This window comes from Astyanax mexicanus, chromosome 5, assembly GCF_023375975.1.
Source record: "Astyanax mexicanus isolate ESR-SI-001 chromosome 5, AstMex3_surface, whole genome shotgun sequence".
Classification (NCBI taxonomy): Eukaryota; Metazoa; Chordata; class Actinopteri; order Characiformes; family Acestrorhamphidae; genus Astyanax; species Astyanax mexicanus.
This window is the reverse complement of record NC_064412.1, coordinates 10,313,184-10,551,762: the sequence shown is the minus strand read 5'-3', so window position 1 is coordinate 10,551,762 and position 238,579 is coordinate 10,313,184. Positions and strand designations below refer to the sequence as shown.

Sequence of the window (238,579 nt, the reverse complement as noted above, 5' to 3'; positions counted from 1 at the left end):
ATTCATAACCCTGACCTAAATGCTCTGTCCTCCTGCTTCAGGAATTTATGAACAATCCTGGTATATACCACAGGGAATGTCCACTTTGATCCGGCTGGTTTGGCTTTATAGATTTTGTGCAGCTTAATTGTTACCTTGGTCTCAGTCTATAGGTGAACAGAGAGTTGCAGAAAACAATAGTTAGTGAGAGGAGAAGAAAGCGAAGGTGAAGCATTGAAAGTTATAAAGTTGCACACCTGAGATTTAGGGAGGATAATTGGCACTAACACTATACCTTGTGGATCATTTGTGGAAGATATGAGCACTGGCTATGAACTGGCAGTTGCATTAACTGTAATTGGAGGAATTGATTAACCTGCAGTATACATTTATTTGTGTCAGAATTGCATATTTACTGCACATAATGTATAGTATCTATTTTTGTAGCATAGATTTCTATTCATAAGGTCAAAAGATCACCATACAATAACTTTTAATTGTGTCTTTTAAAGCACCTGTTGCTTTAAAATAACTTTAAATGCGTCACTGAATGGGGAGAATGGTATCTCTTTCATTGTAACACTGGGCTTAGCATGCTTCTAACTGCACTATGTAACTTGGGTAAAGTGGGCAGGATAATTCTTTTGAGAACTGTGTAACCTGAGCATTTGTGTACAATCCTGTAATATTAATCTACTTCCTTAGTCCACATGCTTATTTTACTTTTAGTGATGGTTCTGTGTCTTTAGCTTTTTAAAACATTCAGGGGTAAGAAATACAATTTAATACATTATTCTGCTTTAAATTAAGCTATTTCAGTGTTTTCAGGATAAACTAATTGTCATTTGTATTAAGCATACAGGAATTTCAAAAATACAATTATATTTTCATGCTGGAGAGACATGCGGAAAGAGATTGCATAGAGTGCATAGTGTTTTGTTGATTAAACAATCATAAAAGCATACAGCAATTCTTGCAGTATAATTTATACAATCTCTTCTGTGTTTGTTGTTTGTCTTTAGAATGAATATATATTTTAATTCTACTATTCTCCTGAGGGTAGATTTCGTTTTTAAATCTTGCAAATTGAATATGCCTACAGGTGTAGTTCATTTTTGTATGTAATTCAGTTCAAAAAGTGAAACTCGTATAATACATAGATTTATTACACACAGACTGATTTACTTCAAGCGTTCACTTCTTTTAATGTTGAGGAAAACCAACATTCAAAAGCCAGTATCTCAAAAAAAATGTGAATATGGTGAAAACGTTCAATATTGTAGACTTCTAGTGTCACACTCTAATCAGTGTAAAAAACACCTGCACAGGTTTTCTTAGCCGTTAAATTGTCTTCGTTGGTATTCTAATTTATTGAGATGTACCTGTACTTATATATGAATGCAACTTTTGTTGCATATGTAAATACAGCTTTTGGGTTTTTTCTTGGAAAGCTAATACTTGGAAAGTTGAAAATAATAACTGGCAGATATTTATTATGATATATGTAATAATGATATAATATGTAATAATAAAAAACATTCTCTTTCTTTCTGTATATTTAGTTAATATGCTTTTATTCAGCTCTTGCTGAAACCAATGCTATCGTTTCCATGTTACAAAAAAAAAATGAACATTTTCTGCTATGAATTAAATATTCACAATATGTGATTAAGAACATGTTGTGCAGCTTCATAGGGGACTGATTCCCTCTGGTAATTAGCGGTGGCTGATCAGCACCCAAACACTTCAGATCCGTGATGATTGCAGCAAGGCATAATTACACCATTGCATTCATTATACTAAACAATCTAAAAAAAGAAAAAAAAAAGAAGACTGACAGAGTTAGACCCAAAATTAGATTAGTGGAGTGTAATCACAATTGAGATGATGACAGTAACTCGGAATTGAACTGCAGGTATTTATTTGATGAATGTGTTATTACAATCAGAGGAATATTGTTGTATTTCTTTAGTTTCTCTGACTTACTGAAGGTTGTGGTTGAAGGACACACTCAAGCTCGTACTTCACAAGAGTTTTTCTTTCTTTATCTTCAGACCGCAAAGAATGATGCTGTGTTCTCCTTCAGAAGTGCAGTTACTCTAGTAAAGCTTTAGATGGAATTGTGCTCTGAGTGGCAGCATGAATAACACCCTGAATATACGATTCTCACTATTTTATGATTGTATCTCCAAAAAGGCATGAAAATTGTTTTACCTTTCTATGGAAATCAACGGAAAACATTTTAATTACTTTGGGGCAATCAAGACATTTTGACACAACTTAAATACAATATTTTTAATACCAAAAATTGAAAATGGAAAAAAATGAGATACAAGTTTTTTTTTTTTGTTTTTTTGTTTTTTGCCAGTTTTGTCATATGTTTACCTTGTATAGAGAAAATGCATCTTTACGAGGTATAGACGTTGACATATAATTTAGATTTGTTCAGCATATCCCTGTTTGCAGTGAATTTATGTCTTTCTACAGTAAATCCTCTTTGAAGGAATACATCACAATAGTGCTGTGTGGTTAATTACAAATTGTTTTGATTATTCAAATGACTTTTTTAAAATAATCAAGTTATCAAGATTATGCATCTTCATATTATGTTGAAGCTGCCAGAGGGAATCTCTCAAGTCTGAAACAGTAAATAGGTTTGTGCTTTTGTCAGAAACCTGTAAACAACTGCCACTTTTATGTGACAGTGGTTTTAATATTGCATTAATTTTCTTTTATTTAATTCAAATATAAGGAGCTTATGTTTGTGTATCTACAGCTTATTTAATATAAAGCTGACTATAAGGTTGAAATGGACTACTTACTATTCTTAAAACAAATAATTAAGTTCAATATTTGTTTTGATATTTGTTTTATATAGTGCTATTAAAAATTACTTGCCACCCTACAGACATTTTGGTCCAATCTTTTTCTTATTATTGAATCAAGAACACTTGAACTTAACTGACCTGGGTGTGGCCTACAGTCCTTTAGATGTTTTTCTGGGTTCTTTTTTCACCTTTTGGATGAGTTGTCCATGCCTTTTTGAGGTAAATTCTGTAGGCCGGTCACTCCTGGGAAGGTTCACTGCATCCCAAAGCCTTAGAAATAACTGTAACTTTGACTTTGTTTTGTCACTCCTTTTTTTATTTCTTCATATTAAGGCATGGTTGTGATAATAATGTGCATAATGTAAGTATGACGAAAAAAAAAAGAAATCTGAAAGTGGAGATTTTCAAGTACCTTTTTAGCACTGTGCATGTTTTATTGTGTATTTGTTGTGTTTTGACTTCCTTGAAAATAAAGGTAAAGAAACATTATGCTGCATATTTGATATCTAAAGGCAGACTGGATAAAAAAGTGAATACAATTATACTTTTCATTTATGTAATAAGAACTAGACAAATTGAAAAATCACTCAGAAAATCAAGATTATCTTTATTATTTATTTATTTATTTTTTAAACAATATTTCCCAGCCCTATAGCACATCTAATAAACTGCTCTGTAATGTATAAAGAAAGTTCTTTTTATCTTTGATAGAAAGCTTGCCTGTGGCTCCAAATAATAAACTACAGTGCCATTTTCTGCACTCCCTCCACTTTCTCCTTCTTCACTCTGCTTGGTGCACCCATTGTCCTTTCGGTGGGCTTTGTATTTAAAAATGGAAACTCATCCACCAAAATGAAAAAAGCAGAAAAGTGGAGTCATTTTGTTTTTGCAGCTCTAGTCCGACTACCACAGGTACATAAGTGCAAAGCAAGGAGGCACTAGGCTTTAGAAATAAAGAGACACTACTTACCGCACTCATTTCTGGGTTTTAAAAGGAGCAGAGGGCTCATCAATGATGCTCAAACAGAGCTGGAGGCTTCAAACACCCTGACTATCACCCTACCCATCTGCACTGATGGAAAACAGATAGACCCAGCACCATGTTCCAAATGCAGAATGTGAGTGAGTGAGTGAGAGCATGTGTGAGAGAGTGACACGGACAGAGTGATACTTGGGGATATGGGGGAGTGGGGGGGTCGAGAGCATTATAGTGATGGAGAGTAAAGAGAGTAGACAGTGATGCCAGTGGAGTATTAATTTACATACATTAGGAAGCAGGACAGAACAGAGGTTCAGATCACAGAGTCCTGTAAAGAAGCACAAAGGTTACTTCAACCAAAAGAACAAAATATATACAGTACTCCAAAATTAAAGTAAAGCAAAATAAATTTTTATTGCAAGTCATTTTAGAGCATTTCTATTAGTCCATTAATCATGATATTTTGACACAATATACAAAACAACAGATACCAAAGAAATATATTTTGGCATGACTGCTTGATTTCAAGTCCATTAAACTAATATAAAAGTAAAAGTTGTTAGATCCCACTGTTCTGATGAAAAGTTTACGTTTCTTTTACTGAGATTTCATAATCATTACATAGTGTTGGATTTTTACTAAACTTTGATTTAAACAAATGCAATATATCAACTTGCATACAGTATAGCATAATATATTCAATCTATTATATTGAAAACTTTTTGTGATATGTATTGTATTGCAAAGTTCTTCCCAATAAATAAAATACTGTTTTAACTCTGTTCTGCAATATTTTCACTGGGCCATTTCAAAATGTTGATTTTCCCATGCTAAACTATTTTTGTAGACTTGACTGGATTCGGGTGTAAAGGTTTATTTTCTTGCCTTACAGTCCTTCTCTAATTAAGCCTCAGTTTATATATAGATATCCTGAAACACTTTTATAGAATTTACTAGTACAGACTTTATAGATAATCAATAGCAAACAATGGGAAACCATCTTGCACCTAAGAAAAATAGCCTCAATTCTTGATACTGCCACCCCCATGCTCAATAGCTTAAACAGATACCATTTTTTATGTTGAAACGCCATGTTTTTTTGTTTTGTTTTGTTTGATTTGCCATCATGTTTTTCATTTAAACTTTTTAATTTTAATTATTTGTGCTTCATATGTTCACAGTGCATTCTTCCAATAGATTTCCAGCTTATTCAGATAGTCCACCTCCTTGCTGTGCTGCCACTCACATCACTCTTGTTTAGTGTTTTCCTGATGGTGGACTAATAAGCACCGAAGACCTGTGATGCCTGGAAGCTCTGTAGATCATTAGATTTGTGAGTTCCTGTAACATAATTCACTTGGAGTATTGTACAACTGCCCCATGGGAAAGCAGCAGTGGTACTAAACTGTCTGTATTTGTAGATCATCGGTATGTATAGGCAACATTGCCAAAAGTATTCGCTTGCGTGCATTGTGGTTTGTAATGTAAGGCATGGATGAAGCTGTTCTTGATCTAATCTGAAGCTACATGAAGTTTGGAAGTGTGTAGTGATGAACTCTGAAGCTACATGAAGTTTGGAGGTGTGTAGTGATGACCTCTGAAGCTACATGAAGTTTGGAGGTGTGTAATAGTGATGAACTCTGAAGCTACATGAAGTTTGGAGGTGTGTAGTGATGATGAACTCTGAAGCTACATGAAGTTTGGAGGTGTGTAGTGATGATGAACTCTGAAGCTACATAAAGTTTGGAGGTGTGTAGTGATGATGAACTCTGAAGCTACATGAAGTTTGGAAGTGTGTAGTGATGAACTCTGAAGCTACATGAAGTTTGGAGGTGTGTAGTGATGATGAACTCTGAAGCTACATGAAGTTTGGAGGTGTGTAGTGATGATGAACTCTGAAGCTACATAAAGTTTGGAGGTGTGTAGTGATGATGAACTCTGAAGCTACATGAAGCTTGGAGGTGTGTAGTGATGATGAACTCTGAAGCTACATAAAGTTTGGAGGTGTGTAGTGATGATGAACTCTGAAGCTACATAAAGTTTGGAGGTGTGTAGTGATGATGAACTCTGAAGCTACATGAAGTTTGGAGGTGTGTAGTGATGATGAACTCTGAAGCTACATAAAGTTTGGAGGTGTGTAGTGATGATGAACTCTGAAGCTACATGAAGTTTGGAGGTGTGTAGTGATGATGAACTCTGAAGCTACATAAAGTTTGGAGGTGTGTAGTGATGATGAACTCTGAAGCTACATGAAGTTTGGAGGTGTGCAGTGATGAACTCTGAAGCTACATGAAGTTTGGAGGTGTGTAGTGATGAACTCTGTAGCTACATGAAGTTTGGAGGAGTGTAGTGATGATGAACTCTGAAGCTACATGAAGTTTGGTGGTGTGTAATGATGAACTCTGAAGCTACATGAAGTTTGCAAGTGTGTAGTGATGATGAACTCTGAAGCTACATGAAGTTTGGAGGTGTGTAATGAACTCTGAAGCTACATGAAGTTTGGAGGTGTGTAGTGATGAACTCTGAAGCTACATGAAGTTTGGAGGTGTGTAGTGATGGACTCTGAAGCTACATGAAGTTTGGAGGTGTGTAGTGATTGGTGTAGTGACTCTGCAGAAAGTTGGTGAACTCTGTGCACTATGCTCCTCAGCATCCGCTGACCCCGCTCTGTTATTTTACACTGACAGAGCACAGAGTCGCTGTCGTTCCCAGTCTCTTTCACTGTTATAATATCACTGGCTGTGGAATAATTAGTAGTGAGGAAATTTCACAACTGGACTTGTTGCACAGTTGCATGCCTAGGTGCTTGGTTTTATACACCTGTGGCCAATGGAAGTGTTTGGAAACCTGGTGGAAAAAAAATACCTAATTGTACTGTAAACATATTGAGAAATGTCTGCTGTATGCTGTAAATATACTAACATATTTATGAACTTACTTAAAATACAGTATATTTTTGAAAAGTAAACTTTGATCATACTTTTTAAAAAGTACAATATAGTGTATTAACAAATAGACTACTATGAAGTGCACTTTTAGTTTAATGTAATTCAATATACTTCTAAAATACTTATTTCCAAATATACATTTTTAGCAAAGTGTGTTACAAACAACTGTTACAGTAAATCACAATGTATTATGTAACTTTTTAGAAAGTAAATTGCTACATTTGAAAAATTTTAAGTAAATTTGTAACACGCTAAAATTGTAGTACAGTATATAAATATATATATTTTATACTAGAAGTTGCTACTTACAAAATATAGGAATAAGAAGCATATTTGTACTCTAATATAAATATATTTAACATCAATTCTTAGTACATTTCTAATATACCTAGTGTATAATAGTAATACAGTTGTAATACTCATTAAATGAATTATAAATTTACTGTAAGCATATTTAAAATGTGGGGTTACATACATGAAGAAGTATGTTAAAATGTTAAACTTAAATTAAATTTTAAATAGATCCATATTAGTACAGTTTAATACAGTTAGCACAATTTACGTAAGACTTTTGTACTACTTTTATATTAAATTACAGTAAAATTAGTAAAAAAAAGCACTCTTTAAATATACTGATTGAATATACTGATTCTTGTGGCTACAAGCACACTTTAGTACATTATAGCACAATAATGCTTACTATACTATACTACTTTTTTTCACTAGGGAACAACTGAATTTAATTCATTTTGATGGGTGAGCGAATACTTTTGGCAATATAGTGTATGTGTGTGTGTTGTTTAATTTTTAACAAGATTATCAAGGACTGTATCCTGTGTTGTGTGTTATGTATCCTGCCCAAATCAGAACAGCCAGTCCTGTGCTGTTGCTTTGGTTAATTTCTTATGGGATCTGTCATTTCTGACGAAAAACAGTTTGATCAAACAACAATTCAGCTTAATTACCAAACAACCACAGCCTTGATTAAAAAGTATGATGCGTCATGGAAAATGTACCCTGTTTATCTCAGTTGTGAGAGACAGCTTGTTCTGAAAGGCTGTGAAGGGTAAGTTGGTATGCTCAGAGTGGATTAGCTGGAAACTAATGTAGCATGTGAGATGAATCTGCCTTCAAAAGCCAATCTTTACTCTTGATTTAAGATGAAATTGCTGAGGAGATGGCCATAGATAAAAGAGCATGATCAGGAATCTGTTAGGCTGCAGACTCCTGAAGGACAGTTTTTGTCTATTATGGTCCACTCTGATCTAAGAACACTACAGAGAAGTTCACTTCCTTTTTAATGAACAATAACCTCTTAGAAAAAATATTATTATTCTGGGGTTTAATGTTTAATCAGTGAAAGTGTTTGTGATGTGATAGCACAAATCAGTCCAATGCATACTACTGTGTGTTATGTGTGGAGTGCTGAGAAAGAGGCATCAGGCAGCATATTTATTTTAAAAAATCAATTAAAAGAAGCATTAATCTCTGGACACATTTAGTTGGTAAATACAGCTACATGATACACAATTAACTCACTGTATCATATAAAAAAGGAGGTTTTGAAATAAACTCAACCTGATTGTGGCATCTCAACCAATCAGCAAAGATATGTTGATGCTCTACACACATGTGGATTTGTTTTTTGTGGTATTTTGGAAGGTAAATATATTATCTTCAGCATATTATTAGGTTAGGTTATTAGGTTTTGAAGAATAGAGTTGGGTAAATTTTACAACATACAATTCAATTAAATATTATCTTGTTTTCGTGGTTAGTGTTAGGATTTCAAACATTCGATAAAGTTGTAATTTTAAATTTCTAGAACTGTGGTGGTAATTGTTTTTAACATTGGCCCAAACATACACAACCCCCCACCAAAATAAAATATTCCATTGCGTTTCCATTGGTGATGTTACAGGTTTAAAGTGTGAGGTTGTGGTACGCTTGCATGAATCAAAGGATTTTATTTAATGAAACACATGGTGACCTTTTATGTGGAGAGGTTTTGGAATAGGGGTTTCTTAAGAGGCTTCACAAACTTTCACTCTGAAAATTAAGCTCAGCATTAAAACCAGGAACAAACCGTGCAGACCACTGATTTTGATGCTGTGCTAAAATGTGCGTGTAATGAACATGGAAACGTATCACCATCATTATGATCAAGAATCAGTGACTTACATTAAATTGTGGAAAAATATAAGGATTAATGGACAAATTAAATAAACATGCCCTATGTGCATTCACGCATAAAAGTATTTTCTGAAAGCTGAAGAAAGTGTCCAAGAATGTTCTGTCCACTCTGTCATCACAACCTTCATACTGTTTTATTTTCAAGAGACTGAAGAAACAATAATATTAATTTCACTTAATATTTATTTTATACTTTTACTCAGTTGCTAAAACACTGAGCTGAACACTGTCTGAACCAAATGGTCAATGCCCTGAACCAATTTATTTATTTATTTTTATTTATTTTTATTTTGGCAGAACCTTAAGCACTTTTCACATAATTAGACACAATACATTTTGCACTGTGATGCACTTGGGTTGCATGGTAAGCACAGGTAGCAAAAGTGAAAGCACAGGTGTCTCAGCTTAAACACAGCAACTCAAAATTGATCACACTTGTGGCTAATGATGTAAAGAAACCAATGTAATATAATCCTGGTCCCTGATGTTTCACTATGGACAGAAACAATCAGAGAGGCAGAGTAAGAAGAAGGTGGAAGAAGAGGAAGAGGAAGAGGAAGTATAGACCATGTTCTTGTCCACGGTTTGACAATGAGGGAAGCTGGACTTTGAGTTCAGCCCAACCTAAGCATATTCACTGTGTCCACCATAATCCAAAATTTTCAGAGAGGAGAACAGGTACTTTTTTTTCATTACATTCATTTTTCAATATACTTGTAGGCCTAGTACGGCATGTATTTTTAGACCTGCATGCCCTTTTTGTAAAATTGCCAGATTGCTACATCAGAGAGGGAGGACACCATGTTTTCCCCACACCAAGAGATCCTCATTGTTGACATGGTCTTTCAGAAAAATGCAATCAAACTGTGTGAAATACAGCAGATCATTGAAGACCATGTGAATTTTGAATGCATCAGCAGTGTCAGCCTTTCCACCATTGATTGTGTCCTAAAATACAACAGAATGAGGATGAAACACCTATACAGAGTACAGCGTACATTTTGTACTACAAGTGTTAAACAGAAGTTTTGTTTTGAAAATGCATTTTTTGTGAACAGTAAAGATTATTTCTAAACACTTTATCGTCACTGTCCTACAAAAAACATTTAATTTTTAGTTTACTACATAATTTGAACAGACAAACTGTCCCTTACTCTATGCCAAAGTTTCTTGATGAACAGACCAATAGAAACTCTTCAAAATTACCTGAAATAAACTCTTTATAGATTGACTTCCATTGAAAGTTTACAAGGTTTTTTGTCTTTCATGTAAAGTTGATGTTTTGGAAATGTTTTGGAGGTGTTTTTCATCGGACAGAGACGTTATGATCTGACCCTTGTGTTTTCATTTTTTCTATGTTGTGTGTAATGACAAAATTTTCATTTTGCTTGACTTAGGGTCTATTTTGAGGCAGTAGTTTGGTTTTGCAGGAAGAGTCAGAAGGTTTGTGAATGTAGTTTGAAAATTGAGTTTTGTGTTTACAGTTTAGAGATAAGGAGGGATGTTTTTTTAAGAAATGTGTCTTAGCAATTGAGAAAAACGGTATTGTCCCCATACTTAGCTGAGATAAAGCTTAAGCTGACCACCCTGTCTTGGTAATTATAATATAATGAAAAACAGAAAAAAATATATTTTTTTTTTGTTATGAGACAAAAAGGCACAGTACTCTGATAATATCCCCAGTTTTTTGGTTGACAGCAACAATTTGCTGCCATTATGTGTTTTGTGTTGGCTTGAATCACTTCACTTTACCAGCCTTAAGCTATATATCTTATTTGCCTTACTGTTATACGGGTTCTATTTATACTGTCATTCCATCTCAATCACCATCAATATCGCAATATTGTCTTTCATCTTATTTATGTTTATTGTGTCTTGTTGTATTGTACATAGAGTGTCTCCCACTCTTTTAGATTATATATATTATTTCTTTTTACTTATATTTATATATCTATTTCTCCCCCACCACTACTGCAACTTGTTTTTGTCTCATGTATGTCTATTTGTGTCCCTGCTCTATTGTATACATAGTGTCTCCCATTCTTTCTTTTAATATATCTATTATCTGTACTTGCTGTAAAATTGGAAAGGAGAGTAACGTAATTTCAATTCTCTGTATGTCCTGTACATATGCAGTATAGACAATAAAACTACTACTACTTGACTACTTGAATCTGCTAAAGCTAGAAGCGTGTCCATGATCATACAGTCGTTATGGACATTGTTTGATGATTATATGTGTGGTAAACTGCTAACCTCCGGTTTCATGTTCCTGAAATACAGCAGTTTTGGGGCACTTCAGACTTTCTCTTGTTTAGCATGGCTGAGAGGAAAGGATGCCAAGCTGCAATCTGTTAAAGAGACCCTGAATCTTCCTGCTGTGAAAGAGATGGTGGGTGTGATGATTGGTGGCGCAGGGCCAATAAACAGCTGAATGTGATATCACTGTCAGATAACCTAGTGGGATCATCAGTGAGGAAGATGGCTCTTATAGAACAGCTGTAGAAACAGTGAGGTGCAATGCGAATCACTTGACACTACAAAAATATAATTTTTTGATGTGTGAACCTGATCAGCATCAAGAATTCCATATTCACTTTTGTATAGCCTGCCTTACCCAGACATTAAACCACCAGACTTATTTTAAACTGTGGTGAGAACAGATGGTGCTTGTTGTAACGCGAGACCAGACGGGAGGCGGACGTAAAAGCGGGTAAGACAGACTTTAATGAATAATAAGTAAACAAACAAACAGGGGAATAACAAATAAATATATATACATAAACAAACAGGGAAAAGAAACAAAGAGCTAAACTAAACAGATAAGTACAAAACAGGGCTAGGGATATATATACAAAGGATAAATACGTAAATATGTACAAAACAAGGAATATAAACAAACAAGAGATATAAACAAATAATACAAACTAAACAAAAAACTAGAAACGTGGAGAAGAGCAAATAGGATACGTGGCAAAACTAAGCTAAGACGTGACGAGACAGACAACGTAGGAAGGTGCAAAGACCGACGGATAAACAAGGACTAAAGTGAGCTATAAATAGTAACATGAAACACTGAACACCTGGGGAAAGGGCGGAGCTACAAATTAGACACACGTGACGGAAAATTACAGGAGAAACACAGGGGAATGGAGCGAGACCGTGACACTTGTATAATGACGGGGCATCAAATTGTCATTTAATGAATGTCCACACACAGATGAGGCAATTATCGGGGTGAAGTCCATTGTACTCAAAATTCTTTCACATGACCCTGCAATGTAATTGGCTGGGAGGCGTTCTATGGGTGCCGTTATCAGCCGGTAATGCACTATAACCGAAGCTCTCCATGTATTACTCCGCCACATAGTGCCGGGCGATATGGGAAAAATCATATATCACATAATGGAATTTTTTATATCACGATAACAATATATATCATGATATACCACATTTAAGTATGTTTTCATTTATTCTTCGAAAAATATGACAAAATAGTATCATTGCTTACTTTTTTCCAACTTCATTTCAAAGTGATAATAAACCCAACTTTCACAAATGAGAATTACTACCTTTAAGTGCAGCAATATATATGTATCAAATGAAAACAGATGAGGTAGATGCAGTAGCTATTTTTTTTTTAAAGAACAATGCGTCTCCATTGTTCAGCTCTCATGAGTTTAATAATAGAAAGCATGTCACAAACCGGTGTGTCCATCAAATAACGTAAAGCAGCGTCCTGTTGCAAAACCACATTATGAAGCTTTTTTGAGACTACTTTACTATCACTTATATAAACCGAGTTTATGCAAAGTGACCACGACAATACATTTCATCATAGCCTACTTTATATATTTAAATGAATAATTGATGAAATAACTGTAGAAACGATTGGGAAGGTAAGTAGCACGATAGAAACTTTTCTATCGTCCCACAATATCGTCATATTGCACAGCACTACCGCCACATACAGGTAACCTAGCATCGATGCAACGCTTACAAGCCAAACAGCGCAGCTACAAACAGAGCAGCAATGGAACAATTTTAACTGGCGGAGTGTTTATAACCAAAAATCTATCTATCTATTAACCATTGCATTTTATCTTGCTTATTTGGTCATAAATTAAATCAACTCACAGCACAGGCTGTTCTGTATTTCAAATACCAAATAAATAGAAGTAAAATAATGTCACTTTGACCATTCATCCTGTGACTCATTTAAAAGTTTTTCAGTTTTCTCAAAAAGGAATGCATGAACTACTTACATTTTTGGTTCATATTACCGTCCAATAGCCAGAGGGACAGAGAAAAAAAACATTTGAGGTTTTCTACATTTTCTAACAGTGTTTCCTAATGGAAATGGATTGAACCTGGAAAAAAATAAACTGAATGTCAAGCCAGATTTCTGTTAACAACTTTCTTTTCTACAGCTCTACACCTTCTCCCCTTTCAGTATATAAATCAGAAACACTCAGAGCTTTGCTGGCTCTTTGGGCAGGTCTGCAGAACCTATCAAAGAGCTTCTCTGTTGTGTGGATCATAATATTCATAGCTTTTATTACTAAGCAGCACAGTCCAGGGGTCTAAAAATGGTTTAAAACTACAAGAATAAGTGGGATTTTGTCTATATAATCAATATTTAACATTAAAATAAACACAAATAAACATAAATGTGTATTTATAAGTGTGGATGTTGTTTAGAAAAGTGATTGATATGTTAATAAGAAGAAGAGAACATACAGAAGAACACAACTCGTTGATTGTTGGTTGCTGATCTTATCTATAAACTTCAGACACTGATGTAGCACTCCTAACAGCTAGCTGATGACTGACTACTATCCAGCAACACTGAAGCTGGGTAAATACAGGTAACAAAGGAATTTGCCACTCAAGACCAGTATGTCTAGGTTCGTAAAGGAGGTGGGGGTGTGTGTCAGCATTAACGAGACAGAGAACAGTGTTAAAGTAAAGGGATTTACTTTACTTAGAAGACAAAATAAAACAAACAAAACAAGCTTTAGGTGTACATTGAATCAATGTCAAAAACAATAAATGTTCAATTTTATATATATATATTATTATTATTATTATTATTATTATTAGCCGTTATAAAATAAATCTGTTATTACTTTGCACTTTTTAGTTTAGGAATAGAATATTAATAGGGAAACTAGGAATATATAAGCTTATTTGGATTTTATTTCTGTATTATTACTTTTAGGATGTACTATTTATCTTTTAAGTTGAGTAGTTAATGGTAGTTTAGCTATTTATACTTTAAACTTTTACACTGACAGAGTTCAATATTATTTAATTTACTATTAGTTGCTAGTTTAGTTAATTTGTTTATTTAGATCCACTAATAAAATTTAGTTCAGAATATACACCTTTAGTTCTACTTTTTTCAATAACCCAACAACTTCAGTAAATCAGTAAACCCACAATAAATAAATACAAATGTGTTGAAACAATAAATAAAATAAAATAAAATAAAAATAAAATAAGCTCAGTCTCTCAATCACTTTTCTTTGTCCTACCACGTGACCAGGTAATTTGAAATGGACTCAAGAGTAGTCTTTTAGCTCAGTTCTCCTTTGGGTGGCTCGCCATCGCTTTCACAGAAGAGGGTCCGAAGTCATGCTGAGGGAATCTTCTCTCCCAGGTTTCCAGCGCCCTCAAAAAAAACCTGACCTGCTTAAGCAAGCAGGTACAGAAACTATTACTTCTAAATATCACTGACCATTACTCTGTAGTCACATTCAGTTCAACATATAACCCCAAATAATTTCCTTAATATAAAATAAAACCTCTTATTAACAGTATTAACATTTCCCTTTACAGATTTTACAGGAACGTAACAGGTAAGTATTTTACTTTTTTTTCTTGTATTCTAGCATATGTTTAAACAGTATTTACACAACTTTTTTTCTCTTTTCACAGGTTCTAATGCTACACAACATATTACAATGTACATATAAACTTCAATAAACCTTTCAAAAAAATCAACAAGGGCAGTTCTTTTCTTTACACACATTACACACAACTTATTGGAAATATACCTCTTGGATGAACGGGTATCCTTTTGGGTCCTTTACCCTCAATAGCTCTAGAACCAGCTTCAGCTATGAGTAAAAGAAATGTTTTATTTAATGTGTAATAATTAAATTCTCAAAATATTAATCTTCATTAAAAGCAATACTCAACAGCTATTTTCTTTATTTACTCCTTTATCTGTTTTTAGTAATATAATCTAGACATTTGAGTGAGAATTCAGCATTTCTGAGCTCAGCAGACTACAGCAGCAGACCATGCGGTCTGTTAGCAAAGTTAGCAGCTAGCTAAAGCAAACATAGTCTAACTCACCAGATAGTCGGTGTTCATAGGTCAGGTTTTTGCACAATTCACGAATTTCCAGCCCATTAGATGGACAGGTGATGCTTCTAGCTTTAAATAGTTCACTCTTTTATCAAAAGAGGCTTATTTTGGTCACTTTCCTAAGCTAACTGTGAGACACAGCTTTCTAGCTGACTTTGGGGCACAGCTTCTTCCTCCAGAGCACGCAGAGAGAGAGAGACTGATTGAGGGGAACCGCACTTCTAGCTGCAGTAGTTCTGTCCAATCAGAAGCAACTAAGGCGGGACAAGCCAAGCTTCCTAATATGATTGGCTGCAGTTTATTACACCAGACTCAGTTAACTTAACCCTTTAACTCCCAAAGACTCTAAACTATGCAGTCTGTAGCTCTCATGAAATGGGGGTTACATTCTCCCCTCCTAAATATATGCACGTCCCGTTGCATATCTCGTGGGCTGTGCTGTGACAGGCATTGCTAACTGCATCACTGTATCTGAGTCAATGTCATCGCCTGCAAGGCCATTCAAAGAATTTGCAATTGCAGAATTTAACCCTTGAAATAAAGAGGTTACCACTGTAACTAGGGGGTTCCCTAATTCTGGGTAATGAAACCTTCTAGCAGGTACTCTATCCCTACTTGACCTCCTAACATGAGTTTCAGTTCCAGCTTGGGGCTCAGTCATATCAGGTCTACCCTGGTCTGAGTTCTTCAGCATGACAGGTGAGCATCTGTCTTTTGCAGAGAAAAGTGAATTTTCTCGCACTTCTGCAGTTTCACAATCAGACTCTACTGTTTCAGGGATTACTGACATTTCTTCTTCTCTGGGATCTGAACTTTTTGTTGGACCTTCAGGAACAGGTGAGTGCTCAGCGTCTTTCAGCTCAGGTAAGTTTCCAGGTGGGTATACAACTCTTTCTTTTGCAGAATTCTTTTCAGGTACACTTTCAGGTAAGTATTTAGCTCTTCTTTCCACAGGATCTTTTAAAGGTAAGTATGACTCTACAGCTTTGACAGGGATCTCTACAGGTAAGTATTGCGACTCTAGGTCACTCTGCAACTTCGGTGAGCTACTTTTCTTCTGCGTGTCCCCTTTGCTGTTAGCATTGTACTCAACTGTAAACCTTATCGGCTCTGAGGGTTCAAGATGATGAGGGTAAAAAACTGGTATCTGGTCATCTTCTTCATCACCCAGATCACTTGTGTCATCATGTATCTTGTCACATGGGGTTTGTCTTGTTCTGGGTCTCCTAAGTTTCTCTGAGGCAGTAGCAGATTCGGCATCTCTGGCAGATTCTGCTGTAAGGAATCCACATGGAAGCAGCAAATCTCTGTGAAGAGTTCGAAGAGGACCTTCGTCATTCTCAGGTTTCACGGTGTAAACTGGGAGTTCACCGGCACATTTGACAACAATATACACCATAGGCTCCCACTTGTCAGAGAGTTTGTGCTTTCCTCTGATCCGAACGTTCCTCACCAGGACTCTATCACCTACATTGAGTGTAGACTCTGTGACCCGTTTGTCAAACTTCACTTTGTTTTTGTGAGCAATCTTTGCAGCAGCTTGAGTGGCTAGTCTATAGCTTTCCTCAAGATGTGCTTTTAGAACAGTCATGTACTGGGAATGAGATTGGTTTTGATTTTTCTCCAAAGGTAGTCCAAAGGCAATGTCGACAGGTAGTCGAGGACGTCTACCAAACATCAGCTCGTAGGGAGTGAACCCTGTGACTTCATTCTTGGTACAGTTGTAGGCATGGACCAAAGATTTCACAAAGTCACTCCAGTGAGACTTTTCTTTGTCTTTCAATGTACCAAGCATGTTTAGTAGAGTACGATTAAATCGCTCGACAGGGTTGCCTCTCGGGTGGTATGGACTAGTCCTGCACTTCCGAACTCCTACTAAGGCACAAAGCTCTTTTATGAGAGTTGACTCAAAATCAGGGCCTTGATCACTATGCAGGCGTTCGGGTAGGCCATAATGGACTACAAAGGTATCCCACAGGCATTTCGCTACTGTGCGGGCCTTCTGATTGGGTGTTGGCACCGCTATGGCATACTTTGTGAAGTGGTCTGTGATGACCAGGACATCTTTGGTGCTCTTACTGTCAGGCTCAATAGAGAGAAAGTCGATACAGACCAGTTCAAGTGGTCTGGTAGTCAGGATATTGACAAGAGGAGCGGCCTTATCAGGAAGAGCCTTTCTGCGGACACATCTGCCGCAGGTGTGGATCTTCTTTTCAACATCAATGGCCATTTTGGGCCAATAGAACCTGGATCTAACAAGATCTAAAGTCCGTTCAACACCCATGTGTCCCATTTCGTCATGTAAGCTCTGCAGAACTATGGGCCTTAACTCCACAGGTAGCACCAATTGATAGAGGTTTCGGTTCTCCTCTTGTCTACGCCTATACAGGACACCATCTATCATCTCCAACTTATTCCACTCCCGGAAAAGCAGGAAGATATCTGGCAGTTCTTGACGTAATGTTGGGGGTGGTTTCTCTCCTGTCTCTAACTGGTTTATTACTGGTGCCAGGGTTTGATCAGCTCTTTGTTTTTCAGCTATCTCAGCATTGGAAAACTTGAAAGGGACACCATGTCCAAGATGAAATGGTTCCTCCATCAATTCCTCAGGAATGGCACGTGCATGTAAAGCAAGCGACTCCACTAGAGCAATGCTAGACTGTTGGGTGGCCAGATGTCTTTCACAAATAGCTTTCACTACCTCATGATCAGACTTCTGATCGACAAGCTCTTCTTGATGGTACTGCATGAATTGTCTAATACGCTCGTGTTCTTTCTGAGAAATGGAATCATTAATCAGTTCTCCATGAGGTCTTCTCGACAAGCCATCTGCATCAAGGTTTTGCTTGCCTCTTCGGTATTGCAGGTCAAATGAGAAGGTTGAGAGTGCTGAAAGCCATCTGTAGCTAGTGGCATCTAACTTAGCTGAAGTCAGAATGTAAGTAAGTGGATTACTGTCAGTCACGACTGTGAAGGTGTTCCCATAGAGGTAATCACTGAACTTATCAACCACTGCCCATTTCAATGCAAGAAATTCCAACTTGTGTGCAGGATATCTGGCTTCGCTGCAGGTGAGACCTCTGCTCGCAAAAGCAATAACTCTCTTCTCTCCACCTTGGTCTTGATACAAGGCTGCACCTAGTCCGGTTGTACTTGCATCTGTGTGGAGGATGTAAGGCAGCTTAGGATTTGCAAAGCCAAGTACCGGTGCTGTGGTGAGTTTCTCGATAATAGTTTCAAAAGCTTGTTGACAACTTGCTGTCCAGCGACCTTGAAAAGGCTCTTTGGGGTTTAGATAGTTCTTATTGGTCTCTGGCTTCTTGGCTCCTTTTCGTTGTGGAGGGTACCCAGATGTCAGAGCATTTAGAGGCTTTGCAATCTTGGAGTAATCTTTAACAAATCTCCTGTAGTATCCTGAAAATCCCAGAAATGATCGGAGTTCCTTGAGATTTTTAGGGCTTGGCCAATTTTTCAGAGCAGCTATCTTATCAGGATCTGTCTTGACACCATTTTCAGAAACTATATGACCAAGGTAACGCACGGAAGTTTGAAAGAACTTGCATTTTTCAGGCGATAGCTTTAGCCCATACTCCTTGAGACAATTCAAGACTTTAAGTAATCTTTCCTCATGCTCCTCTAGAGATTTGGAAAAGATTATGAGATCATCTAAAAATACCAGTACTTCCTTCAAGTTCATCTCCCCCACACATCGCTCCATGAGACGCTGAAACGTACTGGGAGCGTTCGTGATCCCTTGTGGCAGGCGATTCCATTCCCAGAACCCTAGGGGGCAGACAAACGCTGTCTTGGGTTTATCATCTTCTTCCATCTCCACTTGGTAGTAGCCTGACTTTAAGTCAAGTACAGAAAACCATTTTGATCCTGTGAGGGTAGCAAAAGTTTCCTCCAAATTAGGGAGTGCATACGCATCTTTGATGGTCTGGAGATTGAGTTTTCTGTAATCAACACACAATCTTACGTCTCCGTTCTTCTTGCGTACGACTACAATTGGTGATGAGAATGGAGACTCTGATTCTCGGATGATTCCAGCGTCTGATAACTCTTTAAGATGCTTACGAACCGCTTCAAGATCTCGCGGATGGATGGGTCTGGCACGATGTTTAAAGGGACGCTCATCATGGAGTTTAATGTAGTGTTTTACAGCTTGTGTATGACCAAAGTCCAAGTCATGCAATGAAAATACTTCAGGCATACTGCCTAATTTCTTGGAGATTCTTTCTCGCCATTCTTCAGGTAAGGCCTCGCCAAAACTAAAAGAGAGTTCACTTCTTTGCCCTTCCATCTCACTAGCAGGAAACCCCTTTGAAGATGCAGGTTCAGAAAGGACACTTGTGATGGAGTGTAGCTCAGCTATTATGCTGTTGGTTGGAATTTTGATGTCATGACTGGTTTCATTTTTCAGCATTACTGGCAACTTATGTGGAGCACATAAAGGGTTTTTTAACATGCAGCTGGACACAAGGATGCCTCCAGGAAGAGAAGAAGTAGATGGTGGTTCAACTAATGCCCATGGTTCAGTAGTGACTCTGCTGCGAACAACTCCCTTGAGGCAGACAACTTGTCCAGCAGGTATGACTTCTGGTGTTTTGCTCTTCCATAGAACTACCCCAATTCGACCACTTGCAGCGTGTTTCTCTCGAAGGGAAAGTGCCTTTAACACTGCCTTATATCCATAAGGGCTTGGACAATGTTGAGGGTGCTTTAGATGATTGTACTGACTGTACCAAACATCAAGCGTGTTTGTCCCTATGAGCACCTGAGAATGCTCATTAAAGCGGAAATCGGGAACTACAAGTGCTAAGGTTGGAACTTCGATTTCTCCTCCAGAAAGCTCTCTAGGGAATGTGACACTGACTTCAACAAAACCCTCATATGGGACGGGCTGTCCATTGGCTCCTTCAACTTCGAGCAAGTTAGTCAGTGGTTGAATGGGCTGTTCGGATAAATACGATTCATAAAAGGACCGTGGTATCGTGGTGACTTGTGAGCCTGTGTCTAAAAGACAATTACAACTTCTGCCAGCTATGGTGACTTTGGCTGTACACTTGGTCCCTACAAGTCTTTCAGGAATGATTGCATGTTGATTTTTCTCTTTCCGAGTGGGACATTTGTTGTTCTTAGTCCCTGTCAGTCCCGCGACAAGGACTGTCTTAAGTTTAACGGAAGCTTGTTCTGTTCCTCCCACTGCTGTTGCTTTTCATGAAGTTCTTTTCTCTTTGTGTAGACCAAGGATGGATTGGGCTCATTCACACAGGACCTAGCAATGTGCCCATCTTCTCCACATGAGAAACAGTACCATGGCTTTGGCTTGGATGCAAGGTTGGTACTATTTACAGCTGATGAGGTCACTTTGGTGTGGCTTGTATTGGGCCCGGATGACTCACTAGGCTTAGGTGCTTTTTTAGCTTTGCTGGGCTTGGCTGGAAGTAACTTGGCTAATTGGGCTTGTAGCTGGGCAACTTGTGCTTTAAGCTGTTGAGTCTCTGCTGAAAGTTCAGAATGGTTGGGTAGCTGCCTGTCACCAGGTGGGCTGACGCATGTTACTTGTGCATGGGTAACGACCTTCTGTCGGGGTATGCCAAGGTGTTGCTTCATACGTCTGTTTTTTGCAGCTTGTCTATCTTCCTCGGTTCGCAACATAAGGAGTAACTTGGGAAAAGATGGGGGGTCTTCCCGTCTCGACTCTAATTGGAGCTCAGTAAGAATCGACTGATCCCAACATCCACGACAAAATTGCTTTAAGAGCTGACCTTCAGGCTTACTGGTTGTAATTCCTCCTCTTTTCATAGCTTTCATTAATGCAACTTGTAATCTGTGAAGATATGATGAAGGTTTCTCACCAGCATTCTGCAATGTGTTCAAGAACTTGGCAAAGAGCTCGTCACCATCTTCAACTGTTCCAAATGCTGAATCAAGCAATTCCAGGTAAGTGTTGGGTAAATCAGCAGAACCTAAGGGTTTGATCATGGATGCAGCTGGTGGAGAAAGGCTGTCAATAATCCTCCTGGAGCGGTCCAAGTCAGAAATGGAGGGATCTTGCAGTAACAATTCAACGTTTGTTCTCCAAGTGTCATAGTCAACTTCGTTTGAAGGACAAGGAAATCTTCCAGAAAATGTCTTAAGTCTGCTATGAGCATGTGACTGTGATGCAACTTCTCCAGTCTTTACTATGTGCTCTACTATAACCCTTTGAACTTCTGGTGGGCACACATTAGTAGGATCTGAACTAGTTTCACTAGCGTTGTTCAGTGGGAAGGAAGTGAATGTGGCTGTAACTGGACTCTTTTTAACAGATGAAGTGGGTTGAGGGGACATGATGGGAGTAAACTGGTGAGTGCTGTCAACATTACTGGCGGGTTCATCTTTACTAGTGCCCCATACTCCTTCTATGGTTTCGCTCTGAGCTGCTTGTACGATGGACTCATTGACTTTTGCTAATTCATCCTTCAGCACTGCAGTAAGACTCCTGCCACTTAATGTGGCAACACTCTGGAGTTCCTCAAGATATGACCTGGTTGCTTCGCCCCCTGCTTTGCCTGCATATACACTGGAAAGGGCTTTGACCAGATAATTTACCTCAGGATCAGAGGTACTTGCATAGTCAAGGGGCAGTAAAGGCTCTATCGACTTAATGGCAGTATCGAAGTTGTACTCTACAATTACTTGTTGGTAGTACTCAGACTCTGTTTTTCCAATGTGAATTAGCCTAGCAATTGAACCATGTCCTTTTAGATAGTCAAAAAGTTCCTCATCTATTTTAGTGTGAGTTAACCCACTAACAATGAGAGAGTTTGGAACATTTACATTCTCTTTTTGTATTATCTCCATTGTGGAATTAGTTTTGTCATTAATTTGTTTTTCTAAGTTCAAAATGTGCAAGATTGTCTGTTAAGCTGACAACAGCGCCACCTCCTGGCTGGCTCGCCAATTTATGTAGCACTCCTAACAGCTAGCTGATGACTGACTACTATCCAGCAACACTGAAGCTGGGTAAATACAGGTAACAAAGGAATTTGCCACTCAAGACCAGTATGTCTAGGTTCGTAAAGGAGGTGGGGGTGTGTGTCAGCATTAACGAGACAGAGAACAGTGTTAAAGTAAAGGGATTTACTTTACTTAGAAGACAAAATAAAACAAACAAAACAAGCTTTAGGTGTACATTGAATCAATGTCAAAAACAATAAATGTTCAATTTTATATATATATATTATTATTATTATTATTATTATTATTAGCCGTTATAAAATAAATCTGTTATTACTTTGCACTTTTTAGTTTAGGAATAGAATATTAATAGGGAAACTAGGAATATATAAGCTTATTTGGATTTTATTTCTGTATTATTACTTTTAGGATGTACTATTTATCTTTTAAGTTGAGTAGTTAATGGTAGTTTAGCTATTTATACTTTAAACTTTTACACTGACAGAGTTCAATATTATTTAATTTACTATTAGTTGCTAGTTTAGTTAATTTGTTTATTTAGATCCACTAATAAAATTTAGTTCAGAATATACACCTTTAGTTCTACTTTTTTCAATAACCCAACAACTTCAGTAAATCAGTAAACCCACAATAAATAAATACAAATGTGTTGAAACAATAAATAAAATAAAATAAAATAAAAATAAAATAAGCTCAGTCTCTCAATCACTTTTCTTTGTCCTACCACGTGACCAGGTAATTTGAAATGGACTCAAGAGTAGTCTTTTAGCTCAGTTCTCCTTTGGGTGGCTCGCCATCGCTTTCACAGAAGAGGGTCCGAAGTCATGCTGAGGGAATCTTCTCTCCCAGGTTTCCAGCGCCCTCAAAAAAAACCTGACCTGCTTAAGCAAGCAGGTACAGAAACTATTACTTCTAAATATCACTGACCATTACTCTGTAGTCACATTCAGTTCAACATATAACCCCAAATAATTTCCTTAATATAAAATAAAACCTCTTATTAACAGTATTAACATTTCCCTTTACAGATTTTACAGGAACGTAACAGGTAAGTATTTTACTTTTTTTTCTTGTATTCTAGCATATGTTTAAACAGTATTTACACAACTTTTTTTCTCTTTTCACAGGTTCTAATGCTACACAACATATTACAATGTACATATAAACTTCAATAAACCTTTCAAAAAAATCAACAAGGGCAGTTCTTTTCTTTACACACATTACACACAACTTATTGGAAATATACCTCTTGGATGAACGGGTATCCTTTTGGGTCCTTTACCCTCAATAGCTCTAGAACCAGCTTCAGCTATGAGTAAAAGAAATGTTTTATTTAATGTGTAATAATTAAATTCTCAAAATATTAATCTTCATTAAAAGCAATACTCAACAGCTATTTTCTTTATTTACTCCTTTATCTGTTTTTAGTAATATAATCTAGACATTTGAGTGAGAATTCAGCATTTCTGAGCTCAGCAGACTACAGCAGCAGACCATGCGGTCTGTTAGCAAAGTTAGCAGCTAGCTAAAGCAAACATAGTCTAACTCACCAGATAGTCGGTGTTCATAGGTCAGGTTTTTGCACAATTCACGAATTTCCAGCCCATTAGATGGACAGGTGATGCTTCTAGCTTTAAATAGTTCACTCTTTTATCAAAAGAGGCTTATTTTGGTCACTTTCCTAAGCTAACTGTGAGACACAGCTTTCTAGCTGACTTTGGGGCACAGCTTCTTCCTCCAGAGCACGCAGAGAGAGAGAGACTGATTGAGGGGAACCGCACTTCTAGCTGCAGTAGTTCTGTCCAATCAGAAGCAACTAAGGCGGGACAAGCCAAGCTTCCTAATATGATTGGCTGCAGTTTATTACACCAGACTCAGTTAACTTAACCCTTTAACTCCCAAAGACTCTAAACTATGCAGTCTGTAGCTCTCATGAAATGGGGGTTACACTGATCTAATAAAGTCTACAGAGGATGGGAACTGTGAATACTGGGATTCCCTGATGAGAGCTTTGGAAAGGAAAAAAACACTCAATCATCATTTGTGTTGTATATACAGGAATCTGACCTATACCTTTAACACATCTGTAACAGATATATATGTCCTGTACCTTGCCTAGGGGCGCTTCAGTCTTGTTCTGTCTGTTCAGAGGATCGAAACAGTAACTTTCCTCTGAGACGCCTCTTTAACCTTTAGGCCACAGCTGCCTATAAATGTGAACATACTGTCACACACAACAGATCACAATAGACCTTATTCACTAACCATTTTTTTGTAAGAAGAAACTTTGCTTCTTCATAGAAAACACTTTCTATGAATGTCGTCTCTATTAGACTGTATAACCACATTCATAACTGATTGTAACACATTCATAAGGTATTATAAACATAGCTATAAATATGTACACAAACGCATAACCTATTACAGCCATGTTTATTTTGCATTATGACCTGACTTGTGTTCATAATACATTATAAGCTGTGGTTATAATATGTATATTAAAATAGTATTCATCATTAATAATCCAGTCCCACAATGTCCAAGTAAAGTCTGTCACTTCACTTAAAGTGCACAAAGACCTGTTTTAATACATTATAAGTGACTATAACTCATATTATATTCAAGAAAAGTATTATTATGAGCAGTTAATAAAAATTAAAGGGGTATTACTAAGGGGGTGTTTTTAAGTTTGCAGCTTTTAATTTTTTTTAGCTTTTTTTAATGCATTCTGTAAGCTCGGACTAAGTTTCTTAGTATTGACGTATAACATGTTGTTAACATAGCTAATTATGCATTATGATCACATTTCATAATGCTTAATAAACATGGCTATGATGGTTTATACATTTTCATAAATATGTATAGCCATGTATATAATGCCTTATGAATGCATTATAATGTGTTATAAGTATGTTTATAGAGTCGTATAGAGAGTCGTGTTACCGAAACTACTACTTCTTAAAAATACAGACTTGTGTAGTCAATGAGAGTCTGATAATAGTTTATTTCATATAAAAAGGAACACTCAAAATAAAGTGTTATCACTAAGTTAATTTCTATATTCATTTCTATATTAAATTAACTGTCTGATTTTTGAATTACTTCTCTTTTTAAAGCCACATATTCTAATTCAAAGCAAAAACCTATAAAACATATAACATCACTTCAAACAATGGTTGTGTCTCTGTTACTACCCAACCCTGAATTCAAGGAACTGTTCACACACACAGCTGCACCATACACAAATTGAGCTCACTATAGAATCTAGATTTTGCATACAGATTATTCCTATTAGTGGTAATTCTTTTGCTGTTCATATATAGACCTGATGTATGTTATCTGGTGGATAATTATAACCAGCACATGTTTGGATGTGTCTAAAATAATTTTTTTGTTTTTTTGTTTATTGGTTGGAATGCTTTGCTACAGGTTTGCTAAAGGCTGTACACGATGTTACTGTCAGAAATGTTATTGCTTAGAACAGCAACATGAAAATGGCAATGAGTTTTTCTGAAACAGCTGATGTTCTGTTATATTCTTCTAAAGCACTCATTACATTCAGCTAATCTATATGTCAGAACAACTTCAGTCATCCATGGAGAAAATCTGCACATTGACATTTCAATACCACAGACTAATGTTTCCTTTAAACTTCTCAGAACAAACCCTGTAATCTGATTAGTTTGATAAAGCAAGCAAAGTAACTGCATGGATCTACTTCACCCTGATACTCATTTGTGGTGGATGCATGAACAGAATCCTTGAATAGCTCAATTAAATAAGTGGAGCCAAATATCATGCAGGCTGTGATAATAAAAAAACATCCAAAGGCCAGATCCTTTCTTCAGTTAGATAGGCAAGTGCCTTTTCTATGAAAATGTAGTGTTTCACTGATCCATGTAGAGGAAATGGAAAAGGTTTCCAGTTCTTTTCCACATAGGAAAATTTATATTAAATGCACAGTGTAAACGTGACCAATCATGGTTTCAACATCACACATTGTGTTCTGCCTCACAGCCTCCGCCTTCTGCTCTCCTGCAAAAGCTTATCAATACAATGCCACAGTGAATGTGTGCGTCAATCAAAGCTAAAGGCAGTCCAATGAAATTTTAGAGTGTGTAACTTGCATGCAGTGTATATTAGTTATTACTTACATTTTAGGCTTTTGTTGCTCCATCCCAACATTTTGAGTAAGCTTGCTGCCACAATGTTCTAAATGAGTTAATATTTCAACTTTCAACAATCTTCTATGTTCTTTTATTGGTTAAATATGGGTCTATGGAGTTTATAAACCATTGCATTCTGTTTTTGTTCACATTTATTTCCATTTTACGCACTGTCTCAACCTTTTTGGAATTGACATTTATATTCGCCAGTGTTCTATCTTTCTCACTTGGTCATAAATTAAATCAACTCACAGAACAGGATGTTCTGTATTCAAATACCAAATAAATAAAAGTAAAATAATGTCGCTCTGACCAGTCATCCTGTGACTCATTTAATAGTTTTTCAGTTTTCTCAAAAATGGAATGCATGAACTACTTACATTTTTGCTTCATATTTTTGCTTCAATAGACTGATGGGACAGAGAATTTTTTTTTTGAGGTTTTCTACATTTTTTAGCTGTTTTCATCATGGCCAATCATGGTTTCAATCTCTCAGGGAAGCTCCCAGCAAAGCTCCTATCGCACTTTACATTTGCCCTTCTTTTTTGTTTTTACAGTTATTACAGTGTTTAAATAAAGATCAAATTGTGGCGATTTAATGGAATTTAGTTCCACTGGTGGAATGTTGCTCATCCTCCTGTTGTTGGGTTGGAGGGTGGATAAGGGTCTTTACAGGTAAGCTCTCATTAATACAGCTCTAGAAAAAAGAGACCACCTAAAAATGATGAGTTTATTTAATTTTACCAAACTGAAAAACTCTGGAATATAATCAAGAAGAAGATAAATGATCACAATTACATTAAACCAAGCTGATATGCTTGAATTTTTGCACCAGAAGTTGCATTAAGTTATCCAAAAGCAGTGTGTAACAGAACAAGATGCATGACAACTGTGATTAAAAACCAGGGTTATTCCACTAAATATTGATTTCTGAACTCTTAAAACTAGAACTTGATTTCTTTGCATTATTTGAGGGCTGAAAGCTCTGCATCTTTTTTTTATTTTAGCCATTTCTCATGTTCTGCAAATAAATGCTCTAGATGACAATATTTCTCATTGGAATTTGGGAGAAATGTTGTCCGTAGTTTATAGAATAAAATAACAATGTTTATTTTACTCAAACATATACCTATAAATAGCAAAATTAGGGAAACTGATTTAGAAACTGAAGTGCTCTCTTATTTTTTTTCAGAGCTGTATAAGATAACTATTTCTTGTTCGGTGGACTTTCACACACTCTCCTGTTCTAAATAAAGCTAGCTAAACAGTGCTATGGCGCTACTGGAAACACATGATTAGAGCTACATGACAGTTTACAAGAGTAATATTGGTTTTCCATAATAGATTAACCCTTATCCTAGACTACATATATCTTTTAATGGAGAATATATATTTGAAGTGCTGTGTAATTCGGGACTTGTCTCACTTCCTGCCCAGGAATCCTACCCCTTGTGTTATTTTTTAACTAGCACTTTTAGGATTTGTTCAACCTGTGGAATAGTATTAACACTTATGCGTGTTACATAGAGTTAATATATGTTTCCATACAGTGTTGCATTAACCATAGAACATTAACTCTAATTCTAGAGTTTTTCAATACTGTAGCGAGAGAGACCATGTGGTATCTGAGACTCTTTGCCTCTTTTTAGTTTTACTGTGTAAGAAGAATTGTCTGAAATAATTGATAGTACATTACAGATGAAGCAGATCAAGAACAGGTTAAAAAAGTCAAGGATGCTCTTTTAACGTTGAAACTCATCAGATGAACAGTCACCATTCCGACATTTAGATGCATTTTAAATGCAAAAATGGGAATGCGATTGATTATTCATCCCACAGTAATTCATCCCAGCATCCCAGTTCTCCAGCTGGAGAACGAATCCAGCACTTCAGGATAATGGACTGGAGTGACATGTGCATTAGTAAATGACTACATAATGATCCACCGCATAGTGTAGAGCAGAATGAGGGCTGAAGCTGATGAGAGGTGCCATGTAATGACTCTGGAGTGCATTAATGTTCTATAGATCTCAACTCTGCAATTATCTATAAATACAAGCAGACGCTGCCCTAAACCTGTGAAGACTCCCAGTTATGGTGTGTGGCCTTACCTGCTGAAACAGGACTGGTGTGACGAGGTCAGGGCTTCTCAGGAAATTATGGAACTTTGCAGATGTACATTTAGAACTGCTGCACTGTGTCAACACTCTTTATCCCAAAGATAAATAAAAAAGATAATAGGCCCTAAAACTTTCAATCTGACCTTTTTCTCTATCTTTCTCTCTTTCTCTCTCTCATTTTTCTTCGATTTGCCAGTTATTTGACTCACTTATTAGGACACTCTCTATCACTAGTGATGCCCCAACACCAGGAAAGTGAAGACTAGCACAAGCCTGCTCCGATACATGTGAAGTCAGCCACCGCCTCTTCTTGAACTGCTGCTGATGCAGCATTGCTGAGGAGCATCACATCATTACTTGGAGGAAAGTGCAGCAACTCAGTTCTGATACATCAGCTCACAGATGCTGTGTGCTGAGTGACATCATCCCTTGGAGTGATGTGTGGAGGCCAATTGTGCTCTCTTGGGGCTCCAGCAGCTGATGGCAAGCTGCATGAATGGGATTCGAATCAGTGTTCTCCCGATCAAAGTGACAGCGCCTTAGTCTGCTGGACCCCTTCTGTCATATAAAATGACAGACATCCTTAAAAACAAGACAGTTTGAAACAAAAACAATTATTTCTACTTAAATATGCTCACAACTGAATTGTTACAGTTGCAAGAAAAAGTATGTGAACCCTTTGGGATTACCAGTTTAGATCCAAAGGTTCACATACTTTTTCCACTCTGCACTGTGAATGTTAACATGTTGTGTTCAATAAAACCATGCAAACATATTTTTCTGTGTGGTATTAGTTCAAGCAGACTGTGTTTGTCTATTGTTGTGACTTAGGTGAAGATCAGAACACATTTAATGACCAATTTATGCAGAAATCCAAGGAATCCCAAATGGTTCACATACTTTTTCTTGCAACCGTATAACATGAATTAGAATCAGAATCAGAATCAGAATGAGTTTTAATCTGAGACTATTCTAAACATAAAACAACACTTGTCCTGTTTGAAAGGACATAAGTGAGCAAAAAGCTTCTGCCTGAAGAATCTTGATGAGCGTGAATGTGTGCTGAGTTAGCCGGACATTTCAATGTGGCTCTTCAGGCCAGCGTTTAATAGTTCTATCTGTTGCTCCAGCAACAGCCGCAATGAATTTGCACAGAGAAGGAAACAATGTTGGCACATGAGCAGGCATTAGTATTTGTGGTGCTATAATGAATCCACAATGATGGACTGTCCTGCGGTCACTTCCAGCATTGTAATCTACTTAAGAGTCGTAAAGCTGTGTTCTTCAGCTCAGGGACATGAGCTCAGGTACTGTGACCTTTCGCTAATGCTGCCCATTCTGCCAGCTGCCTGAGAGGACTGTAGCATGGACGGGGCTATCATTCAGAATCTACAATAGCATCAATATAATGACATTTCGAAGGTGGGTCCTTTGTCTCACACCCAGAAAAGTGTGATGATCAAAATCATTTAGTGAAAAATTTGTGAGAACTTTAGTTTCCATTTTTATCCATTTGAAAATATGTTTTTGATTGTGAATAGAAGATATTTCTACCTTTATTTGGTACTGCCATGTTTTAATAATACTAGTCCTTTCAGATTTGAGCTGCACAACTTAAAAAATCTGACTTTAAAATCTCAACAATATGGTTGATTACCACCGACAATAATATTGATGCATTTTCTTCCACAGAAATCTCACTGACATCAATCACATTTGTTATATAATACAAGTCAATAGACAGAAATTGGTTGAAAAACTGTGTGTCTTCAGTCAATTGATTTTCTGTTTCTTTCTAATTGCAAGGAAATGTTGAGTTTACGTTGAATAGATTGATAGCTGCAGTTACAGTATTTTCTTTTCTAATACATTTAACCCTTGTGTGGTGTTCATATTTTCGTTACTCGTTTACTTTGTTACTTGTATTAAATTCAGCTAAATTAAGCAATTTTACATTTAAATGCTTTACACATGCTTGCTTCACCTAAATTGCAAGTAATATAAACAGCTTACATGGTTAATATTTGCACTTTACCTTTCTTATGTTACATTTCTTTCAAAAAGTGCTACTCTTTTTTTTATTAGTTTTTTAATAAAATGTAAAAGAAAATGAATTAAACTCAAGATATGAGTAGAAAATTTGTTTAGTTTCAAATTTACAAATGAAGCAATGTTTATTAGCCCTTGGCCAAACATACTGTACGTAATATAAATGTGTGTGTGTGTGTGTGTGTGTGTGTGTGTGTGTGTTGGGGGTGGGGGGGGGGGGGGTGTACAATGTGTGTTTATCGGAAATGTGTTTTGATATATGTTTTTCACAAAAAAACTCCCTCAGCAGTACAATTTTTATCATTAATATACTTCAGTAGTGCTTTTCTAATCATACATTTACTTCAGATAGGCTATTTAAGTTCAATCCATTGTTTGGTATAAATGATTCTGGATTTTTTACTTTTTCTTGGCTCTTTGCCATTTTAAGCCAAATATGTTCAACACATTGACTTTATTATTATAGAAAAACTGAGCACTTTACACACTTTGACAAACTTACTCATTTTTGCAAATATCAGCTAATCATGTGACAGAAGTGCAGTGCATTATATCAAGCATATAGCATACAGTATACAGTCCAGCTGCTCTAGGTATTGTATATATCAGCCATGTGGAATACAATGAAAACCTTATTCTGGGTAAATTTTGAGAAATATTTAAAACAATTCACCAATTATATTGTTAAAATATAGTAACCCCTAAAACACACAGTTTATGTTTTATATTTTACCATGCATCTCGCATCTCACAGTATATAATGCAATTTCAAATCAAATCAAATCAAATTTATTTGTATAGCGCTTTTTACAACTGTTGGCACAAAGCAGCTTTACAGAAACATGATTACAGGACAAAGAATCAGGCAAAACATTAAACATAGAATATACAGTACATAATGCAGAACCTCTGCAATTTATGTTGCAGAGTTTACTTTTATTGTTGTTTTTATTGGTTTAAGAACAGATTATGTTCCATACAAAAAATATAATCAGATAATATACCCGTAGGCTTTAAATCAACATAAATCAACAAACATACCAAACAAATACAACTTCAGCAGATCATCAGTATGACAGTGAAGAACTCACAGTTCACATTAGGTCAACTTGGCCGTGGTATTAAGAGAGATCATGTGAAAAAGCACCCCAAGGTGGTCACAAGCCCCCTCCAAAATCTGTCCATGAGAAAGTTGTACAACTTTCAACCCCTGCCAGTGTCCTCATACTCCCACAGATCCTGCAGAACTGATCCTTACTGGGAAATATAGCTGAAAAATGAGAAAAGACTAAATGTTTTTGACACCTTTGTAAAGAAATATATACAGCTATGAAAAAAGCTAAGAGACAACTTCAGTTTCTGAACCAGTTTCTTCTCGGTTTATGTTTGAGTAAAATGAAAACTGCTGTTTTATTCTATAAACCACGGACAGCATTTCTCTCAAATTCAAAATAAAAATATTGTAATTTAGAGCAATTTTTTTGCAGAAAATGAGAAACGGCTGAAATAACAAAACAATATACAGAGCTTTCAGAACTTAAATAATGCAAAGAAAGCAATTTCCTATTCATGAAGTTTTAAGAATTCAATAATTGGTGGAATAACCCTGGTTTTTCATGCAACTTGGCATGTTCTCCTCCACCAATCTTACACACTGCTTTTGGATAACTTTATGCCACTCCTGGTGCAAAAAGTCAAGCAGTTCAGCTTGGTTTGATGGCTTGTGATCATTCACTTGCTTCTTGATTATATTCCAGATGTTTTCAATTTGGTAAAATCAAAGAAACTCATCATTTTAAATGGTTTCTAATTTTGTATATACTGTATATATATATATATATATATAGACCTCAGGAATACTATTGCTTTCAATACACATATCGTAGGGACCGCTGCTTTAAGTTGCCATTTTGAAGAAAAGCAGAAGTGAGAATATAAACAGCTGCATTTATTAAAATCCATAAATAATTTATTAAGCAGGTTCCTGAACTCTGAATTTGTCATTCAAGGAATATTTAAATCTCTGACTCATGATATCATCTTCCAACAGGTCCAGTTCATTTTCAACACAGTAACTGAGTTCACATTAGAGCGTAAAATGTGAGTTCACATTAGAGTTTATAATAACTAGACACTCACACTCTTTTATGTAGTTGTATTGCAAATATTAAAGAAGCTCACACTTGCATTTTCCTGTTAATTGGAATCTATTGATGATATAATCTGAGATCTTCTCATACCAGCAATAAGAAAATATTTTTATGTTAATTTCCAGCTCAGTCACAAGCTACAAAGTGATCTTTAAAGTAACTGTCAAGCATTTAAAGAAAGTTTTTCAAAATGTTTGGGTCAAAAGAAGAAGTGCTTTGAATCATTGGGGGGACAATCAGTAAGCAAAACAAAGGAAAGTAATTTGATTACCAAGTTATTTTTTTATTAAGGCACTCTAAAAGTATGAAAGCTTGCAATTGGTGAATAAAATCAAATCTGAGAAGATTTTAGCTGTTTTTCAGCAGCTTTTGTCTTTGTATTGATAGAATATTTTTAATAAATGAGTGCAGTTATCCTCACTAGACATTGTATCAATGTAAATGTCTAAAAATTTCCCTCTCTTCAAAAATAGTCTCTGCATTTCCAATTTTGCCAAATTTTCCATTATGTGGAAGTCCATAACATGTATGTAACATAAATGTAGTCACTGCTATATGATGCTGCCTGAAAAATAAACCTCATAATGAATTTCACTGCTTGTCTAACTTGTTGTTTTGCAGTATGATGCAGTATGTACTCAATTCTGAGTAACACTAGGTTGTACCAGTAAAACTTAATGCCTCAGAACAGTAAGAGGAGATTGATGGATGTTTTTACAGCTCTGCACTAAGGCCTGAACAACAGCTGTTCCAACAGAGGTATGTTTTTTTTCCTATATGCTCATAGTCCATCAAGTCTGAACAACACTCTCATTTTCACACCACAGAAGCTAAACACATCCTGCCGCTGAAAATAACCAGCACTGTTCCGACACTCCAGCAGTTGGAAACAATTATCCAATACTGGAAAGTTGCCTTGCACTTAAGTCATTGTACTGTATAAATTGTATAAAAGTCATTAAGTGTGCTGAAAAATGTAGACAATATTGAAAGACAGGACAGCTATCAGGAAAGAAACAGATTTTTGTAGTTCATTAAAATTCTTAATTGGAACAGAGCTTTAAAAGAGGGCTTTTTACCTTCACACACTTACCAGATGCTTTATTTTCCTCCATTAAAAGGTTCTCTTTATGAAATCAAATTCTTTTGTTTTACCCATCCAAGCCAAAAAGCCATTTTTTCAAAACCAATTCATACTAGCTCCTCTACATACTCCTGGGTGGCACATCAGTCATTTAGTACTACGTAAATACTGCCTAAACAAAGAAGGCTATATAAGCAATCATTCTGTGGTTCTACTACAGTGAGCTTTGGCAACACTCCAGAACTATGTGAAAAGATTGCAAATACAGATACGCATAAATTAAAACATCTTCTAGATTTGTACAAAACTCTTTGCAAATAGCAGAACATTACTTTTTCAATCTTTATATAATTATATTACCAACAATGTGGTAAGTGACTGGCACAAATACTGTATATGTAAGGTACACTGTAAGCCCAGATAAGTTGAATTTACTTAAAAAATTAGAGGAAACCGGTTGCCTTAAAAAGTTAAGTAATTGGTAATAAAAACGTAAGTTAACATATCTTAGAACATCGAGTTATTACAACTAAAGGGGAAGTTGATTTAACTTTATTTTTGTTATACTGTAAGACCAGATAAGTTGAGTTTACTTAACCCTTGTGTGGTGTTCATATTTTTGTTACTCGTTTACTTTGTTACTTGTATTTAATTCAGCAAAATTAAGCAATTTTACATTAAAATGCTTTACACATGCTTGCTTCACCTAAATTGCAAGATATATAACCAGCTTACATGGTTAATATTTGCCCTTTACCTTTCTTATGTTACATTTCTTTTAAAAAGTGCTACTCTTTTTTTATTCTTTTTTTTTATATAAAATTGAATTTTAATTAAACTCAAGATATGAGTAGAAAATTTGTTTAGTTTCAAATTTACAAATGAAGCAATGTTTATTAGCCCTTGGCCAAACATATTGTATGTAATATAAATGTGTGTGTGTTTATCGAAAATGTGTTTTGATATATGTTTTTCACAAAAAATGAGCCAATGCCAATGAGTTTGAGTTAGAAAAAATATTTTTTTAGTATCATTTGATGAAAAATTAAAACGGGTCCCACAGACCTGAACACCACACAAGGGTAAACTCTTTTAAGGCAGACGGTTTGCTCAAATTTTTTAAGTAATGGGGAATAAAAACTTGAGTTAGCATCAATTAAAACATCAGGTTATTACAATTAAAGGGGAAGTTTAATTTCTAAGGTAGCCCAGGGGAAATCACTACACACTGATGGTGAGTGTTAGTCAGAAACTGTTGGACACACCCAGTATGCAAATAGATTGTGACAGAAGCCAATGAAAAAGAAGCTGTTAATGGCAACAGACTAAACTCAGTTATTATAAGTTGCTTTAACTAAAAGATTTCAGTTTGAATGTATCTGTGCCCACAAATGTTCAACTAACTCAAAATAGTTGAGTATTGTTTAGAAATATCCAATTTTAATGTAAAACAGACTTCAGACAATCATTTAAGTTCAAACATCGTATGGGTTTACAGTGTAGTATCAGACTTTTTACCAGGTATGGTTTCTATCAGGTTGCACTGGAAGGCATGGGACTACAGCAGCCTGTTTGTGGTTCAAAACTCCAATATACTGTACTATACAAAGATTCAGCATGATTATACTAGGGCTGCAATTCAGAACACATTCAACACCATTCCAAATGAATAGATGTGTTGGATAAGTTGATAGTAGTTGATACATTTGTGTTTGAAAGCGATAAATATCAGTGTCTTTTCCTAATCATTTGGAATGTGCTGCTGTCCTTCCAGGACTAACAGAAACCAAATACTAAATGCATCCATGTACTTAAGAAATGACTCCATTCCTGCGGTGATTTTTTTTTCCAGATTTCATTAAAATACCTGCCACGGTTTAGTTATAATGGATTAAAGCATTAAGCCATCGTCCATGTAACCCTAATCTTAATTTCATAAGCGCATAAAGCTTGTTTGGATTAAAGTCCACAGCAGTGTTCTTCAAGCGATTTCAGGTTCATGTTGGTTCACTGAGCGAGAGGCAGCTGCTTTTTAAGGCAGATTGAGGCGAGTTTATGAAGTATGAATGAATGCTCTTCATTACTTATGCAATGACAAACCTTTACTTTCATTATTTAAGTGGCTCATTCCATTCAAACATTTAGAACAGCTTTTGGAAAGATTGTTACTTGGTAATAACTTTTTTTACTGTGGTCAAAGTACAGGGGTGTCTCGACGGACAGTTCTGGTGGAAACAGGAGAGTTGAGGTGCACATTGAATTCTGCCGTGATTTGGGCAGCCATAGTTTTATGTTTTTTGGATACAATCCGGGTTAGCACCCGAACATCCCTTTCAGACAGCTTCCTCTTACAGCATCCACAGTTAATCCTGTTGGATGTGATTCGTCCTTCTTGGTGGTATGCTGACATTACCCTGGACACCGTGGCTCTTGATACATCACAAAGACTTGCTGTCTTGGTCACAGATGCGCCAGCAAGACGTGCACCAACAATTTGTCCTCTTTTGAACTCTAGTTATATCACCCATAATGTTGTGTGCATTGCAGTATTTTGAGTAAAACTGTGCTCTTACCCTGCTAATTGAACCTTCACACTCTGCTCTTACTGGTGCAATGTGCAATTAATGAAGATTGACCACCAGGCTGGTCCAACTTAGCCATGAATCCTCCCACACTAAAATGACAGATGTTTTAGTTTCATTGTCCAACCCCTGTATGCTATACTGTATACTATGTATTTTATTAAACAAATACGGCCCCTTTGAACTTTTCAACCTATTGCTGCATTTCAGGTTTTAAACATAAAGATATGAAATTGTAATTTTTTGTGAAGAATCAAAGTCAAGTGGGACACAATCGTGAAGTGGAATGAAATTTATTGGATATTTAAAACTTCTTTTAGAAATAAAAAACTGAAAAGTGGGGTGTGCAATATTATTTTACCCCCTTTACTTTCAGTGCAACAAACTCACTCCAGAAGTTCAGTGAGGATCTCTGAATGATCCAGTGTTCCCCTAAATGACTGATGGTGTTAAATAGAATCCACCTGTGTGTAATCAAGTCTCTGTGTAAATGCACCTGCTCTGTGATAGTCTCAGAGTTCTGTTTAAATCTATCCAGGCAGGTCCGAGATACTGTTGTGGAGAAGTTTAAAGCCGGATCTGGTTACAAAAAGATTTCCCAAGCTTTAAACATCTCAAGGAGCACTGTGCAAGCAATTATATTTAAATGGAAGGAGTATCAGACCACTGCAAATCTACCAAGACCCGACATCCAGCAAAAGGTGGCGCTACAAAGTATTAACTCACTTCACTTCATGATTGTGTCCCACTTGTTGTTGATTTTTCACAAAAATTTGAATTTCATATCTTTAGGTTTGAAGCCTGAAATCACTTTGTCTTTCATCCTTTGGTACTCAATATTTAACCTGGTCATAATCTACTTGTGGAAATAAAGCATCTCTATAAATGTATGCCGCTTAACTGAATATTGCATAAAGACATCCTGGGGAGGACCAGGCTGCATCATTGGGTACGACTGATTGTGTTCTGCCTTCCACTGTGTTCTTGGCTCCATACACCATAATAATAACACCACCACCTCACTGACATAATGCTTAATAAGTACATTCAGCTGTGACGTGTACAACGGATGTATAAAGGAAGTTAGTAATCTGTGTGCAGTGGATGAAATTGGTGCCTTCAGGGCAAAAAAAAAGGAACCACTGGTGTAATTCAAGGAAAGCGCAGTGTGGAAATCTAGTGCTGAAATCCATTATACCAGGTTAATATTTCTACCCAGGTGTTCCCGCAGGTCCATTATCACACATTTCTACCTAAGACGACTTTGAACACTCACCAGTTCCAAATGTTAAAAGCCCATTTACGCTCTTTCCCCATTAACGACGTTTGAGTCAGGCAGCTTTTGTAATGCCATTCACATATGACTCACTTGATTCTCTAAAGGCTTCGTCAGGAACTGGGTAATCATCTTTTTGTCCTCATCTGATTTTGCTTTTGACGCTGTGACAGGTTGCACGTGGAGACATCTTTGCAAAAAAACAAAAAAGAAGAGTAGAGATTGAAAAAAAAAATAATCCTGTCAGTTTCACATCTATCCTCCCTATCTACCTGACCTCTTTCTTCCCTACAAACATTCTCACTCTTTTAGATCTTTTACTGTTGGACTTCTAAAGGTACCATCTTCTAAACTTTGTAGCTTTGGCTACAGGCTTAGATCAGGCTTTCTGCAGACTCGATCCTCAACTTTGTCAAAGTCAAAGTTAAAGTGGTTTTTATTGTCATTTCAGCTATATACAGAGTACACAGTGAAACGAAACAACGTTCCTCCAGGGACCATGGTGCACATAAACACAGTGTAGACAGAACAATAGTGCAACAGTACAAAAGTGCAGACAGACAATACAACACAATACAGACAAAGAATAATAAATAACAAGACAGTGTGCAAATTATGCAGTGTGCAAAAAAGACCAGTGAGGTAGTAATTACCTCTATTACACAGTGTGCAATAGAGTCCAGTGAGGTAGTAGGGTTTTTAGTGCTTTCCATTTTCTGGGGTAAGTGGGGTAAGAGTGTGTGTGCATGTACAGAAAAACCATCAGTTCAGTCTCTGCAGTTGAGGAGTCTGATGGCTTAGGGGTAGAAGCTGTTGCAGAATCGGGTCGTGCTGGACCGGATGCTGCGGTACCTTCTTCCCGAAGGCAGGAGGGAGAACAGTTTGTGTGAGGGATGGGTGGGGTCATTCACAATGCTGGTTGCTTTGCGGATGCTGCGGGTGTTGTAAATGTCCGTGATGGAGGGGAGAGAGACGCCGATGATCCTCTCAGCTGTCCTCACAATACGCTGGAGGGTCTTGCGGTCAGAGACGGTGCAGGTCCCAAACCAGGCAGTGATGCAGCTGCTCAGGATGCTCTCAATGGTCCCTCTATAGAAGAGTGTGAGGATGGGTGGAGGGAGACAGGCCTTTCTCAGCTTCCGGAGGAAGTAGAGACGCTGCTGGGCTTTCTTGGCTGTAGAGCTGGTGTTCAGGGTCCAGGTGAGGTTATCTGCTAAGTGGACACCAAGGAACTTGGTGCTCTTAACAATCTCCACAGAGGACCCGTCGATGTTGAGTGGAGAGTGGGTGTGTTGTGCTCTCCTGAAGTCAACAACCATTTCCTTTGTCTTGTCCACATTCAGGTGAAGGTTGTTGACTGTACACCAGTCTGTCAGCCGCTGCACCTCCTCTCTGTATGCTGACTCGTCGCCTTTGGTGATGAGACCCAGCACGGTTGTATCATCGGCGAACTTGATAAAGCTGTTAGAACTGTGTTTTGCAGCACAGTCATGAGTCAGCAGGGTGAACAGCAGAGGACTCAGGACACTGCCCTGGGGGGCCCCAGTGTTCAGTGTGATGGTGCTGAAGGGGCTGCCCCCGAACCGGACTAACTGGGGTCTCCCCGTCAGAAAGTCCAGGATCCAGTTGCAGAGGGGGGTGTTGAGGCCGAGCGAGCTTAGCTTCCTGATGAGGTTCTGTGGGATGATGGTGTTGAATGCTGAACTGAAGTCTATAAACAGCATTCTGACATAAGTGTCCTTCTTCTCCAGGTGGGTGAGGGAGAGATGAAGGGTGGTGGTGATAGCATCGTCCGTGGAGCGATTGGGACGATACGCAAACTGCAGGGGGTCCAGTGAAGAGGGCAGTCGTGATGTTCCTCATGACTAGCCTCTCGAAGCACTTCATGATGATGGGTGTAAGTGCAACGGGACGGTAGTCATTGAGGCAGGACACTGTGGACTTCTTCGGCACGGGAACGATGGTGGTGGACTTGAGGCACGTTGGGACAGTGGCGCTGCACAGGGAGATGTTGAAGATGTCCGTGAGAACATCTGTCAGCTGGTCTGCGCACTCCCTGAGCACTCTGCCGGGGATGTTGTCTGGTCCTGCAGCTTTTCGAGTGTTCCTCACATCCACTGCAGTCAGGCACAACACCTGCTCGTCCGGCTTGGGCATGGTCTTTCTCGCCATCGTGTTTTTTTGTGCCTCAAACCGTGCATAAAAGTTGTTCAGGGCATCAGGGAGGGAGGCATCACGTTCACAGGACGGTGGCATTGTCCTGTAGTTGGTGATTGCCTGGATGCCCTGCCACATACGCCACGCGTCACCCGTGTCCTTGAAGTGGCTGTGGATTCTCTGGGCGTGTGCGCGCTTTGCCTCTCTGATGGCTCTTGACAGGTCGGCTCTCGCTTTCCTCAGGGCCACCTTGTCACCTACTCTGAAGGCGGAGTCGTGGGTCCTCAGCAGCGCATGTACCTCAGCAGTCATCCAAGGCTTCTGGTTTGGGCGTGTAGTGATGGTCTTGGAGACAGTGACATCATCAATACACTTGCTGATGTAGCCAGTGACTGATGCTGCATACTCCTTTGGAACTCCCATCCAACTGTGATCAAACAATCTTTCTCTTTCTATATTCAAATCTAATCTCCTCAATCTCTTCTCTCTTGCCTCACTTTGCCTAGCTAGATTATTTATTATTATTTATGTCTACATGTAATAGTACTATTGAGTTCATGTTGTTCTTAGTTGTTGATCTTTGACTGGTTGTGTAGTGTATGTTTCTGTATCTTTTATGTTTTATGACTGTAAGCATCTTTGCCACTATGAGCGGGAAGTCGCAGGTTCGAACCCCCGCTCATGCAGCTTTGCCATTAAGCTGCCGGCACTCAGAGGGAGCACAATTGGCCCTGCTCCCTCCGGTTGGGTAGATGGCGCTTTCTCCCCACATCACTCCTAGGGTGATGTCTGCTGCACAGAGTGTCTGTGAGCTGATGTACCGGAACCTGCGCTTTCCTCCAAGCTCGCTGGCTGCTCAGCAATGCTGCATCAGCAGCAGCTCGGAAAGAAGTATCGGAGGAAGCATGTGCTAGTCTTCACCCTCCTGGTGAGTTGGGGCATCACTAGTCATAGGGGGAGTCCTAATGAGTGAGTTGGGTAATTGGCCAAGTAAATTGGGGAGAAAATGGGAAAAATTTGAAATAAAATTATAAAATAAAAGAGAAATGAATGAAACCACGTAAGGCTTTCTTAACCTTTATCAACCACTACAAACAATACAATATATTCAATTTCACTATCTAAATACTCTTTTTCTTCTACTCGAGATTTCTGAGAGACTGAGAGCCGTGAGCAGTTTTTAGTGTTTTTCTTGATTGATAAGAATCAGTTCACATTTCATTTTATTAGAAATGAGTTTTTTAAAACTACAAGAAAGTAGTCAAATCAAACATTAGACTTTAAAAACACGGCATGTTTATGTAAAGCCTTTAGCTAAAAAAAACAAGAACAAAGATTCAGATCTGTGACCGTGAACCATAATTTAAAAAAATAATAAAAAACTTAAAAACAACCTGTTCAGGGATCTGATGAAATACAGAATCATTGATTCTTCCATATGAATAGCTCTAATTGGTCAAAACAGCTTGGCTTAGTGGTCTTTACAGCCCAGTGGAGCAGAGTGCTGGGAGAGGGGAGTTCTTGGCATTCCTTCAGTTTTGCATGGAATCAGCACTGACGTGTAAAATGGAGCAGAGTGCTGATCTCCTGCAGTTTCCTTTGCTACGGGTGAGATCGCTGTGACCCGGCACTTCATCCACACTTTGTTGGCTTTTTTTGCACTTTCAGATGCTTCAAGCTCAATTGAAAGGAAAGAAATAGGATTTCGAGCATAACTGTTTTTTAGGAAAGTGCATTTTTTGTTGGTATTATTAAAAGCATGGAAGTATTAAAATAATTCTAAATATGATTTAATGATTTTAATAATATCCTGCATTAATGATATACATAAAAAAACACTAAAACAAGCAAAGAAATGGTGTTAAAATATAGATTTAAAATTTTGGTAGAGATTTAAAATGTAGCATTTGTGTTAAGTTTAAGAGAAAAAGTTTGATAACCTTTTATTTTGAGTGGTCCTATTTAGATAAAATAAACTATCATCAGCTTGTCAGTAACATATAAACGACTAGAAACCGAATGATGTTTAAGGTTATATTTTAAGTTAAGGATATATTTAAGGCCAGGATAATTTTGTTTTTTGGTAAAGATTACGATTAGAGCTGTAGAGGTGATTACGTTTAGGTTTTGTGTTGAAGTTAAAGTTAGGATTAGAGTCAAGATTAGGATAAAGTTTTGAGTAAGGTTGGATTAAGTTTTGCTTACGGATTTGCTTAAGCAGCATATTCACGTGATAATATGAGACCTCAACATTAAATCTAGTTAAAGTTAAAGTTAAACACATCAACAGTGCATCCTTAACATCTTTATCTCAGTGTATTCAGATGATTTACTGATGCCACTACACTGATTGATTGGTTGTAAATGTGTTACTGATACTTTGGTAAGAATTTATAAAACATTTATAAAACAAAGGACCGCTCAAAATAAAAAAATCCAAATAAGTTATTTATTTTGGTGAAAACTATTGTTTTGGTAAATGTATTGTACTTTGTTGGTTTGTCTGCTGTGATAGTTTAATTTATTAATTGGTCAAAAAAAATTGTGTTTATTTACCCTTCTTCTCCATGCCTGTGTGTTTTTAGCCCATGTGCTCTCCTGCACATGGCCCTGTGTGTTCCTCTGTGTCTCCACCCCAGCACTGTGTTCCCCTTGTGTCTTTCTGTAGCTCCGCCCCCTCATTATCTGTTCCCATGTTCACATAAATAAATTAGTCGCATTTGCATCCGCTCTTCGCATCCTCTCCCTGCACACCCTGTCAAAAATGAATAAACCTGTGAAAAAACATGTTTTGTTTGTGATATAACATTATACTTTGTACCACAATAAATAAATTACCTAAAAAAACTAAATGTCGAAACCTTTTAAGCAGTGGTACTTATTTCGATACTGGAGCCCTATTACCACTAAGTTTTTAAAGTGTGCTGGATGCTGGGCCTCCAGTATCAGGGTTAGGGACGATGTTTTGGTTTTGATGTAGTAATAAATAGATGTCATCTTATCTGTAAAACTCATCAATTAAAAATGTACAATTAAATCTAGCACAAAATGTTATGTTATAACTGTTAAACACAAAAGGGTGCTGATAATTGAATGTAACTTTCAAATGGATGATTGATTTCAGCTCCTTATTATTATTTTTTTATTAGTTCGTCTCGTTTCTTTTATTTGTCATGTGCCTGTGCACTCAGTTTTTTTTTTTCACTGTAATTGTTTTTAGGTTGTCGTCTCAGCGTGTTGAATTCCATTAATAGCCAAATTAATGAAAAATGTATGCAGCACTTTTCAGCTTTCTATATTGCCTTATGAATGGCTTGAGGCGCTTGGTAAACTATTGCAGTCAGTAACAGCAAGAGAGCCTTATTTTCACAGTGGACTGTTTAAATAAATTGATGGGTTTAACTGAAAGTAATTGAACTGGCTGCTTTGTTCTTTTCATTTATTATACTTCAAATAGTAAGATATCAGAATGCACACAAACAGTTTGTTTCATGTTATGTTACTGTTTGATCTTCAGTGAGGTTTAAATTGAAGACTCTTCATTTAATAACTTGTTTTTAAGATAGAAAAGGTGTATGTTTTAGTGTCAGATCAAATACTTAAAGATTAAACAGGAAAAATAATTACACTAGAGCAGTAATAAGTGGCATAAAATGTTAATGTACACTTAATATACAAGCATTCATGCAATAATGTGGCAGTAGTTGAGTGAATATCACTCATGCAGATATATCTTTGGGAAATGGTAGAATGTGAGTGTTTGCCTCCTGTGAAATTGATGACTCTATGAACTACAACTGTAATGAAAACAAAGGATGACCATACCCAATATTAGTATCCCCATTTGAGACTTTTGCTTGCTTTTGAAATTTAGGCTTAGTAGAACTTAACATGTCTTGCAAAAAAACAATGTATAATGTCTGGACAGGATTCAGACATGTACAAATGCAAATAAAATACTTTATTGAATAGTGGGTAGTCAAATTGAGCAAGGTCAACACTGGTAAACAGCAGCCAGAGAGGATAAACATACCATAAATGAGAAGCAGTCCAAGGGTCATACACAGAGAGGCAATACAAAAGAAGAAATACAAAAAGAATCTTGTAACAGAAGAGCTAATGTAGACAAGAAATAAACATTTTGTAAAGTAGAGAACCATCTAAAACTTGGCAAAGTGTGAGTGGAGTGCAAGTGTATATGGGTGGGTGAACAGGTGTATTCAATATTCCGGTGATGTGCTTCCTGGTAGTGCCATATCATGTGATCGTGAATGGGAGCAATGTCAGTGGGCGGTGAATTATGGGTATTGTAGTCTGAAGGCTGGAGATTGCAGGCAGAGCTGAGTGTAGGAGAGTCAGGAGTAAGACAATGTCCTATTTGGGCAGTTTATTTTAAGATAAAAAGAAATCCTTGAAATTTGGGATCAGAAGGACCCAATAAGTCCAAAATCCAAATACTAGCTCTTTATTGTACGCTCATAAACTAGTTTCAAATACAAAAGTGAATGAGAATTTTTATCTGACCCATGTTTCTGTGTGGACTGGCTGTAGGAACTGTTGACTGGGATTCCTGCTGATTTGTTTTCAATCAATTGAGTGTAATATTGTCATGTGACCACCAGATGGTACAGGCAGTGTCTCCATATGAGCCCAAAGGGTTAATGTTTTAAAATATGAAGTATCATAGTGCAGAAATGTGCAGAAAAAACAGAAATGTAATGTTACATATCTGTTAATACAGTATTGCTGTATATCTGGTGTCAGTCCAGTGACCTACAGTATATTTTGGCTGGATTGTATTTTCAGATTGTATCTGAAAGAAAACTGAGCATTTAAAGTTAGACATGGCTGCATGTTGCATCTGTCAGTTAAGAAAAAAAAAAGGCCACAAGCTCTCTTTTCTCTCTGTTCACTTTTCCTGTCTGCTCATTCTTGAGATGGAGACCTTGCAAACATCCCTGTCTGTTTTTCCAAGGGGTTAGTTCCACATCCCCGGATTAAACTTTGCTCTGAAACAAGATGATCATTAAATAAAGCATTCTCATTTTTTGGAAAGGCCTTTCAAATATTTTCCAGCCTGATAAGCTTACACTGGACTCAAAGAGCAAAGCTCTGTACAAAAATGTATCGTTCTTGTCTTCAAAGACATCTGGATCTTCTGAGCGAAGATAAGTTTCCCATTTATCTTGTGTTTTTTAATATTGCTCTAGCCACATGGAATTAACTTTTCATATTCGCAAGCTAATACACTCGGTGTTGACGGTCCACTTTGATTGACCTGTCTGGGATGACCTATTTGTCCGAAAGGCACTTACCAGTGAATGCGTCATCATTCATTCTCTGAGTGTAAGAGAACATCAAGACGTACATCTGATTACGTGATATGTTTCAAACTGTGAATGCTTCCACATATCTCATAGCCACCATTAGCCTCATCCATTCATCTTCCCACAGCAGTCAGCATTTGACACTCAGCAGATCTATGAGCGAGTTTGTCCCAGACAACATAGCAAATGTCCTCATAAACAGCATTTTCTCCCTGATAGTGAATGGCTCTATTAAGCGAGCGTGGCAGCTTGTGAAAGCCCCTAAATCACTTTACATCTGCTTATGAATGACCACTGTCAGAATAAGACGTGCATGAGCTCCTACCTGTGTTCTGTGCTTCTAGCTACAGTGTAATGACTTTACAAAAGCGTTTAATTGATGAAAGATTGTGATTAAGTCAAAGGCCATTGGCAGCATTTATGAAAAATGTAATTCATAACAATGCTGTGTTCCACGCAAATGTCACCACAAAACATTTATGCTAACATCCTCGTCATTTCACTATTATAATGCATTGCATTGACTGCATGACTACCACCCACTTCCTTCTAAATGTCACACTATAAAACGTGCCTGGCAAAATCGCTGTCCAGAACCTTCCATTGAATTGATTGTATAGTTTCTTTCCCCTGAGGCCCAACCAATCAATCCAGCTTGTTAATATGATAATACCATTTGTGCCGATACTCTCTTCGTGGAAGACGTTGACCCAAATCTACTAGTATTGTGAGTAAATGACCTGTTCCTCAGTCATGAACACAGAATAGAACAATGTGTGGAATACTTCACAAACTTTTTGCCAAATTGATTCTAGTTATGTTGCCATTAAAAACGTCTGAGACTAAATCTCCAGACTTCCCTGGACTTGCAGAAATGGAGACTAAACACATATAAAAGGGTGATTACATAATAGTAAATAAAACAATAATCTAAATTGATTTATAGCCTTAAACATACTGTTATGTTTGGGTCAAATTGACCTGTTTCAAGTTTAAATAATACAGAGAAAACTGTACAATTTTAATTATTTTTAAGAAATTATTTGCAGAAAATGAGAAATAGCTAAAATAATAAAAAAGATGCAGAGCTTTCAGACCTCAAATAATGCAAAGAAAAAAAGCTCATATTCATAAAGTTTCAGAGAGTTCAGAAATCAATATTTGGTGAAATAACCTTGGTTTTTAATCACAGTTTTCATGCATCTTAGCATGTTCTCCTCCACCAGTCTTACACACTGCTTTTGGATACATTTATGCAACTCCTGGTGCAAAAATTAAAGCAGTTCAGTTTGGTTTGATGGCTTGTGATCATCCATCTTCCTCTTGATTATATTCAGAGGTTTTCAGTTTGGTAAAATCAAAGAAACTCATCATGTTAAAGTCTCTTATTTTTTTCCAGAGCTGTATGTTCCACAGTCATTTAATCCAATAGAGAAGCATATGAAGGAAATATAGGGAAATCTAAAGAAAATGTACCAAAAGGTTTTATTGTTTTGTTTGTGAAAAAATATTACAACTATACCACACCCAAGATCTATAAGGGTTAAAATTTTAAATATTTCCTTTACCAATATATAAAGTATGTGCAGTAAGCCTTTAAATGGTGTTAGAATTTGCTTATGTACATCAGTGTAAACACGAATAAGCACAACTTAAGTACACAAAGTACAATAATAATCATGTGCAGCATTATTAATAGGTTTTAGGTTTATGCGATCAGATTACGTGCAGTACAGTGTACAAACAAAAAACACCACAGACTTCATGTCAAAACTAATACACACTGTTGAACTCGTGCTTATGGTAAGTGTGACTAATCAGAGAAATGGTAACAATACTGGTGGCAGCATTCCACAGGATGGGGTTTCTCCCTTCTAGGGGCTTTTTAGTGAAGATGACAGTGTAAGAGGATACTGACAGAAATCTGCTTTCTCATGGGAAGATGATGACTGGCAGTGGAAATGGAGAGAAGAGTGAGAATGAACCAGAAGAGTTTGGATTTGAAACTTTACAGATACTGTCATAAGCCCTATACAGACAGAACTAGTTTTTCAGGGGATTAATTTTCTCTTTCATTGGGGTCCTCTGTGATTTTATTCCTGATCATGTCTGTGTTTTTCTCAGACATTCTCTAAAAAATTACAGACTGAATTACCTGCTGTTTTTCACTGAACTCCGTGGTCCTCCAGTCATTTTAATCCCGTCCGGATGCACATCTCTGAGTTTCGTCTCCTCGTGTTAAATAAAATTGCTATTTATCCACTGCCACGCACTGTAATCACACTTTGGGCATGGGTTTCCACGGAGATCCACATAAACAGCGAGTGGAAATGGAGGAGCTACTGAAAATGATGTCATGTGACCGAGAAATTCAAAAACTCACTGGTCCTCCTGTTTTTTAATTGCAGTCTGGATGCAAGAGTTTTATCACTGTGTAGAAGTGTGAAACATTTTTCACAGACTAATTCCATCCAGATAGTCAGAATCTGAACAGTATGAGTTTTTAAACTAGAGGAAATTTTGCTATATATTAAAAAAAGAGAGTAGAGATCAAAAGAGTGACCATCTCTGTATTGGTATTGTATGGTTTGTAGTCAAAATCCATATAGCATACAATATTTACTAACAGAGTTAACAAACACTCCAAACCACATAAAACAGCAAATGGTGAAGACCACATTTAATCACAACAAAATGTACAGCAGTATCAGCAGTCAGAAAGCTAAAGAACTCCGGTTCAAAACAATAGTGTTTTTAGTGCTGGATAAGCATCATTATTTTAAGTTATGTTAACCCTCTGTGCTCCACAGTGCAGTTTTGTAGATTTCACAGCATTTTAAAGAGGTTGATTCCAAAAAGTAAATAATATTTAATCTTGAAAGAGAGAGAGAGAGAGAGAGAGAGTAAATACACATTACATTAGGGGTTGGCAATTAAGTTTGGCTGTGGGCTAGATATTTTCCAAGCCATTACGTGGCAGGCCACAAAAAAAAATCTGTTTTGGAAAATGAAGTGTAATGGGATGGAGTGCTACAGACTAGTAGCTCTCCAGCCCAGAGGGTTGTTGAACCCAATTGCAGAACAGTTGATTTTAAAGCAGGTAAACCCAAGAAAAAAGGAAAATAAATAAATAAATAAATGCGTGATCGAACCCGTGTCGTCAGGGTTGTGGTCCAATACACTATCGCTGTCCCAGCTAGTGAATTGGAACATGGCCCAAAAACAGAGAGACAGGGGAGGAATATAAACAAAAGCTCACCAGAGAAGCATTTTATTTATTGATTTTTTTTTCCATTATTGTTTCTTATATTTCAAACAAGCTCACAGGCCAGATGTTTCATGCTTACGAGCCATATCTGCCAACCCCTGCATTACATTATCAAAACCCTTCACAATAATGTATTGGCTACTTAGTGAGACTGAAAAAAGACTATATAGCCCCACCCTAGATTAAAATGAGCCCTAGTTTTGAGTCACTTTCAGTGACAACTGCATCAGTGTACAATTTCCTGCATCCCACTGTGTCTTTGGATTGCATCGATTAAGTGTGTAAGATTTCAGATGGAACCATGATTTCAGATATGACATTCATTACTGAATATCTTTATCACTGGATGGATCAGGCAGGGAACTAATCTTTAGCTTCAGCAATGGAAACTCCAAAGATGAGATGTGTTAGTGCATCATTGAGCTGGTGCTCTCATTGAGCTGGAGCTTGTGTGCGGTGGGGATTAATGGGCAATGAGGGGGTTGTTGGTTATCCTTGGTGTGCTCCTCCTCTTTCTGATAGGCTGTCGATACTGGGCCCTAAATAGATCTGCCAGGACGAGACCTGATTTAATCACTTCTATCACACACCATAAAGAACCCACCAGAATCGTTAAGAAGTTTATAAAGGATGAATGAAGGATATAAGAGGAATGAGAGGGTGCAGTGGTTCTTGTGTTGTGGTGTTGGTTCTGTATTTTCTTTAAAAACAAAAAAACACCATCTAAAATTGCTTGAATTTGTGTGTACCCTTTTGTCTTTAGAAAACACTGGTGCATTTTTGTTTTTCTGTGTTTAGCTCATAAATCAATAAAGGCCTGAGTGATTAATCTCTGCCTATACTGAGCAGTGCACCATTTCTCTCTGCATTTAAATTGGAACTTGGTCTGGAATCACACTATCACACTACACTCTAAGAAATATAAGTACAGATTTGTACTTAAAAGAGTACAAAGCTTGTCGCTGGGGCTGTACCTTATATTGAGGTACAAAAAAGTACCTTTCAGTGAAAGTCCTTTTTTGTACCCATGGTTTTTGTGCCAGTATAGATTATAAACATTATCATCAACTAAATATGGCTCAAAAACTTGATGATCCAAAATTGTCTGGCTTTCAAATAAAAAATGTGCAATTAAAATATATATAGTTAATTAGTGCAGTGATAAAGAATACTGAATGTACCCTTTGGCTGGTTAAATGGTACACATTTGTATTTATTGCTGTTAGAAATGACTTTGTTCTTCAGAGGGAACAAATCTGACCCTGTAAAGACCAGTATTGTACCTTTGAGGGTACAATTATGAAGAGTGTACCTTTGAGTACAAAAAAGTACTCATATCATACCTCTGTTTTTTAGAGTGTAGTGCACCCCCTTCAAAAAAAAAACATCCCCAAAACACATTTTTCTAAAAGCCATAATGACTATAATGTGTTATTAAAAAGTTAGCGTTGATAAAGTTGGTATGCATTGTTTCAGATGCATATATGCCCACTGTAAATAAATGTATTTTAGTAGAATGTAAATATATTAAAGAAGCTTAGTTGTACTGGAGTTTGTCTGGAGTTCATCTTCATACTAGGCTACATACGTCTGCTATGTTCTTGCTGCAGTGTGTGTGTGTGTGTGTGTGTGTGTGGGGGGGGGGGTTGTGGGGGCGTGACGTGTGCAGGTGGGATGGATCACAGTATAAACCAATAGGAAGTCAGAATGGTATATGTTTATACTTCTCTACATCCAATCACAATCCGATTCACTCTATCTGGATGGAGAGATTTATCTGGATAGGGTTTTTTATTGAACAAGCTGAAATGAAAGTAAATGAGTAACGAGGCTAATTTTAAAAAGTTAGTATAAGAAAGTTAGGATAATTGTGTAAAAATGTAAGTAGTATAAGTAAATTTTTTATGAAAAATAATAATTACTCCAGTAAAATATAGATAACAAACATTTCTACTTACATATATGGTAACAAAATATTTGTACTTTATTGCTTGACACTCTGAGATTAAGGTGTAGGTTAGGGTTAAGATTAGGTTTAGGTGTTGGGTTTGATGAGTCGATTCTTATTTGTGAGTTGACTCTAAAGATCTAAAGAATGAGTCGTGTGTCATAATTACAAACGTAACTATGAGATCTTTTACAAAACAATAAAAAAAAAATTGTAGTGTGAGATCAGGCTACTCCACCCATATTAACATATGCTAATGGAATTGTCTGACTCTCAGATAATAAGTGGAATCAGATGTGCTAAATGATAAATCACAAAAAATCTTCTTTGATGAAAACAAGGCACTTTTTCATATCTTTGTCATTTGACTGGTACTTGCTTTTTTCTGCTATATTTTTGAACTACACTGTAGGGGTTTAGTTTGCATGATAAAGACATTTTGTATACAGTCATTTGGTTTTGGTCTTTGCAGTGCACAAAAGCCCAGTGCACAATTTTTGTCTCAGAGATTGGTATAAGAGCACTGTTCATTTATTACAAGCACAGTATCACTTCATTCATCACATAAATGCATAATTTTCACTCTTTTGTGCTTCAGAAAGGGATGAATGGAGCAATGTGAATAAAAGGTGTGTTATGATGCTCAGTGTGAGTAATGTCATCAATCCCCTTCACTCCAGAATTAGTCCTGTCTGTTTAGAATGCAGGAATTTCATCACAATTTTATCCTCGGAAAGCAAACACTGCATATATGATTCACACACTGCCTTATCTCTGCCCCATCTCTCCAGGGCAGTGAGGCAGCTCTCTGTCATTCTGCACTCTGCCACCTCACACCAAGAGATTTCACTCACAGGAAATGAGAGAGGGGTGATAGAGTGTGAGACAATGCGACCCTTCTATCTTCTGCTTCATTTTCATCCGCAGTTAATAATTTCCTACAGAAAAAATAAGAGAGGAAAATGTGAATGGACCTCAGCTTTGCCAAAGCGTTGTTTGTCTTACAGCAATGTGGTTTTCATTACTGAAGATCAGTATCTTCTCTTTCATATATGGGCATGTATGTGTGTGTTTATATGCTACAAAATAAATGATATTCATCTTAAGATATATCATCTTACCACAGTCATCACATATTGTTTTATGCAGATTCGCATTCAGAATGAGTTGCTATACTATGCAATTAAAGAGTGGCACGAAAAAGTATTTCCCCCCTTACAGATTTCTTACCTACATTTTTCAAACAAACTTTAATATCAGACAAATATAACCTGAGTAAATATAAAAAGCACTTTTTGCTGATGATTTAATTTAATCCAAACCATTATAATCCTTTTTGAAAACTGTGATTAGTCATACTTTTTTGGAAAGTCCAATTTCACTAGCAACAACCAGGCCTGATTTCTGCCAGACCTGTAAAATCTGACAACATGAAGCAAATAAAATATCTCAGAAAGCAACACATTATGCCCCAATCTAAGAAAAAAAAGTCTTTAATCACCTATCACGTATTTCTAAGGCTTTGAGACTCCAACAGACCACAGTGAGAGCTATTATTCACAAATGAAGGAAACATTGAATAGAATTTACTCCAAAAGGGCATGGAACACTCATCCAGGAGGTCACAAAAGAACCCAGAACAACATTTTGGAGTGGCCTAGGCAAAGTCTGATTAAGATGCTGTGGCATGATCTTAAACGGGACTCATCACCCAATAAGTAGGTGCACCCAACCAACATGAATAAAACTTGTAGAGCAGGTTTGGTATTTATGAGTCATGCAAATGATTTTTAATACTCGGCTGTGCTTGTGACATAAGCAAGGAAGGGTCATATCTCTTTATCTAACTGACTACATATGATCATACTGTTGTGCATGCTTTCTATTCTGACTCATGTTGTGTTGGCAGCTTTATTAGAAAGGAAAGTTGGAAGAGTTTGAAAGAGGATGCTCTTATCTTACCAGTGACCTTTCCTTTTCTAAATTCACACTCTGGATCAACAAGACAATGTTCATCTGCATACTGCTCAGTGTTGTGCACGTTACTTTGAAAAAGTAATTAGGTATAGTTACTAGTTACTTCTCCAAAAAAGTAACTGAGTTACTAACTGAGTTAGTCCACTATAAAAGTAACTAGTTACCAGTAAAAATAGGCAGCTGTCCTGTGTGTGTGAGGCTCGTATCACACACAGCTGAACTTTTGGTTGGAGGGTGGGGCTGCGCTCCTGCGGGCGCTTTCTCTATTGAAATGAATAGGATGCGCTGTGCTGGTGGACGGGGAGAGGGTGCGTCTTTCTTGCTTGCAAGCCGCACTAACACTAACATTTAATTTCAAGTCGCGGGCCACAAAATATCATTCTGCGGGCCGCGAGTTTGAGATCCCTGAATTAAAGTGCTCACTACAGAATACTGTCTTCCTCTGAGGGAGAGCCTGCGGAGCCCTAGAGAAACCCTAGTCTCATCCTCCCCTCCCTTGTGACACACACACCCACACGTGCGCCTTTGTCTGTATGCACGAAGTTAAAAAAAAAAAAGTTCATTGAGCGGCTAAAGTAACGTGCAGTTACGGGGTGTCGGAAATGGTAACGGCGTTATAGTTACAGTCAGAGTAATTAGTTAGATTACTCGTTACTGAAAAAAATAACGGCGTTAGTAACGCCGTTTATTTCAACGCCCTTACTCCCATCACTGTTACTGCTGTCATCTCAGGGGAATACCTTAAGGACACAGAGACTATGAGGTTTTTTATTCACCCCTTCCCTCCAAACAGCCTGAGACCACCACTGGTCTGAATTCAGCTTTAGCAGTTATGTCAGAAACTCTCCCATTAAGAATGCAGCTGCCAGAGTTCTTAATCAGGAGGAACACATGACAGCCATTCCTGAATTAAAAAATACATTTAAAGGCACAGGACTAGAATATGTATCAGATCAATAGGAAAAAGTCAGTTAATCCTGTTTATGGTAAAGACTCAACAAGGAACACTGAAACAAAGAGGCTTATATACACAGGGTGGGTGAGGAACACCCGGCAAGGGAAACAAGGGGGCGGGGTTACAAACAAGACACAAGGTGACAATAAGATGTTATATGTCAATACCAAAAAAACTTTAACAAAGCCGCTGCCTTAACAAAGCATGCTGTACTTACTTTTGATCACTAGTTAATTACACTTATGTTAAATATTATAACTGCTTATTTTAATTTATAATGTATTATGGTGTGTCGTTATACACTCCAAGTAAAGTGATAGCTGTCCGTCATGTGAACATACTATTAGTTAACAGATATGTAATATTTTAACCCAGATGTATAACATATTACAAGCACAGCTTATGATACACTATAATCACAATCCATAATGCTAGTAAGCATGGCTATAATATGTTACACATTTTCATGAATATTTATAATCATGTTTATATAATGCTTCATGAATGCATTGTAATGGGTTATAAGTATGTTTATAGAGTCTAATAGACATGATATTCATAGAAAGTGTTGCCCATTTTTATTTGTAATGCTTTTAAATGCCTTAAATGCTTTTACCTAGTCTTTTCTTGTTTGTGTAAGGCATGCTGAATAGTCACTGTGTATGAAAGAGGCTGTACAAATGCAGTTGCCTTGCCTTTCCCTGAAATATATTTAGCAGCTATACTACATTAGTAGGCTACTAGTGTAGCATTAGCATCCGTCACCTACAGGGATGATGGATGATCAAATCCTAGCCAATGAGATCCTATGCCACTGATGTGAATGTGTGTGTGTGTGTGTGTGTGTGTGTGCATGTTTATGTGCGTGGGTGTGTGGGAATGAGAGAGAGAGAGAGAGAGAGAGAGAGAGAGAGAGAGAGAGAGAAAGAGAATATACATGGAAATAAAAGGAAGACAGTAAGACTTCCTGCCCTTAAGCGTACATGAATGCTGAGTGAATTATTAATTGCTTTTCTTTGTTAATCTGTGTGGAGGAAATGAAGCTGATGTTCTGAAAGCTGTATCGCTTTGTGTCCTTAACTCACGTTTGCAGGTGGACAGTTTTCCTCATGCTTTATTCAATTTAATTAACCTTTTTTAACAACACAAACTCCATCACAAAAACAGCAAGTTTACAAGTTTAAGTGTTTTTTTCTTATTGTTTGTGCAGAAATTCAAAATATAACAAAATCTACCTGTAATAACTTAAAGTAGAAACATTAATACTGTACTTTTACTGTGTATCTTTGTTTTTTTTATTATGGATACATTGAATATTTCGCAAACAGAAACATTTCGGTCAATTTAAAATAAGAACAGAAAAGAAGACAGATTAACAAAGACAGATGTGTTTATTTGAAGTCATAATGTGCTTTGTTTTTATGTCTGTTGGGATGTAAAATAAAAAGTGGTGTCAATCGCTTAAAAAATTTAATCCGATTTATCACAACAAAAAAATTATGTGATTAACTGCGATTAATCAATTTTGTTTTTCTTCAGACGCAATTTTTTATAGTGGATATTTAAATGTAAATAAAAGGATGAATGTAACAAATGTAAAATGCAATTATATTTAAATTAGTGGTGTTAATTAAGATAATAGAATAATTGTATGTTTGAGGGGAGATAAAATCAACATAGAGTGCTGGAATAAAGCATGCATGATAAACTGGACTGTAAGTGTCTCAGCTTGGTTGTGACAGCATGGCGGTGTGTGCGTGCATGTGTGTGAGAGAGAAATAGAGAGAGAGAGAGAGAGAAACAAAGCTCTCTGACTGGGTCTGAGCTGTAAGTTCAGAGCGCGCCGTTTAATCGTTCAGAAAGACAACAGATCAGTGTGTTGGTCGGGGGCGGGGCAGATTACAGCGGAAGTTGAGGTCAAATTTAGTGCCTTTTTAACTTGTGTTAAAAAAATAGTAACGCGTTACTGATTGCAAATTAACAGCGTGTGTTAACGCTTTAATGCTGACAGCCCTAAAAATAATGTTAAAAGCTAAACAAATAGTTATCAATTGTGGTTTTGTAATAGTTTCTCTTTAAAAACCAAGACAATACATTTAAAATACATTTCGTCTATTTAATATATTAAGTGTTGAAAAAATAGCAACAATAATAAAAACCTGCAAAAAAAAAAAAAAATCGGCATTCAGTGCATCTTTAATTTTAACTGCTAACTGTGTGATTACTGTATAGTTAGGCAGATAATGGCCTTTTTTAACTATCTGCATCTGAGAAATAGCCGCTAGTTGAAATATGACTGGGAGTTCTCATAATGTTTGGCCCAGCATTCGATCAAAAATAAAGTCCCGCCCTTTAACAAAAAGAGCCAATCAGCTTGCTGCTTACAATGTAAGTGACAGGGGTCAGCAGGCTAGTGGAGAAGCACTAAGGATCCAAGCACTACAAAGTAATCATGTTTTTTTGGTCAGATTTTATCACTGATATAAAATATGTTTTTTAAAGTGGTAACTTGACCTCTGGTTTACAGTATTTTACTCCCCCATAGTATTTTGTCCCCATTCAAACAGAGTATAGGAGGCTGGTCTTATATGAGTGTATATAACTGCCTGGTGGCAATGCAAATATGTATAGTGAACTGACTTCCCTGTAAAACCTTTGAGGTATCTACAGTAAAGTACTGCATTATGTAAATACAGGGTTATTTTTAAAATAGATAATAGATACTGTACTGCAATTTGTCCACTTTGTACCTGGGGAGTGTGAAGCCCACCAGGTTTGCTGTAAAGCAGTGGAAATTAAGTGTAAATAAGAGTTCTGTCCAGTACCTTTGGGATAAGCTGTGATCCAGACAGAACTTATCCTCCAAATCAATCAATTAATTCTATTAATTATTTCTAGCAGTTAACATTACATGTAAAGATAGATTAGAAACATTAGCTGTGCCTGCAGGTGCCTACAACCTTTTAAACGTAGCTACATTGTGTTTAAATATAATTATGTATAGTTATGCATAATCTAACTGTTTTGCTACAGATAAATATTAATTTATTTTCTCTACTCTGATTGGATACTGTTGGCTGGGTTGTGCTGCTGCAAGGCTGATTACAGTACAGACTATATATGCTGAGGTACACATTATCTATAGTTTACATGTCTGCTACTTATCCAGAACGGAAAGAATAGCCTGTGTTTCCCCCTCTGGCAGAGCAGGTCTGGTTCTGGCTCATTGCACTGGAAGTCTGGGTGAGTATAATGAAGTCTGTTCATCAAAGAGCACACGTAAAACGCTTCTGGACTCTATCACAGAAAGATGGAGAGAGGGGGAGAATATAAGGTCTGCTTGCAGTGTAGCAGCATCATCTTGCGTAATAAAATCATAAATCTCTTCAGTGCTGGATTGCAGTTTCAATGAATATGCGCAGAATTTACATAAAGCAGTGGTTCTCTATTCCAGACCAGACACTCAACATTTCTGTGTTTTTGTAGCTCTGGTGTATCAGAGTCATTTAATCAGGTAATCATCAAGCTCTTCCTGTGCTCAGGCAGGAGTGTTCAAATTGGAAAGCACAAAAATGTGCAGTGCATTAGAGGTCTGCAAGATTGCGAAACCACAGAGAGCAAAGAATTGAAATCAGAATTGTTGCTAGGCACACTATGGCAAATATAAAAAATAAAAAAAGAATTGACTGCAGAGAGAATGATCCCAGGATAATTAATGTTTTGTCTGATCAGCTTTATTTAATACATTAATAAACATCTGTTTCAACATATCAGGCCGGGAACACATTTCAAAAAAAGTTGGGACTCTAAAGCATTTACCACTTTGTCACCAGGGATACCAAGTGATGAAGTTTCAGGTGTTATTTTGTCTCTTTCTTCCTATAAACACATCGTAAGGTGTGCAAAATATGGATTCAATTAAACGTTCTTTTCTATATTAAATGGGACATATTATACCTCTTTTAACTCTTTTAACAAGTTAAAAATGGTCTATGGGCTATATAAAACAAGTTCTTTTTGCAAAAAATCACTCTCACATTTTTTTTTATTTAAACCTATATTTTACCAGGCAAATCATTAAAAACAACTTCTTATTTACAATGGCACCCTGGCAAGAGGCACAGCCTCTTGAAAAACATTCAAAACACACATAAAGAGCATTAATTTCTGACTTGCCACAGACCCAGCCTAATTTGCCATAGATCCCTCCATCAGACGAAGTCTGCTGGCTTTTCCTGCTATGCACTGTCAGATATTCTCAACCTGCAGTCCAAAATGGTGTTTCTTCAACTTATGTAGTGGGTGGGGCTCCGGTGGGGGTTGACAGGTGAGGGGTGGTTCTATGCATGTCTAATTATTGTGATGCCAAACAAACTGCTCATAGAAACTGCTCATAATGTCTATAGGGGCAGTCAGGACCCATGTGACCATACAGAACCATGCCAAATGTTAGTTATGCACAATATGTTCCCTTTAATGCTGAACCACAGAAGTGTACTGACATGCCTCCATATCATGATAGAACATGGCTCTTGCACTTGTTGCTGATAACAGTCTGGATGGTCCTTTTTTCTTGTGTTTGCCTGTTACAAAAAGCAGAAAAAAATAACAAAAAGGAGACTGACCTTAATGTAGTGAGATTTAGCTGGTTAATTAATAATAAAAACAACAACAAAACAGCATTTTTTGTCTCTCAACCAGCTATAAACAGTATTATTCATAATGTATAGAAGCTTGCACATATTGCACCATAAAGACGTATGGGTCTGTCCAACCTTCAGATTAAAAAAACATTTCCAGACCCATAAGATATGCTGCATCCCTCTCTGCTTCCATGGTCTTACACAGCAATTACTGCTCAGCCCAGCATGGCCATCGTGTTGTGATATGCATGTTCAATCACTGCTCCTACAATTAGATATCTACTTAGGTATTCACCAGGAGAGCTGGATGCTGAAGAGACAAGGTGAGGAGGCTTGGCACTAAATAGAACAGTGAATCATGGCATGGATTCAGTCCAAATCTGGTACAAATTCAGTCCAGGATGAAAAAAATGGTGTGGGGTGTGATTCTGTCAGGGTCTCGTCCTGTTTTTGCATCTCTCTGGTCTGTCCCTGTGTTTATTTACCCTCCTCTGCACGTGCCCCATGTTTATCCTGTGTCTCCGCCCCCTTGTTACTCGGTCCCAGGTGTTTTCTGTTTCCTGTCCTCGTCCGTGTGTATTTATAGCCCCCCTTGTTCCAGTGTCGCTTGTCCGTGGTTGTACGTTGTTAAGTCAGTCAGGTTTCATGGTCATGTGTTATCAGTGTTTCTTTTTGTTTCATTTTCTTTGGTTCTTTGTTTGTTTATTTCGGTGTTTCAATGAATACTCGCTCTTCACATCTCCTTCCTTTTCCCACTTGACAGATTCAAATGTCCAGCTGGCAATGGCAAATTGCAAGCTGTATTTTTATGTCACTGGAAATGGTGCAGTCAAGAAAAATAAATAAAATTGTATTAGTATAACTTTGTTTAAACTTTTTTGCATTAATGAAACCAATATATTCGTTGGTTAGATTCATCGTGAGGGTAATTAAAATAAAATAACTCCCAAAAGGGAGACATTGGGGAGAAATGGTTGTTATATGGTTATTCGATGGAAGGGCTTAATTATAGTTTTATATTCTAAGAATCTATATTGTTCTATAAACTTACCAATCTTTGTTTTTTTATTTTTTTAAACAGGATGACCATAAAACTAGAAGACATATCCACTGCAATCATCCCACCATCAAATCAAAGCTTGCGTCTATTGCACATCACTAAAATATACAAATATAATTGTTTCTTTTGAGGATTATGTAAGCAGTGGCACTGATCTTTACTTTTGTAAAGAATTAGAGAACCCCCTCTCCTCCCTCACAGTGACTAACATGAACAATGTGCAAATGTTCCTCTGCCCTTGAGACAGGCAATAGACTCCAGTGTGCCCCAGGAGCTCTGTAATATGGCCGGCAACTGTGCTCTGACCTTTCCATTTGCCTGAATGTGCGTACGAGCGCCTTTCAAAAGAGCACTGAGTGGTTTTGTGGCTCCGGAAGCATCAGAATAAAGAAAAATGCACAGCAAGAGACAGTCCCTATTTTTATAGCTTAATTAAATGTGCAGGATCAATTATATTATGAAACTGACAATCGCAAAACTATTATTCAATGCATTCAATGAAACTGGGTATTACTGAAAGTACAGGCTGTGAAGAAGTGTTAATTTAAGGTCAGATTTCTCCCAGTCTATTCTGAAACCCCCCATATATTTAGTGGAACAGAAACCTGTAAAGTACAGTATACTACACTGTATGTGTGCAGCTGTTTGTGGACACATCTTTTAATGAATTCATTCAGCAAGTTTAAGCTGTGCCCATTGCTGACACAGATGTGCAAAAAGATGTGCATGAAGACTTAGCTTGTCTAGTCTTTGTGTTTTCTCTGTAAAAGAGTATTGGCAATAGAATAAGATTATTCATTGAAGAAGATAAACCTAATGAAACTGTTGGCTCCATGCTTAATGCCAGGCATGGGCTAGAGAGGTTTAAGTATGGAGTCAAATTGGGGTCTTTAATCCTGTTTGAGAAAATAAAACTACCATGAAAAAAAATTCCACAAATTGCAAAAATAATCTGATATTTCAAACAAAGAAAAAATCGTATTTTTTGCAACACCAATTTTTTTGCGTTTCTTTTTTTCTTTTTGCAATACTTTCCCTCCTTTGCATTCCTTCGTTCTGTTGCCGATTCTATTTTGACAACTTTTTGACGTGGTGGCGTGGGGAGAGGAAATGGGCGTGGCCAAGACTAAAAGGCAGGTTATTGAGGATTCACGTCATCAGCTGGAGCCACTGCCAACATATGTAAAGCTGCAGTTCAACCGGACGTCCTGACGTTCGCTAACCAGGCTGAACAACAGCTATTAATAGTTCATAAGTTAATGCTAATAATGTATTCTACATACACCTAATTATTATTGAAATATATAAAATTGTTGGTTTTAGTTGTTAAATTGAGCATGAAGCTGAACTCGCAAAAAGGTAACTTATGTTCTCTTCTTTGTTTGCAATATCAGATTATTTTTGCAACTTGTGAAGATTTTTTTTCGTGATAGTTTTATTTTCTCGTCAGCATTAAAGACCACAATTTGACTCCATAGTAAAGCCCCCTAGCATTGAGCTGTGGAGCAGTGAAACTGTGTACTCTGGAATAATGGTGATTTAGGATGACTCGGATGAGTTGGAAGCAGGGTGGTGATCAATCATCCTATCCGCTTATCTAGTACAAAGCCTCCGCTGAACAGTAGAAACAGTTTTTAAGTGTTTTGAGTTTGACAGAAACAATGAATGAGCAGGTGTCCCCATACATTTCTCCAAATCATGTAAACGACTCTTGCCCTCGCTGTATTAATAAAACTTTAAATGTTGAACAAGAATTAAAGAACACCTGCTGTATGTCTGCGATCAGTGCCAAACATTTTCAGACTAGTTTATTTGCTCACCCTCAGGGAAAAGCGCGGCTGTGCCATCTGTACGCAGATGAATATACATATGGAACATTATCCAGGTTCTGTAATTACTGTCCAACTATAAACAAACGCTGTGAATCTGGCCTACAGCCACTGAAAGACAGAACTACACTGTCTATCTAGACATATGCGCAGCTGTTCCAAATGAACATTATGTTTATTACAGACAATGGAGGAAAAAAAACAAAAAAAGTATATATAGCAAAGACAGTTACAGCTTTATTTTTACAAATGTGTAGATTCTATAAGAACACTAGTACTAGTAGATTTTACAAGATCATAAGCAGTATGAAAAATGGCTTAATTAATCCTCAGTTCACTCCCCTTGTGAGAAAACCTAAAAGTTAATTTCCATCATCAACAAATAGTTGCAATGTTTACCAGGAACAATGGATATATGGGCAATATTTACTGAGATACACATACAGAAGTAGTGTGTAACTAATTCTAAACAGCTAGAAGAAATTAAAATGCACACAAACCAAGTTATAGTATATATATATATATAGTATATATATATATATATATATATATATATATATATATTGTGGCGTGAGGAGGCGGGGGAATTGTGGGTCCGCCCCATGCCGGAGTGCACAGCCCAATCTGACCCAGCTGGCCCGCATCCGGACTGATTAAGCAGCCAGCTGGGACAGCTATAAAACTCAGCCTCAGCTCACTGAAGAGAGGACTTTGACTGTGGAGCTGAGGGCTGAGGCTGCACGGACTCGTATTTAGCCTTTAAAGGTAAAACTAAGTAATTCTACAGACTCTAGAGCCCCATTGGGCTGTAGATATGATTTAAGTTTGTTTTTGGGTGTGGTGGAGGGCATTTGATCCTAAATAAAGGTACGTTTTGAGTTCATTTACTCCCTGTGTCTGTGTATCTCTGTGAGCTTCCTCCTTCCGGGTCACAGTGGTCACGCCCCTAACCCCAGGGGCCTACCACAATATATATATAGTCAATATAGTATGTCATATTGTAATAATGTATATTAGGGACATTTCAAGATTTTGGTACATTTCAGGGGTGGTCACTTCTGAAAATTTGATCTTCAATTTGATCATATTTAGTCATATATTTATTAAATACAGGTAATAGACAATCAAAAAGTTTGATTAGTCAAGCTCAGGTATCAAAGCAGTTTTTTAAATTAGAGTATGCAATATATTTGGTAACTTACAGTAACAGGGTTGCAAATCTAGGCTAAGTTGTGGTTTACCCCAGGAACAGATGCTAAACTGTAAAATTTAGCTACTTATACAAGATCAAGGACAAACATGGTTATTTAAGTATATAAAGTCAATTTTGACTCTACTCTTTATAAGTCTTACAATATGAGTAACAGGGTTGCGTTCACTGAGTGACACACACAACTTGGACAAACATATTTGGGAAAAAAAGTTAGAAAATTGTTAGAGCTCTTACTCTTGGTCTTGCCATGTTTGCAGAAAATGTCCTTGTGATGTCACTTCCTTTGTGCCAGTAGACAAATATTTTAACTCTTTCTCTGCCGGGTAAAATTCCTTATGGTAACAGGGTTGCGCGCCGCATGTTGTGGGACACAACTTAATAGCATAAAAACTGTAACATGCAAAACAATGTAGACCAAATATCAACAATATACAAGAGGAAGGAATTTATTTAGAGCTTATTTTAATTGTTAATTTGTTAAAGGAGTTGGTCACCCAATGTGTGGCCATTTTTTGAGGTGGTCCAAAGGTATTCGGTCTTTTGAATAATATCTAAGGAGCTTATTTTTCCACCATATTTTACAGTTTGTCTAATAACAAGTACACTTTTCACAAAAAATAGTCATTTAGATATTTTGGATACGTACATTTGAAATTTAAGTGGTGGGACAGGAAATGTCCCATTTCATGTTATGAGAAATTGGTCTGATAGTGATGATCTGAAAAGTTATGAATGTAACATGTACATACACCCACAAACTCAGTGTCTATACAGTTCAAACTGTGGGACCGGCAATAACAGATCCCTCATGGAATAAAGTTAAACAAACAAACAAATCTACAGACATGCATTCCCAATCAAGTATGGGAAAGGATGTCCACTCATCTGCATTTGATCAAGACATTAATCACGGAGACAGATGATATCCATGAAATCGCTTTGGGGGGCAGTTTTTACAGAGTCCCAGGGACACATGCAACACATTCCATGCAAAAACCAAGCTGTGTGTACGTGCTGCTGAGCATAAAGCATAAAAGGCTATTCAACAAGTGCTGTAATGCTTGTTTTTAGAGCAATGTTTTGATCCATTTTGATTCAGATCTAAGATAAACGGTGAGGCTAATCGGTGTCGCTTGTTATACAGGTAGACCTGCCTTTGTGTTTAACTAGTGCGTTATACACCTTTCAATAGAGCACAAATTAAATATTTCAAAACATCAACCATTTAATGTTTGACCATTTAAGCATTCATCCATAAACATTATGGGTTGGTTTCCCAGACAGGAAATAAACCTAGTCCTAGAATACATATGTCTTTCAATGAAGAACCTCCATTCACAGTTAAGCTTATAGTCCAGGACTAATCTTATATACAGCTCTGTATATAATCTGGAAAAAAAATTAAGAGACCACTTCAGTTTCTGAATCAGTTTCTCTGATTTTGCTATTTATAGGTATATGTTTGAGTAAAATGAACATAGTTTTTAATTCTATAAACTACAGACAACATTTCTCCCAAATTCCAAATAAAAATATTGTCATTTATGTTGTTTATTTGCAGAAAATGAGAAACGGCTGAAATAAAAAAAACGATGCAGAGCTTTCAGACCTCAAATAATGCAAAGAAAACAAGTTCATATTCATAAAGTTTTAAGAGTTCATAAATCAGCATTTGGTGGAATAACCCTGCTTTTTAATCACAGTTTTCATGCATCTTGGCATGTTCTCCTCCACCAGTCTTACACACTGCTTTTGGATAACTTTATGCCACTCTTGGTCAGAAATGTAAGCAGTTCAGCTTGGTTTGATGACTTGTGATCATTCATCTTCCTCTTGATTATATTTTTAATTTGGTAAAATCTTTTTAAGTGGTCTCTTTTTTCAGAGCTGTATATAGTTTAGGCAACCCAGTCAAACTGTATAAGTTTTGTTTTTTGACAGTTAAAGATTTGAATTTTTTTTCACTGGTTTGAATACTGTTTTACGCTGCTTTGACCTCAGCAACCAGAGTCTTTACTAGAGACTCTAGAGAGAGGACATGCCCTCACTGGGTACTAAGTTATGTTGCATCATCGACAGTTCAAAAAGAGGCATGTATCAAAGGAGGTGCATGCTGGGAGAGTTTATATGAAAGGGGTAATTGGCCTAACAAATTCAGATGAAAATTGAATAAAATAATAAATAAATACATTTAAAAAATGCATTTAGTGAATGTTTAGTGATCATACTCTAAATTATTTCAAATTATCTTAAAAACAGCACATGTATGCACCAATACCCTCAGTCGAAATGTCTACAGACAGTAACTGATAAATGTAATTGCGCTAATGTATGCCCTACTTAAAGTAAAAGTGAAATAAAGATTCCACAAGAATACTATTACTGGTAAAAATACTGGTTTAATGGAAGCATATCAGAGACTGTAAGGAATCACCAGGAATCTTTAGACACAAATAGGTCAGCGAAATCAAGTTTGACATTTTGAAATTTTTAAAGTACAGTCTTCTTCAGATCTCTACTCACAATCACACAATTATGGTGAAATTCCTCACCTTTACCTGCAGCCCTTTTTTCTTTTTTTTGCCAAATATCACGATCCATTTTGAGGTGTAGAGAAATGGCGGATATCCTGGTGACGGTGAATCAGGGATCAGAGGAGAAAAGCTCTGATGTATCTGACATTTCTCCTTCCTCTCCTCACCCCTGGATCTGCAGTCTTTACCTGAGCTCTCAGGCCGAGGTGCTTTCTGAGGTGACGCTCTCTCCTCTCTCTCTGTGTTGACCTATAGCTCTGGGGATGCAGTGTGAGTAAAGAACAATTCTTGTGTCCAAGTTGCTAAGAGACAGACCTGTATGTCATCACCGTCATCACTGTTTTTAAAAAATTCCAGCGTCCTTCACCTTGTGTGAACCTCCAAATAAAAAAGAGAAACGTTTTTAATTGCTTACAAATTAAAGAACATAACCTCAAGTTAAAAGGTAAGCCTTCTTTTCTAAATTTTCTATTTATATTCCAAACGAATAGTAATAAATTCCCTTTCTATTTAAAAATTCTCTACTTTCATTCCTTTTTCTCTTTAGCCCCATTTTTCAGACTAATTGAGAAATAGCTGGGGCGTTTGAGGGTCAGTGACCTTGAGCCTTCCCCAGAGTCACAAACACACACAAACACACACACACACACACACACACACATAGAAAGACCCTTGTCAATAAATGTCTATGTCTATTGGTTCTGTTTACAAGATTAAAGACAAGCTTTTTCTCTTTGCTGTCCCTCTCAGGTCTCACCTCTGTCCCTCTGTTCTCACCTGACATGAAAATGTTCTTCCAGCTCACCTCTGCCCTTTTATCAAGCTGCTAAAAGAGACATTCATTCCTAAGAGCTTTATTTTCTGAGAGAGACATTAAATGAGTTTTGCACACGTTGCCGGCATAGTTGAATGCTTCAAGGTCAACATTAGAAAATACATCTCTTGTGTATTTTACACATGCATGATTATTTAATAAGACTTATATTGGCGCATATTGTGAAAACATTATAATATCATGAGCAAATCTTACAAACTGATATCAGGTCATTTAACCACAAAAAGTACACAAATTAAAGGAAGAATGATTACTGTGTCAACAGGGCCAGGACAAGGCGAGACAAGCGCTGATTAGAAAACACAGGTTTATTGTAAACACAGATCCCAAATGGATTGGTGTACACAGTACAGCAGGTAAACAACAGGGCAGCAGTAAACAGCAACACACAAGAACGTAGAGCCAAAACCAGGGTCGGTACACAGAAAGACAAGTAGGATAAACAGGGATGAGAGCAAATGAGAAGTTAAAAGAGAAAGCAAGGTCGGTAACTAAAGATCCACAACAAAACTAGAGGACTAGGCAAGAGAGTAAACAAACAGCTGAAAGGATTGATGACAAGAAGACAGGAAAATCGTAACATCGTAACAAAGCTAGAGAACTAGCTAATCCTCAGCGAGGAGCAAAGGAAACAGAGGGCTATTTATACAGGTGCAAACAGGTCTGAGCAATTAGCAATCAGAAGGTGGGTGAGGCTGAAGGCTGCAGAGTCACATGTTCAGCCGAGTAATTGTAGTCCATGAGCTGAGATTGCTGGGAAATTGAGTTTTTAGAGGAAACATTGAACACTGAGCAGGCAGACTGACAGCGTCAGGGCTGACATACTGAATGAAAGAAAGCATGTAAATTGGCTACCACAGTCCAATTTAAAACTCTGGAGTGAGCCCCCTCTTTCCCAAACATGAAACTCACACGGGTTGCCAGGTTAAGGACAATTAACCCATTTTTGTCAGGAAGCTGCAGGGAGACACAGAGAGCAGACACAGTTGTGAGTAATATTTATTCAAAAGAAAACAAAATACACAAACAATAAACCAGAACTAACCAACAAGGAAACAGGAAGTACACTGTTAGACTGAGGAAAATGAGACACATGCAATCTGACTGACGTGGAAAACGCACAGTCAGATTGAACTGACAACTAAACACAGACACAAAAGGGCTGTTTATACACCAGCCAAGGAAGGGCTGGGGTGGAGATGTGGAGCAACACACAGGGCCATGGGCAGAGGAGCATGTGGGGAAAGAACACAGGCACAAATGAGAAATGTAAATAAACAGGAGGGCAGGGAAAACACAGAGACAGACAGGAGAGACACTATTACACGAATGAGCACAAGAGGGTAACACTTTATAATACTGTTCCATAGTTAATAGGTAACTAAGCAGGAACTAAGCAGTAACTAATTAATAGTGCTGCATTAACACCTAAATATTTTCTATTAACTACCAGGGAGTACTGAATAATTACTCAGTAGATAGTACTGAACTAATGATTATAGTAGTTCACTATTAACTCCACAATAATTACTGAGACTTACATATCTCCCAGAGAACTACTTACTAATGATGTCTTCTTTATAATAACTACTTATTAATTACTGCTCAAATCAACATTAACTACTGAAAACCCTTACATGCCACCTGGGGAACTATAGATCTAAATCAGTCTACACAAACAATTATTTGATCAGTGGTGATATTAAAGGCATATTTGAAGCCAGTGACACCATTTGTAGTAGTAGTGACATTAATTACCTTATTATCATCATTATCTTCCAAATATTAGCAACATATAGTAAAATACTACAGTGTGTTGTAATCTGCTTAAACTTTATAACTTAATATTATTACATAGTAGACATTATTTATGTTCTCCAGAAGGCATCTAAGACTCTAAGACTGACTGTACTCAATTTTGTTTTAATGGTCACTGCTTTAATTTTAAGCACCAACCTTATAAACGTTCATCTTCAGCCTTGCAGTCTCACAGTTTTTAGTGCGCATTATTAGGGTAATTACGGTAATTCCACAGCGCTGGACCGCTAGCCTCTATCAGTGTGTTTATCTGCTGCTGAAGGTTATTCTATCAGTGGTGATATTAAAGTCAGTGACACCACTTATCATATATTAACCTTACTTACCTTAGTATGCTCAATATCTTCCAAATGTTAGACACACTGAAATGTGCAGTAGTCTGCTTAACCCCCATTTTTGTAATATTCTGTCAGTGTGTTACAGGTGTTTATTCTAAACCTGTGCTCTTCTTCAGTCCTCCTGGAGATGTGCTCAGTAGAAGTGATGGCTCACATACAGCTTTACTGTAGGCTGTGTCCTACATCCTTATTCTGGAGGAAATCATGTTTAAATGAATAAATATTTGTGTTAGGTAACGGTCTAGGTGTCCCTGTGTTCTTCATAGATAATTAATAAGGGGTCCCTGTCTTCTTTTTTCGGGAGTTAACAGCAGCACATGGTAACCCATTACTAATTACTGAGGGGTTACTGTGTTCTTCTTTAGGAGATACTGCAAATCATACCACAGTATTATAAAGTGAGAAACATGTTAACTAATTACTAATTACTGAGGAGTTACTGTGTTCTTCTTTAGGAGTTACTGCAGATCATACCACAGTATTATAAAGTGAGAAACATGTTAACTAATTACTAATTACTGAGGAGTTACTGTGTTCTTCTTTAGGAGTTACTGTAAATCATACCACAGTATTATAAAGTGAGAAACATGGTAACTAATTACTAATGACTGAGGAGTTACTGTGTTCTTCTTTAGGAGTTACGGCAGATCATGTCACAGTATTATAAAGGGAAATATACATTAATAATAATAATAATAATAATAATAATAATAATAATAATAACACACATTTAACCTAGCTTACTAACACACACACACATTTAACCTAGTTAACTAACACACACACATTTCCCCTAGCTAACTTAGCTTGCTAACTAACACACATATAACCTAGCTAACTAACCCACACATAAAAGTTAACTTAGCTAGCAAACGAACACACATAACCTAGCTAACTAACACACATTTAAACTAGCTAACTAACACACACATAACCTAGTTAACTTAGCCAGTTAACTAACACACACATAACCTAGCTAACTTAGCCAGTTAACTAACACACACACATAACCTAGCTAACTTAGCCAGTTAACTAACACACACATAACCTAGCTAACTTAGCTGGCTAACGCTAACTACACACACAACTTAGCTAACTTAGCTAGCTAACACACATCCTAAAACTGTTTAACAACCCACAAAGAGTCCTCCTCTGATCCGGGGGTAAAATCAGCTGGAAAAGATCTCAATATCTTGATTACTAGTTTATTTTCAATCAAATACAGAAATATGAAAGCAGCAGAGTCTCTCTTAATCCTCCTCCATCAGCAGCATCAGCACAGCAGAGAATTTACACGAAGGACCAGGAGAGCTACGTCCGCTGTGAAATTACCGTAATTACGCAGTGAAATAAATCTCTGTGAGACTGCAAAGGCTGAAGATGCACTTTTATAAGGCTGATACATAATAATAAAGCAATGATTGTTACATTATTACTGTCTCACAGTCATTCTTAGAGTCTTAGATGCCTTCTGGAGAACTTTAATCAATGTCTTCTATGCAATAATATTACGTTATAATGTTGTTTTTTTCTTCCAAAAATGATGGTTAGCAGAGTAATACACACTGTAGTATTTTACTATATGTTTCTAATATTTGGAAGGAACTGAGGATAATAAGGTAATTAAGGTTACCACTACTACAAATGGTGTCACTTGCTTAATACAAAAATGCTTTCAATTATTATGCATTTAACTCAAATATGCCTGATTTAGATCTATAGTTCCCCAGGTGGCATGTAAGGGTTTTCAGTAGTTAATGTTGATTTGAGCAGTAATTAATAAGTAGTTATTATAAAGAAGACATAATTAGTAAGTAGTTCTCTGGGAGATATGTAAGTCTCAGTAATTATTGTGGAGTTAATAGTGAACTACTATAATCATTAGTTCAGTACTATCTACTGAGTAATTATTCAGTACTCCCTGGTAGTTAATAGAAAATATTTAGGTGTTAATGCAGCACTATTAATTAGTTACTGCTTAGTTCCTGCTTAGTTACCTATTAACTATGGAACAGTATTATAAAGTGTTACCCACAAGAGGAGTTCAAAAAATATATAAAAATGGCAAGCAGATAAGCTGATCAGCTAATGAAGACGTTTACAATGTTTTAAATGTTTCCACATTTTAATTTAAGTAATGTAGATCTTAAATAACGAGCTAGCACTCCTGTATGCATTAGCCAAAGTTAACAATTTTAAATACTCTGAAAATGCACACTCTTATAATGATGTATCTACTTCACAGATACCGCTCAGATAATGCAGCTCAGGGCTGTTCAAGAGAAAATTACCTAGCCAGCTATTTACTATCATTTTACTATGTCAATGGTCACAGAGCATTTTAAAAGGGTTCAAAAGCTCTCCAGGTTGGGTAACATTCAATTCTGTTTTTGCTGCAGTTTCTGTTCCAATTTGCTTGGTTTCTGCTGTGGCTAAATGCTGTTTGTCTGCTATTGTGTTCTATATCTGGCAACCCAGGTTGAATGGAAAATGGACGGTGGGCAGGATAAGAGACAAAACAGATTTTAACCCCATAACAGACAATTTAAAATAGAATATCCTCCTGTGACCCAGACTTTTGCTTAGTATGTATTTTTAATTTATCCTAGTTATATGAGATCTATTTGAGATTAGCAGGATCTACCAAGTATAAAAACTAAACTTCTTCTTTGTACAGGAAATCGTCTTTGCAAAAAAACAACAAAAAAACAACAATGTCCTTATGTGAGGACAGTAGTAAAACAATAAAAAATTATCCTTGCCATTTGGGATCAGAAGGGCCCAACTTACAAGTAAGTAAATTACCTACTTTCAAACATAAAATTCAATGAGAATTGTTACCTGGACCATTAATCTGCCTGGACTGGCTGTAAAAACATTTGATTGGGATTCCCGCCATCTTTTTTTTTTTTTTTTTTTATCAATTGAGTATAATGTTATGTGAACACTGGTTGTTATGGGCAGTATCTCTATATGAGGCCAAAGGGTCAACGTTTTAAAAAATATTATAATAATATATTATCATGGTGCAGAACTGGCTGAAATCTATTGTAAGGATCTGCCTTACTACAGAAATATATATATAAAGTAATGTTGATGATTTTTTTACTTGCTCAAAATAAGTTTTAAAAATCTTACTTAGGATTGAACATCACTTGTCCAGCACAGTCCTCCTGCTTAAAGACACACTTATCTAACTCATCCGTTAATTACCAGAGTCAGTATGTGTATTTCAGCCCCCCAGGACTGAAATTAACAATCCTGCTTTAGAGCATACAGACACTAATAGACTGCAGAGGTTGAATCAACACAGGAGGACACTCCTAGAGATAATTTATTCAGCATCAACAGGATTTCTGTCAGCTTTCGATTCAGTGTCCCTGATCTCTGTCTTATTAATGCAGCTACATAATGAGCATTGCTTATTGATTTAAATCAGGGGTCTCAAACTCATTTTTGCCGAGGGCCACATTGGCATATTGGCTGTCCTCTGAGGGCCAGATGTAACTTATAAATATAAGAAAATGTAACCAGATGTAATACAAAATGAATGTAATTACTCCTTAATGTTAAATAACTCTCAATATACTATTTATTCAATCAAATATTACAGTTGCATGGAAAAATGGTTGCTTGTTGCTCTATTAACATAAATCCTTTTAATTTATAAGTTATATTAACTTTGATCAAAACGTTTGATACTGAAATAAGGCTTAATAAATATAAAATCAAAAATTGTGAGCTGTGACAGATTTAGCATTTCCTCAGATTTAGCAGTTCCTCATCCAACCACTAGTCAGAGCTGCAGCCCAGCCACGGGCTACAGGGCTCAGCTGAGCCAGTCTGGAGCGTTTTTAAAAATTTGTAAGTTCTTCTGTGTATGAAATAAAATAACCGCACTAACCGGATAATACAGCTCTCTACAGTTCATCTTTCAGCCCAAGCAGCTAACAGCAGCAGTTTAGAGCAGCGTCACGGAGGCACTGCTCGGATTACATTATAAACAGGTCAGTTAGCGCGCTGCTAACCTCAGGATGTTTATAACTACGGAGTTTAGTGGACACACCACGGCTGCAAGGTTAGACTGTTGAAGGCTACTGAAGACTACTAAAGCAGGCAACGCAGCGTAAGCAAAAAAAAAAAAAAAAAACCACACACACACCAAAATACAAGTTAAGATAAAATATGAAAACGAACATAATAAAGCATAAATAATTAAATTGAATTGCGGGCCAGATGTATGTTTATTTTGTTAACCCGTGAGGGGCCGTATGAAACCGCGTCGCGGGCCGCATGTGGCCCGCGGGCCGCTACTTTGAGACCCCTGATTTAAATAGAAGCACAAACAGCTGACAACAAGGACTTCCACTGAGATAGCACACACCATGTGTACCCAGATCCATAGTGTGCAGTGTTTGAATACAGTAAGGGCACTGAGGTGCATAATACTGCTTTTAAGGTGCATTTGGTCTTTTATTAGTCTCTTATTAGTAGTATGCTGAATGATAAAAGCTACTGTAGGGCTGTTCATGCATCATTTATTTTTTTATACAAAGCCACCAGTTTTGGAATAATATTCTAGTCTGTGTTTAGGACTGTAGCTAATCATAAGGTAATAACTGCACATGATGTGATAAATAGCTGATACTCTTTTTTATTTTTTTTATAAGGCAATAGGATTTTTGCACACAAGGTAGTTTGCTGTTTCCCAGTCAGCATTGGTATCCATTGTAGTTTCAAAAACTTTCAAAATTTAAACATTATTGTTGATTCAACTTAAATATGATTTTGATTCAACCGTGGATAAATGTTTCAAACACATGTCAATAATAAATACCAGCTTAGTTATTTTTCCTCTTTTTATCTTGCCAAATTAGAAGGTAAATTTCCCAATTCCCAGTTAAATAAAGTTAGTTGCGTTCCTCCTTTATACATGAAGACAGACAATTTTTTAACTACCGCTGATGCAGCATCACCCAGCAGCCAACATGCTGGGTTGTGTAATTTCAATATGATCATTAGTAAAGTAAAATATAGAATGATATAAGTGTAAAAAAATGCGAATCCAGAAGAAAATAGTCATACATGATCAAACAGAGGCCATAGCTGACCAATAGAGGGTGCTAGGGCACCACCTTTCATACAGTGGAAATTCTATTAAGGTGGATAATTGTATTGCTGAAGAACCATGAACTTACTTTAAATGATTAATGATTAATTTTATGGCCAAAACTGAAATCTAACAAATTAAATTTCCTAATTAAATAATTGAATTCCTAAAGCTCCTTTGGGATAAATAAAGTATCTCTATCTATCTATCTATCTATCTATCTATCTATCTATCTATCTGTCTGTCTGTCTGTCTGTCTGTCTGTCTGTCTGTCTGTCTGTCTGTCTGTCTGTCTGTCTGTTTATCTAAATGAAATATTTGGCTGAAGGTCACTTTTTATACCACTAAATGAATTGTATAACCTTAACGTATTTTATTTTAACGAAAAGGTCATTACAAAATCGACAGTTTGAGCTTCTGAACAGGGCTATGAATTTGCTTAGTCACTCTGCTGACACTATATTACAAAACAACTTGATCTCTTTCATTTTAATAAAAATGGAATCTTTATAATAAAATATTTCTAAATATAAAGTCCATGTTCAAAGAACAAGTGTAACCAATAAGCAAGCAGTATAGTATAGTATATAGTATATTTAGTATATTTATATTTTATATTTATATATTTACAAAACACTTAATGTTACTAGTTTCAAATAAAGAATAATAAAAAAAAAAAACAATCAGTTGCAAAAATGACTTTTTTGTTAAAGGACTATTCATTCATTCAGTATCACTGCTCAGTTCTGGCAGCAGACTCCTGCCATGAGAGATTGTGTTGTACATAGTCAGACTGAGGCTGAGACAGAGCTGTAAGTGATGTATTATGTATGGAGCTTTGACTGAAGAGAATAATAAGTGTTATCTATCTGCATATAGGATCTGAAGGACACGGCTGTATGGGTGTTTAATCCAGGTCTAATGGCCATGTTGACAGATATTAATGACTGTGTGTCTGCTTTGACTGAACTCATCAATCTAATCTATTAGCTTATTGAATGCCTTCACTTTTGTTTGCTCCACTATTGAAACTGTCAACTGAGAGAATGAAAAATCAGACCTGATCATTGCCCTCAGTGCAGTAATCAGTCTTAATTTTACAGTGTCTTCAGGGACAGCATCCTGATCCTGCAACAAATATATCCTGACATATCACACACTCACACTGTGTGATGTAATGTTGATAGTTGTGAGGTAGTAGAGTGTATGAGTAGTTTAAGCATTGCAGTCTACTTCAGGTTTATGGTTAAGCTAGGCAAAAAATGTATAATCCAAACAGCAAATTTAAAGCTTATTATTTTTTATATAAGAAAACATACTGGGTCAGTAATTGTTATAAAGTGATACTCAAGATTGAACATTGGAAAATGGTAGACTATATTGTTTATACATATACTAGTGTATCTGAAAAAAAATAAAAATCATTTAAAAGTTACTTTATTTCAGTTCAAGATATACGTCTATATAAGTCATATATTATATAGATATATATTTTAATGGTTGATGATTATGGCTTACAGCCAATGAAAACCCGAAATCTCAGAAGTCTCAGAAAATTAGAATATTATCTATAAGGCCAATTGATACTTTTTGCAGTGTGCAGATTTCCTGCTGGAAAATAAAATCGGCATCTCCATGAAAATTGTCAGCAGAGGGAAGCAAGAAGTGCTGTAAAAATTTCCAGGAAAACACTGCACTGACTTTAGACTTGATAAAACACAGTGGACCAACACCAGCAGATGACATGTCTCTCCAAACCATCACTGACCATCAGTTAATTTTACATTTCATTTGTAAATCAAGGGAGCAGAATCTGGAGGAAGAGTGGAGAGACACACAGTCCAAGCTGCTAGAGTTCTAGAGTTGAGGTCTATGGTCATCTGCTGGTGTTGGTCAATTTGGTGTTGGTTAACCATAGAACGCTAACACCCACACAATTTTTTCATGTGATTTTCATTGTGTTGCTGCTGTCTGAGTTGCATGGGACTTTGGGTAGCTTCAGGGCGCTCACTGATGTCATTAATGTTATGGTTGATTCCCTCCTCCCAGTTATGTTTTTTTTCAAGAGGCATGCGTTCTAGTGATTTCCATCCGACGTTAGTGATAGAGAGTAACATCATTTATGGTGTAATTTACATGATGTTTGTGTTTGTGTGTTTAAATCAGGTGCTTACATGTCCCAAGAATGGGTGGACCAAAGACCCAAAGCAGCTTTATTTTTACCTGTTAAGAATTATCCGATTTTTCAATTATGTTTTCAGCTTTTTTATAGGGTCATCCATGGTACCTCTTTTTATTTTATGTGATGTTGTATGTTGTGAAATTAAAGAAGGGTTCCAAAACTCGTAATACAATGTAAACCCAACGATAGTGATGTTGTTACTAATTTTAATGTTATTTTTCTAGGGTTAAATTAATTTGCAGCAACTATTGCTAATAGGGATATAGGGATAGAGACACTTCTACACTTCAAAAAATGAAATCTTAGCAAGTGAACTTATCTAGTTTTAAAGCAATAAATTTTATTTCTTGCTCTGATAAGAATTTAAGTCTTACTGAGCATTGTAAATGTAAGATTGTTTTACTTATTTTAGGATTAATTATCTTGTTCAGTCTTACTTAGAAAGTTAACCTTATTTTAAGTAATTTAAACTCAAAATAAACACAAAAAGTCACCAGTCAAGTTATTCTGATACTTGTGTAGAAATGTAAGCTAGAAAATAAAATATTTTTGCTTGATCTGAGTCTTATTTCACTCATTTTGAGGCTTTGTCATTACTTATTTTAAGAACACTTTAAAAGAAATTTTTGCTTACCCCATTGGCAGATTTTTTTTTTTTGCTTAATTTAAGCATTTATGTCTCAATTTAAATACATTTTATCTAGTTTTTGCCAATGGATTTTTGCAGTGCAGTCTTTATGTGTCAATTGCAGTTCAATTAACAGTATAAAGAGTACATGAGCCATGAGTTAAACATTCCAATAGCTAAATTCACAACTTTGGAATGATTGGAATGACCTGACTTCACTAATGCTCTTGTGGCTGAATGCTATCAAATACCTCTCAGCAGATGTTCTAAACTTTCAAACCTGGAAAAGAACACGCCTTATTAATACAATAGATTTCATAATAAATATTATACAGGCAGCTGTCTACAAACTTTTGGATATGTAATTTATGAAAGGCATATTTTATTATAAATCAACTCAATAATAAAAATACTCGACATGCCTAATTATCAAGGTCAAGAGCCTGAGAACATCAGAGAATGTGTGTTCAGTCAGGATTAAAACTAAACTTCATAGATCTTCCAGACCTGGGGTTGGGCAGCTCTGGTGTAAGCCACTTGCTTTGTCATAAATGATAATTAGTTCTCCTTTCAGACAGTACGGAACCGAAACCTCCAGTCATGCATTTGTCACTCAGATTACAGTTCTGTCAGTCATATAGAGCTAATTAGCTTTAGTGGCCTTTGAACTGCTGTGACCGAGTGGCAAGGATATGGGTGTGCTAAGGATATGGGTGGCCCAAGTCAACTTTAATATTAATACAAATCTACTTTTCATCATGACTTTTCAAACCTAGACATGTTCTTAGTGACAAAAGAGAAAGAGGAACAACACTGTGAGAATTATGTAACTGGTGTGGGATTGGTGGAATATTAGGTCCTTAGTGCTATCGGATTAATGTGTGCAATCAAAAGCGTTCAGACAAAAAAAGACATTACTGACAGCTTTACTAATGGACTTTGTTGGCTTATTCTTCACATGTTCACATGTCACATGATTAAACCTTAATTGGATAATAAAATATCATAATTAAAATAAAAAAAAACTTTTTATTAGATTTTTCATTTTTTCATACAGTGCCACATTTTCCCACGTTTCTTTGAAGGTCATGATCCTTTTTAAAGTCAGTGAATTATTTGGTATCCTACATTTACAGCAGTCAAAATGATTCAACCCACAAATTATTTATTTATTTTGCAATAAAACAGAGCCACTCAAATTTGTGCCTTAGAGGTCCACTGACAAATCTTCCATAGAGGACAAACAAGAGATAAAAATCCCAGGCAACAAACAAAGATGGAGAGACTGTCGTAAAAGTCCATTGATAAGCACACTAAAGTGCTGCTGTGGCTTAATATGATTTGAGCTGGTTTGTGAGGTCCTCCCCATCATGTTCTATGCGTTTTGTTCAACATTTCGTTTCGTTAAACTTTTCAGCGCCCACTGTTTCAATATAAATTATTCTCTACTCTTGAATAAAGGGCATCAGTTCACCAATATTGGGTTTGAGTGGGTGGAATGGTAAAAATGGGCATACAAACATAGAGGCTTGGATGGAGCTGCTCAGCCATGGAAACCCATCCTATGAAGTTCTCTACGCTCTACTGCTACATGAAGTTTGGAGGTGTGTAGTGATGAACTCTGAAGATACATGATGTTTGGAGGTGTGTAGTGATGATGAACTCTGAAGCTACGTGAAGTTTGGAGGTGTGTAGTGATGATGAACTCTGAAGCTACATGAAGTTTGGAGGTGTGTAGTGATTGGTGTAGTGACTCTGCAGAAAGTTGGTGAACTCTGTGCACTATGCTCCTCAGCATCTGCTGACCCCGCTCTGTTATTTTACACTGACAGAGCACAGCAGAGTCGCTGTCATTCCCAGTCTCTTCCACTGTGTTATAGTATCACTGACAGTTGGCTGACTTGATGCACAGGTGCTGTATCCTATCACGGTACCACAGTGCACAGTTAACTGAGCTCCTGAGAGTCTGAGACCCATTCTTTCTCTAATGTTTGTAGAAGAAGTCTACATGCCTAGGTGATTGGATTTATAAGCATACAGACATAAAAGTGAATGGGACTTGAACTCAATTTGGCCATATAGAGTATTTAACAAAAAACTATTGGGTCTCTAAGAAATAAAGAATGCCCTACAAATACACAACAAAAATATTCAATGACTTTTTGGCTACATTCACATTACCAGGCAGTGATTAAATTACATTTTTTAGCTCAATGGGGCTCAGATCAGATTTTTTCATGGCTGTGTGAACGTGCCAAATCTGACTTTTTCAACTAAGATTTGTGTCACTTTCATAAGTAGTCCTAAATTGGAAATTTATCTGATTCATGGACATGTGACATAAATGTGAAAGATCAAATCAGATTTTATGCGTCTTTTTGCTTTTACGCATGCTCTACATGCTTCTCTCTCGTACCCATAAACACATCTCTTGGTGCAGCTGTGCAGCTATAGCTGCAAAAACAGCAAAAGCAAACCACCTGGCCTTTTTTCACCTCCTCAACCTGAGCATAAACTTCAGACCAGCTGTTTTCTCTCCACTCCAGCAAAAGATGCTCCACATATGAGCTGCTAACAGATCCATTTCCCTTTATAAAGCTATGAGTCGTCTCTCTAATATGATGTTTTTTGTTGTTGGTTAGGAAGGCAATGTTTATACACGTATCAATGTGCGCATGAGCGGCGTTTCAGTGACAGATTTGTTCACATTACACACGGATACAGGTCACTTACATTTGAGAATGTGAACCGTCAAGATAGCCAGATTCGATCTGAGCAAAAAAAATCGGATTTGAGAAATGTGGCTTGTAAAGTGAACGTAGCCTTTGTCCTGTGGTTTTACTTCAAGGGGTTTAAAACATTGGTTTTAAACTTCCAGGGGTGACATTGAACTTTACAACACAGTTTAATATTTCCACTGTTCTAAAACTGAATTATACAATTATGTACATTAAAATTAGGAAACCTGTGCAAAGGAAACTCTGAACTGCAGCTGAACTGCAGGACTGAAATGTAGAAACTTTGTTCTTTGGGGTACAAAGTCTCCACCTAGTGGGGCAAATAACGTTTTACAGATGTTAATCAGTCATAAAACAAATTAATCAGTGCATAATGAATGAGGTCTTTCTTTCCAAACCAACATGACCCAGCTTGAGATATCACACACTCTATTACTGTTAATCTTACATGCAGCTCTTGTCACGCTGTCAGGCTGAGACAGCTGTGTTTACTGGGCCTGTTCATACAAGAAGCTGGAAGAACGAGACAGCCATTCAACAGATCCTCGAACGTTTCATTCACACAGTTTTCACACTGCTCTGATTCTACTCTGAAAACAACTGACTGACTATTTTTTACAGTTATACGGTGAACTGTCTCACGCAGCTACCTTTTTAAAAGCAGACTGCGTGACTTTGTGTGTTTGCGTTCATGTGTAAGTGTGTTCCACCTAGATGGATTATCTCTCAGACTATATATTTATCTATATATCTATATATATAATATCTATATATTTATCTAAGTCATGCAGGAACTCCCATTATCCCATTCCCATCTTTGAAAATAAATAACACAATCCAGGAACTTACCTTTCTGTTGGTCCTGCTGCATAAAAGGGTGATGATACAGGAATGTATCGATTATCTTATGATTTATTGGATAATGTCTTCCTATAAAAGAGAAAGTGCATTGTTGATGGCTATAGAAATAGTGGGACATAAGAGTATATGAACTGAAAAAAGTATTTAAAAATTACAATGAATGATTTTGAATAGTGTTAACAGAGAAGTGCATATATCAAACAAGCCACATGGAAATGATACATAGGAATTATATTTGGTTTTATATTCAAAAGCACAAGCACTAGTTTTGTGTGCCTTTGGCCTTGAGGAGTTTGGAACCTTATTAATGGTCCTTTTATCCTAAAAATGTTGACATAAGTAAACTGTCAACTGACAACTGTCTAATGCACATAAAATGCATCTCAAAAAGATTTAATATCATTGAAAAGTTACTTTATTTCAGTAATTCAGTTTAAAATGTGAAACTCATATATTATATAGATGTACTACACATATAGTGATCTTTTTTAAGTGTTTATTTATTTTACTGTTAATGATTATTACTTAAAGCCAATGAAATCAGTGTCTCAGAAAATTAGAATATTGCATAAGACAAATTGGTACTTTTGGCAGTGTGGGCAGTGTGCCAAGTCTTGCCGGAGAATGTACAGTTTCACGTTCTGGTGTTTAGGCCTATTGCGAAAAGGACGTGTCACCTTAAGGTCACAAGAACTGCAGTGTTTTTATCTCCCTGTTAAACACACTCACGCTGCACGCCTACTCAACCCACCCACACTTACACACACACACACACACACACACACACACACATACCTCTCTTTCTCACTGAGCATTTCGTAAACTCTGGTGACGTTTAGCTGAACTCAGGTTTAAATGGAAGTGAGCTCACAGTTTCTCTGAGGGCTTCACCTCGTCGTGTTCAGGATGGTGGTGGCCACAGCTGCCCTGCTGCTCTCAACTCTGCTGCTTTTCACCTTCTTTTTCTTCAGACGCTCACGGTAAGTCACCTGCTCCTCATTCTGTAGCTGAGATCAAGATCAGTAGACTCAGAAAACTGGTGTGACTTACTGAACCAGTCAAAAATGTGTGTTTTCTGTCTTTTTATGATTTTTTTACATTGTAAATTGAATATTTAAGACTATATTAATGCTATACAGGAACACATTTGGACTAATTTTGTAAGCAAAACATGTTTTCTAATTTAGATTCTTCTAAATTCGTCTTCTACATTTATCTTTGAGAACAGATCTGCTCACTCTTGGTTTAATTTTAATCTCAGTGTCTTCATGAAAGAGAGTCACACCTGAAATAGTTTTCTTAGCATCTTGAAGGAAGGAGTTTCTGGAGGTGCTGAACAATAGTTGCTGCTTTTCCTGCACACTGTGAACCTCCAGCTCATCCCAAATCAACACCTCAGTCGATCAGGTTTAGGTCAGGGAATTGTGGAGGACTAACACTTTTTTATTGCTTACTACATAATTCTGTATATGTGTCCTTTAATTTGCTTTTATGTATTTAATATTATTCTAGAATGTAGAAAATAAATTACATAAAGAAATAAAAAAATAATGGGAAGCTGCGTCCAAACTTTTGACTGGTTCAGTATCTTGGTTGCTGTTGTAACCTGGCTTTCTGCTTACTGTTTGGATTAGGTCATAAAAACACAGATTTGTTCTTTTCTTTGCTGAAGGAGGAGGAGTGAGCCTCCTCTGGATAAAGGACGAGTCCCCTGGCTTGGTCATGCTCTGGAGTTCGGGAGAGATGCTGCTCAGTTCTTAAACAGGATGAAACACAAGCATGGAGACATCTTCACTGTGAGTACATTTCTAGTCCCTGGCTCATTAATCTATAGTTACAAAACTATATATTTTTTTATATATAGTTTTTACAAAACTATATATTTTTATGTATAGTTTTTAAGTATGTTTTGCATAATTTTTCACTATTTACCATGAAATAGTGAAGCAATCTGGAGAACAACTGCTAGATTTACAATTTTCAACTTATCAGATAAAGTTTGTGAGACATCTCAAATATTCATAAATTCAAACATATATTTATTTTAATATTAAAACAAAAAGTACCAATATTTCATTGTTGATAATAGGGTAAGTGTACGTTCCTTACTTACGTAACTTACTTTATGTTAAGATTTGTGTGAGAAAATGGTTAATTGTGTTGTGTTTAAACTCTTTTCACTACATAGAAGTGTTGCACTCTGTCGTTAGATCCCACAGTTTTTTCAGATTTTATAAATATAATAGTACATTTGATAAACTATGACAGTTTTGTTCTTGCTATTACACATCCCTAGTCAATAACAATGTATTTTCTGATATTCAACACAAAGGGTCAGATTCTTCATCAATTATCTGTCAAGCTCAACTAGAAAATATCTAAAGTAATGTAATAATATAATGAGAAGTTTCTGCCTAAAATCGAAAAGTCTGCGGGTTTTATTTGAATTTGAGCAAAACACAATAATTCAGTCACAGTCATGCAAATATCTCCAAAATGCATTTCTGTTTTCCCAGATTATAATATTTTTACATGGGGCAACTGCAAAAGCAGCAATATGTAAAACAGCCGCCTCTTTACTTCCTTTTTTCATATCTCTACAGTTAGTAACTCAACTCACTATTCAGGTTTCTGTGCCACTGTGCTGCAAATGAAACTATGGGTAATGTCTCCATCTGAAACCAAATGTTTCCTAATTTCATAAGGAACTAAAAATTATATAAGCCCTTCAATCTCCTCATCACAGTCATTATAACATCACCAGACAACAGTTAGTTACATTTAATCACTCTTACATGTTGGTAATAGTGTCTGTCTCAAAAATGTTAAGATTCCTGTCAATTTTTATCCACTTTTCAATTTAAGTTTATGTATGACTATTTCACCATTTCAGTCACTGATCCAAAATTAAAAAAAAATTGGGATTGATATTTGGTGATATTTCAGGTCAATTAAAATTTTCCCATTAACCTATTAATGCAGGCAGCCCTGTGCCCAAACACTTCCATCTGCTCCTCCTGATGAATCCCCAGGTTATTAAATCAAATAAAATCACATTTATTTGTATAGCGCATTTCGAATGTCCAACATCCATCAAAATTGGGCTGGACAGGTGGGCAGTCAGTAATTCTGAGGAAGGCAGAAAGATGGAATTAGTTTTGAATGGATTTATGGAAAAAAGAAAATATAAAATCTTATTAGAGTATGGTCAATGAATGGTAATCCAAAGCTGGTCTGGAGACATAAACAGCTAATTTGGCAGTGTTAAATTTACACTGTGAATGTTAAAATGTACCACCCTCAGTGTTAGTTTAGCACTAAGACTATATATTTAACACTGACAAATTTGATGTGTAATCACTCCAGTGGATCTTGGGCCTCCTCCACTTGGTATTTAGCCAAAGGGCATTGTTATTAGTGCTGTGCATGCAAGAACATATGATTCATTATGTTGTGATACTACATGTCTATTAAATGCAAATGAACTAAAAGGTGAAAGTAAATGATTCTCTATTGAATATAACCCAACATTCAACTCTAATCCAAACGCTTATCTTAATATTTAAGGATTGGGTTTAGGGTTAGATTTTAAGCTTAGGTTAAGGTTAGGGTAAGGGTTAGGTGTAGGGTTTGATTTTAGGGTTGATTAAGGGTTAATGTTAGGGTTAGGTGTAGGGTTTGATTTTATGGTTGATTAAGGGTTAAGGTTAGGGTTAGGTGTACGGCTAGGTCCTATTTTGAATCCTTTACATTCAACATAGGGTTAAGTTAAATTTAATGGACATTCAATTTAGTGTTAGTTGAATGTCAGTTGAGCATCAACAAGGCCATCCAAGTAAAGTGGTACCCAAATTTTTAAATCAGACTTTAGGACAAAAATTAAAAATGCTTCAAATCATAAAAAATATATATATTTTTAATGCAATCAGAACAGTGGGTTCTGAAAAATATGTAGCAGTGAACATAAAACTGCAACCAATCTTTGAATGTAACTGTGTTTTAATAATTAATCATTTATTACAAAACAAAATATTGTGAAACACCTATTTATATTAATACTTTCTTACCTGCCTATCAGGTCTTATTTAAAAAAACAACAACAAACTTTCTATTTGAGTAGCAGAGATAAACTTCACTGATATTTGATCATTGATATTTCTATTCTTTAATAATTAATACTTTATAACAAAACATAATACTGTGAAACACTTATTTATATTAATACTCTCTTACCTGCCTAATATCTATCAGGTATTAATGAAAAAAAAAAAACGTTTAGTTTGAGTTTAGAGATAAACTTGATTAATATTTGATCATTGATATTTCTATAAAGGAGCGTTAGACATGATTTGTAATGACATTTAAGGCTGAATATCAAAACTAAAGTATAACGCTTAATGAATTTTCCAATATGTTTGATTGCACATGTGCATGAAAACACATTATGCATAACATGGTTTATTCTATTAAGATCATTAATCACTAACAATTTAAAATGGAACAGATATCTGTTCTTTTTACTTGAAATGTAAATGTAATGAATCCAGTGTGTTGCATTCTATTAGCTAATATACTGAAGTTTAGTAAAGTAAAGAACTTAAGGCCACCATTAAGTTCTTTATCTATTAATCTTAGTTCACTCTTTTAAAAATACAGTTATAGAAGAATCACTTTTGATTTGACACAGAAACCAACTTGCAAAAGAGATGCAAGTGTGAATTACCAACAGATCTGTAACAAGCCTTTGTATTTCCTTTTATTTTACCTTTAAAAGCTTGTTTAAACATATAATTTTTCATAGTACCGTGACTATTAGGACACGCTGTCTTCTATTTGTTTATATAGTGTGATGTTCTGATGTGACCCGCAGGTTTGTGTGGCTGGACATTACGTGACTGTGCTGCTGGACTCCAATTGCTATGATGCTGTTCTCAAGGACACACAGTCTCTGGATCTGAGGCGTTACGCACAGGTTCTGATGGAGAGGATCTTCAGCCTTCGATTGCCGAATCATGACCCAGAGTCTGAGAAGATGATGATGGAAAAGTAGGTGTTGAATCAAATCAAACTGATAACAATGTGAATGTGAGTGTGAAAAGAAAACATCCACCCATTAATGCATTACCCATTAATAAAGACTGAAGAACTAGAGGAACTCAGAGCAATATTTCTTTGTAAATGAATAAAAAGAAATGAAATAATTGAGATGTAGACAGATCATTTTTGTCTTGATTTGTTAATGTATTTCCAGGCAATTTAAAGGATCCCATCTCACCCAACTGTGCCGCTCCATGCAGAAAAATCTCAACTTCCTCCTGGCATCAGAAACCACACAGAACCCAGCCGAGTGGAAAAAGGACAGGCTCTTCAACTTCTGTTACAATGTGCTCTTCAAGTATGTAAACGTTTAACGCTTTTCATAATTGAGATATGCATCTGTTTGTGAACTCAGTACCCTTGCCTAATCTGCTTGCACACAGGCAAGGAATGTCTGTTTTTCACACCCATGAGTATAATAATTGAGCCACATACACTCATGCTTGCTTACATAACAGAAACCCTGAGTGTGAGCTCATACTTTAGCAGGGTGTGGCTTTACTGTGTTACACGTGGTGTTATTTTAGGTCAATGAAGTGCAGTTTAGTAGTGCAGCAGTGGAAGTGTGTTACATTAATTAATTAATTTTGTTATGTTTTGGATATTGTTAATGATTTGGAGTAGTTAACATACTAACAAAAATGAGTTCTTGATGCATCTACAATGATTACTTGATAGGTTGTATGATAAAAAAATATATATATGGTTGTAAACAAATCTTATTGTTCTCTTTTAAATAATTTTTGAATATTCTAAGGGCTTTGGGACCAAATTTAGTGAACTATAGCACACCAGTTAATTGTGCATTGATTTGGGGCATGTCAGTGTGTCTGGTATCATGAGGGCGCAAAATATATGCCTTGCATGTTCTAGGCATGTACTAATTCTCTTAATTCATTATGGGTGTGTTTTGGGTGTAACGTGAAATAAACCAATCAGTGTGTCACTTGCCATTGCCTTTAAGAGACACATTCGTATCTTAACAGTGCAGCGCTTTTGTGCATCTCAGTAGAGGATACTGACCTGCGTGTTCATGCTGTGAAGAAATGGCAGCAGTTAATTTAAAGGAACAGCAAAATTACTTTAATCTTTATTCTGTTTGTTGTTAATGTAAAAGCTAGATTTGCGCGTTTATTTGTATGTGTAACAAGTAGGCGGCTGACTGTTGTCAGGGTTTTAATCAGTCAGTGGCACATCTGCATTTCCCACCGCCAAGATAGAAACACACCAGACATTTACCTCAAAACACCTCACTTCCAGAACACCACGCCCATTAGTGTAGATATATTCTTAAACTCCAACGCTCTTTCATCGGTGCAAGGCGTTTATTATTTCTTTATTTACATGCATTTTTATAGTTTCACCATATCTTTTTAACTGCACTTATCAGTCAAAACAATCAGTTTATCACTAGTTTGCTAATATAATTACTGCTAAAAGCTCTAATGTTATTTGAATGAATAATTTTTCTTGGTTATCTATTTTCTTTTTTCCTTTTCCTTCCCCTCTTTCCCGGTGTTCCTGTAGGGCTGGCTACCTCACCCTGTTTGGCACAAAGAACAACAACTGTGCTGAGTTAACTGAAGTTTATGAGGAATTCCTGCGGTTTGACAAGCTTCTAGCTAAACTGGCACGGCGCTCTGTGCAGAAAGGTACATTTACTCTCAGTGGGTTTTAGGATCACCACCGTTCGAAAGAAGGTGGAGTCTTTTAATCCAAGATGAATAGGTGTTCCTTCTCAGGAACATGCTGTACCTAATTACATGTTTCGCCAACATTACGCACATCTAAACTATGTGAATGAGTTTATCCTAGTTTAATGTTAGGACAACCAACATTGTGCAACAATCGGACCTTGTTTAGACTCTTATTTATTTAGAGAAAAATACTGTTTAATTTACTGTTTAATTAAAATATATTTCATTAGGGTTCTAGCCCAACACCAAAACATTTAGTAGTTAGAGAGAATAAAGAACATTAAAATACATATTGTGCTATTATAATAATAAATGTTTGTAGTTTAAGCAGCTACTGTTTTGTAGTTCAGGTTAATTGATTCATTAGCTAACTGGTCTCTCATATGTTTGTTATACATATGGTATGTCTGCTAGGATGGTAAAGATGTTCACTATTTTTAAATTGTAGTTTTTTAATTGCAAATTACAATTAGTTAGCCAGTCAAAAGTTTGGAAAAGCTGTAGATGACAGCTTTGCACGTCTTGGCTCTATTTTCTCAGTCAACTTTATATGAGGTAGAGTCACCTGGAATTCAGGCTTTCAGTTAACAGCTGTGCTGAACCCATCAAGAGTTAATTACTTGAATTTCTTGTCTCTTAATGTGTTTGAGAGCATCAGTTGTAAAGTTGTGAAGAGGTAGAGTTACAGGTATACAGTGAATAACTGAGTGAATTTGAGTAAAGCTCTAATCCATATTATGGCAAGAACTACTCAACTTAATAAAAAAATACTTTAAGAAATGAAGGGTTAGTCAATCTGAAAAAAATCAAAGAACTTTGAAAGTATCCTCAAGTGCAGTCCCAAAAACCATCAAAAACGCTATGATGAAACCGGCTCTCATCAGGACTGCCCCAGGAAAGGAAGAGCAAGAGCTACCTTAGTTGCACAGGATAAGTTCATTAGAATTACCAGCTTCATAAACCACAAGTTAACAGCTCCCCAGATAAGAGCATCTAAATGCTTCTTCACAGAGTATTTTAGTTTGTTTAACACTTTTAAGTCACTGCATAATGCCTTATGTGTTCCTTCATAGCCTGGATCACTTCAGTATTCATTTACAATGTAGGAAAAAAGGTGTGTCCAAATTTCTGACTGGGACTGTATTAAATTTGGCAAAAACATTGTTATTGGGTTTACACAAGTTTACATATACTTTATGTTGTACATATTATCATAATGTGTGTATGATAAAGTGAAGTGTTGGGATAGTGTATAAAAACAGACCTTTGTGTGTGTATGTGTGTGTGTGTTAGGTGAGATGACAATTGCCAGCTCAGCTCGAGAGCGACTGTGGGACCTGCTATGTCCAGCCTGGCTTGCTAAGGGGGCGGAGCCAGAGTCGTGGTTGCAGGCCTACCTACACCACTTAAATGAGCAGAGCCTGGACAGCCACACCCAGAGACGAGCCTTGCTGCTCCAGCTGTGGGTTACACAGGTGAGTGGTGTGTATCTGTATTATACACATAAACACCTGCAAAACTACATTTACACTCACTGTGATGGAATCAATACGATCTCACCAATCCAAACTGTTATCCAGAGGCCAGGTGGATCCAAACCGAAGTGCATGAAGTGTAGGGCAAAGCCAGATTCCTGTCCCCTGATGGCACGTGTTTGTTATGAGACTGAACATCCCTGGAAAATGTGTGTGTGCTGATAATGTAATCCATTACAAACTCAGAGAACACGTAGCAACAGAAACATGTGACCTCTAAAAGCACCTGAGACACACCTGGGAGTATTATGAAATCCATAATATACAGTTTCAGTATCAACATGTGTGATTTGAAAATGTTGTCTTCTTTTTATTTTAGGTCTTTAGGACTTTTAAATAGTTTTTTTGGGGGGGTTGGCCTGTAAAAATTAAATATTAATTTGTGCTATTTTATTCTCAGATTTACACTCAAACTCATGTTCCATTTGGAAATTGTATTAAGAGACACTGAGACAGACAGATGAGTAGCGAGAGCCAAATAAGTAGGTTGACAAATAGACAGACAGACAGACATGCAGTCAGATAGACAGACAGATAGATCACTTTATTAATCCCAGATACAAAGTCACAATTCACTGCATCTCGTAAAGCACAAAAGTAAAAACAAACCAAAAACAAGTGCATATGAAAATATATTAATTACAATACAGGGTATAAATAAATAAAATTATTAAAATACTAATACAAGTTGTTACAGATCAATCCATTTTGCATTTGTGTTTACAAGAACATATTTTTTATCATTTCAATTAAACTCTTTCAGAACTATATTTTGTGCCATTGATGAAAAAATAAAAATAATAATATTAATGTTGTTTTCTGTTTGTAATCCATACAAAGGAAGACTCTAATATTAAAATAGAAATTGGATTGGAAGCCATCACAAGCCATTCCTAAACACTAAAATAAACATGAAAAAAGGGTTTTAAATCGCATGCAGTTAGTAAAAAGTAACTATTTTAATTTGCCTCATTAATTTGGATCTAGTGCTGTTTTATATTTGAGTGCAGTGGGCAGGGCTAAGCTATTGGTTCATTGGCTTATTAACTTTTTCAGTGGCTCATTTATAGTCTGTTCTAATTAACAACAGGTTTCAATTAGTGTTATTGCAACAAAACATCTATCTATCTATCTATCTATCTATCTATCTATCTATCTATCTATCTATCTATCTATCTATCTATCTATCTATCTATCTATCTATCTATCTATTTCTTTAATCCTTTTGGAGGTTTTTTTTTTTTTTTTTTTGCAGAGTGGATTGGGGGCTGGGGGTGGGGGTCCAAGTCCAGGTCCGAGGGTAATTTTTGCACCTTGGGATGTCTGAGAATATAACTGAATTAAATCTCAACAAAGGAAACATAGTAGAGAACGTTAATGAGGACTTAGGTAAGGTGGCAATGATGCACAATGTAATGCATCTCTCAAACACATGAGGGCAGCATGATTTAAAACTGTAACAGGCAGAATTAGAACATAATGTTCATGCTTTTTTTATTGCTACTTCTCATGGCCTGCCTGTTGGGAGAATGTGAAACAGCAAGTCACGGTGACATCTCACTTTAAACTGCTCTGAATGGAGGTCATTAAAATGACGAGCGCGCCGAAACTCTTAGAGAATGTGCAGTGTGTCTCAGTGCTTGGGGATCTCTGCAAATAAACTATCCGTGCAGATGCTGAGTCACAGCAGCATTATTGATAGAGTTGTAGAGTAGAGAGCAGGGCACTCTCCCTTAGCCACTTTCAGAATGGCTTTGTCCTTCACTGACACGGCCTGTCAGCAGAGAATCAACTCTGAGCCCTGCCACAATTACTGCAGGACAGGTTCAAGTATGTGGTCCTGCAAGGACTGACAGCAGACTCTGAACATCCACTCTGTTTCCACTCAAGCCTTAACCACTCGGGGTCAGAGAGAGGGATCGTGGCTGTGTTGAAATCCCACAGAAGTGGAAATGGTTGTCATGCAGTTTCGCCACTTGTTTATCTGTATATGAAGATGATTCATTTTCTCAGACATTCTGAGGGAACTGTCCTCGTGATAGATGGTCATTTGTGACTTGCTGTTTTGTGAGAAACGGTGGGATGATGAAGCAATTGAGGAACTAAAAGCAGGAGCTGCTGTTGAAATAGCGAGATGTCAGTTGTCACTTATCTTTCATAGTCAATAAACGTCTACAGGACATGTTTACAAGCTGCTCTCCAAAGTGAAGAAACCTACAGAGCCACAAGGTCCTTTTGTTTCCAAGTTAACAAAGCAGGCAACAATATGACTGCCTAAGGATGGCATACAGGTCTGCAAACTGTCTGCGTCTGAGCCAATCAGCTTTTAGTATGAGAATTAATTGTCTTTAACTTATAATTCTGCCATGTCTTACTGCAGACACTCCAAAATATAACCATAATTTATTCAGAGATGAAAATAATAAGAAACTAGTTCACTCTCCATTTTCTTACATAAGACTATCCGGTACCACATAAAGGGTTAATAAATGGTTTACAATTAGTTTATTAATGGTTACTAATTAGGTTGTAAATGCCTTAAAAATCATTAATAATCAGTTATAATACATAATTAGAAGGGCAACAGTATAGATGGCTGTGGGTTCACTATTTGGCAAACAACAGGTCATTGTTGCCCTTTCTACATATGTGTTATAACTGATTATTAATGATTTTAAGGCATTTACAACCTAGTAACCATTAATAAACTAATTGTAAACCATTTATAAGCCCTTTATAAAGGTAGTCTTATTATAAAGTGGTAGCGATTATCCTTGGATTAAAGGAGCATTGATGTAATATTTAGTTTCTTCATGAGCATTAATATACAGAAATGCCTCATTCACATGCCTTAGTTATCTTGTTCCCACATATTAGGACCTTGTTCCTACGCCTTAATAAGTCATAGCCACGTTTTTTTTTTTTTTTTTTTTAACATGATGTCACCTTAAGGGCTCTGTAGAAACCACCATTCTTATGGTCACAATATTTTAAACATCTTCTTGTTACAACACTATCTGTTCATTTCTTCTTCTCTACTGAGCACATAGAGAATGTTGTAGTTCTATAATTACAGACTGTAGTTCTGTATCTGTTTTTCTGCTTAGGTTATTATGTTATATTTTATTACCCTGTTCTTTAATGGTCAGGACACCACAGGATCGACCACCACAGAGCAGCTACTATTATTATATCATTTGGGAGGTGGGTATAAAAATATAGAACTACAAAGTAGCAAGTTTAATTCAAGAGCAGAAATATAAATGAGCAAAGAAGTCACCAACAATCCTACATTACTGTTAGGGGCTCAGTTCATGTCAAAGCAGTTTGAATTCATGAGAAATTGTGCAGGGATGAAACAAAGCTTGTTGTCAAAAAGCTGTAAAATGGTTGTAAATATAATACAACTCTATGTAGACATTAATTATTTAAAATTAATAATCAAACATTGTAAAGGCATTAGGCATGGTGGCAATAGGTTTCTCTTAATCTAATAGTCAGATATTTTATCGATATAAAATTCTAATAAATCACAAGTCTTGTGTTAAAAAGCAACAGGGGAACAATAAATATGAAGATCAACCTAGGCACACTGTCTGCCTTTTATTACCTTGAATTGCATGCATGAAAAGTATGAAATTTCACTGATGCTCTCATCTATTGTAATTACATTCACATTGTGTTACAACAGTAGGCAAATGTAGAGTTAGTCTTCCTGCCCAATTACTCTTATTAATGTTTATAATGTAATTATTTGTTTGTCAACATGTTACTATCCATACCAACTATTTGTGTGTGGTCTATGAGCTAAAGGCCTCTGCATGGAAATATTAGATGTGATTATCACCATTTTTGTAATAAAAGATACATAATTTTTGCTGACTTCAATATTTCCCATTATATTTCTTAATATCAACATTGATTTAAAAATTGTTTTTCAAAACCAATAACCATTAATTACATTTTTAAAAAGTTGGCTTTTTTTTATAATTGCTGTAGTGACATAAAGAGCCCTATTTTAGGGATGTTTAGGCGAGCTGCCCACCTCACAGCTTGATTTAGGCCGTCATTGTGCCATTGCTGTCATAACAACGGGAAAAGTTTTTTTTTTTGGATTCTGTTTAATGCTGATTTAAACGTTTGCATAGTTGCCAACTGGTGTGTGCTATGGGTTTTTGTACTGCTGCGTGTCCATGTGTGCGTAACAAGCGGGATGTATGGGCACTGGGAATACCTGTTGAGAATTCACTGCCAGATAGCAATGAACATCTGACTGTGGATGAAACATCTGACGAACATCTGACAGTTGACTGTTGACGAAATTGACCTGAATTCACCTCGTTTTAAGACTACCATGGCCATCGGTGCAGGTGTATTCATAAGCATCACTGCTATTTAAACAATGCTAGCACAAGGCGTGCAAATAAGAATGCCCTATAGACCTATATCCTGTACATAACATGTCTTGCCATAGGTCGATCATGGTTCAAATCATGCACCTTAGATTCTCTGTGCAGTTTATGTATTGCGAATATGTCTGCAGAAGTTTCTGATTGTGTGTGTGTGTGTGTGTGTGTGTGTGTGTTTGTGTGTGCAGGGTAATGCAGGTCCTGCTGCGTTCTGGCTGCTAGGCTTCCTGCTCACCCACCCCAAGGCTATGAGAGCAGTGAGAGAGGAGCTGCAAGGCTTACAGCACCTCCCTCTGGACGAGAGAGAGAACACTCCAGTGTTCAGTGAGTCTCTATAGGGGCATATTTAAGCAAAAACGACCTCGAGCTTGTGCTGCACTCTGAATAATTATATCAATAATTCCTGAGGCTAAGCTATTTTAGTACCACCTCTTCACGTCACATTATAGCACTGCTGCATGAATATGAAATTATAAATGCAGTATGAACTGTAGCAGTAAGAGCTGTGTTCTGTGTCGTTTTTTTTTCCAGACAGTGCCCTGAAGGAGACTCTACGCCTCACCGCAGCCGCCCTCATCACCAGAGATGTGGTACAGGAGAAAACAGTGCGTCTGAGCAGTGGCAGGGAATACACTCTGCGACGTGGAGATCGTCTTTGTCTCTTCCCCTTCCTGAGCCCACAAATGGACCCGCTGATCCATTCTGAACCAGAGGTAGCCTTTACCCTCTCTGTGAACCTGTTCACATATTCCTGACCTCTGAACTACACTTTTTACACTGAAAGTTCACTATTATAATACTTTTACCAATTCTCTACATAGAGATATACTAAAAGAAGCACCAAATTAAAAGTTTTTAAATGATACTTTAAGCGATGCCATAGAGCAGGGGTCAGCAATTAAGTTTGGCTGCGGGCCAGATATGTTCCAAGCCATTGAAATGGGACAAGTAGCTCTCCAGCCCAGAGGGTTGTTGAACCCAATTGCAGAACAGTTGATCTCAAAGCAGGTTAAACCCAAGACAAAATATGTGGGATCGAACTATGTGTCATCAGGGTCGTGGTCCGTTATACTACTGCTGCCCCCAGTGGGGTGTACAGACATTTTGGGGGGCAAGTGCTCAGGGGCGAAAAAGGGCACTTTTTAGTGCACGTGGTGCTGTATGAAACATTCACGTTGGGCTTAGAGGGCAAACGGTACGATTTTACTTGATGTGTATGTTACCTGGCTGGTGGGACACGGGGGAGAAGAAGCCTATCTGTTGCCATGCGTGCTGTGCTGAAGACTCGCTGAACTGAACTGCTGCTGCAGCGCGCGACCCCACGGGGTCATGTGAAAGAGGAAGAGAGAGGTCAAGTGTGTGCGAGCTGATTTCAGGGCATTCTGTTTTCACTCGTTTTTAATCGCTCAGGTTTTCAAAAGATCATTTCAACACAGCTTCAGTAAAATCTTAATAATAATAATATTTAAAAAAAAAAAAAACGAAGTTTTAAAAGGGCACTTTGGTTGATAAAGGGCAGAGTTGTTGGTGCTTTAGCACCACCTGATGTCTATGTCTGCACGCCTCTGGCTGCCCCGGTGAATTGGGACAAAAAACGCCCTTATAAGGAGATAGGGAGCCCAAGCACGTGTGGAAAAATTAGAACGGACAGAAACTAAAGTCACATCGAGCGCAACAGAGAGAGACAGGGGAGTGATGGAAACAAAAGCTCATCAGAGAAGCATTTAATTATTATTTTTCTTTTTTATTACCGTTCATTATAGTTCAAACAACCTCAGCCTATTGCTAAACTACCGCTGCCATAGAAGAAACAATTTGGGTTACATAACATTTCTTCAGTCGGAACCATCTCTGTTACAAACATGTTTTTTTTTATAAAATCCAGAATGATTCTGATATTGCTTCACTCAAAGAACCATTTGAAGCATCTTTATTTTTAGGAGTGCATATTGTCGCTAGTGAAAAAACACATATCTTTATTTTTGTACAATTATTTTTGTTTACTACATAATTTAAACACAGACACACTGTCATTTATACTGTGTCAACATTTTTTTTATGAATGGACCAATATAATTTCTCCAAACCTGAAATAACCCTAAAATAAACTATTTTTAAATTATCTTCCAACGAAGGTTAAAAAAGTTTTATCTCTCTCCTGTGAAGGTTCTGTTTTGGAGATACTTGTTTTTCATTGGACAGTTATGATATGAGTTCATCATTACAATTTCTTTTTGTACTAATGATTAAAAGATCTGTCAGTTAGCTCAGCATCGAAAATCAATAGAATTCTGCAGGATCAGTTTACAGGCTCCTCTCATATTGAAGGACAGCACTGTTTATGTGATTGTTCTATTAAAAATCTTCAGATTGCACTTCAGAAACAACTAAATACGTTTATAATTTTGAAGTAGTTGAGCTGGGATAAACTAGTTGTTATATGTGACTTATAATTTTTATTTTGTGAAGGCACTTAAAATAAAATAACTGAAAGTAGTAAGGTAAATAATATTTTCCAAAATGATTTTTTGAAGGGCTTAATTGTTTTTTAACATCTATTATTCTGCACTAATGTGAGACATATAATAAGCTTAATTTAGTGCAGGTCAAATTAATGAAAGTCAATGAAACAGTGGGTAACACAAGCTGCTATGGCATTTGGCATTCAAACTGTATATGTTTTATGCAGACGAACATGTTTATTTTAATTTGTTTTTTTGTTGTTTTTTGCTGAAGAAGCTTGGCTTGAGGCAGTCAAAAGGGCAACATAGGGAGTGTTCTTTCTGTGCTAATTAAGGCCAGTTTTAGTTAATAGCAGTACATTAAACTTCTTATATGTACCTAAATCATAGCTTTCTAAAACATCTGACTTGACAATTATGATGCTGCTGTTGCTAAGCAACAAGGAGAAGCACAGCCAAAAGTATCCTTTAAAAACTCATCAGTCTAAACCCTAAAGAAACAAAACGGCAGGTTTTAGGTCTCGGTAAACTTTAATAGATTTCTTCTACAGAATTTTACTCTAGAAGAAAATTATGTGCTGAAAGAATGAGGTCAGCTGACTACCTGAATATACTGAATATAGACCAGGTTATTCCATCAATGGATTTTTTCTTCCCTGATGGCACAGCCATATTCCAAGATGATAAGGTCAGGATTCATGGGGCTGGAATTGTGAAAGAGTTTAGGGCTCAGGGAGCATGAGATCATCATTTTCACACATGGATTGAGAGAGTTCACCACAGAGTCCAGATCTTAACCTCATAGAGAATCTTTGGGATGTGCTGGATGGAGAAGAGCTGTTTTGTGCAGTGGTCAGACTCTACCATCATCAATGCTGCTGCAAGATCTTGGTGAAAAATTAATGCAACACTGGATTCAAATAAATCTTGTGACGTTGCAGAAGCTTATCAAAACAATGCCACAGTGAATGTGTGCTGTAATCAAAGCCAAAAGCGGTCCAACAAAATATTAGAGTGTGACATTTTTTTTGTGGGGACTTTCTTTTTGGCCAGGCAGTGTATATCAGAGTATATACACTGTCATAAAACACTTTTTAAAACACTTTAAAACTGTGTATCAGTATTGATACACTATAGCTTATACTGTCCTGTACTGTACTGTCAATTATAAATATGCATTAAATTAAATAATAAGTATATTTATTATTTATGTGAAAAAGTAATTTTTTTTGGTAAACTCTCAGACTGTTGTGCTTATAAATATGATTAATTTGTGTTAATTTTGACACGTTTGAAGTAAATAGAACACTCACTGTGCTCTGAGTTTCTATAAGGATTAAGATTAAGCAATTTATATTTTCTCATTCTCAGCTCTGACTCCACATTAGTCATACATATCAGCTGTGATTCACTTTCAATCATAGTTTAAAGAAGACATCATTCCCATTTATTAAATCAGGACAAGAGTTCCCTCCACGCCAGGTTTATAGCACAGGGGCAGAACCAATAGCTTGTATTGTAAACAGTGCAGTGCATCATTGTTCTAGAGCTGGGTTGTGCTCTGCAAAGGCCAAAAGACTAATCTATAAGGATTTTTAGAGGATTATTGTGTTAGTAGTGTCATTGACCCAGGAGTAATTGGCAGGCGATATGGGGAGGAATAGCTTATCATCAGGGCCGATGTCAGACAGAGGTCACATTATAGCCAGGATATTATCTGATACAGCTGCTGATGTTTGCTGTATGCATTACAGATCTTTGTTTTATATGGGTGGATTTATTAGTGCCTTATAAACTGTTGTGTCATTGACCAGGAGCAATTTTAATTATTAATTTGAATGTATAAATATACTAAATATTAATATAATAAATCAGTGTAGCTGTTTAATGACAGTCCGAACAAAGCACTGGGGTTTTGGGCTAATGTATTTTATTAATGTGGATTGTTATACCCATTTGAGTTAAGTCAAATCAACATTATTTTGAATGTGGACAAATGTAGTAAAAAACACTCTTTTTACATTTCTAAGCACCAGTTTGATCAACAATATATACAGAGTTGAGCCAGCTCTAGAATTAAGTAGTGTTGTAGTCAAGACCGCTAGAGCCAAGTCCGAGTCAAAACCAAGACTTTTTAGTAGTCAAGACCAAGTCCAAGACCGATACCAGATTAAGATTTAGAAATAAATATTCTAATTCTAATTCCATTAATTTTTATTATAAAATTAAAAATATATATATATATCACTATATATATATCAAACAGATCCTTGGTAAGGTTAGCTACCTTGTTGCTAAGGTTAGCTAGCTCATTGTAAGGTTAGCTAGCTCAGCGCTAAAGGTAATTCTCTCCCCGGTAACATTAGTATTGTAGCTAGCTCGTTGCTAAGGTTAGCTAGCTCATTGTAAGCTTTAGTTCTCTTTCTGGTAACATTACTGAGTTAGCTAGCTCGCTGCTAATGTTAGTTATCTCGCTAGTTTGTACTTACTACTCCTTGTGCTTTCTTTCTAGATGTCTGGTAAAATTAGTTGTGGTTCCGGAGGTCTCAGAATTTACATTCTGCTGAATGTTTTTTCTTTCAGGAAGTCCTGCATACAAATTTATGATGATTTACATAACTAAAGTGTATAACTCCAGCGAATCGGTGAAAAAAAAAGCACATTTAACTTAATGTCAGACTATTCTTGTTTTTTTTTTGCTGTTAGCTAATCTGTGACTGATAGGGTCTGTTTGTATGAATTGTTGATGTTCAGTATTGATATAAAAAAGGTTCCGTTTCTACTGAACTTCACCTTAGACAGAGGACTCGGACTCAGCCGGTCTCGTCCACAGTCTCCAAGTACACCGCACCCCAAGACTGAGAATAGACTGATTCCACAGAAAGTCAAAGAAAAAAGATGTTTAGTCTGTGTTCCTCATTCAGCCAGTTTACTGTTTTTTCCCATCAATAGAACTGCTGTTTTTTACATGATGTCCTCAGACTGGAAGACTTTTGACAGTGGAGTGTTGAGCTCTTGCTGGGATTTGAACTGTTGAACTGTCTAGACTCTTTTACCACTGAAAGTTTGTGAAAATATACATACACTGTGTAAAAACACAGTTCTGAGTAAATGTATTTTTCCGTTTTTTTTCCTGCACACAGAAATGTACATAGTTTCACAACTCAAGTTCTGCTTTTTAAGAGACAGGAGATACGTTGAGATCCCCTTAACACCACAATTCTTTATTGCCAGATTGAGTCTGAGAACAGAAAATGAGAATAACCAGTAAACAAATTGAGGGGAGGACACAGATTAAGTATCTTGCAAAATATTTAAGCGATATTTTTTTTTTTACCAAACTGAGATGCAGAATGCTAAATATGAGTTAGAATTTCAAATTGGGCTGATGTTTGATTTATTTTTTTTGTTTTTTTTTCTTCCAGAAGTTCAAGTTTGACCGCTTTCTAAATGCTGACGGGACAGCGAAGAGCGAGTTCTTTAAAGAAGGTCTGAAGATGAGGTATGGCACCATGCCATGGGGAGCCGGGAGCAACCTGTGTCCTGGGCGTCATTTTGCTATTAGTGCTTTAAAACAGTGAGTATGACCTCTTATCAGAACATGTGTTCTCTACTAATGTAATACTGTGGTGCAGTAACAGTCTGCACTTCTCTGGAAAAGCTTCAGATTTTATTCGGATATTAGAGCATCAGTGAGGACAGGCACTGAGGATATAGTAGTAGTATTGGATAAATGGAGAAATGGCACAGAAAACATGATAAACATTTTCAGTGGAGCTCAGTCACTGCAGAGAGTGTTACATAGTTCAGCTAAGGTTTTTTTAATGAAGATGTTCCCGCTGTGTGTGCAAAAATTAACACCTGTGTCAGCAGTTGGTGCAAGTTAAAATCCACTTTGTGCTTAAAATAACTGTTCTTCAAATGGTTCTTTCTTTTGGTTCCATAAAAAGTACCTAAAGTTAATAAAAGTGGGGGGAGCAGCATTTTATTTTCATGCTCCAAAAAAATTAAACAGCTTACCAGTTGAGATCAAACAAGCAGCATCAGTAAATGGTTTTAAAAAGCAGCTGAACACATATTTTTTATAAATCTAATTATATTTATAAATATAATTTTCGATATATGTATTGGTTTACATTTTTGTTTTGATTTTTGTCTTTTTTTAAATTGATATATTTTCATATATATCACAGTCACAACCTTTTGTAATGTTACTTGAAATTTTTGTTTTATTTGACCTTTTTACAGTTTTACTATTTGTATTATTTGATGTTATTTTCTATTGTCTTACCTTAATTGGTAATTTTACTTTAATTTTATTATTTCTGTATGTACAGCACTTTGAGCTGAATTTTAATGTAAAAAGGTGCTTTAGAAATAATGTTTATTATTATTATATTATTATAAATAACCATATTTGGTTTTGAGATGTATGAGTGTACAGAACCTTTAAACTGTTAAAAAATCATGACATATTCTCACATTTGAACTTCTTGGTCCAACTGTCAATAATTTCCTAACTTTTCTTTACCTCTTTAGATTTGTCTTCATCTTTTTGAAGCAGTTTGATCTGGAGCTGTGTGATCGTAACGCGAGCATGCCACCAGTGGACTCCAGCCGCTATGGGTTTGGGATTCTTCAACCAGATGGAGATTTGGAAATCCGCTACAGACCTAGAAAATGACTCCACAACATCTCAAATCCCATTAGTACTGTAAATAATTCAGTAGTTTGCCTGTTTATTTAAATATCTGCTTTTGTGTGTTCTTCATTTTTGTAATGTTATTTTTTGTACGATCTGTTATTTATTGGAATAATAAAGGTTGTCACATGTTTTAAACACATTCAATCACATTTTCTTTTAACAAGAAACATAAATCATGCGTGTAGACATGTTCAATTATAAGCATGTTAATTGAAGTGTACTTTATTAAGCTGTGACATGCTTACATGCCAAGGCTTTAAGGCAGAGGATTGCATAAGTGCATTATGACAGATCATTTAATTATACCTATTTAATCAGCCACACTTAAAATGAATAGTTCAAAAGAGAATCAATTTCACACACAATTTTTGGTTTCTGAAACTGTGTGACATCATGTTTTCTTAATAAAATAGACAAAATAATGCTGAATAACTATATCATTGTAGGACATTTAATTGAAATTTGTTTTTGGCCATTATTACACTGTAAAAAAACATTAAATTAACACATATATATTAAGTAGCTAATTACAGTGTGTTTTTCAAGTGAACTCAGCTTGGACTTTTATTTGTAAAAAGTTCAAATGACTTACTGTCTTAATATATGAGTAATGGCATCTCATAAATTAGTTTGGACGTATGTGGTAATTTAATTAGCTGAAAATAATCATGTAAGTAAAGTGATCTGATCAAATGTTGATACTGGTCATTTGGTGGGACTCTGGTGGGGGAGGGGTTGTGCCAGGTTTCCTTATTCTGGCATAACAATATGAGAGCCATCCAAAGGGCACATAGAAGCATATGAAACTTGACTCCAAACTTAAAATTGATGGATGTTTTTTTAATGAATTCATCACCCCTGCCAGGAAAAGCACCCCCTCTTAGAGCATATTTCTAAGTAAATTAAAGTGCTTTTATCAAGATGGTGTGTACGCGCTGCCAAGAGGGGGCCGAATTCAGCACCTCTGCCAGGAAAAGCACTCCCTCACGGGAGAGGCTGCAGGTGACACGACTATTTTTCATTATTTCTTAGAAGTCAGTGTAGCTTAGAACATCATCTTGGGTATTTTTTTTTTTCATTTTCTAAATAAAGGTTGGTTAAATCCAAGAAGATAAACGTATACGCTCCGAGAGGGGGTGCTTTTTCTGGCGGGGGTGCTGAATTTGTCACAACAGGGCCACTCAAGACCAAAGTGAAAATACAAAAGCACAAAAAAGTGAGTGTTGCCTACTGTGTCCCCTTTAAGATTCTAAATATTGATTTATTTTTTTCTTATTTAATGCTTTCCCTCCATTCCAGGCTATTTTGAGATACCAGCTGCTTTGAGGTATCTCATTATTTTTCTAATACTTTCCATTGTTAAATAGATAGTTATTTTGAGATAACATTATTTGGAGACACTGTCTCATTTACTATATCAATACTAAATCGTTATTTTGCGATACTGTCTCCTTATTTTGACTTAGTTTCTCCTTATTTTAAGAAGCTTTCTAAATATTATGTGATTATCTGTCACTATTTTAAGATTTTGTTTTTGGCATGAAGCATGTGAGATCTTTGTTTTGTATTTTGATTTGAATGGCTGTTGAATGGGCTTTCACAGACCCCAGTTTGAGTTACTTCAGAAACCTGTATGTTTGATTGGCTTCATTCTTCCTTATAATCGTAATATCACACATTTAATCCATATTGAACATCTGTAGCATGAGTTTATCATCTTCTGAGGATGCAAAGCTGCTGCAGACGCTGACAGAGCCTGGAGGAAGATCAGGCAGCAGCAGCAGGAGGATGGTGATGATGATGATCTGGAGGAGTGAACACGCTGTCCGCTCCTCTGTCGCCATTACTGGCGCAGGAGAAGCAGCTCTGAGAGCGCTGGATCCGGAAGGTAAAGGGTTAAAGCTGCCACACTCCTCCAGCTCTCCTCCTCCTCCTCCTCCACCTTCTCCTCCAGCCAAGCATCTGCCTCTGCCTCTGCCTCTCAGTCCCCACACAGCCGGAGAGCAGCAGCAGCACAGCCGTCCGGATTCACTACGAGACTTGTTGATCTTTTACTCTTCTTCTGTCCGTCTTTCTTTCTTTCTTTCACCGCGAGAAGAGGAGAAGAAGGACGGGGATGTAGAGACCTGGAGCGACCAGCCTCCAAATATGAGCTGGGCGGAGGGGAGAGGTCCTCCCCACAGGCTTTATTTCACACTGGCTGGTGGTCTACAGCAGTGACGTTCTCCTCTTTTACCTTCTCATTTACACCCTGTTACATCCCTCTCATCAAAACAGGCTCCATAATCTGAGGTATGATGCAACTTTACCCAGTTCAGGACTGAAATGATGCTGTTGTTGAGTTGGTACAGCTCTTATTATTCAGCCTATATAGATAATAATATTGTTTTTCATTGTGTTGTGTGTTGTACTGATGGTTTCTCCTAACAGACCCCTATATGAGGATCTTCTATACTAGTCTTGCATGTTGTCATTTTGGTCTTGTTGTCTATTTTGTGTGTGTATTTTTTGTGTAATTTGTAGAAATTGATACACCATAGGGCAAATCACTAATTAGTGATTATGCTAGAATACCTCTTAAGATAAATGACTAAAACATAATAATCTTGTATAGTTTTCATATATACTATACTTGTATAGTATATATTTTTATGTTCTTGTATATTGTTTTTTCAACTATAGGTACACAGGAATAGTCTTATTTAGAGAATAGAGGTCCGATATAATAGCTTATTGCATGTTGTCATGTTGCATGTATTTCTTTTTAAGTTATTAGTAAATGATACACCATAGGACAAATCACTAATTAGTGATTATGCTAGCAGACATACTATATGTGTAGCATTGGTTTAGTCTTTTTCAGAGTATAGCAATCTCACATAATAGCTTATTGCATGTTGTCTTTTCAATATTCTGTGTTTTTTAGAATACCTACTAAGACAAGTGACTAAAACATAATAATCTTGTATAGTTTTCACAAATACTATAACTATGTTCTTGTATATTGTTTTTTCTCAACTATAGGTACACAGAAATGGTCTGTTTTAGAGAATAGTTGTCTGCTATAATATCTTATTGCATGTGTGTGTATTTTTAAGTTTGTAGTAATTGATACACCACAGGACACATCACTAATTAGTGATTATGCTAGCAGACATACTATATGTGAAGCATAGTTACAGTCTGTTTTAGAGTATAGCAATTGTACATAATAGTTTATTGCATGTTGTCATTTTGGTATTTTGTGTTTTTTTAGAATACCTCCTAAGATAATTGACTAAAACATAATAATCTTATATAGTTTTCATATAAACTATAACTGTTCTTGTATATTGCTTTTTTAACCATGGGCACACATGAATAGTCTATTTTAGAGAATAATGATCTCACATATTAGCTTATTGCATGTTATCATTTTGGTATTGTGTTTTCTTTAGAATCTGCAAGACAAATCACTAAAACATAAAAAAATCTCATATTTCATATATACTATAGCTATGTTCTTGTATAATGTTTTTTTTCTTAACTATGATATATAGTAATAGTCTGTTTTAGAGAACAGTTGTCTGATATAATAGCTTATTGCATGTTGTCATTTTGATATTTTGTGTTGTTTAGAATATCTCCTAAGACAAATGATAAAACATAATAATATTGCATAGTTTTCATATATACTATAACTATGTTCTTTTATATTGTTTTTCTTAACTATAGGTACACAGGAATGGTCTGTTTTAGAGAATAGTTGTCTGCTATAATAGCTTACTGCATGTGTGTGTATTTTTTAAGTTTGTAGTAATTGATACACCAGAGGACACATCACTTATTATTGATTATGCTAGCAGACATACTATATGTGAAGCATAGTTACAGTCTGATGACTAGAACATAATAATCTTTTTTTAGTTTTCATATACAACTCTGGAAAAAAATAAGAGACCACTTCAGTTTCTGAATCAGTTTCTCTGATTTTGCTATTTATAGGTGTATGTTTGAGTAAAATGAACATTGTTGTTTTATTCTATAAACTACGGACAACATTTCTCCCAAATTCCAAATAAAAATATTATCATTTACAGCATTTATTTAGAGAAAATAAGAAATGGCTGAAATAACAAAAAAGATGCAAAGACAGGCAAATAATGCAGAACAAGTTCAGAGTTCAGAAATCAATATTTGGTGGAATAACCCTGGTTTTTAATCACATATTTCTTGCATCTTGTCATGTTCTCCTCCACCAGTCTTACACTCTGCTTTTGGATACATTTATGCCACTCTTTGTGCAAAAACAGCAATTGGTTTTAATGGCTTATGATTATGCATCTTCCTCCTGATTATGTTCCAGAGGTTTTCCATTTGGTAAAATCAAAGAAACTCATCATTTTTAAGTGGTCTCTTATTTTTTTTCCAGAGCTGTATATTATGACTATTATATTTTATATTGTCTATCATGGGTACACAGAAATAGTCTATTTTAGAGAAAAATGATCTCACATATTAGCTTATTGCATGTTGTCATTTTTATATTTTGGTTTCTTTAGAATACCTCCTATGACTAATGACTAAAACACAATAATCGTGTATAGTTTTCAGTGTGTTGTACTTATGGTGATTCCTAACAGACCCCTATGAGGCTCTTCTATACTAGTCGTGCGTATGTTGTCATTTTGTTCTTGTGATTTGTGTGTGTATTGTGTTTTTAAGTTTTTAGTAACTGATATACATAGGGCAAATCAGTAATTAGTGATTATGCTAGCAGATATACTATATGTGTAGCATAGATGAAATCTGTATTAGAGTATAGCAGTCACACATGATAGCTTATTGCTATTGCATAATAATCTCTTATAGCTTTCATATATACTATAACTATGTTCTTGTATATTGTTTTTCTCAGCTATGGGTACCCCGGAATAGTCTGTTTTAGAGAATAATGATCTCACATAATAGCTTATTGTATGTTGTCATTTTGATTTGTTGTGTTCTTTAGAATACCTCCCAAGAGAAATGACTAAAACATAATAATCTTGTACAGTTTTCACATGTACTATAACTATGTTCTTGTATATTGTTTTTTCTCAAATATTGGTACACAGGAATAGTCTGTTTTAGAGAATAATAGTCTGATATAATAGCTTATTGCATGTTGTCATTTTTGTATTTTGCTTGTATTGTATTTAGTTACCTTGTTATTTTTTTATATACTATAATATTGCTATTGTATGTTGTATATATATTTTCATTTATGTAGAATCCATTATCCCATATGATAGTCTACACATTTGTGGCAGCAGGTAGTTTAAATGAATATATAGTGTATTTTTTTGTATAGTAGACTCATATATTAACTTATTAGTGTGTTGTATGTTTTTAGTTTGGTCTTGTTCTTTGTGTTTTTGAGTACATAGCAGTGTTGGGCACGTTACTTTGAAAAAGTAATTAGTTATAGTTACTCGTTACTTCTCCAAAAAAGTAACTGAGTTACTAACGGAGTTACTCCACTATAAAAGTAACTCGTTACCAGTAAAAGTAACTATCACGTTACTTTTTATTATTCGCCCGTCAAAAAAAAAAATCAATTATGTATTTACTATTATTATTAGAAAAATAACAAATGAAAATAAACCCAAAACGTTGACAAAAATATAATCTAACGAATTTCAAAAAAAAAAAAAAACTAAATTCTCCACACAACCAAAGAAAATTACTAAAACTTGTAATACTGAAAAAAACGGAAAAACACGTCTGGGGATGAAATTAAACAAACCAAGCCAAGCAAAATATAATCAGAATTATGTTAATTTACACTAACATAAAAGCACAGAACTATTATTTAATTAAAATGATTTTTAAGAACAGCTACACACAATGCTGCAAGTCAAATGCGGAGGCGTTTCACGTGCGCCCAGAACTGCGTGACTATAACATTTTTCATTTTTATTATAGTTTAATTTTATTTTGTTTTAATTTTTTCTGTTCAGTAAGTTTTAATTTGTTTTTAGAGTGGGCTTGCTAGTTTCTATTAGTTTTTACACATCTCATCAGAGAGATCAATCTAATAAACGTGAGAGAGAGAGAGAGAGAAAAAGAGAAAGAAAGAGATTTTTGTGTTTTGGTGTGAGCTACTCACAGGTAAATGTTCTCACATACTGTATCTCCTGTTTCTCTTTCATCTGCCTGGCGCTCATATTGTAATCCCATACATAATTCTGCAGTTTCTCAGTGTTTTCCGCTGTATTTTGCGGCTAGCACGAGCGCTTTACACAACAACTAACGGACCACGAGGTGCAGCGCACTCGGCACAACACCGCCCGCTGTACAACAGCGCTTATAAATAAATTAAACACGAAAATGAGGGTATTCTATCAGTAATTTCAGTTCGTTTTAGTTAGTTTTATAAACACAAAATACAGTTCGAGATAGTTATGTTTTTTTCCTTTTAATTACCTTTTTTATTAGATTCAGTTAACACAAATGTTTTTTCACTTTCAGTTTTCGCTATTTCGTTCGCTTTAGTGAACAATAATAATTGGTTACTTAGCAACATTGTGATTATCACACCAGAGCATTATATAAAATAAAAATAGGAGCCCGATTTTGGGACGGTCTTTGGGTCAGGTCGGGTTCGGGCAGAGAATCTGAGCTCTAAAAGAGAAAGCAGCAGCACCACAAAAACCGGAGCAGCTAAAAAGAGTTTAACGTCCTTTTAATCGGAACTTGGGCTATCCACGGCAATCACTGAATTGATTACAATTGTGCCTCACTTCACCACGCCAAACCAGGCACAGCGGCCAGAAGCTCAAGTTCACCGAAGGAGGGGTTAACGAGGGCAAAGCGAAGTTAAAAAAAAAAAAAGTTCATAGAGCGGCTAAAGTAACGTGCAGTAACGGGGTGTCGGAAATGGTAACGGCGTTATAGTTAAAGGTCAGAGTAATTAGTTAGATTACTCGTTACTGAAAAAAAGTAACGCCGTTACTCCCAACACTGGTACATAGTAATGGTTTATAGTTTAAATACATTTCTTATATACTATTGTTATGCTCTAGTATATTGTTTTTTTCCCTTATATTGTATGTAGCACTATGTAGCACACTTGTGGGAGCAGGTAGTTTAAATAGATATACAGTGTATTTAAGTGTAAAGTGGATGTTTGTGATTTTGGTATTTTGTGTTCTTCAAGTTTGTAGTAACAGTTACCCTATAGGACAAATTATTTGCAGTTTGTTTAAAGACATACAGTAATTAAAACATAACATATTAGCTTATTAGCCTATTGGTCTTGTGTAATAGCAGTTACTTCATATGGAAAATCCCAAAAAATCTTAGCAGTTGGTTTGAAAACAGAAAGCAGCCTAATGATCTCATATAGTTACCTTATACTATAATTGTTGCTCTTTTATTTAGTTTTTCAGCATTTCATCAACTCAGCATTTCATATACCACATGATCTAACCTTTCTGGTAGCAGTTCATGTACGCTTAATGACAGATTACACATATTTGTTGTAGTTTAAAGAGATAACTGGGTTATAAATGTAGGTAACACTTAACACTTTACTTGAATGGTCCATTTTATGGCCTTGTTGATGCTCAACTGACATTCAACTAACACTAAATAGAATGTCCATTAAATTTTACTTAACTCTATGTTGAATGTAAATAATTCAAAATAGAACCTAACCGTACACCTAACCCAAACCTTAACCCTTAATCAACCATAAAATTGATCCCTACACCTAACCCTTACCCTAACCTTAACCTAAGGTTAAAATCTAACCCTAAACCCAATCCTAAAATATTAAGATAAGTGTTTGGATTAGAGTTGGATGGTGGGTTATATTCTATAGAGAATCATTTACTTTCACCTTTTAGTTCATTTGCATTTAATAGACATGTAGTTAAATGTTAGTTGAATGTCAGTTGAGCATCAAAGAGGCCATCAAATGGACCATCCAAGTAAAGTGTTACCAAAATGTATAGTGTTCTTAAATATTGGCATACTAATAGTATCCTTTTCCATGTGTAGGAACAATTACCTCATATGACAAACAGAAACGTACCTACTATTAGTCTATGAGACACTTAAAATCTAATGGTCTTGTATATTTATTTTTTCCTATGTGTAGTAACCATTACACCCTGTGACAGATCACAAGATATTGTCTATTGTAGTGTGTTATTGTACTGTACAGTATTTGTATTGGATTAAGTAGTGACAGTCACCCCATATTAATAGTTTAAAACCCAATTATATACTATTTTTTTTTTTATGTTTAGTAACCATTACCCCATATGACATATCACTACCAATCTGGACCTAGCAGTTGGTCTACAGAGGCAGCTAAAACCCAGTGGCCTTGTATAGTCTTATTTCATTCACATGCCTTATTTATGTGACCTGGTGAAGCACATGAGGCTGAAATATTGCGATCATGTTCTTGTTGAATTAGGAGTAATGCACCGCTGACAGTTTAACGTGTTTTAGATATGTCACTGATGCACTTAAAAGCCACAGACTTGTGTGCTTTTTTGAGACGGTCTAGTGCATTAAAAAGAGCTATGGATTAAGCTCCTTCACAGCTCCAGCAAATTAGAATGAGCACGCATGCGAAACGCATATGTCTTGTGTTCTTCCCATTTTTCGAGGCTGTGAGGAACACGCCGGCGGCTTTGCTGCAGATGCAGCGAGCGTTAACTACTCAACAGTGTTACACGAATTAGCTGCTGGCTCGTGTTGTTTTCTTCCTCAAAGCCTGCTAAAACAGAAATCACTGCCCACGGGTATTACCCAAATGAGACACTGACACATTACCCATGACTGGCCATACTTCTGTTCATACCACTAGAGCTAGAGCCTGTTTAATTACATTTTCTTTATCGTATAAAGTGCGCAGTGTGGCCAGTTTCAGCACCACATCGGTGGACAGCACCGACCGGCCATTCACAAGCAGAGCTTTCATTCACACTCCCTTCCCAGCAGGCCACTTAGTGACGACCCAATGGCGGGAAAAGCGGCTGTGTGTTCATCTGACTTACATGATTGAATGATTTGGCTGCGTGCCAAATGGCTACTTATGTCGTGCTCTACATTAGCATTAATAATAAGTGTACATACAGTATAATAAAGGTAAAACATTTGAGTGAGGGCATATAACACTTAGCATGAACTAATGGCCTGTCCACACAAATGCATATAAATTCTGTATGACCAGATGAGTGCCATATACAGGCATGGAACAAGACTATGGGGCCTATCTTAGCGATCTATAGGCGAGCTGTCTAACAGTGCACCACGCAGCTTATGGCAAATATGGCTTATGCAACCTAAAACTTTTTTTATTGATACTGGGTGTGTATAACTTCACCTGGGTGTGAGTCACTTGCCATTCCCTTTAAAAGCCAGGTGCGCTCTGACTTTGGCGGATTGCTATTTTAATGGCACAGTGCTTTTGCGTGTTCATACCAATGTTATTTTATTGAGTATTCTGTTTATTGTTAATGTTAAAGTTGGGTCTGTGTGCTGCTGCCTGTCCATTTGTGTGTATTGAGTAGGGGTATATGTGTGCTGAGCACGCACGGAAAACCGGCATTGTCAAAATAGCAATGAACATGACGGTTGACTGTTGTCTGGGTTCAAATCAGTCAGTAAACACCTGTGTTTTTGTAAAGATAACATGTTATTCGGTTATTCGGTTGTTTTTAAGATTCTTATTTTCCTTGTGACACTGAATCTGCATCCTGTGGCCACTTTTGGTCATGTCATTTGAAACACTGAGCCAGTCCATATACTGCATTTAAATCTGTTACCAGTTATCCCACGAGTAAAACCATTATTGACTGCTATTGTTCACAAACATGTAACCCTCTTAGTTCATTTTCGTGTCCAAACTGGGTTTTTGTCAGTTTTTTTGCTCGTTTTAGTGTGTATTTCACAAAACTATTTGGGTTTAAACCAGTGAACGTATGAAGGATGTGAAGCTAACTTCTCGCTTTTTTGGGGGGGTCAACAGCATCAGCATCCGCAAGGATGGAAGAAGGCACGTCAGAGGTTACCCGGTAACACATCGCCCGAGGCCCCGCCACATGGACTCCTAGGCGCTGTGCAACATGGACAAGCCACCGGCCGGCATGAGCAAGGCGGGCTCGCGCTCCACGGCCTCCCTGCCACCGGAGCCAGTGGACATTGTGCGGAGCATGTCGTGCTACCGGCGCGTGCGCTTGAACGTAGGTGGCCTGCCGCATGAGGTGCTGTGGAGGACACTGGACCGGCTGCCACGCACCCGTCTCGGCAAGTTGCGTGACTGCCGGACGCACGAGGCGCTGATGGACGTCTGCGACGACTACAACCTGGACGACAATGAGTACTTCTTCGACCGGCACCCAGGGGCCTTCACATCCATCCTGAACTTCTACCGCACGGGCAAGCTACACATGATGGAGGAGATGTGCGCACTCTCCTTCAGCCAGGAGCTGGACTACTGGGGCGTGGATGAGATCTACCTGGAGTCCTGCTGCCAGGCGCGCTACCACCAGAAGAAGGAGCAGATGAATGAGGAGCTGAAGCGGGAGGCGGACACGCTGAAGGACCGCGAGGGCGAGGAGTTCGACAACACGTGCTGCTCGGAGAAGCGCAAGAAGCTGTGGGACCTGCTGGAGAAGCCTGGATCATCTGTAGCAGCCAAGGTGAGCTTTCACTGCCAACCACTAATATGCAGATGTATATTGTCTCATTGTTGGAACATGGGATAGGTGGGATCCAGGTTCTAGGCCCACTTATGCTTTGCAAATGGGCCTTGTAGTTACTGTATATCCCATCAAAGGGCATTTAACACCTCAAAGTTTGGTCTAGATCAACGTTTGTGTGTTTGTTACATAGTATACATTTAATCTAGGAAGTTTTGTTTATACACTGCAGGTTAGCAGTTTTTATCACCTACCTGGGCTTCATCTCCCTATAAATGGCAAATGGTTTGTAGAATGTTGTCAGTTGAGTTGCTTTTCCAGGTGTTGAGTCACATTTTGCCTCCCATCCAGAATACAGCTCTCCGTTACATGCAGAATGAATTCACCCTCAGATTTCTTTTAATTCTGTTTATAAATAAGGAATAATAGTAGGGAAGTTACAGTAGATACAGTAGTGCAAGTGCACACGAAGGCAAGTCAGATTTCAGCATAACACTGATTCTTTCTCATCTTCTGTTATTGAAAGACTGATGATAGCCTGCCATAATTGGTCCAATAAATGAATCAGACCATGATTCAGTTGATTTAGACCTAGACTACCTCTTTTGGTCTGACCAAATGTTGATCCTTCGTTTCAGACAGTGGTTCGTGGCACATTTCACCTGCTATTTTGATTCAGACCAAACTAAAAAAGTGTAAGAGTCCTATCTAGGCCACATGTGCAGTGTTTAACTCAGATGGTGCCATATTAAATCCATCCTGGTCCCCTGATAGGGCACTTTGCTGACGTTCATATGGAACCAATGGGCTACTTGATCACTTTTTCTGGGTATAAAAAAGTGATCTTCATCACAAGTTTGCATTGAGCGCTGCTGCTATTCTAAGGTCTGTCTGGCGAGAACTGACGTCAGGTAGTTCTTGAGATAGAGCTGGAAGATCTTCACAAATGAGGGAACATGACACCACCACACACTCTCAGACACAAACACATTTAGTTTTATAATTTGTCTGGACAGGGAAGGTCATACATCCTATACCTTTCTTCTCATTTCTATTGTTTCTATTTTTAATAATTTATTTAAAAAATTCTGTTGGTCCGTTCATCATTAATTTTTGAGTCAATTTTAAAGTAAACTGTATAGATTAAAATATAACAGTTGAAAAAAAAGTAAAATATAATGCTTTTTTGGAAACCAAAATATTTCTAGAATTATGTATATTTCCATTTACTGATGATGTAGGTTATCTCTTTTGTTTCTGCTTTTCCTGCAATGTTGGGACGTTTTTGTACTAAAATGTTCAGAAACTGACTCATACACACATAAATGTTCACCAAGACACCTTTTTTCCCAATGACTGTGTTTCCAGGGTTGCATAACTATCCTGCAAACAGTCTTTACTTCATTTTGGAGTTTATCTAAGATGCTCGTCAGAGAGACTTTGCTTTTGTACTTCTTGGTTGTTATTTAAGACTCCTGTGAAACCAATGACAATATTGCACTTTCCTTTTTTTTATTCTTGGACACTTACTACAAACAATGCCTTTTTCCAGAACCATTAGGCCCAATTTGTTGTCAAGTCCTTCTCGGTGCTAAAAAAAATCGCTATGTCCACACAACTGTTGGACCAAATATATCAACCAGCAATTAGTTTAAAAAGTGCAATTCCAGACCCTACTGAAGAGTCTGCAATCAGTTTAACACCTTTGTTGGATATTTGAACTCTTTCACATCCAAGACTTACTGTATCTTATAGGCTTATTTTTTTTTTCATAACAAACAAAATGCTGTCAGGGTTAATCTTCAGTTATGGGAGCAAGAAATGGAGCCCTGGACTCTCAGGTGGCTTTTAATGGGATATTAACTGAGGATTTTGCAGAAACCACAATGCATTTGATATCTAACTTTATGTGCACACAAGTTAATGACAGAACAACAAGTGACATTCATTCATTTCACAATCATTTCATGTGGGAGCACGGGGACAACAATATGAGCTGAGATTTACCAACATTTACTAAACTAAAACTAAAACAAAACTTAGGACTAAACCAATTCTAAACAGATTCTTCTGGTCAGCCGAAGAGCAGGAGTGCGAGGTCCTCAGCTTGTGCTCTCTGAACTTTTGGAAAATAACAGATTTCTCTAAATGTATCCTGAAAAATTTGCCAGCATGCTAACCTGCCATGGCAGCTCACACCTACACATGAGAAGGGTTTAGAATTTAGATTCTCTGTCCGAGCCCGACCTGAGGCCCAACACAAAATTTCAGAAATCAGGAAACATAGTCATCTTTAACACAGAATTGTAGTTATGAAGTTCAGTTTTAACGCTTTACTTCTTTAAACATAAAGAATAATCAATTAGCAAAATCCTTCTGAGTGTTAAATTTAATTATATTATACTTGAAGTAGATGAAATACCAGCTTAATTAATTGTCCACGTCTAGTGAGAATTAGTGAAGGATGTTTTGTTTTTTAGATAGAAAAGTTGGCTTAATATGCATTTAAGTAGCAGTTGACAAAGATCCTGCTTTTTTACTTTATATTTATTAAATACATGCTTGAAACTTCACAAAAGATACATGACCATATCTCCAGCATAAAATAAAGATCTGTGTTTGTAATATTTGCTGTTCAAGGCTATTTATAAACAAAGTGAATAAAAATCTCAAAAGGGTCCAGAACTGAGCCTTGTGGGACCCTGTTGTAAACCTGTAGAGCCTTATTGGCTGCATCTGGATGCACAACCTGGGTCCCATCAGAGAGACAAAAGAGACGACTAATTCAAATATTATGGACAACCACATTAAATCACTTGGTGAAATCAATACAAATTCTGTCTAACTTTTAGGTAGTAATACAAGTAGGGATATAAATGTTCCAGGAAGGTTGCATTTCTATTAACTATATTTTACAAAGGGTTCTTAAAAAACAAATTGTTTATGTGTTTGCTTCCACCTCTCAATATTGTTCACATAAAGACCATGTCCATATGACAAAGATTTAAATTCAGTGTCCTATTTTTATATGACTATAAAATCAAAGTGTGTAAGTGTGTGTAAGAGAGACTAATTTGGCGATATGGTCAACTCTCTGGATTCTAACAGAGACTGAGTAAGCCTCCATTGTTATCATTAGTCTTTTGGTTCTGGCTGCTTCTCCCTGTATCCTCCCTGCTCCCTGTCTTCCTCTTTCTTTTCTCCCTCCTTCCAGGCTCTGGCGCTGCACCTCCAGCTAAATGTCAGGGAAATGTCACATTAATTATCCTCCATGAGACTCCACGTCCCGCTCTGTTCTTCCTTTACCCCCTCCTTCCACCCGCTCGCACTCAGACCCGGCTCTGTCTACATCTGTCTCAAATCACATTTCGCTGCATGGCTCTACCCCACAATAAGATTACGGCTGACCACTGGCGTATCGCTGCAAATTAGTGTCTGTTCATATTTCACCGCCAGCTCTCTTCGCTTTTTCTTACGTCTTCAGACACGGCTGGGTCTCTGCCGGAACTGGACTCTGTTAAAGATGCTTCTGTGGTAGAAAAAATTAGCTCGTTTGAAGCTTTTATTAGAGCAAAAACAGTAGATCAAGGTAAGAGATCATCTGATTCTTACACATGCATCATAACAAAGGCAAGCACAGTAGTGAAGATAGCAGCTTTGAGGTAAAAAGTGTTTCAATATTTCCAGAATCAGTTTTATAACTTATAATAATTACTAATAATTGGGCTGTACAATTAATCCTATTTTTTATTGATATCACGATATAAGTTTTCACAATGAATACTGTACATTAAGACATCTGCAATAACTTTGTAAAGACAAGAAAACTCACACTGCATTATCTCGTGCAGCAACAGAGGGAGCTCTTCATGCTGCAGACTGTGCTCTCGTGATATATTAAGGCTGGATGCAGAGTGAAGTTGAGGCCCACAGTGAACACACACAACTACTTCTTAACCGTTTTTTTTTTCCAGCAGCGGCTGTGATTTACGAGATTCTGAGGCACAAAAATGGAACCGTAAAGCTGGTAACAGTGTCTGTTAGCATTGTGCTAACCTCCTCCAACTGAACCCAGCCAAAGCAACTGGCTGTGTCTGTTAGTGTTGCGGCTGTTAGCATTGTGCTAACCTCCTCCAACTGAACCCAGCCAAAGCCACTGACTGTGTCTGTTAGTATTGCGGCTGTTAGCATTGTGCTAACCTGCTCCAACTGAACTCAGCCAAAGCTGCTGGCTGTGTCTGTTAGTATTGCAGCTGTTAGCATTGTGCTAACCTGCTCCAACTCAACTCAGCCAAAGACGCTGACAGTGTCTGTTAGTATTGCATCTGTTAGCATTGCGATAGACAGTATTTACAGCATCTGTTAGTCACTGATGTTAATTTAGGCCATGTCGGTGTATCTTTGGTATTGTGAGGGAGCAAAAAATATGCCTTGCGTGGCTCGAAACACACAAAAAGATTGTTATCATTTTCTTAATTGATTATGGGTGTGTTTTGGGCGTAATGTGAAATAAACCAGAGGATACTGACCTGTGCATTCACGCTGTGGTGCAGTGCATTTGTGTGTTTTGACTGTTGTCAGGGATTTAATCAGTCAGTAGCGCACCTGTGTTTCCTGCCACCAAGATAGAAACACGCCAGATATTTACCTGAACACACCTCACTTCCAGACCACTACGCCCATCGGCGTAAATAGATTCCTAAACTCCTACGCTTTTTAAATGGAAAATAGACTGTTGGGGGGGGGGGGGGTGTAAGACAGCAATGAGCACGATGTACGATAGGACCTAATGTATCAACCGAAATTAAGAAATATATTGTTATATAAAAACCTCACTAAGTTTCCTCTTCTGTGATGGGGAGTGGGGCTGCATATAAACAAGCACTTGGTGATACAAATAAAAAAACACAACACATTGGCTTCTTTTGTGGTAAAAATAAAAGAAAGAAAATGGTCTGTACCCTGTAGCCTAGTTGAAGTGAAACTTCTGCAGACAGGCTGACTGAGAGTGTATTTAATATTTTAAGTGGTTTGGCTTGTATAGATCTTTAAGCTTGGCCTTTGGCAAGTGTTCTGTATCAATGCTAAATTCACTCATTTAAAGTGTTTATAGAGGATATTTTAGGGATAATTCTTACATTTATGCTTGATAAAGTTATAGAGTCAAAAGCAAAAGAAAAGTTAGTGGAGATCTGTTCATGGCTCTGTAGGTATTAGAGGCAGTATTTCTTCACGCTGTCACCTGCTGTTGGCTACAGCTGCTGTGACAAATACCAATTAATCCCCCCCTCACACCCCAATTACAGCCAGACAAATTAAAACTGTCTTTATTTACTATCTCTGATTTGCTCGCTTCAGGGATGTGGACAAGGAAGCAAATTGGCAGGAACAGATGATAAATTATGTTGTGTTAGCTTATTAATGATACTGAATGCTGTATTAGATTTTCACAGAGAAAAGGGAAATGCAGATGTGCGATCCGTCTTAGTCCAAAAAACACACATCATTCACTGCTGTTTTATTTTAGCCAGTGCACCTAAGGATTGTGTCATTAGAAGTGAGTCATATTTCATTGCAGATGCTTCAGCTGTCCTTTCAGTCATTTACTGCAAGCTCTATTTCAGTCATCATTCACGCCCTACTTTTATCAATCCAGAGCTTCAGCATTTAAAAGAAGATACGTTCTTAACCCTTGTGTGGTGTTCATATTTTTGTTACTCGTTCAGCAACATTAAGCAATTTTACATTAAAATGCTTTACACATGCTTGCTTCACCTAAATTGCAAGCAATATAAACAGCTTACATGGTTAATATTTGCCCTTTACCTTTCTTATGTTACATTTCTTTTAAAAAAGTGCTAATCTTTTTTTATTAGTTTTTTAATAAAATGTAAAAGAAAATGAATTAAACTCAAGATATGAGTAGAAAATTTGTTTAGTTTCAAATTTACAAATGAAGCAATGTTTATTAGCCCTTGGGCAAACATACTGTATGTCATATAAATGTGTGTGTGTGTGTGGGGGGGGGGGGTGTACAGTGTGTGTTTATCGAAAATGTGTTTTGATATATGTTTTTCACAAAAAATGAGCCAATGCCCAAAAAAATATATTTTTTGTATCATTTGATTAAAAATTAAAACGGGTCCCATAGACCCGAACACCACACAAGGGTTAAAACCATTAACCCCTTAGAAGATGAAGCTTACTAACTTTAAGGATGCAGAAAGCAGGGTTGCTCAAACAGTGCCCTATTTATTTCCAAGATTCAGGAACACAGACTGAAGGAGTTATTTAATTGAGGAATAAACGTAGAATTACGATATAAACACAGAATGCACACGGAAATACACAGAAGTGCTGGTGTTCTAACCTACATATCTCTAAAGACCATTAATGTACTACAGACATCATACACATATCATATCATAATACTGTTACATGCCTGCAGGGCAGTTAGCATCCAAGCTAACGACCTCCAGTCCTTACTGCTGAGTTTGGCTGTTAGCTAGCATTGAGCCGCTAGCTGCATTTCTGTATTCTGAGGTCAATAACTAAAGACTAGAGTGAACAATATAGCAATACTCCATGAATCATATCAAACCACAGAACCTATAAAGTACTACTAAGCACAATGCCATCAACTGTTTTCAAAAATTAGCAATTAGCATTAGCTTAGAAAACAGTTAGCATCGCCAGTTAGCCATTATGGGCTTCATAATAAAGGCCCCATTGCAAAAATATGAATTAAAACATATACTAAAATCAATCACTGCAATTGCTGTATTGATTAAAATTTAGACTGAACTAAGTAAACTTAGTAAAATATCTACATAATATTTTGTTAATATTTGTTTAAGCCTTTTAATCAGGGCATGTATATTTTACACAGCAACATATTTCAGCTGTTACTGTAAGAAAATGTCTGTAAGACATATCTTAAGTAGCCTAGAATCTCCTGAAAATAACCTCTAGCATGTTTCTTCCAAAATGGTTTTGTATTTTTAGCAGTATAAATGTGCAGTTGTTGTGCAGCTATTGGGTTAAAAGTGTGGTTTTATGTATTCACACCAGAGTCACAGTGTTTTTGTTGTCCCACATTTCATACGTCAGCTTTACCTGGAGACTTGTCATGATGGGATGTTGTGAAAGCTGCAGATTTTGTAGTGCAGGGAAAGGGAAATAATTATATCTGAGTTATTTACACCCGAAGCGCTCGGAGATAGTAGTGTGGAACACATGGAGGTCGGGAATGTGTGGTCTCTAGTGATTGTCTCACCCATGGAGGTGAAAATGATATTATCATAGAGTTGAAAGGATCAGTGCTGAAAAATATGTGATGTGAAAAGAGCTAGAGGTGAGACTGTCTGCTAGAGAAAATATCAGGAGTTGGTAGCCTAATTAGATGGAATGATTACCTTCTTGTAGATCTTCAAATCTGGCTCTCAAAAAACTCCAGCTTGTGTAAGTATTTACCCATCACCAGAGTAATGCCAGAAGCCAGACAACACAACTTTTTTGAGGATCTTTGTTTTTAAACATTTAAAAAATATATATCCATTTGTTGGCAAAGTAAAGATCCTCTGCCCATTTTTGCTCCTCAAAGAAACAGATGTTTATGGGTACTGCATGGGAAATGCATTTAACTCCTAAATTAAAACAGAATAATTATACATTAATCACATCTTGTTTGCTTCATTTAAAATTTCTTGTGGTGCTGTATAGAAGCTAAATGACAAAATATGTATGTTACTGTTTAAAAATTAAATGCTGTTTGCTGTTGCTGTTGTTATTGTATTACTAACATTTCATCAAAATTATCAAGCATACAAGATGAAAGGAAGGTAAAAATGACTGCCACTATGATTAGGAGATCGCTGGTTCAAATCCCGGTCGTGCAGCTTGCCATCAGCTGCCAGAGCCCTGAGAGAGCACAAATGCTGAATTGCTCTCTCTGTGTGAGTAGATGGCGCTCTTTCCCCTCATCACTCCTAGGGTGATGTTGATCAGCACAAGACATCTGTGAGCTGATGTATCGGAACTGAGTTGCTGCGCTTTCCTCCGAATGTGCAGTGATGCTGACTTTAAATTAGAAATTGATTTAAAAAATATGAAAAAACAGAGAAATGTGTACTACACCTGGCAATATGTAACAATTGACATTTTAAAATTAAAGCAGTTTAAAAAAAACTGCTTGTTGCTTGAGGTGGTCATCACAGCACCTCACAGCACAAACAGTATCCACGTTCCTCAGCATAGCCTCTGCGCATTCTGAGCACTATTGTTTTGGTGACCTCTGCTACCCAAAGCTTGGCCTGTGGTGTGAGATATTAAACAGTGTTTCATGAATCATCTAATGTTCTGAGTCAGTTTCAATCCCAGATGCTTCCGGAAGCCATGAGGCTTGTTATTGTGCAATCAGGTCTAATCATCTCTCTGCAGCGCCTCATTTGTGTCAGTGGGTCAGTAAAGTGCCTTTCATTTGCTTTTCAATAGGACTTTATTGAATGGGCCCTCCTCATGTAGATTTTGGCTTCTAAATATAACTTTTAACAGAACGAACTTGCTGCCTGCGTGGACTGTTAAGGAGCTGTGCTGTTTTTTAAAGAGTGACAAATTAATTCATCTTAAGTGCAGTGGAGCAGTAGCTAAATGACTGAATAAAGTGCTGATGTCTTGTTTGTTAGTGAGTGGCAATCTGGAGCATGGCTTTCCATCTTTTACTTTTCACTACCCATATATCTGTGTAATTACAGAGAACTTAATCAGACCTCATTATGATGGTGTTATGGTTTAGGAGGCTACAGACTCCCAATCATGGACACTAATGAATAGAGAGGGCTTTAATTATTTCTCAGTTGACTCTGTGTAGGTTGCTCTAATAAGATTGGACTGGAAATCTCTAGAGAAATCTCTAAATTCACCACTAGATTTCTTCAGTATACTCTGTACTTATGTAATAAGACACAAGAGGCAGTGATATAATGCGAGATATTGGCACTGGTGTGTATGTGGTTGCTGATGCAGTGCTGTCCGAGGGCCACTGAGATCACAGGTGTTAAGCACAGGCCTGGTGCCAATATCCACATTATATTGGCATTTTTATTATATTTTTAAAGGAAACATGCCATCTGCGCATTTGCCATGTTAAAACAAGCTACTTGCGATGGCATTTACATCCTGTAGTGCTGTGCTGTGGTTAGCAGCTAATGCTAATGCTGCTGCACCCAGCCTTATAGTACTTTACTGAAAACTCACCCTTAGACTGAGTATTGGGAATCTAAGCGTACTGTAAATAAACGGAAGCGCTTTACTCATCAAAATGAACAATTTTCAAGAGAGAAATCTGTGTACATTAAGATCAAATGCTCATATATATATATATATATATATATATATATATATATATATATATATATATATATATATTAAGAATTACAGTTTTGTTTACTTAGTCACTTCCCCCAGCTTCAACATTAGAAGGGAAAAATGGCGACACCTTTGCTCACTTCGGTGTAGGCATCATTACTAGTGTCACTTAATATGCCTTATATATTACGCCCTTTATGTATAAAAATAGACCAGACAATAGACGGTCATTGATAATGTGCCTTATAATCCGGTGCACCATACGGTACCATCTATAATTGATTGTGATTGAGAGTTTAAGGGGAATTTTCTTTTTCACACTTCTTTTTCATCACTTGGTCTTTTCTTCTTGTTATTTAGTAAATGGCTGAATAAGGCTTTAGCTTTGTCTTATATTGAACTTTGTTTAAAAATCTAAAATAATGAAGTGTGACAAATGTGCAAAAACATACGACTGTCCCCGTAAATAGAGAATATCAGTCTGCTTTGAAGATAACTTCTCTCCATAACTTCTCTTCTGTCCGCCTGTCTGTCTGCCTCTCCATTTGTCTCTTTTTTTTCTAACTTGAGCAAACACAAGCATACACACCATCAGGAAAAAACCCAGGAAGCTGGTGACAGTAGCAGAAGTGACTGTTCTGGAGCAGTGTGTCGGTGGTAATCAGTTGTATGGCGTCTAACATGGACAGGCAACTGGAAATGGACTTAAATAATGTACTCGTCTGCTCCTGAGCTGCACCATCTGCGTGTGGGTTTGGCACAGCTCCACCAGAAAAAAAAAAAAAAAAGGTTTAACGCTGCTGTAGGCATTCGGTGCTGCTCAGTGATCGTGCTTTAGTTCAGAAAATACAGCACACGAACTCCAAACGTACAAAACATTTATGACCACCTGCTTGTTTCTAAACCATTATCCATTTTTTAGCACCACTGAGGATATTGGACCACTTTGTAGTTCTATAATTATAGACTGTAGTCCTTCTGCTTCTCTGCAGACTTTATTTTCATCCTTTAAACTTATTTCTTTAATGATCAGGAATCAACAGGAGAGACGACCACAGAGCATTTATTATTTAGGCCAGGGGTTGTCTGCAATAGGCGGCCCGCAGGCCAGATGTGGCGTGACTTTAATTTCTGCCCTTCTCATTTTTCTGCCCATTATTGGGCTGCCTTTCTCCTTATAAGGGTGTTTTTACCCGGTCGTTTCCTAATTCAGTAGAAAAATGCAGTGGTAGTGTATTGGACCGCTACTCTGACGAAACAGGTTTGCTGTGTGTTTATTCATTTATTTTTTTCCTTTCCTCTTGGGTTTATCTGCTTTGAGATAAACTTATCTGCAATTGAGTTCAACAACCCTCTGGGCTGGAGAGCTACTAGTCTGTAGCACTCCATCCCATTACACTTAATTTTCTAAAACTTAATTGCCAACCCCTGATTTAGGCGGTGGTGTGGACGAGTGGTTCGAGTGGATCAGATATAGCAGTGCTGCTGGAGTTTTTAAACACCTTAGTGTACTTATACTTTACATCTACAAGGTGAAGCAGCTGTAGGTAGCAGTGCCTAATAGAGTGGAAAATGAGTGAACAAAGTGTTTAAAAACTCCAGCAGCACTGCTCTTCTGATTATTTTATAAAAGAACAACTGCTGAGAATGATCCACTACCCAAATAATAGCCGCTATGTGGTGGTACTGGCCTGTGGGGTCCTGACCATTGAAGTACAGAATAAAAGTATGCAGAGAAACAGATACAAGACTACAGTATGTGATTATAGAACTACAAGGTGTCCTATATTCTCATTGGAGCTAAAAAAAAGGCAATGAGTGTAGAAACAAGGAGGTGGTCATAATGTAATGCATGATCTGTGTATATTTTTTTACGGCCTTTTGATCCTGTACGTGTGCACTGCAGATGGTTTGAGGTGTACAGTGTGAGACCGTTGAAGTGTACGGGTCTGTGTGTTTGAGAGCAGTAACCTGTGAATGCTCGCATTCTTAATCACAGCATACCCATTCACCTCCACCGTCGGCACCCGAGCCTCTGTTGCCATGGTGAACTACATTGGTTTCCAGGGCGATGGCTTGTGTTTTGGTGCTGAAGTAAGACTGTGTAGCGTGCGCTGAGTGCATAATGAAACCCTCGGCCGATGATGTCGTAGAGGTGAGAATGGGATTAAACATGAATGACTGAAGTCTGTCCGTTTCTGGCCTTTCACTGAAGCCTCGGCTTCTGAATGAGAACATGTTGGTTTAATGTTTTACATCTATATTAATACATGTTAATATCCTGAATGTTCTGCATCAGGGATAATCAAATATGTAGCTTAAAGGAGCCCATCTCCATTCGCCCCAGTATTCCGAAATACACCGCTTTTAGACGATGCTCAAAACAAGATTACAATGCTAGCAAAGGGGTTACAGCATAGACACTTCCGCATACAAATCACACAGTTTATTAACAAAGGGACTAGGCTTACAAGAGTAGTTAGGGGCAGGCAGGGACAGTAACAAAATGACAGCAAATACAAACAACGTAGCAGAGAGTATAAGTCAGTCAGGTAAAAACAGAGTCATACATGGTAAATCCAGCAAGAAGACGGAAAAAGGCAAAAACAGAGTCAAAAATATAAAAATGGCCGGCAACGGAATAAACAGAAGAGAGGGCAGGGCAAAAATCGGTAGCCAGAAACAAAAACAAGTCAGTAACAAAAGAAAATAAACAAAGGAAATGTGTTGTAAAAGAGCTAGATACCTAGATTCAATGCTCGGGAGGAAACAGAGCAAACTGAGGGGTATTTATACTAGACAGGCCAGGTGAAAACAATCAGTAACTGGGGAGCGGGAACACCACAGAGTCATGTGATCAGCAAAGTCAGGGAAAAGTGCATGCTGGGAAGTGGAGTAGTTCAGAGTCCTTTTTTTATATATATCTATAAAATTTAGGCATTTACACTGAATTAATTTTGATATCTGTTCCCTATCCTACCAAATAATTTGTGCTAATAAGTTCTGACCTAATTTCAAGATGGCGGCACCCAGAGAACTACCTCAAGTAATAAACTACCTGTGCACTTTTAAAGTTCTTAGTGCCTCGTTTTAAATGTCAGGATTCTACCAATGAAGTGTGGAGCTACTTTGAGCTTGTTATATGTTTAAAAATAGAGATATCTTTGCATGGGAAACACTGTGCCCCTATTGCAGGCATTGTAAGCCTGAAGGAGAGCATCGTCTAAAAGCTGTGGTGCTTCTGTGGTTTGATATGGCTATTTTAGCTAGTTTTGCATGTTTGCATCTTACCTAACTACTTTTAAGTGTCCTTGGTTTAATTACAAATTAAGCATGCTAGCTTCATGCTCATCCTTAGACAAAACAAGCACATATTTCTCAGTCCACTCTAGTGGATACTGGACTTACACACAGCATGAAACAGTTAGTGATGCACATGCTCACCTCAAAAAGACGCCTGGCTAAAGCCGGCAGCATGTCTACAGTTTGGGATTATTTCTCACTTAAATAGGCAGCAGCAAAAATGCCTGTAACACCAGTATTTTTAAGGGGTCAAGGAATAACCAGCAGGAACTCCACTACAAGCGTTGAAACCAACCCACACCAAAGAACACAGCAACTATTAAGTAGTTAAGTTATAGTTGGTATCAGTATCGGTAATTAGTATCGGCAGATACTTGAAAATCTGGCATTGTGTTGGTATTGGATAGAAAAAAGTGGTATCAGTACTAGTCCACTTCAAAATTAACATTTTCACTGTTGTATTTCCATGTTCGTGCTTGGAGCAGCAGCAGAGATGGTATTTGTTTATAGTATCTGAGTAAATATACCAAGTTCATACCTTTTCTTTCCAGCAATTCTGGCCACACCATGGACATACCCCCATCTATGGTCACACTATCATGCTGATGCCCATAACACTATTTTTATAGTTCTACCCTTTTTTGCACTAGTAGTTCATTCACTAGTTCATTCGTCTACTGTTTACGTATCATTTGCACTGCTAAATTTAAATTATTATATAACTGTGTTTGCACTTTCTGTATGGCGGACATCAGTTATCCTTATCCTTACTTTATGCACATCAACTGGTGTTCGCTGTCTATTGTGTTCAACTGCACTACCTCCATTTTACATCACACACACACACTAAAGACTGTACTTTTATAATTTCATTTTATTTTTTATTTTGTTGTATTTATATGTATCATTTATATATTTTTTTATCTTTTTGTAACTTTGTGTACTATACACACCTGCTGCTGGATGTCAAGAATTTCCCCTCGGGGATCAATAAAGTATCTATCTATCTATCTATCTATCTATCTATCTATCTATCTATCTATCTATCTATCTATCTATCTATCTATCTATCTATCTATCTATCTATCTATCTATCTATCTATCTATCTATCTATCTATCTATCTATCTATCTATCTAAGTTAAAATACACCTACATACCCGTTTAGCTCAAATGTGTGGAGTATACCTTTGTGCTTGGTAGGAGAGAGTGTGTGGTGTATTTGTCTATGTGGTACATTACTTACTTTTCTACTGATCCTGCTCAGTTTGACCCTGTGAACACTGGATTGCATATTTATATATGTATGCATCATGCACCTACTTAGAGAATAGTTAGTATTGAACAAAGCAGTCTTGCTTGAAACATTTTTTTGTCAGTTTGCAAGGACGAATGAGATAAAATTACCATGGGAGAATAGCTCCTTTTGAATAATGAGGCTGCTGGACCAAAATGACCCCACTGAATGTTTTCTTCAGTGAATCATCCACACTAATTGTAGGCACACTTCCTTATCAGTAGACCTGTTGAATTGCCTCAAAAATATTAAGGTTAAGGTTTTCCTTCTCCTATAACGTTACTGATTCAGGTTTTGATGATACAGTAATGTTACTTATACATTTAACCAGTAAGCTATTCTTCCATGTTCACACCGACTGCATAGATGACATTCAGATCGCAGATACTGTACGTGGAAATTCATAGCGTGACTCACAGTTGTATCATCTCTTTGATGCTTAGAGGCATAAACGGACTGTCTGTAACGAGTACGGCTAAATTAGCATACTCGGCTTGTGTGAGCTCAATTATGAAAGCAGGAGAAAGTTCCAGGGGAAGCTAATCTGAAGAGTAACGATCAAAGTGTGCTTCAGTCAGAGAATCACAGAACAACTCGATGTTTCATTTGCGACTGAAGTCTTTCCCAGGCCCATTAACACTACAGAGAACCCTGCTTTTCTGTCTGTGACTGATTCAGGAACCTATTGTGAATAGTGAACACACAGTTGAGCTGTGTGTGTGTGTGTGTGTGTGTTTTCGTAGTTTTAATGCTTATTGTTTGCTTGATTTTTTTAGTATTTGACACTACCTGTATTTCCTGTCTATGTAGGTAAACCTGAGAAAAACAGGAGAAGAGTGAAAACAGTTAAATGTTCCTCACTTTGTAAAGTGTGATTTTGATTTTAAGCTATGTATTCTAATTGTTATTTATTTATTTTTTTGGTTACTGAGATTAGGTTAGAATCAGGTTTAGACATAGGTTTTTTTCCTATGATAATTAAAAACTATGATAATTAATATTTTTGTCATTTTTATGTTAGTGATATACAGGTGCATCTCAAAAAATTAGAATATCATTAAAAAGTTACTTTGTTTTATTAGTTTATTTACAAAATGTGAAACTCATATATTATATAGATGTATTACACACAGAGTGTGTAAGTTTTCTTTTATTTATTTTTCTTTTATTGTTAATGAGTATGGCTTACAGCCAATGAAAACCCAAAAATCAGTGTCTTAGAATATTAGAATATTCTATAAGGCCAATTGGTACTTTTGGCAGTGTGGGCAGTGTAACACAAAAGTCCTGCTGGAAATGGAAATCTGAATCTCCATAAAAGTTGTCAGAAGAGGGAAGCATGAAGATACTGTAAGAATTTCTGGAAAAAAACGCTGAAATTTAATTGTAAACTTTGTCATGTTAGTTTTTGTAAAGCCCACACCCAAATCCTGCTATCATGTAGCAACAAACCTGTTTGCGCTGTATAAAAATGTTGCCAATTAAAAGTATCAAACTGTCATTGTGGTAGAGTCCTGCTTGTCTCTTGTGTAGTTTCCCCAAGTGTACGTCTTTAGTACCTTTTATTAGGAAAAATAACTGTTTCATGTTTTTTAATAATTGAGTAATTTTTGTGAATTGCCTCCACATACGTATGTTGTTATATTTTTATACATACATTGCCTCTACATCCAGTTGTATCTACTACATTGTTAGATAAAGTGTGTTCTTTTTGTCAGTCTGTTTCTTCTGTAGATCATTTCTGTCTTGTCAGCAGTGGCAATTAGCAATAAAGCAAAGGTATCACAGTGAAAGAGAGGGGCTTTAGTAGCGGACTGGGAAAAAATATATATCCCCCATCAGTCCCTCATCCTGTTTCCTCTCTCTCTGCCCTGTCAGTTTTATAGTGACAGCTAGCTCTCGGCACACAATCATCACAGTCACCTCAATCACTACAAGCGGCCATAAAGTACTGTACACAAGGCCTGCTGCAGCACGGAGGATCTCCTCTTGCTGTCAGAGAACAGGATCAGTGCAGGAACGGCTCTGACAGGAGAGTGAAGGCCAGAGGGACCACAATAAACATCACAAATGAAGAGGGGGTGTATTGAGGTGCTTTACAACCCACAATTAATTTAATTTAATTATTGCTACATTTGTGTGCTGATTGAGATGTTGTACGTCCTAGAAATACATTTTTACTCTATGCCTTCACTCCAAGTCTAAGAAATGCTGGCTTATATTAATAAATACACAACACAAAGCACAAGACCTGTCGAATAACTACAAAAAAACAAATTAATCACACAATTTTCTGATTAATTTTTCTTTTTTAACACTAAAAGCTTTAATAACGGATATTTAAATTAAAAATAATCACAGTGGGATTTTATTTATGTATTTAAATATACTTGTTTTAAACTGTATATTTTAAACTTTGAACACAGATTGTCAGTAGATTAAACAGAGTCAAAAGAGGAAAAATGCAAACTTCACAAAAGCAGTTGTGTATGTGTGTGTGTGCATGTGTGTGTGTGTGTGTGAAAGAGAGAGCTGGAAGAAGGGGGGAACAGATAGTATGCATATATAATCCATATTTCAATAAATAAAAAGTGATATACATTCTAAAAAAATGGAGCAGTATCATTGCTGTGTTTAAATCTCTAACTACAGCAAAAAATAATAATAAAACAATAATAAAACATAATAAAAAAATAATGATAATAAATAACATCAACAGCTCTGTAAAAAGTGTGAAATACAGCAGGATGTTCAGGTCAAAATGGGTAAAAGGATTAATGTGTTGAACAAGTTCAAATTTCCAAAGTATTGCTGTGCAGTTTAAAAAGAAACAGAAGAAAAAAGAAGGTATAAAAAGAAACAGGTCAAAAACAGTCATCTTTCCTGCTGCTGGATTGTCTTTTGACCTCAGGCGTCTCTGATTTCACTGCTGTTGCTCCATAAGGAGGTCAATACTCATGTGAATCATGTATCCTGTGAATCACTTGTGCTGTCCTTTTTTAAGTATTATTAAACTAGTGTCAGTACTTGAATTGGTGTTACTGCATACCCACGAGACATAAGTAGGGACCTTGATACTGGCCCAGTTTGAGCACTGGCTGGTAGTACACAGTGATGAACAGCATCAGATCATTAGAACAGTGTACAGGTAGACTGGACTGATAGTTATAATCAGTGTTTAATGATGTTTTCTTTTTACAATAGAAGACAGGAGAGCAGATTGTTTGAGAGACAGGCTCCATAGTGGCAGTTTTACAGTAGAAATAAAAAATGAGGAAATTGATGGAAGTCAGTGTAAAAAGCTTTTATTCCAGGTCATTTTAAAGCTATTCTCCAAATGCTCATTCATCATGACATTTTGATCCAGTGCAAAGAACAGAATCAGATAATGTCAAAAAGTAAATCAATGACAATATTGGAGTTACACGGTTGTTGCATGAGAGAGCTGAATTGTATCCCTACTCAAATAATTGATAATGCAAGTAGATGATGTCCTACATGCTACATTTATACCGTATATATATTGGACATGCTATCAATACTCACCCTTTACTGTAAAATCTGTGTAAATATTTAAGCTTCATGGGATGGATTACCACAGGACACCATTAGGAACCTCTACAACCTTTACATCTTCACAAGATTACCTTTGAGGATGTTAATGTTTTCTTTGGTTTAATTACACTTTATTTTGTTGCAGTAATACAAAAAACATTGTGTCCAGGAATGGTAATGTTACAATAGAAACACATTTAAGCTTTGTGGGATGGATTATCACAGGACACCGTTAGGAACCTCTAAAACTTTTACATATGTACCAGATGTTGCATTACACATGGATTACACATGTGTTAAACACTAATTTTGTATATATATAGCTCAATAAATATTGCTCATGTCAGTCTAAATTTTAATCATTTTTGTTCCTGGTAACGTCTGGTAATATCTTCCTTTCGAATGGCATTGCAGTTTAACACTTCCTTTTGGGTGCAACAATTTTTTTTATCAGGAGAGATGTTTTCAGTTATTTAAATTACATATTAAGATCAAGCATAATAAATGCACGTAGGGGCTAAATATCTACTAGATGTATGCATGTATGTGAGTGTATACAGTACAGTTTGAAGTAGTGTTACAGTAGCTTATAAATCTGTTCGTTTGCATCATGTTTTTGCACCTTTTGTTTTTTTGTGGTTTTGTTCTTATGAATGCCTTCATCAATGCCCTACTCATCACACTCATTCACTCAATGAAACACACACACACACAAACACACATTCTTTTCTCTCTACCATCTCTGCAATGCTAAAAAGCCTGTCGTCAGTGTCACCATAGCAACTGTGTCTTGTGCGATGCTTGGACGCACAGCTGTCTCTAGCAGTATTAGCTTGTGTGTGTGTGTGTGTGTGTGTGTGTGTGTGTGTGTGTGTGTGTGATTTTGTGTTTGTTTGTGTGTGTGTGTGTGTGTGTGGGAAGGGTTAGTGTGTGTGCGTTTCTTAAACAATACATCCTGTCACTGCCATATCAGAACAGCATTCCTTTTTATAGATTATTTCATTATTATTTTACGTCATTTGAAAGCAGCAGCTGCATTTTATATTGTGTGAATCTTACATGATGAACATTTAATATAAATGAGGTCTGCACAACATTTGAAAAAAAAAAAAGTTTGCAATGTATTTTTGTCTGTAATATGCATTAAAAAATACAGAATTTTTCACCACATTTCACCAGATATTAGTGATCCAACATGTCAGGATATTATATTAGAATATTGGCGTAAAGCAAAATATATTGAGGAGATATGGTGTATCTCTGGTAGATAATGTCATGAAATATGAGATTACTGTGATTTCTTTTTCTTTTATTTTTTTTGCATCAAGCATCAAAGTATTTTTATTTATTTATTATTTATTTTCAAGGCCTAAAAGAAACGACTCTAAATAGACTCACTATTAGGTGTGGGCGATATGGCTCTAAAATAATATCACGATATTTCAGGGTATTTTTGCGATAACGATATACTTGCCGATATAGGAAAACAGAAAAATAATTCATTAATTTCAGGAATATAGTATAATAGTATAACAGCATAATCATAATGTGGCAAAATAAATAATATAGCATAAAATAATATAATGCAGCAAAAAATATTGCAGAATATTTAGTGCATGCATATAAACTGCAAACTAAAACAATTCTACAATAAATACTCTTAAAGCTTTACATTAAATAATGGACTACTTTTAAGACAGAACAGCCCTGTTATCACAATATGGATTTTTAATATCATGATATTTCTGTGTCACAATATATTGTATATGATATAATATTGCCCACCCCTACTCACTATATTAACATACGTTATGTTCTTTCGTTCTTGTCTAAAATTAGCATAATTTCACACATTAAAGATTTTCTCAGGACCAGGACAGTGTGTCCTTTGTTCCTTTAAACAGTGCAGATAATATTACACTTAAATGAGCAGCTAATGATCAGCTCACTTGCTGTAACACATGTTATTCCTAGTTATATTCCAAACGGGGAATGAAAGAGAATTTAGTTTGAAATATTATCATATGAGCAACACAGCGATTGTATTGATCCACTGTATTGATTTTACTGCTCTGGGAACATGTGGCCCAGAATGAGTGTCTGCTTGGAGTCTCTTCAATTGTGTTTCTGTACACTGTTACACATGTCGCTGCTGCCACACTAAAACCTTCTATCTCCAAACAGCAGCTGTGCAAGATAGGTAAAAAAGAGAAATAATAATCCATGATCTATGAGGCAGCATGGCTCTTTATGAGGCTCTTTTATTTAACTGCCTATTTCCACACGTACTGCAATTAAAAAATACATGCTGAATGAAGCCAACTACCATAACACAGGGGAAACGCAGGGAGGTAACTAAAATGGCTAATAACCCGATCCATGGTAGGTTAGAAAAAACAGAACAGCATTTATAGTTATAAACCGCAGTTTGGCATGAAGAGAGGGGCCAGCGGTGCATGATGGTATAGCAAGGTGCCCCACTGCCCCTCCTCCACACACTCTCTGCACAAATAAACACAAAAAAAAACAGGCTGAAGCTAGTCAATATATGTAATTTGCTATTCATAGTTATATGTTTTATAATGCATAGAAAACTAGTTCATATTCATTAAGTTTTAAGAGTTCAGAAATCAATATTTGGTGGAATAACCCTTTTTTTAATAATAGTTTTCATGCATCTTGGCATGTTCTCCTCCACCAGTCTTACACACTGCTTTTGGATAACTTTATGCCTTTACTCCTGGTGCAAAAATTCGAGCAGTTCAGTTTGGTTTGATGGCTTGTGATCATCCATCTTCCTCTTGATTATATTCCAGAATTTTTCAGTTTTGTAAAATCAAAGAAGCTCATTATTTTTAAGTCTTCTCTTCTCCAGAACTGTAAATATACGCAATATAAAGAACAAATGTTGGAGTCACATTATGTCAAAAAGCTAAAAACAAAAATCTATATAATGATATTGATGGTATTCTGTTTGAAAGCGGTCTATTTTGTTCATTTGTTTTGCTATTTTATATTTTTTTGTTTGCAGTTTAAATGCATGTACTAAATACTAACCACATGTTGTTTGCTTTTGGTTTGTTTTTTTGTTACATTTTACTTTCTATTCATTCACTATTAATTTACATTATTTTTACCTTACGTATTTTGCTGCATTACTGGGATTTAATACGCAATTATTTTTAGACAATTAAAATAGACAAACATTTACAGATTGTTTTGTTTCTACTGAACTGTTATGCTATAAATTTTACCATTCATTTCCTTGCAGTAGTTTGTTCTTAAAATCGATGAAATATCGTTATTGCAAAACTACTTTGAAGTATAATGACATTCTTTTAGGGCCATATTGCAACATTCCTAATGGAATTGAAGTGTTTTGTGTGTCAAGGACAATATTCAACAGTGGAATCGTGTTTGATTTTTGTCTTTTTTTGTCAATATTTGATCAACACAGTGACCTATAAAGTAACCTAGATAAGGATATTGTTATTTCGCTCAGTGTGTGTGTGTGTGTGTAATGCAGAGGCACTCCTCTAGGCTACTGTAGTCCCCTTGGCGATGCTATAAATAGCGCTGTCACTGTCTGGGCAGGTCTAAATATAGACACTGAGACAGGATTCTCCCCCTACACTCAGACGCATGAATAATGCATGAGGAAACGTGGCTGTGCCAGGGACCAGTCACGTAGGTCAGTCGCAGCTGCTTTTCAGCCCGTGTCTCCAGGGCCTGAAAGATGCAGCTGAACCACCGCTTCCAGCACGGGGTCCCGGTCAATCTGAAACACAGAGAGAGAGAGAGACTGTAAGAAAGAGACAGACGGAGAGAGAGAGAAGCAGAGAGAGAGAAAAAGCACAGAAAGAGCAGTAACCTAGTTTCCTTGCAATCAGAAAATTCAGGAAAGATTTGGAGGTGTTGATTGTATTGATATTCATGAGATTCCGTGTACGAGCATCTGTGTGGTTTGTGTACGCGTGCATGTGTGCGCTTTGTCGCGCTGTCATTCTGAGGGAAAACGTGGTCTTCTCTGGTAACCATGGAGACAGTGTCACTTTCTGAAGGGCCTGGAGGCAGGTTCAGAAAGACATTGCTAGAATCATAACACACATGCAAAGTGTCCCACATAACAAAATAAGACCTAATAAAGGATCCAGTACAGACACTAAAGATAGAAGTGCCCCAAAATAAAGATTTTGGCAGGAACTGAATAAAATGAGACATTTGGCCGAATTCCGAATACTGAACATGTTTTCTGCAAGTTTTTTGTTGTTTTTGCTACTTTTTTGTACCAATGATTGCATTAAAAATGTTTATTATTCCTTCAGGCAAACTAAAAAAAGCACAATACATTGACCTTAACAGTGCTATTTTAATCATGAATTTTCTCAAGCAATGCTGTTGTAGTCATAGATATAAAATGTACACATTTACAAGACATTAACAGCCATCAAACGAACAGATGCTGTAACATTACTATCCGAGCTGAGCTAGCCTTTAAAAGGGGTAGAATGTAAAAATGAACTTAAACCTGCCGTTTGTGTGCTTTATCCTGGCTCTGTCCCTTAGTTCCTGCTCTGAGTGCTTTCAGGGGCTTAGGGCAGTTGAGGTGGCGTGTGGGGCTGCCCCGGCTGCTTAAAAAAATCCTCTGTTTCTGTATTGGAGGAAACACTAAAATAGTACTTTATTATTATGTATAATTACCGTATTTTTCGGACTATAAGGCGCACTTAAAAACTTTTAATTTTCACAAAAATTGACAGTGCGTCTTATAATACGGTGCGCCTTTTGTATGGATTTTACTCGTCAGGTTGTAAGGAGCAGTAAACACACACTCCGTGCAGCGTTATAGAGAGTTTCAGTGCTATACAGAGTCCAAAGCCGTGCAGCTCCGAGGCTGAGCAGCAATAGCATTAGCTAGATGCTAACCGCTAAGCTAGCTAGCTTATTCACTGAGATCAGTATTATCTAAATTTTACTCGTCTGGTTGTAAGGAGCAGTAAACACACACTCCGTGCAGCGTTATACAGAGTTTCAGTGCTATACAGAGTCCAGAGCCGTGCAGCTCCGAGGCTGGAGCAGCAAATAGCATTAGCTAGCTTATTCACTGTTCAGAGATCAGTATTATCTAAATTTTACCCGTCAGGTGTAAGGAGCAGTAAACACACACTCCGTGCAGAGCAGCAATAGCATTAGCTAGATGCTAACCGCTTAGCTAGCTAGCTTTTTCACTGTTCAGAGATCAGTATTTTCTAAATTTAGCACTTTTAATACTGCTGGAGCAGTATTATTAGAGTTAGATGCTAATCGCTAAGCGTTCACCGTTCAGAGGTGAGTTATCGGCCTGTAAGTCTGTGCTGCTTTGCCTGGCTAGCATTAGCTAGATGCTAAGCGCTAACTCTCTCAGAGGTGAGTTTTATCAGCCTGTAATCTGCTTGTTTACAGTGTTAAAACAAGCTACGGGGGGACGAATCGCTAGCTAATATCTCACTGTTTTACCAGAACACGCAGGATTACTCAGTGTAACGCTGTCGTTTAAGTTTGGGTTAACTTTACTAGTTTAGGTGACTAGCTAGCGTGCTAGCGGATAGCTATGCTAACGCTGGTGCAGCAAGCCTTAGTGGACATCTGGAAATCTAAGCTTACTGTAAATAAACTGAAGCACGTTACTCACCCAAATAAACAGTTTTCAGGAGAGGAATCTGTGTAGATTAATATCCAGCACTCGTTTGACTTTGAAAGAGCTAGATTTATATATACTGAGACGCTCCACCGGCAAGCGACCACCCCCGGTGGGGGAAGGGAAACATGGCGCCACCCCTGTTCACTTTGATATAGGCACCCTTTCTAGTGTCACTTAACGCGCCTTATAATGCGATGCGCCCTATGTATGGAAAAATAGCAGAAAATAGGCGTTCTTTGATAGTGCGTCTTATAATACGGTGCGCCTTATAGTCCGAAAAATACGGTATGTATAATAATTATGTACTAGCCCTGTTCACTTCTTTTACTGATATTTTTTCTTATGTTGTTTATTGGGCGATAATATCGCTCCTCGATTTTATGTCACTGGTCTGAAAGTCCAAATCCATCCAAATTCAATTTAATCTGTTCAATCACTTTGAACTATTTGTGTAGGATTAAATTTCGATCTTTCTGTACTCACAGTGCTCTGAGAACCTCACAGTCCTTTCACACCTGCTATTTTGGTTCAGACCAAACCGAAGAGTCAGGAGGTCTGATCCAAAAAGGCAGGTGTGAAAGCATCCTGAGACGAGTATGACGTACTGAATACATTTGAACTCCGGCTCAAGGTTTTAGCAGTGTTCTTTAGAGCTAGTTTGAACTTTGCTCCACCACTTTGTGAACCACTTAGGATTATGAATTGCTATCGCTTCATAATAGTTTATAGACTAATCTGTAAATATAGAGGTGTAAATAGGATTGTTAGCAGCTGACTGCTTCTGAGGATCATTGTGTGCAGGTGTAAAGTCGTCAGCCTCAGGCTCATCCCCTGGTGATCTGGGAGCTGTGAATGGAAGTTTAAAATGTGGGGCAGATAATCAAGACCGACAACTGTCATTGTTTTTCGGGTGTGCAGGGCTTCAGATTGGTTCTCTCTACATTGGAAAAATAAATCAGTAAAATTTTGTTTTCATGATATCACAAATATGCAAAACCCCAAAAAGCAATGCAGTTTTAATGGACCTTTTCATGCTTCAAGTGTCATGCCTTTCAATTCCTCTACAGACTTTTCCACCTTCACAAACTTCAATTCCCAGAATGCACTTCTTTGTCATGTGTCTCAGCCAGCCAATCAGCAGCAGATTGGTAGATCAGCCTTGCCTTTGTATTGATTCCTTTCAGCTGTTTTACCATGTAGATAAAACAGTCTGTTTCTTTTGCCATTTGCAAAGTATTGCCCATGAAGTTTCAGCTGCATATTTATCGTTATGTCTTTGACTGTGTATTTCTGTGTATGACCTTTTTTTGGCTTTTGTTTCTGATTTTTTTTTTGCTTGTATTGTGACTACATTTGTTGGTTCAGCCCTGTTGATTAAAGTCACTCATAATTTTTACTGCAAGCATCTCACTCACAATCTGTGGCGTCAAATCACCCAAAGGTTCGAGGTGTACCACCTGACCCAAACCAGACAGGCCTGACAATTGATGAGGTTTTAACATCAGGCCCAACTCAGGCCTAATTAATCATTTTTTCATGTTTTCTTTGCAAAACCTCTCTAGCATCTATAATTGGGTTGGGAGTTGAGGCATGGGAGAACACACTCCTGAATGAAACCTGGGATGAAGTTTAACAGTTAATCAATTTCAAAACAACATGGATAAGAATGTAATGGACTTCTTATAAGGCAGTATGTGTTAACGCTTAAAGAGAATTTTCACAAGTTTTAACTTTCTTCACAATTCACAGGGTTCCTAACGTCATAAAAACACGGGAATTTGAAAATAGCAATTTCCAGGCCTGGGTACATTTTGGAAAAATTAAAATACCCAGAAAGTCAGATTATCAATGGAGAAAATCTATTTTGAGCTAACCAATACGTCAGCTCAGAGTTAGTTCAGGAATTTAAGCCTACACAATAGAGCTCTCAGGATCTAACACATGGTTTATTATTATAAATTGTGTCAACATTTTATCTATCCTATTGTAATCAATTGTGATGATCGTTTTATCTGATTTTTTGTTTTATTGTCCATGTCTGGACAGATGTTTTAAAAATCATGTGGTCATAAAAATTTGCCTTAAAGGGGACATGAAACATTTCAGTTTGTACAAGGGATTAAATATAATGGAATTTATTTGGGGGGGATTTTTTTTATATAAAAACCTTTTTTAAAGGTTTTGTATATTTAAAAAAATTATATAGAAACCCTGCAGCGCGTTTACAGCAGGTACTGCCATCCAGTTAACCAGCTAGTTTATATACATTTAGCTATTTAACATGTAAAGTCCAGAGTTCATTAAGACTGAATGAAACGTACATGATTTAAGTGGATATTGAAACACCCAGGCGCTGTTTGGTTGATAAACCGTTCATTTTAGAAGTTAGAAAGCTTACTGGGTACTTAGCTTCATCTAGTTAGCATTAGTTAGTTAGCTAGCGTTGGCTAGCTATGGTGAGAAAAGTAGCTAACGCTAGCTCAGTCGGACGGTCTGTACATCCCAGCTGATCAGAGGAAAAATAAAAAACGGAGGAAAAAAGCCTCAGACTTCAGCTTATTTATCCGGCGCTAACGCTCCTGACTCAAACCCCTCTCCTTCATATAGTCCTGGTCTAGAAAGTGCTCGCTCCTAACCGCTCGCTCCAGCGCTTCAGCGCTGCGAGCCCCCGCTGAAGAACAGCTGTGCGCTTAAGAGGTATGAAAGTGAAAGTAAATATTTCTCATTCCTCACCCTATTAAATTTCACTACTCCCAGTATTACTACACACAGGGGCAATACAAAAGTGCCCCCCCTCTCTGCATTGAGTTTTGGTTTGGATTTTATTATCTATTGAGGAATTAATTTACGGTAGACTCATAGATTATAGTAGTGAGGCGTTCGAGAACCAACCTCGTGACGTCACTTTCAGCGCTGGGACAAGATGGCGCTGCCCTTACTTAAAAAATGACATTTAAATGGCTCATTATTTTAATTCAGCTTTACTGACAGCTGTTAAACTTATCAGATTTGTTAGAGTGAAAATACATCTTGTGAATTATACTAAATACTTGAAGTGTTTCATGTCCTCTTTAAAGGCATGGAAAAGTCATGAAAAATATCATGGAAATTTATTAGTTAAAACTTGTATGAACCCTGAATTCAGTTGTTGAGATTAGGATTGGGCGGTTTCCACCTTTTCTGTACTAACATACAGAACCATGTTAGTATATTTCTGCAGTTATGTACTCTTTAAAAAAAGTTTGACCACTCTGACCATTACAAATGTCTCTGATACAGCAGTGAGAAGCTAGTTAGCATTAGCTTAGCAGGGTAGCTAACATTCTGTTCACCACAGAACACATTTAAGTTTCAAACCCTACTAATAAACATTTAGACGAGAGAGACATTGGCATTGGGAGTGACAGAAGGGTAAGGCAAGGCAACAGGTTCCAGCTGGAGGCCTGAAAAACAAGGGCCAGACAAAAAGTTTAAAGAAAGCAGACAGCCATGAGCACAGGTCTTCGCATTAAAATCTAAATAAAACTGAAAACTGTTCATGCTGCTTGCCATCAGCAGCCGAAGTCCGAGAGGGCACAATTGGCCATGCTGCCTCTGGGGTAGGGAGAAGGATTCCAAACAAAAAGTTTAAGTAAAACCAGACAGCAGAATAAAGATGGACAAAAAGAAATTAAATGGAGGAAAACTTCCAATTTTCCTTTAAGGAAGCATCTACTAGTGGCCACTTCGTGTTGAGCATAGAAACAGTTGCCATGGTGACAGGTCTGAGGCGGTAGAATGTCAGTGGTCAAGGTCAGGGGAAGAGCTCCCACCAGAGAGTCACAGAGAAGACACACACACACAACCTTCACTGTAAAATATGACATTTAGTTACCGTAATTACTAAATTGCAGCGAAAATGTTGCCCTGTTCTCAGTATACTAATACATTTAATAAAGGCATGCTGTATGCTTCAAAAGGTTTACAACAACACTACTTAGCAATTTTTAAATAGTAAAAATATTAAGTCCAGAATCATGTGGATGCTCCACTAACTATAATTTAGAGACAGAATATTTTTTTTCTGTCACTTCAGGCCAAAACGCTGCTACTGGTGGAGATGCACAAGACGAGTCATATTAGAGTATTATTAGTGTAAAAGCCTGTAATATTACTCTGTATACTGTATAACTTTATAAATATGAGATGCTGCTTCTGTATATCTCAGGTTGTCAACAAATGCATATGTGCAGTTGTCCATGAGAAGGCTCTTAAATCATGATTGCAAAGTACAATTTCACATTAAGCCCACGTAACACTTAACCTAAAATTAAAAATATAATTAAAACTGAAAAATGTTAAAACATGCTGCATGGCATCAGCAGCCGAAGTCCGAGAGGGCACAATTTACCACGCTGTCTTTGGGGGGGAGATGGAGCTCTTTCCCCATATCACTACCAGACATCTTTTAGCTTGTGAATCAGAGCTGGGTGGCTATGCTTTCCTCTAACGTGTGGTCCCCTATTTTCAGCAGCCCCCTATTTTCGGCCAGTTCCGCATATTGCCCACTTTCCTTTTTTTCTCTGCCAGTTGCGTTAAGCAAATTTAAAACATGTCACCTCCTGCCTTAGACAAACACTTAAACTTTATTCTTATATTAGTATCGTTAACAATGTTGTAAATCTGTGCATAAAAACTGTGTGGAGCCTGCACCGCGTTTTCGTAGCGTGGCAGCTGTTTTTCTCCATTTTTTACTACTTAGGGAGCCTAATTCTAAGTGAACAAGGGTGTCGCCATGTTTTGGGTTGGATAATTGGCCTTCCCAATTGGGGAAAAAAGATAAAATTAGAAATAATATCATAATTCATTAAAAAATCAGGGTGCCCTGTAATGGGCAACACTCTAGCTCATATATGTGCATTAGTATATAGTACTTTACTACTGTGAAGCCCGAGTGCTTAATGTAAGTGCATGATCAATGACGGATGGTTCATCAGGACATGATTGAGAAGCCCTTTAAATGTTACTCACTGAGGGATGATTCAGTGACTGAATGTGAGATGTTTAAGATTTGGTGGCATTTCCCACAGTGTGAGTTGGATCATAAGTGCATGAGCAAGAATACTACTAAACTGTGAGGAATGTGTCCCTACAGCTACAGGACCGGAGCTTCCCACACACCTGTCCTAAAGTATTTGGGCTAAAGTCTTATGCCTCAGACTTTTGGACCAATAAAAAAAAAGAAAGATGAGACAGGCTATGAAAAGGACAGCATCAAATTTGCAGCAACATGCAATAAATACTTAAGTAGTAAAAAAGCTATAACAGTGCTCTACTGAACTATCATTTTTTTCTCATACTTCCACTTTTACTTTAATACATTTTTTTTCTGAGTTTAATACTTTTACTCTGATACATTTTTTTATGTGCTGCATCATTACTCCATACCAGGGGCGTCACCAGTGTTTTTAGTGGCTCAGAAGCAGCAAATGTGTGTGTCCTCGTGTGGGCGTGTCTAAGTAAGTGCTCGCGTTTGTGTGTGGCCAGTCATTCAGCCAGTCAGGTAAAGAATAAAATGTATTTCATTGTTCAGTGTGAGCAGATGTCCTAAAAATTTTAGGATAATATTTTAGGATAATATAATATTTTAATTATACCAGATAATTAAGCTTCAGGAGGTATATTTTTGATAAAAACAATTTAAATGTTTTATATCTTTATCTGCTGAAAAATGTTTCTGCTGAAAAAAGTAACACCTGTCCCCTGTACATAATAGTTTGTGTCTGATTTGAATCTAAATAATTCTATGTCTTTTGATATGACACACTCACCCATCCTGGAAACTCTTCTCAAATTGATTTACAGTCCCTGTTTTTTTTAAGGGAAGGCGGTGTGGCTGTTCCCGACCTGTTCTCTACACCCCTACCCCCACCCCATCACTAAAGCAAGTGCTGTAGATCCATTTGATAAACATGCTTATCTTAGAGTCCATAAAATTCAAACTTTTGACTTCTTTTGGTATTTACTACACAACACAATATTTACTTTTACTTTCAGAATTCGAATAGAAAATTTTTGAATAAACTACATGCAATACTTAAGTACTATTTTTTTTTAATACTTTAGTACTTATTCTTAAGTAAGATGCATAAAGATCACTTCAACTTTTACTCAAGTTACTTTTACTTTTTTTAAGTCTGGATCTCTAGTACTTTATACATGTCTGATTGTAACTGTAGAGTAAACCTTATAAATAAACAGAGATAAAATAAATAAGTGGGTAACTTGTTTTGCTCATACTACTGTGAAACATTGGAGTGGAGTCGGATTTTGGCAGGGATTCGGCAGAATTCGGCAACATTTTCTAGAAATGCTACTCCCCAACCTGACAAAATTCTACAATGCTACAACTAATCAGTTTTCAGTATAGAGAGACACAGCTCACGAATGTGATGATGCTCGCTAAACTACAGTGGGAAACCAAACCTAACCAGATGCACCAGTCATGATCTTTGTACAGACTTTTTAAAGGACTGTCACAGTGAGTGTGCAAATACTGATTAAAAAACCTTGCTGAATCTTCTAATGACTCACTCATCTGCATTCTCTCACTGCCCAATTCATTGCTGTTATGTTACATTAGGAACATTTGTCATACACACTCAAAGACACACACATGCAATTCTTCAAGCTTATATCATATAAATGTACACTGCTAAAACTTACCAATAGTTATGTAATAGCATTGTGTAAATAGATCATGAAGTGTTATCTCAGGGGATAACTTGTAAATACCCACACATATATTGGATAAGTTTGATTTTGAAATCCGGCCAGCATGCTCATGCCATGTTGAATTTTGCCCCTTAGTAAATGGTTGTGTGTAATAGTGATGTTCTGTCCAGGAGGTGTTTCTACTTTGTGCACAATGAGTCTGGCCAGGCATCTTCATCAGCATCTTTTTCATTTTCCATCACATATCTACCAGAGGCAGATTATAACTGTCCAATATGTTAGGTCACTAAGTTCTAGGGATAGTTTTAATATTGCAATTCATATCACTGAAACAAAACATATTGTCCAGCATTGTCACACTAACGTCTTTGTATGTCGTGTTTTTTTTCCTTTCATTGTCATCCCTGTCCTTCTTTTCAGTCTGTTTTGTTTTTCAGCTCTATTTTATTTCTGTTATTCTGTCTCCACCCTAGCCCCACCAAATCATTAGTGTTTTTACCTGTTTCATTTGTTACCCTGGCCCCACGTTTCCTTCCCCAGGTGTTTCCTGTTTCCCAGTATGTATATTTTCCCCCTTCTATTACTTTGTTCTCTGTCATTCTTTTAGTTTGACCCTGTCCTGGCATGTTAGTAAGTTTGTGGTTTGTTTCCTCTTTAGTTTTTTTTTTTTTCTATGTTGGTTTAATGTGTTTCAGCGAAAAACAGTAGGTGATTCAGCCTGTAATTTTTTCAGAGGACATCTGAGAAAAACACATGCATGGTCGTTCCTAACTGGAATAAAATCACTGAGGTCCCCCGTTAAAAGAGAAAATGTCCCCAGGTCCCCCTGAGAAACTAATCCCGTCCGGATAGGGCTTTAGTCCAAGAGTTTGTTTCTTTCTTTATTTTTGTTCTTTTGTTGATATGAAAAAAGAAACTGACTTGCTTTTGCACCCAGCCTCAGAAGTGTTACAAGTATCACCCAGCCCTAATTGCTACTACATTATAGAATTTCTACTACTATGCAATATTATACTACATATACTACACATTGTCCTATGCTGTCAGAACATCCGTAAAAATGTGATAAGCAGTGTGAGCGATTAGTGACAGTGTTCCGTGTTGTCAGCAGAATTTATTATAATACAATTATCCACTGCCACTTTGTGCCCCTTCGGTGTCTGGAAGAATTTAAATTTGAATTAGAGAGAGATTGTGGTTCAAACCTTCTGCTCTGTAAGAGATTCAATTAATTCTTTCCAGAAATGTTAGTGAAAGTCTTTTTTTTTAGGTCATTTAAAAGAGACACCATTTCAATCATTCTTTAATGAATCCAGTGATAAAAGACTGGCTCTGATATACAGTCTGCAAACTAACAAACAAACAAATCATTCTCACGCACAGAGGAAAACACAGATTACACAGAGCAGCAGGGGAAGAGAGAGAGAATAAAAAAACAGAGTAAAGAAGCTTGAACAAAGAAGAAGATATGCAGTCAAGGAAAGAGAGATAAACAGATAGGGTCATAATTCACATCTGCCGTGCAGTCATGGCAACAGTGAGCTCCTGCTCTGATTGGAGAGGGCCAGTGGGTGAATGGCATCTGGGCTGAGCCTTCTCCTTCTCAGTGTGTTAGGGAGAACATTTGGCTGTGGTCACACATAGCCGCGTGTGTGTGTGTGTGTTTGTTGGTACACTATTTGCCTGATTAGGCTGTAACTTGAGGGGTAAAATCCTGTAATGGCCTATATAAGACACTCTTTAGTGCTATTTATTTGAACACAACACTTTAAAGTGATACTTGTAAATAGGCAACCATCATATTCAGCAATAAATACAAAACAAGAGAATTAGTGAAAAGAACAAATAACATATGCCCAATAAGCAAGCACTCAGAGCAGGGAGTGAAAGACAGAGCTGACAGTAGCCGACAAACGGCAGGTTTAAGTTCATTTTTTCTTTTTTTCTCGCATTGCATTCTGCATCACTTATTACATTCAGTATCAGTTTACTACCCTTTCACAACCGTCTGTTTTTCAGCTGAAAGATACGAGCTATACAGGAATAGCTAATATATTAACATTAGCTGATGAGCTAGCTTAGCTTTAGCTTTATCAAAATACTGGCTGCCTTGCTCTCTGTAAATTTCATTCACATGTGAATTTATGATTAATATAGCATTGCTGACGGTTATATGACTGCTGTGAAATTAAAAATGTTAAGTGTGAAATAAATGTCTTTCAAATTATAATTTTATAGTTGTGTTTGCTTTGAAATGCAGGGCAAAAATACATTTGGCTGTTTAATTTATCTGGTGGTAGAAAAAAAATAATATAAAGTCCTCTGTTGGGGGGCTGTATTTGAAATCTTTCACAGATATTTGAAAGAAACACCACCCCCTTCCCCTCATCCTCATGTGCCCAGTCCTTCACCTTTATGCAGACTTTCAATACACTCTGTAAGTAAAGGGTCTTGTGGTTATTATCTTGGGACACAGTGCCAGGAAAAGCCCTAGATAGATGGACCTATATATATCAGTGGTTTTCAAACTGGTCCCCAGGCACCCCAGACAGTCCATATTTTTACGTTTCAAATTAAGATGGAGTGCAAGGGTGGACCTCCACTGTCCTTTAGGACTAGTTTGAGAACCACTACTTGGAATTTCACTGAATCCCTTTTGGTAGCTTTATTTTTAGATTTTTTTTTTTTGTGCAGTTCATTCAGTGAACGGAGAACTCATTCAGTCACTATTTTACACCATCTTTCTCTGTTTTCTTTCTCTCTCTCGTTCTCTCTCAATTTACCTACCTACCTATTCTATGACTTTTTGCATGTCCATGTATAATTGCTGTTGCTCAAATCCTGAATGATTACACATGTATTCAATATTGCAAATAAAGTGATATTAAGGGATTTGTTTGTTCACTGACTGACCCCTGTGTTTTTACTAAATATCAGATTCTGCTGGCTCAAGGGTAAGTACTACTATCTGAATAATAGTCACTCAGACAAGCATAGCATTTTTTGACAGGATAAGTAGATCATAATTGGGTTACTGCCTCTAATCAGTCCTTTGGTGCAGATCCAATACTAAAAATTCATTTATGATCATTTTAAATGTTTTTTTTATGCTACTTTTGTGTTTTGGTGGTTATACACTGTGTTTTACCTTTTCTAATTCATGTTTTCTGATTTCTCCTTTTACAGATATTAGCCATCATCTCTATTTTGTTCATTGTGCTATCAACCATCGCCCTGTCCCTCAACACCCTGCCAGAACTACAGGAAATTGACGAGTTTGGCCAGAGCACAGACAACCCCCAGCTGGCCCACGTTGAGGCAGTGTGCATTGCCTGGTTCACCATGGAATATCTCCTTCGCTTCCTTTCTGCACCAAATAAATGGAAGTTCTTCAAAGGTCCCCTCAATGTCATCGACCTCCTAGCCATCCTTCCATACTATGTCACCATTTTCCTGACTGAGTCCAACAAAAGCGTGCTACAGTTTCAAAACGTGAGGCGAGTGGTGCAGATCTTTCGGATTATGCGAATTTTGCGAATCCTTAAGTTAGCTCGTCACTCCACGGGACTACAGTCACTGGGCTTCACGTTGCGGCGCAGCTACAACGAACTGGGCCTGCTAATTCTTTTCTTAGCCATGGGTATTATGATCTTCTCTAGTTTGGTCTTTTTTGCGGAGAAGGATGAAGATGACACAAAGTTCAAGAGCATCCCTGCCTCCTTTTGGTGGGCTACTATTACCATGACCACTGTGGGATATGGGGACATTTACCCAAAGACGCTATTAGGCAAGATTGTTGGTGGCCTCTGCTGTATTGCAGGGGTGCTGGTGATTGCCCTTCCCATTCCTATCATTGTAAACAACTTCTCTGAGTTCTATAAAGAGCAAAAGAGACAAGAAAAAGCCATCAAGAGACGTGAAGCTCTGGAACGGGCCAAGCGTAATGGCAGCATAGTGTCCATGAATGTTAGGGATGCATTTTCCCGTGGTACAGACCTTCTCGATGTGGTAGTTATGGAGAAAGGTGAGAAGTCTCAGGACAACCATCTCTCACCTAGTCGCTGGAAGTGGTCGTCCAAGAGAGCTGCATCTGACACCAGCTCCAATCATTCGTTCAATCCTGAGCAGGGCACTCCAAGCAAGTCCAGGGCCACCAGCCCTCAGAGGCTCAATGCACAGAAACTGGAGGAAATGTACAACCAGATGTCCAAGACCCAGTCTCAGCCCAACCTCAACACCAAAGACAGGAATTCATCTCGAGTAGGGTGCAGGAGGGACGAGATTGAGCTGGGGGCTTTGCCAGGTCCAGGAAACGATCCACTGGGAGGTCGTGAAGGAGTAATGGATATGAAGAGTCTGTCTAGCATGGATAGTTACATCAGCTGTGCAACAGACTTCCAAGAGAATCCACGATTTCCCTACAGTCCAGCTGGGGGCTTGTCTCTTCTGGAGAGCACTCGCTTCTCACACAGTCCAGGCTCTGTTTTTTCAGGACGGGTCAGTGCCAACCCAAGCCTTCAGACTACCTTGGAGCATGAGCCCATGCTTACCCCACCTTGCTCAGCTGCAAAGCCATGCGACACAGAGGGCTCCCGCCATCATAGTGTGAATCCTCTCAAATCCCACTCCCTTAAGGTGAATCATCGTGGTTGCGGGGAGATGAGTCCAGCCGGTGGTCCTCTGTCAGACAGCTCTGCTCCTTCAGATCGTTCCCTTCTCAGTCCTGAGGTGTCTATCTATACCACAGCCAGTAGCAGGACTCCACCCAAGACACCTGAAGGAGTTGCACTCACACCCACTGTCTTCACGTTTCATGATGCCTCCATCAGCAGGTACATTGATGCCGACACGGACGATGAAGAGCATCTACGTGAAGGCTGTCCATCAGACCGGCTACTGGGAGGCTTGGGCACCAAGCCTCGGGTCAACAGCGGCCACCAAGGTGGCACCAACCATCTGGAGGCTGCACAGAGGTTGTTGGGTCAGAACTGCCTGTTTCCATTGGGAAGAGCTCCAGGTGCAAGCCATGAGAACCACGTGGTACTCGATGCATCACGAAGGTCCAAAGGGGACAAAGGACGTACAAACGCCTTCAATGAAAACCTCTGAATCTCTGTAGTCTTTAGGTCACTATAGTGGAGGTCAGAACAGGGAGAGGGGCAAAAGCACTGGAGATGGCAGGTGAAGGCCCAGTGCAACGTCACTTTAGAGACATTTCACTTACTTCACCCAAGCAGTCAACTCAGGAGACAACCTGCACGGTCCTGCAGGGTCTCATCTCACCTCTCGGGAAAGCAGTGGTGTGACCATGCGACCACACTGGAGAAAACTCAACTCAGAAGATCTGAGTACCACAGTTCATCTCTCTTCCTGTCTTTCCTTTCTCACAGGCAAACCTAAACCTGTACTGACATTAGCTGTGGCTGTCTCACAGTGGTATGCCACAGGTGAAAAGGAGCAGATGGAGGACTGTTGCCAGAATCTGACAGAACAAGTTCAGAACTGTCCAAATAATCAACATAAGATAAGACAAGACAGGTCTGTAAAGTAAATAAAAGGGACAGTCGTTCACTGCCCATATCAGCTAGCCATTGTCCAGAGCCCACTTTCAATATTAGGCTTTAGAGACCAAGTTAATGTTATAGCCTGTTTACTAGTGCACCCCTCCCCCTGTCCCTTAAGAAATTGGCCTTACTTAATTGCAAGTGTGGATGTGGTAAAAGTGTGAGTGTGGGTGTGGGTGTGTGTGTGCGAGTGCGAGTGCTATTAAGAGAGGTGACTTTATCAAAAATTGTGTGTATATGATCACTGACATTCCTGCAAACATACACACACATGTAAACGTATACACATACTGTATAATATGAGTGACTGATTTATTTTTATATAGACATGAACATAAAAATCTAGAAACTCGTCACACCAGTCGATTGTGTTATTCCAGCCTAGGTGTATTAATGTCAGTGACATTTACACAGAGGAGATGCAAACCATGCAATTATGATTTAAATCATATTTTTTCAGAATTCTATTCATGTCTTTTTTCATTTTATTTAACACTGACAGAACCAGCTATGAGGAGAGTGATTGGTGGCCAAAAGTATCTCTACCAGTGTTACTGGAACCTGAGTAATTGTAGCTTATGTCATATTTAATCCAGCTCATGGAGCGAATGCTGGGAGTGTTCTGGTCAAATCGTCACATCCAATTTGATGATTTACTCCATTCCCTTCTTATGAAATAATGTAGTTCTATTAAATTATACTATTCTGCTCTGTTTATTTGTTGTCTCCCAAAAAGAGGTATGTAGTATCACTATGGTGTCATGGCAGAAGTGTGTTGTATGTTATCACTGTCACTCAGAAAACCTTGGTATCTTGATTTTTCACTTTTTACATTGACTTCCGTTTAAAGTTGAGTGGAGGTACAATCATGTGAATACTTAGGACAACCCATGTGCATGTAAGCAGTAGTTTCATGTTGAAATCATTTACTAGACATAAAAAACTACTAGTTACTAGTTTTTTTTTATTATTAATCTTTTTTTCAAATATCTACAACCATCTTTCTGAAGGCCTCAATGAGCTGTTTGGATTTGACCATGGTAATCCATTCACTTTAATAATCAAGAGCAAACCAAACTAACTTTTTCAAGTTTAAATAAGACAGGCTCCTCCAAAATCCTCTCTAACAATGTTTTAATCATCTGCAGCCATTGTGCTTCACTTGATTCTGATAAAGGTACAGGTGTTTTAACATTTTCCTCACATAAAAAAGTACATTTTTCAAAGTATTCATGAATTAATTCGAAATTTCTACAGTTTATGTCTTTAGTATTATAATCTCCATCTCTCAATATTGTTCAAATGAAGATCAAATGTCCATATGACACAATATGTTCAAAAACCCAAAGGTTTTCATGGGAGTCCTAATGTTTTACATGACTGTATGCGGTTTTTGTGTGGCAGTAAAGATATAGTAAAGTTTACAGTCAAAAGTTTGAACACCCTGTTCACATGACATGATTTGTTGATTTTCCAGGTGAAAATAGGTGAAAAAAATCCTGTGCAAGAAAAAAGATCATTTATTTATTTATTTATTATGTAAAAAACACAAAATATGTAATGTGACCAGGAACGCTCAGATTTTGGCACATGACTGTGTGTTTATTAGAGAGAGGGGGTGTGTGGAAATTTTCATCTTTCTGTGTCAAAACGAATGAATGCAATTCTCAATGTTTCCTGAATGTTAAAATATGTTTGTGAAATTTTGACACACGCAGTGTACAGAAGATATCAATATTTACCTCAAAATATCTTGAATATCAGAATATGAATATTAATATTAATATGAAATTAATATTAACTCCCTTTAAGGAATGAAGGATTACAGATATGGTGACCTCCTGACGTGCACAAAGTATTAACATAAAAATGAGGTATACAGATTCCTAAGATATCATGACCCCCATGCCCACATTTTCATCACACACACACACACACACTAAAGCGCACATGTTCATACAGCGTGGATTCTCAGGTATGTTTAAGATCCTCTGGTGATGAACACAAGCCCTTGTCCATGTGCATATCTTTAATACAGACTTTAATACATGGACAGATTTGGACAGTTACCTAAAACAGTAACACTATATTTGAAGGGTACCTACAGTACATAGGGGCTCCATAACACATTCATAAGGGTTGAATAATGTCTCTACAAAGCAATCCTTTCATATTTATTAATAGCTTATGCCAGTACTTAACATGACAATAGATATTTCATGACATAAATAAGGCTGTACTGTCATAACATGCATATGTGCAGCGTATCACATTTAAATTTATATTGAATATTTCTAAAATGCCTAAAAAAGTATCTTTTTCAGTCTCATAAAGAAATATAATGCTAATGCATCACTTAAACTAAAGTGATGAACCTGTTATGCAACATAAATGACTTTGAGATCTTCAAACTAAAGTGGTTCACGTTGTTCATTCATAAAACCTCATATAAGCTATTTATAAATATTAAAGCATTTCTTATGAATGTGTTATGAAGGCCCTATGTAGTTGCCCTTTAAATAAGGTGCTACCCCTAAAACTTACACTTACAAGTCAAGTATGCATAGAGTGTAGAGTGGAGGAGATGAAGGAGGAGGCACAAGAGAGTTTAGCACCTCTGGGCATTTACATTGTTTAAAAAAGAAGGGAGAGAGAAGGAGAGATAGAGAGCGAGAGAAAAAGAAAGAAAGAAAAAGAGAGATACTTTTACTCCCAATACTGTTAAGCGCTGTTGGCTTCCAATGCATGAAGGCCTAATTTATGTAACAGAATGGAGTGACGGCCAACAGGATCAGGATTTGTCCACAAATCTTTAACAAAGGTTTAGAGCATGACTAGGGAGAGTTTAAATAGAACCCCAATCCCAGAAAAGTTGGGAGGCTTTGTAAAATAGAAATGAATGTCATAAAAACACAATGCAATGATTTGCAAATCTCATAGACATATCAGATGTTGAAATTGAGACATTTAATAAAAAAACATGAACTAATTTAAAGCATGATGGCAGCAACACATCTCAAAAAAGTTGGTCTGGGCAAAAAAAGGCTGGTAAAGAAAACAATACTAGTTAAAAGGAATGAAATGGAAAAAAGGGGAAAGACGAACCGTAGAGGTTTTGTGCTGGAGTTCGAGCAAAGATACAGGAAGAGAAGAAACGTGTAAAAAGGAGGACAGTGGGAAGGAAGTGGGTGCAATTTTTTCCACACACAGGTAGAGAGGAAGTGAGAGTTTATATAGGGAGGAGAGTGGGAGGAGTATAGAGCGTGGATCAATCTCCCAAAACTAAGTTATAGTAATAACTTTATGTAATAATAGGTACTAATAAAACAGCTTTAACCTTTATTTGTGGATATATATTACAGAACAGACAACTGTGTTCCCAGGGATTTCTGGAAGTGTTCCTGAGCCCATGCAGTGATTCCCAGTACAGAATGAGTACAGTCGACAGTTGACAGTTTTTAATGCAGTGCCACCCGAGGGCCCGAAGATCACCAGCATCCAATACTGACAGCTGACCTTGTCCCTATTGCAAAGAGGTTTCTCCAGATTCTCTGAATCTTCTGATGATATTATGTAATGTAGATAGAAAATCCAAAGACTTCTTTATTTTACATTGTGGGTTTATCTTTTTAAATTGGATCACATTTTTTAGAGGCAGTTTTTGACAGATTGGTGAATCTGTGCCCATCTTTGTTTCTGAGAGACTCTGGCTTTCCATATTTGCAAATTTACTTTCCCACCCTGTTAATCGGTCCCAACTATTTTGAAATGTTGCTGCCATCTGCCAGTTCTAAATTAGTTCATTACCAATTTTTAAAGGTTTTTTAAAGGTAAGCTGTCTTAATTTTCGCATCTGATAAGCGTTCTATGTGAGGCAGTCGTTGCAGTCATTCTGTTTTATTTACATTTAATTAGATTGTACAGTGTCCCGATTTTTGTGGAATTGGGGTTCCTCAGATATGCTGCTTTGCATACACTCACAACATTCATCTCAAAAAAAGAATTCTAGATTAAATTAAGTTTCGTCACCTAAGATTCATTGGAAAAGCAGACTGTGTTTTAATCAGTGCACATTATGTGTCCAAATGTTTGTGAAAACCTTTAGGAGCTCAATCCTGGTCCGTATGCTAGTTGGAACTATTGCTGTGAGAATTTGCTTGTTTTTAGTGATACAAGCATTTAATGAGGCCAGGTCCTGATATTGGATGTTTGGTTAATTGTTGAGGTGCTGGAAGAAGAACTTCGATCACACTAGGCAATGTCCATCTAGCTAAAACTATGGATTGGGCATGGTGAACCTATGGGTTCTTCTGTGACTGATCCAGAGTGCCTCATTCAACTAGCATTGCTTTTTAATGGAGAGTATACAAGCTGTATGAGTGAGTGCACCTTAAAATTGGCAGAAGTTACTAAGGAAAAAAGGTGGTCACAATCATTTGGACATAAATTGTATAGTGCATTATTGTATAGAGATTGGCAGGTTATTGCAGTTCTTACCAAGTGTAAAAAAAGATAAAGGCAGGCCAACCTAAAATATTTTTTTCATACAATATTTAATTATTTTGAGCTGCATATGTGTGATCTGATCAAACTAAGATGCATAAATAAAAGTTTTTTAACAAGATTTTTTTTTATTAATTGCGTTCACTCACAGAAAGTCGCATATGTTTTCACAGAAAACTTGGAAAACACCCTCCAATAAGAATACATTAAATAACAGTACCTAGGAAAGAATGTCTCAACTAATGATTAATTAACACTTGTTAAGACACTTGTTAAGTTATTAATCATTACGATTGTTTTTTAATATTTACAATATGCTTACACATTATATATTAGTAATGTTTTAAAATGACTAAATTTCAATGACATTACTTTACTTTACCATTTATTACTGTTGCAAGTACTGTTATTTATGTATTATAGTGTAACCAGAAACTCCGTAATCAGATATTTTATCATTTTAGATTGGCCTGCCCAATTTTTTTTTTTACAATGTAAGCAGATTATTCTAGAAGAACAGTTTTACACATAGATACGGCATATTATATTTTCAATGACAAAAATATTAAAGAGAACAGTCAACAAAACAGTGATGACAATCAGTCTTTGGAATATGACTAATGTCTGTGTTTTTGGCAAGGTGTTTGTTCAGGTACCGCGAAAAAATTCTCAACAACAAAGTCTAGTTTCCTAAACTACGATCCAAAATGATTTTCACATCGTGTTAAAAGATGTCGCAAAGACTGTCACAAACCCACAGCTTCATCTGTCACATGGGCACAATGTCTAGTTATGTTTTTTTTTTTTTCAGGATGAATTGAGTTGTATTGAGTTGTTAAGTTGTATTGTCCATCGGTCCATAAAGTTTTTTTTTTTTTTTTATCATTTGTTTTCAGTTCACAGTGCAAAGCTTTAGAATGTGAGGTATTTTGTGTGTTTGTATGTGTTAGGTTACGTTTCAACTAGAAAGCACAATCAAGTGACCACTCGGTTTCCTTCTTTCTTATAAAACTGGTAAAACAGGCCATTTGAATAAACATTTGATAATTGTGAAAGAATAAAAAAGAGCATCCATATAAATTTCCAGGGAATTAACAAAAAAAAACAAAAGAGAGAATTGTTTACACCCCTTCCCCTCCTCCAGAACTCTTCTACAATGTTGTTTGTAGGTCTAAAGGCTGTGTGTTTTGTAGACTTTCTACCTGTTGACTTTCTAATGCCGTCGTTTCTGTATGTGCGTTACGTTGTTCGAAGCATGTCGTACCTCTGGAGCCGTATCTTGTTCTGTATGTGACAATACATTGTCTTGTAAAGAAAAAAAGGAACTGAAAATGTGTCAACATGTCCTCTGATCTTTCTAGTTCTTTTCAGTAAAAAAGGAAAACATTTCCCCCTTTGGCTGGCTGGACATCGAATAAATGATACAAATGAACAAATGTCTCTCTAATTCTTTATTACTGCATTTACAAACACAGCTGTAGTGATACAATAAAGAAACTACCAGTACATTCTAGTAGTAATTCAGAACACAGGTTTAGTAAACTCTAACTCCTTCAATTTACAGGATGTTCCTTGCAGACATATTGTTCTGAAGAGAAGAGTGTGCTACTTTTACATATACATATATATATATATATATATATATATATATATATATATATATATATATGAAAGCTGCTTTTACTGTATGGAAGACAATAAACGCAATAGACCTTATTCACCGACTGTTTTTAAGAAAAAAAATTGAGAAAAAAAAACTTGTATATCTGGTGTTGTTTTTCCTTTCATTTTTTTCAAGACCCAGTTCAGGAAACCCAGTTCTTAACCCTTTCAGAGCTGAATTATCTCCAGTGATGGGGGAAAAAAAATGCTGTTTTTTTGTCTTTATTGCCCAGAAAAGGAGACTATAATATTATAATACTATAAAATCTATATAGCAAATAAATGCAGTTAAGTAAAATAATTAATAGTTTGTCTTCTTTTTTATTCCATTATATTGGAAGCCTGTGTGTAATATTTTTTATATTCAATATTGACCTTTTTATTTAATAAATCATCCCTAAGAAATACAATAAATAAAGGTGTTCAAAATCCCATTAAGTTAGTGAAAATTTACTTACTTATATTAAAATTACTTTGCCTCAATGGCTCTAGTACTACTGTTTTTCCAGTGTTTTTGCAGTGGGCGGGGCCAAGTTACTGTTTCACTGGTTTATAAACTTGTTCATTGGCTGGTTCATGGTCTATTCTGATGGACAACAGCTCTCAAATAATGTTATGTGCAATGAAACACATTTAAAAATAAAGAAAATACATGATGTCCACTGTAACGGACGCAGGGTCTGAAAGGGTTAAGACGACACTGGTGAATGAAATGTAGTTTTCTTATTCATCTTTATATTATAGCTGTTACGCAAATTTTTGTATCTTCAAATGTTTACATAAGAAAGAAAGAAAATCCTACTAGCTTACAATAGCACTCAATGTAAAAATTACATTTTATTCCAAGTCATTTTAAAGCTTCTCTAAGTGTATCAGATGAAGAGAAAGCTGTGTACAGTGGGACAAGTGCAGGAGTCTCGGCGTCGAACACGTCTCCAGACCCCTCTGCATCTGGGGTTCCCCACGGCCTGCCACTGCAGAGACACTCTCCTGCAGGAACAGAAGAACAGAACACAGCGTAAAAAATGTCTCTTTCTTTTCTCGGGGGCACTTTTATGAAAATGCAAACGCTATATTCTCAATCCGCAAGCTTTTTCCCCTTCATTTCCCCGAGGAGCCATTTATTCCTGACTTTTTTTCACAGAATGTTCAAAGAACCATTACAAAACTCTGAAGCCTGAGGGCAAAACATGTTCTAAGCAGCAGAAAAGAAAATTCTGCTCTAAATGCACAGTAAGGCTTTGCATCCCTTACTGTGACTATCAGTAGTTTATTTAACAAACAGAAAAAAAAAAAAGATATATATATATATATATATCGTTGTGCTGGGGAGAAATATGTGAACCGAGTCTCTAATGCTTTATTGGAATTTTAATTTGCTTTTGATTAAACAGGCAATCTCCCCTTTTCTTTAACAAGCTTTGCAAAGCCCTGGAGTGCTCCAAATTACTGCAGAGCTGTTAAACCAGCCCAGAAGCAAAACAAGCAGTAGGGTAGTTTAACTGTGAGAAAATTGGTTTTCCGTCAAATTATTAGTAATATTCTTAAATACTAGAGGTTGTGTGGAATGTGAGCAGAAGTCCCATCCATCTGAAGAAATGGTCTCACTGTGCCCTCTAGTGGAACCATAAACTCAGTGCTTCCATAGACACTTTATTTAATTTATTTTCTACATTGTATATTAATATTAAAAACATGCAAACAATTAAGGGACACATATGGAATTGTGTAGAAAACAGTAAAAAAAAAAATGTTTAAAGTGTTTGTCCTCCACATTAATCCCCTGATCTAAACCTGATGAACTGAGATGATGATTTGAGGTGATTTAATTGGGATGAGCCGGAGCTTCACAGTGTGAAGGAAAAGCAGCAGCTATTGTTCAGCACCTCCAGGAACTCCTTTCTTCAAGACGCTGAGAAAACTATTCCAGGTGACTTTCCCTCATGAAGACACTGAGATTAAAATACCAAGAGCAGATCTGCCCTCAAAGATAAATGTGCTATTTATATATAAAACATATTCTGGTTTGTTTAACACTTTTTGTTACAAAATAATTATGCATGTGTTCCTGTATAGCTTTAATATAGTGGTCAATATTAAGTTCACAATGTAAAAAAAACTCCCAAATTTTAAATAAAATATTTACATTTAGAGCATTTTTTTTTTTTACAGAAAACGAGAAATGGCTGAAATAACAAAAAAGATGCAGAGCTTTCAGGCCTCAAATAATGCAAAGAAAACAAGCTCAGTTAGGAGTTCAGAAATCAATATTTGGTGGAATAACCCTGGTTTTTAATCACAGTTTTCATGCATCTTGGCATTTTCTCCTCCACCAGTCTTACACACTGCTTTTGGATAACTTTATGCCAATACTGGTGCAAAAATTCAAGCAGTTCAGCTTGGTTTAATGGCTTGTGATCATCCATCTTCCTCTTGATTATATTCCAGAGGTTTTGGTAATTAGGTAATAAGAACTTTTATGATCAATAAAAGCCAAAGAACACATTATGTAAACAAGGGACAATATTATGACAGATGTATCTATATAAATCTTACAGTGCACAGTGCCCAAAAAGTGAGTATACATTACAAAATGCACAGTTTACTTTTTTTTTTTTACTTTGTTTGCAGTTTATATTCATGTATAATTGTATTAGAGACATTTTAACTTGAATTGGTACACTATATTTAGATAGTAGAAGTCCAAAAGTAAAATAAAAAATAAAAATAATCTACACATAGTCTACAATCTGTATCTACAATACAATTGTTGTTTTAACACAGTATGGATATAATATACATTTAAATTTATTGTGACTGAAAAAGGTCAAGTAAAACCCATTAAAACAAGCAAATTAGCAAACATAAATAAAATGCAATTCATGTATAAACTAAGCAGAATGAGGTTGAGTGTACAGGTAAAGAGATCATAATGAGATTATATATAAACAAGAATAATCATTAAATTGTTTTAAAATAACAGGGAAAAAGAGCAGACAAGCAGTCTGACCTGTCATGCTCCACATCCTCTCCGTCTCCAGAGCAGTGCTTCTGACCTGCTGCCAGGGCCGGTGGCTGACACTCCACACACACCTGATGTCCCTCCTGCAGGTACTGCATCCACTGGGTGTGAGGGCCGATGCTGTGCTGGCAGGCTGCAGTCAGTGAGGTCAGTTCAAATTCCACACAGTAGCTGCAGGTAAAACACAAGTGTTACAGTGATACACACAGGCTGTTAAAACTGAGAAAAAAGTTCACATGTGGACCACTTCACAACCATTATCACTCCATTACCAGCAAATAGTTTTACATGCACTTAAACAAGCCATATTTCCATCAAATCCAACTTACAGCAAATAGTGTAACAGACCAAATAACTCATTATTTAAAGTTGATTACTGTTTTTAAGTTACGGATTGGATGGACTCTTTTATACTACTGCATAAAAAAACATTTCTGCTGTTTAAGTTAAGATCTTTATTCTTTAGAGGTTTTATAAAATTGATTTAATTTGAATAAATCAATAAATCAATCTGTCCTTAGAATTATGTAATATACTATATAAAAAGAAATTGAGAAGACAGGTGTACAGATGCTCATTAAAATGACCAGGTGCTCAAATTAAGTGTTTCCAATTAAAATAACAGATTTTTTAGCTTAAAACATAATCACATTTATGAGCTTTAAACAGTACAAGTGTGCAAATGCATCACTAAATAAAACACTTTTGTGTTTTAGGATTAGGATACCATTTTTGACCTGTCACTATACCTATTTTGTCTGGAAAAATACATTGTTCCAGAAATTGTGATAAACAATATTATTGTCACTTTAAGTTTTATATTATAATATTATTAGAATATCAACTCATTCCTTAGCTGCACTTATTCATAGTTATTCTTTCACCTACTGGACTATTTCCTCACTTCCACATGCACACTCTAGATACCTGCATATCTACATCTGTGCAATATTTGTTCTGTGCAATATTTGTCTATAGTGTAAGTTATGTTTATTGTTATTAAGTGTATTGTGTATAGTGTTTATACTGTAAAGATATCTGTATGTCTTATTTTATATTATTTTATTTCATTACTCTTCTTGTAAATATTATTCTTTGCACATTGGTGGGAATCTGCACCCAAGTTTTTCACTCACATGTACACCTGTACTCTGTGACGTGACAATAAAAATGTTGAATCTTGAATCTTGAATATAGTAGAAAAACAATGCAACTACACCTATTTGAAATGCCATGAACTTTGAATTAAGAAACATTCATTTATTGATACATCCTGAAGAAATAAAACAAATAAACTTTTTAAAACACATTCATGTTAGTGTGATCTACTACTACAATGAAAAACATAATGGACAATATTGAGGTCAGCAAAAATGATTGAGAACATATTCATTTATTGTACGTTAAATATATAACATAAATATTGTAACAGGCCTAGCTTTTGATAAGCAAAAGCCTGTTGAAGCTATCTGGAAACAGAAGAAGCAAAAAAAATCTGTAAATTACCCTATGATAAGTCTCACCCTATGATATCATTCATGTCAGACACCTCCCTCTTCTTGCGAGCACTTCCATACCCGCCGGTGGTGATGAGCGCAGGGACTGTGGATTGGGGAAAAAACAAAAGTAAAAACAGAGAGCTCATAGCTTATAGATAAAAGTGAACAAAGCAGATGATTGCAAATTATGCACAGTCTGTAGTTACAGCATGTCTTACCCAGTGATTGGAGGCAATGTCCGTGCTGGTTGTGGTATTCTGCACATCCAGCTGTCTGCAGGAGAGGAGGACATGGCTCACCTCCGTTCTGAGCGTCCTGTAGCACTCGCCTCTCCCGCACTCGCACTGTAGCCTTGCACGGCTCTGAACAGCCGGACCATGTGCTCCATTCACTCACTACGCATGGAATAGCTAATAAAAAACACACACAAAACACACAAAACAAACTACATGCATTAAGAACATGAATGCCAGAAAAGGAAATTAGTGTGTGATTTATATTTGTCTATTTCTTACTAGAAGGTGAAAGCCAGCACATGTTTCCATTGAGAGATTTAAAGTGCCAGCATATCCTTTTAAACTGTCACTAAGCTGAACACACTTGGAGGAGAACACAAAGCAAGTTTAAAGGAGAACTCCGGTGTAAAATGGACTTTTGGTGTAGTAAAACATGATAAAGAGTACTGACCTTTGTTGAATACCCCACCTCCGTTCTCCTGCAGCTTTCTGAGATCCAGCAACTTAGTACAGTTTGGCCAAAAAGACTAGAATGGGTTTTAATGGGGCATATTTTCCCCTGCAGATGAATCACTTTTTACTCCATTATCCAGGCTCATAGTAGCTCTACACCTTATTGATAAAATCCAGAGAGCTCTGACATTCAAAATGAGGCATTAAGAACTTTAAAAGTGCAGAAGAAGTTTATTAAAAACGCTGTTTACAAACTATTGCGTAGCCTACATCTCCAGGTGCCGCCATCTTAAAGTAAAGTCATGATCGGTAGAGTGATGAGCACATAATGTTGCAGCCTGGAAAGTCACAAACGCGAACCATTCTGTCTTCCCAGCTACGTCTTCTTCATGTATACAGCATGCACTTCCTCAACATTGCATGCTCATCACTTTACTCATCATGATTTTACTTTAAGATGGCAACGTCAAGAGATGTAGGTCACTCTACAGGTTATAAACAGTGGTGTACAAGCTTTGCAAACTAAGGTTAGTACTCTTTATCATGTTTTACTACACCCAAAGTCAATTTCACAATGGAGTTCTCCTTTAAGCCATTATGCTAACAGACACAGCATCCAGCCGTGGCAGTGTTAAAGAGGGCTAGTCATGAGGATAACTGTTTTTCTAAGCTGCACTACTCGCAGATAGTTGATGATAGGCCAGTGGCACTGCACTGAGAAGAAGATTAGATACTTCGAGGCTTAGATAGGGCAAGTTCTGTCTCTAGATTACTCTAAACCTGTTTTGTGAAGTCTAGAAAAGTTAAAGCAAGTTAAAAAGTTGTTTGATATGATGTGTGTATCATGTCTGCATGTTACTGTGGTTTTCAGTTACGAAGCTTAAAACACCAGCAAGTAGCTGCCAGATCATTATAGACTCCAGACAAATTCTCAGTGATACTAAAATAGGTGTAAGTAAAAGTTCTGTCGTGATATATAATGATATTAAAATTAATCCTATTCTTAAAAAAAACAGCACATGGTCACCCTTGTTAAATATAAGTATTATTATGTTATATATATATATATATATATATATATATATATATATATATATATATATATATATATATATATATATATATATATATATTAAGTGGAAATGTATTTGCAGTTGCATGCTCAGAAGCATGTTGTGTTTATGTTAGTTTAATTCCTAAGCCTTCAAGGGTCATCTAAGGACCTGTTCAGTCCTGGTATTAACATTAATCTCCTGTAATCTGATCACAAGTGCACAGTGAGACACTCGACTGAGACATCCATGGGTCTTAAATGCTCTTCTTGTGATTGGCCACTTGTAAATAGTTCATTTGAAGAGTTATATCATCATATACACAGTACACAGGCAGTTACACTGAAAAATTGATATTCAAAAAATGTTAACCAACAAATTAAAAGTAAAATAAACTAAAGACAAAACGATGTAGACATAAATGGGTAAATTAATATTATATATATTCGGCTGTGCAGTATTGTGCAAGAGCATGCGAAAGCATGTATCTCCAATTTCACACATTTTTTACTGTATAAGGATGTGTGACAGCATTCATACAGCTCTGGAAATAATTAAGAAACCACTTCAGTTTTTGAATCATTTTCTCTGATTTTGCTATTTATAGGTATATGTTTGAGTAAAATGAACATTGTTGTTTTATTCTATAAACTACGGACAACATTACTCCCAAATTCCAAATAAAAATATGATATTGTCATTTAGGGCATTTATTTGCAGAAAATGAGAAATGGCTGAAATAACAAAAAAGATGCAGAACTTTCAGACCTCAAGTAATGCAAAGAAAAGAAGTTCATATTCATAAAGATTTAATTTAGTTCAGAAATCATACTTTTTATTCAAAGTTTTCATGCATATTGGCATGTTCTTCTCCACCAGTCTTACACACTGCTTTTGGATAAATTTATGCCACTCCTGAAACAATGATTCAAGCATTTTAGCTTGATTTGATGGCTTGTTCATTTATCTTCTTTTAGATTATATTCCAGAGGTTTTTAATTTGGTAAAAACAAACAAACTCTTTTTTTTCTCTTGTTTTTCTTATATTGTTGACAAAAGTAATTCCATTAATCGAACATAAATGGCTACAGCAAATACACATGATAAGATAATACCAGATAGAGATAAGCTACATAAAGAAGACATCAAAAGGCAGAGATTGTCATCTTCTCTGTGTGTCTCTATGTGTCCGTATGTGATGCTGACCATCTTCTTCATCTGGATGACTGGATCACAATGAATTTTGCACATCACTGGATCCTGTTCACCCCTGAACTTACAGCGCCACGTATGATCAGATCATCCATGATGTATGTTAATGCATGCTCTGAAAGAGGCCTGACACACTCCATTTGAGCTAATTCAATAATAAAACAGCCCTTAAAAGGCCATTGGGAATTCCCTCCATAAGAACATTTTAAAACAGTTCTGAAATGAAAGAAGAAAAACGGGATGCTATCCTGTCAGGAATATTGAGAAACTAAAGGGAAAGCTTAGATAGTGTGTGAGTGCTTGGCAAGTGCACACTCAGCACATTTGATTCATGGAGCTTTCTATAATTACACAGCTGAATGAGCAATAACACACTGCACTATTTCCAGCACAGGCAGGGCAATGTGACCCTTATGAAAAAAGGGTATACTTAAATGATGCTGAAATAGGTCTGTTCTTAAGTTATGCTATTTTGGAACCACTTATTTGTACTTAATTACTAAGGTAAGGTAAGGTAAGGTAAGGTAAGGTAAATAATCCTTTATTTTACAGAGAAACAGGTCAGGAAAAAATATAAACAAATAATGAAAAATATATGTATACAAAAAATAAATTATAGGAAATATATAAAAGATACTTAAAAAATTATATATAGTAAAGGAAAAAATATATACATCTAGTGCATAGAGATATGATTACGGTAGGGTGTGACCAGTATTATTGCACAAAGAGTGGCAGTGAATAAATATCAAATAAATAGTAGATAAAAAGGTGAGAAAAAAATTGCATGTTAAACAAATTGCACAGATATATTGCACAAATACTACTTGTTTGTAATTAAAATGATATAAATATGCACTACATCTATACTGACTATACTATTTATATGCTATTTTTGCCATCATTTAATACAATTTAAGTATGTTTGTGTAAGCTGTCTGAGTAAACAATAGTAACATATTGAAATTGTGATTAAAGTATAGATTTAACATCACCTTCAAAAAAACAAAATAAGATATCTCATTGCAATCATTAAATTTATTTTATTACACACAACTAAAGTAAACTTTTAAAGTAGAGCTTTAACACATAAAAGGTTTATCAGCACAGTTTTAATTTGTATGATCAACCCAAAAAATATTATAATTTGCAAACAAATTTCACTGAAGTACAATTTAATTGCAGACATAAGTGCTCCTGTGACATGTTATAGTGTAGGTTTCTCATAAAAAGCAATACAATATATATATTATAGAATAATACTATTTTTCTATTTTATTTTTATTAAGTACATCGCCAGTAAAAAAGTAGCACATCTAAATAAAGTATACTATTTTAAAGTATGCTGAAATACAGATTAAGTATGTAAAATTGCAAGTATAAGGAGAAAAAGTATACTTTAATTATCTGGATATAATTTAAGTACACTACTATTATATTTAAATATTTTGCTTTTCTCACAAGGGGACTGCCAAATATCTAATTGATTTAACTGATATGTTAAGAATAAATCTTCTGCAACCATGAACTAAATATGTAGAATATGTTTATGAAATTTTGAAAGGGCACCTTCAAGAATAAAACTCTTCTTGAGCTTGCTTTTTCCACTATGTAAACAGACACTCTAACAAAATTAGACGATACAACAACATCGTAAACAAAGATAACATAAGAGAAGAAATAAAGAAACCCCTCAGTGTAAGGTATCACCCAGCGAGTGGTTTGAACCCAGGTAGATGGGGTCACTAAACACGCTCAACTAAGTGAGCTACCACAGACCCGTGGTAATTTGAACCCAAGGGCAGAGCAGTTAGATCTCAGAACAGGTAAACTCGAGAACCAGAGAAAACAAACAAAAAACACTTCCTAGTGTAAAGCTCTACAAGGTTGGGACAAAACATAGGACGCCAGGGGAAGACTGGCTACCCCTAGATGGCAGGGGAAAACTAAGAAATAAGAAATGCAAAAGGGCTTCCCTGAATCAAATAAACTCTGTCTTGAAAGAAACAAGGAATGAATTACTGTGCTTGTTTTGTTTTTTTTTTTCTTCTTTTTTTGAAACAAGAAAGGGACTTGAAAGTCAGAGGAGATTTTAAACTCGTAAGGTGAGGGGGAGTGTGGGAACTCTCAGCCCTCTAGTCTTTCAGCCTGTATGGTTTGGCTCATGTGGAGACAAAGATCCAGCAACCAGAACTGAGCTGTCTGTGCTCTTAAATAGTCCTCCTGCCAGGTGTAGGCTGTTGTGCTTGATTGGCTCTGGCAGCCACTCCCTGCTGCCCTCTGGTGGCTGCAGGCGGAGCTTGCCTGGAGCCAACCCTTACAGGACCCCCCCCTCGAGGAACGGCACCTGACGTTCCCAACCCCATGGCTTGATCACGCCTGAATGTACGAATGAGCCCTGGGTCCAAGATGTAACGGGCAGGGACCCACGAGCTCTCTTCTGGACCATAGCCCTCCCATTCGACCAGGTACTGGACCCCACCCCGAACACGCCGGACATCCAACAGACGCTTGACAGTGTAGGCGGGGCCACCTCCTATCATGCGTGGCCCCGGTGGGGTGGGAGTGCCAGTAGTACATAGAAAGGGCTTCAGGCATGATACATGAAAGGTGGGGTTGACACGAAGCGTGCGGGGCAGGTCAAGGCAGTAGGCCACTGGGTTGATCCTGCGAAGGATCTTGAATGGCCCAATGTATCAGGGGCCAACTTGCGAGGACTTCCTCATAAGGGACGATCCTTGGCAGAAACCCAAACCCGCTGACCAGGGCGGTAGGAGGGTGCTGGCCGTTGCCTACGGTCTGCATTCCTTTTCTGTGCAGAAACGGCAGACCGGAGGGCCGTGCGCGCCCTCTGCCACGCTCTACGGCAACGCCTAACAACTTGTTCAGCCGATCTTATGCCAGTGTCCGTCTCTTGACCTGGGAACATGGTTGGAGCATAGCCAAACTGGCACTCAAATGGGGACATACCCAGTGAGGAGTGCCACAAGGTGTTGTGAGCAAATTCTGCCCAGATCAGGTGCTTAGACCAAGAGGACGGACTAGAAGAGGCCAGACAGCGGAGGGTGCGTTCCAGGTCCTGGTTGACCCTCTCTGTCTGGCCATTGGACTGGGGTGGAAGCCAGATGACAGACTGGCCCCCGACCCCAGTAACTGGCAAAAGGCCCCCCAGAATCGACTGGTAAATTGGGGCCCGCGGTCAGAAACAATGTCTTTTGGTAACCCATGAATACGGACTACATGGGTAAGTATCATTCCTTAGCGGATGGTAACTTTGGTAGTGCAATAAAACAACAGGCTTTTGAGAATCGGTCGACTACCACTAATATTACAGTATTGCCTCGGGAGGGAGGCAGTCCCGTTATGAAATCTAGGGATAAGTGCGACCAGGGACGTGACGGGATAGGCAGTGGGTGTAGAAGACCAGCAGGTCTACTTCTGGGGTCCTTATTTCAGGCACAAACAGAGCAAGCAGCAACATAGGCCCGTACTTCAGGTTCCATGCGAGGCCACCAAAAGTGTCGTCGCAGGAACTCCAATGTTCGAGTTACTCCCGGATTAACTGTGAATGAAGATGCATGTCCCCATTGTAAAACCTGGTTCCTAACCGATTTTGGGACATATAACCTTCCTGGGGGACCCCCACCTGGGTCCGGTTCTTTCAGGGTGGCTTGCTGCACAATGCTTTGTATTCTCATTGAATAGGAGCAATGATGTGAGCCTTTGGAATTATTGTTGTGGGTGGTTCTATAAGAGATGGAGGTTCCCACTGGCGGGAGAGAGCATCAGGTTTTATGTTCTAAGAACCTGGTCGATAAGACAGGACAAAATCGAACCGGGCAAAGAAAAGAGCCCACCTGGCCTGGCGGGGGTTCAGGCGTTTAGCCTGCTGTATGTAGGACAGATTTTTATGGTCCGTCCAGACCAGGAATGGGTGCTTTGCCCCCTCCAGCCAGTGCCTCCATTCTTCAAGTGCCAGTTTCACTGCCAACAATTCCCGACCACCCACATCATAATTCCTTTCAGCCGGGGTAAGGCAATGCGAAAAGTAGGCACAGGGATGCAGTTTTTGGGAGAGCCCAGCACGCTGGGAAAGGACTGCACCCACGCCGATTTCAGATGCATCCACCTCAACCACGAACGGAAGTTCAGCATTTGGCAGCTGGAGAATGGGAGCTGTGGTTAGAAGCTGTTTGATTTTGTTAAAAGCTTCCTGGGCCTCCCTGGACCAATGAAATCTCCCTGCTGTCTTCCGTGTCAAGGCAGTTAACGGGGCAGCTACGGTGCTGACATTTTTAACAAATCTGCGGAAGAAGTTGGAGAAGCCCAGGAAGCGCTGGACAAGACGAACTGAAGTTGGCCGGGGCCATTCCTCCACGGCCCGAATTTTTGATGGGTCCATGCACAGGTGGTTGTGAGAGACCACAAACCCCAAAAAGGAAATTGACTGCACATGGAAAAGTGATTTCTCCAACTTAACGAAAAGGTGGTTCTCCAGGAGCAGCTGGAGAACTCTCCGCCCCTGGGTTATGTGTTCGTCTACACTCTTGCTGTAAATCAGGATGTCATCGAGGTAGACGAATACATACCTATCTAGGGCCTCCCTCAAGACCACATTTATAAAATGTTGGAAGACAGCCGGGGCATTCATCAAACCAAAAGGCATAACCAAGTTTTCATAATGTCCTGACAGAGTGATGAAGGCTGTCTTCCATTCGTCTCCCTCTCTCACCCGAATGAGGTTGTAGGCGCTGCACAGGTCCAGCTTGGTAAATACCGAAGCCTGCTGCAGTGCCTCAAATGCTGAGGTCATGAGGGGCAAGGGGTAGCGATCTTTTACTGTTATTTTGTTCAGCCCTCGATAGTCGATGCAGGGGCGAAAGCCCCCCATCCTTTTTCCCAACAAAAAAGAAGCCTGCACCTGCTGGAGAGGTGGATGGCCGGATAAAGCCCAGTGGCAAAGCTTCTTGAATGTAGTCCTCCATGGCCCTGCGTTCGGGTTGCGACAAGGAGAACAGGCGGCCCCTGGGGGGGGGGCTACTGCCAGGAAGAAGGTTAATGGCTATGTCAAATGGCCGATGTGGAGGTAAGAACTGGGCTTTCTGTTTACTAAATACATCACCAAGGTCCCAATACTCTAGATAACTCCAGACCCTCTAGACTGGGGTTGTTGCCACTCACAAAACCCTTGGGAGTTTGTAAACAGGAAGCCTGACAAGTAGGACCCCACGATCGTACCGACTGGGTTAACCAGTCGATATAAGGGTTGTGGCGTTGAAGCCAAGGGAACCCCAAGACCAGGGGCAACTCTGGAGCATTGATAACAAAAAGACTTAACTGTTCAGTGTGTGGACCAATCCGTAAGGTGATAGGACTTGTCCGAAAAGAAACTACCCCGGGCTCGAGGGCACGACCATCAATGGCTGAGATTGGGAGGGGCTCCCCCAAAGTTTCAAGGGGAAAGCTCAATTCTTTGGCCAACCCAGCATCAATAAAATTGCCAGCTGCTCCTGAATCAATAAAAGCCTGAAGGCGTGCCTCAGCTGCTCCCCACAGAAGTGTGGTGCTGAGGAAGACTCCCTGAGCTCGGGGAAGGCTAAGCGTGTCCGTCAAGGGTTTCCCCTGCCATGACGGACAGGCTCGTTTCCCGAGAGCTCAGGACAATCTGGGCGATTGTGGCCAGAACGCCCACAATACAGACACCTCCCCTCACGTATTCGGGCCTCACGCTCCTGTCGCGAGAGGCGTGTGTGGCCTAATTGCATTGGCTGCACACCTAAGTCAGTTGAGCTTTCAGATGAGTGGAATGGTCCTGGACTGTGTGTAACTTTGCAAGCCAACTCTGACCCACGAGTCCTGCGCCTTTCTCTGATACGATTATCCAGTCGTAAGGTCAGGTCAATAAGGTCATCCAGGGAAGTGGATGGGTCTCGGTGGGCCAGCTCATCTTTAAGCTCTTCGCTCAGACCATGATGGAATGTGGCCATAAGTGCTGTTGCATTCCACCCACTCTCAGCCGCCAATGTGCGGAAGTCAATAGCATAATCTGCCACAGACTTCCTTCCCTGACACATGTGAAGAAGACGAGAACTTGTCTCCCCATTGGTTGGTGCTCCCAAATAGGAGTGGCCCAAGCCAGGGCCCGCCCAGTCAAGAGGGAGATAATGTATGCTACTTTGGCTCGTTCTGTGGGGAACCGTGATGGTTGCTGTTCAAAAGCCAGAGAGCACTGGAGAAGGAAACCCCTACACCCCCCCGGCTCTCCAGCATAGCGCTAAGGAGAAGGTAGATGTGGCTCCATACGAGGCGCAGGAGGAACAACAGGGTTATCTGCCACTTCCTGTGCTATTGCCTGGGGAAGCACTGGGGCTTCTTGGGTGGTGGGGTTGGCCTGGGCGAGTAGTGCAGTAATCCCTTGCAGCTGGGAGAGAATTTGCTGCAGGGCCTGCTCATGCCTGCCTATTGTCGCCCCTTGGCTGCTTAGGGCAGCCTTTACATGTTCTAAGTCCATCTGCTCTGCTGGGTCCATGTTTGGCTGGATCTTTCTGTAAGGTATCACCCAGCGAGTGGTTTGAACCCAGGTAGATGGGGTCACTAAACACGCTCAACTAAGTGAGCTACCACAGACCCGTGGTAATTTGAACCCAAGGGCAGAGCGGTTAGATCTCAGAACAGGTAAACTCGAGAACCAGAGAAAACAAACAAAAAACACTTCCTAGTGTAAAGCTCTACAAGGTTGGGACAAAACATAGGACGCCAGGGGAAGACTGGCTACCCCTAGATGGCAGGGGAAAACTAAGAAATAAGAAATGCAAAAGGGCTTCCCTGAATCAAATAAACTCTGTCTTGAAAGAAACAAAGCCAAATAAGGAATGAATTACTGTGCTTGTTTTTTTTTTTTTTTCTTCTTCTTCTTTTTTTTGAAACAAGAAAGGGACTTGAAAGTCAGAGGAGATTTTAAACTCGTAAGGTGAGGGGGAGTGTGGGAACTCTCAGCCCTCTAGTCTTTCAGCCTGTATGGTTTGGCTCATGTGGAGACAAAGATCCAGCAACCAGAACTGAGCTGTCTGTGCTCTTAAATAGTCCTCCTGCCAGGTGTAGGCTGTTGTGCTTGATTGGCTCTGGCAGCCACTCCCTGCTGCCCTCTGGTGGCTGCAGGCGGAGCTTGCCTGGAGCCAACCCTTACACTCAGCTTGTTCATAAAAGGATTGTACATTTTTAAATTCCAAAAACTGTAATGTATTAAAATGGCACATACAGTTATTAGAAACTGCATAATTAAGGATAATAATCTAATAACTGTATATGTCATTTTACAATTTTTGGAATTGGTCCATGGGTCAGTCAAAAGTGGGAAAACACCATCACTGCCCATGAAGGGGATTCATGATAACATTTTTATTTTGTGTGGAGCTATTCACAGAATGACCTTACCAAGCTTCCCAGCAGTAATTCTTAATTTAAGCTAGGTCTGCTCTGCACTGCAAAGCACCAACATTAAATTCACAACAACTCTCACAGTGGGATCAAAAAATTTCAACCCGGCACACTACCAGAAACTCTTTTTATATTTCATCTCATATTAAAAACTAGTACAATTTATTTTTTCAATGTCTCTCGTTTAGACCAGTACTAGTGCATTTGGACACACTTTCTCATTAATATTTGTTCTTTATTTGTCTTACTTTTTCCCATTTCCTCCCCAATTTACACAACCAAATACCCAACCCACTCATTAGGACTCCCCCTACCACTAGAGATGCCCCATAGCACATGCTTCCTCCGATACATGTGAAGTTAGACTCCCCCTATTTTCAAACTTCTGCTGTTGCAGCATTGTAGCGTAGCATCACAGCGCACTCGGAGGAAAGCGCAACGACTCGGTTCTGATACGTCAGCTCACAGACGCCTTGTGCTGATCAACATCACCCTTTAGAGTGATGAGGGGAAAAAGCACCACCTATCCACCCAGAGAGAGCAAGGCCAATTGTGCTCTCTCAGGGCTCTGGCAGCCGATAGCAAGCTACATGAACAGGATTTATGTAGCTGATCATAAAGGCAGCGCTTAGCCTGCTGGATCACTTTGAGTATTAAAGACTATGAAGGAACACATGCAATTAGGTAGGCAGAACTCCTTTAAGACAGTTGGAGAACCATTTCAGGTTCTACCTCATAAAGGTAAATCATGAGAGAATCAGTAAAGAGTGGGCAAAGTTGGTATCAAAGCAAAAAGTGTTACTTTGAAGAATCTAAAGTATAAAACAAAAATTCTGTTTTGTTTAACACATTTCCATATGTGTTCCTTCAATATAAATCTACAATGTAGAAAAAAATATAAAAAAGAAAATATAAAATATAAAAAAAAGAAAAAAAAAAGGAGAACATGTGTGTCCAAACATTTCACTGGTACTATATTTGTATATATATACTGCTTTAAAAGAGTACAAATCAAATTAAATTTAGATTGTTCAGTCCTGGAATATTTCAGGTAACGGTGGAGGAACATTATTTATCAAAAGGCTTTATTAGGCGTTATCAAAGCCTATATTATGACTATATATTGACTACTGTGAATCTAAAAACAATAATAGTGTGGAAAAAATCTATATTTTACAACACACAATACAGTATGCTTTTCAAACAATCAATTTCACACAGTGATAATCAAACAACTTGTGTTGTTATTGTTTGTTAATTAATTACAATTAAAAATTGAAATACAATATGACTAATATATAAAATTAAACTATGATTTTTTGTTGTGGAAGACATAATAATAAGAGAACAGGTGTTTCAGGTGTAAAAGGAGCTTCAGCATCTTCCTACCTGGACACGCCTGCTCGTAATCGTGGCAGCAGTCCAGCATGGTCCTGCAGGCCTGGTCACAGTAACAGTCCCCGTGGGAGCGGTCTGTCCTCCAGCCTTGGCTGTGGCAGGAGCTGTCCCGCCCGGAGCAGCAGAGTCCCGTGGGCAGGCAGCCCTCCGCCTCTGCCTCAACCCACCGCGCTAGTGTTAGCGTTAGCACTAGCACTGACCACACAGGCACGGACATCACTGACCAATATATCCCTCAGTCCATTTTACTCAATACTCAATTACTGAGTGAACAGAGTGCAACAAAAAAAACTACAAAAAAAACACAAAAACTACAACTCTTGTTGGTTTGCCAGTGACCTTGACCTGCTTACTTGCTAGATAAAAATAAATCACAGAGCTGAAGGTTGTTGGCTCTGCAAACGATAAAGCTCTGACCGTGTCTTCAGAACAGCATACTACTGTTCTAATACCCCCTATGAATGTGCTAAACTGGTCACATATGAATTTCGCTCAGTGTTTTCAGGAGAATGGTGTGCTGGTATAGGCCTACTGGAGGGCCCTCTCCTGCTGTGTTGGTTTAACTGGTATGTACTGAGCACTGGTGCTGAAATATCTGAAAAGGATGGATTAATTTAATTCCAATGTCAAGAGCGCAGTCATGCAGAAAAAACAATACTGTAGGTGCTGCAGTGACAGTGGGCCTCTTTCATGCACACACTCTCAGTCCTGAGAGAGAGACAGAGAGAGTGAGACAGAGAAAGAGTGAGAGAGAGAGAGAGAGAGAGAGAGAGAGAAAGAAAATTCTGATATCGATATGAACATTATACTAGTGTACATAATTACACACTGTTAAAGCTGGGTGATGTAAATAATTTAATTATATATACAGTATTTATCATGTTTTGACACAGACAATATGCACCAGAACTGGCAGATTCTGCTATTTAAATACTCTCACGCACAGTACTGTGATTTTGATTGAATTTTTGCTGCACATCATCCAATTTAACAGGATTTGTTTGCACTCTTTTGAATAAGATATACAGTAGGGTCATTCTTTAACATTCTGTAATACTATTTTTACTGTACACTGCCTGGCCTAAAAAAAAGTCGCCACTTGAATTTAATTAAGCAATGCTTAATGGGTTGAGGTTGGAGGTTTGCAGGTTTAGGTTCAGCAACAGTATGTGCTGAAAGAATGAGGTCAGCTGACTACCTGAATATATTGAACATAGACCAGGTAATTCCATCAATTGATTTTTTCTTCCCTGATGACACGGCCATATTTTAAGATGACAATGTCAGGATTCATGGAGCTGGAATTATGAAAGAGTGATTCAGGGAGCATGAGATCATCATTTTCACACATGGATTGAGAGAGTTCACCACGGAGTTCAGACGTTAACTCTATTGAGAATCTTTGGGATGTGCTGGATGGAGAAGAGCTGCTTTGTGCAGAGGTCAGACTCTACCATCATCAATGCTGCTGCAAGATCTTAGTGAAAAATGTATGCAGCACTGGATTGTAATAAATCTTGTGACGTTGCAGAAGCTTATTGAAACAATGCCACAGTGAATGAGTGACGCAATCAAGGCTAAAGGTGGTCCAACAAACAATTGGGGTGCATGACCTTTTTTTTTTTGGTGGCAATGTATTTAAACACAACAGATTGCAGGTCTGCACCAACAGCCCAAAAAGAACTGTAAAAATGATAGAAGTGATACTGTACTTCCCAGGGCGAGGGAGTACTTATTGGTTTTTGTGACACAGTGAATTAAGAGTTGATAATTTAATAACACTGAAATCCCATTTCATTTTTTAAGGAGCTGTCGGCTCCCACTGGACTATATATTTGCATTAGCATGGACAAGGGACCAGAGTTCATTATGCAAATGAGACCTTGCTAATTGATTAGTTCATTATGCAAATGACACTCTACTAATTGACTCTTTGTACTGATCAATCATGTATTTGGTGTCCTGGAGGAGTCCGTTCTCACTCAGAGAGAAATTTCATTAGGTTGAGCTGATGAGTCGTAATAACTTTATGCTGAAGGCTGTCATTTCCAACCCTGGAGGATCCACTCATCCTAAATATTATGGTCTGTTCCCAGACCTCCATCATATACAGGTTACGCATTCAGAACTGTATAATTCCACACATCCACATGACATTAGAGTGGGCGATAGGGCTCTAAAATATCACAATATTTCAGGGTATTTTTGCGATAACGATATAGGAAAACTAAAATAATTCATTAATTTCAGGAATTAAGTATATTAGTATAACAGTATAATCAGAATGTGGCAAAATAAATAATATAGCATAAAATAATATAACGCAGCAAATAATATTGCAGAATATTTAGTGCATGCATACGAACTGCAAACTAAAACAATTATACAATAAACACACCTAAAGCTTCACAGTAAATAATAGACTAATTTTAAGACAGAACAGCCCTATTATCACGATATGGATTTTTAATATCATGATATTTCTGTCACGATATATTGTATACGATATAATATTGCCCACCCCTACATGACATCACCCCTCTTATTCTACTTATTTTCCAATTCTCTGGAGACCGGTGCTGATGGTTTTTGTAATGTCCACTGAGCTCTCTCTTCCTAGTTTTTGGACAGATTGTTCTTGCAGACAGCGTGATCATGTCCTGCATTAACCTCTCATCCACAAGAGGAACACATGAGCTCCTTCTCTGGTTTTCTTTGGGTACTGCACTAATGGACAACAAATCCCTAACTGATTCACTGTTTCTTTTCCAATAGAAATAAACACAGACCTCACTAGGCAAAGTTTAAATAGTAAATACGAACAAAGGGAAAAGTGAGGTTTACATTTTATCATTAAAACTATGTGACATTTTTAATTTTAGACAAAAAATAGAAATAGACCATCATGCCACAGAGTTATAAGAGGAAGACAGGCCAGACTTCTACTCCTCTAGAGGACATGGACAGAGCAGAGGTCGAGATGGGGAAGTCCATTTTCAATTTTTTGACAGAATATGACCGAAATGACTAGGAATAAAAGCTTTTTATATTGACTCCAACTAAAGTCAAAAAGTTTTTCCCTTTCCTGTAAAGTTTATGCATGCCTGTGACAATATGCATTATGTAAATAAAATCAGTTAATGAGCTGTTCCACTGAAGTTCGCTATCAGGTAAATAACTGATTAATCAAACACTTTTCTATATCAGGGTTTCATCAGTACAGCCAAAAAAAAGAAATGAAATCTAATGAACTTTTATAAAGCAATTTATAGCTCGTTCTACTGTGTAAAGAATCCCATTGGTACCAGTTACAGCATATGTTCATGTCTCTTGCATCATCCTCTCACGGTCTAACTGTATTTCACACAGACACGCTAAAAACAGACTTTAGTGGCGGATTTTAGAGCACAGTGGCACATTTTTACTTACATTCCATGTGGAAAAGGGGAACCAACTGGCAGAAAATGGGAAGGGATTACATGGAGGAAGAGGAGGAGGGTGCATAAGTTTGACTGTAATGTTGCTTGGACCGTACATTCAAACACAGACTCAAACAGTCCTGTCACAGACTCTCGTACTCACTTTCTCACACAAACACACACACACACACACGCTCGTAAAAGGACGTCACAGAACATCACCACACGTCACAACTTTCCCAGTCCTACATGGAAATGCAGTTAATGCGTTCTTGATGTTTTTTTCTTTTTTATATATGTAGTTGTCGCCTTAAAAGCACTCGAGGAAAAACAATACAACAGAGACCTCTTGCCTTAGCTTCATCATATCCTCCGAAAGGCGGTTCTATATACTGCACATTTCACAAACAGGTCTAGCACAAGTATCCAGCTGCATCCACTCTGGGTGCTAATAATGACAACATTTTAAGAAAGAAAAGCATGACAGTAGAATGCCTTCATTTAAATAAAAAAAAAAAACAAGCCATCTATTCAAGTTATAGTTTTTTTTTTAACCATTCGACAACAAAAAGAAAACAAACAAACAAACAAACAAAGAAAACCACCACTGGATATGATGAAGCAAAACAACTATGTGAACAATTAAACAACATCAAGGAGAAGGAAACAAAATCTCTCAGTTAATCTTGTTTAACTGTGAAACTGTAACACTTTAGAAAGGTAAAGATTCAGTGTGAACAATGCTTTTGGAGCAGCCAGTCGGAACTCTGCGTCTGTCTTTTCTCTAGTGTTTTCTGTTTTCTAAACAGCACAGCTGATCCTGTTTTTAGACGGTGCTATCCAGACTTTTTGCCATGGTGCTCGAGTTAACCGGTTTGATCAATGAGTCGCCCTCCAAGTCTTGTTTGCCACACCTGCAAGAGAGATTATAAAAAGTGAAATAAATGTCATGATTTCACAACAAAAGAATAAGTCACCCATATTCCATATATCAAGTGTGTCTACAGATTTTGATTCAAACCTGGAACCTAGGGGGGTGTGACGAGATCTCGTGGTACAAGCTCTTGTGAGATTAAAACGAGACGATACTTTTTGTCAAGCTTCAAGCTGTCTCAATGTTGCTGTCTATTTTTAAGTCAAAAGTCTGTCTGTATTTTGGCTTCCCAGTGAAAACAATAAACGGTAACAGTAATTTGTGAGAGAAACTGTTGAGTTTGCATTGTGTGATTTAGTCGGATTTGATTTTTTAAGTCTTCTTTAAAATATTTTAAAATCTCGTCTCGTCTCGTTCTCGTTAACCCAGTATTGTGTCTCTTCTCCTCTCATGAAATGAGAATCTTGTCACACCCCGACTGCAACCATTATAATTTGTACCTTTTATACAAGTGGAGTCAGGTGTGCTCCTCTGTCAATCCTGCAGTCCTATCAACTCAGTGTAAACTAATACCCTCAGCTTTACACTAACTATACAGCACTGTGCGGAGCTTAAAGGTACATAACCACAGTAACTAAAACAATTTATCTCAGCAGTAAAAGTGTATTTGCTTGTAATTGCTCCACATCACATTCATTCAGAGTGACTAACATAAATTTAGTATAAATTAACAAAAAAAAAATTAATAAAGAAGTTTAGATTTGGGAGCTAGTCTAAAGAAGTTGGGAAGACTAGTTTAGTTTAGTTCCAGATTTCCCCTGGACGTCCCCATGCATCCAGTGTGTGGATGTGTTCAATTCCATCAGCAAGCTTATCCTGATTTAACATCTATTAGTACTGATTTACTGATTTAGCAAACCAAGTGCTGATATGAGAACCACCACTTTTTATATAAAGGCTATTTGTACATATCCTATATTAGTACTGAGTTTGACCAACCACTACAGCACTACAGCAAATGTAGCAAATTAATACAGCAATCAACAGAAACTGGACTGAAGCTTGTTTTTAACTATTTTCAATACAAATATGATTCTACTAACCCAGAGATCGGTCCATTGGTTGGGCGATCATTGGACTGCTGGTCCAGCTCTGAAAGCAACTTCAGTATATTGAAGGCAGCCTGTGAATAAAAGGCACCGACATTACAGTACACTGTTTTCAGGTATTTACATGATAATTATATCACATTACATACTGATGTCATACTCACCATATCATGACAGGACTCCACATCCTTGCCAATGCCGTGGCTTATCAGCGGTGGCTGAGAGGAGCAGTTGATCAGAGACACAAACTCATTCTTGTTGTTTTTGGGAAAATCTTTGTATTCAACCTGTGATGAGAGAAGAATAGAAGACTGATGATCTCTAAACAAGCTGGTGTGTGAAGGTTTGTGAGGGTTTGTAAGGGGTTGCTGTCTGTCCATCTTGACTGCGTACCTGTAGACCTTGCACAGAAGCCAGGTAGCCGAGCTGTTCAGATGGTCTAGTGAGGGGCCCGTTGGGTCTCTGAGACAGATTTTTGCTTCCCTTCAGTACGCCTTCAGCAGTAGCGGACGTACCACCGTACAACAGCTCATTGGCAATCATTGCGGTCATTGAGGTCTTGGCCTGGTTAGGACGGCCATAGTCCTTGGCATGGGGTCCCTGGCTGGCGCCGACCGCTTGTGCTACCTCAGGCACCATGGGTAAAATGCCAGCAGGGAGCTGCTGGTGGCTGAGGAAGGGCAGGCGGAAGTCTTCCTCCTTTGGGACTACAGAAGAGAAGTTTACATTTTTATAAATAGGCTTTATCTTACACCTTTTTTTGCAACTCACCCAATATTATGACTGGCAACTGCATAATCAGTGTTGGATGGTAACATTTAACCTTCCTATTATGTTCATTTGTCAGGAACAACAATGGTGTTCTGGGGTTAATTGTACCCAGTGCATGCTAAATTATTCAAAAGATGCCTGATACAAAAAAAAAATCCTAACAAGTCATGTAAATATTTAATTATTAACTCCATTACTAATTATTCTATCAATATTTAGTGCAATGGTGTTTCTTACCTCTAACAGGTAATGGTTCAATTAGGATAATTCACTTGTTTTTCACAAAATAAAAAACATGTTCAAACATTACTTTTGAAATACCAACATATAAAACACAACAGTTTTACATAACATTGAAACATAACACTGCAATGTTGTTTTAGTTTTCGGGGTGGTTGCAAATATGTGAGATGAACCATTTTCATATTATATGTTGATCACACTAATTAAGACAAGCAGAATAAGTTTCATATAAAAAATACTTTTAACTCTTTTTTCAAGAGCTACAAACTTTAAAACAATTTAACCCTTAACATAATAGGAGGGTTAACCTTATGTTACAAATGTATCTAATGTTGTTTTAACTTTTATTATGTATACCATTTTCTAATACATACCAAGACCCCCCTCCTCCCCAGATCCCGGCTCAAAAAAGGTCACTTTACGTCCATCTCCAGGTTTCTTTAGAGGTGGCTGTACAAAGCATAAAAGGAAAACAACTTAAAAAAAATCCTTAAAACACTTCACAATAACCGAAGATTACAGGCTGAGGTTCCACCCTGTACTAGATGCAAAGGTGAGTCTAATGCTCTATCCGGATGGAATTAGTTTCATAGGGGGTCCTGGGGTAATTTTTGTCTGTGATTTTATTCCCGTCTGGAAGAACAATGCATGTGACCTTCTTAGACGTCCTCTGAGAGAATTACAGGCTGAATTTTCAACAGATTTTCGCTGAACTTCGTGGTTCTCAGGTAATTTTAGTCCCTTCCGGAAGCACATCTCTGAGTTTCGTGACCTCATGTTTAATAAAATGTCCACTGCCACACGCCATAATTACACTTTAGGGCGTGCATTTCCACAGAAATACGCATAAACACAACAGCAAATGGAAATGGAGGAGCAACTGAACGCAATGTCACGTGACCGAGAAAGCCTAGAAACTCACTGCTCCCCCTGTTTTTTTCAATTGCAGTCCGGATGCAAGAGTTTTATCACTTAGTAGAAGTGTGAAATATTTTTCACAGACGTCCCCCTGAGAAACTAATTCCATCCAGATAGAGCTTAAGAGGAACCTATAACCATAAATAATAACTCTATATATGGAGACAAACAATGACCACTGAACCTTTTCATCAGTTTTCAGTGCCGGTTTGGGAGGCTGAGGCTGAGGCACTTTGAAGCCCAGGAGTTCCAGCATCTTCTCCGCAGCATTCCGTTTTGCCACCTTTTTACTGGGACCCATACCCTCTGCAGTCTGACCAGCGACTGACACCTGAAAGACAAAGCATATACAGTATACTTGTATATCTAAAATGCATTCACTATATAAATAACGATCAGAAAGAATTTTCTTTTACCTGCATGACGAACTCTCTACGTCGGGGCAGTCCCCTCTCTGTAACCAGGCTGTACTCTGGCTCCTTCTCCTTCTTAGCTTGCTGGATCTGAGCCAGTCTGCTGATTGGGTTTATGCCTTGTCCATATTCTGGACTGGTCTGCAGCTGAACATAAAAAGTGTAGTTATTTACAATTAAACAGAAAAAACACAAAATCAAAGGCAGCTTTTTTCTATCAGGTAACACTGTTCTTACAGTTCCCTTTACTTGTCTTGTCAATCATTAAACAAACCCTCACCTTTATAATGGATTTGGTTTTCTTTTTAATGCGCTGGGGCATCTTGTCTGTAACAGGCAGCTGTGGCAGCTTCCGCAGCTCCTCCAACACAGCAATGGCGGCCAACTTCTTAGCAATCTTTTTGCTCTTGCCCTCCCCGTCTCCTGTGAACTCTCCCACCATCACTTTCACCACAAAGCTCTTCATATGAGGAGGTCCGGCCTCTTTCAGCACCTGAACAGAAAGATTGGGTTAGCACTGGATCGTGTCTTCTAGACATGGATCTATCTAGTGTGATCCACTACTGCATAAAAAGAAGTCAATAACAGCAAACCTAGATTCAGATATCATTTTTATAATTGTAATCATTTATGTACAAACTAAAAGGCACACATACCTCAAAGTTCACAGGCATGTTCCGTTTCAGTGCAATCTCGAACACTTGGCTAATCTCAGATTTGTTGAGGTTTTCTTCTTCTGGTTCTTCATTCATCTAAGGGCAAAACAGGATTAACCACTTACAGTATTATAGTATAAACATGGTTGATTCTTGCTGCTTGGTATTCCCATTTATTGATGACAAGCATTTGGGCTAAACTAAATTTTACTTGTAACTTGATGTACAAGCCAATTTACAAGTGTGGATTTACACTGGGCACAATTTGACAGATAGAAAAATGCCAATAATGACCCACCTCTTCCAGCTGCTGGAGCAGCGGCTCTTTCTGCAAAGTTTTTATAGCTTTAGCAGCAGCATCATGTTTAGCAGCCTGCCGTGTGCGGCCCTTCCCATGAAACTGCTGCCCTCCAATAGACAGCTCCATATGATAAAGCATTGGCCCCACTGGAGGAAACGGGTAGTAATACCTAACAAAGTAAAATCCAGAAATCATAAGAAGGCCCATGACAAAGGTTTGCACTCAGAATTATCATTTTGTTTCAATAAATCGATTGAGACAGATAACAAGAGTACATAGTATGAAGAGTAGATAAAACAGAGTTCTTGCAGTATTTATTTTAAAAGTCAAATTTAATGCTTTTGAAGGCCTTTTTAAGACCGATAATTATAATTTTAGGCCCAAAAATATAGACATAAGTTTTAATGTTTGCTAGCTCTCCGCTTAAATGAGTTCTCTCCCTGGTAATGTTAGCTAACTTGCTGCTAATGTTAGCAAGCTCTCCAGTAACCATAGTTCTCTCCCAGCTAATGTTTGCTAACTCGCCACTAATGTTAGCTAGCACATTTACAGTAAATTTAAGACAATTTAAGGCCTTAATTACCCAGATTTTAATTTAAGACTTTTTAAGGACCCCCAGGAACCCTGTAAAAACATCCTGTTTCAAAAGAAAGAGTACATACTGTTGCATGGAGCGGGCATAAGGCCCTGGTGCTCTGATGTTGTAGTTGAATGCAGGTCTCATCCCTTGGTAGGGGTCTATAGGTTTGTACATTGGTTTCTTTCCCAACTTCATACAAAGTGCATTCAGCTCCACAGTGTGCGTCATGCTGTCTGCTATTAAGAAAAGGAAGTTAAAGTCAAAGTCATATTCTGGCCTTCACATAACATAAGCAGCATGCAATGTAAACCTCAAAAGAATTAAGTTGTACTGAAATAATGACAAGTTAAATCCAAACTAAAACAAGCCATCAGAACCAGTAAAGATTTTAAAAGTTTTATCAAAGAAAGGCTATTTAAAGCAAACATGCATTAGTTCTTCTGACTGAAGATGGTAAGGAAGCCACAGACTATAGAATTTGAATGTAACAGAACGTACACTCGCCCTTGTAGAACCCACCTGGGTTCCTGCCCTGATGGCGAGGTCCTCTGTTGCTGGGTTTGGGCAGCGACGTCTGGGCAAGAGCACAAGCTGCTGCAGAGTGTTGAGCTTTCTTTATGCTGGTCCCCTCTGCATCCCAGTGCTGCTCCCCCAGAGTTAACCGCACAGAGAATATCTAAAACAGAGGAGAGTCAGAGACAGAGAAAGACAAAAATGAGGGACATGAATGCAGAAATAATCTAAGCAAACAGAAGAGAAGTCTCAGGAACTGTATGTGTATGTGGTACCTTGGAGTGGGCTGGTCCTTGCTCGCTGAGAAGCTTATACTCAGGTTGGATCTTATTGTAACGGGCTAATTCATTCACTAAACACATGGGGGTCTTCTCTTTAGGGTTTGCCATGTTAGATACTGAAACAGAACAGAGTGGAAACAGTAATATTAGGCTACATTGTATTCTATAACTTCTGTATTTTTGAGAAGATCTGACCAACTCCCACATTCAGAACAGGTTCTGAGCCTAAAGTACACTAAAACCACATCTTTATAACGTAATTACTATATTTAGTCTTCTATATACATTTCACTCACCTGTAGGGTTACAGAAGGGCGTGGCTGAGGCTGAGGGCAAGGCGGAGCTTCGTAGTGGATGACTGGCACTCTCTGAAGGTAGGGAGCCAGAAGGAGAGGGAATGCTGAACCCAGGCTGGGGTGGGGTCAGTTGTACAGGGGCAGAACTGGCCATAGTGGTGGTGGTGGTGGGGGACTGGAACTGAACCTGGGACATTTTGACTGGATTGTGTGGATACAGAAGATGCTTTGCAGTCTTGTGGAGGGAGAAAAGCGCACAGGAGAGGTTGCAAGAATGTGCAAGGGAAAGGTGAATGCAGGTGTTTTAAATGGAAGGAGACTGCAAAGCTCTACCTGCAGGAAGTGAGGAATAAAAAAAATGTTAAAGGATGTTTAAATAATTCAACGTACAACAGCAATGAGATTCAAGTGTCCAGTAAATACACTCCGTACATGATGGAGATTAAGACCTTATTACCTAATGTAAATATAAAATAAAAAATCAAAGCATATCAATATGCATTTACATAACATTGAGAAGAATACGTCTGATGATAGGGATGGCAAACAAAAAGTAACTGCTCCTGTGCTTATTCGCCATCAAAGTCCTGATGTATTGACTGACCACCTTCTTGTTTATACACTCACTGCCCATTACAAGCTCTATTCATACAAGAACACTTTGTAGTTCTATAACTAATTACAGACTATATTTTAGCTGTCCATTGTAAAAGGAGTAAATCCATTTTAGTTTTTTTTGTTAGTTTACTACACAAATGGAACACACAAACTGTACTCTACAGTACTGTTGTCTAAATAATTATGGGTGGTGGAATATTCTTAGTCCAGCAGTGACAGTGAGGTGGTGAGGTGTTTATTTGATCCACTTAATTCAAAACAACACGAGTACAGTAGCTAGCTAGCTAGGTTAACACATAACCACCACGTCAGTATGACAATGAATCACTGTGTGCAATGCTGATGATGACCCACCACCAAACAATAGTTAAGTTAAGTAGCTTAGCTCTGTGTAGCCTAGCTGCTCTCTGGTGGTCTTTTTGGTGTCCTGTCTTGACCATGGAAGACCAGGGTAAAAGGATTAATGATGTGTCAGGCAGCTGACAACACAAGACAACAAAGTTATACAATGGGAATTAGACAGCTAAGCTAGTTGCTAGATAGCTAAATAGACAGCTCTGCAAAAAAAATTAAGAGATCACTTAAAACTGATGAGTTTATTTGATTTTACCAAACTGAAAACCCCTGAACTACAATCAAGATATCAAGTCCATATTCATAAGGTTGCAAGAGCTCAGAAACCAATATTCGGTGGAATAACCCTGGTTTTTTATTAGATTTTAAAGCATCTTGGCATGTTCTCCTCCATCAGTCTTACACACTGCTTTTTGATTACTTTATGCCACCTCTGGTGAAACAAAAAATCAAGCAGTTCAGCTTGGTTTGATGGCTGTGATCATCCATCTTCCTCTTGATTATATTACAGATGTTTTTAATTAAGTAAAATCAAGGGGAAAACATAATTAAGTAGTCTCTTTTTTTCCAGAGCTGTTATATAGCTCACTATAGTTTTAGCTTGCTAAAGAAAGGATAGGGGGCAAGTTAGTTAGTTAGATTAATGAATAAGTGTCAGGCAGCTGACAACACAGAACGACGGAGCTAATATACAATGAAAAATAGACAGCTAGGTTAGGTAACGTAAGCTAAATATATATAACGTTAGTTTTAACTTACTAAATCAAGGATAGGGGTCTAGTTAAGCTTGCAAACCTATTAATATGCTACAACTTGACAGATAACAATAGCTATCCTAGCTAGGTTACATTTACTTTAAACCTCAAGATACATACATATACTGTATTATTAATGTGTCAGCTGCCAGGAAAATAAAGTAAACCTAAATTAAAGCATTAGCCAGCCACTGTTACCGTGTAAACAGAGAGAACAGATGGAAATAGCTAACGTTAACTAGCTAAAGACTGGGTTAGCATGCTAGCTATTGTTACAGCTATGGCTAGGTTATCTAAGCTAACGTTAACTTGTTAGCCAGCTAAGACACAAAACAAGACTTCAGCCAAATGACAACTGCGTGTCTAAGACCTATAAAACGTCTCCATCACGCACAGTTAACGCATTATTATAGGTACAGGATTGTACAGTGTGGTATTTGCCGGTGGGGGCTTAAAAAAAGCAGGAGCTAGCTAACAGAGCTAGCGTTAGTTAACCTAGCGGCTCTGCTCCCTGCTCTGCAGCTCAGCGCCGCCACATTACCGCTCCTCACCTCGGGTTATATACTGCAGGTCCGCCCGGGAATTAGTCCATGAGTGACGCGGTTTGAGCTTTAGCACTGGCCTGCTTTAGATCCAGGTTTATGGGAGGCTTTTTGTGGGGGTTTCTGAATTAAAATGTAGGTGAGGTAGAGCGGAGAAGGTGGACAGGGCAAACACTAAAGAGAATTGCCTATTTTTCCGCCCACTTCCAGGATGTGACATCATGCGAGGCAGGTTTGAGAAGGGGGGAGACCACTTCAAAATGACCAGTTTCTCTTATTTTAATGTTTATAGCTAACGTTAAATGTTTGAGTAAAAAAAAAAAAAACATTGTGGTTTTATTCTATAAACTACAGACAACATTTCTCCCAAGTTCCAAGCAGAAATATTCATTTTAGAGCTTTTAGAGCAATTTGCAGAAAATGAGAAACAAATAATCTAAACAAACAAAAAATGCAAATAAAACAACCTCATATTCATTTAGAAACACTAACACTTATTGTTTAAGAGTTTAGAAATCAATATTTGGTGGAATAACCCAGATTTTTAATCACACCTTTCATGTCTTGGCATGCTCTCTCCACCAGACTTACACGCTGCCTTTGAGTGCAAAATGCAAAAAAAATCAAGCAGTTCAGCTTTGTTTAGTCGCTTGAGACCATCCATCTTTCTCTTGATAACATTCTAGAAGTAGTACTGTATTTATCAAAGGTAATGTATCTAAATGTGGAATCTAAAGTATAAAAAAAAAACATTCTGGTTTGTTTAACCCTTAATGTTTACAGGATGATTCCACATGTTACTGTACAGCTTTGGTGTCAAAACAATGTGTCCAAACTTTTGACTGGTACTGTTATATATCTATAGCTAAACCAGTACTTTTATACAATAACTTAAGTAAAAAGCTTGGGTTGAGATCTCTTTTTGAAACGATCCTTGAATACAAGCATACAGAACATACATATTACATTATTATATTATATGTTTTAACCCTGTTTTCTTGTACACATCTTGCTGAAGTCAGTAATTTTTTCTGACAATTATATTTTAAATCCACAACCATTCTCCCTTTGGCATTGCATTTTAAGTTCTATTGCTACTGTTTGTACAACTCTTGAGGCTTTAATATACTCCTTATGACAAAGAGTCACGATTGCTTAAATAAAGAAAAGAAACCAACAGTGTATTTTCTTATTGTCAATTTTATGTGGAAATATTCAGGTAAGGACTGAAGTACAAACTCACACATCTGCCTTATTTCTGACCATACAAAATGCAAAAAACATCACATCAATAAAATAATGATAAACAGAGCTTATTCTGCACCTTTATAAAAAAGATTGGTAAAATACGACCTTGTTGTATTATTAATCCACCTGATGTGTTCACATCATAAATAAGACCTCAAGTGGTTAAAGCCAGAGACATATTTCATAGATATCAGTGTCTGAGATGTTAGCGCTACACATCTGTTCAACTCAACAAAAGTGTAGCCAATAAAATACATGTATTGATCAAAACAATGAAGCAACGTAACCATATTTCATCTTAATTCTTCTAAAAATTTCAGTCACTGCTGATATGACAACTCCATATCAGTAGTTATAAATTAGCTAATGCATTTGTGACAACTCCAGTGCATTAATAAATGTAACCACGGATATTACTAAAACCTTTACTTCTAAACAAAATAAGATGAACTCTTTTATTGCTATGAAACATACTGAGCAACCAGCTGCTTTAGAAAGGATATTAGATTTGGTTTGAAGTATAGTCTTGCATAAATTAGGATCCTGAGCATCAAAAGTTTAAAGGGTTATAGATTGTAGGCCTGCCGGATGTTGAGAGTGTCTCTCATCATCAGATCTCTGAGTCTCCACAACGCATCAGCCATTGTGGTGTGAGCGCCTTTACTCTTCAGCCAGTGAGAAGGAAGACGGCTCTCCTGCTCCCTGCTCAGGCGACCGTCTGTCCTTTGAGCTAAAATGAAAAAGCAAAAACTGATTTGTAACAATGTTTTCAAAATAAATAAACAGGTTTCAATCTGGACACTTAATTTTCTCTATTACCCTTAAGACTCTGGTCCCATTTGCTGATTGTGGGGCTGTCTGCGCTAAGCCCCTCTATGTATTTTAGATAGGCTTCTGAATGAAGGAGCCTCTGTGGTTTGGGAGGTGGAGCAACAAACATGGGCATGACTGGCTGCTGGTGAGCAGGTTGACCTTGGCTTGGATATGGCGGTGGAGCTGGCTGCCCTGGACCGTATGCACCCATCTACAAAAGGAAACAGCATTAGACCTGCAGTTCACTGTGCATATAGACAGCATTAGAACTAAAATTAAAATACATCAAGAAAACAGCCTCAGACATCACGGACCAATCAGAATCAGCTTTTTTTCTTTTTTCAGTTAGGTTGATTGCACACAACAGTAAGACTGGGATAATAAGATAACAGAAAACTATGATTAGTCTACTGTATTAAGCAGATACACTATTTTGTTACACAAATTCAACATTGTTTTATAACCCGCACATTTTGTAATTATGTGCTCATCGTAGACATACTGATATCTTGCACACTTGTATTTAAACGGTCATCTACAGACAATATGTATATATGGATAGGTTTCTTAAAACTTTATAAAATGCTTGACCTGAGGAATGAGTACAAACAAATTCAAATGTACCTGTACTACTCGTACCTGTACAAGCGGCAAAGTAAATAGTAAAATTTATATTTAAAATTAATCTTCACCTGAAGGCCGTAAGGATTTCCTGGACCAGGACTTCCATTCATAACAGGGCCCAATACACCTTTAAAAAAAAGATCAAAAAAAGAAAATGATGGTGACGTTTGGCGATCCATTAGATTATTAATAGATTTGCTTATTTAAATAGCAACTGCTAAATGTGTCTACATTGATTAAAAGGTGTAAATTAGTGTGATGTGTGTCTTTGGTGTGTTAGTTGGTGTTTACAGAACTAACTTTTATTAGTAGAATAAAGGTGACTGCATGTGCAAATTGTAAAGATTGTAAAGAAGTCCAACAGTTGGATAGGTGAGAAAGTGAGAAATAACTACAATAAACCACTGCCATCATCAGCAACTTAATATCACAGTAAAGGGAGAATGAGACAGATTCGTCTACCTGTAATAATAAATCAATCAATTATGACAATTGCAGTTATATTAAAAAAAAATAAAAAAATAAAATAAAAAAAAAAGTTTACTGCCACACGGATTACTGCAAACCAGCCACCAATGCAAGACCACATTACTTTATGGTCTAAGACAGAATTTTCTTGCTTTTGTTTTTAATAATGCTCACAGATGTTTAAGGTACATGCCGAAATCTGGATTCTCTTTTTAGTCAAAAATTTTAGTTTTAATTTGAGTATATACATAAATAAATAAATAAATCAGTAAAAAAAAATATTATTAATTTACTTTGTTCTAAATAGAACATATAATTGTAATTACCTATACAGAGCTATCTATTTAGCCTATATTTTAGAAGGACTAGAAGAAATATTTAAATAAGTAGGTATCCACACATAGCCAACACCACCACACCAGCCTCAAAACTACACGACATGCCAATAAAAAAAAATCCTTTATGTAAGAATATGTAGAGAAGTATATTCTGCTGTTTATATCCTCCAATATTTTTTATTTTGTAAACTTCAGGCACCATTATGCAGGAAGAATACATGCTTCTTTGCTCTAAAACATCTGATTAAAATGCTAAGTTTGCTACGAAAAGTGAAAATAGAAATTACATTTTATATAAGATTCTTATCTGCAATCTTCAAAACATTTATTTAAAAAAAAAATAACCTTTTTCTACTTTTCTAAAATATCATTCTTGTCATAGAGGGTAAAAAAGTGACGTTTACTATAACATAACTTTGTCCCTGATTGGGTGGTGGGTTGCTTGCTTGTGGGATTGTTCTTACCAGGAGGGGGCATACCAGGGTACCCAGCCATGCCCGGCGGAAAGTAGTGTTGAGGGGGCAGCGGGGGCACCCCCATAGGGTGAGGAGGCGTGCCACCCATACCCATCATGCCTTCAGGAGGGCCCTGCATAGGCATGAAGGGTGGGCCATAATTTCCCATCATGCCTTGGGTGAGAAGGGAGAGACAACACAAAAGAATCCATGCATCGGTGACATGCAAATGTGTCTGGAGTCATGCACTACAAAATAAAAGTCTAGAGGAGTGAGTTAGAATGAATAACATGAGCCATAAGTGTCAAACCTAGGAGAGACAAATGACAGAAAAGAAGTAGTATTTGCATGTGATGTTACAGAAAGACAGAAACCATGCAAAAAAAGAAAAACAATAAACAGAAGTAGTATCAATTATTACACACTCAATACATACAAAATCGCCAGCATTATGAACCAAAGCATATTAGATACACTTGGGGGTGCTGGCGTGTGTGTTATAACTGATGAATGTTGGGAATGAGTTGGGTTATGGATGAGGTCAGTAGATGAAGGGATTTTTTGGAGGGTGCCCAGATGCTGCATCTTGATTGTCTTGGGGAAAGGGGTTGAATGGGATTTGGGGTTACCTGGCATAGGTGGCATGGCTTGATTTAGCATCCCCATAGCAGTTGGGGGAGGCACCACCCCCATCCCGACTGGGGTACCTGCTCTTGGGGAAGCCTGCTGCTGTTGCTGAAGCTGCAGCTGCTGTTGTTGCTGCTGCTGCTGTTGGAAGGCTCTCTCTCGCTCCTGCTGCTCCACGAGTTTAGCTGCCCTTTCTGTGTACAGACAGCATGCAAGATACCAACTTTTTAAAGATACAATTTGTGCTGTCTGGGATTATGCTGGGATTAAAACAGATCAAGGGCTAAATCAAGATGAATGTACCTTCATACTCCCCCTTCTTAGTGGATTCCAGGTTCCTCCACTCTGTACCCACAAGACGACTCAACTCTCCAAAAGAATAATCTGGGTGCCTAGCCTTGATTACCGCCCGCATCTCACTGCTAAACAGGATATAGCCACTCATGTTGATTTTGCGCTTGGCTCCTTCTTTTTTGGACAGACCTTTCATTGACTTTGGTGTGGACTGTGCAGAAACAGGAGTACAGAGAATAAATGTTAAAACGTGTTATCAGTTTTTAGACACTCAATTTATTTAATCTGGACTGATCTGATTCATATTTTACTAGTAAAACTGATTTATAGTAAATTATGGTTTATTGTTAACTCTTAACATCATGTAAATGTCTAGTTTTTAAGATCTGTGTGAAAGTGCAAGACCTGCGGTGGGGTGTAAGGTAAGTCCATGTCACTAGTGACAGATGCCTGATTCAATGAAGGCGTCGCTGGTGCTTCATCATCCTCTTCGTCCGCGTCATCTAAATCATCCAGATCCTCCATGTCTGCAAATTTGGCCTCCAGCTCTTCAATCTTCTTATCCAGCAGGGGAGAGGGCTTCTTCTGGGCTACAATAGGCTTCCTGCAAAAGTGCATTAGTTTTCCTATGTTATGTTTCACATGACATTGAAATTTACAGGACAGCCAACATAAACTTACATAAATTAGTAAATGCTAATTCCTGATAAAATAATAATAGCAACCTGTAACCAAACAATTAATCAAATCACCTGAAATAGTAGACCTCATCATCCACTACCTTAGCTGAGAGAGAAAATCGTTTCAGGCCTTTAAATTTCTTCATCTGCTTCTCACTCTCCATGTAGCGGCTCTCGCAGAGGTGCACATTTTCCTCTGCATACTCTGTAGGTCTACAGGAAATGAAGTCCTTAAAAGAAGAGACTACACACCTTCCTATAAGGAGAAAAGAAATAGAACAATAAAGAAAGAATGATGGCCATGCTATGCAAATTTTTAAATCTTCAACAGTTTAAGGTGTCATGTCAGGGTTAAACTAAAGAGATAGCATGTCCAAAACACTAGGAAACACCTGTACCTGTAATGCATGTCATGGGGCAGGTTTCCTCCAGGCTGCTGAGAAACACTTCATGTTTGTAAAACATCTTGGTGGGCTCATGTTCCGTCTCTTCAGGTTGGATAAATATGGGCCCAAAGAAGAAGCCAGCTCCATCATGCATCCACATCTTCTCAATCCTGATCACATGAAACATGAAATGAAGATACTCTTTAATGTGTAATTAAGCGCAAATGAAATATGAAATACTATGAATGCTACAACTGAAATAAACTGATAAACTGAATTCATTATTTGCTTACCTGCCAATTCGTGGCCGTTCCATCCCTTGTGATTGAATATAGACACAATCACCAATTTTCAGCCACATGTTATTATAGGATAGCTGTTCATAGTAACTGCACCCTGGTTCACCATTTGCCACCTCTACAGGAACATCCTCTCTTTCCTACATGTGGCAAGTGTGGAAATCATAAGTGAGAAAAAATGCCAAAAAAAATCTATTTTTAAATTTCTTGCAGTAAATGTTTTTAGCACATAAAAATGGTACATACTTTATCAATAAAGCCTTCTTGGCTGCCAACAGCAAAATTGGTCATTTTTTCCTGGTCTCGTTTTGCAGCACTGACGAACATGGAAACAACTCTAACAACTGGCAGTGGCACATCACGAGTCACCAACTTTACAGAACTTGACGGCATGGAAAACATTTTGATCTTCTTAAAGGTCTTGGTCCTTGTTGTGTAACGAGACTCACAGACAAAGACATCCTCAGATTTAAAGCCTTCAGGTTGCAGTTTGAAGTAGTCCTTTGAAAATAGGTGTTCAACAACAGTGTTAATGTATTTATGAAACATGAAATTTCCCCCAAAACAGAACAGTGAGATGGTATAACCAGTAGAGGTTTATTTTCAACTTACCTTCACAAACAGGACTACACACTTGCCCAGTATCCTGCTGAGTGGAACTTTGCTATAGTAATCACTTTTGAATACTTCCTTCTCCAAGAACTTGCGTGTAGCCAGATGAAATGTCTCAGCTGGACGGTAGAACCAGCAACCATACAGCCACTGCTCACCTGCAGAAAATAAAAAATAAGGAGAAGCTTGTTTTATGCATCTTCAACTATTAGGTACCTTTTATTTCATATTACAACTCTGTTTTGAAAAAAAGATTTTGGCATCATGCAGTCCATGGTCTCAGATAATTGCTGAGTCAATGAGAATTTACAAAATATCAAAACCATATTTTTCTACTCACCATCTTCATCCTTCCACAATTTCTCGATGCAGACGATGTGTGGCTCCAGGTTGGCTTCAGTTGGCTGCACGTATACACAGTCTCCTATGCTGTAAGTGCTGTTTTCAAAGCAGGCACTCTGAGGATCTGAAGACCACTGCTCCCCTGTAGGACCACCTGCCTTCTCCTCATCTGGAAGAACAACCACTACTCATGAATGCACAAGCAAGGCTTTCATAAAAGGTGGTTTTACAATGGTTTCTTAAGCGTTAAACTCATATTACATATTATATTGTACACTATTCTTTTACTTTACCAAAATAAAGTACGATCCTATTGAGCTCTTTTTTTCTTTAATTAGAAAATAAAATAATAAAAACAAAGGCTCAAAAATAGACACTTGCCTTTCTTCTCCTCCTCTCCTTTGAGTTGGTCTTCTTCTATTTCTTGAGGCAGTTTTTCTCTTTTCTCCTGATCTATGTCTGCATGCAGGTGTTTGAAAGTGTAGCTCAAAGCTGGGGACAGCAGAATTTCACCGTTCTTACACAGTTCATCTCGGATCTTTACAAAGAACTGCTGGAGCTCCACAGAGTCCTCAAAGATCTCAGAGTCAGTTCTGCACAGAACAGGATAAATACAATTTATATATATATATATATATATATATATATATATATATATATATATATAAATAATTACTATTTTTACAAATACAAACGATGAGAATTATCCAAATCATCCTTCTTTCATTTATGTGTATAATGTGAAGGCCTGTGGATAACATCTTTTGTGGATAACATCCTTTGTGGATAACATCTTCCCAGACATTTTTAAATCATTAAATGCCACTGACATGACAATACCATAACAAGGCAATTATACAAGACATTTTTTTTTTCTAACTACCGGTACTGCAGTCCACACTGTGTGTATGGAGTCAGAGTTTCTGAAGCACTGATTGGTCATCGCCTGACTGGCTAAAATAGTGTTCACTATTTGCACGTTTGTTCACATATATAACAAACACAACAGATGACATCACAATTATCAAATATTATTGTCATGTCCATTTATTATAATGTAATTATTTTTAACAAGCCTAGTTACGCGTGTTGGTTTGATTACTATAAATCCTTATAACCAGAAAGACCGTATCTCACCTGTTAAGACGTCTGGCTTTCTCCAGCATCTCAAAGAAGTGCTCCTGAAACACATCCAGTCTACGATAGCGCCCATTCTCCACGTTATTACGGATCACCTCCAAATTTAGCGGGGGGTCCTCTGGGTTGGCAGGGTCCACAGCTGGCACCTCAGCTAGCGAGTCACTGTAGCAGCGCCCTTCATCATCCTGGTGGCTCATCACAGACACAAAAAGGCTCCGAATGAGCTCACGGATCAGCGGAGCGACAGACACAGCCGCAGATGCCTCATCGTCTTCCTCCAGCCGGCGACGGGCTTCTAAGAAGGCTCTGTGCAGCAGAAGGGCATCACGGTAAATGAGGGACTCTGGCTCATTGTAGGTGCAGGCGTTGTTGAACATGAGGATGAAGTCTTCAGCCATGGACTCCACATCTTGGTAGCGGCCCTGAACCATATGGCTGCGAATGCGCTCCATGTCTATTGGCCGTTTGATGGCAGCGTAGTAGTCTGGCAGCTCAGAGCGGGAGGGGAGGCGTAGGAACACAGCGCTGAGGCGACGGCCCCGGTTGTCTGTGAAATTGCGAATGGCTTCAAAGAGGTCACTAAGCTTCTGCTGCAAGGGGGTGGTCTGTGAACGAGCTTTCTTAGGAGAAGCTGTACCCCCACTCCTCCCTGGGTAAGAAAAGGTGGATGTTAGAAAGCAAAAATCAAAATGTTCCAAGAAGGCACAACAACAAAAAAACTGTGATATGCATATTTAGTAAGTGACACAACATACGTAATTTGGCCTTGGGGGAGCCTACATCATCATCTTCAGGTGCAGGTCCAAGCTCCTTCAGCTTATCCTTCACAATCTTTTCCAAGATGCCTGAATCATTGTAAACCTGCACATAAAATAAAAAGGGAAAATTTGATCAAAATGAAACAATCACATTAAAATTTTGTTAGTTAGCCTTGTTAGTATTGTGTAAGGAGGCTAATTTATAATAATTAACAAAAATTAAAGCTCTTCTAGGCATTGTTCCAAGATAACAAGGCACTACTACTACTATAGGATATCAATTAAAATGTTAATTTTAACATGCAAATATCAAAATTATTTAAAGCAAATGACAATATAAAACAAATACTGGTTACCAGCAACAACCTGCATACAAACATGCTTCAGTCTATTGGTACTGAACAGAGAGACCAACCAGCCTTTGAACAGACATAACAGTGATCCCCTTCTTACTGCACCTACTTATGCTATTATTTAAGAATGATTATGGCAATATATCTTATTTGAGGATTACTGTAAACAACAAAGACAAAAAAAATAGGATTTTATTCATTAACTGATAGAAAACATCTACATAATAACACTTTACCTAAAACAAAACTCTCAGCATTTGCTAAATATAGTTTGGTGTTCAGCACTCACCTGAGATCCCTCCTCGTTGTAGTGGCGAGCATTGCGGAACATGAGCTTCACATCTTTTATGAAAGCCTCCTCATTGTTATAACGGTCAATTCGGATATTGTGCTCAATGGTACGAAGGTCCATGGGCTCCAGAATGACCTGGTAGTAGTCAGGGTAGTCCTTCTTTGAGGGCTTAACCATGAAGAGGTCACAGAGTCGCCGATTAGATCCTGGCTCTCGAGCCTCGGTCAATGCTGCATACAAAGCTTTCATTCTGTTCTTTTTGGTGCTTTTCTTGTAGCTGAAACACGATTAAGGTAGACCAGACAATTAATAATACTGACAATATCTGTGGTATACGTTTTCATAATAGATATACATACATACATACATACATATACATACACACATACATACATATACACACATATATACACAAAATAAATAAATAGCACATTTAGTTATCACAGAAAAATATACCTTCTCCTCTTGTTGGCTCCTGTATCAGGGCTCATGGGTGACAGCAAACTGTCTCCCTCATTATCATCTCCGATTTCTTTTCTTTTTACCTGAAATACACAAAATCAGAGTTTTTTTTTTTCTTTTACACTGTAATTTTCCATATCATTTAACACACTAAACCAAGTACATGTTCAACTCTATATAAAATAACAGCAAAAAGGTGAATTTAATTTAATATTAACACCCAGTTTTGAGTGTTGCTGATAGTAAACTCTATTCACCTGCAAGATTTGTTGCAATTTCTGGGCACGCTTGTATATTGTAGAACTTGCGACGTTGTAGCGTTTTGCATTCTCAAACATTTTTGTGAAGTCTGACTCTAACTGGTCAACTCCATCATACTCCCCATTCTGCAATTTCTCACTGTGAAGGAAAGGTTTACAAAAATCCATGTTAAATAATCTTATTAAAAACACATATAAGGAAAACATCAGTCCACTCTGTACATGTACTGGACACACATGGGCCATTAGTGATGGTGTCCTGGTACCTGATCTGCTGGAAAGAAATGGGGTGTTTGATCTGCTGGTAGTAGTCAGGGTATTCTTTGCGTGAGGGAAGCTGGAGAAAAGGCTCAACCAGGAGCTGCCCCTGAGGGTTACGACATCCACGAATTGCCTGATACAACTGGTTGATGGGGTCCGTCGCAATGAGGCGAGACTGGCTTCCTTCAGAGTCATCTCCAGCATTATACTTTACAGAACCTAGAACAGGACATGTTTGGTCAGAATTTAGGGATTTTTGGGGGGGAGAAAGAAAGCTGTAGTCCCTTGTCAAAAAAAGTATGCAATATATCTTCTGTATATAAAAAAAAGATTAGGTATGAAAGTCTCAACATAATTTAGTGCAAAAAGAATATCCACAAAATTTCCAGAGCAATTTGTAAGCTTTAAGAAAAAACTATTTGACTACAGTAACAAATAAAATTTTAGCTGATGAGTGCATACTTAAAAACAGATGACATAAAAAGTATGGCCAATCTACCTGAGAGAATAGAGTCTTCATCACTTTCTGACCCAGTCTGGAGGGCCGTGGTAATAGCAGACAGACGATCACCCTGAGCAGACCTCCGGTTCCTACCAAAGCACACACACAAAATGTCAGAAGCCAAAACTACAACTTTAAGGTGCAGTTTCCCAGAAACTGATTAATCCTAAATCATACACTATATTGTATTCTCCTTTCAGTGAAAAAACTCTATTCAAAAGCATGAGTAGCACAAGAACAGGCTTAATTCCCATCATGGAAACTGCTCCTAAATGTAGCAACATTCAGTGAAATTAGCAGTATAATTACTTGATGCGGAGGCTGGATTTTGTAGGTTCTGTCTGTTCAATTTCAGTCCTCCTCTGGCTGAAGACTTTCTTGATTGTGTTTGCATCCTTTAAACAACAAACGTAGACATTAAAAATTAACCTAACACTAAATACACAGTTAAAAGACTGATACAGATTCTAATTTGAGTGAACCTAAACAGGTTTACCTTAAAAACCTGTGATCCAGGTTCATTGTAGGTTTTGGCATTTTTAGTCAAAAGATCAATGTCCTTTGACATGGCACTGATGGACTTGTAGTGCCCCAACTGTGAAAGAATGCAATGACATAAATACAATAAAAATTTACTTTTAAAGAGCAGATAATCTATTGGTTATTAGTGTACTTATTTTGGCACATTTTATAGTTAAATCAAAAGACATGTACATACCTGTATCCTCTGAGCAATGGTCCGTAAATCTATTGGGTCTTTTATTACAGCATAGTAGTCTGGATATTGCTACAGGTTGGAAAAACCATACAATGTGGTCAGTTATACATTTACAATAAAATGTTAATTTAATGTTAATCTTTGGTAAAAAAAAAAAATATATATATATATATATATATAATGCAAAGAAATTTAAAGTAACTCTTACCAGTTTAGATGGGAGTTTCTGGAAAAGTTCACTGACTAGCCTCCCTGAAGGATCAGTGAAAGAGACAAGAGCCTCCAAAAGTTGTTCTAAAAGCCCCTTAAGATACTTGGGAGATGTCTAACATTTAAAAAGAGAATTTGGAAAGTTATGATAACAGGAATTTTATTAAGCCCATCATAAACACCCCTAACAAATACACATTTTCAATAAGAGAGCATGAAATATTCTTACACCATTAACAAAATCAGGGGACACTTTACCTCCTCTTCAGTGGAGACTCCAGGGTTGTCAGTATCCTCTCCTTCATCCTCCTCTTCCTCATCTGCTTCCTCTTTATTTCCTCCAGGGAGGAGATTATTCTTTGTGGTTAAAAACACAGCCCACAGTTTACAGGCAGCCCTGTATTCTGGTTTGTCAGCCTAAACGAAGCACACAGACCAACAACTTATCAGTGAAACTAATTAAAAAAAAAAGGCAAAAACCTAAACCAGAGAAACAAAATGCATAATGTATCTACATTTGTCCATCCATAGCTTACAAAATGATAATTGATAACTCTTTAAACACTAAATTTACGAAGCACTGACATACACTTAATAAATTAACATTTAATCAACAAATGTTTTTATAAAAACGGACTATATATCAAAGATTAACTGTAGTAGCAGTTAAACAACTGGGCTAACATAATGTATGACCCAAAATAAATAGCATAATAATTATAGCTACCTGATAGTATGTTTTGGCGTTGTTAATAAGCAGCCTAAAATCTGCACAAAATTGCTCTGCATCCTGATATTCTTCCGCCTTGAGTTTCTGCTGGATCTTCAGCATATCAATGGGCTGGCTCACCACCTCATAGTAATCTGGCTGATTCCTAAAATACAAACAAAGGGATTGAAGTGAGGAACATTGAGGACATTTCTATAGTTAAAATAAACATGACAACTATTTGTAGAAAGCCTGAAAATTAAAAGTCTTTAGTTATCTTTATATTTAAATGAATGCAGTAAATATAAAATACCTTCTTTTCGGAGCACGAACAAACAGCTCACAAAGCTGCCTCCCCTGTTCATCTTTGTAGTCCCTGACAGTGTTGTACAGTTCATGGCAAACAGCAATCTGCAGAAGGTCCACATTACATGTATTTAGGTGTTAAAAACACGCTTTAAATCTGAGCTGAAATGATCTCTGCACATGCTTGTGTTGGAAAGTGGTGGCTCAGGAGTAAGAGTATTGGGTTAAGGATGACGTGTTTAATAATCTACTATTGTTGGGCCACTAAACAAGGCCTTATTTCTCAGGTGCAGCAACGGCTGCCCACCACTCCGGGCACATGTCCTCACAATATCCTTGTGTGTGTGACAAATGGTTTAATGGCAGAGGTCACTTTCCATCTATGCCTCAACATGTATATTGTAAATATAGTTGTCTTGTATCTCGCCTCACTGACTTAATTCAATCCAACAAATGTTTCAGTATCAAGTTTAAAGCATCACCACACAGGCATGGCTGTTACTGCAGCAAAGCTGGGATAAAATTCATCATCAGCATTTCTGCTTTTACAAGAAATGCCGAATGTGACAATGTACAAACAGTCTGGAACTGTACAGAACAAGATTTAAACAAACCAATACTTAATTTCAGAAAGAAATCCAGAAAGCTATTTAAACAAACTCACTGGGTCAACAGCAGGGACATTAGATTTCCTCCTCCTTTTCCAGCCACTGGCAGGAGATGATGAATTGGCATCTTCAAAGTCTCCACTCGCACTACTGGAGGGAGAGGTGGTGCGTCGTCTCTTGGCGCCCATAAGAAAAGCAGATACCTGAAAATATGCCACAAAACACCGTAAATTATTGTAGCCCTTACTAATGGGCATCTAATAATATTAACTGCAATCAACAACACTCGGGTTGATAAAACAGTGCTTAATGACGATACATTTGGTAAGCTGGTAATAAAATTGAACAAATGCACACTTGCTGGAGGAAACCAGGAGAAATTTAGAACCAAGGTTTGTTCTTTAAACTAGATCACACAATTCACCTACTTTCTTTAACATATATGTTTACTTGCATATGACCTACTTTAATATGGAGTTTCACATTAGATTAAAATAACAAATGTGTGTGTGTGTATATATATATATTTAAAACAGGAGCCAGACACAGGAAACAGGGATGGAGAGCATGGCAAAAATATCCAATCAACTAATTTAAAATAATCTACAGATAGACAGACTACTCCCCCTCTCTACATAAAACACCTTACTATTCTGAACTCTTAATAAAATAACTGCACCTTAAATCACGTGTATACAATTGTGTTTATTGCCTGTTTTCTATGGTTGTGTATTGGCAAGAACTTGGCAATATAATATGTATGATGATGCAGGGGATTTAAGATGTTGATTCAAGATACTGTACACAAGGCAATAAATTGCCATTTTTGGGCAGAAATCTGAAGATTGGTATTTGAACACTACACATAGGCAAGACATGTTGCAAAGTTGTTTAGTATTATAATTGAAATTTGTATCTGCATTTTAGTCAGCAAAACCTCTATGTCGATAAAGTTAACTTGAAATGCTCTACAATCTGTGGATATTTAAAGAAATCAATAACAACTAATAAACAATAACAACAGTCATGTGTTTTTGTGTTCCCTGAAAGGTATCGCCATCTAAACTGGCACACCATTTATTTTTTGTTCAATGTATTAATTGCTGAGGCACCTTCAGTCACCCAAAACAAAGCATTTGAAATTTTTGTTGAACCGATTTTTGAACTGATAATGATAGATTATCATAAAAAAAAAAAAAAACATTGTGATACTTACGTATACTGATATATTCAAACACCCCTGTTTTCTACTATACACACAGTACCAGTCAATGGTTTGGACATACTCTCATTCAATGTTTTTTTTTATGTATTTTCTACATTGTAGATTAATATAAAAACATGAAAACAATTAAAAGGACACACAGGAGTTACGCATCAAACAAAACAAAATCCCCTGATCTAAACCTGAGATTCAACTATTGTTCAGCACCTCCAGGAACTCCTTGAAGACGCTAAGAAAACTGTTGCAGATCAGTCCTCAAAGATATATATGCAACTTAAAAGAATCTAAAGTATGAAACATATTCTGGGTTGTTTAACACTTTGATCACAGAATAATTCTGCATGTGTTCCTGTATAGCTTTAATGTCAATGTTAAATTTACAATTTAAAAACAAATCAGGAAAAGAAAATACATTGAAAAGAAGGTGTGTACCAGTTGAAACTTTTCACTGGCAAGTTACTGTAGGTTAGCTAAGATAAACAGTCTTTAAGTCGTGTTGTGTCTTGTTTTGTGTCTACTGCATTTTTACTAAATCCTAAACCCCATGTCCTTTATGTATTACTGAGACAGAAGATCTTTGAACCCATGTAAGCTATCAGTCCAGTATAACGACAAAGTAAAATTTAACTTAATTAAACAAGGCGGTAGTAACTTACAATAATACACAAACACTGGTTAGCTGTTAGTTAGCTAGGTGAGTCAGTCAGCTAACTAGCAATGTTTTACAGTTCACTTAACCGAGTAGGTTAGCTGCTATCTACGTTTAAAATACGTGCAACATAACTGGCAAACTAAAGCTAACTTAGCTAAGGATTTAATTCGTTTTAAGTAACTTTTAATTCGTCCACAGTTCAGCGCCGTTAGCCAAACAGCTAACTCTCACACCGGCTCAGCCGGGGCTCTATAACAGCTCAAACAATAGAGCGCTCAGACTAACAGCGCTAAGCTAACAGCGCCTTCACACTGATGCTCCACACATCGCTAACCGTCTAAACCCAAATGTTCTTTAACCCGCCGTTAACAAATATCATACACAGAAAGCTCATAAATGCAGCTACTCACCCGTATATAAAATGTGTCTTAATTTAAACGTTACAGGAACTATTCACCATAAACAGAGCTCCAGCGACCACCAGTTAGCCAGCGAGCTAACGTTCCCCCGCTAGCCTCAAGTCCCGCCCCTTTGCTAACCGACGCCGGAAACCCAGCATAATAAAAGTCTTTTTCCGCCTTCCTGTAATTCCTTCACATTCTCTGCATCAACTGCAGCGTTTACCCACAGACTGTACTTATAGTAGTGCATCTAAAAATATATATATAGTTAAAAAGTTACTTTATTCCAGTAAGTCAGTTCAAAATGTGAAACTCTATACTATATAGATGATCTATTTTAAGCGTTAATTTGTTTTATTGTTGATAATTATGGCTGGAAGCCAATCTTTCTTACCAATTGTAGTGTAGGCAGTGTGCTAAGCCATGCAGGAAAATGAAATCCGCAACTCCAAACAAGTTGTCAGCAGAGGGAAGCATGAAGCTCTGTAAGATTTTCTGGGAAAACACAGAATCACTGAGCATGTATGAATACCTTCCAAAGCCTCATTTCGCATAAAATGTTGAAGGAATATTCATATGTTCAGTGTTCAATGTCATTTTACTCAACAAAAAAAAAAAATAGTAATAATAAAATCAGAGAAACCGATATTTTTGAAGTGGTCTACTAACTTATAAAAAGTGTCTCTAAATAATATGTGTCTAAAATAATATGACAATATTCTTGGTAATATGACAAATATTTCGTAATGTCAAGAATACCCTACTGCAACGTTAATAACTTTAAAGTGTAATATATAACAACAGTATCAGACACTCAGTAGAAACCAAAATCGTACATTTTATGTAATATTATGCAAACAACAGTAAGTTACCAAGTCTTTTGTATAAAATGATAATAATGCTCAATAAAAATAAGGTAACAATATGACAAAATATACCACAATACTAAAGTGCATAAAATTTAGTGCATGTGCATTAAAATATTCTTAAAAATGCTATTATTAAACAATAAATGATACAATCTCTCTCTCTCTCTCTCTCTCTCTCTCTCTCTCTCTCTCTCTCTCTCTCTAGTTGACACATAATATGCTGGCTTTTAATCGAGTGTGGGGGCAGAACGAAGTTTTAAGTGTTCATAATGAGGAGATTTTGGATTTATCTTTATAACGTTTTTTCTTTTTGTTTTGTTATTTTTGTGGGGTTTAAGCATCATATTTGAGACTTTTTGAATTTTATGTGTAGTTTGTAGGAGTTTTGTGTTTCTGTTTTTCTTATTGTGAAAATAAAGTGAGGTTTAAAGTCAAAAGTCTCTCTCTCTCTCTCTCTCTCTCTCTCTCTCTCTCTCTCTCTCTCTCTCTCTCTCTCCTGTAGGATGCGCATCTCTGACGTCACGGGCAGGTCCAGCACAGGCAGAGCAGCAGAAGCGCAGCAGCAGAAGCTGGAAGACTGCAGCCATCCAGCTCCTCCACGAGCAGGCGAATAGGTAGGTCATTATATATATATATATATATATATATATATATATATATATATATATATATATATATATATATATATATCATCATCATCATCATCACTCTGTGTATACACAGTATACACAGAGCTATAATATTTACCCCTGTTATGCTAAACACATCATTATTTACATTACTACTACTACTATGTAACATCTGTAACATCATCTCACAGATCACACTCACACACACCAGTACTCTACATCACTGTTCGATCTGCTGTACAGGAGATACGGGGTTTTGTCGCATTGTGGGATGTATTTAAGCCGTGAGCGTGTTGAACACATGAAACGAGACCAAAAGAAGAAGAAGGCAGGAGATAAAGATGAGCAGGATTCAAAACAATGGGCTGAAATACTTCACAGAGACAAATAACACACTGTCGGCATCTTCAGTATGTAATATATGTTATTACTCCTGGACCTGCCTCCTCTTGTGCATGCTAGGGTTGCCATGTGCAAATGAATGCAGCATGTGTGCACACGAAGCATCTTTTGGCTGGGCTGCAGAGGCACGGCCAGTGACTCCCACACACATTTGCTGTAATACTCTGGAGGGACAGTGCTGGACTGCATACAGCAGAAGGCTCCAGCCTTAACTGCTGGATTAGGCAGCTAGTGAACCAGAAGCCCTTCTAACTGTAATCTGTACCACAGCTTAAGAACTGAGAGAAGTACTCATGATAACCATGATAGCCTGTGTTTTTTTAATCTATGAACCAAGTTGGGTGTATGCAGAAAATTGTATATTAAATATTATATTATATTATATTGCTGCTTCTCTAAAATTAAAAGTTAAGAACAGTTTTGCCTTCTCTTGCAAAGCCATCATTATGGAGAAATTTGTTTTTATTGGACAATATTATATTATATGATATTGCTGCTGTCAAATAAAAAACAGGTATCTTCATTTTTTTACCTTTTTAGTTTTGCCGTCATTTAAACCATGTATCTGCTCTGTATACTATGTAAATAAATCTGGATGAATGAACCAGTAAAAATGCTCTTAAATTAAAAGTTTAGAACATTTTTGTCTTCTCCTGTAAAGTTATCCTTCATTGGACAGCAACAATATTTACTTATATTAGAATTATATATTATGTTTTTTTATATTATGTTGTGTCCTCATTAGCATTGGACAGCGACAAAATTATATTATTATATTATATTACTGCTGTCAAATGAAAAACAGGTAAAACATTTTTTGTTTCACCATCATTTAAAACATGTAGCTGCTCTGTATCAGGTGTAAATAATTCTGCATGAATGAAACAATAAAAATGCTCTAGAATTAAAAGTTAAGAACATTTTTGCCTTCTCCTGTAAAGTCATCATTATGGAGATGAAAGTTTTTATTTTATTTTATTATAATTATATATTATGTTATATCAAATTATGTTGTGTCCTTCTGAGACACAAGTATTGTGCTTGAAAGAAATTTTTATTGCATGGTCTCAGAATGTAGGGGTTATGTGATGGTATTCTGTTAATTTCATGTGGATTTTTGTTAACAATTCTTGTTCTAAGCATAAACAAACATGACAATGAAGGAAACAAATCTGAACTGCTGGGTTACTTTAATATATTTACAAAAAAACTGCTTCAGCTGGCTCTGAGTGGTCCAGCAGACTTAGGCGCTGCAAATATGATTGGAAGATTGCTGTTTCTAATCCTGATTATGCAGCTTGCCATCAGCTGCTGGAGCCCTGAGAGAGCACAATTGGCTTTGCTCTCTCTGGGTGGGTGATGGTGCTCTTTACCCATATCACTCCAAAGGGTGATGTTGCTCAGCGCAAGGCGTCTGTGAGCTGGTTTATCAGAAACGAGTTGCTGCGCTTTCCTCCGAGTGTGCTGTGGCGGAGTCTGTCTTCACATGTATCAAGGAGGCATGTGCTAGTCTTCACACTCCTGATGTTGGGGTATCACTAGTAATTTGTAAAAAACATATTTTGGGGTCACTCAGCCTTTAGCTTCCTCACAATCAAAACTTTAAAAAATGTATGATTGTATGTCCTGTTGTTCACTACAGAGGACACCGAATCAAAGCTGTGGAATTAAAGGGTTAAAATTACTGTACATTTGCACGTATTTTGCAAAATTGAAAATAATACTCTTAATTATAAAGAATCAATATAATTATTAGGAACCAAAACTAAATATCTGCAAATTACTTACATACCCTTCTTATTGCCATAAAACTTGAAAGCTGTGATGGCCAGCATTTAAAAAAAAGGGCCTGTGCTCTGTTGGCCACTCCCCCAAATCAAGGTCTCACTGGACAGCTCAGGATGTCCTCTTGACAGTACAGTAAATGGTGCTTGACTTATAGGTCCCAGACCTGTGTCCTCTACAGCAGAGAGTAATAAATGGCCAGGTCTCAGGAGGATATTACTGCATTCTTATGGAGTTATTTTTCTTTATTGTGTTATAGCTTCATTCAAGTCTTCTGAGCTCCCGCAATAGAGCAGCAATAGAGTAGCACAGCTATTTAGTTTATACTAATGAAAGGCTGCAGCTGTTAACTCACATCAACATGACTTTACAGTCATTTTACCACTATGAGCTGTAGATATGTCAGTGTTGTAAACAGTACAGTGAGTAACACTGTCATTATCTTGACCCGTATTAGTCAGGTGTGTTTTTATTTTCTCTGCAGAACTGCACTGAAAAAGGGATGTGCACTAGTGATATCATTTTTCTTGTATTTTAAAGAGTGAAAACAAATAATAGATTAAGGGGTCTATTCAATTTTTGAAAAAAAAAAATATATATATACTGGCATGAGGGGGCTGCCAGCAACATGTGAGAGACTTTTGCCTGTTCTGGGAGAGGCAGAATGTCTGAAATAACCTATAACTTCTTACAACACTTGGTCTATGTATCCTCTTAAGAGCCAGAATTGTGTTTTCATTATTCATAATACAGATGAAATTAAGACCTTAAAGCAACTCCAAACATCACACACACACATTCTCTTAGGAAGAACCCATAGCTATGCACTCCTCACTCCTCAGATTCCTCACTGCTACTTGTGCCCAAACAGTTATAATGTCTCTATAAGCTCATTCATAGCTGATGCAGCTGAGATGACAGTATAAATCTCTATAGAGTTTAACCACCCCTCAGTACACTGGTTGCACTTCAGTCACTTCGGTTTTACAGATAAGGCCATGTTGGCATTTTGGTGGCCATTCTCTGTGCCGTGGCTACACTTTATAATTCTAATATATAGAATTAATATATAAAATATTAGGGCTCATCCCATTGGACCATATGAATATAGAGTATATTTGCAAATGTCAATTGGCAGTACTTGATGATGATGACTTATTAACGTGAGTGAGCCAGTATGTTGAGGTGTTGTATTGTGAGGAAATTTGAACATCAGCATGGCAAACATACTCATGGCAAGGCAAGGTTGAATTATCACAGTTCAAATGGCACTTGATAGTGAGTGCCAAATAGCTGGAGCATTTCATTTCATGATGTTGTGTGAACAGTTAACATTGCTTAGTGTTCATAAAAGGCATTTATACAGTATTTTATTTTTATTTGTATTTTTTTTTTTACAGTGGGAAGGCATTGTAATAATGTTAAAGTAAAAGAGTGTGATTCTTTTACTTACATCTCCCACTGGCCCTCTTCTCTTTCCAGCTCCTCATTGGTGGAACAGCCCAACTGTACAATGCCCTTAGAGGATGGAAATGGATGGAAAAAGAAGACAACCGATATCAGAGAAAGATATGACTTCAAGGAGGTCTTGGGGACGTAAGTGCTTGATTAAAATGAATCATATTTCATGTCTGTGGATGGTCAGTGACGTGAGTGTCTCTAGTCATCAGTTCAGATACCTCCTTCATGTCCTTCCATTACCTTGCCATCAGCGAGTGAAGTGAAGTAAGGTGAAGTGTTCATCTCCCATGTCTTCATCATTCTGAAATGAAATCCTGCCCACAGTGTGTGTGTGAGAGAGAGAAAGAGTGTGAGAGAGAGAGAAAGAGAGAGAGCGGGAGTGAAAGAGAGAGAGAGAGAGAGAGAGAGAGAGAGAGGAGTCGCCTTGGAATTACACTGTGGCACATTAGGACTCAGAAAGTGATGTGATGAAATACAACTTTGATCTTGCCTCCAACCCGACCCAGTGAACCATGCTCAGAGGCCTGGCATGCAATAGAGGGATAACTCATCAGTCCACTAGCATCACTCAGATTTGTACTTTAAAGGGGCCAATATTCCAAATATTTTCGCATCTTTTTAAAAATAATTCCGCTTGTAATCAAGTTGTTTTTGACACATGTAGGGCTGGATGATATGTGACTGATTTAGCGGTTAGTATAGCATTATACTGAGGCTGGGAGTGTTTGGGAGCTGATTCAATAAAAAGTGGAACATTTGGGTTAGCATAGGTGGGATAAAATATAATGTTAGGCAGTGCAGGTAATGACAAGGGCGATTTCAGGCACTAGGGGCACACACTATATATATATATATATATATATATATATATATATATATATATATATACGAATCTAGGTAGACCAGCTATACCACACTGGCTTTTATTTATTTATTTATTTATTTATTTTTCTAATTTGTATTAATTTTCTCCCTAATTTACAAGGCCAATTACCCAACTCACTCATTAGGACTCCCCTTATCACCCAAAACGAGGGGGGGGGGCCCCTAACACATGCCTCCTCCGACACATATGAAGTCAGCCACCTCCTCTTTTCTAACTGCTGCTGATGCAGCATTACCGAGTAGCATCACAGTGCACTCAGAGGAAAGCGCAGCGACTCGGTTATGATACATCAGCTCACAGACGCAGCCTTGTGCTGAGCGACATCGCCCTTTGGAGTGATGAGGGGAGAGAGCACCATCTACCCACTCGGAGAGAGCGAAGCCAATTGGGCTCTTTCAGGGCTCTGGCAGCTGATGGCAAGCTGCATGAGCGGGTTATTTTGATATTTGAATTGATTTAAGCTTAGTTAAGGCTGAAATCAATAAATAAATGTGCAAAGGGGTTGTTGTTTTGATGTTTAGACATTTGTTTAAAATATTATTTTGGTATATATTCCCAGTTTTGTTCATCCTGTAAAAATATGGTGTGTTGTTCACAGTCGTAGTTGTGGAGAGATTTTCAATTGTGCAGACTCTAGCTATGACATCTATATATTTTATTTTTGTTATTTAACATAAAGTTTTTTTTTCATTAATTAAAATCTGTAAGTTTTTATATTAATTACTGTTTTAGTGTCATAAAATGGTCTGTTTATGATATCAACCACAGTAAATAGTAAATTATCGGTAACTGCAGTGGCCCAGAGATCTCTCCATCAGTGCTTCTCAAGTGTTAACTAAAATTAAGTTATTAGTTTTTTTTTTTTTTGGTAAATATGGTATGAATAGAGGAGAAGAGAACAAATGATGACTACATCTTTGTTTAAACACACACATAATGGCTTGGTTTCCTAGTTCTAAGTGGGTCACTGTTGGTTTGATGGTATTCTGATGCTGCAGGAGTTTCCTGTCTGATCCTTTAGTGTGAGAAAAGTTGCCTGTTTTCTGCTTTTGATCAATGAAGCTGAAGCGTGCTCTCAGCTAAAGCCAGCACTCGGTCGCTCCGCAGAGGACGGGATGTGTGTGCGTGCTTCTCCTGAGTGCTGTACTGGCCCTCAATTGCTGCGGCTATATTTATACCGCAGAGTGCGTGGGCGTGTACTCATTTTCTGTCACTTTCGCTCTACGTCTGCACAGCGTGCAAGAGTGTGTGTGTGGATGAGGACATATGAGACAGAGGGAAGTGTCTGTATGGGTATGTGTGTGTGTATTATGTGTGTGGTTATCTGTGTGTGTGTGTGTGTGTGTGTGTGTGTGTGTCCACGTGCATGTTTGTTGTTTTGTGCCACAACACTGTTTGCTGGCACTGACTCAAGCCCTTATGAGCAGTGCAGGGAGGGGGGTGGGGGTCTGGACTGGAGTGTGTGCCTCTGTCTGTGGGCACGACTGGGGGCAGATGTCAGTATGCAGTGCAATACCATTAGTAGAGCAATACCATTATGCAATATTAAATAACCCTCCTCCTTAAATGCATGCATGCACATTATTTATACACAATGTATTATTTATGTGTACCACTGGAATTCACATGAGAGAATGAAAAAAAACTGAATTAAATTTGGATTATGTTGTTCTTAAATATAAATAGCATATCGCTATTACTGCATATTGGCATTGGAAAGATAATTAATGAATTAAGTCACTTTCTATTACAATTTAGACTGAAATAGCTCAAACTCAAAATGCTTGATGTATGCAGTTTAGTTGTGTTTATTTAAAGTGAAGTAAAAAGCCTTGAAGCCCAGACCTGAGTCTGATTCGTTTTGATTTCACACTGCAGTTTAGATTGTTCCTATGTCTCAGTCAACCATGACTTCCTCCTAACTATACTCTCAAACATGGGGATCTCAGACCTCATACCTCACTGGGCACTCGTTCAAGGTGTCGTGGCAAGGACAGCTGTCCTCAGCCCACTCCTTATCCACTGGGGTTCCCCAGGGTTCGGTACTGGGACCCCTTCTCTTCTCAATATACACCGCCTCTCTAGGTCAGGTTATCCGCTCACATGGCTTTTTCTATCGTTGCTTTGCTGATGACACCCAGCTATACCTGTCATTTTCACCTGAAGATCACATGTGCATTAGTCACACTGTAATTATTATTATAAAGGAAGATTATAGCCAGACATAATTTATATTACTCTAATCTTTGGTTCACTGAGCCGAATATTAACACCATGACATATTGGAATTCTGACTTCTTCTGAATTCCTGTAAAAATTCTGAGCATTTAAAATGATTTATAGCAACTAAAATGATGAGAAAGATAGCAGTTTTGTAAATGAAACATTTAATAGGCTAGTTACTTTATTAACTACAAAAGTGGCATCATTAATTCATTTTGTTTGGGTTTGGCCAAAAATTCCTTTAATTTTTAATATCGCAATTTTTTTTAACCTTAATAAGTTGCAGTCTGGAAGCTCAGATTTAGCCTCTACACTGGCCTTTAGGTGCAGACCATACCCTCAAAGGAAAACATATTTATTGCAATGTGATTCATCATGCTGACAATGTCATGACAATGTCATTGCCCAGCGCTAGTACGCACACCCCCATACCAACACGCACACGCGCCTCTCCTTGCAGTATTTATTAGGACGGCATGATGGCTGGCTTTCACCTTCAGGGGCCAGGATGACTGCTCTTTCAGATTGCAGAGCTTCATCATTTAGGCATGTTTACTTCAGCCCGAGTTCACATGGCTAGCCTTCTGTTAACTCTCTCTGTTTGTAACTCACTTTGTTATGCATCTTGGCCTGAGATCTGCTCTTTTCCTTCCCATATAAACATGCTGCAGTCTAGGGCTGTGTATCGACAAAAGCTTGGCGATACAATATGTATCACGATACGGGGGTTACAATACAATATATCTCAATAATAACTGTTGTTTAAATCAATAAAATTTCAGAAAACAAACTGTCATAGTATAAAAACACCCAAAACCATCATATTTATAAATATCTGAGTAAAAGAAAATTGGACTCTTTATCCAATTTCGAAATGTGGGACCTAATAATGGAGTACAACACTGCTGGGTCTAGTGGGTGGCTTTAAACAAAACAAAATGCTAAATACTATATAAACCACTGTCTGACACATATTTTTACAAATAAACTAATAGTTAAATATCAATACTGTGTTTTTGAAAATCGATACAGTATTGCAGAACAAAATATTGCGATATTATACAATAACGATATTTTATTGTTTTTACTTTTGGTCTTTTACCTTTTTATTTCATTGATCTTGTCATTTTATTTTTATATGCTTTTTTAACTTATTATTATTGTTATTTATTTATTTTAGTCCTATTAGTTACCTTTTTTATAGTGTTATAATAGTCCTCTATTTCTTTAATTGTGTTTATATTTTATTATTCTAATTATTTATCTCTGTGTTTTATTGCTTTACATTTTAATGTCTGTCTGCACATTCTTTTATTCTTTATTATTTTATTTCTTCTTAAATAAATCTTATGTTGTTTGCTGGTTTTTATATTTAAACTTTTTTCAGTCCCTTTAATTTTGTAAAGGCTCGGCTGCATTAAAGGGGGAACCTCAATGTATTTCGAGTGTAAATAATGGTTGGTTGATTGATTGATTTATTACACCTCTACTGCAGTCCAGTGCGATTGCACACAGCCACAATAATGCTCTGTAATGCTGATGCCTCCTGTGTGTTAGATGGTGTTATTGATACATGGCTGCAGAATGAGGGTCAGTTAGAAGTGAAACAAGAAAACCTATAGAGACTTAGACACACTGGTTCAGTGCCCACTAGGTCTCACCATAGTTACAGCAGCTGAGGCTGGGACTGGGAGGGATCTGCCCTGTCAGCAGAAACAGATGCGATTTGTCTGTATTTGTCTCAGAAAGAGAGAGAGAGAGATTTATTGATGCTGATGTTATGTTCAATTGGCGTTAAATTGGACTCTCAGTCATTATTTTCCAAACAGAGATCACTGGTTTTGTATTACAGTTATTAGAATTAATCAAGAAATGGAAATCATATTTATTGCAATGTGATTCACATTGCACATTACTGTAGAAAGGATCTTTAATCACAGAGGAACACTTTTATAAAGTTATTTAAAGAATAGCCCACATTTTGGCTTATAAAGCAAAACTGTTTAACCTTGCCTGTTTCATACTTGAACCATATATGGAAAAAAAATCAAACTAGATGTTTTGTTAATGTGTAAACCTTGACAGCAAAAATAACTAAAATAGATTTATCCTATGACTGTCCAATCATTTAAAGAGCCACTAAACCATGAACCATATTTTTATCCAGTAATAGCTGAAATGTGTTCCTCTGACATAATGATATACCACTCCTGCTTAAAAGTCTTATAAACATTTCTTATTCTGTATGTTATACATGTGTATCAGTTCTTTCAGTCTGATAACAGTGTTTCTGAGTGTTCAGTCCATTTGCACAACCTGCTCAGCTCTCAGTTCACCCCGTCTTGGTGTTTCAGAAGGGAGTCTTTGTCAGTTCTGCACATTTAGTCTCACATCAGTGCAGCTCTAGACATCAAATGAAACATTTCTCTTTATAATCTCTGAAACGGCACCTTGCCATGTCCTCTCTCTCTCTGAGGATCACGCTGCAATATCATGCCCTGTCGAGGCTTTTCCCTGAATCTCTCCCTGGCCCTATTCAGAGGATTTCACCCCAACTGTATGTGTTGACAGAAAGCTTCTTACTTTTCTAAAGAAGATTACTGAATTGGTTTAGCCATGAATTCTGCAAGTGGAGTCAATTGATTTATTCTACAAAGATTGTATTCTCCATCAGCTAATCCTGGTGTTTTTTTTGTCTACAGTATGACGTACAGTCATTATATTTTGTGGGGAACTCTTTGTCCTAGCCAGGTGATCAAGCATCCATCAGTGATAAGACCTTGATATAGATCATACAAGTCAAAAATTTTACACACCTTAAATGCAATGGTTAATTGTTTTATATTTTATATTATTTAAAGTAGGCTGTATTTTCTCAGTCAACTTTATGAGTATGGTAGAGTCACCTGTAACAGCTTTTAGTTAACAGCTGTGCTAAACTTCAACTTGAATCTTTCGTTCAATATCTGATGTGTTTTTTGAGCAGTGTATTATAATAATACTATAATTTATTGTCCCTGGTTTTCTTTATTTTCTTCCAAATAACATTGAAAACGAGCTATTTTTTTATTTTTTTATTTTTTTATTCTTGGGAAAATTGATCTTAATAGACTCTATATTTGTTGCTCAGAGTCTTACCAGTCATCTCTTCATGAAGCTTTTGGTCAGCGGTGCTTCCTCTGCTTGGGACATTTTTGGAAACAAAATGGGAGGACTGTTTATCTATGGGATCTAAGAAAGCTCTCAGATTTCGGACACAGCTCCAGCGTCATTGTTTTGCTATTCTGCTGGACCAATCACGGGACTGCCTTTGTTTATGGAACGATCATTGTTAGGTCATAGAGGACTGGTTGCCCTGACGACAGGATGAAATATTTCTCATTGGGCTGTATTGGTAGCTGTAGAGACTAAAGTTTTTAGGGGTTTGCGGTGATGATAGATGAGATGTCTTTACTAATACAGTCTGCAAGGCCACTCTGCTGAATTTAGCTCTGCAAACAATCTGCCATGTGCTTTTACCAAGAGGATGGCATGTTCACACAGCCATAAAAAAAAATCTGAGCCACATTGCTTCTTTTCCCCAGTGTAACCTGGTCAACACAAACTACTCACAGGTTAATCATAATTTGGATTTAGATGAATAATTTATTGGAAAAAGCAGTTAAAAAATAACCTTAATAAAACGAGGGCCTGGATGGACGAACATAGAAGTCATTGCCCTGCCTGAGTCACAGGAAATCCATATAGTGATAGATAGACAGATAACCGTAGTCATCTGTAATGCTAAATGAGAATACACTGATGAATTTACAAGTGGATTGATCCCAGCTGGCCAGAGGGGAAAATTAAATGGTGCATTGTGAGACATTTCTGTAAGCTCACCAAAATCCACCACAAGCAGAACCGTCAATCTACAATCACAAGGTCTGGCTATTAGCTGCAACTAATGATTATTTTGATAGTTGACTAATTTGTCAAATTATTTTGATTAGTTGATTAGACAATGATTGTTTCTGCCATGACCTCTATCTTTGCTTGTTGTGGGTACGGCTTCTGTTCCTAGTTTTCTCTATCGCTTTTTAAAATGATAGAACAGATGTAAATGTGAAATATTCTGATATTTTTTGAGAAAATATGTGATCTGTTGTGTTTGGGTACTTTTGGTGACCGAGCTGAGTGTGAACTGAATAAGTGAGCAGCCTTATAGACACTTTCTTCACATGACTACAGTAACATACGCATAACACCACATAACAGCATATTTTAAAGTCTGGCATAAGACAGATTGACAGAGTTAAAAATAGTGAAAAAGAGTGACAGACAGAGAGAAGAGAAAGAGGCAGGGATTCTTGGGCAGTGTCTTTTTATTAGACTAGGATTAAAGAGATCGTTTGGCAGTAAATTAAATATCCACAGTTTTTTTCTTACCCTGAGTGTGGTCAGTCAGCCAAAACACATTTAGTTTCTGATGTTTTAGTTTTGTACTGCAGCTCCAAGCCTAATATAGCAGAATGAAGCGTATAGCAAGTAGATCACATAATACAAACTGTATTTATTTTAGCTAGGCCAATTTATTTATTTAGCTAGGCCAATTGTCCTACTTAATGAACTGTATATCCCCATCAGTGGTCATGCCACAACACCAGGAGTGTAAAGACTAGCACATGCCTCCTCCGACACATGTGAAGTCAGCCACCGCCTCTTTTCAACCTGCTGCTGCTGTAGCATTGCCGAGTAGCATCACAGCGCGCTCGGAGGAAAGCGCAGCGACTTGTGTCCTATACATCAGCTCACAGACGCCTCGTGCTGATCAATATCACCCTAGAGGTGATGAGGGGAAAAAGCGCCACCTACCCAACCAGAGAGAGCAATTGAGCAATTGTGCTCCAGCAGCTGATGGCAAGATGCATAACCAGGATTCGAACCAGCAATCTCCTGATCATAGTGGCACCACTTTAGACTGCTGGACCACTCGGAGCCCGTACTCCTAAATTCCAAACATCTTCAAAACATATTAAGTAGTTCACAGTAGCTTTAGCAGTTTCTGGTACCGTATGACATTAGCTGTAAAACATACAAGTGCTAGTTCTCAGAAATGGCTATGAACGCATTGCCTGAATTGTAAGATGTTGTTTTATGATAGATTTGCAGAAACATTTTGAACCAAAAATCATTTTAAAACACATTCACAGCACCTGCATTGTGCAGTAGAACAAAATTGATATTTTTGTATTTTATTTTTAATAACACTAATTTACAACCCCAAAATTTAAATCAAGATGCAGCATTACTTATATTTAGTTTGAGTATGTTTTATTGCAGACAGTATAAAGCGGAGATTCAGGTTTTTCTAGGCAACTTTATTTCATTTTATTTGATAATATTCACCATTTACTGCATTTTGGCAATTTGCTATGTGGGAATTAGGCCTTGGTGGCTGACTGTTCACTGTTGTCAGGGTTTAAATCGGTCAGTGCAGTGCTGCTCACAGCAACAGCTGAACTCTCTCTGTGTCACATCACCCCACCTTCCCCACAGTCTCTCTCTTTCTCTCTCTCTCTCTCTCTCTCTCTCTCTCTCTCTCTCTCTCGCTTTTTCTGTCCTCATTAAACACTTTGATAACCCTACGGTGCAAGTCTAGCAGAAAGATCATGTGACTTTGCCCTCATGGTAAACAGCAGTGTTGTGGTCAGAGCCCAAAAATAAGCTGCATAATTTCACACCATTAGAAAGCTGAACATTTGATTATGCCATAATATTAGTTTAAAGTTTATTTTAACTTCAGTTGGCGTCTCCTGTGATAGCAGCGCAGCAGTGTTTATCATCATTAGCAGTTCTGTTCTATTTAGATTGTACTGAAAAGGACATTTGATTTGTAAATAAATGTTCATTTAATCTGTACACATTGCATTTCATAATTCATAAGCTGCATTACATATTAACTGCTGTTTAGGGTGTGATTTAGTAAATGAGAGAAGGTTTTGGCGCTGAATGCTTTGACTTAGCAGACTTTCAGTACACAGTTTACAGCTAGAATTGGTTTTAGACCAAATACATCATGTGTTTCAGTAAACAGTGTTTCAGTCATCGCTTCAAAGTTTAGATCTGTAGATTAAGGTGGTCTCTGTGTTGAAAATGGATGAGCCTTTTCCTCTTACTGCCCACACAGAAGCTCACACGTTGTTACAGTTAATACCTACAGCATTCTTCACTGTAATAAATGAAAGAGTAATTAATACAAGTTTCTTGAGGTACTTTTAGACGTTGTTCTATATAAAACTGTGAAAGAACCTCATAATGTGCTTTAATGAACCTTTAAAAGGGTTAAGGTGTTTGAAAGAACGTCTTTCCCTAGGAAAACATATTTTCTAGAAGGTTCTTTAAAACTCCTCAAGGGGTTCCTCTACAGTTTCAAATAGAATAACTCCTAAAGGTTCATCAAGGATCCCTTTTGGAAAATGGTAGTTCTCTGAGGATGCAGAGTGGTTGGACAATAAAAACTGAAACACCGGTTTTTAGACCACAATAATTTATTGTCCCGACGGACAGTTCTGGTGGAAACAGGAGAGTTGAGGTGCACATTGAATTCTGCCATGATTTGATCAGCCGTGGTTTTATGTTTTTTGGATACAATCCGGGTTAGCACCCGAACATCCCTTTCAGACAGCTTCCTCTTACAGCGTCCACAGTTAATCCTGTTGGATGTGGTTGGTCCTTCTTGGTGGTATGCTGACATTACCCTGGATACCGTGGCTCTTGATACGTCACAAAGACTTGCTGTCTTGGTCACAGATGCTCCAGCAAGACGTGCACCAACAATTTGTCCTCTTTTGAACTCTGCTGTCACCCATAATGTTGTGTGCATTGCAATATTTTGAGCAAAACTGTGCTCTTACCCTGCTAATTGAACCTTCACACTCTATTAATGAAGAATATTAAGCAGATAAAGACTGTGTTTGATGTCCTGATCTCTCCATGTTCGCAGTAGCTCTTGTGTCAATACCATTAGCAGCACCACAGTTGCTCAGGTAACAAGCAAATGCAGTTATAGCCAGAAATAAGGTCCCGGGACCTACCAGACCACTCTGTTTTTAGAATGAATATATATATATTTTTGCAACAATGATAGTAGAAGCACACTGATACAATTTATCATAATATTTTGCTCTCTACCCACTCAGGAACACTACTACTTTTAGTTAAAAAAAGAAAATCTTAGGGACTGCTGCTTTAAATACGTATATGCATACAGTGATGTCATGTATTGACCTGGTATGCTATGCCTTTAATAAACACTAAAGACTAAATTAATAAAACATATGTACAATATATGTTCATAATGTTACATGTATTCATATTGTCTATGCAAACAGATGTATATAAAAGTATATAAAGCTCTGGAATAAAATAAGAGACCACTTAAAAATGACGAGGTTCTTTGATTTTAACAAATTGAAAACCTCTGGAAAATAATCAAGAGGAAGATGGATGATCACAAGCCATCAAACCAAGCTGAACTGCTTGAATTTTTGCACCAGGAGTAAAGCAGCATAAAGTTATCCAAAAGCAGTGTGTAAGACTGGTGGAGGAGAACATGATGCCTAGATGCATAAAAACTCTGATTAAAAACCAGGGTTGTTCCACCAAATATTGATTTCTAAACATTTAAAACTTTATGAATATGAACTTGTTTTCTTTGCATTATTTGAGGTCTGAAAACTCTGCATATTTTTGTTATTTCAACCATTTCTCATTTTCTGCAAATAAATGCTCTAAATAACAATATTTTATTTGGAATTTGGAAGAAATTTTAGTTTATAGACTAAAAAAACAATGTTCATTTTACTCAAATATATACCTATAAAATACCTAACAAAATCAGTAAAACTGATTTAGAAAAATAAGTGGTTTCTTATTTTTTTTCAAGAGCTGTATATTGGGCACTCTGGTAATACATAATACATTCTTTAACAGTGTTTCACTTGTAACCACTAGATATCATTACAATAGAGCTAAATAAACATGAATACAGTAAAAGTAACACAGATTTCTCATTTTCTCAGAAAGTACTTAAGATCTTGTGAGCTAGTTTGAAGTTGTTTGAGTTTCGTATTGGATATTTAACACCCGTTTAGCTTATTTGTTTCTTTCATCATCTTCTGATTTTCAGTGACTATTGACACCTCTTCAGGTGCTGAAAGTTTAATGAACTGTACTCTACTGAAACAGCTCCATACCCATTTCATTATTTACCACCTGCAGATGTTTGAAAATGAATATGGAAAATGCAAATAAAACAGCAGTGTCCTTAAACAGTTGCTTGTTAAAAAAAACAGTATATTAAAGATAATATGTTGTCATTGTTTTCTTTAATTGCATTGCCTCCTATTGTTTTGATGTATGATAGGTGCAAGACGGCGCTGTGCAAAAACCACCATGGCTATAATTTAATTTATAGCTCAAACGTCCATTAATCACAAATGCTTCATATTCTTCGTATTTTAAGAGATATTTGATATTTTTGGGGAGATATGCTGCATAAGAAAAAAGGGACCATTAAACACTGGAGTCCAACAAATGATTAAAATGCACTGAGATTTTGGGACCTGATCTGAAGCAGCTTCAGGTCATCTTACTAGTATCAGGGCAACACAACACTTTAGATCAAAAAGGACCAAACAGATAAAAAAATATATTTGCAGATCAAACTGCGGAAGCTGCTGCTGTCCTTGTGAAGTAGAACATGTTCTATCTAAATGCAACATCTGAGATCAAGTCTGAGATTAAACTGGCAGATGTGAAAAAAATATTCTTCTGTATTCTTCATAATCGCTGAGATGAATAGAAACTGTAATGAAGGTAAAGAGTAAATTCATAAAACAAACAATATCAGATATTCATATGTACAGCTCTGGAACAATTAAGAGACCACTCCAGTTTCTGAATCGGTATCTTTGATTTTGCTATTTGCTATAGGTATATATCTGAGTAAAATTAACATTGTTGTTTTATTCTATAAACTACGGACAACATTTCTCCCAAATGTCAAATAAAATATCATTTAGAGCATTTATTTGCAGAAAATGAGAAATGGCTGAAATAAAAAAGCTGCAGAGCTTTCAGACCTCAAATAATGCAAAGAAAACAAGTTCATAAAGTTCTAAGAGTTCAGAAATCAATATTTGGTGGAATAACCCTGGATTTTATTCACAGTTTTCATGCATCTTGGCATATTCTCCTCCACCAGTCTTACATGCTGCTTTTGGATAACTTTATGCCCCTCCTGGTGCACAAATTCAAGCAGTTCAGTTTGGTTTGATGGCTTGTGATCGTCCATCTTCCTCTTGATTATATATGTTTTCAATTGGGTAAAATTAAAGAAACTTCATTTTTAAGTTTCTCTTATTTTTTCCAGAGCTGTATCTAATACTTGTACTTTCTTGTTATTATTAAAATGTGTTTGGAATGAACTGGGAATAAAACTTCTTAACTTGCAATATAAAACAATATACAGTATGGTCATTTTAAAGCAACAGGGAAAAAATCAATAGGTCTTTAAAGAAAAAAACTGCAATATTCACTTGAAATCCTGATTAAATTTGTACAGTGAATGCTAACATTACCTTCTATTTTTCTATTCTTCTATTCTTCTAAATTGAGTTAGGTGAATTGATTTAAACTGGAAATAAGGAGATGTGCTCTTGTAAGGTTATTTAGAGGATCTAGATATCACACAGTGTTTTTGTAATGGGAATAATCATGTGTACTGACTGTTTTGTCAGATTCTGATAGCACATATTTAAAAGAATGCTCAAAATAGAACAATCACTTGTACAGCACACAGACATTCAGAGGGAAGAATTGGCTGTTCTGTTCCATTTGTAATATTTTCTGTCATATTTTCTTGACATTGTGTGCACCTGTGTGTGTGTGTGTGTGTGTGTGTGTGTAAGAGAAAGAGTCCCTGTTAAACAGTAGTGTTTAAACACATTACTGTCATTTAATCATATTATTAGCCCTGTACAAACACAAAAACACAACTAGCTTTTGTTCTTTTTTTCTAATTTTTCCCATTTTCTCCCCAATTTACATGGCTAATTACCCAACCTGAATCAGTTATTAGGACTCCAACTTATTAGGACTCCCCCTATCACTAGTTATGCCCCAACACCAAGAGGATGAAGACTAACACATGCTTCCTCCGATACATGTGAAGCCAGCCAGCATTGCCAAGCAGCCAGCACACTTGGAGAAAAGCGCAGTTCTGGTACAGGCTGAAAAGGCTCTGGTATATATATATTATTAACTATTATATATTTAACGTAGAGCTGGCACATACTGTTAACACACATTAGTTATTTTTGTGTTTTTTAACCGATGAAACCATTTAATATACATAATATATGTAAGCACACTTACCAGCATGTCATTATGGTTATAATTTATTTAAGTTTATTAGGCCCTAATATAGAACCCTGAGGGACCCCACAAAATCTAGTAAGCTAAATGCCTATAAGTAGTTTTTCGCTTTAGGATTAATAAGTGAATTGTTAATTTAAAAAGTGTCAAATCTATGCTGATACTGTTAAACTAACACTTTGAATGTAAGAATGTAAATTTACAGTGTATGTTTTTTTTTATTTATATACTGCTATTTATGTTATTTGTTAGACTTTCTATTTCTGTTCTGTGCTTGTACAGTAACATTACTGTATATAAATTATCACCCACTGATTTTTTCGTGATAACATGCAGCGTGCATCAGAACCCAGTTTAACACTCAGGGAGTTAATTTAACACTGCTCACTCTACTGGGTGGAGGTGTTGTTTGTTTGGGGTATTGGAAGTGCTTCACAATGTCACATGAGTAGCAGCCGAGGCAAATATGACAAAATGAGTTCCACGTTAATGGCAGCAGCTGTGAATTGGCAGTGTCAGCTTCTATACCGTCAGCAGAAGTGATATTGCTGTGCTGGCTTTAAGCAGCATCAGTGTCAGCCTGCTTGCTCTTTGTCATTCTGTAATGCAGTTCACGGACAAGCTCCTGAATATATATATATATATATATATATTGCATTATATGTTCTATTAGCACAATGTTAACTCATACAGAATATAAAGTTAATTTTTCAGAATAGAATTAATCCACTTTTGAGTATAATCACCAAAATGTCACCAAAATGAAACATTGATTTATTGTCCCATTCTTAGGGTGTTTTCACACCAGCACTATTTGGTCGAGTTAAAACGGACTCTGGTTCGTTTGTACGCTTAGTGCGCAGGTGTGAAATCAGTAATCAGAACAACCAGACCGAGACCTGCTAGTGAAGGTGTGTTTCTGTCCGGTCCCAAACGAACTCTGGAACGGTACTCTTGTGGTGAGAACATGATCTGGTCTTGATCCGACCCAGATATCAAATATACTCATTTTATTTGAGCTAAACTGCTAATAAGGCTCAGTTTAATTTGATATATTAGCCAGATAACGCTAACTACCACAGCTATGAACATGCTGTCTCTGCTCCATGCTGTTTACCTGTGCAGCCTGTGCTATGTTCACTGCACCTGGGGGTACAATTCAATATATTGAACACAGTGTTGCAAAACAAAATAGACTGATAAATACTGACATATTTTCTTACACGCTTGCTCCTTATCCCTTTAATGTAAATGTAAATGTATTCTTTATTAGTATTATTTGAATTTGTTGATGCATTTCATCACCAAGAATCATTTCTGCTTCTTTATGTATGATCTCTTTATAAGATCTGATTCTGAGATTTTTTTAATTTTTTTGTAATAGCATGTCAGTTTTGGCACCCACACATAGACACTCAATATTTGTATATATTATTTTTTAAGTTATAAACTCTTTGATTTGATTAAGCATTAGTTTTACGTTTTGGTGTTACGTAATCTGTAGACTGTGTGAGGAAGTGATAACAATGTTTACGAAAAAAAAAAGACTTCTACCTCTAACAGCTCTGTCTTTCTGTTCCTGTTCTTGGTTTATTCTGTAGGGGGGCGTTCTCAGAGGTGGTGCTGGCTGAAGAGAAGGGCACCCAGCGGCTGGTGGCTGTCAAATGCATCCCTAAGAAGGCCCTGGAGGGCAAGGAGAACAGCATTGAGAACGAGATCGCCGTTTTGCACAGGTCAGACAGAGCTGCTCACACAAAGCAAATAGAGACGATATAGAGACTCGGTTTCAAAGCCAGACAGAACTAATTTAGACTCAGCCTGAACATTCTCCACTGGCAGAAACTATTTTTCATTTTCATCACATAAAGCAGCAGTGTGCTCACTGGGCCAGTCTGGGATTGAATCTGAGATGTGTCATGTCGAGAATGTGACAGTCCAGTGCTTGTTATCTTTGTTGACTGATGTGTCAGTTGGTCAGATGTCCACATATTCATATTCATACAAGTGTTTTGAGTTCACATCAGATTAGGTTGAGAGGACTGACAGTGTACTTTGTCTCACTTTGGTTCTTATGGTCCTAAAAGGTACTTACCATCACTGTCAAATAAAATTTGTAAACATTTTTTATTAATTCTGCTCTTGTTGAAAAGCAGTTATAGTCCAGTGTAAAAATAACACCGTTATTTAGGACAGTTTAGGGCTCTTTAACTAACTTAGTAACCTACTAAATAGCTAGCAAAAACCAAAGGCCTATACAGACTATACAGAGCAATAATCAGTAAAGACGAACAAATGGAAAGCAATTATGTGATATTTGTGAATAGATATGACTATTTAAACTAGGTAAATATAATAATTGTAGTATAATTCCAGCATAGAAACCATAGGTGCCAAAAATGTTTAGATTTCTGTTGTGGTTAAGTAAAGCTATTTAGTAAATCCATAAATGCCCATAGTCTAACGATATGGGCAAAATTAATCTCACAGTATACAGCTCTGGAAAAAAATAAGAGACCACTTCAGTTTCTGAATAAGTTTCTCTGATTTTGCTATTTATAGGTATATGTTTGATTAAAATGAACATTGTTGTTTTATTATATAAACTATGGACAATATTTCTCCCAAATTCCAAATAAAAATATTGTCATTTAGAGCAATTATTTGCAGAAAATGAGAAATAAAAATAAAATAATATAAAAACAAGGATGCAGAGCTTTCAGACCTCAAATAATGCAAAATAAATCATATTCATAAGGTTTTAAGAGTTCAGAAATTAATATTTGGTGGAATAACCTTTTTAATTACAGTTTTAATGCATCTTGGAATGTTCTTCTCCACCAGTTTTACACACTGCTTTTGAATAACGTTATGCCTTTACTCCTGGTGCAAATTTTCAAGCAGTTCAGCTTGGTTTGATGGCTTGTGATCATCCATCTTCCTCTTGATTATATTCCAGAGGTTTTCAATTTGATAAAAATCAAAGAAACTCATCATTTTTAAGTGGTCTCTTATTTTTCTTAATTTCTTTCTTAATTTTGGTTGATACAATATAATTCTGACTTTAATATGAATAGAATAATAGAATAATAGAATCTTATAAAAAAGCTGTGAATATCCAAAACAATGTCGGTACCTACAAACTTCTGAGAAATCTTTTTGCAAATTCATGTAATTTGTCCCGTAATATACATCAATCTGTGACAGATGAAATACATAATGCTTACTGAAATATTGAAAACATGTTTAAAAGTTGTATCATCATTATATTAAATTTTCGTTGTGCTCTAGACCAAACTAAAAAGTCTGTACCAAGCACCATAGGTGTGAAAGTACCCTGAGTGTGTTCTGGCTGTGTGTTTGAGATTGTAAGAAGGTTGTAGATGATATAAATGATGTATGCTGGAATCTGAAGAGGAGCAAACAGTTGTTGTTACGCTCGGTGTGCCCTCTCCTGGCGCCTCAAAGGGTTCAACTTTTTGCATTTGTAATGAGTCTTGATCTGCGAGAAAAGAAAAAAACGCAGTAAAAGCTCTCGGAGGTAAACAATGTGGTATCACTGTGTTGAAATGGTGGCACCGGAAATGTCAGGAGTATTGGAGATAGTCCTATTTTTAGTGTCTCTGTTGCCAGGGCAACAGCACACACAGGGCTTGAGATGGTAGTGAGGTTCCCCCTCAGCAGTACAGTGAAGAAAGCGAGAGAGAGAGAGAGAGAGAGAGAGAGAGAGAGACAGAGAGAGAGAGAGATGGGAAAAGAGAGAGAGAGATACACAGATAGAGAAAGATGGGGAAAGAGAGAGAGAGAGAGAGATACACAGATAAATATAAAAAAATAAAAAATATAAAAGTGTAAGGAACAAAAAATAAACAGGATAATAGGATAATAAATTAAAATTGTCAAATAAAAGCACAGGGCTAAATTTAAAATTTAAGGTAGAGAGAGGAAGAAAGAGAGATGGAAAGGGAGAGAGACAGAGAGAGTGATACATTGAGAGAGAGTGAGACAGAAAAGTGAAAAGTAAAAGAGAGAATGGGAAATATAAGTGTAAAGAACGAAAAATAAACATAACAGGACATACAATTTGTCAAATAAAAGCACAAGACAGAATTTAAATATTATGAGAAAGAGAGAGAGAGAGAGAGATTGAGAGAGAGAGAGGTGAAAAGTGAAAGAGAGAATAGGAAATATAAAAGTGTAAAGAACGAAAAAGATTGGTAGAAAGAAGAAGATGGAGAGGGAGGGAGAGAGAGAGAGAGAAAAAAAAAGAGTGGAGGAAATGATAGAACAGTGTAAAAACTCTAAATAATGTGTTCCCGTGTACTGCGAGAAATACAGAGAGGACAGAGAGAGCTTGAGAGAGAAAGAGATAGAGAGAGAAAGAGCGAGAGATTGAGAGAGAGAGAGAGGTGAAAAGTGAAAGAGAGAATAGGAAATATAAAAGTGTAAAGAACGAAAAAGATTGGTAAAAAGAGGAAGATGGAGAGGGAGAGAGAGAGCGTAGAGGAAATGATAAAACAGTGTAAAACTCTGAATAGAGTATTCCCGTGTTACTGTGAGAAATACTGTAATTAAGGACAGACAGAGAGAGAGAGAGAGAGAGAGAGAGAGAGATTAGAGGAAGGAAGCAGAAAGAGAAAGTGACAGATTAGGGGCTGTGCCGCATGCCAATAAAGACGAGTGAAAGAGACTGCTGCAGTATTTAGAGAGGAAGAGGAAGACGGGGACAATGAGGAACAGAACGAAATAATTAGCTTACAGCACACACCTACTGCCCTCTCTCTCTCTCTCTCTCGTGTCAGAGAAGGAAGGAAAGCTACCAGATGAAATATGAGTTTGTGCCACACATATATATTTACACTATATACACTACCAGTCAGAAGCTTTAAAACACCACCATTTTAAATGGTACACAATCCAGTGAATTCAAATGGTGTAAAAGTTAGCAGTAAACTGGGAGGCCTTTAAAAAAAGAGAAAAAAATGTATTGTGAGTACTATTTCCTGGACCTTTAACTTCAAAAGAATCTAAAGAAACTGGAGAAAACTGGTACAGGAAGAGATCTGGCTGACCCACATGGCAATGCAGCAATGAAGAGAATAATTAGAGGTCTGAGGTGAATTAGCAGTAACATAGTTATTGCTAAGATGAGTTACAGCTCTGGAAAAAAAATAAGGGACCACTTAAAGTTTCTTTGATTTTACCAAATTGAAAACCTCTGGAATATAATCAAGAGGAAGATGGATGATCACAAGCCATCAAACCAAGCTGAACTGCTTGAATTTGTGCACCAGGAGTGGCATAAAGTTATCCAAAAGCAGTGTGTAAGACTGGTGGAGGAGAACATGCCAAGATGCATTACATTACATTACATTTTTTACATTACATTACATTACATTTGGCAGACGCTTTTGTCCAAAGCGACTTACAATAATGAAGTACAAAAGTAATAGGAATTAAGATAAACCATTTTAGATAGGGCTCAAAGGAGGTCGAAGGGAAATAAAGGGACAGAGAAGTGAAGGAGGGGAAGAAGGAATTGGGGTTAGAAGTAGTTAGTGTGTTAGAGGTGTTAGGAGAGTAAGTGCTCTTTAAAGAGCTCTGTCTTCAGGAGTCTCTTAAAGATAGCGAGAGATTCTCCTGCTCTGGTAGTATGCATGAAAACTGTTAATAAAAACCAGGATTATCCCACCAAATATTGATTTCTGAACTCTTAAAACTTTATGAATATGAACTTGTTTTCTTTGCATTATTTGAGGTCTGAAAGCTCTGCATCTTTTTTGTTATTTCAGCCATTTCTCATTCTCTGCAAATAAATGCTTTAAATGACAATATTTTTATTTGGAATTTGGGAGAAATGTTGTTTATAGTTTACAGAATAAAACAACAATGTTAATTTTACTCAAACATATACCTATAAATAGCAAAATCAGAGAAACTGATTCAGAAACTGAAGTGGTCTCTTATTTTTTTCGAGAGCTGTATACACATACACACATTTGCACAAATTATTATTTATTGTATTGTATTTACTGTCTGTTATACATATTGTTCTTTCACTGCTGTACCTCAGCTTATCTATACTGCGCCAGACCCTTAAGGCCAATTTCACGCTCCTCCCAAGAAATCCAACTATGCATTTTGGTGATGCAGACCACAGCAAATGTAACTGGTCCACTTAGCCTTGTGTTCCTGTTGACACATTGCTGCTTAGGCCTAAAATTGTAGCCTGTAAAGCTGCCTTTTTGGTGTTGGCCAGGTTTTGTGTGTGACAGAGATATGTTGAATTATTTCTAGAATTAAAACTTAATTTAAACAGATTGGACTGTTAAGGTTTGCGGTCTAATTTACAAGTGAGAAGAGGCCAAACTGCCTGTTAATTTTAAATGACAATAAATAAAACATGCAGGATGATTGTTAGGGCTGTGAATCTTCAACTCACTGATTCATTTAGACCAAAAAAAAAAAAAAACACCCAATACTAAGATTCCAGAATCTGTGCAGTTGAACCACTGACTTTTTAGCTCATTATTTAATGAAGCAGTGTAGCATTTTAACAATCTTTTAACACTGTATGTAGCAGAAAAGCTGTAAATTAGTGATGATGAGAGAGATCATAAATAAAACATAAAAATACAATAACTAAGTAAGAGAGACAGTGTTATTGAATATAAAACATAGGACAATTAACCAAAAAAAAGCCATGTGTCATTTTTTTTTTACATTTATTTGAGTTTTGGAGACCACAATGTAATAATAAAACATTTCATTTCATCATGTTATGCATGTCTAAAATTATACATAAAAATGATGTAAGCCCTAGCAATAGGATCTATAAGGTTTCAGTGTATACTAAGAGAAACTTTTTTCTGCGTATCAAATACATTTCTTGATGTTGATTCCTAGACTTGGGTATGGTTAGTTAGTCAGTCAAACAAAAGTGAAGCTTTATTGCCATGTCTTTCTCATTGATAAAATAAAAGCTTTTGTTGATTTTTGCTTTGGCCGATTAATGCTTTAACAGCTGTTTAGACTGAGAAATAATCAATAAAAGGTGGCCTCTGACTTTTGAACAGCACTTACATTTAGTAGATAGTATAAAATAAAATACCACAGGATTAACTTTTGATGTCTGAGGATTAAGGTCAGTAATATCATCTGCCTGTTGACTGTTATCTCTTACAGAATAAAGCATGAGAACATTGTTTCCCTGGAGGATATTTTCGAGAGTCAGTCACATCTGTACCTGGTCATGCAGCTGTGAGTTATGTATAAGATTAAAATAGATCTGTAATTACTGTGAATTATGACTTGACAGTGTTTGTGTGTGTGTGTGTGTGTGTGTGTGTGTGTGTGTGTGTTTTAGGGTATCGGGTGGAGAGCTGTTTGACAGAATTGTGGAGAAGGGTTTCTACACAGAGAGAGATGCCAGCAAGCTTATTCATCAGATTTTGGATGCAGTGAAGTATCTACATGACATGGGCATCGTTCATAGAGATCTGAAGGTAAGGTTGCGGGTTAAATATGACATGGGATATAAATTCATTCTTATACTGGGCTGTTTTTTTTTTCTTGTTGTCCTGTCTTGTTTTTTATGCAGCTACTCATTCATCTCATGCTTACTGCCCAATGTGCACACAGGCTCCTAAATCAATCCTATCAAATCGAATGTCTCAGGCCTTTAACAATGGCTGGCTTAAAAGGAGTTGTGGCATAGTGCTCATAGTGAAGTTATGGTAGTGCATCACATTGAAAGGCTTTCATTTAGTGTATTTAAAAGATGCAGAAGGCTACTAGTTGTTGTAGTAATATAGTATAGTAATGCACTGTATTAAGGTGTAGTAAAGGGTTAAAAATAAGCCCCATTTCTGAAAGGTAACAGGATGAAAAATGTCATGTGGGGCTTATTTTTAACCCTTTACTACACCTTACTACACTACTTTACTTTACTTACACAGGGCCATGTAAGTTTGGATTTTTTTCTCCCTTAATAATGAAAACCTTTATTTAAAAAAATAATTTTGGGTGCACTTTGACTAATATTCAAATTGGTTTGATGATCTGAATGATTCAAAAGTGAAAACTTGGTTTCATTTTCCAGCAGGACTTGGCCCACTGCCCACACCGCCAAAAGTACCAATTGGTCTTATATAATATTCTAATTTTCTGAGACACTGTGCACCCAAGTGCACCCAAAATGCAGTTTTTAATAAAGGTTTTCATTATTAATGGAGAAAAAAATCCAAACCTACATGGCCCTGTGTAAGTAAAGTAAATCAGTGTAGTAAGGTGTAGTAAAGGGTTAAAAATAAGCCCCACAGGACATTTTCAGTCCTGTTACCTTTCAGAATCTTGAAGTAGACACAAAGTTGATTATTTTTTTTTTATCCAGTGCACAGGAGTTTAGTATAATGTGAAAACATACAGGCGAAACATTTTCTGATATTTTTTATATTTTTGTCCCAGAATTTAGTCAAACTGTGTCAAAAACTTAAAAATAACCATTCTGTTGAATTCCTTGACCCAGAATTGTCCAATTTCTTCATAATTTTTTTCCGGTTCGGATTTGGGATAGGTGTAGTAAAGGGTTAAAAATAAACGTCACGTGAAATTATTTCATCCTGTTACCTGTCAGAATCTTAAAATAGACACTTCAAAGATTAAGAAAAAACAGGTGGGGAAAAAAATCCAATATGTGCTCATGGAATCCTGTTTCCATCTAGACTCCAGTCAAGACAAAGACGCATTGAGTTCAAGTCCAGCATGTCTCTGCTTGTTGTTACAGCATAGTTGTTGTTGTATTTTGTTTTATTAGGTTTTCTTGTCTGTAATTTCATGTCTGTCATTACTGACAGTCTGACACAGGTCTGACTGACCTTTAACCATCACGCTGCCTCATTCACCCGTGTAACCTAGCAACAGACACCGGTCCCTGCTGAAATAATGACAGATGCTGCAACAAGTTGAATGCTACACAGAGTCGAACACAAGGGACTCACTACTCCAAATTCAATGTTTGACTTTTTTTCCTGCCAAATTTACACAAAATGTATTTATATAGAGGTTTTCACACGTGTTACATGCTCTTCTCAAAACAGTGGCATTTCTGGTGTGATGGTAAGGTGGTGAGTTAAAGTATAACATGAGTATAATCCAGTATAATCCAACAAAAAAGTGGGGAAAAAAAAGAATCAAACAGTCCTTCCAAAAGCACCAGTCAGCTCACCCCACTCCAAACAGCTGCAAATGTATGGCATTAAATAGAGGGAGAGCAAGAAAATCCGAAGAGAACAAAAACATGGAAAGAAAGGGAAAAAACTAGAAATTAAACGGAATTAAATGTGGGCAGAAATAAAAAAGAAATCACTCCGACACATAAAAACAATGAATGTTCATTTTATTTATTTCTACTTTAACCTAATTTTCATCAATTATCCAGACTTCATATGAACTCAAAATATCTCTAGCAATTGCCCAACACTAGAGAGGTGGGTGAAGATTAGCAAAAGAAAAACATGTAAAACAAGCCTCTTTTCACTGTCTATATACATTTAAATAAACAATGAGCACAGCAAAGGTAATGTGAGACATAAGGCTAGGAAATTGTGGAGTTGTATGAGCACTAAAATGTGGCAGGTAAACATACATACAAAATGATGTAGGACATAAAAAACAAAAATATAAAACTAATTACTAATGTTATTCTCTGGATGGGGCTCTGCATTGTCCAGGAGACTGAGGCTCTGTCACTATGACTGGTTCGATGAAAGTGGTGTTGGTGGGTGCGCGCAGTTCTTCTTCAGTTGTACCAAGGGGGGGGGGGGGGGGGCGGGGGTTGTGGTGTTGGATGCATGCTGTTCTTTTTCAGTTGTTCAACGGGGGGGATTTTCACGCAGTTCTTCAGTTGTTAAACTGTGGGGGGGGGGGGGGGGGGGGATGGGTTGGTGCTTGGGGTTGTCGCCGTTCTCCTTCAGTTGTTCACGTTGTGACGTGTGTTTCAGAACTTTCGAATCGGACAGTGTCTATTATAATATATTATAATATACAGCCGATGGATTGGCAAGCGTGAAAAATACCATGTGTGGCGTGTGAGCGTTTGAACTCGCTGAGGTGAACTCAAAGCGTGAGACTTGAGAACACTGATTTTTAACTGTATTCCTGTTATTGATCAGAATATTGCTGTCATGTCCTTCCTGTTCCCATTTTGTCACACTCTTATCCTGTCTGAGTTTATTGATCTTCTTTTCCTTCCTCCTTCTCCTGTTGGAATTCTATAAAGGTCCTGTGAGTCCTGTGGGATTAGTGTGCAGTTCTGTTTTTTCAGACTGAAGCTCTGAAAGCTGTTACAGAGGATTTAAGGACTTGTTCTGTTGGTTTTGTGTTTCCCGGGTGCAGCCGGAGAACCTGCTGTACTACAGCATGGACGAAGACTCCAACATCATGATCAGCGATTTCGGACTGTCGAAAATCGAGGACTCGGGGACCGTGATGTCCACAGCCTGCGGAACGCCGGGATATGTGGGTATGAATAAGAGCTCATTCTTTTCTCTCTCTCTCTCTCGTTCTCTAGCTTCTTTTTTATTCAACTTTTTCTTTTTCTCTCTGTCACTTCTCTCTAACTCCTTCTTGATATCTCTCACACTTTATTTATATACTTTCTAGTATTTCTGCATTGTTTTCCTTTTTTTCTGTCCCTCTTTTTGCTATTACTGACTTTCTTCTTTTTTATCATGGTCTTTTTTTTCTTTTCTTTTTTTTCTTCTGTATTCCTTTCTTTGTCACTCTTACTTATTTTTATTATTGCTTTTTGTCTTTGTTTCTTCTTCTTGTTCTTCTTCTTTTTCTTTTTCTATCTCTATCTCTGTCTGTTTCACTATTATTACTATTATTTTAATGCTTTCTCTTCTTTCATATTTTTCCACTTTTGTTTTGTCCCTTTATCTCTATTTAATGCTGCCTTTTTATTTCCATGTACTTTTCCTCTTTAGGACTCTTTTTATTCTCTCTTTTTCTCTCTTTAATATTCTTTTGTTTTTAAATTATTCTGTATCTCTCTTGCAGCGTTCCCCTGGGTCCTTAAAAAGTCTTAAAATTGATAATTAAGGTCTTAAATTGTCTTAGGTTTACTGTAAATTTGCTGTAGGTATTACATTTATAGATGATGTTTTTAATGCCAGTGGGAAAGCTCATACTAACATTAGTGGCGAGTTACTGGGGAGAGACCTAAGGTTAGCTTAGAGCTAGCTAACATTAGCGGCGAGCTAGCTAACGTTAACGGGAGAGAATTAAGGTTAGCAGAGTTAACATTAGCAGTGAGCTAGCTAACATACTAACGTTAGTGGCGAGTTACTAGGGAGAGGTTAGCGTAGAGCTAGCTAACATCAGCGGCGAGCTAGCTAACGTTAGCGGGAGACAATTAAGGTTAGCGGAGTTAACATTAGTGGCGAGCTAGCTAACATACATTAGGGACGAGTAAGCTACATTACCAAGGAGAAAACTAGGGTTAGCAGAGAGCTAGCTAACATGTTCTGCATCACAATGAAACAAAATTGATAAAGAAATTTGATAACAAATGGGAAACGTTAAGTTTTATTTTACACTTAAATTTATTGAGGTCTTAAAAAGGTTTTTAAAAAGCATTAAATTTGACTTTTTAAAATGGAGCATTAACCCTGCCTTGGCCTCATCATATCTCTTTATTTCTTTATGTATTTCAATTTTTTCTTTACCTCTGTGTTCTCTCTCTTTCTCTTTCTCTTCCTCTCATATAGTTTGTCTTTTTTGTGTTTATTTTCTCTTTTTTGTTCTCTCTGTTTCTCTGTACCTTTCTGTAGAGATTTCTCTCTCTTTCTCTTCCTTTATTTAATCAAGTTCTCAGTAGTGTCGGCTGTTAGTGCGATCAGAAGTGCTCTCTGTGCCTTGAGCTCTTTGATGTTGTCCTCATTCTCTTTACAAGTGAAAATGATTGTAGAAGAGAGATTGCAGAAGAACACCAGAGTCCTTAACATCTCTCTCTCTCTCTCTCTCTCACTTCTCTCTCTCTCTCTCTCTCTCTCTCTCTCTCTCTCTCTCTCTCTCTCTCTCTCTCTCTCTCTCTCTCTCGCTCTCTCTCTCTCGCTCTCTCAGCCCCTGAGGTCCTGGCGCAGAAACCTTACAGCAAAGCCGTGGACTGCTGGTCCATAGGAGTCATTTCTTACATTTTGTGAGTGACTTCAATTAAGTGCACTATATTTGCAAACGGGTCCAGAAACCCCTTCTATTTAGTGAATTCAGCTGGTTTAAGGTGCTTCAGTGCTGACACAGGTGTTCAGTAGTGCACGCACAGCTTGTATATTCTCTATAGAAAAGCACAGCCAGTAGAAGCTTCACACCACCAAGCCCAATAAAACTGAAAGCTAAGAACACAGAGCTTCAATCCCCCACACTGGGCTGTGGAGCAATTAAACTACATACTATACTTTAACCACATATTGTAATCACATACTATTAAACTCCATAAAATACATATAAGATAAACTACATATGAAAATGTCATATATAACCCAGATCTGATAATAATACTAAATCCTTACCTAAACTCACTAATTAACACTTTATGTAAAAATGCCATTAACCATCTTATTTGAGACATAATTGAGTTTTTAAAGGTTCTGCTTGGTGATTATTCAATGAATAATTATCTTACATTATTCTTAAATATCTAAATAATAACAGTACTACATAATACATTAATAACTAATCACTTACACATATACGTACATCTCGCCCCGATGGAGTATCCAGATTATCTGTGCACTGTGTACATCAGGAAATTACCTACAGATATGCATCTTCACATTTTAAACAAAACTCAAGAGTTTAGGGGATTATACAGTTTTGTGGTCTGTGTTGTATATTGTTTAAAATATTGCTGACAACAATATGTTACTAAATAAATAAAATACAATACAAAACACATACATACTGTAATCATATGTGAGTAGTTATTTATTTCAGATGATGTCAGATGAACACTCCAGGTTGAACGAACTTGAATTTTGTTAGTCTAATGGTTTTAATCAGTAGATGAACATGCTTTCAGTGTTTTCACTCAGCCCTGGCTCTGTAAAATCAAAAAGGCTTGGACTGAGAAGTATAATGTTGTTTACCAAAGTCATATACACTCTAAGAAATATAAGTACAGATTTGTACTTAAAAGAGTACAAAGCTTGTCGCTGGGGCTGTACCTTATATTGAGGCACAAAAAAGTACCTTTCAGTGAAAGTCCTTTTTTGTACCCATGGTTTTTGTGGCAGTAAAGATCATAAAGATTATAAACATTATCATCAACTAAATATGGCTCAAAAACTTGATGATACAAAATTGTCTGGCTTTCAAATAAAAAATGTGCAATTTAAATATATATTGTTCATTAGTACAGTGATGCAAAATACTGAATGTACCCTTTGGCTGGTTAAATGGTACAAATTTGTACTTATTGCTGTTAGAAATTACTTTGTACTTCAGAGGGAACAAATCTGACCCTGTAAAGACCAATATTGTACCTTTGAAGGTACAATTATAAAGAGTGTACCTTCGAGTACAAAAAAGTACTCATATCGTACCTCTGTTTTTTAGAGTGTACAGCACCTTTAAATGTAATTATACACTGCTTGGCCACTAAAAAAAGGTCACACACTCACAGGGTCACAATATTCAGTTCGACCATCTTTAGCTTTGATTGCAGCATGAATTCACTGTGGCATTGTTTCAATAAGCTTCTGCAATGTCACAAGATTTTATTTCAATCCAGTGTTGCATTAATTTTTCACCAAGATCTTGCAGCAGCATTGATGATGGTAGAGTCTGACCTCTGCACAAAGCATTCTCCATCCAGCACATCCCAAAGATTCTCAATGAGGTTAAGATCTGGACTCTGTGGTGAACTCTCTCAATCCATGTGTGAAAATGATGATCTCATGCTCCCTGAACCCTGAACTCTTTCACAATTCCAGCCCCATGAATGGGATGGAATAACCTGGTCTATATTCAGTATATTCAGGTAGTCAGCTGACCTCATTCTTTCAGCACATACTGTTGCTGAACCTAGACCTGCAGACCAACTACACCATCAACCCCACATCATTTACTTACTTAAATCTGGGGTGCGACTTTTTTTGGCCAGGCACCTCTCAGCATTTCTGTTTCTTGTATCCCCAGTGAGAATTCAGGCAAGCCTAGTGAACTAACTTACGTATTCATGTGAATGGGCACTCAAGCAGAGAGAACCTTAGCAAAATGGTTCCTCAAAATAGAGTGGCTGTCCAGGGACTCTGGCGCACAAACACTTCTTAAGTTCTTACCCTGCTGTGTCTTTTTTTACCAGGCTATGTGGCTATCCTCCATTTTATGATGAAAATGATGCCAAGCTGTTTGAACAGATTCTGAAGGCGGAGTACGAGTTCGACTCTCCGTACTGGGACGACATTTCAGATTCAGGTGATTCATCGCTCACTGCTGTGGTTTCTTGGCTGAATTCAAACTGTATACACAGATAATCATGTTTAATGGTGGAGTAGTGCTGTAGTCAAGACCATAAGCACTAAGTCTGAGTCAAAACCAAGACCAGAACACATTAGATCAGTCGAGTCAAGTGGCCAGGACCAAGATAAGACTAAGACTTGACTACATGATATGTATTTGTTCTCACGTAAAAATAAAAAGAAGAAAATTGAACATTTTATGATGCGTTCATTGATCAGGTATTATACATAACAGATATACAGTTGAAAGTTGAAAGTTTGGACCCACCTTCTCATTCAATGATTTGTGATGATCTGGAGCTTTACAGCGTGAAGGAAAAGCTACATAACTATTGTTCAGCACCTCCAGGAACTCCTTCCTTCAGGATGCTGAGAAAACTATTCCAGGAGACTCTCCCTCATGAAGACACTGAAATTAAAATACCAAGAGTGTGCAGATCTGTCCTCAAAGATGTGATACCTAGAAGAATCTAAAGTATAAAACATATTCTGGTTTGTTTAACACTTTTTATTTACTAAACACTTCCACATGTGTTCCTGTATAGCTTTAATATAGACTTTACAATTAAATTACCATGTAAAAAATCATAAATATAATGAAAACTAGAAAGAAAAATAGAAAGGAAAAGAAGAGGTGTGTCCAAACATTTCAGCTGTACTGTATATTATTAGTTCAGTTATATTTTTTGTAATATCTAACATTGAATATTATTTAAACTAAACATATAATTCATTATTAGCATATAGTGTTTCCAAAATGCAAGAATTTGATATAATAATGATTAATAAATTAATAAAATGAATTTATAATAAATGAATTATAAATGCAAAACATGATTACCTAAGCAAATAAATTTAACAAAGAACTACATTCACCACACTTAAGACAAGACCAATTCCGAATAAGGACTTAGAAGTACAACACTACATAGTGGTGTGAGAAAATATTGATATATTGAAGTATTTTAATACAATATTCATTCTCAAAAATACAGTATGTTACTTTTTTTGTTGTGTTTAAACCACAACCACTATGATCATGTTTTTAACATTTGATTGCAATATATCGTTTTGCTTACAGTATTGCAGTATATTGCAAAATAATATATAATCATAACTCCTGTATCATTATCATCATTGTCATGTATCATAACACCACATTCTAGCCAAGTGAACAGACAGTCATCTAAGCTTTTCACTGTGAGTTTTCCTGTGTATGGCTATTTACTGTATACAACAAATAAATGTGATTTAATCTCCTCCTAGCTAAAGACTTCATATGCCACCTCATGGAGAAAGATCCCACGCTGAGATACACGTGCGAACAGGCCTTACTGCACCCATGGTAAGAGTTCACCACTGCTCTGTGCTTCTATCTGTTTCAGCTCTGTTATCAAATCTCTGTTCAGCAGCGTTTTGAAGTGAGCAGTCTGCATCATCCCCTCGCCTCTGTCTCTGTCTCTCTCTCTGCTTTTTGTAGGATTTCAGGAGATACTGCTCTCGATAAGAACATCCACGAGTCTGTCAGCGCTCAGATGAAGAAGAACTTCGCCAAAAGCAAGTGGAAGGTCAGTGTGTTCTCACGCATTCTTAGGTGCATTTATCTCATCTGGGTTTCCTTAAAGTACCTAAGCACTGAGATGATCCTTTTATGGTCGAGCGAGAATCAGATGGAGCACTATCTTTACTCTACTCAGATAAGCAGTTGAGTTAACATTAAAGTGCTACTGTACTGCACTCTCAGCAGTGTGTTTTTGCATGTAAGACCACAATATAAGATTAGAATCAGAAATTCATGCATTTAAAAACAGCAAAACAGAACCAAAATAGTTGATTTTGTAGTTATTCTCGTAAAATAAGTTCAAACTTATTCTCTGTGACCTCCGGACACTGTATAAAGAGGTTTATTTCCACCAGCTGCGTACCTTAATTACCTTAAAGGTCTCCTTGCGCTAAAATCCACTTTTTCTTGTTCTTTGTATAATACTATAGGTCTCTCTGAGTTGTATATGGATGCTGCACATGAAACTTTCTCAGCCTCTATTGTCTGCAGTAGCTAGTAAAAGAAAATCCTCAGAAATATGAGTTGATCAGAGAGATGTAAGGTGTCGATGTCAACCAGTAAGTTCATGATGTCTGCATGGCCGCGTGGAGGACTTTCGATAATGTTTCTCGGCCATGGGGCCATATAATGCTGAGCAGCGCTGAGAGTCTAGCTTTAGTGTTGCACAAAATCCCTCAGACATTTTATCTAATATTTATCTTTTATCTTAATTTTACTAAACAAAATTTGCAGATAAAGCATGGTGATGCTGTATGCAAGACAAGCCTTATTTCAGCACCACACTTAAATAAAAAAAATATGGTGTTTTATGCAGCTGGGCAAAATTTAAATGTTAACCCAAGAGACAACAGCCATATCATAGCTTGATTTACACTGTAAATACACTTTTTAACAGTACAACACCCTGGTTAAGTGCAGAGGACTGCTTAGAGAAGTGACACACTGATCCAGAGCTGAAGTGTGAAAGGTGTTAACCTACCGCCTGAAGAAGAAGAAGAAGAAGAAGAGTCTTCAGACCAGACCAGACATAAGGAACTGAGCAACAGCCCATTGCGGAGTCTGCAATGTTAATTACAACATTAAAAAAACATATTTTACGAAGTTGTGATAATGTGTTAACACGTTCAATTAATTTGCGTTAAATTTAACTTTTTTTTTTTCTTCAAATTTGTACTTTTTTCACATTTTCTCCTAATATACCTATGCCAATTGTCCTACCCATTCAGCTGCTACTCAGGGATATCCCCCATCACTGGTGGTGCCACAACACTAGGAGGGTGAAGACTAGCACACGCCTCCTCCAATACATGTGAAATCAGACTCTTCCTCCTCTTGAACTGCTGGTGATGCATCACAGTGCACTCGGAGGAAAGCTCAGCGACTCGGTTTCGATACAGCTCACAGACGACTCGTGCTGATCGACATCACCCTAGGAGTGATGTGGGGGGAGAGAGAGCACCATCTAGCCACCCAGAAAGATCAAGACCAATTGTGCTCTCTCAGGACTCCGGTAGCTGATGGCAAGCTGCATGACCGGGATTTAAACCAGCAATTTAGACTTTTATTACTTATTATTTATGCTGTTATCTCGTGCTCTTGTGCATACAGCAAGCCTTCAATGCCACTGCGGTGGTCAGACACATGAGGAGACTGCAGCTGGGTACCAGCCTGGAGGGCTCGAGCCAGATCACGTCCACCAGCCCCTGCCACAGACACCTGCTCCTGCCCGCCAAAGAGCAGCAGCAAGAGGAGGAGGAGGAGCTAGAGGAGGAGAACGGTAAGACCACTGTTACCTTGTCCACCTTGTAGATGTAAAGTCAGAGACAGAAGCTTTTAATCTATTGATGCACAGTTTGTGTTGGTCATCCTTTAGTCCTTCTTTAAGAGGTCACAGGAAGCTATCTACAGGATACTGTTGGCTGGACATTTCAGTCTGGTGGACTATTCTGACACTGAGGTGTTTAAAAACTCCAGCAGCACTGCTGTGTGATCCACTCATTCCAGAACAACAGACTTAAATATGAATACACCCCCTGCTTTTCAGCATCACTGCAGTGCTGAGGATGACCCACCCCCCAAATAATTCTTGCTCCATGGTGTTCCCGTGGAGTCCTGACCATTAAAGGACAGGGTGAAATGAGAATAACAGTCAGATCAAGAGAAGGAATACTTTGTGTTAAAAAAGTGACTTGAAAAGCTCCAAAAGTATTTCACATTTTTTTAAACTTTATTTATTTCAAGTAGTTTATCATAAAATGTAGTACTGAAGTACTGAAAGTAAAAGTACAGTACTGTGTAATGTAGTTTTTAATGTAGATCTCATCAAACCTGGTAACAGTGCAGAACATCTACCACTCTGACTTTAGTGATAATGTGTATGAGTTACAATGCAGTACATAACAATGTATCAGAGTAAAAGTTTTAAACTCATAGAAAATATGTGAAGTAAAAGTGAAAGTAGGAGAAACAAATAATACTCCAGTAGATACAGATACAGCATTTTAGTATTTAAGGACAGTAGTGAAGTAAAAATGTTACTCCAGTAGATACAGATACAGCATTTTAGTACTTAAGTACAGTAGTGAAGTAAAAAAAATACTCCAGTAGATACAGATACAGCATTTTAGTATTTAAGGACAGTAGTGAAGTAAAAATGTTACTCCAGTAGATACAGATACAGCATTTTAGTACTTAAGGACAGTAGTGAAGTAAAAATGTTACTCCAGTAGATACAGATACAGCATTTTAGTACTTAAGTACAGTAGTGAAGTAAAAAAATACTCCAGTAGATACAGATACAGCATTTTAGTACTTAAGTACAGTAGTGAAGCAAACAAAATACTCCAGTAGATACAGATACAGCATTTTAGTACTTAAATACAGTAGTGAAGTAAAAATATATATATTCCAGTAGATACAGATACAGTAGTTTAGTACTTAAGTACAGTAGTGAAGTAAAAATAATATTCCAGGAGATACAGATACAGCATTTTAGTGCTTAAGTACAGTAGTGAAATACTTTTTACTTGTCTGTGTATATCTGAGCTGATATGGACGTATGTCTGGGTAGGTTCTCCTGCTGGTGACGGTCGGCGGGGGAGCGCTGATCGGGACAGTCTGAGAAGCTGTGCGTACTGCTGTCGACCGGCCAGCAGAGTCTGAGGAAGCCCTGGTGGTGTGCAGAGCCCAGAGGAACCCAGCAGATTTCATCACATACAAACACTCCTACCACCACCAGTCTGGCCCTGATCACAGAACTGTCCCTTCAAAGTCCAACAGAGGGAGCTAGAGCAAGAGGAAAGAAATGTGGAACGAGAAGAAGGAGAAGGGATGGTCGGGGAGGGCTTTGAAGATTTCACCCCTCATACTCTTATATACTGTAACTCCCAATTTGTTTTTTTTTGTCTGTTTTGCTATGCGTTGTTTCCCAACCAAAGAAAACCATGTTTTCAGGTTGTTTTCAGCTGTGAGATTTGTTTGAAAAAAAAAAAAATTGGTTCCTGACCTCTGACGAGAGTTCACTTTGTGTGAGAAATCAAACAGGTCAGGGTTTGTAAGCTTAGATATCATTGACAAAAAGAGCATTTCTGAAACTCAAGGTGATCATACTCCCCTGTGATCTATGTTAAGCTTGATTTTGAAGTCCCCTTGCCTTAATCCATGGTGTATTTACTTGATGTATGGTCTATGCAGTGTCCGTATCCCTGACTCTGTGTTCTGCGTCAGACTGGTTTAATAACATCGGCTGGTTTTCGCACAGCTTTGAGCTGGAGCTTCCTCATGTGTGATGGGGACTGTGGTTTCAGGTCTTTGGAAGTGAAAGGAGAGAGACAGATTGAGTGTCCCGTCGGAGGCTCAAACTGAGATTCCTGGACTTTACCTTCACTCAGCATCAGCATATCTGGAAATGATGGAGCTTTTTGATGGCTAAATAGAAAATCTAGCAAATTTCATGTGGTCATTTAACCCAGATGTTTTGAAAAACTTAACCTCAGGGACCTCTAAGGTCTAGAATTTCACTTCAGTAAACTTGTGACAGTCTGATTTAAGGAATTGAGCAAAGTGGACTGTCTGGAGATTGATTCCTGACGACTGGAGGAAGACTAAATCAGCCAAGCTCTTCCAGTTGAGACAGTCTCCCAGACAGGGACCAAGCCTAGTCCTGGACTACACAGTATTTTGAATGGAGATTTTCTATTGAAAAGGAAATATAGCCTATGTCTAGACCTTTACCCCTTTGGGAGTCTTGGTTTCCTTGGATGCCACATAAGAGTAGAGCAAAAAAAATATATAGACTGTATTTTAGCCCCAGATGTTCAGATTGAGACATCCAAGCATGAAGAATATTTAAAAAGTTGAATAATCTTTAAATACTATAAGAACTGTCCAAAAAGTCCAAGCCAATAAGCATTTAAAAAGATGTATTAGTGCATTATTCTCTATTTTAAGCAAATTAAAAAATACAAAACAGTAGATCATCAGCTTCTGTGAACACTTCAAAAATAAAATATCAATAAAAAAAATAAAAACCCTCCAGTCTAAATGATGAAGAATAGAGTACAAAAGATATGCTGAATGGAAGCTTGCCTGGATTCAAGGTGTTTGGGCAGGGATCTCAGCTTTGGGCTGTTGGTTGTAATCTGTATTGTGCTCCTCTGAGAAGACGTCTAATGTTTGCATGACCTCGTAAATGTTTACATAAGCGATGATAAACATATGAGATATAAATATTATTATTACCACTATGCTAATATAAAAAAGACTGACTGAAACTTTTACTGTATATGATGTTGGAGACACAAAGTATTTTGGCACTAATAGGGGGGGCCACACTTTTAAATACTGCGTGAAATGCACTTGATAGATATCTCTCATTTTTTCCCCCTTCATATTATATGGAATATTGTTTGTACACAAATATTGTCTGGAGCTGATAAAGAATTTCATCTCTGTAATTTAAAACTGACAAAATAATACAGAATACCTTATTTTTTTGTTTTTATTTTTATTATTTTAAAGCAAATGTGACCTTCCACAAATAACAATAATGATAATAATTCACAATAATAAATTACAGTATTAATTGTCCTGTTCCTGCTACACAATTACCTGTAGGCCAGTGTAGTCTAATGGGCAGCGGAGGACTCTTGTCTTGTCGAAACAAGTAGGCTACTGAGATTAACTGGAGCAGCGACTGTCATTCTACATTAAAATCAAGCTAATTTATAAATGAGTTATGCTTAGCACTGGCAAGCACAGTATTATGCCAAACAAACAGGAACACACTACTTAATGCATTAACTTTAATGGCTCAGACGTTATAAAAGTGTGTACGCTAGAACTATTACCCAATAACAAGCCTTTCATTCTACCTGATTTGATTTTTATCCCCCTTTGAGTAAATACTCATTTTCTTTCCGTTTTACAGTTTTTCTCAATTGGTTTGGCTCATTTCTTGAAACTGAGATGACATTCTCAAAATAACATGGACAAATTCCCAAACTAACTTGCAGTTTCTGATAACAGAATGGCATTTCTCATTGCTTTCATCACATTTCAAATGCTTTGTACATGTCTCAAGCACTTAGTACATCTTTGCAAATGGTTTTGTACAAGTAGCCTACACTTAACACAATCATCCTACATTTAGTACATTTTCCAAAAGAATGCATCTTGTTGATCTATCTTAATTGGTTAGTTCTCAGTGTAATGGTTGTTCTCTTCAAAACATGTCAGCACAATTTCATCATATAAGTCATCATCTGCAGAATAGTCTGCTCAATTCTCAAAATGAATTAAGAAATTGTAATACAATACAGAACACATATTTTGGAACATTTCATAAATTCATTACAATCAGGTGAGTAGGTAACAGGTGAAAGCAGGTTTTGACGAAAATGAGTGTCCCACATTACTGGTGACCAATCCATCAGTTTGTTGACTATTATTTTGAATGCTGGCATTGCTGTATATACAGTGGATATAAAAAGTCTACACACCCCTGTTCAAATGCCAGGTTTTTGTGTTGTAAAAAAATTAAAGCAAGACAAATAATTTCATAACTTTTTTCACATTTAATGTGACCTATAACCTGTACAATGCAATTGAAAAACAAACATAAATCTTTACAGCGAAAAAATATAAAACAAAAAACTTAAAATCACCTGGTTAAATACATATAACTAATACTTTGTTGCAACATCTTTTGCATTTATTACAGCACTCAGTCTTTTTGGGTAGGAACCTATTAGTGTGACACATCTTGATGTGGCAAAATTTGCCCACTCTTCTTTGCATAACTGCTCAAAATCTGACAAAATGTGAGGGCATCTCCTGTGCCCAGCCCTCTTCAGATTACCCCACAGATGTTCAATGGGATTCAGGTCTGGATTCAGGCTGGGCCATTCCAAAGCCTTAATCTTATACCGCTGAAGCCATTCTTTTGTTGATTTAGATGTGTCCTTTGTGTCATTGTTGTGCTGAAAGATGAAGTTCCTTTTCATCTTCAGTTTTCTACCAGAGGCCGAAGGTTTTTGCCAATACTGACTGGTATTTGGAACTGTTCAAAATTCCGTCCACCCTGAATAAAGCCCCAGTTCCAGCTGAAGAAAAACAGCCCCAAAGTATGATGCTGCCACCACCATGCTTCACTGTAGGTATGCTGTTCTTTTGGTGACGAGCAGTGTTGCTTTTGCGCCTAATATACCTTTTGGAATTATGTCCAAAACGTTTAACCTTGGTTTCATTAAACCATAACACATTTTCCCACATGCGTTTGGTAGATATCAGATGAATTTTTGGAAAATTAAGTAGAGCTTAGATGTTTTCTGGATGTTTGTTTTGCACAGACATATGAAGAAGTCGGCAGATTGTTGTCACATGTACTACACAGCCAGTACTTGCCAGAAATTCTTGCAGCTCCTTCAGTGCTGCTGTCGGCCTCTTGGCAGCCTCCTTGACCAATTTTCCTCTTGTCTTATCATCAATTTTTGTCAAATATCTTGTTCTTGGTAATGTCTTGTTGTGCCATGTTTTCTCCACTTGATGATGACAGTCTTCAAAGTGTTCCATGGTATATTTAATGACTTTTGTAGCCTTCACTTGACTGATATCTATGAATAATGAGATACCTCTGATGCTCTGGCATCTCTTTGTGGACCATGGCTTGTGCTGAAAGATGTGGCTACAAAAATATCAGGACAAGCCTACTAGAACAGTTAAACTTTATTTGGAGTTGATCAGAGGCACTTTAATTGTTGACAGGTGTGTGCTGACTCCAATTTAAAGTGAGTTTGAAGGTTATTGGTTAAATTTGAACACAGCAACACCCCTAGTTATAAAAGGGTGTGCACACTTATGCAACCTCAATATCTCAGTTGTTTATTTTTACTTCACCTCCCTGAAAGATTTCTGTTTGTTTTTCAATTGCATTGTACAGGTTATAGGTCACATTATAGGTAGAAATTATTTGTCTTATTGTA

The 238,579-nt window shown here is 37.3% G+C and overlaps 6 protein-coding genes across 13 annotated transcripts; 3 read left to right on the top strand and 3 right to left on the bottom strand.

Moving 5' to 3' along the window:
- Positions 1 to 79,909: 79,909 nt before the first annotated feature.
- Positions 79,910 to 99,160, top strand: ptgis (prostaglandin I2 (prostacyclin) synthase). The gene is made up of 10 exons (XM_007253374.4): positions 79,910 to 80,096; positions 80,789 to 80,912; positions 83,987 to 84,162; positions 84,368 to 84,511; positions 85,741 to 85,865; positions 87,204 to 87,385; positions 92,043 to 92,178; positions 92,386 to 92,567; positions 97,742 to 97,893; positions 98,856 to 99,160. Exons 1-10 carry the CDS (start codon positions 80,023 to 80,025, stop codon positions 98,998 to 99,000), a joined length of 1,440 nt encoding a protein of 479 aa, XP_007253436.3. The 5' UTR covers positions 79,910 to 80,022; the 3' UTR covers positions 99,001 to 99,160.
- Positions 99,161 to 100,964: 1,804 nt separating this feature from the next.
- On the top strand, positions 100,965 to 145,204 carry kcnb1 (potassium voltage-gated channel, Shab-related subfamily, member 1). The gene is made up of 3 exons (XM_007253375.4): positions 100,965 to 101,313; positions 109,031 to 109,703; positions 142,804 to 145,204. The coding sequence occupies exons 2-3, from the start codon at positions 109,128 to 109,130 to the stop codon at positions 144,724 to 144,726; spliced, it is 2,499 nt and encodes an 832-aa protein (XP_007253437.3). The 5' UTR covers positions 100,965 to 101,313; positions 109,031 to 109,127; the 3' UTR covers positions 144,727 to 145,204.
- A 6,159-nt stretch (positions 145,205 to 151,363) lies between these two features.
- si:dkey-7k24.5 (somatomedin-B and thrombospondin type-1 domain-containing protein) lies at positions 151,364 to 168,277 on the bottom strand. The gene is made up of 5 exons (XM_007253428.3): positions 167,647 to 168,277; positions 156,086 to 156,277; positions 155,892 to 155,970; positions 154,357 to 154,539; positions 151,364 to 152,336 (listed from the first exon to the last, which is right to left on the bottom strand). The coding sequence occupies exons 1-5, from the start codon at positions 167,870 to 167,872 to the stop codon at positions 152,219 to 152,221; spliced, it is 798 nt and encodes a 265-aa protein (XP_007253490.2). The 5' UTR covers positions 167,873 to 168,277; the 3' UTR covers positions 151,364 to 152,218.
- Positions 168,278 to 170,902: 2,625 nt separating this feature from the next.
- On the bottom strand, positions 170,903 to 180,508 carry stau1 (staufen double-stranded RNA binding protein 1). 4 transcript variants are annotated; one of them, XM_049479129.1, is made up of 15 exons: positions 180,308 to 180,508; positions 178,030 to 178,362; positions 177,728 to 177,849; positions 177,438 to 177,615; positions 177,022 to 177,175; positions 176,357 to 176,528; positions 176,059 to 176,154; positions 175,683 to 175,895; positions 175,406 to 175,549; positions 175,174 to 175,320; positions 174,446 to 174,521; positions 173,451 to 173,764; positions 173,222 to 173,344; positions 173,052 to 173,131; positions 170,903 to 171,988 (listed from the first exon to the last, which is right to left on the bottom strand). In XM_049479129.1, exons 2-15 carry the CDS (start codon positions 178,223 to 178,225, stop codon positions 171,901 to 171,903), a joined length of 2,103 nt encoding a protein of 700 aa, XP_049335086.1. In that variant the 5' UTR covers positions 178,226 to 178,362; positions 180,308 to 180,508; the 3' UTR covers positions 170,903 to 171,900. The 4 variants fall into 4 exon arrangements, with proteins under 4 accessions (XP_049335086.1, XP_049335087.1, XP_049335088.1 ...); XM_049479130.1 differs by having other exon boundaries at positions 177,022 to 177,172; XM_049479131.1 differs by having other exon boundaries at positions 177,459 to 177,615.
- Positions 180,509 to 181,480: 972 nt separating this feature from the next.
- On the bottom strand, positions 181,481 to 196,493 carry pbrm1l (polybromo 1, like). 5 transcript variants are annotated; one of them, XM_007253379.4, is made up of 30 exons: positions 196,351 to 196,493; positions 194,120 to 194,266; positions 193,463 to 193,560; positions 193,168 to 193,315; positions 192,699 to 192,857; positions 192,439 to 192,555; positions 192,231 to 192,299; positions 192,009 to 192,107; positions 191,822 to 191,907; positions 191,510 to 191,601; positions 191,016 to 191,229; positions 190,747 to 190,888; positions 190,484 to 190,572; positions 190,025 to 190,304; positions 189,380 to 189,485; positions 188,622 to 189,273; positions 187,866 to 188,077; positions 187,483 to 187,653; positions 187,143 to 187,300; positions 186,777 to 187,031; positions 186,525 to 186,670; positions 186,244 to 186,401; positions 185,918 to 186,101; positions 185,571 to 185,769; positions 185,175 to 185,376; positions 184,874 to 185,065; positions 184,254 to 184,418; positions 183,052 to 183,110; positions 182,366 to 182,570; positions 181,481 to 182,276 (listed from the first exon to the last, which is right to left on the bottom strand). In XM_007253379.4, the coding sequence occupies exons 2-30, from the start codon at positions 194,249 to 194,251 to the stop codon at positions 182,113 to 182,115; spliced, it is 4,953 nt and encodes a 1,650-aa protein (XP_007253441.3). In that variant the 5' UTR covers positions 194,252 to 194,266; positions 196,351 to 196,493; the 3' UTR covers positions 181,481 to 182,112. The 5 variants fall into 5 exon arrangements, with proteins under 5 accessions (XP_007253441.3, XP_022531375.2, XP_022531376.2 ...); XM_022675654.2 differs by having other exon boundaries at positions 196,398 to 196,478; XM_022675655.2 differs by having other exon boundaries at positions 184,952 to 185,065; positions 196,398 to 196,478.
- Positions 196,494 to 197,718: 1,225 nt separating this feature from the next.
- camk1a (calcium/calmodulin-dependent protein kinase Ia) lies at positions 197,719 to 236,545 on the top strand. Its single transcript, XM_022675651.2, has 12 exons — positions 197,719 to 197,824; positions 201,509 to 201,622; positions 216,617 to 216,748; positions 222,198 to 222,272; positions 222,379 to 222,517; positions 225,408 to 225,534; positions 227,139 to 227,214; positions 229,378 to 229,490; positions 230,801 to 230,879; positions 231,015 to 231,102; positions 232,707 to 232,875; positions 234,169 to 236,545. Exons 2-12 carry the CDS (start codon positions 201,540 to 201,542, stop codon positions 234,258 to 234,260), a joined length of 1,173 nt encoding a protein of 390 aa, XP_022531372.2. The 5' UTR covers positions 197,719 to 197,824; positions 201,509 to 201,539; the 3' UTR covers positions 234,261 to 236,545.
- Positions 236,546 to 238,579: the final 2,034 nt, after the last annotated feature.

Coding starts and splice junctions, on each gene's coding strand:
- stau1 (XM_049479129.1), bottom strand. CDS start 178,225: ATGTCCCAGGTTCAGTTCCAGTCCCCCACCACCACCACCACTATGGCC. Junction 175,896..176,058: donor ACATGCCTGTGAACTTTGAG/GTATGTGTGCCT, acceptor CTTTCTGTTCAG/GTGCTGAAAGAGGCCGGACC. Junction 171,989..173,051: donor ACCAATGGACCGATCTCTGG/GTTAGTAGAATC, acceptor TCTCTCTTGCAG/GTGTGGCAAACAAGACTTGG.
- pbrm1l (XM_022675654.2), bottom strand. Junction 190,305..190,483: donor GGAGCCAACAAGAGGAGAAG/GTATATTTTTCT, acceptor ATCGTGTTTCAG/CTACAAGAAAAGCACCAAAA. Junction 186,671..186,776: donor AAGAAGGCTTTATTGATAAA/GTATGTACCATT, acceptor TGCCACATGTAG/GAAAGAGAGGATGTTCCTGT.
- si:dkey-7k24.5 (XM_007253428.3), bottom strand. CDS start 167,872: ATGTCCGTGCCTGTGTGGTCAGTGCTAGTGCTAACGCTAACACTAGCG. Junction 155,971..156,085: donor ACATTGCCTCCAATCACTGG/GTAAGACATGCT, acceptor CCCAATCCACAG/TCCCTGCGCTCATCACCACC. Junction 152,337..154,356: donor GAGGATGTGGAGCATGACAG/GTCAGACTGCTT, acceptor CTGTTCCTGCAG/GAGAGTGTCTCTGCAGTGGC.
- ptgis (XM_007253374.4), top strand. CDS start 80,023: ATGGTGGTGGCCACAGCTGCCCTGCTGCTCTCAACTCTGCTGCTTTTC. Junction 85,866..87,203: donor ACGGCGCTCTGTGCAGAAAG/GTACATTTACTC, acceptor TGTGTGTGTTAG/GTGAGATGACAATTGCCAGC. Junction 92,179..92,385: donor AGAGAACACTCCAGTGTTCA/GTGAGTCTCTAT, acceptor TTTTTTTTCCAG/ACAGTGCCCTGAAGGAGACT.
- camk1a (XM_022675651.2), top strand. CDS start 201,540: ATGCCCTTAGAGGATGGAAATGGATGGAAAAAGAAGACAACCGATATC. Junction 201,623..216,616: donor TTCAAGGAGGTCTTGGGGAC/GTAAGTGCTTGA, acceptor TTTATTCTGTAG/GGGGGCGTTCTCAGAGGTGG. Junction 230,880..231,014: donor CAGGCCTTACTGCACCCATG/GTAAGAGTTCAC, acceptor TGCTTTTTGTAG/GATTTCAGGAGATACTGCTC.
- kcnb1 (XM_007253375.4), top strand. CDS start 109,128: ATGGACAAGCCACCGGCCGGCATGAGCAAGGCGGGCTCGCGCTCCACG. Junction 109,704..142,803: donor GATCATCTGTAGCAGCCAAG/GTGAGCTTTCAC, acceptor CTCCTTTTACAG/ATATTAGCCATCATCTCTAT.